Source organism: Pinus tabuliformis, chromosome 7 (assembly GCF_031772625.1).
Source record: "Pinus tabuliformis cultivar Carrire ecotype Pingquan chromosome 7, CPIR1, whole genome shotgun sequence".
In the NCBI taxonomy this organism is placed as follows: domain Eukaryota; kingdom Viridiplantae; phylum Streptophyta; class Pinopsida; order Pinales; family Pinaceae; genus Pinus; species Pinus tabuliformis.
Window position 1 is genome coordinate 1,501,883,737 of NC_142293.1, and position 288,358 is coordinate 1,502,172,094.

Genomic DNA, 288,358 nt, shown 5'->3' on the forward strand with positions numbered 1-288,358 from the left:
TGTCTCGAGCAATATATCTATATGTAGTCCTCGATCGTGAGACTGCTCTGTGTCCTACCCCAGGAATGTACTACCTCTCCCCTTCGGGAAAGGCCCGTGATGAAATAGATATCCTCCACTTCTATCCTGAGTGGCATCTGGTCAATCATAATGGCATCCTCCTCGATATCCCAATAATCAATGAGCATCTCAAGCAGACGTGTGTTTGCTTTCATATTTGGCAGTTTGAAGAATTTAAGCAAACCACATCCCCGTAGGGCTTCCAAAGCATCAAGATTGTTCATGACTTCATTATCCACCACGGCATGCTCTCTTTCTCGCCAGGTGACTGGCATTCTGAGGAAAAAATGATTTTCAACCGTTAGTTTTTTGTTTAAAAATGTTCGCGGCGTATACGCGGGTCCCTGTGCACACATTCGCATATAGGGCCCGCGTGTACGCGGGTTTCATATTACCAACCCACGTATACGCCGCGGTGAAATTTTTGGCAAAAAATTCAACAGTGAAACATTAATTAAAAATCTTAAAACTAGTCACAATCAATTGCAAGATAAGTATAAGAGTTACCTGGAAGTTTTTGAGGAATCTAAATGGTTGAATTTGGCGTATTGGGAAGTTTTCTCCTTTTTCTCCAATTCTTTTCTCTCAAACTCAAATGGTGAAAATGGTGAGTCCAAAAGCTCTTTTATAGGTTTTGAAGATGCAAATTTTTTTCAAAATTTTATTTTGTTTGGCCTCATGTGAATTTTAACTTGGGAGCTTGGAATGTCAAGAATGGTTTGATTTTCAGGACATTTTGGACGTTTTTTCGACATTTTCGAGACAGTTCCATGACTGCTGACCCGTCATGGTAGGTATCATTTTCTCACTGGCATATAGGTTAGGGACAACATTTTTCCGTTGAATTATGCATACTAGCCTCCACTTGTCGATACACTAGCCATAGGGTCAATCCCATCGTGTTATGGTTCGTAAGCCAACTTCACTCGCCAATTCTTTAAATCATGACATGATGGTAGAGCCATCCTTTACATGGGCATCGTAGTTAGCACCTCACTGACATTTTTTGCCCATGCTACTCCGATTTGAGTAGGCTCGGGAGTCCTCTGTAGTCCTGCCATGACTTATGCGTTGAAGACTCATTCCTCTTAGCTTCTTCGCTTCGTTCTGGCCTGATACCTTAGAGGCTCCTTTGTGTTGAGTTGTACTACTGCATTGCATGTTGACCACTTGCACCTTTTGGCCTAGAGCCGGCTTCACTTGGACTCGTGTTTAAGCCAACTTTTGACCATTACGACTGCAAAATCAACCTTCCATACCTTTGACTTCTGCAACTTGACACACCTTGACCCGTGGAAGGAACACACCTTTGAGTGTCACTGACCAGTTTTCACCTCCCTGCATTGAGCATAGGAACGTTCCATTCCCAGGAACTAGATCATCTATTTCACCGACACTCGTTCTTTCCACTATACCATAGCATTCTTTTATTCTTTTTCAAGCTTAACAGAAAAAGACAAAAAAATTAAATATTCCAAAAAGAGTCGGAATGGGACAGTGTTTCCATTTATTATTGGCAGCTAGAGTCAGTCATGTCGCCCTTGAACAAAGCACTCAAAGCAAAGTCTCCTCCATTTGGGCGGGATTTAGTTTGACTTAGGTATGCCTTAACCTTATTATTGAGTCAGTTCTCCCCCGATTGGTTATCTCTTCCAATCATATGGAGGGTTCGTTCGTGCCTCCTGCATGACGAACTTATACAGAGTCATCATATGCTACCACATAGTCACATTGAGTCGTGCTTTTGTTCAAGGGAAGTTAGCCTGAGTCGGCCTCTCTGCGGTGTCTCTTGACTCATTTTTCAGTCGGCCATCCCTAGTTTTCAGTGTCATGTCTATCATCACATCAGCTATATTGGTCCTTTACTCGTGCCGGTTTGAGAAGGTCTCCATTGACTTCTTGCTGGCGGGTCTTGTCCTTATCGACAACGACATCTTGCTCTGAGGACAGGCCTAGAGATGCACCCTGGCCCTATTTTCATTATTGATAGGTCACCTTGTGCTCAACATCGATCAGTATCATGGGTCTTTGACTGAGTGGTTTCCCTTGTGTTCGACATCAGCTTACATTATCACACATTGGGATTCGTGCAGTACCTTGGTTTCCATTTGACCCTGTTGGTGGATACCTTGCCTCTGTGTCAGCTTCCATTATTGGTTGGTTCAGAGGGTTTCTGTCGTGTGCTAGGCACATCTTGTGTACGCTGGAAACGTACTTCGGTTGGGTTACTACATCTCTTTCATCCGATTCCTTCCACATTATTGGCCTACGCGTTACACTCGCGCTAGATTGATGAAGGATGCCTTAATGCCTTCCTTCTAGCGGATCTTTCCCTATCGACTCCTACTCATTGCTCTGGGGCAAATATCTAGAGTCCATTTGGCAGTACCTTGGCGTTTGCAGTCATTAGTGGCAGATCCTTCGCTATCGACAGTGGGAAACCATCATTTTCTCCTGATTGATAGATTCTTACAGGTGTTTGACTCCAACTCATCTATTCATATTTGTTGGATTGTACTGGGTACCTTGACGCTCATTATCATTATTGGTGAGTAGTCTCGCGTTTGTTACCGATATACATCAATGATCGGTAATCAAACGATTTCTCACATGGTCAACTTCAGATCATTTATTCCCATGGTGTAGAAATGTACCACGGCGGTCGGTGAAGACCTCAGGTTGTATCAACATTCATTGGTTCACTTGACAATTGCTCCTATTGCTGCTAGTTGATACCACTCCACCTTATATGTTGCAGTCAGTCATGGCAACATTCTATATGCTGGCACTTGAGTTTGCAGTGTAGTAGCAGCCTATTCCATCATGTTCAGTTGGTACCTTTTGGGATCAGTCTTTGATATCAGTGATCCGTTGCATCTTTTAGCATCATTGACAATCTTATATGTGATATTCAGACATGTACTTCTTCGATCATGATCAGATGATCCATTATGTATTTTCCAGTCATTTATACTTGTATACTTAGTGGATCCGCTTGTACTTGATATGCAGACATGCTTTACTTTTTCTGAGCATGGGTATGCCTGCCTCAGACAATGTTTCTTTTTGATCTCCTTTTGTGGCTTAACAGGCTGAATTCTGGTGAAGTCCTTCTCGGTTTTTGACAGATTTCCTTTCCATGTACTTGCTTAATACATTTCGGCCATCATGTACCCCTTCTGACCTCATATATTAGGGGGCATCTGTTATAGCTCCAAATCTCACTCTTATGGTTTGTGATGCTGCACTCATGGCCTAGGGCAACCCCTCCTTCCAGACCTGGTCCAAAATTTTAAAAACAGTGTTTTATCCCTTATACATGACATTTCCCTGAGTTAAACACGTGTATACGTGGGTAGGCATATACCCAACCCACGTATATGTATTAAAACACTTAAAAAAATATAAAACTCCTTAATTTTGGGCGGAGATCGCGGGTTTTACCTGCTGATCACCTATTAGTGCCCGTGGCCCAACTGTTCCCAACCAACTCCCAACTAAAAAACTACTTTGGGAGAAGTATAAAAAGGCTTCAATGGGAAGGCCTAAGGGAGGAGAGAAGAGAGAGAAAGGTTATTATGCTGAGATTTTTCATTGACCAGGTCTGAAGATCCTTGTGCCTCCTGCACTTCCTCCATTTGTACAGGAAACCCTTGTTTCCTTGCGTGTTGATGTTCATCCACTACTTGTGACATCATGGAGTAAGTCATGGAAGGAGTTTGTTAAAGGCATGAGGCTGGACGAATCCGGAAGAAGGCTTCGCTTGGAGCCTGAAAAAGGATGACTCAGGTGAAATTATTCCTTTTCTGTACTTTATTTGTCTATAATAAAAGAAACACATGTCTTGGTTCCTGATATAAATCTTCTTCATGTTTATGATATTCATGTTAGAATTCATATGTGAATGGTTGTTTAAATTTCATAACTAACTACCTTTCTTTATAATATGAAGATGGTTTCTTTATAAGGTTTTGTTCATATACTGTTGTGCTCTCCGGAATTGGTTGCTTTGCAGGTCATAGGAGCAAAAGGAACTCGAAGAAGGGTTTGGACCCTAAAGGACCTTCTCAAACGTAGGACCTCAGGTACGCCCCTTATCATAGAATTTGCTTATATTAGTATAATGGCTGTGTGAATGTGTGTTTCTCTGTATAGACAACTTTTAGTCTGCTAGGGTTTCAACCCAAAAGCCCTAGGGGAACATTTCCCTTAACACTCTAATATAGTGTGTTTTCCTCCTTTGTGTTTAGTCTTACCATATATCATTCTTTGGACCTCCTGCAGTCTATGGTGTTCTCTTCTTTCATTGTATTTGACCTTTAACTCACCATAAATCATGTCTTAGACGTGTCTTGAAGTAGGTCACTCATATTTTAGGGTCCTAGGCCTTGTTTTTAACTTAGGAATCCCTCCATTAATGAAGGAATGTCAAGTGTGTCCAAATTGAATCTTATAACACAATATGTATATAAGGAAACATTCATCAAGCCAAACATACTCCACATATTTTCTCTTACATCAATAAAATGAATGGTACTCGATGAAGATAGAAGAATGTGCATGGCCTCAAAATGTCCTTGCAACCTTTAAACACCACCAAAGATGAAATATCTTTTATTTTGCTCAATGAAAGAGAAAAGTTAATGAAAATAAAAAATATATATGACATTTTCCAAAGGTAAAAATGGACTCCATATAGGTAATATACTCCCTTTTGGGGTATAAGAGAACTCTAGAAATATTTTATATAGTGACCATGAATCAAAGGGTTGGTTGTTTGTGAGGGTATGAATACAAAATTCTCATTCTCACCACATAATAAGTAAGGTCTCCAATCTCGATTTGTTGCAAAAAACCTTAGAATATTCATCTAACTATTGATTCTCAAGGGGAAATACAAATAAATGCATGACCACAAAATGCCAAAAGCAGCATCAATAAAATATATTGCTTGTGAGTATTGAGATTATTTTTCCTAGCCTACTTTACAATTGGAAGATGCAGTACTAAATGAAATCAAAGAGCCAATACAACTACCATGTCATCTCATAAAAAACATGAGATCTCCCATTGTGTTCAACAACAAGCCAAAACAAGACCACATAAGCATTATAAAATCATAAGATGAAACCTCTGCCACTGTATGACTAAAAATTTAAGTAAGATCTTAAATATGGAAAACAAACAAGATCATACCAAGGTTGTTATGTGTTGTTACATAGTTTCTTTATCCAATGTTAGATAGGGACGATATGATCATCACCTCTAGCATATGAAAGGGTATCACATCATTAATCCATGAGTCACCTCTAAGTACTACAAAATTCCTCTGCAAATATTGATGTGCATGTTCCAACAACCGTCCTACTTTTTTATCATATAGATCCTTTGTCACATCCTCGAGCAATGAGGGTTTATAAGGTAGCTCCAAGATAAACTTGAAAAAAATTTGTTACTCCTTATTTTGAGTTCTACATAAGGCATGTCATAAAAAATGAATCTAGAAATGACAAGTCAACTCATGATTTAGGGCTTGATTCCCTCCTTTGGAAGGCTAAATAAAATTTCAATGTACCAATGAAAATGTTCCTATCCCAAGCATATTTCCGCTCACCTTGGTGATTCTTTTTTCACACAAAGTGTATGAGTTGGAGATATCAATGGTTGGAAACTTTTTGCATGTGAAATGTGATGATAATGCTTCTTATGCTGCAAGAAACTTACGCCATTGTTGAATATGCACATATTTTTATTAACAATATAAAATAAATCTCATTCCTCAACATCTTATGGTTGTCCTAGATCTGCAATGCCCTTTTATTACGTTGCAAAATTAGCATTGATTATTTATTGTAAATGGAAAGTGAAAATTCAATTCTTTTTTCCATAAAGTTCTCATTATTTATGTCATAGTGAGATATTAAAGAATAAAACATTGATTAATATCCCATCTATGTCTTCCAATCACAAAAGGAGTGACTACATTTATTTATTGGATCTTGTTTTTTTTTTAATTACATGAGCTAGTGGAAGTACTTGCAAATTCTTATTCCTCCATGATAGATTTTCTATAAGTTATTTTTTTTCAAATCATGAAGGGATTCATCATCAAATTGAGATTTATGAAAATGAACACAACTCACCAAATCCCTATCTTGAATGATGCGTGTTCAAATGTTATTTTCATGTAATGGTGTAATATACCTAGGGATAAACTGATTAATATCCTATCTATGTCTTCCAATCACAAAAGGAGTGGCTAAATTTTTTTTTATTAGATTTTGTTTTTTTTCTAATCACATGATTTAGTGTAAGTACTTGCAAATTATTATTCCTCCAATGGATTTTCTACAAGTTATTGTTTTCAAATCATGAAGGGATTCATCATCAAATTGATATTTTTGAAAATGAACATAATTGACCAAATCCTTATCTTGAATGATCCATGTTCAAATGTTCTTTTCATGTAATGGTGTAATGTACCTAAGGACGGTAATATGGATTAATTAGGAAGCTACCTAAGGGGATAATGGATGTAACATGACTGTAATTATGGAGTGGGATGACTTTGTAGTTGGTATGGGAATCGACACTATACACAATTACTTGATTATGTTCATATCCAATTTAGATGTGCCTACAATCATGTTTATGGACACTTTGCTTCCCATTGTCTAATTAGCTTCACCAAAAATATTTGGTGAACAAAGTATCAAGTGAATTCCTCTGACTTAAGGCCTGAAAAGTAGAGCTTTTATGATAAAGGAAAATACCTCTTTCTACAAGGTTCCTTCCATCTTTGGGTTCAATTCATCCTAGTGTTAAGGAAAATCAATGGGAGAAGAGGAATTTTGTTGTGGAACATTTCTTAGTTCCATGTATTGTATAAGAATTTGGAGGGCCCCTCTTTGAAGGAGTTCACAATTTATGTATTCCTCGCGGTACTTTCTCTTTGGAAAACATGTGGGCAAGTGCGTTAGCTACTTTTCCATCATTAGATTTGGATTTTGGTATGAGTATTCCATTAGTTTCCCTTTTCCATGCAACTTCCTTTAGTATTAAAAATATACATATTAAACTTAGGGTGGGAACTTGTATGAAGAAGGAAAAATGTTTAAAGGTTTCATCATTCAAAAATATAGATGCTTTCTTTGATCCTTATGGAAATATTTAAAAATTGATACTTCAGTTCACACATCTACCTCTTTGGGTAGCTTCTCCTACGGTGGAGGCATTATAACCTTCATCCTCTTAGCTCATCCTCATAATGTATATGAATTTGGGGGGTTTAGGGGAAGACCTATCAACACTACTAGAAGTTTAATAGTTAGCTAAAAGTATGTTTTTTTCTATGCTAAAGAAAGAGAAGTTAGAGATACTAAGGAGGAATGAAAAACAAATCAATAATGAGGGATCTTAAAGTTCAACACCCTCTATGGGATTAAACATGAAATTTATCTCTATCAATATTCAAGGGCTAGGGGGGATAAAGCTAAAAATTATCCCTACATCAACTGTTGTAGTTGGAAAATATTGAGGTGGTTCTTTTTCAGGAGACTATGGGAAATGGGGTTCAACTTATAACTATATTTGAAGGACAATAATTTTTATGGTTATACTCTAGTGGACTCTTGGGTTGTTTAATTATTAGTTGGAAAACCTATATTCAACTAACTAATCCTTCTTCCTTTCCCTTAGCTTTATCTTTGGGATTTTATGAAAAGGATTTACGAAACATGTTTATGTTAGTTAATGTGCATGGGCCATACCATGATAGACATGGTTTTTGCGATCACTTCTTCAATTATAAGGTGTGTAGGTTGGATATATTTATCATTGGAGGAGATGTAAATTTTACTTTATTTAGGGTTGATATCTAGCTAGGGATATAACTCAACTCAATTGCATTTCATGATATTTCTAGGATTGGTTATATTCTAATAGTCGATTGGTCATAAAAACTTTAAAAATTAAGCTAACTTGACAGAATCATAGAATCACACCCGACTCACACTGGGGGGGGAGATTGTTGGACATTGGATAAACCAAAGCTCCTCATGTGTTTCGTGACATGTTATTAACCACCTCTCATGGATCCATTAACTCTAGCAATGCATTTGTTTACTAGCATCTATGGGTTTTGGTGTAACGACAATCGTGATTCGAACGCAAGGTTGACCCCTCTCTCCACATCCTTTCCTTTTAGAGATATAAGTGGTAAGTCATACACTCTCTATTGCCAAGAGACAATGATTTTTTTCTATGTCTCATTTGTGGAAGAGATTTGTCATTGTCTCACCTTTTATTTGCCAATGATGTTCTTTATTTTTTAATATATTTCGAACGAAACTTCCATCCACTCAAGGAATTTTTGTCACTATTTAAAATGGATACAAGTATGGAAATAATTGATGAAAAAATTGTGTTGTATTCAACAAATATTGGTAAGAATGTTCTTTTGGAAGTAGAGAAAATCCTCCCATTCCAACAATAGGATTAGACTCTGGGTTCAAATATCTTGGGTATAAACTTAAACTAAATGGGTATGTTAAGCATGAAGTGGTTATTGGATAAAGTACACAAACATATTGGAATTTGGTGTCATAACTGTCTTTCCAATGGAGGTAGATTGGTCTTCATGAAAACTGTCCTAGAATTTATTTCTATAATGCACTCCCTGCTATCCCTAGCCATAAGTAAGGGTAGAAGAAGGTAGTTAATCCACTGACCTGATCTCTAAGGTACCTGTTACACAGTAAATTGTCACCGTTGGTCACCGTCCCTATCGCCTCAATTTTAGTACATTGGAGGATGCTTTCCGGGACCTGTGAGCAGTGACATAGCCTAAAAACACTTGCACTATGTTCCCCTGAGTATGTACTTCATGTTCCCTCAAGACACCTTCTGCAAATTATCCCTGAAAAGTGCCCTTTTCCCATTGGCGCAGGTACCCAATGTCTGACCCGCGCCAATAACTCAGATCCTCAAAAAGGGGCGCGATCATTGGCGCTCTGTCTTAGAACAATGCCCGCGCCAGTCAAGTTTAGTAACGTTTTTTGCTAAAAGCATGACTGTATGATTTTTCCTCCCAGATCATGAGCTCCTTTGAGGGAAAAATCCATTTGATAAAGCTCGAGAGTCATCATATCTATCCACAGTAGCTTTTCATGGATGTTGCCAATTCACAATGGGTGTCCTGGTGCATTGAATCTTTCTCCCTTCTTCATCTATAAAAGCTTGTCCTCATGCATTAGACAAGCTAGAGTGCTAGTTCCAAGTTTATGAGTTCCGAAGTGCTGTAGCGTTGAGTTCTTGAGTTGTTGGAGTAATGCTAGAGAGGTTATGCTGCCGGAAGTCCGAGAGAGAGGTAGTCTACTGCAAGGCATATAGTTGCTCGCCCAGCCAGAGGAAAGGTTCAGCGTCAGAACCTTGGTTGTAACTTTTCCTGTCTATTATTAATTAATGAACGACTGTTATTATAGTTCCAATCTCATTGTCTATTATAGTGATGTTGATTTATTTCCTTTCTGACTGAAATATAGTTGTGCCTTGGTGGATTTTATGCTTGTATCTGTTTCTTCTTTTGCATGTGCAGGTGTCCGTTTGCAAAGATCGCAAGGATTGTGACCTGCTGGAGCGAGGGAGCGGGAACACCAACTCTGCTTCGACTATAGTGTTGGATTCCAGGTTGGTCTTCTTAATTCACCTTTACTGTACAACTAGGAACTTGCGTAGCAGCGTGGATTGATTGTGGCTAGTTCTGTTTTAAGCTAGTGGGATCGCCTCTGTCCGCAGAGGGGATTTACCTCACCAACAGTACCATTATAAAAATGGAGTATAAAATTTTTGATCTTTTTCAAACTCTTCAAAACTTAAAGTGGACGAGATCGGCGTGCTTGTCTCATCAAGACCTTTCTAATGATATAAAACTCACCCCAATCTGACTCTTAGATTAAAATATATAGCCCTTTAAATATTTTTCCTATGAGACAGTGCCATGTCACTTTGGCTTGCCACGTGGCACCTACGTGGTCCCCACATGGCTTCCCACGTTGTAGCCACCTCATCATCACAAGGAAACCCTACCCTAACTTCCAACCCATTCATATTGTGTCATGTACTATCCCCTTTCCATAGTTCACAAGGACAAACACATAGTATGTATCTAATATTTAGAAGGTATGGGGATGTGGGCCCCTCTATGTCACCTCACCCCAGTAATAGAATCCCAAACGGTATCCTTTGGAGTCCCCTGTCGAAACTTACAGGGAGGATCTTCCAAGGTGATATGGGTTCCACGTGGACCCCTCATCCCATGTGTCTTAATGCCATTCGCTACAACTACATGCTTGACTCCGCCTTTGCCACATCATCCTATCCCTTTCCTTTCCTTGTAATGCATTCATAACTACAAGGGTGATGTGGAAGTCTTCTTTGCCACTCGCCACCTCAACTTTGCCTCAACCAATCGCCAGGGTCTCGCTCCCTTACACCTATGCATGTGGACCCCACCATGACCACCTCATCCCATGGATTAAATCCTGATGGTCTTACACTAGAATCTACAAGAAATTACTGTAGACAAGGCACTAGGGTGATGTAAGTGACCCTTTTTGTTGGGGTGATGTAACCCTCCACATGGATCCCCTCAGGGTGTGCCATGTGTCACCCGTTTATCAACCAATTTTCCCCATGAAACCCACAAATTCGTGTGACACATGTCCTACTTTCCTGTCGCCGCATGGATCTATAACTGCATCACCTTCCATGCTGGCTGTGGGTCCCACCAAATCCTCCACTACACTTTAAAACATAATTTCACATTATAATCAATATTGAGATTCCTCTATCCTGATTCTTCAAATTCCTTCTAATGACCCCATTATCCACGTCGTTCCGATGAATAAATATCGACGGGATATGAACGACATCCACTTGAAATATTTGATGAAAGTTATGTCGGTTTCAATATGATGTAGAGGAGTGCGTCAACTTTTGACGCTTGATATAAATCGGGAGGTTTCCATGATAATGGGCCACACAAGCCATGCAATATTGGAAATATAATATTGAAAGGATTTTTCCATGCCTCCCTTGGATTCCTTTGGGGAAATACTTCCGGGTTCCATCCTACATGTTAGTGCAAGGAGTTACTCCTAGACTGTAAAAGGAGTAAGCCTTACACATCATGATTTCATTTCAAAATTTAAAAGGGTTTTTGAGTGGTGGGATGGCTTCTGAAGGAATTTTGAAATGATTGTGTTTCTCTTTAACTTTCATGCATTTGGCAAGATGTGGCAAGCATAGATTGTGTGGTTGAGTAATATAGGGGAGTAGAGGAAATAGAATAGGTAGCTGATAAATATCCTAAAAAACTGAGTATCTTAAGGCAATCACGTCAACTACATAAAAAGACTTGTAACAAACTTTGTTTCTTGGCAAGGAAAATAACAGTTAGAAAGTAAGAAAAAGTATAAAGTATTTCACAAATCCTTTGTGAAACCTTCACTAACAATTTCTACTTGAACTAATATTATGATTTATAGAAAATTGGATAGTAGATAAGTCATCATTAGATCCTCTTAATGATTCTCACTCATACTATACTAGTTGCTATAATTTATCATTTAAAATATTAAAACAGGCTTTGTAAGGGAGACAATAATCAGAAACTAAAACCTATATAAAGTATCTCACAAATCCTTTGTGAAACCTTCACTAACAAGTCCTACTTGAACATATATTATAATCTACGGAAAATTGGATAGTAGATAAGTCATCATCATATCCTCTTAATTATTCTCACTCATACTATACTAGTTACTGCAAATTTACAATTCAGAAAATTGAAAATAGGAGATAGACAAAGCACACATTAGATATAACTTTAATCATAAAGTCCTCTAGCATGAAGTGCAGAAAAATCTATTTTATTAAGCTGAGTCTTCAGGGGAACCAAAATCCAACCCTGAAAAGATATTTACAAAAGATATATATAGGGAGAGAGGCACCAACTCCAACTCTCCTAAATTGGTGGTTCCATTATTTCCTTGTTACATAGGTGTCTTTTATACATTGGGATCATTTCCCATACAATTGCAATAGAAAGTACAGGTGTATATGAGAAGAGGAGGAAGAATGACACTTGGCTGCTGGAAAAACTAACTGGCTCCCCCTTTTGTTGTTGATTTTTCTCTTTATGGTCTTAACTGTTAAATAACCGTATGGCTTCATTAAATACAACCTTCAACAACCTCATAACTATCTCATATCCATCATCTTTCTTATCCATATTTTTATGGGTTGTTGTCTTTCCAAAAATGTCCCAAAGGTTTTTTGGTGACAGCTATATATTTTTGTTGAGACAAGTGCTACTGGAAATTCCGGTAATACCTGTAATAGCAAAAAAAACTGGAAACACTTCTGAAATTTTCGATAGGATAATGTTTCCACTTCAAAATTTTAACGGAAATGCTTCGAAACACCCTTTCATTCCATGTGAGATGCAACTTCTGCAAGCTTATCCAAGTTTGTTTTATTTCTAGCAGATTTAGACCTTGTGATTTTGGTTGTTTCTCCTTTGATGATGGTCTCTTTCTTTTCCGCTTCTTTTTGGATCTTTCTTCTTTTGGAAGGCTCTGATGGCTGGTCCATGGGAGATTTACCTCTTTGCTTTTTCAAAGATCTTCTAATTTCTGCAATTGAAGGATCCTCGGTCTGCAACTCTATTGGCTATTCTTCTATAACAATTACTTCAGCCAATAAACTAAGATTATTTAGGGCCTTTGATTTCAATCTGTATTTATTCTTTTCCCTAGTATGTCTCCTCCTAGTTCCAATAACTAGGTTTAGCTCTTCTTTCTTGTTTTCACAAGTTCTTGTATACCCTTCTTCCTTCAGTATTTCCTCATCAGAATCAAGAGGCTGGTTTTCTTGTTGTTGTTCATGTGCTTCCACAATTTCAGGAAACACCTGCGCTTTAGATTTCTCTTTAGCTACAAGTTTTCTTCTCTACTTTCTTGTGTAAATCTTAGGAAAAGGTCTAATAGGGGAAACCATTTTTGAGCTTTTTGTTTTCTGGGCATAAGGGCTTTCACCTTGCTCCTTGCTCTTTTCAGATTCAGCAACTAAGGGTTTCTCTTTTCTACTTTTGGCACCTCTGCTCACACTTTCCCTCTTTGTCTTTCTTTTGGAGCTTCTTTCAACTGATATAGTTGATGTCCTCTTTGTCTGAACCTATTTTGAAGAAGATTTATAAATTTCTTGGGGTTTTGGTGCAGGTTGGCCTGCCCTGTAAAACAAGAAATGGTCCTAGGTTTGGTTTCTATTTTTCAGTTCTTTTTCAACCAGAACCTTGATAATTGCTTAATGATACAGGTTATATTCTAATGCTTCCAATGTGTTTGAATCTTGGCTGCCATTTTGGTCAGTCTCTTCAACATGAAATAAGGCAGATTAAGAGTCCTCATACCTGCAAAATGGAAAATAAACCTCATATGGTAAAGAAAAACTATTGTATATCTTCTCTCACAAGTGAGAAAAATCTTAACTAGTTTGATTGTTTCTTTCCATTCTTTCTTAAGATAATTATTGGGAATTCCTTTGGCCCAGTTAGGATCTATGTATTCCTCTTTGATAAAAGAATTGAGATCTCTTCCTGTAATGAGCTGTCCTTTACACTACTTTTCTCCTTCTCGAGGAAGGTTAAAAGCCTCTACAATTGACTGTTCTGAAACCTGCAACCTGAAACCGAAGATAGTAGCTTCCTATCCATCAAAAGTTTGAGCAAACTCTCAGGCTACACCCTGATGTGAGTCTCCTAACCTTTTGCAGAGTGGATACTAGCCTGCCTGAATAAATAGCCTTCTAACCTTCAGATTAGCATCAACTAGCTCAGCTCCTTGAGGTTCGATTCTCTTAAGCTTTCCACCTTTCCTAGACTTTGGTGCCATAGAATATCTGCTTGCTGGTTATGAAGAATAGGTGTCAAAGTGTGGAAGCTTATCCAATAGCTGTTGCAACTATCTTGAATTAGGCTGCCTGAAAATCTAGGATGTGTTCTTAACCTCCTCAATCAGTGTCTCCTTAGCTGCACTTCAGAAATTCGAAATGGTGACATTTCCTTCACTTTCGAATATTTGAGATGAAGTTATGGTTCAATCTCCCATGCATATAATCCTTCATGATCACATAAGATTTCATGTCATAATAGACAACATGTAGTAGTAATGATGAAGTTGAGTTGCCTTGGAGAGTCTAGCTGATCTGCTACAGGTGGTTGTACGAGATTTTTTGCAAATCTGGCAATTTTCCTGCATTAATTTGGACTAGCTGGAAATTCCAGTAGCGCATCACGTGGAACAGAAAGAACGACCGTCGAAATTCAAACAACTGGCTGAGACTGATGCTATAGACACACTTAAAATTTTGGGAAACACGAGTTATTTAAGATGGGTGGGGTAGGCAATGGCTGTGACTGACACCTAGCAAACACGATCAACCCAAACAATTAACCACTACCACTTGACATGACTTGAAGTTTAAGACCTATCCAATCACGAAACCTCATGATTTGGATTAGATATTCCGCCATTATAACACGTGGACCATCAAAAATGGTTGTGTTTTCAGCTTTACTTGTAAAATGGAAACCGCTATTGGAAATTCTGGTAGCATCGGAAAATTAAAAAAAAAAAAAAGAAATAACACAAGAACGGAAAGACTGTCTGAAAAACAGGGGAGATTGTCTATACAACAAAATCGGGTGCTACTGGAAATTACGATAGCATTTTTTTTTTTTTAATTTACAAAATTAATCCTAAAAAATAAAAATTTTAAAACCTACTCATGACTTAGCCTAGAACTGTGCTAACATTGGCTCCATAGGGCATAGATCTCTCCCTATGAGGTTCTAAGAATTTTTTGCAGTTTCAGTGCCTTGTCATTGGGCCATGGAATCTCATTATGAAATCACACCGATATTTACAGTGAACTCAGGCTACCAACAGCCTTAGTAAAATAATTTTTTGAGAAAATGCCCATTAAATGGGCCTCCATATAGTTTTGTCCCATCAAGATGCTGCAACTCAAAAGTATTGTTCTGCAAGATATTTGATATTTTTAAAGGACCAAGTCATAAAGCATCAAATTTTGAATGCTTACCTGGATCTTGGTGCTGTGCACCCCACTTCAACACCAAATCTCCAATCTGAAAATCTTCTTTTTTAGTCCCTTTATCAAAGACTTCCTTCACAACTTGCTGATATTTTCTTACCAAATCATATTGTTGTTCTCTCTTTTGTTGCACTTCCATTCTTCTGGTCATGTCATTTGGTTTAGCTTCATGATCTTGCAGTAGTTTGGCTACAGGAATAGCTAATTGGATTGGAAAAACAACATCAATCCCATAAACCATCTGAAAAGGTGATGTATTAATAGACTTTTTCATTGTCACCGTATCAACCCATAAAGCAAATTTGAGTTTTGAGTCCCAAGCTTTCTTGTTTTGCTCAAGAAACTTGGTGATGATTCTTACCAAACTTTTATTAGTTGATTCAACTAAACCATTCCCTTGTGGATAGTAAGTTGTAGAATGAGTAAGTTGAATACCATAATCTTCACAAAAATTTACCAATGGTGTGGATTTGAAAGTAGCTGTATTATCTACTACTAGTCTTGATGGACATCCAAATCTGGTTATGATTCCTTCCAGAAAGTTAATGATAACTTTATGAGTTGCATTCCTGGTAGTTACTGGTTCGATCCATTTGGTGAAGTAATAAGTAGCAACAAGAATCCAACGATGCTTCCCACTTGAAGGCGGATGAATTTCACCAATGAAATCTAATCCCCACTACTGGAAAGGTGCACAAACAATTATGGGTTTGAGAGGTAAAAACTTCAAATGCTTTTTACCAGTGAACCTTTGACATTTTTCACATGTTCTCACCTCAGCACATACATCAAAAAATAAGCTAGTCCAAAAATAGCCAGCTCTCAATATTTTGTATGCAATAGTTCTCCAATAATGATGACCTCCACAAACACTACTATGCATTTAAAATATGACCCTTTTAGATTCCTTTGGATTAATGCATCTCAACAAAACTCCTGTAGGATATTTCCAATACAAACAGTTATCCTTGATGCTATACTTAATGGTTTTCAACTTCAAAGATCTCACTCTGCTTTTATCATATTCTAGAGGGGGTTTAAAATATTTCAGAAAATAAATAACATCTTTGTACCAGCTACACTCAACAAGTTTTGAATCTACTGTCATATTGTCAACAGGTTCTGAAATTTTCCCTTCTAGATTATCATCCATGAAATTCAAACCCAACACTTTACAATTTTCTTCAGCCAGTAGTCTAGCTAATCCTTGACCTTTGATTAGTTTAGTAGGCTTTATCTCTAAATCAAATTCAAGAACTTTAGTTACCCATTTACTTCTCTTTCCATCAATATCAGGCTGAACTAGTATCTCTCTAACAGCAGAGGAAGGGACATAGGCTATCACTTGATCATGCATAATATAAACTTTGAAAGCTTTCAGAGCTTTAACTAATGCATAAGAATGCTTTTCCAACATTTCATACTTTAATTCCCCATCTCTATGATATCTACTAAAAAATGCTATGGGCGCTTCTTTATTTTTTGAATCTTTTTGTAACAAAACAACAACAATGGTGTCTTCAGAAGAAAAAGAGAAGATTAAGAAAGGTTTTAAATATTTAGTACTTACCAATTGAGGTGCTTCAATGATAGCCTTTTTTATCAGCTCAAATGGATTTCTGGATTCAACTGTCCACCTGACTTCTTTGTCCTTCCTTAACATATGAGTAATATGTTTCACCACTTCAACAAAATTTGGGATGAATCCTCTGAGAAAATTGATCTTACAAAGGAAAGGTTGAATCTCTTTCTTGGATCTTGGAAGTGTTAAATCTTGAATTGCAATCACTCTTTTTGGATCAATCCTCACTCCATTTTTAGAAACTATGTGACCCAACATCTTACCTTCTTTGAGAGAAAAATGAGACTTCTTCAGATTCAAGGATATACCATATTTTCTGCATTTAACAAATACTTGTCTCAAGTGCTTAAGGTGTTCTTGATCTGAAGCTGGAAAAACAATGATGTCATTCAAATAGATGACCAAAAACTTGTCCTTTTCTCCAATGAATGCAAAGTCCATAGCACATTGGAAAGTAGCTCTAGTGTTCATGAGCCAAAATGGCATATTTGTATACATGAATGTACCCCAAGGAGTAGTGAATATTGTCTTCTCTCGATATTATGGCGAAAAAAATATTCGATTATACCCAGAAAAGCATCTAACATGGAAATTCTGTCTGACTGAGTCACCTTTTGAAGAATATGCTCCATCTTCGGCAATGGATAATTATCTTTCTTGGAGATTTTGTTAAGATTTCTGAAATCCACACACAATCTGATTTCACCACTTTTCTTTCTTACTGGCACTAGATTGGCAACCCAATCTGGGTATCTTAAGGGAATAATGATTTTAGCATCCAACAATTTCTTCACTTCCTTTTCCATCACTGGTAGCAATAATGGATTGATTTACCTTAACTTTTGCCGGAAAGGTTTAGTACCATCTTTCAATGGTATTCTATGCTCAATTATAGATGTATCATATATCTTAAGATCTTCATATTTCCAAGCAAAAACATCAACAAATTCACAAAACAGCTTGTGATATTCCATCTTTCTTTCATCTAGTAAATCTTTTGACAACTTCACATACCTTGGTTCTTGTGCTGTACCCATGTTGTAATCTTTGAATTCAACATCTGCTTCAGCTAACTATGGCTTTACTGCAACATCATTCTGATAAAAAAGTTTCTCAAGTGGAATTAACCCCTTGAGAATATGATTGGTAGAAAGCTCTTTCATAGGATGATCAACAATTTGTTTTTTTAGATTTTTGGAATCTTGATGATCAACAATAACTTGTGTTAGGTCTTCTTCTTTATGAATATTAAGAACAGCAAACTCTTCAGCAACTTCAATGAATTTTCTGATCTCCTGGTCATCTTCAAAAACTTTCCAATGCTTAACATTATTAGGAATGCTAGGTCTAAACCTAAATTCCACTTCATATTTCAACTTTATCGGCATTGGAATTTTGAATGAGCTGGCTGAAATAGAGAGTGAAACAGCTAGAATATTACTTTCTCTTGGAACAAAAGAAATGTTAAAGGCCATGAAGGAGTCTTCTACAATGTTCCATACTGCATTTCGATAATCTCCGAGTTTAGGATGCTTAGTTTGATAAACATTTCTGATTTGATGAATAAGAAGTTCAACATCTCCAAAAACATAAATTTCTAATATATTCATATCTTTTGCCTTTTTTAAGCCAATTAATAGAGCTTCATGTTCAACCACATTATTATTTGTCTCAAATTCAAGTTCGAAAGAAAAGTGAAACTTTCCTTCAAAGGAGAAATAAGAACAATCCCTACACCAACACCTTCTTTAGAACATGAGCCATCAAAAAACATTTGCCATACCTTTGATCCTTCATGATTGATTTGATTTAAGCAAGCTTTAAAATCTGAAAACTTTCTATAGGCAAGGCAGAGTCATCCATATGTAGAATGCTTGAACCAAATCCAGTTGTTCTAGCATATATCGGATGATTAGTAGGGTCTTTGATGCCACTAATGATATATGCCAGCTAAGCTTCTCTGTAAAGTCTTCTTTGTTCTCCTCCAAAAACAAGAACAATAGCATAAGTTAAATCCATTTTCAAGGTTCCTCGCAACCTTTTAATCCATGACCTAGAAAGTAATATACCAAATCTGGGAGGGATATCAACTGCAACAATATCCATTACCATCCCTCTCATAGGTAACTGCAAAAAAACTTATTGCAAGGTCTTTGATGATGTTGGGTTGTGTTATATTATTTCCATGAATAACCCATGTAGTTAATCGGGGGGTTAGAAGGGGGGTGGATCCCCCCCTTCGTTGCGCTAACTGCGTAGCGGGGGGGTCACAGGGGGTTTGAGGGGTGCAGGTAACCCCACTCTATGGGGTCCAGGGCAGCACCCTGGAAAATTTTGGTTTTGGATCCTATGTTAGGTTGGGCGGACCCACTTATCGTTTTGTGCATGATTTTCTCACATGGTTTTGGACGCGATGGTTTTCGGTCCATGGTATTGGAGGCTTCGACATGTATAAATATGTATTGTAACATTGAAAGGAACATAATGAAAAATCAAGCTGGTAGTCCTAGTTTTGGGATCGAGGGGAAACTCTCTGTGTATATGTGTTATGCTCTCGCATTGTTTATTTTCTGTGTTTTAGAATTCGTATGCAGGTAATTTTTGTACGGGGTTAAAACCTACAGATGATACCAAGGCATTGGACTTTCCAGGAATCAAAGGAATAGAGATCTTGGTACTCTCTAGTTATCTCAAGACCTAGTTCATCCATAACTACCTTGGGCATTAAATTATGTGAAGCTTCAGAGTCCATAAGAAAATTATGCCGGGCCTTTTCATGAATATTCAGAGATAGATAGAAGGGAGGGGTAGAGTCATCTTTGTGTTCTACCAATGGACCTAAAATAATAGTGGGCTTATCATCTTGAAGGTTAACAAAATCAGAGATTACTTTAGTAGGTGAAGGTTACAAAGCTTTCATAAAAGTATTTTTGAAATCTTGATTTTTCATGAGTTCTACAAGGGGACCAGAATCTTGATCTTCTAAATCTCATTTTCAAAATTGAAGGCAGAGTGTGGTTTGTGAGAATTTTTTTACCTCAAGTGAAGGAAAACTAGACGCTGCCAGAATTTCCAGTTTGTCAGGTTTGGTCACTTGTTTCTCTGCTGGAATATCGGATGCTATCGGATTTTCTGGTCTACCAAATTTTTCCACTGAAATTTTAATTTCATCTTTATTCTTCTTTGGCTGTGCAACAAGCTTAGAAGTGTCATCAATTTTCTTTGATCTGAGAATGTATCTGCTTTGATGATCAACTGCAATCATGGAATGATTAGAACTCACTTCATTATTCTGAGTATATGAAATGAATTCTTTATATTGTTCTTGTGTAAGATGAATCATCCCTTCTTTGTCTCTAAGACAATTTATATCAACACCTATTTCCTACCCTTCAACTTCTTCTTCATCTTCAAATATAACATTTTGCAAAGGAGGTTGCACCTTTTGATCACCAACATCTCTTCTTTCTCTCTGTAGAATTTGAGGAGCATTAGGTCTTCTAAACTGCTGTTTATTTGGCAAATCAAATGAAACATTTCTGGTAGTAGATGGTCTTGCTTCCATCTTAAACTTAGAAATATCATTAGTCAATGATTTGACCATCTTGGTAAGCTCATCTAGCTTAGGATCTATGTCAGAAGTTCTTGAAGTAGAAACTGCAACTTTTTGTTTTCTTTTTTCTTTGTCAATCCCTCCTCTCAGTCTATTAGCTGCTAATATATTTGATTCTACCTCCAGTTCATCATCTTGCATTTGTGATAGCGTAGAAGATATTATTTCTCTCAACAATAAACACAAGTTAGGATTAAAAGCACCAACATAAGTTATTTTAGCTAAAGCTTCAGTAGGCTTGATTTCAGTAGCTATCTTGTTATACATTTTATTGAATCTCTTAGAAAAATCAGAAACTGATTCTCCTTCTTTTCTTTTGATTGCACCAAATTCTGTGATATAATACAAAAATTCTTTCTTGTCATTCCATTTTCTTAAAAATGTATCATCTAGGACTTCAATTCCAGTGATGCTACTAGCTTTCAAATATCTGAACCATTTCCTTACATCACCCTCAAGGATTTGAAAAAAACTCTCATCCAAATATCTTCATGCTCAATGTTCAGATGATTAGCATAAGCATAAAAATAAGTAAGATGTTCTTTAGCTGTTACCTCCCCTTTACCATTAAATTTAGGCATATACTTGAGATAATCTCCTACAAGTAATTCATTCATAGGCTGAGGTAAAACTAAAGGAGGATACCTAGTAGCAACAATTACATCCGTTCGGTTAAGGGGTGGATTAGGACTTTCCATGGTGTGAATTACTAGGGTTTGTGGAATAACATTTGGAGTTACTGGGATTTGTGGAATAACAATTTGAGGATTTTGAACAGTAGATGAGGAAGCACTAACACTCAATGTAGAGGTTGTTTGTTGACTGGAAAATGAGAGAGGTATAATTTTTTCTGTAAAAACAGGAGACAAAATTTGTTATACTTTTTCAGGAATAGATTTTGAAAACCCAGAAGCAAAAGAAACAAGCTTTTGCTTACTCTTTTTCTTGATTAGCTTCTCAGGATCAGGGACTTGGTTTTTCAAAGGAGAATATGGGTTTGCAATGGTTCTAGCCTTTCTTGGAGCCAGAACTTCAACAATGTGTTGGAAATAATACTGAGAGGGGGGGGGGGGGGGGGGGGGGTGAATCAGTATTATCAAATCAATAAAACTTTTTCATTTCCATACTTAGATACATATACGCTACTTCAGTTAATGGAACCCGCGTGTATACGCAACTGTGTCTAATGCAACTAGCGTATATCCAGAATACTTATGATTCAGTTAATCCATTAAATGTTGATCTTTAGTTAGTGCATCAGAACTTCATTAACCATATGTATAGTAAGTAGGTGCAGTAAAACAGAACAGATCATCACACACAAGAAGCACACATGAACACCATGATATAAGGTGGAAACCCAATGTGGGTGAAAACCACCTGCTGCAAGTCGTCTCTATCTTCTTTTAATAAGAAACTTCATTTTACAATAGTTCTGTACTAGTGCAGTCTTATACCAGTACACAGGCTTCTACCTGTAGAGAGCTACAACCCTCTCTGGTTTTCCAGACTCTCCTGGATGAGAGCTACAACCCCCTTAGCTCTTGTACTAGTGGATCCAAGTACGTAGGTGTCTGCCTACCGAATGCTCCAATCTTCACTCGTTCTCTAGCTGCTACTAGAAGGGAGCTACCACCCCCTTTGCTCTTGTACTAGCTGATGTACTAGTACGTAGGCGCCGGCCTACAATCTCCTTTCATCCTCCAGGGACCACATTTCATACATTTTCAGACTGGATACTCCTGAAGCACAACACTATAATCTGAAGGCCACGTTTCATCCAATTTTCACACTGGACCCATCAATATCATTGAAGCACAAAAACAATCAATACTAGCATCATCAATCTATGAATCACCCAATACTGAATCACTGAGACCCTGTCAACAAAATGCAGTCACCAGAACACACAGAGCAGAACACTGAACTCTGCAACCATATTCAGAACCAACTATATCATCAAAATCATGCATCAGAGTGCATACGCTACTTGGAAGTGCTGAACCAGCATGTATACGCAACTTCACCAAAGCGAACCAGCGTATATGTCATTAATTACTTATTCATAACTTCGCTACACTTCCTGACTTCAGACATACCCAGATCATTACATATACAAAGGTAATACGTGTGTTAGCAACTAGATCTAGTTCATCAGATCACATAAAGATAAGTCATTCTGATCCTGATCCATTATAGATCTCATCCATTAATACTGAAGCTAAACATAATCAACCAATCTGAATATGCAGAATACTAACACCAGTAAACAGTCGTCAGAACTCATCAACAACCAGAATCACCTGTAACTTCAAACATCATAGCTCAAAATGTATACGCTACTACAATGAACCAAAACCGCGTACATACGCGCTTACACCAAAGCCAACCCGCATACAGATCTATAAATATTCAATCATGACTTGCAGCGATTTCAAACTTATGTTATACCCAGTTCAGATCATTACATGCGTCAGTATACAGATCTAGAATAAACATAATCAATCATATAGAGATAGTTCATTTCAAACCATTTGATCCCGATCTATCCTTAGATCTAGTTCTCCATCAACCGGTGAGATCCCTCCTTAGCTCAGATCAAGAAATGCATCATAAACCCATAACCTGCATACTGGAACTCCTCCTTCATCAGATATTCAAGACTTTTTCGATACACTTGCCTAATGATCTTCTTCTCCTTTTATAGTCTTAGGCCTTGCTCAATACCATGGTCCAAAACCATAACAAACCAATACCATGGACCCAATACTTGGGATCAACACATCTGACGAGATACTATGGTCCAAAACCATAGGTTCAAATACCAAGGACTAACTACCACGGACCAAAAGTAAGTTCTCCAACATATACGCACTTTTCCTTGCATGAAAGTGCGTGTATACGCATACGCGCCTTTGTAACGTCTAACCCGCGTGTATATGTGGCTCGGTCACGATGAACCTGCGTATATATATTTTCTCTTCATTCTTGTAGTCTGATCATCAAATCCTTGCTGCTGACCTGCTACACTATGATCTGTCATCTGTGTGATTTTCCATCAAGGACAACACTTGTCTCATAATGCCAACAATCTCCCCCTTTGGACTTGATGGCAAAGCTAACTTGTCACACTTAGAACTATCATTTGATTCCTTTGAGCTGTCCTGCATCCCATGCATTCAGTCACATCTGATATCTCTTCTGAAGATTCATCTAGTTATAACTAAGTGAGATGTTCTTCTATGAGTGGGTTGCCATCAAGTACAACACATGCATCATAATGCCAACAATCTCCCCCTTTGGACTTGATGGCAACAACACCAAATCACTCTCCCCCTTTGACATCAAGGGCAAAGGGCGGACCAAGATATTCACTTTCTTTGATAAACATCCCGCTGACCATACTCCCCCTGAGTACCTGCTGAAATTTCTGAATGAGCTCCCCCTTTGTATATGCCAAGGTGTACTAATCTGTCCATGCTCCCTTTGAGTACATGCTGAAGTCTCTGCTCTGCTGAAGTGTGTTGTTCATGCTCCCCCTGACTGTAAGCAAGGTCTGCAAAAAGATGTTCTACAGGAAAGAACATGACTCTATCATAAATGACCTTCCTATCACCAAAGACTCATACATACATCCATCTCCCATCCTAGTGGGGATATACCAATATTAATTCATCCACCCAACCAAGTGGGGATACATGATAAAACAAGAACATTACATCATCCATCCCAGGCATAGTGGGGAAACCAACATAGGCCGTTACATGACCTTGATATGACTGAAATATTTCATCATCCTTCTTATGCATAAAGGGGTTACAAATTACATCATGTGACCAGAAGAGATTTCATCAAATGACTACAATAGATAGAGACACACTATTACATCATGAGTCTTGATATGACCTTTGCATGAGACCAAACATCTAGATAAGACCATGATAGTCATCATACACAATGTATGATCTGCTCTATAAGCATCTGTCAACAACATCTAGACCATCAATCATGTTCTCCCTCTGTGCCTGTTCCATCTGTGCCAGATGGTTTCTGTCAGGCCCATATCAGACTCTTCTCATTCTGAGTTTGGCCCACTGATTTCCTTCAAATTAACATATACGTGTCTGTATCCACAGAAACAAGCGTATATATGCGGATACTCCTTATTAAACTCGCGTACAACCATTTCCAGATCAGCAACCTGTAAATGTCCTATGACAAGATATGTCTGCATATAGATATCAACTCATCATCATAAAATCATTCACATTATATCATATGTGTAAAACACCATAGCCATCTTATCAACACAATCATCCATGTATCATCACTTTGGAATATCTGCATCAATCAACATATGTAAGTATCAACCTATCAACATATAGGTAAGAACTCATCATCATCATGTCTCCAACAATGCAACTTTGAGTAATCATTCATGTATCCAGCACTATGTATCTTGAGCTCAAGATATTTTGTCAAGGCTTTATATGAGCACCAAGAACTATAGGAATCCTGCATCATAACTGTATTATATGATCTTTATGCATATGACGACAGCAGCATATGAGAGACTCATCATCAAGTAATGAAGTTGTGTATTCAAGCTTTGTACTTCTCCTTATCCTTATGAAGATCACCATGTAAGCATCATATATGCACCATCTAAGAATCAATCCACAAATATGATATGAACATCAACTATGTAACCCCAAGAATCATATGAGATTTTATCATGGACAACTCATAACCACATCATAGCAAGATATATCATTTAGCCATATAAGCATCATCACCAAGGACTATTAACCATAATGCCAACAATGCATTATTAAAGGCATATGCTCCCCCTCAACCTGTGCCATCTGTTTACTGTTAGATCTGATCATGCATATATCAGCAATAAGCATCAAGACATCATCATCATCAAGTTAGGATCAAAAAACATCTTACAAGTATCAATACATTTCCACACATCCTCAGCAGACTGTAACTATTAACCAATAGAGCAAATAATGGACTGAATCATATTAGACCCTTTTTCTGAGCCTGTCCCCACTGCTTTTCCTCAGACTGACATATACGCGACTGTGCAGTGTCTAACTCACGTATATACGTGACTTCCCTTTATGAAACTTGCGTATGAGATTTAGGACACTGAACTTTTACACTTTCAGCTCCCCCTGAGTCTATTATGTCTGTATATGGTGTTGTGCCACATCTTTCTGACTGTACTTCCTTCTTCTTCCACATCTTCAAATGTGATGATGTTTTATCCTTTTGGTGTGGTGACTGTACCTTGTTCCTGCATTCCTTTGCTATATGTCCAAGCTTGTTACATGCATAACATCTCATATGTTTCATATTCCTCCTGTAGCAATCAGTAGCTTTGTGACCAAACATATTGCAAGAAAAACAATATCCATTAAAGTACCTGGAATGTGATGACCTTTCTGCATGATGGTCTTGAACCACTCTTCTTCTGCATCTAGCTGCAACATGTCCAAAATTATGACATACATAACATTCAACCTTATTCATTGGAAGATTAAAAGATTTTCTTTGAAGAATTTCTTTCCTTGGCTATTGATGGGGTTGACCTCTCATTTCCTTGTTGAGCATTTCAAATTTTGCATTAGATTCCCTTGTCTTACTAGATTCTTCTTCAACAAATTCATGAAAACCAAGACCAACTTTGATAGCAGGAGACTTTTGACTACTAAGAATATCATCCAATATCTTAGTACTATCTTGAAATCGTAAGTGCTTATCTTTTTCTTCTAATTTATCTTTTAGAATATTTACCTCAACCTGATGTTGCTCTTCCTTTTCAAGATACTTCTTCTTCATGTTTTCTTCAACATTTCTTCCTTCGTCCAACTGATGTCTTAGATCAAGAACTTCTTTTTCTTTCTTTTCATGAGCTTGGAGTAGTTCTTTATTCTGCTTCTTTGATTCTTCAAGATCTTCCTTTAGTGAGTGGATCATAGCTTCAAGCCTTTCATAATAACTGGATCTATCTCTGAGTTTCTTGATGATTGTGTTGGCATTATGGCACAGGTGTTGTCCTTGATGGCAACTCTCTCTGATGACAGATCTCAGTTCAGACTACAAGAATGAAGAGAAAATTCATATACGTAGGTTCATTAAGATCAAGTCGTGTATACACGCAGGTTGGACTTTATAAAAGTGCGTATGCGTATACACGCACTTTCATGCAAAGAAAAGCACGTATATATTGGAAATCTTACCTTTGGTCCATGGCAGTTAGTCCTTGGAATTTGAACCTATGGTTTTGGACCATGGTATCTCGACAGACGTGTTGATCCCTAGTATTGAGTTGATGGTATTGGTTTATTATGGTTTTGGACCGTGGTATTGAGGAAGGCCTAAAACTATAAAAGAGGAAGGAGATCATGTGGCAAGGTATCATGTGAATTATTTGAATATCTGATATTGTGATAGATCTGGAATATGGGTGATTGGGTTATGGTGCAGATCTAGATCTGAATGAAGGAGGAACCTGAGCGCAAGAAGGATAAGGACTATTGATGGATCTAAATCTCAAGGCTTGAACATTGGTATCTCTGTATGATTTTGATTTGTTATATGTGGCGCACTCTTGATCTATAAATCTGGGCTAACTAATGTCTGAATGCTTAAAAGAATAAATTATCCTTTATAGATCTGTACGCAGGTTCAGTGAATTGAAGGTGCGTATATATGCTTTTTATGTGAATGAAAGGCGTGTATACGCAGGTTGGTTGTGGCACAGAAGCGTATACTCGCAGGTTGATGAAAAGTGAAGTAGCGTATATACCTTGATTTATGTTCTAGCTGCTTCTGTTTTATTACTACAATGTTCTGGGTTCAGAATGTGTGTTTGATTACAGTTACTGTGTTCTGGGTTCAGTGGTCAGAGAAGTGCTTATTTGTTTCAGCTTTTGATTGGTGAAAAGGAGTTTGGGTTATGCAGAAATTCTTGATGTTTGATTGATGTTACTTATGGATCCAGTCTGAAAATTAATGAAACGAGGTCCCTGAAAGCAAAGAGAAGGTTGCTGCCTTCTGCAGGTAGGAGCCTGTGTATTAGTATCTCAAGCTAGTACAAGAACTAAGGGGATTGGAGCTCCCTTCTAGGGAAGCTGGAAAACGAGAGAGAGAGTTGTAGCTCTCTGCAGGTTGCAGCCTGCGTACTGGTAAAGTCTGCTCCAGTACAAGACATTGTAAAGAGAAGTTTCTAATTAAAAAGAAGATAGAGACGAATTGCAGCAGGGGGTTTTCACCCACTTTGGGTTTCCTCCTTATATCTTGTGTTCTTGTGTGTGACTGTCTTCTGCTCTGTTTCACTGTTTCTGGTACTGTTTATGTGCATCTGAATCACAGATTAATAACTGACATCTGAAAGATAATTCAAATTATAAGTTTGATTTATATACGCGGGTTTCTTTATCTGGAGTTGCGTATATACGCGATTTTTATTAACTGAAGTAGCGTATATCATCTGGAATTTAAAAAGGAATTATTTGGCTTAATAATACTGATTCACCCCCCCTCTCAGTATTTCCAACAATTGGTATCAGAGCAGGTCCTTCAGAGAAGCTTGATCGCTTGAAGGAAGATCATTCATCATGAGCAACTACGAGAGGGAAGCATCAATCAGGCCACCAATTTTTGATGGGACAAACTTCAATTATTGGAAGGTAAGAGTTACTGCCTATCTTCAATCTCTTGGTACAGAAGTTTGGGATATCATAGATACAGGCTACACTTTTCCTTCAGCTACTCCTACAGATCCGGCTGAGAAGAAGAAATATGAAACACATGCTAAAGCAGTGACTACTCTGCTGGGATGCTTATCTCAAACAGAATTCGTGAAGGTTATGCAATATAAATCTGCAAAAGAAATATGGGACAAGATTGTCTTGAGCTACGAAGGAGATGAACAGGTAAAGCGTGCTAAACTTCAAACCCTCAGGATTCAGTATGAGAATCTCAGAATGTATAATGATGAAAGTGTGGCTAACTATTTCCTTCGGGTAGACGAGATTGCTAATTGCATGAAAAACTTGGGTGAAGAAATAAAAGAGGCTATTGTGGTTGAAAAGTCCTAAGATCATTGTCCCCCAAGTTTGAATCTAAAGTGTCTGCAATAGAAGAAAAATAAATCTACGAACTCTTACTATGTCTCAGCTACACGGAATTCTAACTGCTTATGGAATGAGGAAAGGAGGTCCATCTGACAGGAGAGAAGCTGCCTTCAAGGCTTCAGGCAAAGAAGAGTACTATGAATCAAGACATGGGTCAGAAGAAGAAGAAGAATCAAATTTTGTCAGAAATCTTCAACGGGGTGCTGGACGGTTCAGAGGTAAGTTGCCCTTCAAATGCTTTGCTTGTGGAAGAGTAGGTCACTATGCTGCCAAATGTCCTCACAAGGATAAGATCGACAAGGGAATGGAACCTATTAGATGGAGCAAGAAACAGAATGCAAATAAGAAAAGCTACTACACTCATGAAGACAGTGATGGTCTATCAAATAGTGATGAAGATGAACGAGGTAATGACTATAAACTTTTAATGGCCTTTGAAGATGATGATTACATGGATGCTATAGATGTGGATAGTTTTTATGAAGAGATTTCTAGACTCAAGACATGTATAGAAGAAAAGAATGTGATCATTGATACTCTACAATTTCAAATTGATGAAAAAGAAAAATTTCTTGAAAAATTAGAATGTGAAATTGTCGGCCTTAGAAAAGAAATTGAGAAAACAAAGGCTATTAATCTTAAGTTTGTCAAAGGATCTGAAACTCTGGATGAGATCATCAATGTACAACGTTCTCCGCTAAACAAGACAGGTCTAGGGTATAATGGAGAAACATCTCAAGCTTCCACCTCAAAGAGTTACCTTGATGCAGCAAGAAGGAATGAGCAAAAGCACAATGGAGATCACCAGGTAAAGCAGGGACGAATTACATCAAGAACAAACAAAGACTATCAGGTAAATCAGGGGCAATCCGTCTTAAACAAAAGCTACAACCAGCCACAGGTAAAATCCTCTCAATTTTCTTCAAGAATGAATGACAATAGAAATTACAATCATTCGGCTGGTAGATTTGATAACCGCAGAAGTTTCTTCAATGGACAATGTTTCTCTTGCCATAACTTTGGTCACAAAGCAGCTCAATGTGTTGCATATAAAACAATCATGACTAGAGAAGCTCAAAAACGAAGAAGTATGACTGGGATTACAAAAAGGACCTATAACAACTTTTCGGCTCTTGAAAATGAAATTGAATGTTCTATTTGCAATAACTTCGGTCATGAAGATTCTGAATGCAAGAGTAGGTTTCAGCAGACAAAGGAACAAGCCTCAAGCACAAGAACATGGAGAATAAAGGAACCACAAACAGAAAGATGTGGGATAGCCTTTTATGCAGAGGGACAGGAAAATCTATGGTACATTGAAAGTGGATGTTCGAAGCATATGACAGGTGATAAAGAAAAACTTGAATCATATTCTGCTTTAGAAAAGGAAAAGAAAGTTTCTTTTGGAAATGATACTCCTGCAGCTATAAAAGGAAAAGACACTGCTCAGTTGAAAGAAAAGGTCAAAGCTGGAAATGTTTTGTATGTTGATGGCTTGAAGCATAATCTTCTAAGTGTCAGTCAGATGTGTGACCAAGGAATCGAAGTAATATTTCGATCAAATGGGTGTAGTGTTCGTGATCTTGATACAGGGAAAAAGGTGATCAAAGGTAGAAGAACTCCAAATAATCTATACATATTTGAAGAAGGACAACAACAATGCTATTTGAGCAAGGATGATGAACATTGGTTATGGCACCGAAGACTGGGGCATCTAAGCTTTTCACAAATAAGGAAGGCATGCAAATATCAGGTAGTTCGTGGTCTTCCAGATATCAAAATTCCAGACAACACCATATGCAAATCATGTCAGTTTGGAAAACAAACCAGAACTAACTTTCCAGAGAAGGAAGGATCAGCTAGCATGCCTCTTGAGCTAGTCCATACAGATGTATGTGGTCCCTTTAGGAAAAGGACACCTCGAGGAGAAGAATACTTGATATTATTCATTGACGATTTCTCCAGGTTTGTTTGGTTAGGACTTATGAAGCACAAAGATGAAGCATTCGAAAAATTCAAATCCTTCAAGGCCTTGGTTGAAAATGAATCAGGTTACAAAATTAAGTGTCTCAGATCCGACAGAGGTGGGGAGTTTACCTCAAATGAATTTTTTGATTTTTTTGAAGAACATGGGATAAGAAGGGAATTCTCCACAGCTAGAACTCCTCAGCAAAATGGAGTGGTAGAAAGAATGAACAGAGCAGTCCAACAAATGGCTCGTGCTATGCTTGATGAATCCGGAACTCCTGCAACTTTCTAGGGTGAAGCTGCATATGCTGCGGTTGTTATTCTCAGCAAAACAAATGTCTGAGTGAACAGCACTCAAACTCCTCATGAGCTCTGGTATGGTGAGACTCCTTCGGTAAAGCATTTCAAAATTTTTGGGAGAAAATGCTATATTAAGAATACTGATGAGCAGCTTGGCAAACTTGAACCTAGAGCAGATGAAGGCATTCTTCTTGGTTATTCTCCCTACAACAAAGCATATAAGTGTTACAATAAAAGACTTGGAAGAATTGTTGACAGTATTGATGTAGTGGTTGATGAAAAAGGATACATCCCCAGGCAAGTATATCATGAAAACATCGATGAAGATGAAGACTACTCTCCAAATTAGGCATATGATGAAGAAGAACCCCAAGAGGCACCAGAGGAACAGATAAGGATAGAAGAGAAGACTCCATCCAGATATGTTCAGAAGAATCATCTAGAATCTCAAATTTTGGGGCAGAAAGAGGCAGGTATACAAAAAAGAAGAACAATAGCAGAAGCTTCAAGCTATTTGGCATTGCTCTCTTCCACTGAACCACAAAATGTAAAAGAAGCATGCAAAGATGAGTGTTGGGTTAAGGCAATGGATGAAGAGCTTGAGCAGATCGAAAAGAACAACACTTAGGAGTTGGTTCCTAGACCAAAAGACAAGAATGTCATAGGAACAAAATGGATCTTCAAGAACAAGTTGAATGAAAATGGGGAAGTTATTAGAAATAAGGCCAGGCTTGTTTGCAAAGGGTATGCTCAACAGGAAGGAATAGACTTTGAAGAAACTTTTGCTCCTGTTGCTAGACTTGAGGCCATCAAAATGTTCCTTGCCCTCGCTAGCTTTCAAAATTTCAAAGTATTTCAAATGGATGTGAAGTCAGCCTGTTTGAATGGAGACTTAGAAGAAGAAGTGTACATTGAGCAACCAGATGGCTTTATCCTTGGAAATGATCCAAATATTGTATGCAGACTTAAAAAAGCTCTCTATGGGCTTAAACAAGCTCCAAGGGCTTGGTACTATCGGTTGGACAAATACCTTCATCAACAAGGATTTTCAAAAGGATCAACAGATAGCAATCTATATATAAAAATTGAAAATAACAAATTGCTAATACTTGTTGTGTATGTAGATGATATTATCTTTGGGAGCAATGAAGAAGCTATGAGTCAAAGCTTTGCATTGGTGATGCAGAAAGAATTCGAAATGTCATTACTTGGAGAATTGACATATTTTCTTGGATTGCAAATCCAACAAAATGAAGGCGGTATTTTCTTGTCTCAAACCAAGTACCTCAAGCAGATCTTGAAGAAGTATGGCATGGAAGATTCGAAACCTGTATGTACCCCCATGGTTACAGGATGTAGCCTTAGTGCAAATGATGAATTAGTAGCAGTGCATCAACCAACCTATAGATCCATGATTGGGAGTTTGCTTTATTTGACAGGTACCCGACCAAATATTATGCATGCAGTGGGAATAGTTGGAAGGTTTCAGGCAAATCCAAAAGAAACTCATCTTCAGGCAGTGAAGAGAATCTTCAAGTACCTTCAAGGAACTCAAAACTATAGCTTATGGTATCCTAGAGATTCAGATCTCACACTTCATGCTTACACAGATGCAAATTGGGCCAGAAGCGTGGATGACAGGAAGAGCACAAGTGGTGGTGCATTCTTTATGAGTTCCAGATTAGTATCTTGGTTCAACAAGAAACAGAGTTCGATTGCTTTATCTACAGCAGAAGCAGAATATGTGGCTGCTGCATCTTGTTGCACACAACTCCTTTGGATGATGCAAACCTTGCAGGATTTTCAAATCACTTGTACTCCACCTGTCTCTATCTTATGTGATAATACAAGTGCAATAAGCATTTCAAAGAACCCAGTCATGCATTCAAAGACCAAGCACATACTGATCAAGTATCACTTTCTCCGGGAACAAGTGTTGGAACAAAAGGTCAAATTGGAGTATGTTCCTTCTAAGGAACAAGTTGTTGATATTCTCACCAAACCACTGCCCAGAGAAACTTTTGAATATCTCAGACAGAAGCTGGGAGTCATTGATGCTTCATCCTGCTGTTGAAGCTTGTCTGTTCCAAAGAAAAGTTGGTGTACGCGAGTTGGATGAGGGTAATCCGCGTACATACGCTGATTTGTGCAGGTGCAGTCGCGTATATGGAGTTCTGAAGAAAATCAGCAAGGGCAGATTCTGGTTGAAGAGCATCTGATATGGGTCTGTCAAAGATCATCAGGCACAGGTTCAGGGGGAGCAATTAATCTTCTAATAATGCATTGTTGGCATTACCTTAGAAGTTCTTGGTTCTAGTACTCAAGCTGTTTTGGTTCAGGTGGATCAGCTGCAGAAAGGGATCAGAAGGAGAACTTGATTGCTGATATCGACAGTGATTGTCAGATGATAATTGTCATTGGTGTTTTGCTTAGTCTTGATATTTCGTCTCTATGTCATGTATATTTTTTTTATCAAGGTCATGTAACGGCCTATTTTGGTTTCCCCACTATGCCTAGGATGATTGATGCAATTGATTGTCATATGTGAATTTCTGTTGTATCTCCACTTGGTTGGATGGATGATCCCCACTTGGTTGGGTGATGGTTGTATGTATTGAGTCTTTTGGTGATAGGAAGGTCCTTTATGATGTTTAAGTCATGGTTCTTCTTGAAGAACATCTTTTTGCAGATCTTTCCTACAGTCAGGGGGAGCATGTTCAACACAGCAGAGCAGAGATATCAGCATGAACTCAAGGGGAGCACAGCCCTTTGCCCTTGATGACAAAGGGGGAGAATGACTTTGAGGATCTTGGGGTTGCCATCAAGTCCAAAGGGGGAGATTGTTGGCATTATGGCACAGGTGTGACACTATGGTACAGGTGTTGTCCTTGATGGCAACTCTCTCTGATGACAGATCTCAGTTCAGACTACAAGAATGAAGAGAAAATTCATATACACAGGTTCATTAAGATCAAGTCACGTATACATGCAAGTTGGACTTTATAAAAGTGCGTATGCGTATACACGCACTTTCATGCAAAGAAAAGCGCTTATATATTGGAAATCTTACCTTTGGCCCATGGCAGTTAGTCCTTGGAATTTGAACCTATGGTTTTGGACCATGGTATCTCGACAGACATGTTGATCCCTAGTATTGAGTTGATGGTATTGGTTTATTATGGTTTTGGACCGTGGTATTGAGGAAGGCCTAAAACTATAAAAGAGGAAGGAGATCATGTGGCAAGGTATCATGTGAATTATTTGAATATCTGATATTGTGATAGATCTGGAATACGGGTGATTGGGTTATGGTGCAGATCTAGATCTGAATGAAGGAGGAACCTAAGCGCAAGAAGGATAAGGACTATTGATGGATCTAAATCTCAAGGCTTGAACATTGGTATCTCTGTATGATTTTGATCTGTTATATGTGGCGCACTCTTGATCTATAAATCTAGGCTAACTAATGTCTGAATGCTTAAAAGAATAAATTATCCTTTATAGATCTGTACGCAGGTTCAGTGAATTTAAGGTGCGTATATACACTTTTTATGTGAATGAAAGGCGCGTATACGCAGGTTGGTTGTGGTACAGAAGCGTATACTCGCAGGTTGATGAAAAGTGAAGTAGCGTATATATCTTGATTTATGTTCTAGTTGCTTCTGTTTTATTGCTGCAGTGTTCTGGGTTCAGAATGTGTGTTTGATTACAGTTACTGTGTTCTGGGTTCAGTGGTCAGAGAAGTGCTTATTTGTTTCAGATTTTGATTGGTGAAAAGGAGTTTGGGTTATGCAGAAATTCTTGATGTTTGATTGATGTTACTTATGGATCCAGTCTGAAAATTAATGAAACGAGGTCCCTGAAAGCAAAGAGAAGGTTGCTGCCTTCTGCAGGTAGTGTTAGCGCTTGAAATTTCACCTCAGGCTGAAAAAGGTAAACTCCAAGGCAACATCAAACCACTTAGCCTCGTAGCTAGCCCTACGGGGCAGGAGAGGGCTCTCTCTGGTCTATCTCGGCAAAGATCTTCAACGGGTAGAGATAACCAATAAAGAACACTGATTTTAGGCTAGTAAACTGATAAAAAGGTTTGATTTGCGATTTTTAGGGTTTCGGTGGAAAGTTGGGGAAAGGCAATTTTGGGTGCGGGAATTGGACATAGTTTTCGCAGGGGGCTCTTTGGGGCAAGATAGGAGACTGTATTGATGCCTTCGAAAGAGTTGGATGGATGAGAATGACTGGTGAGGAGCTAAGGAGAGCAAGCAATCACCTTGAATTCCCCTTAAACAAATGAAAACATTGATATTAAGCAAACTTAAAAGCAGAGCATGGCAATCATGAATTCTACTTTAACACTTCATTTGCCTAATTTGCAGAAGGAAAAGTAAGAATATGATTCACATAACAAACTTAAAAGTACAAAGAGAAACACACCATCAATACATGTAACCACAGGAATCCCAAAAAGGACTGCAAAACCCTGGTCTTTCTTCCTTTGCCAAAATTGCAGAGATACAATGAGTAATACAATAGAAGCTTTCTCCCTCAAGAGTCCAACCTCTCCAACCATCAAAATGATTTAGAAAATACATAATATAGGCAAGCTAACACCTTTCCTTGCCTCTAGGGGTCGAGCTCATCCTTCTAGGAGCTGTTTCAACCAATTCCAAACTGAGCACTAGAATCTAGGCAGTCAAAACAACTTGCCTCTATAAGCTAGGAAACCAATTCATTCATTAAATTTTTGCCTATTTCTTGAATGAATCTTCTAGAAGAGATAAATAAGTGTCAAAGTATCATAAAATTACATCATTTACATCAAGGAGGATCAAAACCCACTCCAAAAAGTCAAACCTAGTCAAAACTGCGTTTTGCTGAGCTGTAGGTGCATTTCTGTGAAAATAGCCTGATGCGTAGCGCCCTGAATCTCAACGCATAGTGCGCCTTTGGGCCTGCCTTTGAGGCACTTCCCGGAATCCAAATGAAGGAAAAGTGGGCGTTTTGGAAAGGTCTAGATGTCTACTTTCCAACCCAAGTGGAATTTCTGAATTTGGTGACCATTTGCCACTCCAAAATTGCAATCTCCCAAGACTGCTTCCTGTGTGTCAAAAAAGTGGCAGAAAGTCATTTTTTGCATTTTTTTGACCTTCTGGAGGCTCAAAACTTGGTGAAATTTCTTGGCAATTGTTGAGAAAATGTGTTTTTTCATGAAAAATCCAAAAATTCTGAGTTTTCATGAAAAGGAGTTGACCATCTTCAGGGTAGCGCGCGACGCGCTACGCGTTGGGGAAGAAAACCTGTTTTTTGCCCAAAAAATTCACAAATGACCAAAAATGCTTCAAATTTTTTGAAATTTGTGCTGGGAGTCCCCAATCAAGTACCATGCTCAGTCAAAGAGGCTTTGGCCAAAATTTGGAGTGGATCGGGCCTTTTCCGTCGTTTTAGTGCCTTGGCCAACCTCCTTGGATCTGGCGATTGTATTTTTGACATTTCTCTAAAACCATGACACCTGTCCAAAAAGTGAAGGAGGTTTTTCTTCTTTGGAATGTTTTGGACAAAAACCTCTCTTAGTTTTCCAAAAGTCATCTTTGATTGCTCTGAAACATCTTTTAAGTGAACCTTATCACGATGTGTGAAACAAGGAACTTTGTCGAAATGAAGCGAAATGAAGGGGATAGGAGGCTTATAAATTCTTGAGGAAATTTTGGGGAGTAGGGAGGGATGTTAGGAAGTAGGGGAAAGTGGAATCTCAGAGATTGAGTGAGGGGAAGGGGTCCAAAAGGGCAAAACACAGGCCCAACCTAGAAAATTGCCAAGTTGTAGCAAGAAACTAGGGTTTGTGCGAAAATGAGGAATTTGGTGGATCTCAGTGATGGGAAGCATTTGATAAGGTACATGAAGGATAGGGGAAGGTGTATGAACATCTGGATATAAGTTTTGCTAATGATTTGACCGTTCGAGAGAAATTGCCTTCAAAACCCTAGGAGAGGGAAATGACCTTACCTAGGCTCAACTTAGGCATGAACAAGATGTAAAATGACTCATTAGACATTGACATGATAATGACAACCCTATGAATGATGATAGACTCAGCTGAATAGTGACATAGATTGGGCATTTGGGCAATTTTGAAAAGAGAGAAAGCAAACCCTAGACCTAATGCCTAGTGACCAAATTTTGCTTGAAAACTCTTTGAAATGACAAAATTTGACCTAGACACTCTGAGACCACTTTGTAAGAGCATATTTGATCACTGGAGGAAGGCTGGAAAGACTGACACTAACATTGGCTCCAATGGGGATGGTAGCTCCTTGGAGGTGCCAAGAACGACAGATCTCTGGAAGAGCTAGACAGTGCCTTCATTCATTGGGCAATGGAGTCAAAAACTCAAGCTGAAATGCATGACTGAAAAACGATGACTTGACAACACAAATTGACTCTCACTCAACTAAAAACTGACTCAATACTTAAACACAACCGACAAACTGGAAATGATGCTCAAAGTGGAGCTTATTCATCAAAACCTACTCTAACAGTTTCATTCATCACCTGATCAAGTGAAATGAAACAACCAATGCAACCAAGTAAGTATCCCATCTGCTGGTTGAATTCTCCACAAGTTCTCGCTTATGAATAACAAGAGAGAACTACTGAAAGGCAACTCCCATGACAACTTAGAAACAGATCCGTTGAATGATATGGATTCACTATCCACCTCCAAAAACATTGCATAAGGATCTTGAAATTCAAGCACACTGGAACTTAGCTCATCCAATGGATTACTTCTCGTTTCCTCATACCATGAATGCAAACTTTGATCTAAGCCTTGTGATGAGACCTCTGCTGAAAATGACAAAGAAACCGGCTGCTGGATCAAATTCATATCAGCACATGTTTCAAGCTCACATGTAGTCAATGGAGAAAGACTTTGACTGCAAACCTCATCCAAAACATCAGGTATATGATCATGAAAAACTTGAAAAGACTGTTGTAATGTATCCATTGAAAATGTATGACATCCTTCTAGCTGTTCATCTTTTTCTTGAGATATTTTACGAAGATTCTGCCTTATAAACTGAAATGCTTCGAAACAAAAGGGTATAGAATCTTCCTACTTCATCAAATCATGTATTTCGTCTTCCACAGCTTCATCTGTAATCTGCCCTTCAATTTCATTTGGTGGCTGCAAATCTGATGCTACAGGCTGCTCAAGAATTTTGTTATCTGTCTCATCCTCAACATTAACACTGAGAAATTGTTGATTTGTTATAGGTTGTTCATTTGAAGATTTACTATGCAATCTACCCTTCAAAAACTGAAATGATTCGAAACAGAATGGTGCGGAGTCACCTTGAATCATTAAATCATGTGTGTCCACTTCCAAGTCTTCAGCTGCAACTTGACAATCAATGGCTTTCGGGGGTTGAAAATCTGTATATGAGAAGTCTTGAACAAAACTTTCATTGCTCTCAAGATGATTCAAATCAAGACTTGTTGACATTTGATTTCTGATTACATGGTAGTTATCTCTGATGAACTGAAACGAATCAAAACAAAAAGGCAAAGATCCTTCACTTACTTCAAACTTTGTTGCACTTTCCTCGTCAATGTCATAGCTGATATGTGATGGCTGAACATTGTATTCAAGCTGCTGAAAATGAACTTCTTCCTCCCACAAACTAGCTGCTGGTTCATCTGCAATAGTAGCTTCTGTTTGGAGAACATGATTATCATCATACTGATCAAACTGAGGCAAATCATCGGTATAAAACATATCATCAAGCATGCAGGTCATATCAACAGATCTCTCTTCACCAAGGTGATCTACAAAACAATCATTATTAGATCTATGACAACTAGGATAAGAAACAAAATGTTTTGGATCAGCAACTTGTTCTTCTTCAATCAGCGCGCCATGAGCTTGAACATCATAATCATTTCTCGCGTTGATCTTGTCCATCATCTTTTCCACTGCACTTACCAAAATGTCAAACTTCACCTCTAGAGATGTTGATTCGGCCGGATCTATGTTTTTCATCTCTTCTTCCTTCATCCTTGCCCTTCGGATCAGCAGATGAGCCTCTACATTTACTGCACTGTTCTGCATCTCGTGAAGTGTTGCCAGGTTCCTTTCTCTCAGTTGAAACTCCATTTCCGGATCAAAGGCACCCGGATAGTGCAAGAGAGCAGATCTAGGAGTAGGCCTTATATCAATTGGGATTGAATAATAAACTTGGTTAAATCTGGCTGAAAACTGTTGTACTGTCTCCCCTGGCAATCTTTTCAGCTGGTTATACTCTTCTACAATCAAGAAAAGGTTCTGCCCGATCATCCACCTGTCGAGAAAAACTTTGACAAACTGCTGGAAATCTGAAATGCTTGCATCAGGCAGGGCTTTGAACCAACTCTTCACTTTGGCTTGCAAAGAAAGAGCAAAAACCCTTATACTAACATCTTCGCTATCAACTTCAAAAAGGTCTAGAAAAGACTCAAAATTCTACACATGTTTCTCAGCGTTGACATTCTTACTTTCACCATCAAACCTCGGCAAGTATAGATCATAGTTTTTGGGGAAAGCATGGAGAACAGAAGGTAAAATAAGAGGTTTATACCGATCTGGAATTTTACAAGGTGTAGGGGTATGTATAGCAGGTATAGAATTAGTCTTGGTCTCTTGAGACTCATCAATTTGAAGATGGTCATCACAAAATTCGGAAAAAGGATCCTGATCAAGCTCAAAGGCATGCAAATCTTTGGTATTCACAATCTTCAAAGGGAAAGAATCAACTGCAAGCCTGGGATCTTTTCTCAAGCATAGTATACTTTGCAACGCAGTCTTGACATTCTTGGGAAAAGAGAAGAAATAATTTATGACAAAGAACAAAATGTCTTGGATGAAATTGCAACTTGAGTACCTGATCTGTCCATATTGTCCTTTCATGTTTTTGCTGGTCGGGATCATCCTCCAGTGGAGTCTTTGGATCTGATCTCGAAAATGATTTAGAGTCGCCAAGTGAATGATTTCAGCCTTTCAAGTGTCTGATCGTTGTCCACCATCAACAATCAGATCTGACCTTGATACATGTACTGGGGAAATTAACAAGTTAGATGTCACAATTACAAGCTAGACCGGAGATTGACTGAAGCAGCGTTTATCTACTTCCGCTAATGCAAAGCAAAAGCGTTTCGAAGGCTACCTGGCATAACTTCAGGCTCCGTCTGTAGCTTATAAAACAAACAAATTAACCCACAAACATCTTTGTTCTCCCCAGTATGGTCGCCAATATGTTAGCGCTTGAAATTTCACCTCAGGCTGAAAAAGGTAAACTCCAAGGCAACATCAAACCACTTAGCCTCGTAGCTAGCCCTACGGGGCAGGAGAGGGCTCTCTCCAGTCTATCTCGGCAAAGATCTTCAACGGGCATAGATAACCAATAAAGAACACTGATTTTAAGCTAGTAAACTGATAAAAATGTTTGATTTGTGATTTTTAGGGTTTCGGTGGAAAGTTGGGGAAAGGCAATTTTGGGTGCGGGGATTGGACACAGTTTTCGCAGGGGGCTCTTTGGGGCAAGATAGGAGACTGTATTGATGCCTTTGAAAGATTTGGATGGATGAGAATGACTGGTGAGGAGCTAAGGAGAGCAAGCAATCACCTTGAATTCCCATTAAACAGATGAAAACATTGATATTAAGCAAACTTAAAAGCAGAGCATGGCAATCATGAATTCTACTTTAACACTTCATTTGCCTAATTTGCAGAAGGAAAAGTAAGAAGATGATTCACATAACAAACTTACAAGTACAAAGAGAAACACACCATCAATACATGTAACCACAGGAATCCCAAAAAGGACTGCAAAACCCTGGTCTTTCTTCCTTTGCCAAAATTGCAGAGATACAATGAGTAATACAATAGAAGCTTTCTCCCTCAAGAGTCCAACCTCTCCAACCATGAAAATGATTTAGAAAATACATAATATAGGCAAGATAACACCTTTCCTTGCCTCTAGGGGTCGAGCTCATCCTTCTAGGAGCTGTTTCAACCAATTCCAAACTGAGCACTAGAATCTAGGCAGTCAAAACAACTTGCCTCTATAAGCTAGGAAACCAATTCATTCATTAAATTTTTGCCTATTTCATGAATGAATCTTCTAGAAGAGATAAATAAGTGTTAAAGTATCATAAAATTACATCATTTACATCAAGGAGGATCAAAACCCACTCCAAAAAGTCAAACCTAGTCAAAACTGCGTTTTGCTGAGCTGTAGGTGCATTTCTGTGAAAATAGCCTGATGCGTAGCGCCCTGAATCTCAACGCGTAGCGCGCCTTTGGGCCTGCTTTTGAGGCACTTCCCGGAATCCAAATGAAGAAAAAGTGGGCTTTTTGGAAAGGTCTGGATGTCTACTTTCCAACCCAAGTGGAATTTCTGAATTTGGTGACCATTTGCCCCTCCAAAATTGCAATCTCCCAAGACTGCTTCCTGTGTGTCAAAAAAGTGGCAGAAAGTCATTTTTTGCATGTTTTTTGACCTTCTAGAGGCTCAAAACTTGGTGAAATTTCTTGGCAATTGCTGAGAAAATGTGTTTTTGCATGACAAATAAAAAAATGCTGAGTTTTCATGAAAATGAGTTTCCCATCTTCAAGGTAGCGCGCGATGCGCTACGCGTTGGGGAAGAAAACCTGTTTTTTGCCCAAAAAATTCACAAATGACCAAAAATGCTCAAATTTTTTTGAAATTTGTGCTGGGAGTCCCCAATCAAGTACCATGCTCATTTAAAGAGGCTTTGGCCAAAATTTGGAGTGGATGGGGCCTTTTCCGTCGTTTTAGTGCCTTGGCCAACCTCCTTGGATCTGGCGATTATATTTTTGACATTTCTCTAAAACCATGACACCTGTGCAAAAAGTGAAGGATGTTTTTCTTCTTTAGCATGTTGTGGATAAAAACCTCTCTCAGTTTTCCAAAATTCATCTTTGATTTCTCTGAAACATCTTTTAAGTAAACCTTATCCCGATGTGTGAAACAAGGAACTTTGTCTAAATGAAGCGAAATGAAGGGGATAGGAGGCTTCTAAATTCTTGAGGAAATTTTGGGGAGTAGGGAGGGATGTTAGGAAGTAGGGGAAAGTGGAATATCAGAGATTGAGTGAGGGGAAGGGGTCCAAAAGGGCAAAACACAGGCCCAACCTAGAAAATTGCCAAGTTGTAGCAAGAAACTAGGGTTTGTGCGAAAATGAGGAATTTGGTGGATCTCAGTGATGGGAAGCATTTGATAAGGTACATGAAGGATAGGGGAAGATGTATGAACATCTGGATATAAGTTTTGCTAATGATTTGACCGTTCAAGAGAAATTGCCTTCAAAACCCTAGGAGAGGGAAATGACCTTACCTAGGCTCAACTTAAGCATGAAAAAGATGTAAAATGACTCATTAGACATTGACATGATAATGAAAACCCTATGAATGATGATAGGCTCAGCTGAATAGTGACATAGATTTGGCATTTGGGCAATTTTGAAAAGAGAGAAAGCAAACCCTAGACCTAATGCCTAGTGACCAAATTTTGCTTGAAAACTCTTTGAAATGACAAAATTTGACCTGGACACTCTGAGACCACTTTGTAAGAGCATATTTGATCAATGGAGGAAGGCTGGAAAGACTGACACTAACATTGGCTCCAATGGGGATGGTAGCTCCTTGGAGGTGCCAAGAACGACAGATCTCTCGAAGAGATAGATAGTGCCTTCATTCATTGGGCAATGGAGTCAAAAACTCAAGCTGAAATGCATGACTGAAAAACGATGACTTGACAACACAAATTGACTCTCACTCAACTAAAAACTGACTCAATACTTAAACACAACCGACAAACTGGAAATGATGCTCAAAGTGGAGCTTATTCATCAAAACCTACTCTAACAGTTTCATTCATCACCTGATCAAGTGAAATGAAACAACCAATGCAACCAAGTAAGTATCTCGTCTGCTGGTTGAATTCTCCACAAGTTCTCGCTTATGAATAACAAGAGAGAACTACTGAAAGGCAACTCCCATGACAACTTAGAAACAGATCCGTTGAATGATATGGATTCACTATCCACCTCCAAAAACACTGCATAAGGATCTTGAAATTCAAGCACACTAGAACTTAGCTCATCCAATGGATTACTTCTCGTTTCCTCATACCATGAATGCAAACTTTGATCTAAGCCTTGTGACGAGACCTCTGTTGAAAATGACAAAGAAACCGGCTGCTGGATCAAATTCATATCAACACATGTTTCAAGCTCACATGTAGTCAATGGAGAAAGAATTTGACTGCAAACCTCATCCAAAACATCAGCTATATGATCGTGAAAAACTTGAAAAGTCTGTTGTAATGTATCCATTGAAAATGTATGACATCCTTCTAGCTGTTCATCTTTTTCTTGAGAGATTTTACGAAGATTTTGCCTTATAAACTAAAATGCTTCGAAACAAAAGGGTATAGAATCTTCCTGCTTCATCAAATCATGTATTTCGTCTTCCACAGCTTCATTTGTAATCTGCCCTTCAATTTCATTTGGTGGCTGCAAATTTGATGCTACAGGCTGCTCAAGAATTTTGTTATCTGTCTCATCCTCAACATTAACACTGAGAAATTGCTAATTTGTTATAGGCTGTTCATTTGAAGATTTACTATGCAATCTACCCTTCAAAAATTGAAATGATTCGAAACAGAATGGTGCGGAGTCACCTTGAATCATTAAATCATGTGTGTCCACTTCCAAGTCTTCAGCTGCAACTTGACAATCAATGGCTTTTGGGGGTTGCAAATCTGAATATGAGAAGTCTTGAACAAAACTTTAATTGCTCTCAAGATGATTCAAATCAAGACTTGTTGACATTTGATTTCTGATTACATGGTAGTTATCTCTAATGAACTGAAACGAATCAAAACAAAAAGGCAAAGATCCTTCACTTACTTCAAACTTTGCTGCACTTTCCTCGTCAATGTCATAGCTGATATGTGATGGCTGAACATTGTATTCAAGCTGCTCAAAATGAACTTCTTCCTCCCACAAACTAGCTGCTGGTTCATCTGCAATAGTAGCTTCTGTTTGGAGAACATAATCATCATCATACTGATCAAACTGAGGCAAATCATCAGTATAAAACATATCATCAAGCATGCAGGTCATATCAACAGATCTCTCTTCGCCAAGGTGATCTACAAAACAATCATTATTAGATCTATGACAACTAGGATAAGAAACAAAATGTTTTGGATCAGCAACTTGTTCTTCTTCAATCAGCGCGCCATGAGCTTGAACATCATAATCATTTCTCGCGTTGATCTTGTCCATCATCTTTTCCACTGCACTTACCAAAATGTCAAACTTCACCTCTAGAGATGTTGATTCGGCCGGATCTATGTTTTTCATCTCTTCTTCCTTCATCATTGCCCTTTGGATCAGCAGATGAGCCTCTACATTTACTGCACTGTTTTGCATCTCGTGAAGTGTTGCCAGGTTCCTTTCTCTCAGCTGAAACTCCATTTCCGGATCAAAGGCACCCGGATAGTGCAAGAGAGCAGATCTAGGAGTAGGCCTTATATCAATTGGGATTGAATAATAAACTTGGTTAAATCTAGCTGAAAACTATTGTACTGTCTCCCCTAGCAATCTTTTCAGCTGGTTATACTCTTCTACAGTCAAGAAAAGGTTCTGCCCGATCATCCACCTGTTGAGAAAAACTTTGACAAACTGCTGGAAATCTGAAATGCTTGCATCAGGCAGGGCTTTGAACCAACTCTTCACTTTGGCTTGCAAAGAAAGAGCAAAAAGCCTTATACTAACATCTTCGCTATCAACTTCAAAAAGGTCTAGAAAAGACTCAAAATTCTGCACATGTTTCTCAGCGTTGACATTCTTACTTTCACCATCAAACCTCGGCAAGTATAGATCATAGTTTTTGGGGAAAGCATGGAGAACAGAAGGTAAAACAAGAGGTTTATACCGATCTGGAATTTTACAAGGTGTAGGGGTATGTACAACAGGTATAGAATTAGTCTTGGTCTCTTGAGACTCATCAATTTGAAGATGGTCATCACAAAATTCGGAAAAAGGATCCTGATCAAGCTCAAAGGCATGCAAATCTTTGGTATTCACAATCTTCAAAGGGAAAGAATCAACTGCAAGCCTGGGATCTTTTCTCAAGCATAGTATACTTTGCAACGCAGTCTTGACATTCTTGGGAAAAGAGAAGAAATAATTTATGACAAAGAACAAAATGTCTTGGATGAAATTCCAACTTGAGTACCTGATCTGTCCATATTGTCCTTTCATGTTTTTGCTGGTCGAGATCATCCTCCAGTGGAGTCTTTGGATCTGATCTCGAAAATGATTTAGAGTCGCCAAGTGAATGATTTCAGCCTTTCAAGTGTCTGATCGTTGTCCACCATCAACAATCAGATCTGACCTTGATACATGTACTGGGGAAATTAACAAGTTAGATGTCACGATTACAAGCTAGACCGGAGATTGACTGAAGCAGCGTTTATCTACTTCCGCTAATGCAAAGCAAAAGCGTTTCGAAGGCTACCTGGCATAACTTCAGGCTCCGTCTGTAGCTTATAAAACAAACAAATTAACCCACAAACAATTTTGTTCTCCCCAGTATGGTCGCCAATATGTTAGCGCTTGAAATTTCACCTCAGGCTGAAAAAGGTAAACTCCAAGGCAACATCAAACCACTTAGCCTCGTAGCTAGCCCTACGGGGCAGGAGAGGGCTCTCTCCGGTCTATCTCGGCAAAGATCTTCAACGGGCAGAGATAACCAATAAAGAACACTGATTTTAGGCTAGTAAACTGATAAAAAGGTTTGATTTGCGATTTTTAGGGTTTCGGTGGAAAGTTGGGGAAAGGCAATTTTGGGTGCGGGGATTGGACACAGTTTTCGCAGGGGGCTCTTTGGGGCAAGATAGGAGACTGTATTGATGCCTTTGAAAGAGTTGGATGGATGAGAATGACTGGTGAGGAGCTAAGGAGAGCAAGCAATCACCTTGAATTCCCCTTAAACAGATGAAAACATTGATATTAAGCAAACTTAAAAGCAGAGCATGGCAATCATGAATTCTACTTTAACACTTCATTTGCCTAATTTGCAGAAGGAAAAGTAAGAAGATGATTCACATAACAAACTTACAAGTACAAATAGAAACACACCATCAATACATGTAACCACAGGAATCCCAAAAGGGACTGCAAAACCCTGGTCTTTCTTCCTTTGCCAAAATTGCAGAGATACAATGAGTAATACAATAGAAGCTTTCTCCCTCAAGAGTCCAACCTCTCCAACCATCAAAATGATTTAGAAAATACATAATATAGGCAAGCTAACACCTTTCCTTGCCTCTAGGGGTCGAGCTCATCCTTCTAGGAGCTGTTTCAACCAATTCCAAACTGAGCACTAGAATCTAGGCAGTCAAAACAACTTGCCTCTATAAGCTAGGAAACCAATTCATTCATTAAATTTTTGCCTATTTCATGAATGAATCTTCTAGAAGAGATAAATAAGTGTCAAAGTATCATAAAATTACATCATTTACATCAAGGAGGATCAAAATCCACTCCAAAAAGTCAAACCTAGTCAAAACTGCGTTTTGCTGAGCTGTAGGTGCATTTCTGTGAAAATAGCCTGATGCGTAGCGCCCTGAATCTCAACGCGTAGTGCGCCTTTGGGCCTGCTTTTGAGGCACTTCCCGGAATCCAAATGAAGCAAAAGTGGGCTTTTTGGAAAGGTCTGGATGTCTACTTTCTAACCCAAGTGGAATTTCTGAATTTGGTGACCATTTTCCCCTCCAAAATTGCAATCTCCCAAGACTGCTTCCTGTGTGTCAAAAAAGTGGCAGAAAGTCATTTTTTGCATTTTTTTGACCTTCTGGAGGCTCAAAACTTGGTGAAATTTCTTGGCAATTGCTGAGAAAATGTGTTTTTGCATGACAAATCCAAAAATGCTGAGTTTTCATGAAAAGGAGTTGCCCATCTTCAGGGTAGCGCGTGACGCGCTACGCGTTGGGGAAGAAAACCTGTTTTTTGCCCAAAAAATTCACAAATGACCAAAAATGCTTCAAATTTTTTGAAATTTGTGCTGGGAGTCCCAAATCAAGTACCATGCTCAGTCAAAGAGGCTTTGGCCAAAATTTGGAGTGGATCGGGCCTTTTCCGTCGTTTTAGTGCCTTGGCCAACCTCCTTGGATTTGGCGATTGTATTTTTGACATTTCTCTAAAACCATGACACCTGTCCAAAAAGTGAAGGAGGTTTTTCTTCTTTGGCATGTTGTGGACAAAAACCTCTCTCAGTTTTCCAAAATTCATCTTTGATTGCTCTGAAACATCTTTTAAGTGAACCTTATCCCGATGTGTGAAACAAGGAACTTTGTCGAAATGAAGCGAAATGAAGGGGATAGGAGGATTCTAAATTCTTGAGGAAAGTTTGGGGAGTAGGGAGGGATGTTAGGAAGTAGGGGAAAGTGGAATCTCAGAGATTGAGTGAGGGGAAGGGGTCCAAAAGGGCAAAACACAGGCCCAACCTAGAAAATTGCCAAGTTGTAGCAAGAAACTAGGGTTTGTGCGAAAATGAGGAATTTGGTGGATCTCAGTGATGGGAAGCATTTGATAAGGTACATGAAGGATAGGGGAAGGTGTATGAACATCTGGATATAAGTTTTGCTAATTATTTGACCGTTCAAGAGAAATTGCCTTCAAAACCCTAGGAGAGGGAAATGACCTTACCTAGGCTCAACTTAAGCATGAACAAGATGTAAAATGACTCATTAGACATTGACATGATAATGAAAACCCTATGAATGATGATAGACTCAGCTGAATAGTGACATTGATTGGGCATTTGGGCAATTTTGAAAAGAGAGAAAGCAAACCCTAGACCTAATGCCTAGTGACCAAATTTTGCTTGAAAACTCTTTGAAATGACAAAATTTGACCTAGACACTCTGAGACCACTTTGTAAGAGCATATTTGATCACTGGAGGAAGGCTGGAAAGACTGACACTAACAGGTAGGAGCCTACGTACTAGTATCTCAAGCTAGTACAAGAACTAAGGGGGTTGGAGCTTCCTTCCAGGGAAGCTGGAAAACGAGAGAGAGAGTTGTAGCTCTCTGCAGGTTGCAGCCTGCGTACTGGTAAAGTCTGCTCCAGTACAAGACATTGTAAAGAGAAGTTTCTAATTAAAAAGAAGATAGAGACGAATTGCAGCAGGGGGTTTTCACCCACTTTGGGTTTCCTCCTTATATCTTGTGTTCTTGTGTGTGACTGTCTTCTGCTCTGTTTCACTGTTTCTGGTACTGTTTATGTGCATCTAAATCACAGATTGATAACTGACATCTGAAAGATAATTCAAATTATAAGTTTGATTTATATACGCGGCTTTCTTTATCTGGAGTTGCGTATATACGCGATTTTTATTAACTGAAGTAGCGTATATCATCTGGAATTTAAAAAGGAATTATTTGGCTTGATAATACTGATTCACCCCCCCTCTCAGTATTTCCAACAGATTGAGCTCCTTTTAATGACTTCATTTCTTAATGATGTCACTTCATCCTGCAACTTTTGACATTGGTCTGCCCCTGCGAGGGAGCCTATGATGTTTTGGTGAAGCTACCCCTTCAAGGGAGCTTTCTGAATCATGGTCAAAGATCCCAGGGTGCTACTACAGGCCCTGGAAGACATGCTCTACTGTCTGTAATTTTCACTTGTACATATAATATATGAATTAGCTAGTTTTTTGCCGAGAAAAAAAAAAACTTTTGACATTGGTCTTCCTTGTTCTTGAATAACTTCCTTACCTTGTTTCCTTCCTCTAATTGAGCGTTTAGTTTGGTAACTTCTTCTTTGAAAGCACGTTCCCTTTTGTTCAATAGATCTTGTTGATCTCTAATTTTGTCTATAAGCCTTTTAAATTATGCCTCTATTTGATATCTTTCTTGCTCACCCATAAGTGCAAATTCAGTTTCTTTGCTAACACATTCATCATCTTTAAGAGGATAAATAGATGTATCACCAGAGGATAACAAATTCATACCTGATAGATCTTGTTCATCTTCATTCTGAAGTGATTCTGAATCTGATGTGCTCCTTCCACATATTCCCCAATCAATACACCCACTGTCATAGTTCTTCTGAGATGCCTTCTTCTTCTTAGGTGCTTTCTTCTTAAGCTTCTTTCCCATAGTTCCATGGATCTCCTTCAAGCAATCAAGCTTCTACCAAAGGACTTGCTCTGATACCAATTGTTGGAAATAATACTAAGAGGGGGGGGGGGGGAATCAATATTATCAAATCAATAAAACTTTTTCATTTCCATACTTAGATACATATACGCTACTTTAGTTAATGGAACCCACGTGTATATGCAACTGTGTCTAATGCAACTAGCATATATCCATAATACTTATGATTCAGTTAATCTATGAAATGTTGATCTTTAGTTAGTGCATCAGAACTTCATTAACCATATGTATAGTAAGCAGGTGCAGTAAAATAGAACAGATCATCACACACAAGAAGCACACATGAACACCATGATATAAGGTGGAAACCCAATGTGGGTGAAAACCACCTGCTGCAAGTCGTCTCTATCTTCTTTTAATAAGAAACTTCATTTTACAATAGTTCTGTACTGGTGCAGTCTTATACCAGTACGCAGGCTTCTACCTGCAGAGAGCTACAACCCTCTCTCGTTTTCTAGACTCTCCTGGATGGGAGCTACAACCCCCTTAGCTCTTGTACTAGCGGATCCAAGTACGTAGGTGTCTGCCTACCGAATGCTCCAATCTTCACTCGTTCTCTAGCTGCTACTAGAAGGGAGCTACCACCCCCTTTGCTCTTGTACTAGCTAATGTACTAGTACGTAGGCACCGGCCTGCAATCTCCTTTCATCCTCCAGGGACCACATTTCATACATTTTCAGACTGGATACTCCTGAAGCACAACACTATAATCTGAAGGCCACGTTTCATCCAATTTTCACACTAGACCCATCAATATCATTGAAGCACAAAAACAATCAATACTAGCATCATCAATCTATGAATCACCCAATACTGAATCACTGAGACCATGTCAACAAAATTGAGTCACCAGAAAACACAGAGTAGAACACTGAACTCTGCAACCATATTCAGAACCAACTATATCATCAAAATCATGCATCAGAGTGCATACGCTACTTGGAAGTGTCAAACCAGCGTGTATACACAACTTCACCAAAGTGAACCAACATATATGTCATTAATTACTTATTCATAACTTCGCTGCACTTCCTAACTTCAGACATACCCAGATCATTACGTATACAAAGGTAATACGTGTGTTAGCAACCATATCTAGTTCATCAGATCACATAAAGATAAGTCATTCTGATCCTGATCCATTATAGATCTCATCCATTAATACTGAAGCTAAACATAATCAACCAATCTGAATATGCAGAATACTAACACCAGTAAATAGTCATCAGAACTCATCAACAACCAGAATCACCTGTAACTTCAAACATCATAGATCAAAATGTATACGCTACTACAATGAACCAAAACCACGTACATACGCGCTTACACCAAAGCCAACCCGCGTATAGATCTATAAATATTCAATCATGACTTGCAGCGATTTCAAACTTAAGTTATACCCAGTTCAGATCATTACATGCGTCAGTATATAGATCTAGAATAAACATAATCAATCATATAGAGATAGTTCATTTCAAACCATTTGATCCCGATCTATCCTTAGATCTAGTTCTCCATCAACCGGTGAGATCCCTCCTTAGCTCAGATCAAGCAATGCATCATAAACCCATAACCTGCATACTGAATCTCCTCCTTCATTAGATATTCAAGACTTTTTCGACACACTTGCCTAATGATCTTCTTCTCCTTTTATAGTCTTAGGCCTTGCTCAATACCATGGTCCAAAACCATAACAAACCAATACCATGGACCCAATACTTGGGATCAACACATCTGACGAGATACTATGGTCCAAAACCATAGGTTCAAATACCAAGGATTAACTACCATGGACCAAAAGTAAGTTCTCCAACATATACGTGCTTTTCCTTGCATGAAAGTGCATGTACACGCATACGCGCCTTTGTAACGTCTACTCGCGTGTATACGCGGCTCGATCACGATGAACCTACGTATATATATTTTCTCTTCATTCTTGTAGTTTGATCATCAAATCCTTGCTGCTGACCTGCTGCACTATGATCTGTCATCTGTGTGGTTTTCCATCAAGGACAACACTTGTCTCATAATGCCAACACAATGGTGTTGCCAGGTGTAAAGCAGTCTAAAAAGACAGATGGAACTGTACACCTCAGAACCAGACTTATAACTTTGTCATTTACCCAGGGATAAACTTCAATTCGTCTCCCCGGAAATGGCGCCAAATATGTTAGCGCAAGGAGTTACTCCTAGACTACAAAAGGAGTAAGCCTTACACATCATGATTTCATTTCAAAATTTAAAAGGTTTTTTTGAGTGGTGGGATGGCTTCTGAAGGAGTTTTGAAATGATTGTGTTTCTCTTTAACTTTCATGAATTTGGCAGGCTATGGAAATCATAGATTGCATGGTTAAGTGAGTAATATAGGGGAGCAGAGGAAAGAGAACATGTAGTTGATAAATATCCTAAGAAACTGAATATCTTAAGACAATCACCTCAACTACATAAACAACCTTGTAACAAACTTTGTTTCTTAGCAAGGAAAATAACAGTTAGAAAGTAAGAAAAAGTATAAATTATTTCACAAATCCTTTGTGAAACCTTCACTAACAATTTATACTTGAACTAATATTATGATTTACAGAAAACTGGATAGTAGATAAGTCATCATTAGATCCTCTTAATGATTCTCACTCATACTATACTAGCTGCTGTAATTTATCATTTAAAATATTAAAACAGGCTTGGCAAGGGAGAAAATAATCGGAAACTAAAACCTATATAAAGTATCTCACAAATTCTTTGTGCAACCTTCACTAACAAGTCCTACTTGAACATATATTATAATCTACAAAAATCTGGATAGTAGATAAGTCATCATCAGATCCTCTTAATGATTCTCACTCATACTATACTAGCTACTGCAAATTTATAATTTAGAAAATTGAAAACAAGAGATAGACAAACCACACATTAGATATAACTTGAATCACAAAGTCCTCTAGCATGAAGTGCAGAAAAAGCTATTTTATTAAGTTGAGTCTTCAGGTGAACCAAAATCCAACCCTGAAATGATATTTACAAAAGATATATATAGGGAGAGAGGCACCAACTCCAACTCTCCTAAATTTGTGGTTCCACTATTTCCTTGTTACATAGTGTCTTTTAGACATTAAAATCATCTCCCATCCAATTACAACAGAAAGTATAGGTGTAGATGAGAAGAGGAGGAAGAATGACACTTGGCTGCTAGAAAAATAGACTCGCTGCCCCTTCTGCTGCTGATTTTTACAACAGAAAGTACAGGGGTAGATGAGAAGAGGAGGAAGAATGACACTTGGCTGTTGGAAAAACAGACTAGCTGCCCCTTCTGCTGCTGATTTTTCTCTTTATGGTCTTAAATATTAAATGACCATATGGCTTCATTAAAGACAACCTTCAACAACCTCATAACTATCTCATATCCATCATATTTCTTATCCATATTGTTATGGGTTGTTGTCTTTCCAAAACTAGCCCGGAGGTTTTCTACTAACATTTGTATATTTCTGTTGAGATAGGTGCTACTGGAAATTCTGATAATACCTGTAATAACAAAAATACTGGAAACACTTCTGACATTTTTGGTAGGATAACGTTTCCACTTCAAAATTTTAACAGAAATGCTTCGAAACACCCTTTCATTCCATGTGAGTTGTAGCCTCTGCAAGCTTATCCAAGTTTGTTTTATTTCTAGCAGATTTAGACCTTGTGATTTTGGTTGTTTATCCTTTGATGATGGTCTCTTTCATTTCTGATTCTTTTTGGATCTTTCTTCTTTTGGAAGGATCTGATGGCTGGTCCATGGGAGATTTACCTCTTTGCTTCTTCAAGGGTCTTCTAATTTCTGCAATTGAAGGATCCTCAGTCCGCAACTCTATTGGCTATTCTTCTATAACTATTACTTCAGCCAATAAACTAGGATTATTTAGGGCCTTTGATTTCAGTCTGTATTTATTCTTTTCCCTAGTATGTCTCCTCCTAGCTCCAATAACTAGGTTTATCTCTTCTTTCTTGTTTTTACAGGTTCTTGTATACCCTTCTTCCTTTAGTATTTCCTCATCAGAATCAAGAGGCTCATTTTCTTATTGTTGTTCATGTGCTTCCAGAATTTCAGGAAACACCTGCACTTTAGATTTCTCTTGAGCTGCAAGTTTTTTTCTTTGGGTTCTTAAGCAAACCTTAGGAAAAGGTCTAACAAGGGAAACCATTTTTGAGCTTTTTGTTTTCTGGGCATAAGAGCTTTCACCTTGCTCCTTGCTCTTTTCAGATTTAGCAACTAAGGGTTTCTCTTTTCTACTTTTGGCACCTCTACTCACACTTTCCTCTTTGTCTTTCTTTTGGAGCTTCTTTCAGCTGATACAATTGTTGTCCTCTTTGTCTAAACCTGTGTTGAAGAAGATTTAGAAATTTCTTGGTGTTTTGGTGCAGGTTGGCCTGCCTTGTAAAACAAGAAATCGTCCTAGGTTCGGTTTCTGTTTTTCAGTTCTTCTTCAACCAGAACCTTGATAATTTCCTAATGATACAGGCTATATTATGATGCTTCCTAATGTGTTTGAATCCTGGCTGCCATTTTGGTCAGTCTCATCAACATGAAATAAGGCAGATTAAGAGTCCTCATACCTGCAAAATGAAAAAGAAACCTCATATGATAAAGAAAAAAAATATTGTATATCTTCTCTCACAAGTAAGAAAAATATTAACCAGTTTGATTGTTTCTTCTCATTATTTCTTAAGATATTTGCTGGGAATTCCTTTGGCCCAGTTAGGATCTCTGTATTCATCTCTAATAAAAGCATTGAGATCTCCTATAATGAGTAGATTCCTTTCCATCGAAAGTTTGAGCAAAATCTTAGGATACACCTTGATGTGAGTCTCCTATCCTTGTGCAAAGTGGATACCAGCATGCCTGAATAAACAACCTTCTGACCTTCGGATTAGCATCAACTAGCTCAGCTCCTTGAGGTTCGATTCTCTTAGGCTTTCCACCTTCCTAGACTTTGGTGCCATATAATCTTTGCTTGCTGGTTATGAAGAATATGTGTCGAATTGTGGAGCCTTATCCAATAGTTGTTGCAACTATTTAGGGTGCCTGAAAATTTGGGATGTGTTCTTAACCTCCTCAGTTAGTGTCTCCTTAGCTGCACTTCAGAAATTTGAAATGGTGACATTTCCTTCACTTTCGAATATTTGAGATGAAGTTATGGTTCAATCTCCCATGCATATAATCCTTCATGATCACATAAGATTTCATGTCATAATAGACGACATGTAGTAGTAATAATGAAGTCGAGTTGCCTTGGAGAGTCCAACTGATTTGCTACAGGTGGCTGTACGAGATTTTTTGCAAATATAGCAAATTTCCTGCATTAATTCGGACTGGAAATTTTGGTAGCACATCACGTGGAATAGAAAGAACAATTGTCATAATTCAAACAACTGCTTGAGACTGACGCTGCAGACACGCTTAAAATTTTGGGAAACATGAGTTATTTAAGATGGGTGGGGTAGGCAACGGCTGTGACTGACACCTAGCAAACACGATAAACCCAAATGTTTAACCACTACCACTTGACTTGATTTCAAGTTTGAGACCTATCCAATCATGAAACCTCATGATTTGGATTAGATATTCCGCCATTATGTCATGTGGACAATCGAAAACAGTTGCGTTTTCAAATTTATTTTTAAAACGGAAAACGCTATCAGAAATTCCGGTAGCATCAAAAAATAAATAAAAAAACAAGAAATAACACAAGAACGGAAAGACTGTCCAAAAAATAGGGGAGACTCTCTAAACGAGAAAATCGGGTGCTACTAGAAATTATGGTAGCATTTTAATTTTTTTTGAAATTTACTAAATTAATCCTAAAAAATAAAAATTTCAAAACCTACTCATGACTTAGCCAAGAACTGTGCTAACGCTACAACTCCCAGATCAAAATATATAGCCCTTTAAAGATTTGGACTATTAGATAGTGCCATGTCACTTTTGCCTACCACATGGCACCTACATGGTTTCCTAAGTTATAGCCACCTCATCATCTCAATGAAGCCCTACCCCAACTTCTAGCCCATTCATGTTGTGTCATGTATTATCCCCTTTCCATAGTTCCTAAGGCCAAACACAGTATGTATATAATATTTACAAGGTATGGGGATGCGGGTCCTATGTGCCACCTCACCTCGGTAATAAAATCCAATTGGTATCCTTTGGAGTCCCTTATCAAAACTTATGGGGAGGAGCTTCTAGGGTGACATGGGTTCACCATGGACCCCTCATCACATGTGTCCCAATGCCAATCGCTACAACTCCATGCTCAGATCCACCCTTGCCACATCATCCTAGCCCTTTCCTTTCCTTGTGATGCATTCATAACTGCAATGGTGATGTGGAAGTCGACTTGGACACCCACCACCTCAATTCTTCCTCAAACAATCAATAGGTTCTCACTCCCTTACGTCTGTACTTTTGGACCCCACCATAACCACCTCATCTAGAGGATTAAATCCTGACAAGTTTTCACTTGAATCCACAAGAAATTTCCACAGATAAGGCACCCTGGTGACTTCAGTGAACCTTTCTACTTAGGTGATGTCACCTTCCTCATGGATCCCCTCAGGGTGTGCCACATGTCGCCCATTTATCGACCACTAGGCCACATTCTTACTTTTGTAGCTGAATACGATGTCTGTCAGCGCCACAAAGGAGAAACAGTCAAATCCCCAGGCACATTACAGCCATTGCCCATCCCGGCCTCAATCTGGATGGAGGTTTCTATGGATTTCATTACGGGTCTTCCAAAGTCAGGAAACAAGTCAGTCATCATGGTGGTTGTGGACAGACTTTCTAAGTATGCTCATTTTTGTGCCCTACCCCACCCTTTTACACCGACTTTGGTCACTCAATCTTTCATGGATCAGATCTTCAAATTGCATGGCATGCCCACTTCCATTGTGTCTGATCGTGACCCGGTCTTCACCAGTAACTTTTGGCAGGAACTCTTCTAGTTACAAGGTACCCAACTACAACTCAGTACTTCCTATCATCCACAAACTGATGGTCAAACTGAAGCAGTCAACAAATGTCTAGAAACATACCTTAGGTGTTTCACTTCAGAAAAGCAACATCTCTGGGTACAGTGGTTACCTCTAGCTGAATGGTGGTATAACACCAACTATCATGCCACCACCAAAATGACTCCATATGAAGCAGTTTATGGTCAACTCCCTCCTTCCCCTACTTCTTATATCAAGGGATTCTCGAAGGTACAAGCAGTGGATCAACTCCTACAGAACCACACAACCATGCTGGCTCACCTTAGAGAGAATCTTCATCAAGCTCAAAACCGCATGAAGCAACAGGTAGATCAACATCGCTCAGAATGCCAATTTCAAGAAGGGGATCATGTATTTTTGAGGCTGCAACCATATAAGAAAACATCACTCAAAGACAAGGGTTGTCAGAAACTATCTCCAAAATTCTAGGAACTGTATCAAGTACTTCAGTGCATTGGAGAAGTTGCCTACAAGCTAGCTTTGCCACCCACTGCAAAAATCCATCCAGTTTTCCATGTCTCATGCCTCAAGAAAGTGACTGGGAACAATTGCAGAATTCAAACCAATCTACCTAAACTGGATGAAGAAGGGTCAGTCTGGCTCCAACCTGAACAAGTTCTTGATACACAAGAAAGGCACCTGCATGGCTGCATGATCAAGGAAGTCCTCGTCAAGTGGAAAGACACCTCTCCGGAAGATGCAACCTGGGAACCAGCCACTATTCTTCAGCACTTTCTGTAGCTTCAGCCTTGAGGACAAGGATATTCTTATGGGGGAGGGCATGTTAGGGTCCCACCCTAACCCCCTTATTTATGTAATAGGATCGAGTCATAGTTATAGTTAAGTAGAGAGTCAATAAAGCCCATATTGATAACTGTAAGTGGTTAAACCGCATTTAATGAAGGGACCACAGTTAGTTGCAAATGGGCCATGGTATTAGATAGATGGTATTAATAAGAACCATGGTATTTCATGTATGAATCCTATATAAAGGATAGAGACTCCCCTTGAGGATTATCATGTCTTATTTTTGTAATCGAGCTCTGCTTTATTGGAGGTGGCCCCCTCGAAGAGGCAAGTGAACATTGCTTTCTGAATAATAAAATACTTGTTGTTATTTCTCACTATTCTATGTTCTGGGTATATTTCTTCGCATATTGGGTATTTTGGTATCGTCTTGTAGGTTAAGAGCATAACACAATCTGATGAGATGCCTCTGAACCCGCAGTTAGTAATCAAGCCATTTGAGCGATGGGCGCTTAATTTTATTGGTGCTATTAACCCATGATCAAATCAGAAAACATACATACTGGTTGCAACATAGTATGTTACTAAATGGGTTGAAGCAGAGGCACTGCCAAGAGCTACAGAGGATTCAGTAATACATTTTCTTTTCCAATTATTTGTGCGATATGGCCTCCCGAGGGACATAATTACAGATGGAGAACTGCAATTCTTAGGTAACAAGATTACTACAACATTAAAAAATTACCACATTCTGCACAAAATTACAACTCCATACCACCCACAGGCAAATGGCCAAGTAGAAAGCACTAATAAGGTAATTGAGGCAATACTTACAAAAATAGTTGCATCACACAAACGTGACTAGGCTTCAAGATTGCCAGAAGCCTTGTGGGCATACCGAACAATGTGGAGAAACACCACGGGGTATTCACCATATCAATTAGTATTTGGAAAAGAACCCATCTTCCCAATCAAATTCAAAATTCAAACATTAAGAACAACGTAGGAGGTGGGTTTGAATTTGAATGAAGCTCAGACCAATAAATTACAGCAAATCAATGAGTTAGATGAAATCAGGCTCTCAGCTCTTCAACGCATTGCATTAATCCAACAGCAGATAGCAAAATGGCATGACGCCCTTATTAAAAATAAAATCTTCCACAAAGGAGATTGGGCACTCTTCTATGATTCCAGGTCCCAAGATTTCCCCGAAAAACTCCAGACTAGATGGTTAGGACCTTATGAGATACAGAAAGTGCATGACAATGGCACCACTACATTAACAACCATTGATGGATTGGGATATTCTTTCAAAGCGAATGGTCATCGAGTGCGACTTTATCACAAACTTCTTACCAGGGAATCCTTTTACCATTAGTTATGGGAAGATTCCACTATGCAAATTCTCGCTAAGGAAGATAACTCCTCCTCAGCATTAATTCACTGAACAATTCCTTTGTTTTTGAATTTTGTATATAAACTTTTCTCTTTAAATTTTCTTGTATAAACTATTTTTTGTACAGATTTTAGTGCTGTTCCATTTAAGGAACAGCTGTTGTTTCTCTTAAGGAACAACAACCGTTCCATTTAAGGAATAGCAGAGGTTTCTTTATTCAATTTTCGTGTTGTTCCTCTTAAGGAATAGGTGTTGTTCCCCTTAAGGAACAACAGTCGTTCATCTTAAGGAACAACAATCTTGCGTGCTCATATTTTTGATGTTCCTCTTAAGCAATAGCAGTCATTCCTCTTAAGGAACAACATCTTTGCATGTCCATATAATTTTTTTGTTCCTCTTTGTTGCACAAAAATTGTCACCTTGACATTTTACAATCTGTGTGAGTCCATTACCACTCATACTTTCCTCCTTTGCAAGTCTTAAGCCTCAATTCTTCATATCAAGCCTTGAAAATAAGAGAAAGCCCTCAAAAGCCTATAAAACTCTGGTTCCACACTTTCTCTTAGCATTACCTGCGGTCCCGCACCTAAAGGTCATGTCTCCTATGCACCTAACTGCTCTGTCTTTGTGTTATGGGTGCGGACCCCTGTAAAAGTCAAAAAGGTGCAAGTATATTCTTAAAAACTCACTTTGAGTCATTTCTAGAAGCTTCTAGAAGGAATCTTGAGGTGGCAAGTTTGCTCCTTTAAGGTTCATGTATCCCATACCTTAAGGAGCTAACCTGTTGATGTGAGGAGCTTATCCCTTTGAAGGAGGACTCTATCCCTTCATAGGTGGACCTGTAACCTCCTTCCTTTGCACTATAAAATGAAGCATTGGGCTGGTTACTGGAGAGGTTGAAAGTTGAATATTTTTTAGGTGAAATGCTACTGGAACTTAGTCTTCCTGATTAAGATTTTGTGAGGAGAGATTACATACCTCTTTGATCTCATTTGGAAGAGTGTGAGGCTTGTCAAAGTAAAGGAGATTCCTGTTTCAGACCCTATGAAGAGCTTGTACAACATCAAGGCACCAAAGGTTGTAAGGTTCTTATATTTCAAAGTTAATACAAATAAGTTTATTTTTCTCAATAAGCTATGTTTTATGGTTTATTTTATGGATTCCTTGATCACCATAATGAACATGATTTATGATATTAGCTATGCAGGTGTTATTTGATGTGTGCTTGTTTGTGATTGCAAGTTCTCAAAAGGAAACTCTTTCGGACGGTTGAAGGATGGCTGCTACAAACTAGCGTTGGACTTAAGGTAGGGTCTAAACACCTCTATAGTTTTTATTAATGAATCGAAATATGTTTAGAGAAAGGTAGATTTTCTTGTCCTGCTTGTTGCTAGATATCTTTTGATACTAAGGATATCGGCCTTGTCCGCAAGATCGATTTATCCGGCCAACAAATTGGCGACTCCACTGGGGAACTGAATTTGATTTTTGGTTTTCCTTTTTCTTTGACTTGAGAAACTTGTTCTTGTTTTTGGTTTTTGCTTGATGTTTGTGGGATTGGGTAGTTTTTAGGATCTGGATTATTTTTTTTGTTTTTTCGAAGTTTTCATAGGACCACACTTTCTTTTTACAGACAGTACGGGCATCTCCGCATTTTTCCTTTAGTACATAGAGAGGTACCGCATCTGGTTCTTCTGGAAACCTGTGGAACTTGTGAATTTTTTTGAAAAAACCTAAAATGTTTTCTTCCAGTTAAGTTTAGGTTTCATTTACGACTTTTAGTGTCTACCTAGATCTGCATGTGTTCTGTCAAAAATCTCTTGTGAGTAAGTTCCATTGGTATTTTTGTTTTAGATGATTTTCTAGAAGTTTTGCATGCCTGGATTGGTTTTCACTTGGTCTCTGTAGTGACTCAAAGATTAGAAGCCTAAGAAACCTTAGATTACCCTGGTGTCTTTTTGTCCTCTTGATGAGTCTGATTGGTTTGTGAAATCTGTCCTTGGTGAGAAATAGATTTCCTTTTCTCTTTGCAAATCTTTGAATGAACTTGGTTATAAGTTTTGAATTTCATTTTTATAAAAGAAAACATAGCTGGATGTTTTTTTATTGATTTGTTATTTTGAACGAATTAATCCTTAGTTTACTGAATAACTAAGTAAAATGTCCTCAAAAATATTTGAAGCTTTTATTTCGATTAGGTTTTTAGAAGTTTTTAGATCTCAAGATTAGTTTTTGTAGTTTTGAGTGTTTTCTAGAAATTGTAGAATCTCTTTTGAAAGAATCGTTTTTTGTAGTTTTTGAGTGTTGAAAAAGAAAGGGATTTATTGTGAGCATAATTAGTAGTCTCGTTTTGAGTTCTTATTGAAAAAGACAAAAAGATTTTCTTTTCATTTACATGTTGAAAGAAAGATTTGTTTTTCAAAGAATTGCATTCTCAAACTCTTTCTTTTAGCTAGAAATTCATTGAAGGAAAAATGAATTGTTTATCATTTTAGGTGCATTTTTTTAGTGTTTTTGGAGTCGAGTCTTCACACCATCAAAGTTTCATTTCCATACCTATTGACTTAAGAAACAACCCATAAAAGTAACGCTTAATTAAAATTGATCTAGTAATCTTTTTTATTTCTAGGGCTCTTATCGCCAATATAGCTTAGGCTAGTATCTTGGAGTAGGGAGTAATTAACTCTCCAAGATAGTTAAAACAAACAAGTAGCTATATCTTGCGGTAGGAAATAAATCCAATTGTAATTGATATAATCTGGGAAGCTTCTCTTAAAGGAGTCAATCACGAGATCATGTCCAAACCTTTGAGACAATCAAGTTTGTCTCATTGGGAAAGATAGAAGATTTGCGCGTATTATAAATGGTAAACCTCGGATTAACCATTGTCGAGGAGCCTGGGGTCACTTGTTGGTAAACCTCAGATTGATCATGTCGAGGAGCCTTCAAGGGGATTGATCTTTGTTACTCTGCCCTTGCGCGTAGATCGGATCATAGACTGTTCCCCCAGTTGTATTTGTTGTTGTTGGTAACCTTAATGTCCATAAACTTAAGATTATTTCCTAAGGTGACAATGAAGGATGGGTCTCACTGTACCTGGAACAAACGTTGACTAGACTCACTTGGACTCTTTGGGGGGTTCTCTTCACTCGAAATGGTTTTGTGAAGAAACTTGTGCCAGTTTGTTTCATTAAGCAGGTTGTCAGGGTAACTGTTCCAACCGCCTTTTCTGTATTGAATTCTATGACGTTGGATTTCATCACCAACTAGTGTTTTTGGTATGGAAAGGTACTGTTTGTGTGTGGTTTGAACTCTTAGATTTTTTAGACGTGTGATTCAATTGTTTGGTTATTTAGAGACTTTAGGTGGTTTTATTGAGATTTTCTTTGTTTGCATGTGATTAATTAAAAATTTAATCGTGGCTAAATTACTGAGACAATCCCATAGACTTCAGGGGAAACCTCCCGAGTATACACCAAGCCAGCTTGAAAGGCTACGAGCTCTTGTATCACCTAGTGACAGTAGAGTTGGGTCACCAGAAACCTGAGAGTCATATTTAATTGTTCATCCTAACTATCAAGTTCAAGCAACAAAGTATATTTCTGAACCAATTTCATTTTCTGAAGTTACTGGTAGTATTTATCCTACCAGTGAATTAGCTGAAGAACCTGAAACTGAACCTACTGCTACTCCATCTTCAGGATTTGCTTCTCCAACTTCTAGTGGTCCTGGTTCACCCAGGGTAGGAAGTATCATTACCCAAAATCTTCCTTCTGGACTCATTTCTATTGAAGAACTTGTTAGTCCAGATGAAGATATAACTCTCCCTAAAAATCAACCAACTTTAGAACTTAGGGAGCGTGAATCAATTTTCTATAGTCCTTTTAGGAGTGACGCTTGGTACGTATCATTGACAAACTTTTTAGAAAACCTGGGTCTTAGTTTTTCACCACCTTGAATTCCTTTTCATCCTACACCTAGAGGTTATTATCCTCCTTTGAATATGTTGAAATGGTCATCCATGTTTTCCCAAACACCAGAAACATTTTTATATGGTGGTCCTTCTGTTCCTTCGGGGTATCAGTCACTCACTGGTACTTTTTCAAGAGCATCTCCTCAACCAATTGAACATGAGATATCAACTGGTAATAACAGAACTCAAGCGTTGAGCGTAGAAGAAATTCTTATGATGTCTGGTACTATTCCAAATCCGCAACCTCAAGGTAGTCAGTTATCGCCTAGGGGGCAACCCCAAGGTAGTCAGTTACCGCCTGGAGGGCAACCTCAAGGTAGTCAGTTACCGCCTAGGGGGCAACCTCAAGGTAGTCAATTATCGCCTGGGGGGCAACCTCAAGGTAGTCAGTTACCACCTGGGGGGCAACCTCAAGGACAGTACATACCTCAAGGTCAACCCCAGTATCAATATATACCTCAAGGTCAACCACAGTTTCAGTATGTGCCTCAAGGTTATCAACCTGAAGGTCAGTACCAAACTCAAGGTTTCCAACCACCTTCTGGTCAACCATTTGTACAAGGAGCTAGAAATTTACCTCTCAATTATCAGCCCTACGCTCAACCAGTTATGGTCCTCAATATGCTCAACCTTTTATGGGTCCATACCCCGGAACAAACATGGTGTGGGATCCATCTCAAACTCAATAGACTTTGCAACCGAATGTGCAGTTATCAAGTCAACCTGGACAACCTTTGGTTTCTAGTCCAACCCAGCAACCTATCCAGCCTACTATTCAAACCTCTGCACCTAGTGTAGTTCATCAGCTTGGGCCTAGTTCACCTCGAACTCCACCTCAAACTATTGCTGCAACTACTGCAGCTTCTACTCAACTAGCCACACCTGTTTCTGGAGTATCGGTAGCTCTGGTTTCTACTGTTCCTGTGTCAGTGCAAACTCCTCAAGCCTCTTTACCACAGTCAGGACCTACAGTTCAGACTTCGGTTCAGATGCCTGTAGGACAACCTGGTCCAAGTACGATTGTCACAAGTCAACCGCAATTCACTTATCAACCGTACCAGGGACAGTATCAATTCAGTCCTACTGTACAAAACCCAGTTTATCAGTATCAACCGTACCCTGGATATACTTATTAGCAACCTCAACAACCCCAGTTTGGTTCGGTTAATCCTGGTTTTCCAGGAGGATATAATATTCCTAATGCAAATCCAATTCCAGGTTATCCTAGATATCCTCCTCCTAGGGCTGGTCTTGTTACCCAAGGTTTTCGAGACCCTAACCGTCAATTACCTTTTATTGCAACTTTGGATTTACCTGATTTTTCACGCCTTACGAATGATCCAATTTACTATCTTCCATATTGGCCGCCAAAGCCTAATAAGTTGCCCAATGATATCCTGAATTTTGAGGGTAAGTCAGGAGAAGATCCGTCAAATCATGTGATGAATTATCACCTCTGGTGTGCATCAAATTCCATTATTGATGATTCAATTCACTTACGTCTTTTTCAATGCACTCTGATTGGTCTTGCTGCCAAATGGTACATTGAGTTACCACGAGGCCCTTTTTATAATTTTAGTTAGTTAGCCACTTCTTTCTTAACCCATTTTCAGTTGCCTATTAGATATGACAATGGAATGAAATTATTAACTTCATTAAAACAATTAATGTCCACATATATTTCAGATCATATTCATGAATGGCGACGTAGATGACGTTTAGTGAAAGTTTTTATTCTGGATCAAATTTTAGCAGAATGGTTCATTAAATCATTATTACCTAAAATCACTGAAGATGTAGCTAAGGCAGGAGTTGTTACTGAAGAGCAAGTAATTGCTCAGGCTCAGTACCTTGACCTCGTTTATACGCAGTCAGGTACTTTACATGAAAAAATCCCCGACCTTCCGAAACACAATCAAATAACTGCAGCTCCTTTAGGGTCTCATGCCGCTGATGGTATGATTGGTTCAGTTAGTACCAAAAGCAAGAAGAAATCTTCAAAGAATTCTTCTCCTATTATAACTTTACCAGATTCCCCGACAGGAGACTCTTCCGTTGAAATTCCTACCGATATCCATGTCGTAGAATCATCTACGGCCAAATCAAAATCCAGTGGTAAAAAGAAGGGGAAGAAGAAAAATAAACAAAACTCAAAAGAGAAATCAGATAAAAATGAATCTACTGACGAGAAACGTAAACCTCGCTATCCTTGTCTCATTTGTGATGAGGAGCATTTTACAAGAGACTGCCCACATCGAGCTGAGGTTTCAAAAATCATCAAAGGTTCTCAAATGCCTGCTGTCTTGAAGGATCCTTTTCCTAGCCAAGATAGTAAGATGATCGGTTCTTCCTCCAATGCCTCAGAAGAACCCATTATGATGATGTCTCATGTCAGGATTGCAACGCGATTGCAAGATTATGGTAGTAAAAATCCTTTTGGTGGTAAGGAAGCAGAATCTTCTAATTCAAACCCATCAACTTCAACTCCTTCTGGTTCTGATCCGCTACAGATCGAGAAACCTAACCCTGACTTAGTAATCAAACCACCTGCAAAAGGTATACTTCGAAAGTCAGCTTTCAATCCACATGCGAGAGCTACTTAGAATTATAACATTGTTGAAGACTTAGCTATTTCCCCTTCAGCAATGTCAGCTTTGGAGGTGCTGCAATCATGCCCAACACAGCATAAATTACTATTGTCGGCTATAGGAGCTGTTGATATTTAGGATTCAAACCTAATAATCTTCGATTTAGAGAATAGTACACCTCGCCTACCTCATCAAATGGCTTTCTAGATTCTAGTGTTAGTCAAAAACAGACCTTGCTTTCAGACTGTGATTGATGAGGGAGCTTCTACGTGTATTATGTCGATCCAGTGTTGGAGATCGCTTGGTTCTCTGACACTCAATCAGTCCCCAACGATTCTAAAGGCTTTTGATGGCTGAGGGTTCCATCCTTTTGGCATTTTACAGGATTTACCTATAGGGGTTGAAGGCAAAACTATAAATCTAGATGTGGAAGTGGTTGATGCCCCTCTAGATTACAACCTTCTCTTGGGTCGCAGTTGGTCTTACGCTATGACTGCTATTGTTTCATCGGTCTTTCGGCTTATCAAGTTTCCTCATAATGGAAAGATCATTACGATAGACCAGCTGACTTATTTTTCATCCGACCCAGCCTCTTCAGATAGTATTCAACATGTCGGTAAAACAACTATCCCTTACAAGGATGTTGGGGTAGGTTTGATTAAAGATTTTGGTTTACTAGGAACTTTTTCTTTCCCTCCTCCTAATGTATCGCCTTCTATTACAACTATTCATATGATTTCATCGAACACTATTTCTTTTGATGATCCTTGGATCGTACCTTCCGATTCTGAGGTGGATTCATTTGGTAATGCGATGCCTTTGAGTCCCTTTGAAATTGCATATCAGGCTGTACAGTCATTTTCTGACTCTTGTTCAACCGAAATTGATCCAATGAATGTGGTCCATGGGGAATCACTTTCAATATCAACCTCAACTTCAACAACATTTTTTGATCCTATTCATACTGATGAGCAGATTCGTGAACTTTTGTCTGTTGATGATTTACCATGGGAAGATCTTCATCATCGATCTTTGTTTTTACCTGAGCTTGATCATTTTGAAAATGATTTTTCATCTATTTTTACCGCTGACTATGTCAAAGAACCACAGAATCCATTGCAACATCCTAATTCTGAGTTAAATTTGGGAAATATCTCTCGAACAGTTCCTATTGACATTTCAGTTAAACCCGGAATTATTGAAAACATTCATATAGGTGCTTCCTGTACGGACGATGAAATCCAAACTTATAAAGCCCTATTTCAAGAATTTCACGACGTGTTTGCCTGGTCATATGAAGAAATGCCAGGAATTGATCCATCAATTGTTGTCCATGAAATTAAAACTTACCCGGATGCTAAACCTGTCTGGCAATGTTTGCGTCAGATACACCCGCGAAAAGCTGCTACTATTAAAGCTGAAGTTGAGAAATTACTTCGTGCAGGTTTCATTTATCCAATTCCCTAAACGGATTGGGTATCAAATATTGTTCCTGTTAACAAAAAAAAGGAACGATAAGACTATGTATTGAATAGGGATATTAATCGAGCTTGCCCTAAAGACAATTATCCAACCCCCTATATCGATCAAATTATAGATGATTGTGCCGGCAGTGAAATGTTCTCCTTTATGGATGGTTTTTTCAGTTACAATCAAATCAACATACTTCCTGTTGATCAACCAAAACCAGCTTTCATTTGTCCATGGGGGACATTTTCTTATTGCAAATTACCTTTTGGATTGAAGAATGTTGGAGCAACTTTTCAAAGGGCTATGTCTTACGCATTTCATGACATCAAGCACATTGTGTAGCCTTATCTCGATGATTTACCTACCCATTCATTATGTAGAGTCGATAATCTCACTCATTTACGAGCAATCTTTATGAGATGTAGGCATTATCGAATTAGGAATAATCCACACAAATGTGTTTTTTGTATAGAAACAGGTCGTTTACTAGGATTTGTCATTTCAAAAGCTGGCATTCGTGTCGATCCCTCGAAGGTTGAAGCTATCATCAAATTACCTCCTCCTTCAACTCTTCGCCAACTCCAAATTTTGCAAGGGAAAGCAAATATTTTACGTCGTTGGAGTCACTCACTATTCATATGGTGAGGGATTTATCACTCGACCATAAGGGCCGCCATCGCCGCCATCAAGAGGAGAGGAGACGAACAACTCTCTTTTGGGGGAGGGGCCCCAAAAGAGAGGTCCGTTCGGGTGCGTAGCACGCTCGACTAATAAGGCCGCCATCGGCTCGACTGATAAGGAGAGGTACGTTAGTGACTTGAGCTAACGAAAGGTTTTACCAGGTTGTTGAAGCATAATACTCCATTCTTTTGGGATGAGATAGCTGACAAATCTTTTGATGCACTTAAACACGTGTTGACCCATGCACCGTTATTGCATCCTCCCAACTACAACCAGGATTACTTTTTGTACCTCGCCGCTTCTCATTCCACCATTGGGATGGTTTTAGTTCAGGAAGATGAATTCAATAGTGAACATGTGATTTACTATCTTAGTCAAACTCTGAATCCGACTGAGCTTAAATATTTGCATGTGGAGAAATTGGCCTTGGCAGCTGTTCAAGCTGTCCAAAGATTTCATCACTACATCTTATTATGCAAAACCACGGTAATTTCTGACTGTAACCCTATGATTTATATCTTGACCAGACAATTGTTAGGGGGAAATTATTCCAAAAGGATAGTTATCCTGTAGGAATTTGACTTGGAATTTGAAAAATCCAAGGCAAAGAAATCTTTGGTTTTTGTGGAACTGATGTGTGATTTCCCGCGTACTGATACTGAAACTGTGGTGGAAGAACCCATTGCGGACGAATCCTTGTTTCTTATCAGTACTCTTGATCCATGGTATGGAGATAATATTGTTTATCTCCAAACCCAATCTTTCGGCCTTAAATCTCACGATCTCAGTGACGGAAAATACGTTACCAATCCCAACAATACACTATTATTGGAGATACAATCTATTGTCATGGGGCAGATTCTATTTTCCGATGTTGTCTAACTCATGAAGAAGCTGAAAAGGTTCTGAATGACTGTCACTCTGGAGCATGTGGCGGTCATATGTCTGGGTATGCCACAGCCCAAAAGATATTGCGCACTGGTTATTTCTGGCCATCCTTATTCAAATATTGTATCTATGCAGTCCGGAAATGCCACAATTGTCAAATTTTTTATCATAAGATGCATGCTCCACCCGCTCCTCTCCACCCTATAATTGTTGTCGGCCCTTTCGCAAAGTAGGGTATCGACTTTATTACATGTAATCCTCACTTGGCCGAGGGGCATGCGTATATCATCCTTGTGGTAGATTATTTTACTAAGTGGGCCGAGGCGATGCCTACATTTGTGGCAAATGGAAAAACTGTTGTAATTTTCGTTTTCAATCATATAATTGCTAGATTCAGTGTTCCTCAAGCTATTATTACTGATCATGGAAGTCATTTTAAAAACATCATGATGACTGAACTGACAAATCAACTTGGTCTGCATCACGATAGTTCTACTCCATATTACCCACAAGCTAATGGTCTAGTTGAAGCTATCAATAAAGTTCTAGTCACTATGATCCAACTAATCATTGGTATTCATAGGTTGAATTGGCATAACATGTTATTTTCAGCACTTTGGGCATATCGAACCTCAGTAAAAACATCAACTGGTTTCTCTCCTTTTCAACTGGTTTATGGTTTGGAAACAGTGTTACCCATTGAATGCGAAATTCTGTCATTGCAAATAGCCATAGAATTACTCCCAGCCACTTCCGAAGAGGAGAAACGTTTGTTGTACTTAGCTCAGCTAGATGAGAATCGACGTGATGCTGCATTAGCAATCGAAACTCATGTGAAACGAATAAAAGCTCAGTACGACCGAAATTTTACACGTAATTTTTCAGAAGGAGACCTAGTCTTACTATATGATCAAGCAAACGATAAGCTAGGGGCTGGAAAATTTGTACCTATGTGGCATGGTCCTTATATTGTTAAGCGAAAGCTGGCAAAAGGGGCCTATGAATTGGTAGATTTTGACGGTGTCTCTTTGGGTAAATCCAGAAATGGGCTTTATCTGAAGAGATATTATGCTTAAATTTTGGTGTGGAGATTTTTGTTAGATAAATTTCTTTCTAGCTGGTGTGTTTTAGATTAGAAATGTGTGCCTAGTTTAGAGAGTGCTTTTATCATTATTCCTGCTTATCTTGATTTTACTCTTGATATTGCAAATGTCGACGTCTCTTCAAACATACATTGGTTTTTCTAATGGTGCTTGTCGTAATACATGGAACATTTCTTCCGTGGCTTGGGTTATACATTCACCCTCTGATAAGTTAGTATCTATGCATGAGGTAAGCCTCGGTCAAACAACGAATAACATTGCAGAGTATAGTGCAATGATTGAGTTATTATCTGAATCCATCTCATTTGGGATTCGGAGTTTGATTGTTAGGTTAGATTCTGAACTTGTTGTATTATAGCTTAATAGGGTTTATGCCATTATAAATCTAGTGTTATTAAGATTATTTTTGAGAGTTTGTCTCTTGGAACGTGAATTTGACTACATTGAATATCAGCATATTCCCAGATATTTAAATACATTAGCAGATGCAATTGCTTCTCATATGTTAAATAGACATTTGCAATAATCGAAATAGTAAATTTAAAAACATTCCATAACATGTTATATAAGATAGCCAGTAATAGTGATATATCATAGCATAGAAGTGTGTCAAATATACATCATCTTCGATCATAGGTTGAAAAACACCTTATGATCGGCAAAAATGATAATACAAAAAGACATAAAATGTCGTATGAGTCTACAAAAGCGATCATCCTATCCCTGGTGATGATCACGATAAGAAACCACTGCTCGGGCCACCCTACAAAGGAACCTCCTAAAAGGTCCTGGGACCCCAATCACATATCGTTGTAACCTAAGTGGGATATCATCTATGCCAGTCTCTGGAATATCTGTTGTCAAACGCTCTAGATGATTCTCCAATTTGGTCAGGGTCTCTGTAGATTGGTCCTGTGGGGCTGGTACTATTGCATCTGGGTGTCTCCTCTCACAAGGCTGGAGAGCGACTGGTTGTCATAGACCCACATCTGCATTTAAAACTTTTTGTTATAAGTTTTGGACGATTTAAAAAAAAAATTAGAAAACATAGAAAATTTTGAGAATGATTTTACCTGAATCATCCCACTGCTCTCCTGGTGGAAGAATCATGTCTGGGTCACCACGATAATCCATCCCAGCATATGGAAAATCCTGAATCACAAAAATTTGGTTCCTCAACCAATGAAAATACTTTGGCGGAAATCGAACAACCTCTGAACCCTCCTCAGGATGACGGGCCATCACTGCAACCCAATGCATTATCCTAGGCTCTCGAGGAAGACCAGCCTCAACAGAAAGCTGTTGTGGGACCAAGATAGGGACCCTCTCTAGACCAAAGCTCACAACCAGGAAACCATATCCAAAGTTTTTTAGTTGTCTATTCTTTGCTCTAGTTAGTTGGCCTTTTACATTCACCAACACAGCCTCGCACCAGTTGAAGATGGTACCTCGATAACAGTCTACTGCAATGTTGCACTCTCGCATAGTTTGGTGACAATGAATGCAATAACCTTAAGTTCAGGACGGGAGATAGTTTTAATATCGATCTGTTTTTCCTCTATTTGATCATTGCAAAACTCCAATTAGAGACTAGCGACAGACTGGCCACCTGGCTTAGTCCCGAAACTAGATAAGCGTTCACCTCTCTTGGGAAAACCAGTCAAAAAATATATGTCCTCTAGCTCAATTTCAAGCCGGTGGCCACCAATCATGAAACACTAGTCTTGTATGTCCCACCTGTCTACCAGCCATTGCAAGAAGTCTACTTGGGCCCTCATGCCCGGTATGGCCCAGAATTTAAATAGTCCACATGCTCTAAATGCATCCAATGTGGGTTGATGATTTATTGCGGCAAGGTCCACATCCTCATGCTCGCGTTCCCACTAAATAAGCATTTTGTATGTCCTACATTGCAAAAAAGACATATTAGAACAATTTAGTTCAAAAAAATTTGGGCAGAAATGGAGAAATTTGAAATTTTATAACCTATTTCGCGGGGTTTGCACCCGCTGGTTACGGATAATGCTTAGGTCTGCACTTGTCGTAACCAATAGGTGCAGACCCACAACTATTTCTTTGTGGAAAAAAGTCGAGGTCTGCAGCGGCCACATGTTGCACCTGCAGACCCCTGCAAGTGTTTTTCTAAATCAAATTCTCTTTAAAAAATCAATTTTAAAGCCTAAAAATGAAATGTAAATGGTTGAAATGCAAGATAGGGATGATGTGGATTACCTAGAGCTGACCGTTTTCGATTCCAACGGACGGATTTTCCGCAATCTTCATAGGAATTTTCTTACCCAAAAATTCTCACTTCTTACTCTAAAATCAAACGGTAAAAATGAATTTATAAAAGCCCTTTTTATAAGCTTTTTTGAATAAATGAATTTTTAATTTATTTATTTTTCACTTTAAAAAGGTAACTTTTTGATGCATTTTTATTTATCTTAAACAGGTATGAGTAATGTTTTGAGTTTTTGTGTAGAATATTGGATGTTTAGGGATAATTGATCATTTTCAACAAAGAGCATACTTTTTCACTTTTTCGGACTCTTCCAAAATTTACGAAAAAGTGAAACATTGGAGTCCTCTTTAAGCTCTTTTCTAACTCGTAAAATATGAAAAGATTGTCGAGTTTTTCCCTTTTTAACTCGTTAAACAGAATTAAAAAGGCGGTCCACTTACAACTCTTTTCTGACCGTATAAACATGAAAATATCGTCGGAATTTTGTCGTTTCAAGTTCGATATTGGTTATAAAACGACGTGTCTTTGATCGCTTTTTTACTTTTTCAGATCGGAGCCACTAATTATGAAAATTACTCCTTGATTGTAATGGTCAAGCGGTTCTCTCAAGTATTATTTTTTACTTTTTCAGGCTTGGGGGACACAAATTTATGAAAAAGGACACGCATGGAGTTTTCTTAAGTTTTTCTTCTGACTCCCTAAAATTGAAAAACACCGAGTTTTTCCTATACTGGACTCATTAAAATTTAACAGTAGAGGACTTGTTCAATTTTAAACATGAACAAACCACTCCTTCTTAGGGTTCGAATTTTAAACTAAGTTGGACACATCCTAAGGGTGAGCTTATAAACAAGCAAATGTTATCCTCCTCAAGATTGTCAAAAATAAAGAGGTACTTGCCAGAAATGGTGGGGGAAAAGAGAGAAAAATGAACCTATTTGTTATACTTTGTGTTTTAGAAAAGCAGTCAACCACTCTTGAACATGACACTTTTTGTTTACCTGGGTTGGGAAATCATTTGCCTAACAGTTAATCAAACCATATTGAAAGTCTTCAGCCAGTTTCTAGGTATTAGCTTTGGGTCAATTGTCACCAAACCATCTGCAGTGTCGTTATGTGTTCAAGAGGTCAGTTCAAATAAGCCATTCAATTACAAAATATCTGTCATCCATTTTGACCAACCCTGAGTTATTCCTTGCCAAATATATTTCTTCAAAACTTGATCTATGATTTCGTGTTGTGGGCTTGCCTACGATAGATCGCTTTCTATCAAATTCAGCTCATTATCTAGAAAGATGATCTAGAAATCATCAGTACCTTGGAATCTGCATGCCCTAATGGCAGGTTTCTCACCTTCGACGACAGGTTGCATCATTGACCTTCGATCAAAGGATTCTATGACATGTTCGACATCAGCTCATTTATTCACATTTCATGGATTGTACTGAGTACTTTGAGAGCCATTGACATTACTGGTGGTTTCTCTCACACTTGTTAACAGTTCACATCATTGACTGGTAATCAAGTGGTTTCTACCATGTTTGACTTCGACACATTCATTCACATGGATAGAATCGTACTAGTTCGGGAAGTAGAAATCAAGACCTTGGATCTAGTTTCCACCATCCAGGTTGCGAGGAATTTAGTTATTCATTATACAGTGGAATATTCATAAACATATGGCTGCACCCATACTGTGTCTATATATGTCTATACTCGTGATGTATTACAAAATCATTCCTATATCAGAGCTGTTTAGTTACTTTTCTAGTCAGTTTTGATCTGAGCATGGGAATGCCTACCTTAGCGATGATATGTTCACATATATATATTTTGCATTGAATGTTTTTACAGGTTCTGACTGGGGTGTCCACAGGATGATCCTTGAAATGACAAATTCTATCTTCATCTATTACAGACTTCGCACTTTAGGGGGCAATCTGTTGCACAAAAATTGTCACCTTGACATTCTGCAATCTGTGTGAGTCCATTACCACTCATACTTTCCTCCTTTGTAAGTCTTAAGCCTCAGTTCTTCATATCAAGCCTTGAAAATAAGAGAAAGCCCTCAAAAGTCTATAAAACTCTGGTTCCACACTTTCTCTTAGCATTACCTGCGGTCCTGCACCTAAAGGTCATGTCTCCTGTGCACCTGACCGCTCTGTCTCTGTGTTATGGGTGCGGACCCCTATAAAAGTCAAAAAGGCGCAAGTATATTCTTAAAAACTCACTTTGAGTCATTTCTAGAAGCTTCTGGAAGGAATCTTGAGGTGGCAAGTTCGCTCCTTTAAGGTTCATGCATCCCATACCTTAAGGAGCTAACCCCTTGATGTGAGGAGCTTATCCCTTTGAAGGAGGACTCTATCCCTTCATAGGTGGACCTGTAACCTCCTTCCTTTGCACTATAAAATGAAGCATTGGGTTGGTTACTGGAGAGGTTGAAAGCTGAATATTTTTGAGGTGAAATGCTGTTGGAACTTAGTCTTCCTAATTAAGCTTTTGTGAGGAGAGATTACATGCCTCTTTGATCTCATTTGGAAGAGTGTGAGGCTTGTCAAAGTAAAGCAAATTCTTGTTTCGAACCCTGGGAAGAGCTTGTACAACATCAAGGCACCAAAGGTTGTAAGGTTCTTCTATTTCAAAGTTAATACAAATAAGTTTATTTTTCTCAATAAGCTATGTTTTGTGGTTTATTTTATTGATTCCTTGATCACCATAATGAACATGATTTATGATATTAGCTATGCAGGTGTTATTTGATGTGTGCTTGTTTGTGATTGTAGGTTCTCAAAAGGAAACTCTTTCGGATGGTTGAAGGATGGCTGCTACAAACTAGCATTGGACTTAAGGTAGGGTCTAAACACCTCTATAGTTTTCATTAATGAATCGCAATATGTTTAGAGAAAGGTAGATTTGCTTGTCCTGCTTGTTGCTAGATATCTTTTGATACTAGGGAGATCGACCTTGTCTGCAAGATCGATTTATCCGGCCAACACTCTTAAGGAATAGCTGTCGTTCCTCTTAAGGAACAATCGTTTTGCGTATGTTTTATCTTTTTGCTATTCCTCTTAAGGAACAACCACTGTTCCTCCTAAGGAACAATGGTCGTTCCTCTTAAGGAATAGTCGTTTGAAACTTTATATTTGTTGTTCCTCTTAAGGAACAACAGTCGTTTCTCTTAAGGAACAACACTTTCGCTTGTTTCTATTTTTGTTGTTCCTCTTAAGGATCAACAGTCGTTCCTCTTAAGGAACAATGCTTTTGCGTGTTTCTATTTTTGTTGTTCCTCTTAAGGAACAACAGTTGTTCCTCTTAAGGAATAGCGGTCGTTCCTTTTAAGGAACAACAACCATTCCTCTTAAGGAACAACAATCGTCCCTCTTAAGGAACAACAACTCTGCATGTTCATATTTTGTTGTTTCTATTAAGGAACAGTAGATGTTCCTCTTAAGTAACAACAACCTTGCATGCTCTTATATTTGTTTCTCCTCTTAAGGAACAACAATCCACGTGTATTCTATTTTTGTTGTTCCATCTAAGGAACAACTGTATTTTCTCTTAAGGAACAGCAGCCGTTCCATTTAAGGAACAACAATATCATTTGCTTACATTGCGTTGTTCCACTTAAGGAACAACTGTCATTCCTTTTAAAGGAACAGCAGTTTCATTTTTTTACTTTCTGATATTCCTTCTAAGGAACATCAATTTCGATTTGGAGTGTTTTTATGTTGTTCCACCGAAGGATCAGTACTTTATTTTGCGTCTATTTTACTTATTGTTCCGCTTAAGGAACAACTGTTGTTCCTCTTAAGGAACAACAGTTTCGTGTGCAATTTTTTTCTCTCTCTGTCGTTCCTCTTAAAGGAACTGTAGTTTTGTGTGTAGCTGTCTTTTTGCTGTTCCTCTTAAGGAACAACAGTTGTTCCATCTAAGGAACAACACTTTTTGAGTGCATTTTTTTTGTTGTTCCTCTTAAAGAACAACACTTTTTTTTAGAGTTTTTGTGAATAATGTTTCACTCTTCATGATCCTTTCAAGGCAAAGATACAAATATATGCAAGGACACAAAAATTAGAGGTTACTGAAATAAGCAAATCAAAGAAAAATTATCATCTTTAATGAGATTGCTTTGTATTGATTAGAAAAAGGGAAGGACACAACTGTCTATATTACTTTGTTGTTCCCTAATTTTCATAATTATCTTTGATTATTAATTAGTAAATAAGAATAAGGGCATATTTTCTTCTATTGATATGTTAAGACTTCTTCCACCATCCCTACTCTTAAGGAGTGTTGAGCCATCCTCTATATATAAATAGGAAGTGCTATATAAAAGGAAAAAAAAAAGAAATGAGAAAAAAATATATATGCTCACTAACAATTCTATGATTTGGCAGAAGGAGGATAGGGGGTCTCATCACGAGCCAACCTACCATGATCATAAGGAAGCAGTGAAGTGGCATTCCCACTATGGCCACCACGCCAAGGATATGATCCAATGGACACATCAGAAAAATAAAAGTCCTTGGAACAGGAGGTCTCATCATGAGCTGACCTGTCCACTTTTCACTCCTTCCTAGTGAATGGAATTATGATTCATCTGGTTACCAAGCCAGCACAATGGCCTCCATTCTAACATCACAAGGCACTTTCCTAGTTACACATAAAGGATTATGGTTCCAAAGGGTGAGAAAGCAACTTTATCAAGGTTATAAACACTTGTGGGAAATAGAGCTCTGCTGATGGTATTGAAGTCATATTTTTCAACATCAGTAGTAATTATAAACCCTTTTCTTATTTCTTTATCTTTATTTCAAAAGAGATTATGTTCCCAATTCCTTTTGAACCTTTTATGCATGAAATATTATTTAAAAATTCAATCATAACGGTTTAAGTGGAATAATGACTGCATAGCATTTTACCTACGTCAGCTGTCCTTTTCCCTTTTTCGCATCACTCCATAGCATCTCCATATCTATTCATGATTTTCATCTTAAGCCTCGATTTCAGCAACTCGATAATTTTTATGATTTTCTTATGAATATGTACACCTTGCCCTTTTTACATTGTACGATTTCCGTCAAGTACGTCGCTCCTGCATTTAACAGGTCGAGGACAACCTATCATTTTTCAGGGGGGCATGGGTGACTTCCAAAATACTCTTGCATACATGTCAGTCTTTTATTTGGGTGTACTAGACTACATCAAATCCCTTAATAGCAAGTTTTAACGGTATTGATGTTAAAAAAAGGGTATTATACGATATGCATAGTTTGTTGTTCCATTGTTATCTTTGTGTATTGCTGTGTAAAAATAATAGTGTGCAGAACTTAGACGAAATGGGAGGATGATCAACACGCAGCCAGCCATAGGTACTAGCAGTTTTCAATGCTGCACGAGAAATTTTAGTAAGGGCTAGATGGGTTGCATATTTTACATGACTGTAGCAACCCCATGAAACTGTGGCTATTGAATTTTTGCAGAATTTGCAGGATGATCATTCCATAGTAAGAGGAAGATGAATAACAGTGACAGATATAGTAATAGTTGAGGTATCTGGACTACCAGCAGTCGGGCCCATATGGACACAAAAAAATTGAGACTTCAAGATGCCATGGCCACCTTTCAGGACAAGGGACAAAACTTTCTTGTCAAAGGAAAAGGAGTCCAGCCTTCATCTCTGGGAGAACCATGGATAGAACTGGCTAGAGTAGTGCAGAGCTACATTACATGCGACGGAAGAAAGGATGTGGTAAGACCACGCTACCTCAAATTACTAGCAATACTAAAACAAAAATGTGCCTTAAATTTGCCTGCATATTTAAATTTTTTGTTGCATAACACTGCTCAGAGAATAAAAAAATCTCACCATATAGATACTGTAGTGAGCCACCATTGTTTAATTCGATTGATAGTAAGTTATATCCTTGCTCAGCAACAGACCAGTTGGGAAGAATTGGTGTTTTCTATAGACAGGGGATTAGCCTTACCTACCCCAAAAAGAAAAAGAACCACTAGTACAACAAGCAAACCACAAAAACGTGGACAGCCTTCCAGATTAAGAACAAGCAGGGGAACAACTGAGAACCTCTAGAGTAGCAGCAACCAACCCTTATAATTACCTAGCCCTGAAAATGAACAACCCTTACAGCTAGAAGAGACAACTAAGAATTAGAACTTGAGGAAGAAACAGAGCATACTAGTGAAGAAGAAAGGGAGGAAGCGGAACTTCCCTTAACCCCCAGCGCAAGTCCACCACAAAACCCATTACAGGAGGATGAATTGGCCCAGATTTTGGCCAATATGAGTGAATATATTCAACCCCAAAGTCTACTCAACCTTAATATTGAAGCAGAGCAATCACAAGAAAACTCTGCTCACAACAAGAGTATATCAGAAGAAATAAGTGATGAAATAGAAGCAGGAGCAGGATCCACTCAGGAAGTGGCAGACCAAACTAGGGTTACCTCTCTAGAGGAACCTAGTCAGGATAATGTGAACACAGAAGATATGTTCCAAACAGAGGAAATGGAAGCTAGTCAGGGCAAAGACACAACCCTTAGAGAACAAAACCCAACTGAGCAGCCAAGTCCAGTAAGAATAGAAATGGTTAGGGAAATAGTTGTTCCTCCCAAGAATAAGAAAAGCGAAATTAAGAGGTTATGAAAGGAACAACAAAAGCTGCAAAATTTAGTGAAGCAACTCAAAAAAAAAATAAGGACACTAAAAAGGGGGGAAATCTCAAGAAGAACCTTGAAAATAGTGAATGCAACTATTCAAATTGAATTCCATGATACAAGGGCCATAGAGACTCAAACCAAGCCCATATTCATTCAAAACGATAAGGAATAGCATGCAACTATTACAAAAGCAACTGCCCAAACAGAAAATCCACATTTTTGCAATATAGTTGTTCAAACGAAGGCACTATCCTCCAATAATGCGGCTACCCAGACAGAAAAATCCGCTTGTCCATAATAAAAGAATGCAGACCGCACGCATTCCATTCCACGATAAGGGGACGCAAACTATAGGCACTCAGTCTTGTAATAAAAGTACCCAGATAGATCTCCAAGCCAAAGATGTTTTGATAGACGACAACCTTGGTATAACAAAACTCTAAGAGGACCTGGCACAAGCTCAGCTGACTATAGAGAAGCTTGAGTAAGAGACTGTTACTCAGCAGAGATACCAAGAATTATAGAAACAATTAAGGGATATCAATGCATCAGAAAACTAAGCCTTTGATAAATATCGGAGGGCAGAAGAAAGAGTTGAAAAGATAAAGAGTAGACTAGAAACAGTCATGTGTCAGATGGATACTCTCTATTCCCTTTACACAGATGTTTTAGCATGCAAGTCCCTTGCCAAGAACTATGCTTTATTTTTATTAGAAAGATATTTACAGTTAAAAACTAAGGCTGTTAGGGAAGGGAAACCCATAGAATTAAAAACTATTGAGGATTTTATAAATTGCTATAAGCACCATGGAGTAAAATTTCAACGATTACTCTGTGAATTTTATTTACATAATTTTATATTGGAAGAAGAAATGGAGAAGAATCCCAGTCCTTTTGTGGGTGATATACAGTTTCAAGCGTTCATTTCATTTGTTGTTAACCAGTTGAAGTGGCTCAAAGCCCATAACACTTTTCAGAGGCATGAAAATGGGTTAGACCTTTGGGTCAGGGGTGAACTGCTGGATAAACATAAAAGTCTAATGCAAAAGGAAGGAGTAATCTAGACCTTGGGACCCATCCACAAAGGAATTGTCCAGCAAGGGATAGAATATTTCCTCTCTATCAAAGACAATTCCTTGGCAGCAGCTAAATTCAGATGGAAGACTTCCAATCAGAATATATAGGACAAAGAGCCATTCAACTACAAAAACTTTAAATTAGTTGTAGATCGCCTGGTTACCTATAGTAACCTCATCTTGAGGGAAGGCCCATATTGGCTAGGTTGTAGGTTTCGAAGCCCTATTATCTGGTATCCTGCAGAAGGGTATAAAGCTATATATGAATTTCCTGAAGGGAAGACAGGGCCCATCTTTGAATTTTTGGCTAAAAATCATGGTTTTAGACCACCTCATGGCATTCCCTCTCCAGCCTATTCTTTGACTGCTTTGCACACAAACTACATGGTTTTCATGAGGGCATGAAAAAGGGTAAGCAGGGGAGTGTGTTGAGCTATGGAAAAGGTATGAATTTGACATTTATTTCCTTATCTTTTTCCTTAATCATATCTCCTTTATATTCTAAGATGTTAATATATCAAAGAATTATAGCAAAAACAAGGGAGTTATTGATTATTGCAATTTAACTAATTATTGTCTTTTCTCATGCAGGAAAAAGATAAAATGGAAATTACCGTTTCGGGGAAAAAGAAAAAGTGAAGTAATTGTTGTTCCTTCACCAGGAAGTCGTATCCAGATAGCAGGTCAAGATTGGAGTACATAGTTAAGGATAAGAGCAGAGGAGATCACAGCATTAGCGCAAAAGACAAAGAGTTAACTGAAGTTAGAAGATTGAGCGGATCCCTTAGGATCTCTTGATCCCGAGGGATCGCTGTTGCTAGTCTATCTGCTACTCTTGTTTTATCCGCCCGGCCATTATAAAAGGGACAACGATTGTAAAGAATAGAGATTCATCATTATTCAGAAATTATTGTTGTACTTTTACTTTGATCATTAACTCTCGTTAATTAAAACAGAGTATGACTGGCTATAACCATTTTTGCATATGATTAATACATAATCTGGTTGTTGTTCTTCCTTCTATACTGAAGTAGTCTGGCAGTGCTTCACTAGTGGCTAAGGGCCCGACCCTGGTGGATCCACTTGCTATTTTGTACCATTCCTTTACAATCTTTGTTGTGTGATGGGTTGGTTTGATCTTTTTTTATTGGAATCACATTGCTTTATTATTTCTTGTTTCTAGATTTAATGAATTTCTCCATTATATATGTTGTAACTAAATTGAGTTATTGTTCCTTCTTGTCATAATAAGATTATTATTCTCTGTGACTATATTGTTATGCTATTCATTTTTATTACAAAGATTTGTTGTTCATTCCAGTAAATTAACTTTTCTGTTCATTACAGTTTCATAAGTTCCACTGTTCATTTCTACTAAATAGCATTACTGTTCATTTCCTTTCTGCAATCATTTGGAATTGCCTTTCAGCATTGTTACAGTTAGCATAATTATCCCATTTCTATCAGTAGCATTATTGATTTAATTCATTGTCATTCCCAACGGTTATTTAGTGTGGTGTGTGAGATCAACAACTGTAAAGGACATTGGCTATCACTGTCAGAGTTCTCAGATTGAGGATCTTATTTATGTTTGATTTCATTTACATCAGTTAAAAGATGAAAGAGTTATTGTTCTTGTATCCTTGACTGATGATTGCTGTTAATTTCCTACGTGAATGATTTAGTTTCAGAGCATTGAGTTTCTTTTAATTGCAAGTAAGTTTTATTTCAAGCATCCGTTTACTCTTATGTTTGAAAGCACTGTACTGCAATTTAAAACATTAGTCTTGAATAAATAGCTGCCACAAACTATGTACACTATTGAAATAGAAAATCTTACCCGGATTGATAATTAATATAGGATAAATAGGAGTTAAAAAGACACCTTTTATCACTCAACAAAGATGACAGGAGGGTTTAATAGGAGAGAGCCCACAAACACTGTGAGAATCCAACAACACCCCCAAGTGCTTGAAATCTTCACAATACATAATTGGATGGGGTTTTTCAAAAAATTCAGCGGGTATGATGATGAGGTGGCTCAAGAATTTTCTCTCTCCCTCACTCCACTCACCAAAATCCATGCCACTGTTGTAATAAGGGGCCTCACTATAGTTCTCACCCCTGAGCTCTTTAGCAGAGCCACCACACTTCCACTAGGAATACCATGGAGGAAAGAAGACAAAGGAGATAGCCAAGTTGCTAAAAGAAAATTCTTTTTAGAAGGTGAGGAACCCACTGAGGACAAAAATGGAGTAAGGAGGGAAAGTATTCCTTACCCATGGAATGAGGTAGGATACCAACTAATTGAATACATCTCATGTGAGGGTAGGTATAGTGTGGTCTATGGCTATCATTTCAGGATCCTTGAAGAATTGAGATTTGGAGCAGAAACACCCCCTCACCAAAGGCTCAACATACCATACTTCCTACTTTAATCACTCATAGACTCAAGCATAAAAGTGGAGGGAAATTCCCAACAGATATCTCACCATGGGTTGATTAGGATCCTCGTAGAAGATTCCCTCTAAAACTTCAGAACTCCTATAACATGGTTAGTTTTTAGAGACATGCCAACAGAGGATGACATCAAATCTCTCACTTATGATGTTAGTCCTACTGTCAGTGAAGAGGAAGTAAAACAGGAAGAAGAAGATACAAAAGGAGATAAGGATGAGATGGATGAAGAAGGAGCTGACATAGAGGAACATGATGAAGATGAAGAAGAAGAGGGAGAAGAGAAGGAGGATGATGAAGAAACAAAGGAGGAAATTAAGGAGGAAACTGATGGAGATGATGAACATCTACAAGAAGAATAAGACAGGAAGGACATTGAGCAAGAAGTAAATGGAAAATATAGGATAGAAAACAAGGAGGAGTCACCTAAGGTGTATCCAGAAGCCATTGAGAGAGAGGCAGCAACTACCCTCATTGCTCTTAGCACCCCAATCAAACAAAAAGGAAAAAGGTAGAGGCAGACCCCATTATATTTCAGGACAAGAAAAAGCACAACAATAAGACAGGGGAAGCCCCAAGCATCAACCAAGATTCCTATTGTGATTGAAGACTCCCCTACATAGAAAGACAAAATGCCTTCCCCTAAGTACCCTATCATCTATGTGAGGAGGCCTACTACTAGATCAAATTCCTCCAAGGGAAAGGCAATCCTAGAGGATACACAACAAAACCTACAGGAAGCAAAACCAGTCCTACAGGATACTCTGCTGAATCTACAGGAGGCACAAAAATTGGAAAGGAAGGTAAGGGAGTAGTAAGAAACTAAAGAAGAGGACCCAGAGACAAAAGAACCCAACCCACTAAGAAGGAGAGAGCCTGAACTCACCAATGGATGCAGATTGCCAAATCAAAGGGGGTGGAAGACATTGGGCACATGGAAGAGAAACTCAAGGAAATGGGCAGAGAGCTAAGTGGCTTGAGGATCATAGAAGCTATAATGAGAAATTAACTAGAGACACCAAATGCATGGTTGAGGGGATAGTTGCAGGAAAGAGAGAATCAATTGGCATGTATGGCCAATCTCTCTTTGGAAGAAATTAAGTGTAGGATTCCAAATAAACCCTATGCTCTCTACCTCAAAGAACAATGGATGCAGTTTTAGATTAAGACCCTAGCACAGAGAGGCACCATGCCATTTCAAGACTACAAGCAGTTTATTGATCTCTGTGATCAAACTACACTAGAAGATAGGGCCAAAATGGCTGAGTTTCATTTGCACAACATGGCCCTCATAGACATGAACGTATGGGACCTTAATGATAATCTAGGAGATATACAATTGATGGCTTTGGAATCATGGATGAACCATGAGGAGTCAAGAGCTGCATAGATGAAAAGGATATTGGAAAGAGAGAAAATTGAACCTCTTATGGTCAGAGTAGAACAATCATATCCCATGGCTCTCATCAGTACCCATAATTTGATTGCAAATGATCCTCAGCTGGCACTTAGATATCTTGCTACTAAAGAGCAAGCAATTTCACATTTTGAGCACATGTTCAGGCTGCTAAGAGATGATAGTGTACATGCCTGCCTAAGGAGATGGAACACCATGCCATACAACTTAAATATAAGAGAATATCACTCTCCTCAAAGGTTTAGAGAAGCACTCAACATGACACCTATGTATAAGAAATCTATGCAAAGGTTGAAGGTCAATTGGATAGGCCTAAAACTCAGTCCACCACTACTCTTAGGGATGCTAGAAGGGAGAAAAGAAGAAGAAGAAAAGAGGCAATGGGAAGAGGTAGAAAAGAAAGCAAGCTTCTATGAACAAGAAGAGGAGACCAAAACAGAGGCATGGGATGTCAGAGAGGCCACTAGAGCCATGAAGGATATGGATATTGATTAAGTTTCTTAGAGGATGAACAACACTTTTAGTAGGGGGGTGATGATGAGCCTCATCATTGGGTAATTATATGGGCCTTAATTCACCTCATAACTTAGTCAAACCAACTTTTCTCATAACGTATTACATGTTTTTTATTATATTTTATTTATGAGGTGGGTTAGAGTTGGATATTATGCTTTGTGGTCTAATATGCATTAAATGTAGGATTAAAGGAGAAAAACAAGTAATTTTGGCAAAGACTAAGGTCAAAACTTGAATGGGACAAGGGAGTGGGATTTTAGGAGGTAAATAATCCTAATTTTCTACTCCTCCATTCATCACATCATATCAGAGTGCAAACAACCAAATCATGAGGACTAGAAGGCAGTCGAGCAAGTGAGAGAAAAAGCACCAATTTATCTCAAGTTTGGGAGCCGAGCCTCCCTAATTTTAAGGAAGTAGTTGGGGACTTCAGATATATAAGTAGAGAGGCCTAGGACCTTAGTAGGATTTGGATTTTTATGGTAAAACTCTAATCTATTTTCGAGTTGCAAAACTTGTGACAGTTCTATTGATGTAATTTGTTGTTTTGGTAATAAGAATGAGTTTTGTTTTGGGCTAGCACTGAGTTAACTCAGAGGGCTAAAGCTCTTGGGTTAGGGCCCAAACCTAGCATCCAAGGCTCCTCTTTATTGTACATGTATGTTTAGTATATATTCATAGCTTCATTGTTAATTTGCTTTTAGATGAATTCCCATTACAAGTAGTGTAGATTAGATTGGTTGTGTGCTAGTTTGCTTCCATTTGTGCCTTATTTCAAGTAGCAGGTTAGAAAGGAGAAAAAGGATCGCCACAAGGTTGTTATTAGGTGTCTTGGCCTCACTTCCTCCCTCTAGGACCATGACTTGAGGAAGGGACCCTTAAGCAACCCCAAAAACACATATTTCTAGTTCTTTTATAAGCTTTGGAGTTTGTTGTATTTAATTTAGTATTTGGTTAATTTTGTAAGGTATATTTCATTGTCATATTTCTCGTCTCCATTTTTGTAGTAGATCTCCCTCATTCTTTCATTCCTTTCAGCAACTTTCTTCATGCACAGTAGAGGCAGTTGATTCATTAATTATGCTTTTCTAGTATATGAAAATGTATCTTGTTGCATAGATTTTTGGAAGACACACATGTTTCATGCAGAGCATGTGCTTTAGGAGGAGACTAAGACTTCATAGACAGCAGCCACCTTCCACTTCATCCACCTTAGCCATCCCTTGTTTTCACCATCACCTTCACTAGTTTTCATAAATTTTCATTGAAATTCTCCCAAACACATTGAGCAAATCTGACCATCTATTATCTTGGATATTGACTCTTGAGTGATCCTAGACATTCTACCACTCCATTCCACCCATCACACACCTTTCCTAAGGCTCCCATCACCTCTAACACATCACATTTAGCTCTTGGCTGTATCCTGTAGGTTTCCTGTAATTCCTACAGGATCATCCTATAGGTTTCTAGTACATCTTGTAGGATTTCCTGAAATGACCTGTTTTGAGGCTGAATTAATGAAAAACCTCTAGGAAGTCACCAAACGCATCCTAGGGACCCTCCACACCATCCAACCACTTCATAAATCTTCTAGCCATCCTCAAACACCCTTAATCCACCCGCCACATCCACTAGAACAATTTGTTTGCATACTTTATTTTGCATAAAAAGAAAAAAGAAAAAAAAGCAAAAATAGATTTAGTTCAGTATCTTTACTTGCACATTAGTATTGTTTGATGCTCCTTACTTCTGCAACTTAGATAGTAGATTTGTTTTATGTTGATTTAGCATTTCTGCCTAGCATATCTTCTTAAATGTTTAATTAGGGTATGGTGTGGTTTAGCATTACATGTTGACCTTCTCCATAAATGTAGTAGAGTAACTCTCTTAGAGTAGAATTACCTTTCTTCCATCAAAGAATCAAGCTTCTTCTGACTCCATAGAAGTCTGGCATGGAACCCCAGTGGTATCTCGCTAGTTCAACAGTGACAATAGGTAGAAAAATCACTTTTACTTGTGCATACAACACTATTACCTCCAAGTTTGTATGAACCTGTTGAAGCCCCAAAAATCGGGTCGACAACAAGGGGGATACCCGCCCGGTCCGGACCTTGGTTGGCAGCTCCTTATCCGTTTGGTATAGCGGGTCCGACTGGTGATAATGGGACCAGTTTCCCAATCTAAGGGGTGTGTGTGTGTGTAGAGTTGGATGATGCTGATCTAAGAGTACTTAAAGCTAATTTAATTCAAACTTCTAAACTAACTCTATGCTATTGTAATCTAATGAGAAACAACACATCTAATCTACGCTAACCCGGGGTGTATCTCTTCTATTATGCGATCTAAAGAGATTTCGAACAATAACTGGTAATAAAGATCATTCAGCTATCATAAGAATAGAAATCAATTAAGATAAACCACTTTGCATAAAAAGTTAAGCAAAACAGTTGTGAACAGCATATCGCATAATAAGTTATTCATATATCAAACACAAATAAATGACTCCACCGTACAGAAGTGCCAAATGGTAACTCATACATTCATGCAGTAACATATAAACAACTGAAAACTGTATATCACTTTAAGAATATAAGCAGAAATGGTCAAGAGATAAAAGTACCATTTATGACTAATCCTACTCATAAGCTTCAAGCAAAAATGATTTATCTCTACTTGTTCTATCATCTACTAAGAGTACAAAAGTGCAACATCAGTAGCAGACATCAAATGCAAACATTAATAAATCTCGATCCATCCATTCATCAAAACCTCCTTTGAGGGTGCAGAAGTGCATGTTTCGAGGACAAGTTTTTGACAAATTTCTGGACCCTTCTCTAAATGCATGAGAAGGGTTAAAATACTACTTCATAATTCTAATAATAGTGTTTTTACAAAATTTAGGATGCGGTTTTCAAATGACCGTCCTTTTTCTAATCTAATTAAAAAGAAAAAACAACATTCTAAAATAAGGCTACTTCTGAATTTGGTCTTTAAAGCTGCAAGTGTTCATCATGGGCTTGAGGAGAGTCGGCTGACTGACTTCTGCGCTGAGCTGGGCTGCGAAAACAGTGTCTATGAGAGCTGGCACTACTTTTTCGGCCGCGTTTGTGATGCATTTCACAGTCATCCATTGACTATGTGGCTTGACCAAATATGCCCAGTAACATTCCCAATTCAAACTGTTTAATTCTTGGATCGCTTTTCCCTTTGCCTGCGCCTTCTGCTTCCATTCTGCTTCCAGTTGTAGCTTATTTGGTAAGTACCCTGGGGTGGTCTCTGCGATTAAATTGACCCTGTGTAAATTCTCATTTACACAATCGATAAGAATGCTTGCTTGTGTAGCCGTTGTCTCCGCTGCTCGCTCCACCTGCCTGATTTGATCGTCCCATTTATTAAAGAGCAATTCTTTATGATTTTCGTTTATTCTGGGTGCACCTGCTCTTTTCCCTTCATCTTCATCCTGCCAAGTTAAGTATTCCGTCACTCGTCTGTCACTCTAATCATAGTCACTCCGCAAGTCTACCACTTGATTGGTAATTTTATCGCTCAGCTCGCAATAGTGACTCCACTGTGATATTTTACGTCCCAACTCTTCCTGTTGCTGCAGTAGTTTCTCATTTAAGCCAATAAACTCGGAAATAAATTCCGCCAGCTTAGGCTCGTCTTTATGCATTTCCTGTAAGGTTTGCAATTGTTTTCCTTTCTCGTCTAGACTTCTTTGATAGCCTATTTGCATCTCCTGAAAGTCCTCCTGCAGCTTCTCGAGTTGTTTGGAAGCTTCAATATTAGCATTGGCTTGTTGCAACTGTCATTGTAGTAGCTGTATTTGATCTTCTTGTTCTTTCAATAGTTGTTGAACTTCCGATGCCTTTTCAATAGTTGCAGAAGCATATGCTCCTGCAATCTGAGACAACTTAGTGAGATTTTCAGTTGGGTTATTGTTGGGGTCTTTCCATAAGACGTCCAAATGTTCAGCATCTTGTGACAGTGTATTATCTAGTTTTCTTTTCTTCCTCTGTCTCCTTACAACTGCTTTATGTTGGGGACTATAGAATACATCCAGTGGGGGAATTTCTTCTACATTAAGTAGAAGCTCAAAAAGTGGAGCGATAGGAATGTGCTCCATTTTTGTGACACTGCTAACTATGGGCAAAACCACTTCTTGCGCTACATGTGTATTGTTCACAGGTGTTTTCGGGGCTTGCCCTTCAAGATTGATCAGTTCATTGAAGGTTTCCCATTCTTTGTCCAGTTCTGTTGTGACGAGTGGTGCTTCGATGATAGGAGGGGGGACATCTCTTGGCGGGGAGGCGATAACTTGTTGTTGCGACATTGCACTTGACTGAGCTGTATCTTTAGTTGTTTCTTCCTTTTTTCCTTGGTCGCTTCCAGACACTTTAGGATGTTCAGGTACTCCTTGCGCAGTGTTGGATTTAGATCTGGAAGTGCTAGAGTTTCCACTGAGGCTAATGCTTGGAGTTGGTTCTCTGGCAGGCAGTCGCAGCTTCTCTAGAGGAACACTGGCCAGCCTTCTTTCCCTGTATAACATGAATCTTTGGAGGTCATCTGGAGACAACCCCGACCGAGCTTCCCGCAAAATTTCTTGGAGTGAGCTTCTACTCTGAAACAAATCATCAAACAAATCTTTCTTTCCAACGAATACTTTTATTTTGACGTTCGTTGTGAAATCTTGGGCAACATCATTTGGGTCAAATGGCCTTGCTGGGAATTTAAATAATTGTAGACACGTCACATTTTCCACTTCGGTGAAAGCGTGTCCTACATCGAACAATGAGAAGGCCCCACAAGCTACAGGAAATTGAGGCCATATGGCCTTCTTTTTGTCCTTTAGGTCTTTGGTTAAGCCACCTTCTGAACAGGTTTGATAAGCAATTTCCCGAGCCAAAAGTTTATCGGGGATATATAGAGGTAGGACATGTGGAGGTACAGTGCTTCCAAACACTCTAATATAGGTAAACCATTCTTCCCCGAACCATCTTGCGATGGGGATGATGTCTATTTGTGCCTCGGGTGAGCACCTCGGGGGGTCTTCATCATACATTATTCTATACAAGGGCAAGATAAGCCCGTGGCAAATCTGGTAGAAGTGTGGGACGAACTGAGAATCCCATAACATCTTATGATAAACATGGATAGGTAATGGGTCCTGGGTAGTCCATTTCCAACCCATAGTGGGAAATTTAGACACATAACAAATAGAATCCATAACATATGCAGACAGATAAAAAGGAGGATAGATCCTTTGAGACAAGGATCTTTTAGACCGGTAATTGATAACAGCCGTGTATAGATTATCAGAAAAGATCTTGGCCCAATCCATAATATCGGCATTTGTGGCAGCATCTATTAATGGTAGCCATTCAGATGAAAACTTATTGATATCCGGCATCCCAAACAATCTACAAAGCATGGCCGCAGCAAAACAATACGGAGAGGTGAGGGAACCAGTGTTGTACATACCATTTTTGTCCTTTTTGAGTGGCTCCTCTTTTCTGGACCAATCTTTGGTGGTCTCTGCTAGGTTTGGGTTCTCTGCCACAAATTTCTTAACGAATTGTGCATTGTAAGTCACCTGCGGTTCAGGAAGATGATACATAAGCTTCAAATCTTGCGCAACGAATGATCCGATGAGCCCGTGTCCTTGAACCTTGAATTGTCTGTTGTTCATCTCTGCATTGTCAACTATCCACTTGATCATATCCATATATGGTAGAATTTTGGGTCTTGCTGCTATCCTATGAAGAAATGAACATGCTAGCTCCTCTAAGGACGCCTCGGAAGAGCGTTGTGAGCCCGCGACAGCAGCAACCTTCATTATTCTAGAATTTTCCTCCTCAAGCAGCCTGTACATGCTTTCCCATGTCAATATCCCTGCGTCTCTGTTACAGGTTGTGTCTGTATACAAAGGCGCCATCTCCTTCGTCTTTTCCTTCACCTCAGAGCTTTGAGCTTTATTTTTCTTTCCCATTTCTTCCTGCGTTTGGCTTTGAATCGTCTTAGCTCTTCGTTCCTGGAGATTACGAGTGAAATGGAAATGACTGATCCAGAAAGGTAATGGGAGAGTTTTAAATGCAACAGATGTATCAAATATGCCACCTTACGTGAAGCAATTCTCTACAAAGGCACGCATCTTTACTTCATTTAATAACTGACAACTAATTCATTTACTATCATTAAAAGCGCATGATTTTGAGTCAGATTATGGTAAGTGGCTTTTCTTTGAATGGCGTGCCCGAAGGATTCGTAATGAAGTGATTTATGATTTGCTTACGTAACCTCACATATCGCGCCATCGCAAATCGCACCATCACAAATCGCGAGAACGTAATATCGCAGCGATCGCAACATCGCAGGTCGCAGAAGTTTGATGTTTGCCAAATCTTGCCAGCACATTTCTGCGATATGCGATCTTGCGATCGGTGTTATTGCAAATCGGTAAATCTTTAAGTTTTTCCTTATGAGTATTACTTTGTTGCGATGCGATGTTATACTTAACATGAGGGTCTTGCGCATACTGATATTACAGAGAAATGGAGGCATTTCCTATATTTTTTGCAACGCGACTTTAAAGATTTTTTCTTTATCATAGACTTAGGTTTAAAATATTCAAAAGACCTACCTAAGCTTATGATGGTAACCTTATTTTGAGGAAAGGAAACTCTTGTTCTTCCTAAAAATTAACTAAGGGTCCCCATTCATTTAGTATTTTGGTCAAAACTTAAATGAACAAAGGGGGGTTGTTGCCGGCCACAACAATTGGCGATTCACTTGGGAGAACCAGTTATCTCTGATTTTCTAATGAATTTTTTAAACTTCCAAAACAACAAAAAAAAAAAAAATTCAGAAAACTTAAACTTTATTATAAAAAGATAAAGCATATCATACTTCAAACTGTCAATGATATTTTGTTTCAACCTCTTTCTATTTTAATTACTTGTATCCTCAGCTTGTCCTTGCATTTACATCAGCCATTACTTGGTCTTGTAAAAAATAAAATAAAGTCTCCCCTGTGTAGCAGCCTTTTAAATATGCTCTTTTGTCGCAGGTAGAGCCTCTGCTGCCAGCAGGCGTCCATAGCCTCGACAGGGTTACCTATTACCCAGTAATGATCCTTTATCCTGCTTAAGGCGATCTACAACCTTCGAAGAAAAACCCAGATTGACACTTTTTCCTTTTTTATCCCCAAAGAACAATGTCTTGGTTTGGTAGCCAAATTATGACACAGTCATTCACTTGATTTACACTTTTGCTGAACAAGCTGGCTCGTGATGAGACCCCTTGTCTTTTGATTTCAACAATCTTGAGTCGTTGCCCTGTTTTGGTGGACAGTATTGGCAAAGTCAGCAAGTTATAATATCTGTGATCATGATAAGCCGGCTCGTGATGAGACCTCTTATTCTTTGAGATATAGTGTTTCTTGGATTGTCTCTCTGAATGCTGCGATTTTCTCTAACAGGGAGGATATCATTGCTTTCCTTAAGAAAGCTCTGGACGACAATAATAGAGTTTTTTGGAAATGGCTGTTTCTACAGGGAATCTTTATTTTGTTATTGATACTTTTCATTGTACTGATATAAAACAATTTCTTCACTAAGATTACTTTTGTCAAGTTTTTGGAAGTTGACACTAGTATCGTATCTGGTTTAAAGTTTTTAACTATATCTATTAATAATAAAGATCAAGTTTCTAAAAGATTTGCTATTTACACAAGCAGAAGTTCAAAACCTGACAGAGAAATGGTGTCTTTAGTAAATGTCAAATGCTGTTAACCATAGCAAATTTTATTATGGGGAAAAATATTTAACGAAATGAGAGGCAAACATTCCCTAGGATTATGTACAGAATAGGGATAATCTCTTTTCTTATTTTACCTACCAACTATTAAAAGTAAACCTAAAACCTAATAACCTAGCTAAATTACTCCTACTCCTATTCTAACTATATACAAAAAATTAACTAGGTGAAATGATATTTCCAGTGGAACCATCTTTTCATTTTTATTCCTACCTGAGTGTAACTTTCAAACATTAGCGTTAAGAACAAAACTTTTCCTAGACTGTTAATGTTGGATGTGGAATAAGAATGTGTAACTTCAGTTGGAATTCTGTCTGATATCTCTTTCTCATGAAAACTTCTTTCCAACTGGACACCTATTGGATCATAAAAATCAGGATGAATTTCTGTTATGGATTGATGATCTCGTAATAGGAAAGATGACAAGCCAGGCTGTGAATATGATTTTTCAGTTTCAATGGCTTGTAACCTACTGTGCGTTAAAGTTGAGCTTTTAGCGATTTCGTGTAAAAGGAAAGTTTCCATATATAAATCACTAAATAAATCAATGCAGAATAGATGGAAATTCCTGGAAAGATTCTTATCAATTGGTGTGAATTGCCGACAAGTTTTGAAAGGTACTTTCCTTCGTTGGTGATGTTTTGGATGCCAAAGAAGTTTTTTAAGAAAGTCTGATATTGATTGATCTTGGAATTGAAAAAGTTCCATACTTCCTTGACACAGTTTAACTTTCCAAAATGGTAGCACACCTTTCGAATTTTTTTTGATAATGTGTTCAACATACCACAGTAATCTATCAAAAGTGTGAAAATTTAAAACACAATCCGATTTTGTACAAAATGAGTGCAAGTGAGAAAGAAAGAAATGATTATCTGTACAAATAATGTTACAGCACAACTGGGATTGACTTGGAATATCTTGCTTTTCACAAGAACTGGCCAGAATTATGGGATCCGAGCAATTTCGAATTCCGTCTTGTGAATCAGTAGACAAGTTATGATTGTGAACAGGGATAGGGGTTTCCTCATGATATGAATCATAGATCGGGGTATTGTCTTGGATAGTAAAATCATGCAAATGATCTTTTACTTTGAAATGAGGATTGACTGATATGATTCCTGAATTAGAATATCTCTCATTATCTGAGTTTTGTTGAGTTACTTGGGATAAATCAACAACATCATCGTTGTCAGAGTAACTATCATAAATGATTTTACAGGTTTCCCTAGATTTCTCTTTTTCGTCATATATTTTCAGACAAGAAAGGTCAAGTGGTTCTTGTTTGAAAATAGTCAAAGGATGTTTTATTGCTGTCTTTTTATCTTGAAAACCTAATGATGACTCATTTGAATAATCCTCTGTGCTCTTTGAGATATCTTTAATATAGAGAGGGGAAAAATTATCATCACTAAAAACATCAGGATAAAGAGAAAAATGCGATTCTGGAACAATGCATTTGAAAATATCATCATGGAAAAATCTTTGTTCATCAGATTCATCATAGACATCGGGCTTTAGATCATACCTTTGTGTACTGATACTTTTTGAAAGAGAAATAGTTTGTTGTTTTAACCTTGGCATCTGCATTTGTTGATTTGCAACGATATTATCTGACCTTGTATCAAAGTCATCTCCTGGTTCCAAGGTAGGCTTTCCTCCAGCATTCTCGCTTTTGTCTTCTTGCATTAGAGCATGCATGACTCCTAGGCTTTGGGGACTTTCTTCATCATGGCTGATTTGTATATTCAACTTGGAATCCTCATTCACATTAGAAGAAAATGAGACAAAGCTTGAACTAATTTCTGCTTGATCAGACATAGGAGGTAGGGAATACTTAGCATAATCTGAAGATTCTTCATCCATGAGTTCACTTTCAAGATCATACTTTAGATAATTAAGATGAAATCGCATATTAAAATCCCTAACAGATTCATCTTGTTTCCGTAGATAATCAATTTCATCATATACCTGGTCATAGTCATAACAATCAAATTCAAAAATGAAAGTCTTGACGAATTGGTCCCAGCTGTGAATTGATGCAACTGGGAGGGTTCTGCACCATTTTCTAGCTTCCGCCGTGAATGTAAGAGTAAAAATTCTGCATAAAACGCCTTCATCAATTCTCTGAATATCAGAACTTGAAACTTTTTGAATAAATTGAAGAGCATGATTAAAAGCAGAAGAATTATTCTTACCATTGAATTTTACCTGAGACAAGAGTCTTACCACTTCTGGTGGAGTGTTGGAAGAGGTAGGAACATGGATGCAACTCCAAATGGGAAGTTTGTGAGCAGCCATCCTGATTCAAATGTTACAATTGAAAATCATTCCAACAGACACTATGTTCAGGCCCTCCTTCTAGCGCCAAATATGTTTAAGCCCCGAAAATCGGGTCGACAACAAGGGGGATACCCGCCCGGTCCGGACCTTGGTTGGCAACTCCTTATTCGTTTGGTATAGCGGGTCCGACTGGCGATAATGGGACCAGTTTCCCAATCTAAGGGGTGTGTGTGTGTGTAGAGTTGGATGATGCTGATCTAAGAGTACTTAAAGCTAATTTAATTCAAACTTCCAAACTAACTCTATGCTATTGTAATCTAATGAGAAACAACACATCTAATCTACGCTAACCCGGGGTGTATCTCTTCTATTATGCGATCTAAAGAGATTTCGAACAATAACTGGTAATAAAGATCATTCAGCTATCATAAGAATAGAAATCAATTAAGATAAACCACTTTGCATAAAAAGTTAAGCAAAACAGTTGTGAACAGCATATCGCATAATAAGTTATTCATATATCAAACACAAATAAATGACTCCACCGTACAGAAGTGCCAAATGGTAACTCATACATTCATGCAGTAACATATAAACAACTGAAAACTGTATATCACTTTAAGAATATAAGCAGAAATGGTCAAGAGATAAAAGTACCATTTATAACTAATCCTACTCATAAGCTTCAAGCAAAAACGATTTATCTCTACTTGTTCTAACATCTACTAAGAGTACAAAAGTGCAACATCAGTAGCAGACATCAAATGCAAACATTAATAAATCTCGATCCATCCATTCATCAAAACCTCCTCTGAGGGTGCAGAAGTGCATGTTCCGAGGACAAGTTTTTGACAAATTTTTGGACCCTTCTCTAAATGCATGAGAAGGGTTAAAATACTACTTCCTAATTCTAATAATAGTGTTTTTACAAAATTTAGGATGCGGTTTTCAAATGACCGTCCTTTTTCTAATCTAATTAAAAAGAAAAAACAACATTCTAAAATAAGGCTACTTCTGAATTTGGTCTTTAAAGCTGCAAGTGTTCATCATGGGCTTGAGGAGAGTCGGCTGACTGACTTCTGCACTGAGCTGGGCTGCGAAAACAGCGTCTATGAGAGCTGGCACTGTTTTTTCGGCCGCGTTTGTGATGCATTTCACAGTCATCCATTGACTATGTGGCTTGACCAAGTATGCCCAGTAACATTCCCAATTCAAATTGTTTAATGCTTGGATCGCTTTTCCCTTTGCCTGTGCCTTCTGCTTCCATTCTGCTTCCAGTTGTAGCTTATTTGGTAGGTACCCCAGGGTGGTCTCTGCGATTAAATTGGCCCTGTGTAAATTCTCATTTACACAGTCGATAAGAATGCTTGCTTGTGTAGCCGCTGTCTCCGCTGCTCGCTCCGCCTGCCTGATTTGATCATCCCATTTATTAAAGAGCAATTCTTTATGATTTTCGTTTATTCTGGGTGCACCTGCTCTTTTCCCTTCATCTTCATCCTGCCAAGTTAAGTATTCCGTCACTCGTCTGTCACTCTGATCATAGTCACTCCGCAAGTCTACCACTTGATTGGTAATTTTATTGCTCAGCTCGCAATAGTGACTCCACTGTGATATTTTACGTCCCAACTCTTCCTGTTGCTGCAGTAGTTGCTCATTTAAGCCAATAGACTCGGAAATAAATTCCGCCAACTTAGGCTCGTCTTTATGCATTTCCTGTAAGGTTTGCAATTGTTTTCTTTTCTCGTCTAGACTTCTTTGATAGTCTACCTGCATCTGCTGAAAGTCTTCCTGCAGCTTCTCGAGCTGTTTGGAAGCTTCAATATTAGCATTGGCTTGTTGCAACTGTCGTTGTAGTAGCTGTATTTGATCTTCTTGTTCTTTCAACAGTTGTTGAACTTCCGATGCCTTGTCAATAGTTGCAGAAGCATATGCTCCTGCAATCTGAGACAACTTAGTGAGATTTTCAGTCGGGTTATTGTTGGGATCTTTCCATAAGACGTCCAAATGTTCAGCATCTTGTGACAGTGTATTATCTAGTTTTCTTTTCTTCCTCTGTCTCCTTACAACTGCTTTATGTTGGGGACTATAGAATACATCCAGTGGGGGAATTTCTTCTACATTAAGTAGAAGCTCAGAAAGTGGAGCGATAGGAATGTGCTCCGTTTCTGTGACACTGTTGACTATGGTCGAAACCACTTCTTGCGCTACCTGTGTATTGTTCACAGGTGTTTTCAGGGCTTTCCCTTCAAGATTGATCAGTTCATTGAAGGTTTCCCATTCTTTGTCCAGTTCTGTTGTGACGATTGGTGCTTCGATGACAGGAGGGGGGACATCTCTTGGCGGGGAGGCGATAACTTGTTGTTGCGACATTGCACTTGACTGAGCTGTATCTTTAGTTGTTTCTTCATTTTTTCCTTGGTCGCTTCCAGACCCTTTAGGATGTTCAGGTACTCCTTGTGCAGTGTTGGATTTAGATCTGGAAGTGCTAGAGTTTCCACTAAGGCTAATGCTTGGAGTTGGTTCTCTGGCAGGCAGTCGCAGCTTCTCTAGAGGAACACTGGCCAGCCTTCTTTCCCTGTATAACATGAATCTTTGGAGGTCATCTGGAGACAACCTCGACCGAGCTTCCCGCAAAATTTCTTGGAGTGAGCTTCTACTCTGAAACAAATCATCAAACAAATCTTTCTTTCCAACGAATACTTTTATTTTGACGTTCGTTGTGAAATCTTGGGCAACATCATTTGGGTCAAATGGCCTTGATGGGAATTTAAATAATTGTAGACACGTCACATTTTCCACTTCGGTGAAAGCGTGTCCTACATCGAACAATGAGAAGTCCCCACAAGCTACAGGAAATTGAGGCCATATGGACTTCTTTTTGTCCTTTAGGTCTTTGGTCAGGCCGCCTTCTGAACAGGTTTGATATGCAATTTCCCGAGCCAAAAGTTTGTCGGGGATATATAGAGGTAGGACATGTGGAGGTACAGTGCTTCCAAACACTCTAATATAGGTAAACCATTCTTCCATGAACCATCTTGCGATGGGGATGATGTCTATTTGTGCCTCGGGTGAGCACCTCGGGGGGTCTTCATCATACATTATTCTATACAAGGGCAAGATAAGCCCGTGGCAAATCTGGTAGAAGTGTGGGACGAAGTGAGAATCCCATAACATCTTATGATAAACATGGATAGGTAATGGGTCCTGGGTAGTCCATTTCCAACCCATAGTGGGAAATTTAGACACATAACAAATAGAATCCATAACATATGCAGACAGATAAAAAGGAGGATAGATCCTTTGAGACAAGGATCTTTTAGACCGGTAATTGATAACAGCCGTGTATAGATTATCAGAAAAGATCTTGGCCCAATCCATAATATCGGCATTTGTGGCAGCATCTATTAATGGTAGCCATTCAGATGAAAACTTATTGATATCCGGCATCCCAAACAATCTACAAAGCATGGCCGCAGCAAAACAATACGGAGAGGTGAGGGAACCAGTGCTGTACATACCATTTTTGTCCTTTTTGAGCGGCTCCTCTTTTCTGGACCAATCTTTGGTGGTCTCTGCTAGGTTTGGGTTCTCTGCCACAAATTTCTTAACGAATTGTGCATTGTAAGTCGCCTGCGGTTCAGGAAGATGATACATAAGCTTCAAATCTTGCGCAGCGAATGATCCGATGAGCCCATGTCCTTGAACCTTGAATTGTCTGTTGTTCATCTCTGCATTGTCAAGTATCCACTTGATCATATCCGTATATGATAGAATTTTGGGTCTTGCTGCTATCCTGTGAAGAAATGAACATGCTAGCTCCTCTAAGGACGCCTCGGAAGAGCGTTGTGAGCCCGCGACAGCAACAACCTTCATTATTCTAGGATTTTCCTCCTCAAGCAGCCTGTACATGCTTTCCCATGTCGATATCCCTGCGTCTCTGTTACAGGCTGTGTCTGTATACAAAGGCGCCATCTCCTTCGTCTTTTCCTTCGCCTCAGAGCTTTGAGCTTTATTTTTCTTTCCCATTTCTTCCTGCGTTTGGCTTTGAATCGTCTTAGCTCTTCGTTCTTGCAGATTACGAGTGAAATGGAAACGACTGATCCAGAAAGGTGATGGGAGAGTTTTAAATGCAACAGATGTATCAAATATGCCACCTTACGTGAAGCAATTCTCTACAAAGGCACGCGTCTTTACTTCATTTAATAACTGACAACTAATTCATTTAGTATCATTAAAAGCGCATGATTTCGAGTCAGATTATGGTAAGTGGCTTTTCTTTGAATGGCGTGCCTGAAGGATTCGTAATGAAGTGATTTATGATTTGCTTACGTAACCTCGCATATCGCGCCATTGCAAATCGCACCATCGCAGATCACGAGAACGTAATATCGCAGCGATTGCAACATCGCAGGTCGCAGAAGTTTGATGTTTGCCAAATCTTGCCAGCTCATTTTTGCGATATGCGATCTTGCGATCGGTGTTATCGTAGATCGATAAATCTTTAAGTTTTTCCTTATGAGTATTACTTTGTTGCGATGCGATGTTATACTTAACATGAGGGTCGTGTGCATATTGATATTACAGAGAAATGGAGGCATTTCCTATCTTTTTTGCAACGCGACTTTAAAGATTTTTTCTTTATCATAGACTTAGGTTTAAAATATTCAAAAGACCTACCTAAGCTTATGATGGTAACCTTATTTTGAGGAAAGGAAACTCTTGTTCTTCCTAAAAATTAACTAAGGGTCCCCATTTATTTAGTATTTTGGTCAAAACTTAAATGAACAAAGGGGGGTTGTTGCCGGCCACAACAGAACCCCAGGTCGATAAGTAAAGTTGGTAGCCTAGGAGTTGCAACATCCTTCCTGCAATAATGGCGCTCATCAGCCCATGAGGTCTCCTTTGGTTTATGTAGTAGAGCTTCTCAGTGACACCTTCAACTCCTTGATATACAACTTTGAGTCCAGGTAAAGAGGAGCACTTGTTTGTGGAGTGGTTTTCTTCATAGGCTGAGAAAAATTCAATAGAATTCAATGGAAATTCGTTCCTAGGGTGCCTCCTGGTGCATCTAGGACAAAAAATGGCCAAGGATCTCTCTACTTCCTCCTAATTTCTCTTAATGTGCATAGTGTCCATCTACAGGGCAAGGGTTTACAACATCTCACTTTTGAAATCCTCTAGCATATTTCCAATTCCACCCTTGATGGATGAATTGGAAGAGGATGGACTAACCATAGGTTGACTGCCCCTACCCTTTTTCTTAGTTGTCCTAGAATGGTTTCTAAAGATAATCTTGATATCCTCATAGGGTAACTGGTAGATATCCCCTCCTGCTAACAAGTGTAGGGTATCCAGAAGGCCTTCCCTTACTCCTCTAAGTAGTACCAACTTTAGTGACTCAGGGTCAAGTGTACACCTGGCCCTTTTGTAGCTAAGCTGGAATCTTTCTTCATAATTATCTAGGGATTCATCATTGCCTAAGGTAATCCTAAAAATTTCCTCTTTAGTGTCTTTATATCTATAGTAGTCCTGATACATGTTGTTGAAGGCTTGTTGCATCTGAACCCAAGTTGTAATGCTATCTCTAGGTAAACCCATGAACCAGTGCAAAGCTGCATCCTTGAGAGTGGATGGAAATAGTTTCAACTTCTGTTCATCATTTGTATAGTCATAGGTTTAGCATATGACAACAAACTCAAATAAGAAAGTGTCTGGGTCTTCTATGGTTAGGCCATGGAAATGAGGAAGGGCAGAAGGGCTTATATTTTTCATCTTAGTATCCCCATTGGTTTCCCTAATGGGGAAGGCACCCTCAACTCTTTCTCTATTTCCTCTGTCATTTCTATTTTCAGCCATAGGTTCAGTAGGAATGGGTTCTCCTTCTTCTTCTTCCCCTATAGGTTCTTCAAATATGTTTGGTTGCTCACCTACAGGTTCCTCCAGTTCAGAGCAACCGAAGAAGAGGGAAGGTTGGTTGTTGGAAGCAGTGGGGGTATTTGGAAAAAATTAAGTTATACCTATTCCTACGAGGCATGAAAAGAAATGTTTTCATTTGGTTTTGTGATTTTTTTTTCAAACTTTGAAAGTGATTGCAGAATTGAAATTGCAAACTGAATGAAAACTACTGACTGAATGAAAAAAATTAACTACTTGATTGAAATCTAACTTGGAGAATGGAAATGAAAGCAAAGAATGCATAATGAAAAGGAAGCAAACTAAATTAATTTTACAGAAATGAAACTAAGAGCAGAATATTAGAAACAAGAAATAAAAGAAAGAAAGCAGTAATCACACAGTACTCAAACACCTCCCCGGCAATGGCACCAAAAAGTGATGAGCACTAGTATTACAGCAAGAATGTTGCAAATCCTAGAGCTACCAACTTTACTTTATCAACCCACGTTCGTACAAACATGGAGGTGACACTATTGTATACACAAGTAGAAGTGATGGTTCTTCCTTTTGTCACTGTTCAGCAGGCGAGAGACCACTAGGGTTTTCAAGCCAGACTTCTATGGATTCAGAAGAAGCTTGATTTCTGATGAAAGAAAGAGAGATCTACTCTAGGAGAAAGCTTATCTACTGCAAATAAGGAAAATGACTAAAATCCTATGCTAAAACACACCATTCTCTAACTAACTGCTGAGCAACTACACTTTACAAGAATGCCAAGCCAACATGCATGAAATGCTACTATCTAAAGCATGGAAATTCAAGACATGAAACATCACTACTGTGCATGTAAAGGATTGAAATAAATCTGTTTTGTTCTTTTTATTCCTTTTCTAGAAAATCAAGTGTAAACCCTAATCACTTTTGGTGATGTGACAGGTGGCTTAACGATGTTGGTGGATAGTTGGGAGGTTTAGGAGATGGTTGGGAGGTTTGGGAGACCCTTGGGTGACCTGGTGTGGCTTCCTAGAGGTTTTCCCTCAATTCGGCCTTAAAACAAGCCACTACAGGAAAACCTATAGGATGTACTACAAACCTACATGATTCCATGTATTTCTACAAGAAACAGTCAAGAGAAAAACGATGGTTGCTTGAGGTGATGGAAGGCTTAGGGAAGGTGTTGGGTGGGTGGAATGGAGTGAGAAAACGCCTAGGATCACCTAGAACTCAAAACCAAGGTTAGGAGATGGTTGGATTTGGCCAACATGCTTGGAGGAATTTCTATGTAAAATGATGAGATTGGTGAAGGTCTTGGTGAAAGAAAGGAATGATTATGGATGGATGAAGTTGGAAGGTGGTTGCCTACTATGAGATCCCTTTTTATTTTTGAAGCACCTGCTCTGCATCAAATATTTATAATTTCCAAAGTCATGTAAACAAGAAGAATTCTAACAAGCTAGAAAAACATAATTTAATGAACTAGTTGTCTACTTCATGCATGAGGAAAATCGCTGAATGCAATGGAATCATGGATGAGATCTATTGAAAGGTTGAATATGGAAGAGATGGAAACTAAATCCTACACTTACAAAAATCATCAAACTCTGGTTCAAGTACAATAAACTCTAAATCTTATGAGGAAATGGAAATCTGTCTTTTTGGGGCTGCTTAGGGGTCTTTTCCTCAAATCATGATCCTGAGGGAAGAGGTGAGGCCAAGACACCTACTGACAGCTTTGTGGTGCTCCTTTTATCTCTTCTAACCTGCTATTGAAGTAAAGCACAAATGGAAGCAAACTAATAAACAACTAATCAACTTCATAGTACTTGCAATGAAATACTTATAAAGACAATTTAACCATGAATATATGAAACTAAGCTAAGCATACAAATACAAGAAGAGGAGCCTTTGCTACTAGGTTTGGGCCCTAACCGAAGAGCTTCAACCCTCTGAGTTAACTCAGTGATGGATCAAGAAGAAGCTCATTTTAATTATCAAAACATAAAATTACATCCATGTCTGGAGCTCAAAAATAACTAGTGTTTTTTACAACAAAAAATCGAATCCTAATGAGGATCTAGGCCTCTCTACTTATACAATTGAAGTCTCCAACGAATTCCTTAAATCTACAGAGGCTACGCTCCCAAACTTGAGATGAACTAACTCTTTGTCTTGTTATCACTCAGAATTCTTCCCTAGAAGTTATCGAAAGAAGGAATAATCTGAGGTAACCAAAAACCTAATCTTTCAAACTCGAGTTCTAGCCAACCTAAGTCCATAGAGGGCTCTCTCTTTATATTTTAACTTTGTTTTGGGTGGGATTTTAGGCTAGTTGTTAGTGTTCATAAGGTTTTGAATTTGGTTGGGTGGCAGAATTCTAGGAACATATGGATGGAGCAAGAACTTCAAGCCATTGGGCTATGGATTCAATCAAAGGATGGCTTAACTGGACCAGATCACAAAGGGAGTGTTCATAGGGCAGGCTAGAAAAGCAAAAGGTAAATCTTTAGATTCAATGCATGAGATAGTTCTAACTAGGGTGAAAGGGCAATGAAGAATCCTTAGATCGGGATTAGAATGAAGAGGAGAAGGTGATCACAAGCAAAGGGCAACTAAGAATCCTTTACTATAGACCGAGGGGAAACTACAGAAGCTAAGGAGCATTTAAGAATTCCCTAACTAAGATAGTTTAGCAGAAAACATTAAGAATGTAAACAGTCAAAACAGAGAGCATTAAAGCAATTTCTGAAATATCATTCCTAGTTTACCATTCAGATTTCATAGAAACATATATGATTATTAAAAACATCAAGAAAAACAATAATACACATGTGAGAAATACTTATTTTATTTTCGCTTTACACATGAATCCTGTGAAATGTCTGATCTTTATTCCATGATCCAACAAGCCAATCCAGTCTTGATACAATAGCACTTTAACTTGAGAGGAAAATGTCTATAGAAATCTATTTGAATCCACACTAAAAATAGGAAGTATTTTTACAAAATATCTCATAACAGTTTTAGATTTAAGTAAGGAAAATAAAAATATCTTCAAGCATGAAGATAGAGACAGATGGAAAACTGCATCATGTTGTCCCTCTTATTGTGGTAGTGCTGGCTGTTGCAGTTTGAATTTGAGCTCTTTAAGCTGATGGATATTTCTACGCTGGAATAATCTTTGTCTTTAATCTTTCACGGATACTCTTTGACCATGTTTATTTGTCCTTTCACCTGCCTTCAGATTTACTGTGGTAAATTATAGTAAATTTGTCATCTTTTCCCACCATGCATCCTTAGGTAATTTTTATTTTAACATTCTTCTATAAGTTTCATCTGCCTCTGTATATTTAGCAAAATTAGGCTTGATGACAAACAAATTTTTTACCTCATGTTGCAGAAAAAATAGATTCTCCAAAGTACCATACAATACTTTTCCAGTTGGCAAGGCTTTGATACCTGAAGTGCTTGCTTGTTCCTTGGCCAACTTCCTTAGTCTGTCAGTTTATTCCAATTGGGTCATAAGTTTATCATGAATGACCAGAGGAGTAGGAAGGCCCTTATCCATCAAAATTTGAAATTTGGCCATGAATCTATCAATGCCCATCTACATGTTATGGAATTTTTCTTCCAAGTTAACCATGAGGTTCCTTTGAGCAAGTACCTTTTTTATTTCTAGGATAGCTTCAGTCCTATCCTCTATACCAAGTTCATTGAGTTCTTGTTTGTTCTTACTGTTCAAGAAGGGGATGAGTTGATTGGCATCCTTAGGCATATCCCCCAATTCTTCCTTTACTTTCTGAATTTCTTCGGTGGCCACTTTCACCAATTCAGTCTGCTCGAATATAGCTTGAATTGATGGCCAAATATAATTGACAGAGTCAATGATATTGGCCCAGAGCATTTTAGTCGCTTTTGTAGAGTTAAATCATTTTCTAGGACTTTTATCTTCTCACCCATCCTTAGGGCTTTCTATGTTTCTTCTCTTTGCTGTATCTGGGCAAGCTTACAATCAATTTCTAAGCTTGCCACTTTCTCCTTAAGCCTCTTAAGTTCTATTGCTTGGATTGACATATCTTCCATGGCTTTTACTAGCTCTGCTATTTTTTTAGTTGAACTACCTGCTGTTGTAAACTCTGTTGTGACTGGTAGTGCTATGGCAGGTGGAGCTGTTGGTGCTAAAGAGGCTACTAATGTTGAAAGGACTACAATTGTTACTATGGGAATGGCAGTTGTAGAGGTAGTGGCCAATTCACTTTGTTTGGACTGAATCAATGTGTCCAATTCTTTCTCTATTTCTTTCAGTTGGTCGTTTAGCTTTAGGACCAAGTCCATAAGCTCTTCCTGTCCTTTTTGTGTCTCCAGGACTTCTGTTGTTTGTGGGTGATGTAATGGTGGAATTTTGAGTTGCTTCTTCAAAGTAGCTATGTCATCATTTTTCTTCTTTATCAAATTTTCAGTGGCCTTTACATCTTTGGGATCGTGTCCCAACTCAATGATTAAGTCCTCTAACGACTTGACTCTGGTGTCTGTGGCTTGTGAAGAGGCCTTCTCCAATTGGAACTGAGCTGATATATTATTCAGGGAGTTCTGTAATTGGTGGGCTGCAGTGGATTTCCCTATAAAGGTGGAGTAAATCATCTCCCTTGTCTGTTTGTGCAACTCAATCTGGTCAATAGGATGTATGTCCTTTGCCAGTACTTCTACATCTATCCTTTTGAAGTCTGTTGCTGATTTTGGTTGTTGTGTGGTAGGCTTCTTGAATGTCATCTGCATTTTGCCTTCTTTCACATCATAGGCTGACATAAGCCTTGTCTGATTGGTAGGTGCCATCTTTAGGTGTTGTGCATAAGTCTGGGCTTTTAGTCTCTCATTCCTGGCCTTTATATCCTTTTACCTTTCTCTGATGTCTTGGTCCTTGTCAGCTAGCATCCTAAATGAGGACAATTCAACACTATGTTGCCTTTCCAACATCTGAGTATGTGATGTGAAAGGTTCTAGTGTGCCCCTAGAGGTAGTGGCAGGCCTGCTTCTTTCTCTTTCTGCGCTGGTGGCCCCAACCATTTCTTCTGTGAATTCCTAATCTGAAGTAGGAATTAATCTCTGCCTTTTGACCAAGCTAGTCTCTGCATATGTTTGTGTGATTGCTCTACCTGATGTAGTGGCCTCTTCCCTATTTCTTTTAAGGCTTTTCTCCTCATTTAGAGGAGTTTGCAAGTTAGAGGGAGTACTCATAATGGGCTCTTGGATACCTGTTTGGATACCTGTTTGATTTAATTCCTCTGATAGGCTTGGTTGTTCTGACTCTTCTTACACTTGGGATTCTTCTTCTATGTGTGATTCACTTTGTGCCTGAGATTGTCCCTATGCCTGTGATTCTTCTTGGATTTGAGACTCTCCTTGGACTCGAGACTCTCTTGGAACCTGCAGGAAAGAACCCCCATCAAGCCTTTTCTCTAAATCAATTAGAGCATTTTCAATTGCAACTTCAATGCTATCCCTGTCCACTAAAGTATTCTCCACCCATTCCAACTGATTTGCATATTTCTCTATTTTAGGGATTCGATGGTTAATGTAGGGAGACATCTTGTTTTTATGTCTTCTATTGCAAATGAAGTCAATAGGATCATATCTCCACAAGAAGGTTTGTTTTAGTTTAAGTCTCTAAAGGATTTCCTCTGCTTCTTTTCCAACTTCTCGGCTATTACATACAAAGGGGCCTAGTTGATCTTTTATTCTAAGTTGGGCCTTCTTTTTGGCCTTAACAAAATGCACCTCATCTGAGTTGATTATTTGCTTGTATTACTTCAGAGAAAATAACCTTGTTGGGGGGTATCTGGGTAATTTATATGGGGCCAACTCATAGCCATAGATCCTAATTTCAGTGTGATTTTGGTACAAGTACTAATTTCCCACTTTGTGTTGTTTTGACAACTATAGGATCGTCCTGATCTCTGAACTAATTCTTGGAGGAGGACTTCCTAGCAGCATGGTCACTACTAGATGTACAAAATGATCTATGAAGTGATTCAAATTTATGTATTAATGGAGTCGAGAAGATCACTGACCTAGGATGACCTTTAGTATCAAGCTTTTGGAGAGTGAAGGGGAACTTGTCAGCTTGGTAATATAAGAAAAGATGGTACAAAACTGAGGAATACTTAAATACCCTTTCATTACTTATTCTCATAAGTTTTTCATGCATCCTATCAGCTATGAACTTGGCATAATCATATATAATAGTAGGAGGCTGTCCTAGAGTGAAAATGGATATGAAGGCTAAGATGATTTCATCTATGTATTCACTGGTAGTATAGCCTAAGACACTAGATATCATTGACACAATGTCCTAGCCAAGTTGAGAAAATATGGTCCATATATATGGGGGAGGATCATTTGGAATATGTTTCTCTTCCACAATAAAAGTTTGGAACATTTCAGCAAGTTTGGCAGTGGTAATCTTGGGGAATTTTTCTAGCAGGTCTCCAATGGAAATAGGGGTTAGATTTTGCCCTGGTTGCAGCTGCAACATTTCATTGATTGATTCAGTAGTAATGGTGAAAAGTATGGTATGGTTAGGGTACATCACTGCTCTTTGACTGGGAATGTAGTTTGCATCGCAATAATGGACAATTTCTGGAAAGATGTGTACCTTAGAAAATTGATACTTGGGAAAATTAGATTCCTAAAGACCTAGTTTATCGGCATGGATTAGGTAATGGTCTCTGTATCGGTAGTATAATTTGAGTGGGGATTCATGGACAAAGGTTTCCTTGATTTGGAAGTCTTTATCAGCAAGGGCAAGGTGATCCAAGTCCATGTGAGGAGTGGAAATTGACCTGACATCCATAGCAATTGGGGCTGCCATTCTCAGTTCTTGTGGATTTGAGAATGGGGGAAGTAAAATGTCAGTGTTTAAGGGTACTGGGGGTTCAATTCCAGGAGGGTTTTATGTTATTAAAGTCCACTCTAATTTCAATTAAGAAAGCTTAGAGACTAGTTCAGAAATTGACAGGGCTTTTAATGGATTCTGGCTTAAATACCTGGAATTGAAGAAAATGGAGCGTGAACCAGGTAACTAGCAATTCTGAACGGTTGAAAAGGCTTCAATCAGGTTGGAAGGCAATCTAGGAGCTTTTGGCATCTTCAGAGTGCAATTGTACATGGGTTGATGGCTTTCAACATTCATAGGCATGTGCATGGAAGTTTGCAGTTATAAAATGATAAAACAATGATTTGGGGCTTTTTTGGATTTATGCGCAAAAAGTCAATTTGGCGGGTACGAGAGAATAGTAGCGGTTTGTCGCATACCGGGGTGAACAGTGACAATTTTTACGGGTAGCGGGCTGGTGGTAAGTGGTTTACTTCGCACAGCCTTTAGGTGCCTGGCGGTATTGGGAGGAGGCCGCCCAATTCCACTCATCGAGTGCTACGTCACTTCGGTGGCCCAGTGGAAAACAACCCATTTTGGGTGGGTAAAGTTCATATTTCGGGCCCTTCCGAAATCAACATAGGCCATCAGATGGGGAGGGGGAAGATCGGGTGATGGTCGGGCGCGGGAGTTGCATGGAAGGTAATGGAGGGGCCCGGCGGGAAATTAAACACAGAGGTTTAAGTTTAATGAGGATTTAAGGCAGGGATTAATGCATCGGGCGAGATTTGATTGGTGAATGGTTTAACTTTAATTAATCGCAGATCGATTAATTATGTTGATTAGTCGGGGTTGATATAATATAAAGTTTATATTTCAAACTTCGGGGTAGGGATATTAATACTAAAAGGTTTTAATAAAATATATACAGGAAATGGTTTATTTTTCAGGAATTAACATATAAATAATGTTAAAAGTCAATATGAAAATTGCGGGAGGTAAATGAAGTGCGCTAACCATAATGTGTTTTTGTAATTCCTTCGCTTTTCACATAGAAACATTACAACTTAGGCTAAGTGCATTTTTGTGGGTTTTTTGTTTTTATAAAAAGGGGTATTCATGGGGGTGATTGCTTTTCTTTTGGAAAATGGTGTCTTTACCTTATGAAAAGGGATTTATTAGGGGAAAATGAATGAATTGAAGGGGGTGAATGTTTATGGGGGGATTTTAGTACTTGAGATCTATAAGTCGTTGGGCCGAGGGTTCGGTCCCTCCAGAAGTCAGAGAAATGCTCTGAGCCCCTTTGACTTAAGATTTTGGGTACTTCAACCTTATTGTGGGAAATTAGTTAAGTAAAAGGTGAAATGAGTGAGGGGAAATTAATCAATTTGACTTTGTGAACTTTATGCCAATCCTATTTCTCATTCATGCTTAGAACTTTCATGATGAGGGTGATAAATATGCTTTTGTCTCACAATAATCACAATTCTACAACCTTTCTTCTACTTACCCATCTACTCATCCTACCATTTTTACTTCTCTTTATTAGGGTGCATTTGAGCTAGCAAACCCTTATCAAACATTTTTCTTTTCTTTACAATGGTAATCTAACTAAATCTAACCTTATTACATCCAAGGACTCAGATTAAATAGTTGAGCTCCTTTTTTTTACTCTACCTATCTACTTATCTACCAAGATTACACTGTTTGTTTAGATTTTATTCTCTATCTATAAACATGAAATAGCCAAGTTTAAACATTTTGACTATCATGGATTGTGGCAAAAATTACAAGCTACACAATCATTTATTTTTGTTAGGCCCCTATACTACTAGTGTAACCTCGTATTGTTATTAGTATAACCCACTTATTAAATTGATGTACCCATGTAGTGCCCATATTGTTACTATTGTGCCCCATAGAAGCCCACTATTGTTATTATTGTGCCCTTACATTATTATTGTTATGTCGGCTTGATTATGTTATAACCCCTTAGACTCCTATATATAGAAAGGAGGTCTTTTCATTTGTATCATCCAAGAATTGTTCATTTATGTAATGTAAAGGAGGTTGCCCCCTCGAAGAGGCTGAATTCTAAGGCGTTGATCTATCTTTTCTATCTTTTCTTGAGCTGGTTTCATAACATTTGGTATCAGAGCTTTGGATTCTAGGGTTTTGCTGCTCCAAACAGGTCATCGTGGCATTTTCGATATAACTTTTTTCTGTGATGTTTCAGAAGTCGCAAAAAAAACCCATTTGAGAAGAAATCGTGCTGAACCTTGGGTCCGAATTTCAGAGCTTTTCACGCGATATTTGCGGAGATATGATCTGAGGAAGTTGGTCTTTTTGCAGACTCCTAAATTAAAGTCAAAACAGGTGACCTGAGGAAAATCGTCATAACTTTCGCTCTGGGGATCGGATTGAAATTTCGTAAGAAGGTACAGAAAGAGGACGAACTATAGTTTCTTGTATGCATTTTTCAGATCCAAAGGTTGAAACAGTGACACGTGGGACTTCATACAATTTCACTCTTCTGGAAAGGTCTATAATCAGGTCATCTTGGGAGATTGTGCATAACTCTTTCTTAGAGAATCCAATTTGAATCAGACTGGTGGCATTGGAAAGAGGACACAGAGGGCTACTATAGTGCACAATTTCAGAACTTAAAGATCTAAAAGTATGCAATTACAGTAGTTTCAAGGTCGAGCTCCTAAAATCAAGAAAAAGCAAGATGAGGAAGTTTGATGGCAAGGATCCGGTAAATTGGATACTTCAGATGGAGCAATATTTTGATCTACATGGTGTACAACTGTTACAAAAGGTATGTATTGCATCTTCATCTTTAGAACTAGATCAATTTTTATGGTATGAAGGGCTTTGTTCTCGTAAAAAACTTGTTACGTGGTCAATTTTCACGGAGGAAATGACAGCACATTATGAGGATACAAAGAGCAACACCTTCTTTAGAGCAACACCACAACAATTGGAAAGAGTAAAAGGGCTTTGTGACATAATGGAAAGCAAAATTATGGAAACCAGGAAGCATACCCCTCACAACTATAAAGATGGAAGTGTTGTTTCTCCCAGCCTTCCACAACCTACAAGGGTTACACCACAACAATTGCAAGAAAAAAGAGAAAAATGGCTTTGTTACAATTGTGATAGCAAATGCACTAAAGGTCATAGGTGTGCTGAGAAGAAATTATTTTACATAGAATATGAAGAGGAGGAAGAAAATGATCAAGAAACATCAAAAGAAGAGGATATACGCCAGGACACCACCCCAGAGAAAGAAGAAATGAATCAGACCATATCTTGTAAAGCATTGGCAAGAATTACCACTCCTCAAACTCTCAAGATAGAAGGACATATCAAGAAGAAAAAGGTGCAAGAAGTGAAAGATCACATCGAGAAATAAAAAATGAATCCAACCATATCTTGTAATTCAATGGACGAAATTACCACTCCTCAAACTATCAAGATAGAAGGACACATCAAGAAGAAAAATGTTCAAGAAGTGAAAGATCACATCGAGCATCAAGAAATGAATCTGACCATATCTTGTAAAGGACTGGAAGAAATTACCACTCCTCAAAAGATAGAAGGACATATCAAGAAGAAAAAGGTTCAAGCAGAGAAAGATCACATCGAGCATCAACAGCAAGTTCTCCAACTTTTAAAGGATAACGCCACTTCGGTGCAAAATCAAACGAAACAACAGGTAGATCAACATCGCAGTGAAATTTTTTTTGATGTAGGTGATTGGGTATTTTTACTGCTACATCTCAAGCAAGCTATTTATGAGAAGGAAATGTTGGCAATACTACATGCACTTAAAAAATGGCGACCTTACCGAATGGGAAGACTCTTCAAGGATGAGGATGTGGAAGCATTGTTTTGTGCTATTTATATTATCCAACTAGATTGGATAAACAAAGCAAGGGATGAATGGAAGAAGGACGAAGAAGTATGGCCACTTATTCAAAAGTTGCAAAAGATCCCAATTCAAGCAATATTGCCAGAAATTGAAGAGGAAGGAAAAATCATATTGGAAGCTGGAGCAGTCACAGAAACAAGAACCCGACAGCTACGAAATCAATCAATTTCAGAGTATCTCATCAAGTGGAAGAACTTACCCGCTGAATATTCCACATGGGAGGACAAGAATTTTATATAGAAGCATCAAGAACTACTCAAGCATTGAGGACAACGCTTTTTGAAGGAGAGGGGCATGTTAGGCCCCTATACTACTAGTGTAACCCCTTATTGTTATTAGTATAACCCACTTATTATATTGATGTACCCATTTAGTGCCCATATTGTTACTATTGTGCCCCATAGAAGCCCACTATTGTTATTATCAAGTGCCCTTACATTATTATTGTTATGTCGGCTCGACTATGTTATAACCCCTTAGACTCCTATATATAGAAAGGAGGTCTTTTCATTTGTATCATCCAAGAATTGTTCATTTATGTAATGTAAAGGAGGTTTCCCCTCGAAGAGGCTGAATTCTAAGGCGTTGATCTATCTTTTCTATCTTTTCTTGAGCTGGTTTCATAACAATTTTGCACAAAAAGGTAAATAGTAGTGGCATTTTGACTTGCACACTTTCATGGTCTTTTCTTTCTTGGGGTTCATATTTTTCATCTTTTTTTGACCTTTTTTATTCTTTTTTTTCCTTTGATTTTTCTTCTAGGACATACCCTCTTTACATTTTTAATTTTTTGAATATGGAAAACATTTGCAGAAAGCAACGTTATGTACATATTACAGGTTTAATCTCAGCCATTCAAAAATTATGACTCCTATTGGTATAGGAACCTATCAGTGGCTCCACTTGGGTATGGCGTTTCCTGGTGAAATGTCAAGAACTTGTAGATCAATGGCCTTTTGAACTGCTGTGATTTTACCCTGCAACTTTTGCCTTTCATTTTTCTGCATTATTGCTATTTATGACACTAAAACTTTTGAAGCTTAGGGCCTTCTCTTCGGGCTTCAACTCCAAAAATTACCATCCAATACTCTCTAAAATTTTGAAAAATAGAATATGTACAAGTGATTAGTGAAATCAGTAACTAGGTTCTATGTAGTTTTTAAGCATTCGACCATTAACTAGTCCTCCTTCTACTTCTGTGCCATCCAATTCTCTGAGGAAGAAAACATTATTACCCCTAAAAGCATAAATGATATATGGGCCTTTCCATAAGAGGTCAAACTTCCCATGTTTACCTTTATCCTCTCTTCTTGAGTCCCATTTCAAAACTTTGTCTGCTAGGTAGAAATCTTCTATCTTGGTCTTTTTATCAAAAGATTTCTTGATCCTTTCCTACAAAACTTGAGATCTAATGTATACTTCTTCTCTAGTCTACTGTAAGTGAATTGTCTGATTGATACGTCTTTAGATGTCATTTGGCTCAACCTACACTTCTTGGAGTAGTTTCATCACTGGTGTTCCCAAGGAAGATGGGAAAACAACCTCCATTCCATAAACTAATTGATAAGGACTGGTACCAATGGATTTCTTTGTGGTTAGCCTATCTGCGCACAAGGCAATCTCTAACTTCTTGTTCCATGTTTTCTTGTTATCCTCCAACATTTTCTTTATGATATTCACTAAACTCTTGTTGGAGGACTCTGCTAGTCCATTCCCTTGAGGATAATAAGCTATGGAGTGACCCAGGGTTATATGATACTTGTTATAGAAATCAATCATTCTTCTGGATTTGAAATTTGCTACATTGTCAGTGATGATTTTGGTTGGGCATCCAAATCAAGATAGGCTGTTGGCCTCAATGAAGGTTATTATGACAGTGTCAATGGCTTGTCTTGATGGTATGGCTTCTATCCATTTGGTAAAGTAATATGTAGCAGTGAGAAGGGTAGAGGAAGGTGGGTGTATTTTACCAATGAAGTCAAGACCCCATTGTTGAAAAGGTGCTTCAGCAGATATTGGTTTTAGGGCAAGGGTAAAATCTTTTTCCTTCCTTCAAAAATCTGACATTTATGACATGACGTTACAAATTTATTTACATCAGAAAACAAAGTGGGCCAATAAAAACCGGCTCTTAGAATCTTTTCAACTATTGTTTTCTAGTAAAGATGTCCTCCACAGCCACCTGCATGAAACTCTTGTAACACCTTGTCTGATTCTTCTTTCAATAAACAGTTAAGAAGGATACCTTCATGACTCCTCCAAAACAAAGCATTGTCAATTATGTAGAATTTTAAAGATTTCATTTTTAAAAACCTACTTTTGGTCTTGGATAATTCAGGAGGAGCTTGTAGATTTTGTAAAACAAATATGATGTCAACATACCATGGTGATTCAATAAAGGCGTGGCTGATCGATGGAGTTGCCATCTCCTCTTCATTATCCATTTCTGCAATAAAATTTGTGTCTAGGGCCTAATAGTTCAATTTAGCCATGAGCTTGGCTAAACCTTGGCCTTTGATCAAATTTGTTGGTTTGATTTCTAGGTCATATTCTAATATAGTAGCTGTCCATTTCCCTCTCTTTCCATCTGGACCATCCTAAGTTAGGATGTCTTTGACTACAGCATTGGGAACATAGGCTATTATACAAGAATATAGAATGTAAACTCTGAAATCTTTGATAGCTTTGACTAAAGAAAAATCTTTCTTTTCCATTATATTGTACTTTAAAGGGGCATCCCTCAGGGCTTTACTAAAAAAGGCAGTAGATTGTTCATATCCCTCATCATTCTTCTACAGTAAGACTACAACAATTGTGTGTTCAGAGGCAAAAGAAAATATAATGAAATCCCTATAAAACTTTGCACTGATCAAAATTGGTGTTTGTGTTAAGGCTAGCTTAATATCTTCAAAAGACCTTTTAGCCTCAACTGTCCATTTAATGGTCGAATCTTTCTTCAACATGTTATTCAATAGTCTAATTAATTCTTCTAAGTTAGAAATAAATCTTCTAAGAAAGTTTATTTTTCCTAAAAAGGCTTGTAATTCCCTTATGATCCTATGATGTTTTATCTGTAAGATGGCTTCAATTATTGTAGGATCTATTCAATACCATCTTTAGAGATTATGTGGCCTAACAATTTTCCCTCTTCCAACCCAAATAAATATTTTTTAGGATTCAAATAAATTCCATACTTTCTACATTTGATAAAGACCTGCCTTAGATGATCTAGGTGTTGTTTATTAGATTTTTAGAATACTATGATATCATCTAAGTATATTACGAGGAAGTCATGAATTTTCTTAGCAAAAGTTATATCCATAGCTCTTTGAAAAGTCTCCACTGCATTCGTTAATCCAAAAGGCATCTTCACATACATGAATGTGCCCCAAGGAGTAGTGAATGCAATTTTATCCTGGTCATCTGGGTGAACTAAAATCTGATTATAACTAGAAAACCCATCCAACAATGAGATTCTGGTTGAACCTACTACCCTCTGTAATATGTGATCCATTTTGGGGAGAGGGTAGTTGTCCTTGAGTTAAACTTTATTGAGATTCCTAAGATGAACACATAGTCTTATCTCACCATTTTTCTTCCTTGTGGGCACCAAATTTGAAACCCAATCAGAGAATCTAATTGGTGCTATAATCTTGGCTTCATACATTCTTCTGATTACCTTTTCAATAGAAGGCAATAGAATAGGATTAATCCTCCTAATATTCTATCTAAAAGGTTTTTGGTTTTCTTTTAAGGGGATGGTGTGTTGTATTATGTTGGTGTCATAAGACTTGAGGTCCTCATAACTCCAAGCAAAAACATCTTGGAATCCCTTTAGTAGTTCTATGTATTTCACTTTTTCAGTAGGAGGTAAAGACTTTGAAAGTTTTATCAATTTTGGATCTTCCTCAGTGCCTATGTTACACTCCTCTATGTCAGATTTCAAGGGTTCCATTTTTGGTTTTCTAGGGACATCATTTGAATCAAACAAGTCTTCCAAAGGAGTTAATCCTTTGGGAAAAAAGTTGTCTTTGAGATTAATGATTTCAGAATCTTCATCAATTATCTCATCAATTTCGACTTGCTTTAGATTTTCTACTTCTGATTTAGTAAATTTAATGGGATGAAATATATCTATCTCTTCATCTTCTCATTTGTTAATTTCTATTTTATCTGTAAAACAAGGATCTAACGTTATGTCAGTATCTATATTACTATTTACAAATTCCTCATCTAAAGTTAAAAAATTGTTTATTTGTTGGTCATTAAAAACACTTGCTAGTTTTTCAAGTTATTTGGGATAGAAGGGCTATGCCTAACCTTAGCAGTGTATTGATGGTTAGGTTGAAATGGTAGCTTACAAGTGTTGGCAAACATTGCTAAACTATGAGCCTGCATATTATGTTTGCAAGCTTGGTTTCTAGAAAAGTATTCAATATTTCTACAACTGTTCCTATATAAAAACCTAACCTAGGATCTCTAGTCATATATACAACATTGATTTGTTTTATAACCAACTCAGAATCTACCATAATAGAAACTCTTATGGCTCCTAACCTTTTAATCAATTTGAGGCCTAACAAAAGTGCTTCATACTCAGCAATGTTGTTAGTGCATTTGAAGTTTAGCCTGTAAGCATGGCCCTTTGAGTGATCAGTCTCTAAATTGTATATCCACACTCCTGCTCCTGCATCTAGTTTGTTTACTCATCCATCAAATTCAAGATGCCATAATATTTCATCTTCATAATTCTTATTGTCTGGGGGAACAAAATCTTCATTGTTTGAGGTATTTAGATTATCTTTTTCATCTAAAAATTCTTAAATTTGGACAGTTTGATTTTCAGCTGTAACTGCAATTTATTTTGGTTTTGAAATAATGTTGTTTGAAGTAACTTCTTGCGTTTGTTCAGCATTGTATAGAATAAAAGAATCGATGTCGGAATGCATGGAATAGATAGGAAAGTTTTGAGGCATATCCTAGCTACTCACTACATACTTCATCAGGGTCTCTGTGTATAGTTTTTTAGGGTGTCGAAAGACTGAAATTGTGGCATATGACATGTCAAGTTGCAAAGATCCTTGGAGTTTGGCCCCCAATGATCTAGACAACAACATGCCATATTTAGGTGGTATATCAGCAACAACTATGTCCATAAGAATGGTCTTAACATGGTATTGTACTAGGGAAACACACAGGTATTTTATTAGTCCTAGGCACTTTACATGACTTGAATAAAATGAAAATAGGTCCTTGTAAGGCCTAGTGATATCCAAGTTCAATTTCTCCATAACAGATTTAGGCATTAAATTGTGTGAAGCCCCAGAATCTAACATAGCATTGTGTAAGATTTTATCATGAATGTTAAGGCTGATGTAAAAGGAAGGTATTCCTCCTTCTAATGGTTTTCCATTAATATTAGGACCAAAAATAAGTTCAGGTTGATCATCAAATAGGTTAACAGAGTCTTCATTCTCAACGAAGTTTAAGGATTTGCTTATTTGAGACTTGTAAGTTTCATTTTTAATCAGCTCTATTAAGGGAACCGATATTTTCAGTTTAGCCACCTCTGCTCCCAAATTGAAAGGCAGAGGGGATTTCTCTCTTTGAGTGTTTGGAATTTTTATGGCAAGAGTTTGAGTAGATTGTTCTTCTTTTTCTGCATTTGAAGTCTTTTTTAGTGGTTTTTCTAATATAATGTTTGGAGACTGTTTCATTGTTTCCTTGGAGGGGACTGAAGTGGAAGGTTGATCATTAGGAGGTTGGTCATTGGTTATATCTACAATGGTGGGACTAGGAGGGTTCTGATTTGGTCTAGAGAGGATTTGGAGAGTTTTAGTAATTGGAACTGTTTTAATTTTCTTAGGTTGATTTGGTACTACTTTCTTGTTTTGGTCAGGAGTGTCAGTGTTCTTTTTACTCCTCAAATTGTACTGTTTGTGCACTTCGAAGATAGCAGAATCATACCCTTGCTTGTAATCGAATGATTCTCCAGATTGGGTTTGTAATTGCTGAAGCATATGTAATTCCTGATCATCTTGAGTCAGAAATACAGTTTCCTCATCATCTAATCCCATTAAATTAATTTGTGTGTCTTGTTCAAGGTCTTCTGAATGGGATGTTTCAACATAGTTTTCTTGAAAAGGAGGCCTAATATTCTGATTAGGCCCATTTTTTTCCAGTATTTTGATTTTGATTCTTTCTAAAGTTTGGATTTCTCACTGGAGGTGCTTGTTTATTATCCCAGTGAGGCTTCCTTTCAATGTTCTCTATCCTATCCATCAATTTTTCCGTTCCTTTGGCTAAGGCATCCATTTTAAGGTCAAAGGGTGAGGCTCCATCTTTCAAGGGTCCTCTCCTTTCGTTCCTAACCCTAGCTCTTTTTGCTATCAAATTAGCTTCTACACTTATTGCTACACTATGCATGTCTTCTAGAGTTGGTGGATTTCTCTCCCTAGGTTGGAATGCAATTATCAGTGTCAAACCCGTCAGGAAACTTTATCAGAGCTAAGCCAGATGGGGGTCTAAGGTTGACTAGTATTGCATTGTATATATTGTTACATTTAGTAGAGTAGTCCTGGACTGTTTCATTTGGTCCTCTCCTAATGTTTTCATATTCTGAAAGGACCTGCAGAGGGTTCTTTTTCTTTTCCCATCTATTTAAAAATTTCTGGTAAAATACTTCCAAACTATCTATACTATTAGTAGGTAAACATCTAAACCATATTCTTACATCACCAGCTAGAGTCTGAGAAAAAAGTCTCATTTGGACATCTCCAATATCAATTTCATGTAATTCAAAATAATTTGTCATCTTTCTTGTATGTTGTTGTGCTATATAGGGTCCTATGCCATCAAATTGGACAATTTTGTTCTGGTAGTCTTGTGGCATGGCACGTAATGGAGTAGGTAACATAAGAGGGGAATATCTATTTGCCATTGTTCTAAGTTGGGCAGGACTAAGAAATGGAGTTGGGGTACTAGGGGATAATACAGTAGTTGATGGAGAACTTGGAGTGATAGGTGTTTGATGAGTAATGATAGGTTAGTGGGGGAGTGAAGGTATAAATGGAGGTGAGGAAAGAACTTCGGAGATGGAAGGGAATAATGGTGAACTAAAGGGAGTTGAAATTGTTTCAGAAAGCTCAGGGATCTTAGCAGTAGTAAGGGATGATTGAGGGGAATTTAGAATGTATTGATCAATTAACTAGTTTGCCCTTTGGACTTCGAGATCTGCAATGAACTCTGGATCTAGAACTATGTCATCAAGTGCACTTTCAGACTTGGTTCTAAATAGGGAAAGGTGAAATGACTCGTTAAAAGGGAGGTCTTCTAGGAATAACCACTCATCAGGACAGGAATCTACTTTGATTGAAGGTATTGGGCTCATTGAACTTTCTTGTCTTTTGGATATTCTTGAGTTCAGGTTGTGATTATCAAATACTGTGGCGGGATTTGGATCAGGATTGGCCCTAGTATAGTGAGTTCCTCTTGAAGCCAGATTTCAAGTTTTTTTCTAATTATTTATTTTTTGTGAAATTTTATAAACAACTTCTAATAAACCCTTCAAGAGGCTTGAAATAAAGATTTGAAATTTCTCAAAGGTTTATTAAGAATGAGGGTTTGATTCCCCAGTATGGTTACCACTATGTTATCACTTAGAAGTCTTCCCTAGAAGTTATCAAAAGAAGCAATAATCTGAGGTAACCACAAACCTAATCTTTCAGACTCGGGTTCTAGCCAACCTAAGTCTAGAGAGGGGTCTCTCTTTATATTTTAACTTTGTTTTGGGTGGGATTTTAGGCTAGTACTTAGTGTTCATAAGGTTTTGAATTTGGTTGGGTGGTGGAATTCTAGGAACAGATGGATGGAGAAAGACCTTCAAGCCATTGGGCTATGGAGTCAATCAAAGGATGGCTTAACTGGACCAGATCACAAAGGGAGTGTTCACAGGGTAGGCTAGCAAAGAAAAAGGCAAATCTTTAGGTTCAATGGATGAGATAGTCCTAACCAGGGTGAAAGGGAAATGAAGAATCCTTAGACCGGGATCAGAATGAAGAGCAGAAGGTGATCACGAGCAAAGGGAAACTAAGAATCCTTTTTTATAGACTAAGGGGGAAACTACGGAAGCTAAGGAGCATTTAAGAATTCCCTAACTAAGATAGTTTAGTAGAAAACATTAAGAATGTAAACAGTCAAGATAGAGCATTAAAGCAAGTTATGAAATATCATTCCTAGTTTCCCATTCAGATTTCATGGAAACACATATGATTATTAAGAAACATCAAGAAAAAAATAATACACATGAGAGAAATACTTATCTGATTTTCGCTTTACACAAGAATCTTGTGAAATGTTTGACTTTATTCCATGATCCAGCAAGCCAATCCAGTCTTGATACAATAGCACTTTAACTTGAGAGGAAAATGTTTATAGAAATGTCTTTGAATCCACACTAAATACTTAAAAATTGGAAGTATTTATACACAAAATATTACAAAATATCTCGTGACAGTTTGAGATTTAATTAAGGAAAATAAAAATATCTTCAAGCATGAAGATAGAAGCAAATCGAAAAATGCATCATGTTGTCCCTCTTATTGTGGTAGTGTTGGCTGTTGCAATTTGAATTTGAGCTCTTTAAGCTAACTGATATTTGTACGCTAGAATCATATTTTTCTTTAATCTTTCACTGATACTCTTTAACCTGCTACTCTTTGACCCTGTTTATCTGTCCTTTCACCTACCTTCAGATTTACTATGATAACTTGTAGTAAATATGTCATCTTTTCCCACCATGCATCCTTAGGTAATTTTTATTTTAACATTCTTCTGTAAGTTTCATCTTCCTCTGTATATTTAGCAAAATTAGGCTTGATGACAAACAACTGTTTTACCTCATGTTGCAGAAAAAATAGATTCTCCAAAGTATCATACAATAAGTTTCCAGTTGGCAAGGCTTTGATACCTAAAGTGATTGCTTGTTCCTTGGCCAACTTCCTTAGTCTGTCAGTGTAGTCCAATTAGGTCGTAAGTTTAACATGAATTACCATAGGGCTAGGAAGGCCCTTATCCCTCAAAATTTGAAATTTGGCTATGAATTTGTCAATGCCCATCTACACGTTATGGCATTTTTCTTCCAAGTTAACCATGAGTTTCCTTTTAGAAAGTACTTTTTTTATTTCTAGGATAGCTTCAATCCTATCCTCTATACCAAGTTCATTGAGCTCTTGTCTGGTCTTACTGTTCAGGAAGGGGATGAGTCCATTGGCATCCTGAGGCATATTCCCCAATTCTTCCTTTACTTCTTGAATTGCTTTGCTGGACACTTTCACCAATTCAGTCTGCTCGAAAATAACTTGAATTGATGGCCAAATATCATTGACAGAGTCAATGATATTGGCCCAAAGCATTTCTTTGGTCTCTCCTAGTGGCTTTTGCAGAGTTAAATCTTTTTCTAGGACCTTTATCTTCTCACCCATCCTTGGGGCTTTCTGTGTTTCTTCTCTTTGTTGTATTTGAGCAAGCTTATAGTCAGTTTCTAAGCTTTCCACTTTCTCCTTAAGCCTCTTAAGTTTTGTTGCTTGTATTGACATATCTTCCATGGCTTTTACTAGCTCTGTTGTTTTTTCTATTGAAGTGCCTGTTGTTGTAAACTCTGTTGTGACTGGCAGTGCTGTGGATGGTGGAGCTGTTAGTGCTAAAGAGGCTGCCAATGTTGAAGGGACTATAGTTGTTACTATGGGAATGGTAGTTGTAGAGGTAGTGGCAAATTCACTTTGTTTGGACTGAATCAATGTGTCCAATTCTTTCTATATTTCCTTCAATTGGTCATTTAGCTTTAGGACCAAGTCCATAAGCTCTTCTTGTCCTTTTTGTATCTCCAAGACTTCTGCTATTTGTGGGTGATGTAATGATGGAATTTTGAGTTGCTTCTTCAAAGCAGCTATGCCATCATTTTTCTTCTTTATCAAATTTTCAGTGGTCTTTACATCTTTGGGATCGTGTCCCAACTCAATGATTAAGTCCTCTAAGGACTTGATTCTGATGTCTTTAGCCTGTGAAGAGGCCTTCTCCAATTGGAACTTAGCTAATATATTATTCAAGGAGTTCTGCAATTGGTGGGTTGTGATGGCTTTCCCTTTCAAGGTAGATTAAATCATCTCCCTTGTCTGTTTGTGCAACTCAATCTGGTCAATAGGATGTATGTCCTTTGCTAGTACTTCGAAATCTATCTTTTTGAAGTCTGCTGCTGATTTTGGTTGCTGTGTGGTAGGCTTCATGAATGTCATCTGCATTTTTCCTTCTTTCACATCATAGGATGACATAAGCCTTGTCTGATTGGTAGGTGCCATCTTTAGGTACCGTGCATAAGTCTGGGCTTTTGGTCTCTCATTCCTGGCCTTTATATCCTTATACCTTTCTCTGATGTCTTGGTCCCTATCAGCTAGCGTCCTAAATGAGGACACTTCAACACTCTATTGCCTTTCCAACATCTGAGTATGTGATGTGGAAGGTTCTAGTGTGCCCCTAGAGGGAGAGGCAGGCTTGCTTCTTTCTCTTTCTATGCTGGTGGCCGCAATTGTTTCTTCTGTGAATTCCTGTTCTGAAGCAAGATTTAATCTCTGCCTTTTGACCAAGCTGGTCCCTGCATATGTCTGTGTGGTTGCTCTGCCTGATGTAGTGGCCTCTTCCCTATTTCTTTTAAGGCTTTTCTCCTCATTTAGAGGAGTTTTCAAGTTAGGGGGAGTACTCATAATGGGCTCTTGGATACCTGTTTGATTTAATTCCTCTGATAGGCCTGGATATTCTGACTCTTCTTGCACCTAGGATTCTTCTTCTATGTGCGATTCACTTTGTGCTTGAGGTTCTCCCTATGCCTGTGATTATTCTTGGATTTGAGACTCTCCTTGGACTCGAGACTCTCCTTGGACTTGAGATTCTCCTAGCACCTACAGGAAAGAACCCCCATCAATCCTTTTCTCTAAATCAATTAGAGCATTTTCAATTGCAACTTTAGTGTTATCCCTGTCCACTAAAGTATTCTCCACGCATTCCAACGGATTTGCATATTTCTCTATTTCAGGGATTCGATGGTGAATGTAGGTAGCCATCTTGTTTTTCTACCTTCTGTTGCAAATGAAGTCACAAGGATCATATCTCCACATGAATCTTTGTTTTAGTTTAAGTCTTTAAAGGATTTCCTTTGATTTTTTTCCATCTTCTCGGCTATTACATACAAAGGGGCCTAGTTGATCTTTGATTCTGAGTTGGGCCTTCTTTTTGGCCTTAACAAAATGCACCTCATCTGAGTTGATTATCTACCTGTAGTACTTCAAAGAAAATAACCTCATTGGGGGTATCTAGGTAATTTATATGGGGCCAACTCACAACCATAGATCCTAATTTCAGTGTGAGTTTGGTACAAGTGCCAATCTCCCACTTTGTGTTGTTTTGACAACTGTAGGATCCTCCTGATATCTGAATTGATTCTTGGAGGAGGACTTCCTAGCAGCATGGTCACTACTGGATGTACAAAATGATCTATGAAGTCTGTGTATGGATATGGTGATTCAAATTTATGGATTAATGGAGTCCAGAAGATCACTGACCTAGGATGACCTTTAGTATCAAGCTTTTGGAGAGTGAAGGGGAACTTGTCAGCTTGGTAATATAAGAAAAGATGGTACAAAACTGAGGAATACTTAAATACTCTTTCATTACTTATTCTCAGAAATTGTTCATGCATCCTATCAGCTATGAACTTGGCATATTCATATATAATATCAAGAGGTTTTCCTGGAGTGAAAATGGACATGAAGGCTAATATGATTTCATCTATGTATTCACTGGTAGTACAGCCTAAGACACTAGATATTATTGACACAATGTCCTAGCCAAGTTGAGAAAATATGGTCAATATATATGGGGGAGGATCGTTTGGAATATGTTTCTCTTCCACAATAAAAGTCTGGAACATTTTAGCAATTTTGGCAGTTGTAATCTTGGGGAATTTGTCTAGCAGGTCTCCAATGGAAATAGGGGTTATATTTTGTCCTGGTTGCAGCTGCAGCATTTCATTGATTGATTCAGTAGTAATGGTGAAAAGTTTGGTATCGTCAGGGGACATCACTGCTCTTTGACTAGGAATGTAGTTTGCATGGCAATAATGGACAATTTCTGGAAAGATGTGTACCTGAGGGAATTCATACTTGGGCAAATAATACTCCCAAAGACCTATTTTATTAGCATGGTTTAGGTATTGGTCTTTGTATCGATAGTATAATTTGAGTGGGGATTCATGGACAAAGGTTTCCTTGATTTGGAAGTCTTTATTAGCAAGGGGAAGGTGATCCAAGTCCAGGTGAGGAGTGGAAATTGACTTGACATCCATAGCAATTGGGGCTGCCATTCTCAGTTCTTGTGGATTTGAGAATGCGGGAAGTAAAATGTCAGTTTTTAAGGGTATTGGGGGTTCAATTCCATGTGGATTTTATGTTATTAAAGTTCTCTTTAATTTCAATTAATAAATTTTAGAGACTAGTTCGGAAATTGACAGGGATTTCAATGGATTCTGGCTTAAATACCTGGAATTGAAGAAAACGGGGCGTGAACTAGGTAACTGGCAAGTTTGAACGATTGAAAAGGCTTCAATCAGGCTAGAAGGCAATCTGGGAGCTTTTGGCGTCTTCAGAGTGCAAGTGTACGTGGGTTGATGACTTTCAACATTCACAAGCGTGTGCATGGAATTTTGTAGTTAAAAAATGATAAAACAATGATTTGGGGCTTTTTTGGATTTATGCGCAAAAAGTCAATTTGGCGGGTATGAGTGAATAGTAGCAGTTTGTCACGTAGCAGGGTGAACAGTGACAATTTTTGCGGGTAGCAGGCTGGTAGTAAGTGGTTTACTTCGCAGAACCTTTGGGCGCGGGTGGTATTGGGAAGAGGTCGTCCGATTCCACTCATCGAGCACCACATCTCTTTGGTGGCCCAGCGGAAAACAACCCATTTCAAGCAGGTAAAGTTCAGATTTCGGGCCCTTCCAAAATTAACATGGGCCGTCGGATGGGGAGGGGGAAGATAGGGTGGTGGTTGGGCGTGGGAGTTGCACAAAAGGTAATGGAGGGGCCCAGTGGGCAATTAAACGCAGCGGTTTAAGTTTAATGAGGGTTTAAGGTGGGGATTAATGCATCAGGTGAGATTTGATTGGTGAATGGTTTAACTTTAATTAATCACAGATCGATTAATTATGTCGATTAGTCAAGGTTAATATAATATAAAGTTTATATTTCAAACTTCGGGGTAGGGATATTAATACTAAAGGGTTTTAATTAAATATATATGGGAAATAGTTTATTTTTCAGGAATTAACATATAAATAATGTCAAAAGTCAATATGAAAATTGCAGGAGGTAAATGATGTGTGCTAAGCATAATGTGTTTTTGTAATTCCTTCGCTTTTCACATAGAAACATTAGAACTTAGGCTAAGTGCATTTTTGTGGGTTTTTTGTTTTTATAAAAAGGGGTATTCATGGGGGTGATTGCTTTTCCTTTGGAAAATGGTGTTTTTACCTTAGGAAAAGGGATTCATTAGGGAAAATTGAATGAATTGAAGGGGGTGAATGTTTATGGGGGTATTTTAGTACTTAAGATCTATAAGTCATTGGGCTGAGGGTCCGGTCCCTCCAGAAGTTAGAGAAATGATCTGGGCCCCTTTGACTTAAGATTTTGGGTACTTCAACCTTATTGTGGGAAATTAGTTAAGTAAAAGGTGAAATGAGTGAGGGGAAATTAATCAATTTGACTTTGTGAACTTTATGCCAGTCCCATTTCTCATTCATACTTAGAACTTTCATGATGAGGGTGATAAATATGCTTTTGTCTAACAATCATCACAATTCTGCAACCTTTCTTCTACTTACCCATCTACTCATCCTACCATTTTTACTTCTCTTTATTAGGGTGCATTTGAGCTAGCAAACCCTTATGAAACATTTTTCTTTTCTTTACAATGGTAATCTAACTAAATCTAACCTTATTACATCCAAGGGCTTAGATTAAACAGTTGAGCTCCTTTTGTTTACTCTACCCATCTACTTATCTGCCAAGATTACACTGTTTGGTCAAATTTTATTCTCTATCTATAAACATGAAATAGCCAAGTTTAAAAATTTTGACTATCATGGATTGTGGCAAAAATTACAAGCTGCACACAATCATTTATTTTGCACAAAAGAAGTAAATAGTAGTGAAATTTTGACTTGCACACTTTCATGGTCTTTTCTTTCTTGGGTTCATATTTTTCATCTTTTTTTTTTTTACCTTTTTTATTCTTTTTGTCCTTTGATTTTTCCTTTAGGACATACCCTCTTCACATTTTTTAATTTTTTGAATATGGAAACATTTTCAGAAAGCAAAGGTATGTACATATTACAGGTTTAATCTCAGCCATTCTAAAATTATGACTCCTATTGGTATATGAACCTAACGTGTCTATCACTTGCTCGACTGCCTTTTGATCTTCATGAATTGGCTGCTTGCACTTCGAGCTGGTATGATTAATGGAGGAATATTCGAATGGGGGAGGAGTAAATGAGGATGATTTACCTTCTACAATCTCCCTCCCTTGTCCCATTCGAGTTTCAAACCTTAGTCTTTCCAAAATTCCTTGATTTTCTCTTCCAAACCTGCATTCAAGGCATATTAGTCCACTAGGCATAATATCTCACTTTAACTCATCTCATTAAACAAAATATCATCAAAACATGTAACAAGTTGTGAGACGAGTTGATTTGACTAAGCTAGGAGGTGAATTAAGGCCCATATAATTACCCAATGATGAGGCTCATCAATCACAATGCGATTGTACATGATAACAGAGTGATTACACTGAATAAATCTCATATTACCCATGTCTGCGGCCAAATTGAGAACATGATCAAATACTTTGGTAATAACCAAGCGAATTACCATTTTAACTACTGTCCTTTTTAACACCTCGATGCTTCATTATCCCTCTGAATGGTTACATTGTGCTATGGCATAGGAAGTTAAGAAGCCAAAGCTTCTGGCACAAAGAAGACAATTTTCTTTTGATGTGACAAAAATATTATGAGATTAGTGGCAATAGGAATCATAGTAGTTTGTTAAGGGACTGCTACTATTAATTATGTCACTGCTAATGCACACCTAATCCTATTTGTTTGCATTGAAACACATCTTCACTTAGTTATTTGTGACATCACATCCTTACTTAGCTCCTATCACTGCAACACATCCTCACTTAATTCCTCGTGATAATTTTGTGAAGATTCTGATCATTGAGGGGAAGATAAATCTTACGATCATCAATCATCACTATCACATATTCTTTAAAAATTTTGACACTTCCTTTCTTTTGGTTTGCATCCCTTTTAAGATCTTTCACAACTTGTTCTACATGCGTCTATAAGCACAAGTATTGAGTGAGGAATGGCAACTCTATTGTTGGGCGTGGGATCCCCCAAGGCAAGTTTTGGGGCTTAAAGCCCAAGTTTTGACTAAGTCCAATATAAAGACTCCGCGATTTTTGGGCGCGGAGTGCGAAGGTTGTAATTGAGTCATGGGGTTGTTTGCCCTTACTTTTGTAATGTAACATCGGCTTGAGAGTTCTACCCATGGTCCACGAACCATGGGATTATATAAATAGAGCAAGGCTCTAAGTTGAAAAAAATATATAGAATAGAATGCACAAATGATCTTGATGAAATAGAAGCATAAAGTCTAAGTGAAAAGTTGAGTCTTTGGGTCATAGGGTAGGAGAAGGCTCTGTAGCTGAGTGCGCAGAGGCCTAGTATTCCGCAATTGAGTGCGCGGACCCCTGCAGCTGAGTGCGTAGGGTTAGTCAAGTCTATAACCAATTGAAGAAGTAATAAAGAGAAGTTTCTTATCATTTTTTGTATCTTTTCCTGTTTTATGCATTAAAGTATATTGGGTATGAATTGCACATTTACTGTTTATTTTCTATGCGGAATTATATGCACGTGTTGAATAAGAAAATATAAGATAAATATATGTTTACACGAAGTTAGCTAATATTTAAAAGAAGATAAGTAAGATCCACGGTCGAACTTAGGGAGAACATGTGGATCACTGCCTTAGCAGCACGAAAGCACCTCAACCCCTGGTTAGGGTTGCGCGAGGGTCATTATAACCAATTGTAAAGATACCCCAAGTTAGGAGAGAGCGTGAAGGGACCTGCATGAAGCTAATTCACATTTGGACCCAAGCAACACCTCATACATCTCAATGGTGCAGAAACTTGGTTCCAGTACCTCTCCATACTACTTTAGGTGAGAACTCAGTTCGCGCTCCGCAGGCTGTTGCTGAAAGGGCTAGTAGTACAGGGATTTGTTTGGCTAATTAACTCTGAACCTAGGTTAGGCCCCACCAAGCCTAAAAATGGTTCCATTTTTGGGATCAGAATCTGCGTAGAGATGTCTGATGTCGCATCACTGGAATCCAACTAAGAAGGAGATTGAAGGGTGTTTGGATAGGAAAATTCACGAATTCACGACATAGGAGAACAAGAATCCACGACTATCGAAGAAAAAGTGGCTAGATTGCTACATGTACACAAAGATCCATGAAATTTTCTTTGTGTCATTCCCTACTGAGTTGTACGAGTGGATCACGAAGCTAGCAGATAGCTAAGGAAGGTGGAAGCTCGACAGACCTGTTGTGTGAACCTCATAGTTGGTGCACAGATTAGAAGTGTTAGAGGATAAGATCACACGCATTTTTGATCACTGGCTTGATCGGATTATAGGAGGATTCATTATTGAGTTCACGATAGATACTTTGGTCAGCTATAGTGACGAAGAGTTATGCTTTCTCAAAGGACCACGAGGTAAGTACGTAAAGTCTCTAAACACTTGGATTAAAATGCTATTGTGTGAAAAGCGGATTATGCAGTTACATTGATGTTCAGGGCTACGCAAAGTGGGAGAATTTATAGAAACAAAGGAAATGTGGAATTAGAGACTAGTCCCTTGATTTCACCTCTGTGAGGGGATGAGGAAGAGCTCACAAAGGTATCTCCACAAGGTGCGATCCATTTGATAAGGCAGAGGATTCCGTGCATACCACCCCCACCCACACCACCACCAATTTCATCGTCATCACCTCCGTCTTCGCCTATACCACCTCTTCCACCACTGTGTTTTAATATGGCAAGCTCGATAAAGTTGCATGTGTTCAAGGGAGTGGGAAATGAAGATCCGAACCAGTTTTGGTTCGTTGTAAAAGACATATGGGAAGTGCAAGGAGTCACAGATGATGCTATCAAGAAAGCAACATTGGTTAGCGCTCTGCAGGATCACACACTGACCTGGTACATCAAGCACTCAAGTGATAATCCGAATGCGAGAATCATGGTTATCCAGGCTATGCTAACTAGGGAGTTCAGCAGGTTGAAGTCAGAAGAGCAGTCGATTATTGGGTTCAAAGAGATCATGATGCTACCAAGCGAGACTCCTTGGGATCTGGATTAGAGGCTGAAGTGCACGATTCGCGAAGCTAACATGACTCTGACGAATGGACAACACTACTAATGTCTTGTAGCATTTCTATCACCTCATTTGAGGAATGCGCTCTCACAACAAAGGTCAACAACTCGGGCATAAGATTCAGAGATCACGATGAGGCTGCATGAGACCCCAATACAGGATCCTAACTTGGGAGTTCAGCAAATCCACGCGCAGTTGAAAAACTTATGCCTCGAGATGCAGAGTCTGAAACAGGACAAAATAGTCTGACCAGAAGTGCATGAAGAGGTGTGGTGTGTGAAATGCAAGGGTCAGGGTCATGATAAAGACCACTACCCGGTATTCGTGAATTACCTCGTAGGAGGAGGACTGATGCCGTTAAGACTAAAAGTGCAAGCAGGACAAAGCGCGGTGCCTGCTCTGTGGTGTGCGATTTGTCAAATAGGAGGAAAGCATGCTATAGACAACTACCATTTGTTGCAAAAGTACATGCAGAACTCGCAACAATTGTTCTGTAATTTCTGTAGATCAGTGGGACATGATGAGCGCACATGTAGAAGTTATGAGCTAATGATGGATAGAACTCCTACCTACAGGGTTTAGGCTGAAACACGACCCTTAGACCAGGGCACAGGGATGGTGTGAATCAGATTCTAGGGGCGCAGACAAGGCCGAGGTGGAAGAGGGCCTGGGAGAGGTCGCGAACAACTGATATACTACAATTACGAAGGGCCAGGGAATTATGCTCATGATTGTACGCATCTGACACATCCATCATGTTTGTACTGTACCTTATTCGATCATGAGACGGAAGATTGTCCTACGCTGATAGCTAGGATACGCAACAAGGGAGTGCTACAACCTCCCCTGACTCAGAACCTGCAAATGATGAGGTTTGAGCTGCACGAGGAAGAACCTAATGTGAATATTGTGCTCCGAAGTGGAATTACGATGGGAGATGATAAAGGAAAACAACCCGAAGAAAGTACTTGGGTTCGCAAGGCTCCGGCGAAGGAAGCAGAGTTTGATTTGGAGCATGCTTGAGAAACTTTTATGGAAGCTAAGAAGAGCTTTGTTGATGCCTCCACTTCAGGAAGCAAAGACAGAACGGAGCGGAAATGGACCCATCGATGCTCATGATGTTCCTTGAAACATGTGTGCAATAGTAAAGTGGTCAAGGGATTACAAGAACTCATTAATAGATGCACTGGGACCGTGACAGGAGAACCATGCATAGTCCGGAAGATCAGAAAACATAAGACTAGAACAAGAAGAGAAATGAGGTTAACCACACAGATTGGGGAATACAAGATGGACCGAGTAATCATGGATTTAGGATCGGATGCAAACATTCTCCCAAAGTAGACGTGGGAACGCATGGGGTGGGAGATGCTGTAGTGGTCTCCTATCCAGTTGTGCATGGCAAACCAACAGAGGATAATTCCCTTGGGGAGATTGCAGGGAATCAAAGTGGAAATTGAAGGAGCGAGCACACTAGCCAACTTTCAAGTGATAGAGATTGTTGATGACAATAATCCCTACCCTGCACTCTTGGGAATCGATTGGGCCACTGACATGAATGGGGTGATTAACTTGAAGAAGCGCAAGATTATTTTTGAGAAGAAGTATCTGCGCGTAGTGATACCTTTGGACCCTGCTAAGGGATCGTGCTACACTGAGCTAATGCGTGACTATGAAAGCGATGACGAATTAGACTGAATCTATAAGATAGCTATGTGAGAACAAGACTGAGTAAATCCCACTGCAGATGGATGGATTTCATGGGAGTGCGAAAGCTCCTGTACTTCAGATTTGGATGAGGAGATAGAGTGATGGCAGAACAGGTTGCATGAGGTAACCACACTTAACTGTAATATGATGACAAGATCACTACGATGCATATCAATGGAGATGAGAGATCTACCTACTTATGATGGATTAGGTGAGGTAGACGCTTTCTTGGATAGATTTGAGAAAGAGGTGTTGGAGAAACAACGTTTCGAAACCTTGAATTGGGTACTGCGCACTATGCCCACGAGGTGGTGGGTACGCACAAAGGAAACTTTGATGACTGGCGCGCATGTAGAAGGATGATACGCACACGGTTTGGGAGGCCTCGAGTACAATTCACATATAAATACGATGGGTAGGATGATTCACGTACACATTTGGCTAAATGGATGCAGGTCTATGGAGAAAAGCCACAACCAAAGTGGGTGCACCTGTTCTATCACACTCTGGACATTATACCGATGAACTGGTATACAAAAATAGAGCTTCGCCATGGGACAAATGAATGGGATGTTATGCGTGAATGGTTTGTGATGACCTTTAACTTTGATGATGGATGGGAGAGTATTAATGAAGTGTTACAATAAGTAAAGGCAACCATCTTTAGAACGCCATAGGAGCAGGTAGCATTGAATTAGCCTGACTGGGTTGCCTAGTTAACTTGCGCACTGGAGTGTTATAATATAACTATTGAAGAAGAGGATGATGATCCGAGGGACATTGATATTCCAAAAATAGAATGCTAACGCGAGGTTCAAGGACCACAAATCTAGAATCTTGACATAACCGCGCCAGTGATGACGACGCAGGTAAACATTGGTACATAGGCGGAACCTAAATTTGCAAAGATTGGGGACTACTGGGACGTACCGACGGTAGATAAGGTCGTTGAATTACTCTACAAGTATCAGGAGTTATTTCCGACCAAGTTCACGGACATAAAGGGAATAACCGGCGACTTAGGAGTAATGAGTATCACATTAAAACCCAACGCAAATCCAGTGAAGCAGAGATCATATCGCTTAAACTCAAAGTACAGGGAGAAGTTCTGCGTAGAGTTAGATAAGATGCTCATGGCAGGCATTATTGAGCCTATATAAGAATCTTATTGGGTAAGTCCAATGGTGGTATAGGAAAAGAAACAGAAGGACGAAATAAGAATATGCGTAGATCTCATAAAATTGAACGACGCGTGCGTCCATGATCCATTCCCAACCCCGTTCACAGATGATGTATTGGACAATGTAGGCGGTCAAGAGGCATATTCTTTCACCATTGGATTCTCAGGATACCACCAGATCAAGATCGCATTGGAAGATAGGAGCAAGATAACCTTCACAATGGAGTGGGGTTGCTTTCAATATACGGTCATGCCTTTTGGATTGAAGAACGCGCCAACTATATTTTCATGTGTCGTTGTTGCGGCATTTAGGGAATATATTCATAAATTCTTGGAGGTCTATTTTGATGATTGGACTGTATTCGGTTTGGTTAGGAATCATGTAGTGAACCTATGCTTGATTCTGGATCAATGCCGAAGTTACCAAATCGCGCTCAACCTCAAGAAAAGTATGTTTCTTGTTCCTTTTGGGAACCTGCTGGGGCATGTGGTTTGTAAACAAGGGCTGATGGTAGACCCCATGAAAATTGTGGTAATTCTGAATTTGGAAGCGCTGCGCAGTGTGAAATAGTTGTGTGCTACTTTGGGACACACTGGGTACTATAGAAAGTTTATCAAGAGTTATGCTCAGATCACCGCGCCGATGGAAAATTTACTGAAGAAGGATGTCACGTTTTGTTGGGACAATGACTATAAGAAAAACCTAGATATATTGAAGCAGAAAATGGTTACTGCACCAATCCTTGTCTTCCCGAACTAGAAGAAAGAATTTCATGTTCATGTTCAAGCGTCGTGTATAGCGTTGGGGGCTGTACTTACACAAGAAGGCAAAGAAGGACTGGATCACCCTATCGCATTCGTGAGTCACAGATTATGTAAAGCAGAAAAGAACTACTCCACCACTAAATGCAAGGGATTGGCTATGGTATACGTGCTCCAGAAATATCGGCACTATTTGCTAAGGGGACACTTCAAGATGTACACAGATCATTCCACGCTAAAACTTGGTCAATAAGCCTATGTTGGGGGGACGCATATGAAGGTAGCTCTTATTGTTCCAAGTTGTTGTGAAGCTTGAGCAGTTGAATGCAGGACTAGATCACTTATCGCGCATTGAGATAGGGGAGGAACCTACCAGATTGGAGGAAGGACTACCCGACTCGCAACATTTTGCTATGCGCATAGCAAATGGACATTTTGAAGATATAATCCACTTGCTCACAACTAGAACTGCACCGAAAGGTTACTCTGTCCAGTAGAAAAAGGAACTAGTGGTGCGCATGGCAGACTTTTCTGTCATCTCAGGGCATCTGTATAAGATGGGGAATGATGAGATACTATGAAGGTATGTACCAGAGTTTGAAACAAGCAATATCCTCACGGACACTCATAGGACCCCCGCGGGAGGTCATTATGTAGGAAGAGAAACTGTGCATAATATTCTCCATGCAAGGTTGTGGTGGTCGACCCTTCATTAGGATTCAAAAGAACATTGCAAGGCATGTGATGTATGTCAAAGAAAAGGCAAGCCATCGTGGAAGGACGATATGCCTTTGAATCCGCAAATGACATTGTAGCCCTTTGAAAACTGGGCGATTGACTTTGTAGGACCCATCAAACCATAAGGAAAGATAGGCACGAGATATATTATTATTGCAGCTGAATATCTGATGTGTTGGGCAGAAGCAAAACCAGTAAAAGATTGCACAGCTACGACGACTGCAAAGTTTCTATTTGAGCACGTACTGACATGATTCGGCTGACCGAAGATCTAAATAAGCGAGCGCGGTACACATTTCCTGAATGAAATGATCAGCGCGTTGACGGAAGAGTTTCAGGTGTATCATCAGAAAAGCATGCCATATCACCCACAGGCTAACGAGACCATAGAGGCATTTAACAAAGTATTGGAGACCGCGCTGACAAAAGTATGCAATGTACAGCGAAGTGATTGGGACCTGCGCATCCCCGCAGTACTATGGGCTTACAAGACAACATGCAAGAAATTGACAGGACAAACACCTTTTAGGCTGATTTATGGAGTGTAGGCCATAATGCCGATGGAATATACCGTGCCTAGTCTACGCATAGAGGCACTCACAGGTATGACGAACCACGGAGCCTTGGAGGAGAGGCTCATGCAGCTGGAAGAACTCGAAGAAGAATGATTTTTGGCAGGATTTCATCAGCATGTACAAAAGCAGTACGAAAAGGCATGGCATGATTGACATATCAAGTTGCACACATTTAATGTAAATGATTTGGTGTTGTTATATGACAACAAATTCGATAAATTCCTGAGGAAACTCAAAATGCATTGGATGGGACCATATGTTATTAAGGAAGTCATAGAAGGTGGCAGATTGTAGTTGGTGTAACTAAATGGCGAACTCTTCCCAAGCAAAGTAAATAGTAGTCGATTGAAGCCTTACAGGTGGCCTGACCATCTGACTAGCCACAGAAAGTCTTGCAGGCAGTGGCTCTTTGCACTGTCGACCTTGCATTGGTCTGAGAAGAGTTGGGAAGTCTCTGCGTGAACATATCCACACTGACAAAGTGACTCGAGTGCGAGTCACGATGTTTGTGTTGGGGGCCTATTGGGCGCAGGATCCCCCAAGGAAAGCTTTGGGGCCTAAAGCCCAAGTTTTGATTAAGTCCAATGTAAAGACTCCGCGATATGTGGGCATGGAGCACGAAGGTTGTAATTGAGCCATAGGGTTGTTCGCCCTTACTTTTGTAATCTAATGTCAGCTTGAGAGTTCTACCCATGGTCCGCAGACCATGGGATTGTACAAATAGAGAAAGGCTCTAAGTTGAAAAAAATATATAGAATAGAATGAACATATGATCTTGATGAAATAGAAGCATAAATTCTAAGTGAAAATTCGAGTCTTTGGGTCATAGGGTAGCAGAAGGCTCTGTAGCTGAGTGCACAAAGGCCTAGTAGTCCATAACTGAGTGCGCGGATGCCTGCAGCTGAGTGCGTAGGGTCGTCTATAACCAATTGAAGAAGTAATAAAGAGAAGTTTATTATGATTATATGTATCTTTTCTTGTTTTATGCATTGAAGTATATTAGGTATGAATTGCATGTTTACTGTTTATTTGTTGCAAGGACTTATATGCATGTGTTGAATAAGCAAATATAAGATAAATATCTGTTTAAGTGAAGTTAGCTAATAGTTAAAACAAGATAAGTAAGATCCGTGGTGGAACTTAGGGAGAATGTGCATATTGCTGCCTTAGCAGCGCAAAAGCACGTCAGCCCCTGGTTAGGGCTACGCGAGGGTGATTGTATCCGATCGTGAAGATACTGCAAGTTAGGAGAGAGCGCGAAGGGACCCGCGTGAAGTTGATTCATAGTTTGACCCAAGCAACACTTTAGAAATCTCAAGGGTGCGGAAATTTGGTTCCAGCACCCCCCATACTACTTTCGATGAGACCTCAGTTCGCGCTCCGCGGGCTGTTGCCGAAAGGGCCAATAGTACAGGGATTTGTTTGGATAATTAACTCTGAACCTAGGTCAGGCCCCACCAAGCCAACATCTATATAAGCTTTCTAATCTCTTGAACTGTGATTATATTTTCTATGTTCCAACTGAAGGAATTTATAATGAGCGAGTATTGTGTATATAGTTTCCTCTATCCTTTGACGTTCTATAATAATCTGAAATATCCATAAGCTCCACAAATTTTCGATAGGATGTGTCAGCATTTATCCACTAATTTCGAGATTGGAAATCACTTGGAAACAAACGCCTATTATGTATTCTAGTAATCCCATTCACTAAGTGTCACCCTTAGTAAATTACTTCTTAATGTCACTATAGTGCTTGTCATTTTAGTTCTTGAAAGAGTCATAATATTTGTCACCCTTCTTATGAAAAATCATTTTATATTACTCAATCTTGACCATACGACCTTGTTGTGGGGTTAGTTAAATTTATTTTTAACTTGCTTAGGTGAAATCACTCTCCTTGTTGGAAGGAATACTCTCCTTTACCTCCCTAATGGAAGAAATTGTCTCTTTCCCAACAATTAAACTGTCAATCCTTTCACACTCGAACAAACTTTCACTTTCATGATATTATATAAGTAAGAACTCCATTCAAGTGATTTAGCTTTATTATATTATTTTCATTCTTTCCTCCACTTATTTCCATTTTTTTAATCCAAGAAATATCTGAATAAATTTTGAGAGGCTTTACCATATTTTATATAAACTAGCCAACCTGTGTATGTAATGATCCTTAAATAGTGAAAACACATGTATGAATACTACCAAAAAATATATCCTTGAATTTTATACCCTCTATACCTCCAATTCACCAAGGAAGCAATTCTTTTTGTCATATTAATGTCTTGGATATCGCATGCATCCTATTCCTCATAATAAGCACAGAGACACGATCACAGAGGTTGTTTGTCCTTGGATATCCTAGTTGTAATATATGTATTTCTTTATTTACTTCCTCAACCACCAACATAATTTTTTGTTTTCTTATATCTTGTATAATTTTCACTTGTAGTGGGAAAGGATCAGAAGAGTACACACCACTAAAAAAATTTCTCATATCAAGCACAACCCTTGCTACCAGTCCTATCTTGTTATTAATGAATTTCAATTGTAATTGTAGTCCAAAACCATTAATACAATCAAAGTGAGTAAATGAGATGTTTATCAACCTTGACTGACATGATTGTACCTCTTCGAGCACATAAATTAATGTGCCATGAAGAAAGTTTGTTTCTTGGATTACTTGTTAGATATTTCCCACCCCCACAATCTTGCAACTTTGTTTTGGACCAAGAACAAGTCCAAAGAAGAAAATAATTCATGAATGGAAAGGCCTTCTCAATATTCTCATGGTTCAAACTATGAAAAACCAAAATGTTTTCATGTTGGGAATCTCTCTCAAATACAAATATTTGAGGTATAATGTTGCTATAAGAAATCTCAATAAGACTCTCTCCAAGCTTACTTTTCGTTCCTTTAATTTCCACAGGTCCCTATCTTGAAGAATAACAATAGATTATAATCACTCTTTAGCATGATTTCAAAATAATTCTATAACCTACTTCTTCCTTGTTTTACTATCCACTTTTAGGAACTCACAGTAAAACTCACTCATGTGTTGAATCTTATTCTCAAGTATCCTAAGTTGTTTCTCCATCTTGATAACTCTTTCTTGTGATATCTACACTAATCAAGAACTTTTGGGAGTAAAGAATCTCTTAGTCTGCTCGTAGACTTGATTAAGGCATTGTTACTTCTTGTAATCCCACAATATGTGGCTTGATATAGAATATTTTTTCCACGGACCAATGCATCTAACTGATCTTTTTCTTCGACATGTACTGACATAGAGATGTCTAAATGAGTTTAGGGCAGTTGGAAAGCCTTATTGTAGTTTCATGATCATGTTTGTGGTATTTCAAGGGATTAATTTATAAATTAAAACCCCTACATTGGAATTAGTATTCAAAGGCATACAAGAGTTCCATTTTTATATAAGTTTGAGAATGAAAGATGAATTATCAAATGATAATGCACAAAACCTAGACAAACAACTGAGCCTATCCTGGCCATGCCTTTTTCTTAGGCATGCATCCAATGATAATTAGGGTATAAAAAAAGAGTTTAAATACAACAAAAATCATTCATGAAAACATGAAAAGCAAAGGGGGACCAAAAATTTTAAATGTATGTAGTGAAGATTTTGGGGGGGTGGGGTGGGTGGGGGAGGGGGTGTGTGTGTTGTAGTGGCTACAACAATCGACAAAACATTGGTCTAATCCAACATCTCTGCCTTTGTCCCTTCAAAAGATAGAGTCTTAAAGTGATATGAGGAAATATTGAATAGATATTGTAGGTACCTTTTTGAGCTACTTGACAATTAATAGATGTGCCATCAATCTATCTCGTAGTTAGGCCTTGTTAGTCCTTAGACACCAAACCAAGAGTTCACACCATAAGTCTTCAACAATGACATAGATAACATGACACATAGTTGATAATATTTATAACTTAAAGTGAGCTTCTGGTGTTTCTTTATTGGCAACGAGGATCCATAGCCCCCAAAGAGTCACTCAAGAAATCACAAGCATTGCTTCGCTGCTAGTGGGCATCCATAACCTCGACAAAGTTCCTTGCATCACCTTTCTGCACATGAAGCCTTTATCATGGATTTACCCCTTCATTTGTTTATTTTATTTTACATGAAATTTGAATTATATAGGCATTCTTTGTGTTTGGGAAAATGAAGGATCTCATCTTATTTCATGGGAAAGAGAGGTTGTTTCTTGTTTTACATAAACTAAATATTTTATGACTTGGATTTGTCCTCATGCTATATCTCCACACGATATCTCCAGCTGACTAGTGGACATTAAAGCACAAATCAAAATATTCAGGACCAGATCATAAACAAAGTTCAAGTTATAGATTTAGGTTCAATGAGATTATTAGAGTTCCCCACACGCATCTAATCATATTTTCATTGCTAATATATTAGACTAAAAAAAAAGATGTCTAGGACATAGCCCCATACTAGGGTTTACAGGTGATTGCCTCATGGAGAATCCATCATAGCCAAACATAACTTGGCATTATTGGGATTCCAACATTTGAGCATGGTGGGAAAATAATCCCTTTAGGTTTTTATTTATGTATAATTTTGAAAAATAAAAGGAAACACAAGGAGAGAAATGGAAACGAAAGCTACATGTAATGAAAGATAAATTCACAATTTGAAGGTTTGAACCAAAATCTAGATGCAATAGAATAAAATAGGGAAGCGTGACTAAATGAAAAATGCAAAGGATATGTAATGTAATGTAACCTCAACTAGATGCAATGAAAATAAACTAAACAAAAAATGAAATTATCATGCAATGAAGTTTAGTAAATGAAAATAAAATTGCCACTACATGAAAAAGAAAAGAGAATGTGAAAATGAAATTAACTATATGAGAAAACAACCATACATAACTATTCTAACACACAAATAATTGAAACTATGCCTAAACCCTAATCTAACTTAAGAGAAGATATCAATATCATGTGAAAAAAGACTTCCAATGGAGCCATTTGAGTTGCTCTTGACCTACAAACACATGGGTATCAGTAATTAGCCTTCAGTATAAAGTAATGTGCAAAAGTATATATACTTACATTTACAACTTGCACATGAGAAAGAAGGCCTTGCTTGCTGGTAAAAGAGTTTTCTAGGAAGGATTTCTCTAACCAAGCCATAATTCTATCTTGATATATATAATGAATATCTTGAAAACCTAGGAAGCTTATCAAAGATGCGCATTCATTCAAATTTTCCCTCATACCGAGCACAAGAGAAATAAGAGGTCATTTATTTGCAGAATATTTTGCCAGAAAATACACTTCCTACCAATAAGAAATACTATCTTGATATTCAAAATGAAGAAATTGAAAACCCTGGAAATATTTCAAAGATGATGATTCATTCAATGCAACTATGCTATGAAACAAATCTTGCAAAAAATCCCTAATAGGATATAGTTCAGAGATCTCATCAGGATCTTGAGGTCTTGACATAACCATCAACGAGAACTAAAGTGCCTCAATCCCGTGAGAAGTCTCTAATACTTCACATGATGGAAAATAAAATTTCAGTGGCTTGGTAATGTAGATTTTTACTTTATATTCAACAACTTATGTGATTTTCTAAAACACAAGACAAGAATCTACTATACTCTTCAGCAGAAGCCAAAATTGATCGATGAAAACAAAAAGAAGAAAAGGAAGAATATCAATCACACATAACACAATATTTATTTGGGGAAAGCAATTGCTAAAAACCTCGACTATCTATATTGCATTAACCATAAGATTTCAGAAGAAAATACAATGTTTGTTCGTCCTGAACAATTCCTGCACAAGTACAATCTATCTCCCTACTTCCTAAGCAAGCATTGGATGAATACAATATGCTTTACTCAACCTTGAGCTCAACCTACATAATTATTTTCTATCCTCTGCCTGACTGAATTCCTTTGGCCAATACTTAGCCAAATTCCTAGCCTTCCAAGTTCTTAATCCCTTGTGCAATCCCTAAGGGAATTAGCCTCTATTTAATGTGGAAATTTCCTCTAAAAAACAAATCAATTCAAATATAGGCCCTTAACTAATTGCATGCACCATCTGTACAACTGGAAAAACTATATAATTGATAGTATAGTGTCCTTGAACTCTAATATCAACTGGGTCTTCCTTTGAAATGAAATGCATGAGTTATTTATGAGTGAATCTTCAGTTAAATGGTGTGGTACAAGTGATGCACTAGTGCACCACTCCACTACTAGACCTCTACTAGTTCCTCCAACAGTTAGAACTAGTTTAACTGAATATAACCTAGTTACACTGAGTTATCTAATTACATCTCAAAATAAATCAACCTCGGCCCCTAAAATTTAGGGATCAATCTACATGACTCTAGATAGACTCCCATCTTGAATTTACTGAGCCAACTAAGTCAACTTAACTTAGTTAACTATTGCAAGCTGCTATGAGAATATAATTACGATTAAATTCCAAATTTAATTCAAGGACAAATTAAATTAGAATTTCTAGATACTATTTTGAACATTTCTTGTTTCTATTTTCAACACTCCCTCTCAACAAGAAAGGAATTAAACTCTATCCTATTCTGGTGCCTTTGGAATGTTCTTCATGCAACACTTCTCTCTAGTGTTGTAGCTACTACAACTTATGAAAATAAAAAGCATCCAACTTGAATCAGTATGATGCATTTGTCATCAAAGTCTCTTTCTTCCACTACCTCTGCCTCTTTTGACTGAAAAATATGTTCTTCTACTGACTCTGCCTTTGTGCCATCTACATTGCCGTCAACTCTACTTTACACTCTCCAGTATTCGATTGCTGCTAGCCTCTACCTCTATCACTTTGATATTTGACTGCATCAACCACCACTAATCCATCCTGCTACTATGTACTGTGAGATCTCGTATAAAGGTAATGATCCATGAGACAAAACCTCTCAATGGACCCTTCCCGAATTTCTGCACTCTTGGGACTAATACTTCACATTGCCCTACCTCTCACCTGTAGGTATGGTTGCATGTGCTCCCTCTTCCCACTTGGCTCAAAATTCCCCCCTACTGGAGGTCTCTGCTTGAGTGGATGTCTCCACTCGGTGACTGTTCATATTACTTATTTATCTATTTACATTATATTCACCCAATCATGAGGATTAGGTGTCAACATTCCTCCCCTTAATCTGAAGGGATGTTGGTGAGTCCAAGCATCATTCTGAATCGTTCAAGCTTTTCTCTTTCAAGCGCTTTGGTGAAGATGTCTGCAATTTTCTCATTTGTAGAATAATGACGGAGATGGATTGTTTTGGCCTCAACATGATGTCGAATCAAATGATATTTAGTATTGATGTGCTTTGTTCGATCATGGAACTTTGGGTTCTTTGCCAACTTTATTGCAGAGGTATTGTCAATCATGAGTGGAGTTGATTGTACTTGTTTTACCTGCAAATATTCAAGAATTTTCCTGAGCCACACAATTTCTTTTGTTACTTCAGCTGCTGCCATGTATTTTGCTTCTATTGTGGAATCTGCTGGAACTGATTGTTTGCGTGATCTCCAGGAGACAGCGCCTGATCCAAGACTCATAGCATATCTTGAAGTAGATACCCCAGTTTCTTTGTCTCCATCGAAGTTTGAATCAGAATATCCAATCAAGCTGAAGTCGTCCACCTGTGTATACTTGATTCCAAAGTCTTGAGTTCCCTTCAAGTACCTTAGAACTCTTTTTGTAGCAGAACAATGTCCCTCACAAGGCTTTTGCATAAGCCTGGAGAGGATTCCAACAACAAATAAAATGTCTGGTTTGGTAGTAGTTAGGTAGTTGAGACTTCCTACAAGCTATCTGTACTTTGTTGCATCCTCAAATTCTTTTCCTTCAATAGATGTGAGCTCTAAGTTTTGTTCCATTGGAGTAGTAAGAGGATTGCATTCTTTCATGCCAAACCTGTTCAACAAATCTCCAATGTATTTCTTTTGAGAAAGAAATATGGACTTCGGATGTTGGGTTACTTCAATGCCAAGATAGTAATGAACATAGCCCAAATCAGTCATTTCAAAACTTTTCCCCAATTCCTTCTTTATGGATGCAATGTAGCTTTCATTGTTCCCTGTCATCAAAAGATCATCTACATATACCACAAGATATACAACTGGTTTGCCAACTTTCTTGACAAATAAAGTTGCATCATCAAGATCATAATGTTTGAAATTGAGTTTCAAAAGATGCTCAGTTAGTTTTTCATACCAGGCTCGCGGTGCTTGTTTGAGGCCATACAAGGACTTCACAAGTTTGCATACTTTATGTTCATGTCCTTTCACAGAAAATCCTTCAGGATGAGACATAAAAACATTCTCTTTTAGATCTCCATTTAAGAAAGCATTTTTTACATCCATTTGATGGAATTTCGAACCGTTCTGAGCTGCTAGTGCAAAGAGTGTCCGGATGGTAGCCCATTTTGCTGTGGGGGAAAAAGTCTCCTCATAATCAACCCCTTCCTTCTGTGCAAAACTTTTTGCCACAAGCCTAGATTTGTGCTTGTCAAGTGAGCCATCAGCTTTATACTTGTTCTTGTAGACCCACTTGCAGCCAATTGGTTTGGTTCCTAATGGAGGATCAACTAGATTCCAAGTGTCGTTCTTTATGAGGGCATCATACTGTTTTTTGCATTGCTTCTTTCCATTCATCGAAAGAAGCAGCTTCTTTGAAGGAAGTTGGTTCAAAATATGTAGACAAGTTCAATTCACAATCATAAGAAACATCCATATCAACAAGTGAATTAAAGTCCTCCGCATTACGTCCATTTTGCTGGTTTGAATTTCCAGTTCCTGTCTTTCCAACCTCATCAAGATGAACACTTTCAAGTGTCTTTGTCAACCACTTTGGGGGACCTTTCTCAGAAGGTCCAGGCTGCTCCGTTGATTGAGTTGGGACTGAATCAAGATTGAGTCTCCCAATTCTATCAATCACATCACTTAAAGCATCATCTGTTGTTGGAGTTTCAAGCGGGGGAGAGTGTTCTTCATAAGAAGATTCCACATGTTAATCTAGTATAGGAATCCCCCCTTCAAGATGTGGAATCTGATTATCAAATTCTTGAAATGATTTTTCTTTTACGAATCTATCCAAGCGATCAAGTTGTCGCTCAACAACATTGTCAGTTTTGGATGATTCAAGAAAAATTACATCTCTAGATACAACAAACTTTTTATTTAATTCATCATAGAGACGGTATGCTTTGAAGGTGTTTGAATACCCCAGGAAAATACACTTACGACTTCTAGCACCAAGTTTGTTTCTATGTACCTTTGGTATCAAGGCATAACAGGTGGAACCAAATACCTTGAAATGCTTTATCGAAGGAACATGTCCATACCACAGTTCATAAGGAGTCTTGTTTCTAATAGCATTAGATGGACATCTATTCTTTATATATGCAGCACATAGAATAACATCTGCCCAAAACATTATCTTTACATTTTTGAAGAAGAGCATGGATCGTACGATATTTAAGATTGTCCTATTCATTCTTTCAGCTACACCATTCTATTGGGGATTATAAGGCACATTTGTTTGATGTTTGATCCCATGTTGGCGAACATAGTTTACAAATTCATTTGATGTGTATTTTTTTCCATTATTAGTGCGAATAGACCCAATATGAGATTGTGCATCATTTTCAATCCATTTATGAAAGTTTTTGAATGTTTGAAAAGCATCAGATTTGTTCTTCAATAAATAAACCCAACACATTCTGGTGTAGTCATCAATAAATGTCATTATATATTTGTTTCCATTTGCAAAAGGAACAGGCGTTGGACCACATAAATCTTAATGAATGAGTTCAAGTTTTCTATGTGCTCTTGAATGTGAATCATGAAAAGACTGTTTGCTATGCTTTCCTAGAATGCAAGCATCACATTGCTTAAGTTTCCTAGGAATTGTAGGCAAACCAGCAACACCATTTTTCTTCAACAAGCGGAGGTTTTCATAGTTCAAATGTCCAAATCTAGCATGCCATAATAAACTTGATGGAAGTGTACCTTCTTCATGATGAAAATTGTATGAGAAATGTTGTGCATGAGCAGAGGTTCCTTACAGCTTGAGAAGCCTTTCTTCTTCTATTCCCCTCATGACAAGTGAGTGGTCAGATGCTTTTCTTACCTCAATCTTGCCATCAAACATATGAATGGAGTGACCTTGCTGGCAGATGTGGACCAAGGACAGCAAGTTTCTCTTGAGTTGTGGGAGATATAGAACATGATGCAAAAGAAAGTCTAGAAGACCAGGCAGTTTAAGCTTGATTGTGCCAAGCCATGATGGCTTGATTTTTTACTGGTTTGCAAAGTATACTGCTCCATCAACATTGTCAGTGAAATCTTCAAAAAAATATTTTCTATGAGTCATGTGGCAGGTTGCTCCTGAATCAAGCAACCAATCATTTTTCCAAGAAGCAAGTGAAGCATTAAACAAATCTTCATTTACTCCAATGTTACATTGTGCCACAACATAGTGAGCGGATTCAGGTGCTTTACCTTTGTCTGTATCATCAGTTTTACCTTTCTGTTGGTTTCTTTTCTGCTCAATTTTTTCCCATGGTAGCTTGCATGTAGAGGCATCGTGTGATCCATTTCTTTTGCAGTGAATGCAGTGCAAATCTGCCTTTTCTCCTTGAGAGTGTCTGCTCCCCCTGCCTCTGAAATATCTTCCTCTTCCTCTTCGACCACCTCTTATTCTTGAAGAATCTTGAGCAAGATGCTTTTCTTTATAAGCAAGGCACACAGTCTCTTCAGAAGATTCAGGCGTTGTCTTCTTTCCAAAAGCTTTCTCTCTTTCAGCAAACTTTTTCACAAGAGAGTCAAAGGTGATATCTTTGAGATTACCATTTGCATATAATGACTCAAGATAATTGGAGTAAGTAGGATAAAGTGCCTTGAGAAAAGCGATAAGAGGAATATCCAATTCAACCTTAGTGGATTTGATATCATGCATTATAGACTTTACTTCAGATGCAAGCGCAAGAGGATCATTATTTTGCAGTTCAAGAGTGAAGAGTTTAATCATGAGTTGAACAACTTCAAGTGCAGAATGTGAGTCATAGAGTTCTTTCAGCTTTTATAAGGCTTCAAAGGCAGTTGAAAATGACGAAATGTGGCGACTCACCTCTTCATTTACAGGTGCTGCGATTAATGCATAAGCTTTGCTATTCTTGTTTTCCCAAATCACGAGCTCTTTGTCTGAGGTAGGTTGTACTGGTTCATTGTCTCTGTCTCTGTCACACACTCCTTTCGACAACTCATTGTAAATGAGGGTGTGTTTTATCATCCGGTACCATTCAAGATAGTTCTCCTTACTAGTGAGAACTATTTCCACAATAGATATGATTGAATGCATATTGTAAAAAAAACTTCTGCTGGTAAAAAATCTGTGTACTGTATTTTTAAAAAATACTTCTGCTGGCAAAATGTACTTTTGATGTAAAAGAATGTGCTTTTGATTTTTTATTTTAACAAAAGCTCAACCCATATGGTTATTGCAGCAGCCAGTAAGGTAGTGTGGGAAAATAGTATGGCTACCGACGCACATTTTTCTAAAAAACACACATAGCCAGTAAGGTAGTGTGGGAAAATAGTATGGCTACCGACGCACATGTATTAAAATGATGTAAAGAGTATCCAAAAACAACAAACTTATTCAACACTGCCTATTGGAAAACACTGAACAGTGTTACATAGAATAACACATTTATTGGAAAACACTGAACAGTGTTACACACAATAACACATTCATGCAAACATAATCGAATACATGTTTCATAAGATATAACAATCTGCCAAGCACCAGATTATAAGCTTGATATGATGTATAAAGTTAATTAAACATCAATTATATCAACGCATCAACCTACAAAAACTGAGACAAGTTACTCGTCTTCCTGGCTACACAGCGTAGCTAACTTGTTATTCATCAGAATATCAAGTTGTGCAGCATGTTCTACAATTGCTTTCCTCTTTAATGATGAAACATTGTGTGTGATTTCAACACAGTTTGTCCTGTTGTGCATCATAAAAAGGTCTAGGTCATGAACATTGTGTCCAAATCCCTGCAGCGTGGCCTCCTCCCAAGAACCATTTATGAGAGTGAGACTTTGATAGGTGGCCTCCTTCCCAAGAACCATTGTCCTGACACGTATTACCAATGGAGGGACATACGTGGATAATGGCACACATTTCATAATAAGTTCTTTGTGGCCATCGTTTCCACCAAAACAAAACTAGTTAAAAAGGAGGAATTCTCATGTTATATTTGATTTATATATACAAATTTTATTGAAAATATCTTTAAATATTATTACACTTTATTGATTATATTATATCGGATTTAGATATAATTTTTTTTAGTAGATTTTTTTTAAGTTGTTTGATTTAATTTAATTAAATTAATTTTAATTCAATATATATAATTTTACTTAATAAAATTATTATTATTGAATTTTTAAGATTTTTTTTAATCTACTACATACTAAAGTTTACCTAATTATTTATTTTTTAAATTAAACTAAATTTATTAAAAATAAAAATTTATTATTTAATTTTTACTAAATTAAAAATTATCAATATTAATACATTAATCATTGGAATGCAACCATTAAAGATCTATGGTGGATTGTTATATATTATGTCGATCAGAGAACATGTGTTGATGAGATTATGTCAAAGAGTTAAAGTCATTAAAAATCCTATGGAATGAATGTATAGAATTATTACTATGGAGTAATGAATGTATGAAACACTAACCCTACAGTAATCCCGCTGTCATACTTGTTAACTAGGGATGACTCAGGGGAATTGAAAGGAGTGCTCAGGAAAAATCACAATGGAGGTAGTCGGCATTTTAGGGGGAGAACGATTGTTTCTGAGTGTGGAGTAAGGAATTTATCCCTTATTGATGTTCCTATTCATGATGTGAATGATCTTCAGCCTCTTAGAGCAAGTATGGCTGGTGAGCCATCCAAATGACTTTTATTGTCTCCATGAATATCAGGGGTTTAGGCGCAAACCCAAAATATCTGGCGCTAAAGGACATCTTCCATTCAGCTTGTCCAAAAATTATTCTAATCCAAGAAACCATGCACAATAGCCAGGTCTCCATATCTTACTTTAGGAAAATGTTTCCTACATGGTTTATGGTTGCATCTGAGGCAAGAGGTCTGTCAGGGGGGTTGGCAGTCTTATGGGATCCTGTCTGGATCAAGGCCAAGGCCTACAAGTGTTTTGATGGTATTCTTATTTCGGCTTTTCTCAGAGGTCAAAGCTTCAATATTAATATTCTGAACACCTATGCACCCTATAAGAACAGACTTCCCTTCTGGGAAAAATTGTTTGCCTCAGAAATATTTGAACTTGATTTTCTGATGATAGCTGGAGACTTAAATCTAACTTTAAACTCTGATGAATGTTGGGGCAAATGCAGGAAAAAAGACCCGCTTGCTGATCGAATTAAGATGGAATTTCTTAATAAAAATCTTGTGGATATTGCCCCTATAAAATTGATGCCTACGTGGGATAACAGTAGGTCGGGAGAAGCATATATTGCCAAGAGGATTGATCATTTCATTTTGCATGCTAGCATCATAGACAAAATGGGCATGCCCATATCATCCATAGGAAATGCCTTCACATCTGATCACAGGCCTATTTTCCTCAGCTGGCGGGAGAAGGGCTTCAGAATGGGTTACCCCTTCAAATTTAATAGAATTTGGTTAGAGGACCCAGTCTTCAATGAAACCATATCAAATTCTTGGAAGGATCTTTCGATGAGGGACCTATCCTTCCCATTCATGACCTTTAGAGAAAAGTTGGCGGTTCTGAGGAAGGTGGCGAAGGAGTGGCAATACGAAAAAAGGAAAAAGGACAGACAGGCGCTTCAAGACATTCAAAAAGAGATGGACAACATTTTAGGGGTTATGGACGCTAATGATTTCCCTCTCAGCATCAAATGCCTCATAAGAGATCTGGAAAAAAGAAAACAAAAGCTTCTGGATCAGGAGGAAGCCACATGGAGGCTCAAAAGTAGAGCAATATGGCTAAAGGATGGTGACCGAAACACTAGATTTTTTCATAATTTTGCAAATGCCAGGCGAGAAAAAAACACGATTTGGAGAATCAGTGATGGTAAAGGTGGCTATTATTTTTCCCAACAGGATATCACTAATGAAGCTGTGAGATATTTTAAAAATCAATACAAAAGGAAGGAAGTCTGTGATTTTCAGGATACCCTTTGGGGTATCGAATTGGCTCCAATAATGTTTGATGATGCAAAGAATGCAAGCTTCTTCCAGCCAATCACAGAAGAGGAACTTCTTAGTGTTATCAAAGCTTTTAAAAAAGATAAAAGCCCAGGGCCGGATGGCTGGCCCATAGAGTTCTTCTCTCATTTTTATGACATCTTCAAAAAAGACCTGTTGAGGATGGTAGAGGCATCTCGTATGTCCGGTAGTATCCACCACATCATTTCTTCCACTCAGATTGCTCTAATCCCAAAAAAGGCAGAGGCGGATTCTTTCCAAGATTTCAGGCCGATATCATTATGCAATATCTCGTTCAAAATTATTTCCAAAATTATTGCGGAGAGAATGAAATCCACACTGGCCTCTTTCCTCTCCAAGGACCAACATGCTTTCTTAAAAGGGCGCAACATTTTGGATGCAGTTGCTATTACTCAGGAAAGTCTGTTTTCAATGATATCAAGAAAGACGGATGCAGCCATTCTAAAAATAGACTTGCAGAAAGCCTATGACTGCTTGGATTGGGGATTCTTGAGATGTTTACTGGCAAAGATTGGTCTAAAATCTCAATCTATCAATTGGGTTATGTCATGCGTAGAGAACGTCCGCTACTCGGTCATTATTAATGGAATGCCTTCTCCTTTCTTCCCAGCGGAAAGAGGTCTTCGGCAGGGGTGTCCCCTCTCCCCTCTTTTATTTATCCTGGCGATGAACTCTCTCAGCCTTCAGATTAATAAAGCAGTAGCCGAAAAGAGATGCAGGCCGGTTAGGATATGCAGGGACATCTATTTATCTCACAACCTTTTTGTTGATGACGTGCTCATCTTCGCCATGCTGTGCAGAGCCTCCTGGATTTGCCTCAATGAAATTCTTAATAGATTCCAGAGAGCTACTGGGTTATTTATCAACAAAGGAAAATCTACCCTTTTCCATAATGATACAAACATGGCAATGGTGATATGGATTGCTGAGTTGCTTGGTATTGTTTCGAGATCGCTTAAAGACGGGTTGAAATACTTGGGATTCCAACTAAAGGCTAAGGGCTACTCTAAAGCGGATTGGCAATGGTTGTTGGAAAGATTCTATAAAAAGATCTCAGGCTGGGAATTTAAGACTCTCTCTCTGGCAGGTAGATTCGTTCTTACTCAGGCAGTCTTAGCGCAATTAGCGGTTTATTGGGCTCATATCTTCTTCCTTCCAGCAAGCATCATTAATAAAATGAACAGACTGTCGGCAAATTTTTTATGGGGCGGAAACTCCAATCAGAGCAAAATCCATTTGTCGAAGCTGGACAAAATCTCTGTGCCTAAGAAGCTAGGTGGTTGGGGCTTGCTTGATATGCGATCTTTTGGAAGAGCGCTCTTATGCAAATCGCTGTGGAGAGGCATTTTTGGTGATGGTCTGTGGAGTCTTACTATCAGAAAGAAATATCTGCAAGATAAAGATCTGGAATTTTGGTACAGAAGGGGATCTATCGGAGTCAAACAAGGTTCTGCTATCTGGCTCAGTCTCAGAAAAGTTCAGCAATACTTCTTGGAGAACTTGAGATGGAATCTCTTCTCTGGCTCCCGAATCTTAATCGGTATCGACTCCATTGTGGGTGGCCGGGAATGTGTGTTTTTCCCTGAAAACCTATTATTTTTTCTTCACAGGAATGGTTGCTTTACATGGGATAAATTAATTTCATCCTGGAGTGGTCCCATCCCTTTATGGAAAGATGGCCTCGATCTTCATCTGCCAGGCCCGCTGCTTCTGGTGTGGAAATCAGTAAAAGAAGCCTTATGTAGTTTGGGTCTCCATCGCTCTGGGACTGACGACCATCTTATATGGATCGTTCCAAATGCAAAGTCGCCTGCTCGTGTTAAAGACATCTATGCAGATATGATCTCTTCAAAGGCTCCAAGCTCCAGTTCTTTATATCCCCCGTGCTTATGGAAATCAGGATGCCCTCTCAAAATGATTCTGTTCTCGTGGCTGGTATTCAACAACAGGAATCTGTCTTGGGAAAATTTGAGGAAGAGAAGCTGGCATGGCCCGAGCAGATGTTCTATGTGCGAAGCTGCGGAGGAATCTAATCTCCATATGTTCTTCCAATGCAACTCCTCTCTTCAGATCTGGTATGAACTATCTCTGTTTTATGGTTTTCCTCACGTTGTCTTTGTTTCAGTTCAGGTTGCTTTTCAATGGTGGAGCGAGCAAAAGCACTCTTGGCGATCTCTGTTTATTATTGCCTTGTGGTGCTTATGGAAATGGAGGAATGCCAAGATCTTCCAAGATTCCAAAGAGCCTCTAAAGTCATCCCTGCATCGCATAGTGGCCTTTCATGATATGATGCCTGTGAAAAAGGCCAAGATGAAAAAGGATTGCAAAAAAGAGGTTGATGATACTTCCATTGCTGCTCCCTGTGCTTTTTTCGATGGGGCCAAGCAGAATAATATTTGTGGATGTGGGGTCCACATTATTATGGACGAGAAGCTGCAATACTTTCTATCCTGGAATGGTGGGATTGGCTCAAACAGCTTGGCCGAGGCGAGGGCTCTTGCAGGACTGCTTGCCTTCTGTGTATTTTTTGACATTCAGAGCATTTCAATTTTCGGTGATTCAAAATCAATGATTGACCATGTAAGGGGAGCTTGCCACATCAGTTGTCCTCATTTGTCTGGGTGGTTAAACAGGATCATGTATTTCTGGACAAATATGAAACAACGCTCAATTCACCACATCCCTCGCTCCCAAAATGATCAAGCTGACCGTCTGTCGAAGAAGGGTCTGTCTATGGCGCCGGGTTCTTGGTCTATGATGGTTTCTGTTGGTGATCGTTCCTGTCTCATCCAGGACTTTTTCATCCCGGGAATATGATCCTTTTTTCTTTTCATCCATCTGTTTACCTGTATTTCAGATAGTCTCCTTTTGCTATATATGTATAAGACAGCTGCTGATCTTGCCTTTGATAAGACCTTTTTGCACTGATTTTGGTATGATGTAGTGTTGATCCCCTCTGGGATATCCTATGGCTGCAAGATTTTGATTTATATGCTTGCAAGGTGTTCTGATCCTTGTCATATCTTATGTACTCTTTATATTGCCTCAATATAATTCTATGAAGATTTTTCTCTCTGAAAAAAAAAAAACCCTACAATAATCCCAACTGAAACACAAATTAAACTTTAAAAAACAATAACTTATATTATCATGTTCCCTAAGACCATGAACTTACCTTTCCGCCTTTGGTCATCGCATCACTTTTAATCAATCCATGTTAATTTCCTGAAACTTTTAAAGTCTTTTTGGTGATGTAAATGAATCTTTATTCTTAATTTTTTTTTTAATTTAATATTTGATTTAGATTATTACAAAATTTTAATATTATTCACGATTTAAGATAATAGTTTAGTTTTCATTTTGAATTATTTTTTCTCTAAAATAATTTTGAACTCTAAAGATTTAGAAAAAGTTTAATTTTTTAGTTAACAAGTGGGTCTAAACATTTTACATTTTTATTTTTTTTATTAAACTATGTTATTGTTGGTGAAATTGAAAATTTACATTATTTAAATTAGATTTTTTATTATCGTTATTTAATATCAAAATGAGATTTAATCCCTTAAAAAAACAAGAGAAGTATGCTTGATGTCAACAGCTAAAACCTATGATTCCATAATATGCAATTCAACTGAAATCTACCAATTACGTTTGGCATAAAACGTTGTTCCATATTACACTCGCTGGTTTTTAAGATCTCATTGTTAAAATTTGACATGAACCATGGTTTTCTTTTACACATCGAACTTCTAAGTAAAGATTTTGAATTCAATATATAATTATTATAATTACATTAATAAAATAGTTAATCTATTACAACCACATTAATAGAATAGTTGTATATATAATTAAGTATAAAATAGGTGTATATATAATTAATATATATTTGTAAGTGTTTTTTTCATATTAAATTTGTATCATTAATTTTAAAATGGTGAAAAATAACACCTACCACGTATATCAATTGCTTCAAACTAATTTAAAAAAATAACATTAAAAGATTTGTAAGTAAAACACATTTACTTTTATTGGACAATGCATCTTGAACTTGAAGTAAAGGATATGAAACCAATGCTAGTAGCATATTAAGATTTGTAACAACAATGCCCATTATGTATGCATTGTGGTAACAAGTTGCACTAAAGTTTATTCCTCTATATGAAATCTACTAGTATTTCATCTCTACGTTTACTTCACTTTATGATGGCAATTTTATCATGTGATATTAGTTAAGTATGTTACACATTGGTAAAACTTGATATTTATTTTTTTAATTACGTGTGTATTATACGAGATATACCGAGGGATGTGACATTTAGCCCCGGTGGGGTGTGATCTTCAGGTGATTTTGACATCACATTACATTACATTACAACATCTCTACCATACTCGGCTGGAGAGCACCACTTAACGTAATTATATTTTATATTTTATGTTACATTACATTTTGCATTTTACATTTATATATGTTTTAACTTGAATACTAATTAATATATATATATATATATATATATAGATCCCCACATTTGTTGACATACTTACATTACATTACCCCTACGCATTTCTCTTATTAGCTCCCTATAAGCACAATTAAAATTTAAAATGGGCTAAATTGTTGTAATTTTTTATAACGCATTTAAATATTAATTTTAAATATTAAATTTATTTGTCATTAAATTATATTATAAAATAAAAAATTACCCATAAGTAACAAAAAAAACCCTAATCAAATTAGCATAACAAAACCTCAAAGCCTAGTCCACCCTACTAGACTTAAGTTTTATGGTTTTCTCTAGACAAACCTCCTATTATAAAATTCCTATTATACAATATTTTATAGTTCAAAACCTCAAAGCCTAGTCCACCATAATGGATTGAGGTTTTATGGTTTTCCCTATAAAAACGTCTTATTATCTAATATTTCATAATTCAAAAAGGTTTATGTAATAGCCTTGGTTAAAAATCCATGTAAAAATATATTAGAGCGCGGTCACGGGACACGTATTCCAAGCTGAATGGTGGGAAAAACATCCTAGTGGGTGTTCATTTCGGTTATTATGGCTAAAGGAAATTGGCAAAGTCATTGCAAATGCAAAGTGGCATTTATTGGCATTTATTTATTAAATAATGGAAATTAGGAGAAAATGAAGGTGAAAGGTCACATGTTGCATGTGAGGAGGAAATTGAAGGAAAATAATGGAAAATGAAGAAAATAGAGGCCTCATCGATAAAAAGGCTTCTTAGGATCAGTTGGCAAGCTTTTGCTAAGGCTTGATCAGTGTAACATTTTGTCAGTTCAATTTTGGAGCTCTCTCATTATTCTCTCTCTCTCTCTCTTACTCTTGGACACTTAGAGTTTTCTTGGAGCACTTTGGCATTGGATCAAGAAAGGCAAAGAAAGCAAGAGGAAGGAAGGAACAAGCAAGAAAGAGTAAGATCAAGTAGCTACAACAACATTCTTTATAGGTATCGATTTTCATGTGTGTTTTCCTTGCTAGATTTGGCATGCATGGTATTGCATGTGGTTCTTTGTTGTTATGGCATGGGTTTTTCCAGGTGTGACAATGTTTTCAGCCTAGCCTTGCCATTTCCAAATAGCCATGGTGTGATGGGGTTCTCATGTTTTGGTTGAGTTGGATTTCCATATGGATTCGAAGTTAAGTGAGGTGGATCTCCGAAAGAAGGAACACATGGGCTAGTGATCCCTAAACCGGACTGTGGATTGTGGTAAAGCCATTGGCCTAGTGACCCATGAACCGGACTGTGGGTTACGGTAAAGCCAGGTATTGTGTGCCTCGGTGGGCCTAGGAATCCTCGACTGGTTAATGGTGGGATATGCGGTAAATCATAGATGTGGGTGCTCTCCATCAAACCTAGTAATCTCGAGATCAGATGTATGGTAAAGCCTAGAGAGTGGAGTCTCAATTAGGACCTAGTGATCCAGAATCGATTGCAGTAAAGCCCAGAGACTGATGTCTCGGTTATGGTCTAGTAATCCCTGGATCAGACTGTGGATTTTGGTAAAGCCTAGAGACTAGGAAACAAGAAAATTCTTCACGGTGTAGGTGGAGAAATCCGGTGGCATCCATGCTTGTTTTGGCCTAGTGATGTGGTGGAGATCATGGTAAAGCCTGCTATTACATGTTTATGGTTTTGGCCTAGTGATTTGGTGTGGATTGAGGTAAAGCCTAGTTTCTATTGATGAGGGTGAGGTGGTTTAGCCTCGAGATGCTCTGGTTGGTTCTTTTGGTTTGAGTCCCACATTCATGCTTGGAATATCGCACAGGGATGATTGGATGAAGAGAAATTTGGCTCAACCAATCTATGGTCGGGTGGAACGTGGTAGTCCCATACCCGGTTGGCTTTTGCATTCAGTAATAAGAGTTTATTTCCTTGGTATCTTATGTGTAAATTTACTGGTTTATATGTGGATTCTATGGTTGATGTATCCTTGATATTTATGTTGTTATTATGATGGTTATAAGCATGTATTATGACATTGATGATATATGGCTCTACTCATATTTTGATTTGTAAATGAATGAACAATGTATCTATGACCTAATAGATGATAATGCAACTAATGATATAAGGGAACAACGCTTCTTAGCGATTCTTAGATAAGTATAAGACCCCTATGCTCAGTTTTGTTGTTCATACCTGTAGATTTCATATTTGTGATATGTTTGACAAAATTCCTTTCATGGCTAGTAAGGGTCTAGTCTAGTCCTTGTTGATGTTTTTGCAAATGTATCTTTGTTCCACTGTGAAGTTTTATTTATGAAGGTTTCATTGAGTTCTGAGCAGTGACCTGGGCTCTAGGCTGAAATTTTGGCATAAATCTTGGAGATGTAGGCACAGCACTGGGGAAAAAAATCCCTAGAAGCATCCTTTCCCTATTGTGGGAGCGTCTAGAGCCTCCCAGGTGTTGTGGGGAAAAATGCCTATGCAAGACGATCCTATCCACCTAAGGTGTGACAGTTCCTTAGCAACAAACAGAGACAGCTATTCTGGTTTCTTCCTTTATGAAATGTGAAAGAAGAGAGATCAATAGACTTACTGGTGTCTTCCGTTTGTCCCTCGATCCAGATCCTCTTCTCTTTGGGTGTTCACAGCTACTTGCCTCCTCGCTCGCCCAGCTTCAACAGATTCCTGCGAGATCACAAGAGAACAGCTACTTGCGACAAGAGAACAGCTACTTGCGACAAGAGAAGAACACAACACAAAGCCGGATATTCATATTCATAAATGATTCAGGATTAGAAATAAATCAAATACACTAATGCAATCATACATCAAAGATACATCAGTATATAGGAGAGAACCAAGATAGCTTTATTGATAAATAACAAGGTTCAGGAAGAGATACAACCCAGAGGGCTCCAATCCAGCATCTCCTTCCCAGCAGAATGGAATTCCTATCTTCACCTCCCTTCAAAGCATTAAGCACCCAATGATTCCAGTCTCAAACCAACAGCAATTCTTTGCAATAACAAAATTCCAGCCTCTGGATCTCATGGAGGAGAGATCCATATATAGATGTTTGGAGAGAGGATGAGTCAGCTTGAGATCTGACTAGTGTCCTCTCCCTCTGTTAGTTCTTGAGTCCACTTGGAGGTTCTTGCTTCCACTTAGAGATTTGGAACCTCTTACTCATCACCAGTCGAATTCCCTGAGGCAAGTGTCATTTTGGAAGCTTCCTGGGTTTTGACACCTTGAGGAATGAGCCTGCCACATGTCCAATCTCGCTCAGCACAGGTAGCCAGTGTTGGAGTTGAGATTCAGCGCAGGTAGCCAGTGTAGCCATTGACATTCAGCGCAGATGGTCAGTGGAGCAGTTGACATGATCCTGAATTGACTTGTTTTTGAGCAGTTTCAGGTGGAGAACTTCTGTGAATTGTTGTGGTTTGTTAGCCTTGTTCCTCTAGGGGTAGGAACAACATGTTTAGGGACTTTGGATCCCTAAGATTATGGACATTTCATGCTCAATGCTGTAAGGCACAAAAATGTCTATAACAGTTGCCCCCTAAAGTATGAGGCCGTTTATCAGGTGAAATGCTTTATCCAGGAGGGTCCGAAGTTCATCCAATTGCTGGGAGGAGACCTATAATAAGATACAATACAATACATTATTTTTCATACTGCTTTCATGATCTAGCTGAGGCGGGCATTCCCATGCTCAGCTTTATAAATTCATTTTCTGTACATAGAACAGACAATCGTCTGATGGTAGACTGATAATTTTGATGAAATTATCATCCTTTGAGTAGGATGATCGTCTGCTGCAATGATGTACATGTTAAATGTCTTTATCTTTCCCGAATATATATATCGCAGCCCGGATGGATGAAACTAGATCCGGGGTCTTCAAACTCGTTCGATCTTCACTCTAAGTACAAGTCGATCCATGTGAGAATTGTTCTGAAGTCGAACATGGAAAGACATCGCTTGATTACCGGTCAATGATGTAAACCGTTAACAAGCGCGAGAGGAATCACGGATAATGATAATGACCCTCAAGGTACTGCAGTACAATTCACGTGGTGTGAATAAAGGACTTGGCGTCGAACACCACGCAAAATCTTCTGGTCGAAGGTCATTGATGTATACCTATCGCCGGAAGTGAGAAACTTGCCATTGAGGCATGCAAGCTTCAAAGTACTGAAGGGGTTGTTCCTAGATCAACTTCTTGGATAATGAGCTGATGTCGACAAGAAGCGATCCGTCAAAGGAGGGCCTTAATGAATCCCACATCAGTGACACGGAACGGAGCTAATGATTTTGATGGAGGTGAAAACGATCTGTGACATATGATTCAGGGTGGCGGTCATGAATGGATGAAGGATAATGTATGGCAGTGGATGGGACCCAGTTGACTCTTTCTGAACGACTTCTCTTGAACATATGGCGACACTGATGCGATGGATCGGTAGCATTACCCCAATTATGGATGGTATGGCGAGACCATGGTGATGTGACTGGTGAATGAAACAACCCAACCCGATTGTGGTACGGATGGAAAGTGTCATGTTCAAGAGCGACCTGCTACCATCAAAGTTTTCTTTAGTTTCTCCCAATTTTTCCCCAGTCATTGCTGACCAGTACCTCTTTATTTTGTCAAGCTTGAGGAGGATAACATATGCTTGTTCTATAACCTGCCCTTCGGGCAAGCCCATCGCTATGTTTTAACGAGCCTAGCGATAGTGAAACTCGTTCTCGTCTAAAGACAAGTTTGTCGCTATTTAATGATTTTAACGAGTCTAACGACAAAGACGACTCGGTCCCTTTTCATTTTTAGAGAGTCTGAAAAGGTACGTAAAGTTAACTCCAAAATTCCTTTTTCGTCATCTAATCCCTTAAGTCCGAAAAAGTATAAAACAATACAGAAGGGATGAGTTTTCGATAGTTTTAACGAGCCGAACAAAACAAGCGCTCGATCTTTTTGTGTAATAATCCCTCAGGTCCAAAAAGATTAAAATCTAGAGGAGGGATAGCACTTACGGTCGCTTTAACGAGTTGGAAGGCCAAAACTCGGCAATCTTTTCATATTTTACGAGTCAGTTGAAAAGAGCTTAAAGAAGACTCGTCTTTTGAGGAACGAGTGATAAACAGGGTTAGCAGCTGATTCCAGGTACAGGTTGGAATTTTCCAATCACGGCAGTGTCACAAGGATGGCTAGGTGAAATCACTCTTCGCAGCTGTTCCTCAAAATGGGTAAACAATCATATGGAGGTGGACGATCAGCCAAATGAAAAGTGGAGGTGACGGTGCAAACACGACCAAGGCTTTAATGGCTGATAGAGTTACATTCACAATGGTTATTTACCGGGATAGGTTCATTTTTTAACGAGCTTGAACGCGGAAAAACACTGCTCAAACTTATGTTTATTTTTTAACGAGCATGAACTGTGTGATAAAACTGCTCGAATGATAAGTTTGCATGCCCCTAGCATAACAATGCAAATCGAGGTGTATGCCCCCCAAGCTTCATTGCATTCAACTTGGTGGTTGGAATGAAGGTTTACCTTTGAGATTTGGGAAGGAGATTGTTTCATTTTTTAATGAGGTTGACACAGTAAAAGAACTATCCTCATGACTCCTTGTTTCATTTTTTAACGAGGTTGACATGAGATAAGAACCGTCCTCGGAGCCCACTGTATTTACAGTATTTCTATTAGGGCGATGATCCATGCTGACAAAATGTTTAGGAATCTTCCGAATCCATTAGATATAGAAGATTTCATATTGTAGGTTTCCACTGTGGCTACTTCCGCCAGATTACTCGCAGGCGGCAGGGCAAAAGTACCCATTAAGGCAGGGTCTTTTAGGAGACCTACTCCAATGTTTTGAAGCGAATGATTGCTTCCATGGATCGTTGGAGTGCTTCCCGTAACTTGTGAACTGTCGGGGAGGAAAGTTTGTTGGTCGAAGACTGTAATTCCTCCTTGAAAGGGAAATGCAATCTTCCTGAAGTAGGTCGACACAACTGCGGCCATGGCATATATCCAGGGCCTTCCCAGTAGGATGTTGTAATCGAGGTTTCCATCAATTACTTCAACATCAACTTCTACTGTTTTGCCCCCCAGTTCAACTTGCAAGTTACATAAAATCCCGTATGGAGTGTATGATCGTCCATCAAATGCTTTTAACGTCGTTGACGATTTTGACAAGGGTGGTGAGCCTAAATTTTTCCAGCAACTCATCGACATAAGACATGTAGATGCCCCCTCATCAATAATTGTTCGATGAACAGTTTTGTTGAGGGCTTTCACTTGAATAAGGAAAGCTAGTTGAGCTGGTAACTGAGGGTCATATTCTTTATGATCAAAGGCCACAAGATTGGGATCCATTGGGCCAATCCCACCTATTGCTGATAATAAAGCTTGCTCTTGGGAGGGGCAATTTTGCGGTACCTCAAGTGTCGACATAGCGGACGGCGATTGGGCCAGGTCCTCTACTATATTATAATTCTGTGCTACTTTGGCACGAGGATTAAATGTCGATTTGTGTACTACTCCCTTTGGCGACTTTATCATTGGTTCAGGAATGATGGGTGGCACAACTTTGGTTAAAGTTGTCGTCGAACTACTAGGTTGTTCATTAGCCTTGTTATTCGACAGATGTGGATTCCCGTAATCTTTATTCCTTGTCAAAGCATCATTTTGCTGCCTTGAGACAGACAACATAAGCACTTGGGATCGGGAAGCATTTTGATTAGCAACCAGTTTGGTTCCCGGGCTTGGAAACGGATCAGTCAATACCGCTGGGGTTTTTGAACTCTTAAAGAGTTTCTTAACTTCAGCTATATGTGGACAATCTCTCGTCCAATGATCCTCATCGCATATATGACACCCCGCAGGGGGTTTCCTTTTTCTCCCTTTCTTTTTCTTCTTGCCCCCTGGTTGCTTCAGTTGTTTGCCTTTGTCGGTCGACATGACATTTACTTCCGAGGCAAGAAGTTCCTCATTTGCATTTTGACTAGAAATCTTACAGGCCTTTTTAGATGTAGCCTTTGTCGATTTCGTATCTGTTTTGCCAATCACGCCATCGCCGGCGTGAGAGTCATTGTTTAATTTAGGAGGATGATGAATTGAGAATTCCGGTCTAGGGGCGTCAGGTATTTTGTCGTAGAGCGTGCCAGACTGAGTATAGACCAAGTCCAGATATTGCGCACGAGCGATGACTTGCTCTTCTATTACGACTCCCCCTTTTGCCACATCTTCCGTGATTGTAGGAAGTAAGGATTTGATAAACCATTCAGCTAATAACTGATCGGGAACGTACGTTTTCACCATCCTACGACGACGTCGCCACTCATGTATATGATCAGATATGTGAGTGGCCGTTGTCTGTTTGAAGTTGGTTAGGAGTTCCGTTCCCATTTCATACCTTATCGGTAATTGAAAATGGGTTAAGAAAGTCGTGGCTAAGGTACTGAAGTTGTCGAACGAAGCTCTAGGAAACTCAATATACCATTTTGCCGCTGGACCCGTTAACATCCTCTGAAAAAGGCGAAGCCTTATCGAATCATCGTTTAGGGTGTTTGATGAACACCATAGATGAAATGTCATCACGTGATTCGATGGATCTTCACCTGGATTTCCATTAAATTTAGGAATATCTGACGGAAGTTTATGCGGAATCGCTGGCCACCAAGGGGCATAAGCAATTGGATCATTCGTCAGCCGGTTTAGATCTGGTAATTCTAGAGTTGCTACAAAGGGCAACTGTTGATTCAGGTTAGGCGAAGCATACCCAGGATACGATGGAATTTCCTGAGCAGTGGGTCTTTGCATACTAGCATAATGCTGGCAACTTTGACAAGGTTGATGGGCATAACCACTATAATATGGTTGCCCATTACTTACAAAGACTTGTTGCTCAGGTCCTTGATATGATTGCTGGAATGGCGGTTGTTCTGATTGAACCAGCCCTGGTTGTTGGACCATTTACTGTTGTCCAATACTGGATGATTGACCAAGATGAGGAGTCATAGTACTTGTTTGAGCCTGAGTCGCTCCAGATAAGGAGGCACTAACCTGAGGTTGTGATTGAGTCGTTGAGACAAGAGGCTGTTGTATTGCAACCTGAGGCTGTTGGGGTTGACATACAACAGGTAGCGCTTGTACTTGCGACGCAGTCACCATAGCAGGTATAGTGGGAATATTAGACACAGGGTGGGACTGGTTGCATTGAATATACAACCCTTGGTTGTTGAGGCAGTATTGGTACCCAACCGCTGGATGTAATTCCAGTTTGACCTGAACTTTGTTGTAAACTCCCATATGGTTGTTCTTCGGGAGGGAACAATGAAAAGGCATATTGCCCTCCATATGGCGGAAATCCAATACTTAAAGGGTAGATTGGCCTTTGAAGACACATTGTATCAATTTGTTGAGTTTCAACATAAGAAATACCAGATGATAATCCGGATGAAGAAATAGGAACTAACCATGTCGTCGAAACAGTCTCTGATTGGACTCCAGCTTGTTGTTGACAATTTGCCGGGACAGATGGTATACCAACGAACATCGTTGGAGTAGCAGCAGGAGGCTCTGCCGCTGCTGTGTCGGATGACACAGTCCTGGATGTCGATGGTTGTTCAGACATATTTAGTCTATCCAAAATATTTTCTAGCGATTCTACAAGAACTTACGATGCAAAGAGACTATCTTCGAAGATCAACGAGGGAATGGTGATGATTATTCCGTTTAAAATAAATTTTAACGACGCTTTAGACACAACTTTCTTTTTCACTTTTAAAGAGTCGAGAAAAAGCTAAAGATGACTCTAGTCTCCTTCGATGTTTTAACGAGCCCGAAGTGACAAATGCTCGGATGGACTTTTTCTGTTATAGAGTCTGAAAAAGGCCAAAAGAAACTGCTCTGGAGTTCTAGGCAGAGGGTGTGCCAAACTTTTCGCAAAACCGCAGAATACTTTTTAAGGTACGGGCGGTCGATCTTCCTGAATGCTGTGTTCAGTGCATTGCGATCAGTAGGGCGGCCGACACGGCTTCCTAAGGATAAAGGATATATGCCTATAGGGGTCTCCCAATATATACGCGACGGTACGTGGGAGCACAATCCGTACTAGCGCTATCGTCCCTCAGGAGGAATCACCCACCTTCCACGAGATCGACAGTCACTAGGCTTAACGACGCCGAAACACGTCTCTAGCCTAGACCTCTATGTTGTGCGTTATGTTGCAAAGTGTTGTTAAGTTCATTCAATTTATTTTAGGTTGATCTTTTTATAAGTTTGCCTTTCAAGGTTCACCACGAGATGTATGATACAATTCCTAAATGCAGTCTAAAGATGATAAGCAAGCTTTATATCTTTTTCAACTTTGAAAATCCTAGCTACTAAGGGAAAAGAAAGACACCATCTTTTCTCAAAGAGCAATCAGCACACTCTAATGCACTTTTCCTAAATCGAACATGCAAACTATCAAAATGCGAATGCACAATGCAGGTGTTTGTTTTCCGCTTTCTTAGTATTGATGCCTACAAAAGAAAGCTTTTTGTACAACTTTGAATTTGCTTTTAAATGACAAATACAAACAAGTTTACTTTTCCGAAATCAGAGAGGGTAGAAGAGATTACAACACTTAATGATTTTCGCAATGAATACTTGTTTCGACACTTAAAAGAGACAAACTCAAACCAAATGCAAAAGTAAATGTATAATCAACTGCAAACAGCCAATGAACTCTCTCCTAAGATCACAATCAACAGATCTGAATCAAGGGCTACAGGATGATTATTTCACTCATGCAAAGGAAAACTGTAAATGATGCCACAAACACATAAAAACACTCACAGTATTTTTGTACAAAAGGAGGCGGAATTTAAGCAAAGAAAAGGAGTTATCAGACTGGTACCTATGCTGGTTAAAGGCTGCAAAAAACAGAGATCAAAACAGGGCAACAGAGAGCAGAAAACCCCAGCTGCACAAGGCAAGACTGGTTCAGCGCAACCTCAACACTATGGTTTTGACATTCAGCGCAGGTAGCCTTCACGGGACCTGCGTTGAAATGCAGAATGCCTTCACAGCAGTTGCGCTGAAGGAGAAACTCTCGTTTCTCACTGGGTTCTGGGTCACAGATTGCTCAATAATCAACGGTTTCAGGCCGAATCAAAAACACAAGCAAGGTACAATCAAAGGGATGCTTTGAGGGGGTACTAAGATCTATCACAAAGGATCATCAAATCATTTGTGAGTCTATTGTTTAGATCATAGACAAATCCAGTGATTAGATCAAGGCAGCAACTATCTACTTTGCAACTGAGAATAGCAGAAGTAGTTCGATTGTTGCTGTTGAGTCTATGAGGTAAACAATGATAGAAACACAAATAAAATGACTAAAACAAATATCCCCAGCGGAGTCGCCAATTTGTTGTGGGGAAAAATGCCTATGCAGGACGATCCTATCCACCTAAGGTGTGACAGTGCCTTAGCAACAAACAAAGACAACTATTCTGGTTTCTTCCTTTATGAAATGTGAAAGAAGAGAGATCAATAGACTTACCGGTGTCTTCCGTTTGTCCCTCGATCCAGATCCTCTTCTCTTTGGGTGTTCACAGCTACTTGCCTCCTCACTCGCCCAGCTTCAACAGATTCCTGCGAGATCACAAGAGAACAGCTACTTGCGACAAGAGAACAGCTACTTGCGACAAGAGAAGAACACAACACAAAGACAGATATTCATATTCATAAATGATTCAGGATTAGAAATAAATCAAATACACTAATGCAATCATACATCAAAGATACATCAGTATATGGGAGAGAACCAAGATAGCTTTATTGATAAATAACAAGGTTCAGGAAGAGATACAACTCAGAGGGCTCCAATCCAACATCTCCTTCCCAACAGAATGGAATTCCTATCTTCACCTCCCTTCAAAGCATTAAGCACCCAATGATTCCAGTCTCAAACCAACAGCAATTCTTTGCAATAACAAAATTCCAGCCTCTGGATCTCATGGAGGAGAGATCCATATATAGATGTTTGGAGAGAGGATGAGTCAGCTTGAGATCTGACTAGTGTCCTCTCCCTCTGTTAGTTCTTGAGTCCACTTGGAGGTTCTTGCTTCCACTTGGAGATTTGGAACCTCTTACTCATCACCAGTCGAATTCCCTGAGGCAAGTGTCATTTTGGAAGCTTCCTGGGTTTTGACACCTTGAGGAATGAGCCTGCCACATGTCCAATCTCGCTCAGCGCAGGTAGCCAATGTTGGAGTTGACATTCAGCGCAGGTAGCCAGTGTAGCCATTGACATTCAGCGCAGATGGTCAGTGGAGCAGTTGACATGATCCTGAATTGACTTGTTTTTGAGCAGTTTCAGGTGGAGAACTTCTGTGAATTGCTGTGGTTTGTTAGCCTTGTTCCTCTAGGGGTAGGAACAACATGTTTAGGGACTTTGGATCCCTAAGATTATGGACATTTCATGCTCAATGCTGTAAGGCACAAAAATGTCTATAACACCAAGCACACCCTTGTCCATATTAGGGGAGTCTCCAGGGGTTTGATGCACTAAAAATTCAAATGGTATCAGGGGGTGGTTACCTGAGTGGTTTGGATGGATCCTAGGAATTCTATTGTTGATGTGGAAGGTCTTTGTGATGTGTTCCACCGGTTCTAATTCCTTTACTAACACATGTTTACCCCAGTTGGCCGATTACCGAGTGGTATCAGAGCGGGTTTCGTTCTCTTTGGGGAATGTCTAGTTTCGTTCTCTTTGGGTGGTGTTTGGTTTCCATTCTTTTTGGTGATATCTGATACCACATAGTGGTATCAGAGCATGGTTCACCCCTCGGACTGGATGAGCAGTGTGTTGGTCATGCATTCATCCAGGTTGCATAAGTGTTCCTTATGCTTGTAGTCTATGTGCTTCTTGTGTATGCATGGTGGTGGTCATTGTTGTCGTTGTGTCACTATGTGGAAGTTGATGATGTCTTTGTTGGGTTGCGTTGGTCATGAATGCATGTTGGTGGTATATGCATTTTTTATGCATGTTAGTTTCTATATGTTGTTATGCATGCATTTCCATGGTTATGGTTATGCATGTATGGTAGGTCAGCCATGCATTGTAAGGCCATTGTATGCAATTAGTTTATCATGATGTTATTGTTATGTTATGATGCTAATCAGTTGGTTGAGATAAAGCAGGAGAGGCAGACCATCAAGGTGAAGTTGTAGCACTGGACCTCGAGGCAAGAGCATGTCGTCATATAGGTTTTTATGTTGGGCATTCAGGTATGTAGGTTAAGGATTGTTATATGCATTATGGTTATGTGTATGCCTTTCATTCTGTTGATGTTATGGTTACATACATGATAGATGCTAGTTGATTAGTGTAGTCATATGCACATGTGTCGAATAGTCATGAATGATAGTAACTTGTAGTTGTATTCATTGTTATTGTTGTTTAATGTAAGATAACTTGATGATTAGGTTATATGTTGTTGATGAACATGATATATAACGTGTCGTTATTATATGCTAGTAACTTGATAATTAGGGTTATTACATCAAGATCTTGATGTTATATGTATCATATTAACTTGGATTGGTGTATGAAAATGGTTAGGGTTATGACATTCAGGTATGAGTTAATATGTTGTGATATTATTTCATACTAATCTAGACTGACTGTACAAATGTGATTATTTTGTATGAATGATAATTGTTTATGAGTTTATGATGTGAACATGTTAACTAGTGTCTATTAGGATATCATGACCTTATTTATGTTTGAGTTGATATGTCGTGAAGTTATATCATGCTAATCTAGATTGATTGTGCTGACAAGATAAGCTCCCCTGAGATACATTAAGGTATGATCTTTCTTATGTCGTCTACTTTGTGCTTGAATGTTTGATTATGTCGTCTATCTGTTGTTTGAGTGTTGGTGTCTATTATGTCGTTTATCTGTTGTTGAAAGTTTGATTAATGATATGAGTATGTGTCCATAAGATTGCATCAAGAAATGATCTTGTTTCAAGATAATTTTACTCACACACATGTGCTGAGATAGTTGACATGTACTTGAGTGTAATAGGTTACAGTTGTAGCATTGTGTCTAATGACTATGAGTTGACTATGGATTATGACATGATTGTTAGTCTTGGTAAAGGTTGATTTCAAATTGATAGATATGATTGTCTTGATATTTGGAACATGTGGTTGACATGTGTCAGCAGTTGTAGGGAAACATGATTGACTTTAGTATGACAAGGTAAGGTAACTTGTATGTTGTTATGTTTACTTACACACTAACAATTATGTGTTTATGGTAGTATGATGCAGGGGATTGCATGGAAAAAGAGATTGCCATTAAAAAAGGTTTAGGTTGAGCTTTCACTTAGAGGCACTGGGAACCACAGGGATGGAGTCATGGTGTTTGTTGCTAGTCTTGTGCTTTTGGTCTTTTGTGATTTGTTGAGCTTGATTTGCGGTTTTGTTTATGTTTGGTGCAAGGCCTTGCCACTTTGTTGTGGTGTCGTGTTGTTATTGGTTTTCATGGTCTTATTATTGTTTGTTTCTTGTGCTTTCCTTTTAAGTTTTGAGTCTTGGGAATTGGTTGAGAAGAGGAAAGTTAGTGGAGCTCGGGGAGAGCTGAAGGAAATCCAATAGGAAATGTAAGACTTAGATGAAGCTAGTGCATGTATAAAGGAAACTGAAGGCAACAATATGGCAGTCGGCTGAGTTGGTTGGGTCCATTGGGATAAATGAACGATGGTAGAACAATCATGGGAAAAGTAATTAGGGAAGGGTAAAGTAAATGGATTTGAGGTTGTAGATGCCTTGCCTATGTTGGGAATTATTGTTCTCAATATTGTGCATGTTGTGCATGAATAAAGGAAGTCCTCTTAACCTTGACCTAGTGATATCTAGTAAATATGTTTTGATCATGATTGCTTTATGCTAATGTTTATATGCATATATGTATGTATGTACATTATTATCTGACAGGGTCATCAGGGATCATGATTGTTTTATGTTGATTTTTATATGTATACATGTATGTATGTATGTCATTGTCTGATAGGGTCATCAGGGATCATTCTTGTGGATGAATGATTTCTTATGCAGGTGAATGACTTGAAGAGGTTCCTGGTTTATGAGGAATCAAGTGGGAAGATTAGTCATGAAAAATATATGAGGTCAATATCATGTGGATATGAATTGATATTTTATGCTTGTATTATGCCTATGTATATGTTATTACAGGTAACGTTGAAGGATACATCAACGCAATGAAAACAATGTGCTTTGCGGCATGTTAGGATAATCATGGATGGAAGAGAGACACTATAAGCAAGGTTGTTTGGTAGAGGAAGTATGGTTTTGGATGTGTGGTACTACTATTGTGCATATGTTGTATATGTTGTACATGTTGCATCTGTGATGTTGTGCGCATGCAATGTTGTGTATATATAGTGTGTGTACATATTGTTTATGCAATGTTATGTATAGAGTGGTACATATAGTGTTGTGTGAATATTGCATATGCAATGTTGGGTATAGATGGTGCTATGTAAATGTTGGATATGCAGTGTTGTGTATGTTAGTGTCTATCAGTCCTGTCAGTCACTAGTGATCAAATGTACTCTTTCAAAGTTGTTGATAGGGTTATCAGGTCAAACTATTATATTTCAAAGAAATTTTCAAATAAAATTTGATCATTAGTCAGTTCTAAGTCATTCATACTGCAAAGGTCTAAAGATCCATCTCATAGTCCAACTTTAGGCGTTGTTCCATTCCACTGTTATCCCATTTAAAACTCTAGCCGCAGTAACCCATTTAAACTTTAAACCAAAAACCATTTAAACTCTAGCCATATCCATTTTAACTCTAACCTTACACTATTGTTGTTAACTCTCATGCCTCGGCCATACCTTTGTTCCTTTTGTTAATATGTTGTTACATTTCCCGAAATCCTTTACACTTCTACTTCTTCCTTGGCTGCAAGAGATCTGGGCCCCACAGTGCCACGTATACAGAAATCGGCTCCCCTGTCTCCTTTCTGATTAAGTTTACGCAATCGCAATCACAACCCGCAATAACTAAGGCCCATTCCCCCGACCATTGCGATTGCGATATGCGTGGAACCCTGCTGGATCCAAAATACTATATGCTAAGTTTTAATACATTTTGGGTCCATGTCTACGGTTAACACCCCTCCGCCAATATCTACTTCTCCTCTGCTCGTTGATTGCGATAAGCGCTCCCCTCACTGATTGCGATAGTTCTCTCCCCTTCAATTGCGATAACTTCTCCCCTGCCAATTGTGATATCGCAATCATGGATCGCACAAGTCTTAAGTCCCTCCTCCACCAATCCCCTTCTGATTCCCCGATGGCGATATGCGAGATCCTTTTTGGACGCGATATTTTATATATTGCAGTTTTTAAATTTTCAAGTCCGTCCCATCTGCAAAACATGAAAAATCAGTGTTAAGGCCCCTCTCTCTTTTGCAATTATAATAACACAACATCCTGGATCAACGACCCAGATTTAATCGGCTCAGATCAGCAGGCCCAGATTGACGGATAATAATCCTCCCATTACCCTCTCCCGGATGGTCAAAATCAGTTTATTGTTTACACTCCCAGTCATGATTTCTCGATGTTTTTCATATAATTTCCCATATTTTCCCAATTGAATGACCATAACCTCCATTCACAGAGCACCAAATATTCCATTCTACCTCTGCTCAGAGGGCAGTGAGGATATTTCGATGCATTCCCATTTCACCTCTACTCAAACAGAATGTAGAAAAACAGGGACAACAACACAGTTGATCAGCCAGCAAGACTAACAACAATTTCTATTCAAGGCTCAGTTACCCTCAGAACAACACCATAACTCAGCCGACTGATATTATTAGAAGTATTGATCTATTTTTATAATTTTTGTAACAAATCTTGAATTCTGTTTCAAGATATTTATTTTCTAAATAATTGTATAAATACTTCAAATTTCGAAGTATTGTGGGTTGGATGTTTGATAATCATAGCTTGCTGCTAGTGTACATTTTGCAATAATATAACAGGAATTTGCAGTTATTATCTTGGGATTCTTATGGTATGTATATGTGACAGTGTTTTTATTTGATATTTATTTTTCCTACCATCTCTATGCTTTGTTGTGATCATCTCATGAGTTTTAAATAGAATTCATAAGTTATGTGTTCTATTTTGATGAGATCTTCATGCAAGTGTTCTTTCTTCTTGATGAATGAATTCATTGTTAAATTCTCATTCTGATCCTCTACCTTTTCTTCTTTACACCACCACAACAAACTATTTTTGTCACTGATCATGCTTACCTTGCCCCATTATATCTCTGCAATTGATCATTAGAAACCTTAGCCTAGTTCCTAGATCTATGAGCTTCATCTAGTAAACTCTAAAATCAAACACCATTGAGCTTAATATCTAGCCTAACATCTGAATTCCCTCTCCAGTCATTTCATTGGTTGTGAGATTCTTGAGAGAGCCCTCTCTGATTTGGTAGGGCTACATGCCAAGTCTAAATATTGGTTTGAGGTTACCTCCATCGGTCTCCTTTCTCGGCCTTGGGACACTGAGGAGTGCTAACATTTTTGGCAACCATACTGGGGAGCGAATAATTTCATATTCCCTAGGAAAGATTATCAAAGTTTAGATCTGATTTTCTGATGGTGGGCAGTATTCAAACACATATGAAGGCTGAATCATTCACCTGGTGACTCCAATCAACTTTCAACCTAATTTGAAGACTCCACTGGAGGATGAACCCTACCAACATAAACATGAAAAGACAATATGGAAAGATCAGGTATTCAAGTTGGAATTTCATCCAAGACATTATATGCTTTATTATAAATTATTTCTTCTCTTTTCCTGAGAACATCAAGAAGGTTTTCCAAAGTATACTATATTTGAGAAAAGATCCCAGACCTGCATTTGATTCCTTTCCTTTGAAGATTGTGAATACAAATTCTCCTTACGCTTTTGATTTTGATCAAGACCCTTCTTCTGAAACCTATGTTGATCATATTCAACCTGATGAGCCTCAAGAGATCAAGACTAATCCTACAGCTTTTGTACATACTCCTACACCTTGTAAAATTCCAGATAGATACAAGCCACTCATCTTACCTCCTATACTCCATGATTTCCCTGAAAATTATTACAAATATCTTCCCAGGTTTGATGGGGAATATGGTAACATCACTGCTGAAAAACACATTCAGAATTTTGAAAATTTTCTCGACCTTTTTGAGGTTGAAGAAGATGATGTTAATATCAGGATTTTTGCTCTATCTTTGCAAGGTGAAGCCAAGAAATGGTTCAAAAACTTGCCAGCTACAAGCATTTTCGATTTCCATTAGTTTTTGAAAGTCTTCCTTGATAAATGGGTGATCAAGAGGAATCCTTTTATGATTTTAGAAGAATATAATCATTTGAAAAGACGGCCAGGAGAAACAATGTAACAATTTTTAGCTAGGTTCAATCAAGTATACCATTCAATATACTATTCAATCCCTGTTGATATCAAACCGCCTCCTAGTTTAGCTCTCTTACACTACCGGATGCCTTTGATCCTGAAATTGTGTTTCAATTGACAGAAAGGGACCCTACCATGCTTGAAGAAATGCAGAACAATGAAATAGCTGTGGAAGCTAATCTGTTGGTCAAAAGATCAAAGTTGAAGGAAGCAGAGAGGGAGAATATAGAGAAGGAGCACCTGACATCTTCAGAAGTGAAGCTCGACATTTTGGTAAGTACAATGGAAGAAATTATGTGAAGGATCACCATGAGAGATGAAATTGTTGTTCAAAAACACCATGTCCCACTTATTTAAGAAGAAGAAGAGGTTACTGGTCCTAACCATTTTGCTACTAATCCTTGTTACCGTAAATTAGAAAATGATTGCTTTTTGTATTCATTTATGGACATTCATGAAAATGGATTCATATATCAACTTGTGGAGAAGCAATCTGATGATCTAATGTGTATGGTTTATGTCATTCCTTATATTGATGATTTACCCAAGTATGATCAGTATGATGATGCCTATGTTGTCGAAATCGAGGCTAACTCTTCAAGGCAATCAATGGCATGTTTTTGGGAGGAGGAAGCTCAATTACAAAAAATAAAATATAGCACTCAGCCTATGCATATCAATCATGACAACAATGAAGAAAATGCAGAAAATTTCAAAGTAAGTGAAAGGTCTTTTCCCTTATGTTTCGCTTCATTTCAATTTCTGAGAGAAAACTTTCCCAAGATTAGAAATCAATAGTCTTTCAGTTTTGATATTGAGCACGAAGAAGACAATGAACTTCCTGATCGGGACTCCTTACCCTTGTGTTTCTCCTCATTTGCAAAAATAAGAGAAAACTATAAGGTTTCCAAGGAAGCAAATAAGCAAGTTGACAGCAGTTGGCAATCTTCTCCTAAAATTGTTGAGAATGTTGTTTGTAATATAGAGCCTTTTTTCAGTCCACAATCACAGTTACCAAGCAACATTCAGTTTGAAAATGCAGCTGAAAATGTGGAACATGAAGAGCTTATACAAGATCATGCAGTTTCATCAAAACCGATCCACAATAGGTTACAACAACCTCCTCATATTTGCAGTGATCCAATAGGAAATTATTTGGATGAGTTTTGTAGTCAGAGTGGTCCTCCATTTTTTGTTTGTGAGCCTGAAAATAGGGATAAGGGGGATTTGGTTCAGAAAAAAAACATTGTTGTCTTGTCCATCAACAGTCTCATCACGTTCATCACAAAAGTCACAGGAAGTCTTGTTGCCTTATCACGACAATTTTGAGTTGAAGCTCTAGGAAAGCAAGGATGCAATTGAAAATTTGAAACCATGGTATGAACACCGCCTAAAAAGGAAGTGTAACCAATCAGATCCTCCATTTGAAGATATTTTTATTGATTTATTGCAGCCATCTAGAAATGTGTCTTTTCTTGTATTTATGGGTCATGAGCACATGTTCAGTGGACACTTTAAGTTGCCTATCTTTTGTTTTTTTGTCTACTCAAGGAAAGTACGAACAGGATTCTAGTAAGTTGTCATTTGCTAGATTGGTTACACTGGAGGGGTCATATCACATGATTGTATATATATCTTCAGCAGGTGGGCAGTTATCCTCAGAATTTTGAAGCACGAGGAGAATTCCATAAGGCTTCTATGATCAGCTGTTGTTTCCTTTTTAAATTTGTAAAGTCAATTTTTTGCATTCAAGTCAAGGCAGTTTTAGTTTTCCTAAAGTTTAGTCAGTCATTCAATCATTTCAGTATTGAGTTTGGCTTTTTATTTTTGACTCCATCCCCTAACGGATGAGGCTACCTAGTCTACGATATTCTTGACTCTTCCTAAAGGAGCTTCCATCCCCAGCTAGAGCTAATGTTAGTGTCTGTCAATCCTGTCAGTCACTAGTGATCAAATGTACTCTTTCAAAGTTGTTGATAGGGTTATTAGGTCAAATTGTTATATTTCAAATAAATTTTCATATGAAATTTAATCATTTGTCAGTTCTAGGTCATTGATACTACAAAGGTCTAAAGGTCCATCTCATAGTCCAACTCTAGTCGTTCTTCCATTTTATCCCATTTAAAACTCTAGCCACAATAACCCATTTAAACTTTAAACCAAAAACCATTTAAACTCTAGCCCTGTCCATTTTAACTCTAGTCTTGCGCTATTGTTGTTAACTCTCATGCCTCAGCCATACCTCTGTTCCTTTTGTTAATGTGTTGTTACATTGCTCGAAAGCCTTTACACTTCTACTTCTTCCTCCATTGCAAGAGATCTGGGCCCCACAGTGCCATGTATACAGAAATCGACCCCCTTGTCTCCTTTCCAATTGTGATTCCACAATCGAAATCGCAACTCAAAATAACTAAGGCCCATTCCCCCGACCATTATGATTGCAATATGCATGGAGCCCTACCCAATCCGAAATACTATATGCTAATTTTTAATACATTTCAGTTCCAAGTCTACGGTTAACACCCCTCCACCGATATCTGCGTCTCCTCCGCTCGTCGATTGCGATAAGCGCTCCCCTCGCTGCAATAGTTCTCTCCCTTCCGATTGCGATAACTTCTCCCTGCCAATTGTGATATCACAATCAGGGATCGCACAAGTCTTAAGTCCCTCCTCCAACAAGCCCTTTCCAATTCCCCAATGGCGATATGCGAGATCCTTTCTAGACACGATATTTTATATATTGCAGTTTTTAAATTTTCAAGTCCATCCCATCTGTAAAACATGAAAAATCAGTGTTAAGGCCCCCCTCTCTATTGCAATTGCAATAACACAACAACCTATATCAACGACCCAGATTTAATCGGCCCGGATCAGCAGGCCCAGATCTCCAAATAATAATCCTCCCATTACCCTCTATCAGATGGTCAAAATCAGTTCATTGTTTCACGCTCTCGGTCATGATTTCTCACTATTTTTCATATAATTTCCCATATTTTACCAACTAAATGACCACGGCCTCCATTCATAGAGCACCAAATCATCCATTCCGCCTTCACTTAGAGGACAACGAGGATATTTTCGATGCATTCCCATTTCACCTCTACTAAAAAAGAATGCAGAAAAACAGGGACAGCAATGCAGTTGATCAACCAACAAGACTAACAACAATGTCTATTCGAGGATGCTCAGTTACCCCCAGAACAACACTAAAACTCAGACAGATGATATTAGCAGTATTTACCTATTTTTATAATTTTTGTAACAAATCTTGAATTCTGTTTCAAGATATTTATTTTCTAAATAATTGTATAAATACTTCAGATTTTGAAGTATTGTGGGTTGGATGTTTGATAATCATAGCTTGGAGCTAGTGTACATTTTGCAGTAATATAACAGGTAGTTGCAGTTATTATCTTTGGATTCTTGTGGTATGTTTCTGTGACAGTGTTTTTCTTTGATATTTCTTTTTCCTACCATCTCTATGCTTTCTTGTGATCATCTCATGAGTTTTAAACAAAATTCATAAGTTATATTCTTTGTTTTGATGAGATCTTCATGCAAATGTTCTTTCTTCTTAAGGAATGAATTCATGATTACATGCTCATTCTGATCCTCTACCTTTTCATCTCTACACCACCATGACAAACTATTTATGTCACTTATCATGCCTACCTTTCCCATTATATCTCTGAAATTGATCATTAGAAACCTTAGCCTGGTTCTTAGATCTATGACCTTCATCCAACAAACTATAAAATCAAACACAAATGAGCTTAATATCCAGCCTAACATTTGAATTCCCTCTCCATTCATTTCATTGGCTGTGAGATTCTTGAGAGAGGCCACTCTGATTTGGTAGGGCTAGCTTCCAAGTCTAAAGATTGGTTTGAGGTTACCTCTGTCGGTCTCCTTTCTCAGCCTTGGGACACTGAGGAGTGCTAACAATGTACATATTGTATTGTGCGCATGATGGATATGCGGTGTTGTGTGCATATGGTGTTGTACACACTTTGGATATGCAGTGCTATGTACATATGATGTTATGTACATGTTGTATATGTAGTTCTATGTACATATGGTTTTTTGTGCATGTTATACATATGGTACTATGTACATATGGTGTTGTGTGCATGACTGTACATGTGGTGTTGTGTACATGTTGTACATGTGGTGTTGTGTGCACGTGGTGTTGTGTACATGTCATGCATGTGGCACTGTGTACATGTGGTGTCGTGTACATGTCGTGCATGTGGTGTTGTGTACATATGGTATTGTGTACACGTTGTATAGGTGGTGTAGTGTACATGTGGCATTGTGTACACGTTGTGTAGGTGGTGTCGTGTACATGTGATGTTGTGTACACGTTGTGCAGGTAGTGTCATGTACATGTGATGTTGTGAAAACGTTGTGTAGGTGGTGTTGTGTACAAGTGGTACTATGTACATGTTGTACATATGGTAGTGGTTTACATGTGGTATTGTGTGCATGTCATACACGCTGTGTTGCAGGCATGCCGTACTATGTATGTGCATCGTTTAGTCATGGTATCGTGACTTGTGTATTCATTGTGTTGTACTATGTGTATGTATATGTGTTTTTCATACATTGGGTGTAGGTTTATGTATGTATTGTGTTGTGGCGTACATCAGGTGTAGGTGTATGTATGTGTTGTGTTGTGTTGTGTAGGTGTATGTATGTGTTGTGTTGTGTTGTGTTGTTGTGTTGTGTTGTATGTGTGGGATGTACACTATGTGTATGTGTACATGGTTGAAGAGAAGGAACTGGGTGTTTGTCGGGTGTGGCAACCGATCTGGTGTGCTTATGGAATAAGAACAAAGGTAGAAGCTAAACATTGATTAAAGGATAAGTATCAATATTTTATTTTGGTTTTATTATGCATGTGGTTTATGATTCTAGTCTATGATGATTACATGTGATCTATGATTTGGGTTTTTGATGGTTACATGTGATTTATGATTTTGATCTATGATGTGTTTTGAGCTAATTGGATGTGATATGTGTTAGCCTCCTATTGCAATAGGTTTCATATTTCATGATTGACTGTTTTACATGCCAAATATGTCATATTTTCATGCTGCAAGGTTCCATATTTCCAAGAAGTTCCATTTTGAAGAATCATACCATTTTTGAAGAGTTTTACAGATAAGGGAAAGCCAAACAACTTAATCTTGGCTTCCCTAGGTTTAAATTGCTTGTTTTAGAAGATAGAGAATGAATATCTGCCAAAACAGCTTAAGCTTGGCAGATCAGTAGCTAGGTAGAGAAATAAAGGAGCCCAACTGCTTAATCTGGGCCCTTGGAAGATATAAGGGTACATTTAGATAGGAGGGCAGTCAAAAGAAAAGAAGAAAATCAGGGTCTGCAAGTCTAAGTGCACCCAAACCAAAAAGAAGAAAAAATGTTAGGTAAGTAGGCTGGGTAAGTAGTTTTGAGGTTGCAGAATGAATAGTGTGATCAATTTTGTATCTCAAAGTGTTATTTTACTTCACATCACAAGTGCAAGGCAACTTTCCCTTGGAGCAGCTCAAGCGAGGCATGACTAACTCCCCCTTCTTCTTGTTCCCCAAATCATTCACTAACCTCCCCAAAGAGGTCAAGATCTGCTTGATATCTCTTAAGTTTCATCATTTGTCATATCATTGCCTAAGTAAAGATCTGCTTTGCTTAAAGATGCTTATATTTCTTATACAGGCCATGTTTCCCCTTTTAAAGCCTAGGATTTCTATCCTTAGCGCTTTCTTCACAAAATTCATATTAACTCCTAACTCTATTATGTAAAACCCTCCATATTTTCCCTTCCCATACTAAAATGTAGTAAAAATCCCCATTATTTACATATCCCCTCCTCTAGTTGAAATATAACCATAAATAATGCTTGGGAATTTCTAAGTTTGCCTGAAACTTAGTAAGAGCCCTCAGTTTTGCTTCTTAAAACTCCCTCAAAGTGTCTTTGGACTCCTTCCAAGGCATGAAATTCCTCTTTTTTGGTTATCGGACCCCTTCCGAGGCCTCAAGAACCCTTCCAAAGCTTTAAAAATCCTTTTCCGAATCACATAAATCATCCTCCGATCGCATTAACCCTCTTCCGATTGAATGTTTCCTCCTCCGATGAGTTTTCCTCCCCTCCGACACGATATCGCTGACGGAGGTCGCAGCATTCATCGGACCCCTTTTATAACTCCCCAATATCATTTCGCCGATCGCGACTTCGCGATCACAGTCACAAAGGTTTCTGTACCTATATATATATGCCCCCCTCTCATCTGCCGATGCGATATTGCTATCGCACTCGAAAACATATCGCACCGCAATCCACTCATTATCGCAACCGCAATATTTCCCATTTTCGCACAGCCGCATGCCTTATCGCTTTCCCGATATCGGCGATCGCTCCCATCGCCTCGCACATATAAAAGCCATCGCCCCCTGTCCCCGCCGATTGCCAATCGCCGATTTAATCCCTGCCGTACTGCCACGTCACCCTGCCACATCACCCTGCCACGTCACTGCCGTACTAGGACCCACCGCTGACGTCATGCTGACGTCATCACTGAAAGAAGGCGCAAAGGGCAAAAATCGCAGCAAAGAGAGCCCGGAATGAAAAACAGAGGCAGTTTTCGATGCGCGATTAGCGCTTAGCGCTAATCGCGCATCGCTAAGAAAAAATGACCAAAATGGAAGGCTTCATATCGCTCAGCTACCAGCAGGCCCGAAAACTCGCAGTTTGACAGATTTTCTTCATTTATATTCATATTCAACTCGGCCAGCGCCGATAGCATTCCAGAGGCCACGAAAATCATTTGCAGCAGCCGTTTTTGCCTTGAAAGGGCAGAAAAGGAGCGATTTGACAGTTTCAAACACATCAAGGGAGAGAAAGCGGCCCGATTCAACTGTAAAAGAGTATCAGAGGAAAGATGAAGCCCAGATTAAATTGAAGAGTATCAGTGAAGCGGCAAAGAGTATCAGATCGGCAATACCAAAGCAGGTGAACATTAAAGGCCTCCAAGCAAAGTCAAAGAAAGCGGTGAAGCCATTTAAGGCTCTCAGATCACAGTTAATGCACATCAAAGCCACTCAAGAGCAGGGAATCAAAGCCCAAAGCACAGTTATTGCAGAAACACTACATCGAGCCACCAAGGACACCATATTAACTCATTTTGATACAGCTGCCTCCAGTGCAGCTCAAATAGATATCTTCTTGCATTAATTTCAGGACAAGATTAGATTAAAGAACTCATTTCCCTCAGATCTGTTTAAGATCTGCTGTAATAGATATTTTTAGATATTTTCCCTATATAAACCACCCTAATTCATTGTTTAAAGGGTTGGTTGGTTGATAATCCTCATTCTAGACTCGCACTGTATGTTTGAGAATTTCTATAATCAAAGACTGCTGAAAAGCTTGGAGGATGGACTGTCTGTTGTGTTATTAATGGCTGAAGAGTGAAATATAGAATTCTTGCGCTGCTACATGGCCCAATAAGTGTTTCTTACCTCTGTTTTCAATTCGTATATGTTTATATCATACATATATCACCATCTAAGTTACAGAAAGAAAGATTAGCTTAGAATTTGCTTGGCTACACTCTATGCTCAGTTTCTGTGACTTCTATATGTTTTCTTCTGATTTAGGCCTAAATATGAATTCCTCATGGCTCATGTTTGCTCTATTTCATTCATGTATGACGGTTATCTAGGAATTCTTGACTGCTCCTAGATATAGTTCACTCACCTTCCCTCTGTTAAGCTGAATGAGAGATTCTTAGTTGCCTTTCATTCCTTAGCCTTCATTTCATCCTTTTTAGCTTGAATGATTTTTTCATGTGTAGCTATCCTGCTCTATATTCCTCGTGTGACCAAGAAAATGCGCCAGCAGTCCTACTCCATGACTCCATGCCCAATGGTTTGAACCTCTCACACTATGCATGCCTCCCTATTTGAAAACATCAATCATCCCACCAAAATCAAAACAAAACCCATGTACACCATAACTATCCTAAAATCAACCCAAAACAAAGTTAAATCATAAAGAGAGAGCCCTCTCTGATTGCAGGTAGGCTAGGACCTGCAGTCCAAAGATTGGTTTGTGGTTACCTCAGCTGTATCCCTTAAGGAGCCAAGGGACAACCTGAGTGATTACAATATGTTTATACATGATGATTTGATCGACTAACTTGTTTGACTTGTTGTGATAGGAAGTAAACAAGATTCTAAGTGTACCATATTAATGAGCTACCAATGAGGTATGATGCGAATTTATTTCAGTTTATTTTAAATCTAATGGAAGTTATGTGCTTGGTACAGGAAGCACAAAAATGTCTCGTTGGGTGGTTGAAACCAATTGCAAGAATTAGCAGCAACAATGAAAGAAATTGGAACATGTAGAAGTATGTTGGTAAAGCATTCAGGAGCAGGGCCATTGTGGGACACTGGTACCCAATAGTGTCCATTGATTTCCATGAGCATGCTATGACCAGTATGATGGTTTAAGGTAGGGATATGCCTTGGTTTTTGGACCTTCCAATGTGAGGAAATCTTGCCGAGGGATGGATTGCCTGGGATGGGGGTGCCAATGGAACTTGAAAGGTGCGTGACTGCACGAAAGGTGGTGATCGGATTGCCTGAGGGACTATGTAGTAGAGAGGGGAAGGTCAGGGATGGATTTGTTTTGGTCATTAGCATTTTCAGATGAAATCATATGCACATTGGGAGTGCACACTGGAAAAATGAGCCAGTAACTGTTCATTGAGCGGACAAGTGGCACAAGATTATAGCATTGGACATTGGATGCAAATTTGACCTTTGCATAGATTCTGGACTTCCTGGAAGGAGGTGAATCCTAGTATTACTTTGAGGGTGGAGGTGTGAGCCTATGGATTCCCTTGTTGTGGATGCATGCATCATATCCTTCTATTTACTGGATGAGAAAATGTGCATATGTGTATATTATTGTAAATATTGTATCGATCTGGATTTATAAAGCTCCATAAACGGTATGATTATTTGTTGGGTGAAGCAAATGTGTATGTGTGTATATGTGGTTATTATTGTAAATATCGTAATGATTTGTGTTATAAAGCTCCAGTAAACGATATGTTTGTCATGTTTCAACAATGGTCAATGTAAATACGGCAACAAAATGTGTTATAATTATCCATAGGCATTATGTTTTGTTTTCAATGGTTTGCTCGTTTATAAGTGTCATTGAACACCAAGGACAGTGTTCCCCCAAAGGGTAGGGTTCTGTAATAGCACTGGTTAAAAATCCAGGTAAAAATATATTAGACCATGGTCATGGGACACGTATTCCAAGTTGAATGTTGGTAAAAACATCCTAGTGGGTGTTCATTTTGGTTATTATGGCTAAAGGAAACTGGCAAAGGCAATGGCAAAGGCATTAAAAAAGTAAAGTGGCATTTATTGGTATTTATTTATGAAAATAATGGAAATTAGGAGAAAATGAAGGTGAAAGGTCACAGGTTGCATGTGAGGAGGAAATTGAAGGAAAATAATAGAAAATGAAGAATATAGAGGCCTCATTGATAAAAGGGCTTATGAGGATCAATTGGCAAGCTTTTGCTAAGGCTTGGTCAGTGTAACCTTTTGTCAGTTCATTTTTGGAGCTCTCTCATTATTCTTTCTCTCTCTCTCACTCTTGGACACTTAGTTTTCTTGGAGCACTTTGGCATTAGATTAAGAAAGGAAAAGAAGGCAAGAGGAAGGAAGGAGCAAGAAAGGAAGAGCAAGATCAAGAAGCTACAACAAGATTCTTTGCATGTATCAATTTTCATGTGTGTGTTCCTTGCTAGATTTCGCATGCATGGTATTGCATGTGGTTTTTTTCTATTATGCCATGGGTTTTTCCAGGTGTGAAAGAGTTTTCAGCCTAGCCTTTCCATTTACAGATAGCCATGGTGTGATGGGGTTCTCATGTTTTGGTTGAGCTAGATTTCCAGATGGATTCGAAGTTGAGTGAGGTGGATCTTCGTAAGAGAGAACACATGGCCTGGTGATCCCTGAACCAAACTATGGATTGCGGTAAAGGCATTGGCCTAGTGACCCCTTAACTAGACTGTGGGTTGCGATAAAGCAACGTATTGTGTGCCTTGGTAGGCCTAGGAATCCTCGACTGGTTAATGACATGATATACAGTAAATCCTAGAGGTGGGTGCTCTCCATCAGGCCTAGTAATCTCAGGATGGGGTGTATGGTAAAGCCTAGAGAGTGGAGTCTTGGTTAAGGCCTAGTGATCCGAGATGGATTGAGGTAAAGCCCAAAGATTGGTGTCTTGGTTATGGCCTAGTGATCCCTGGATCAGATTGTGGATTGCGGTAAAACCTAGAGACTAGGGGACAAGAAAATTCCTCATGGTGCAAGTGGAGAAATTTGGTGGCATCCATGCTTATTTTGGCCTAGTAATGTGGTGTAGATCCTAGTAAAGCATGTTATTACATGTTTATTGTTTTGGCCTAGTGATCTTGTGTGGAATGCGGTAAAACCTGGTTTTTATTGATGAGGGTGAGGTGGTTTAGCCTCGGGCTGCCTTGGTTGCTTCTTTTGGTTTGAGTCCCACATTCATGCTTCGAATATGGCACGAGGGTGATTGGTTGAAGAGAGATTTGGCTCAACCAATCTATGGTTGGGTGGAACGTGGTAGTCCCATACCGAGTTGCCTTTTGCATTCATTAATAAGAGGTTGTTTCCTTGGTATCTTATGTGTAAATGTACTGGTTTATATGTGGATTATGTGGCTGATGTATCCTTGGTATTTCTATTGTTATTATGCTGGTTTTAAGCATGTATTATGACAATGATGATGTATGGATCTCCTCATGTTTTTATTTGTAAATGAATGAACAATGTATCTATGACCTAATAGATGATAATGCAACTAATGATATAACAGAACAATGATTCTTAATGATTCTCATATAAGTATGAGACCCCTATGCTCAGTTATGCTATTAAGACCTGTAAATTTCATATTTGTGATATGTTTAACGAAATGCCTATCATGGCTAGTAGGGGTCCAGTCTAGTCCTTGTTGATGTTTTTGAAAATGTATCTTTGTTCCGCTGTGAAGTTTCATTTATGAAGGTGTCATTGAATTTTGGGAAGTGTCCTGGTCTCTGGGCCTGAAAATGTGGCACAAATCACAGAGACGCAGGCACAAAAACGGCGAAAAAGTCCCTGGAAACATCCTTTCCCTTATTATAGGAGCATCTAGAGCCTCCCAGTTGCACCCTTGTCCATATCAATGGAGAACCCAGGGGTTTGACGCACTAAAACTTCAGTTGGTCTCATGGGCTAGTTACCTGAGTGGTTGGGATAGCTCCTAGGAGTTTTGTTGCTGATTGGGAAGGTGTGTGTGATGTGATCCGCCGGTTCCACTTCCTTAACTGACACATAGGAGTCGAATCATATCATAGTAACTACTCATCACATGCTTACCCCAGTTGGACGATTACTTGGGTAGATGTGAGAGGAGGGTGTTACAACTTAGTGGTTCAAATAATAATTGTAACACACCCCCTTGACTAACCAGAGGTGGTTACTAGGTTAGCCAACTCTCGATGCATGGTTACAACAGTGGGGTATTTCCTTCTTTTTCTTCTCTTCTGAGCATATAGTGATTGTCTCTTCAAATTTAGGAAAAGTTCGTGCAATTATCATGACACTACATTTCCTAGAATTTTTTAGCACAATTGCTATTGGAAACACCATAATGATCTCCACATTATTTATCAGTTATCTGTCAAGTCTCTCTTTCTAGTATGTTATGCATTCCAATAGGTCCTTTGAGCCAGTGGGCTAAATGATTCACTGATGTATTTCCCCTACAATTCAAATTTTAGAGCATAATTTGAATATTTGATTTGATGCTTAACTAATACCTAGGTTATCATCATGGATTTCTAAGTGACGGTTCTCCTTATGTTAGGTTTGCCACAAAATTATACCCATTTCAACCACAAACTATCTCTTGCATCATAAGCATCTTTCAACTCAATTAACTACTAGAGAAGAGATGTGACCAATCTCTATGATGGTACATGCTTGTCTTATGCATCTTCCAACTCCCTGTCTCTATTATTGAGTGGGGTCGTGATACGATGGAAGACATTAATTAAAATTATCTTATCTTAACTTATCTTATGCCCTTTATCTTGCTTATATTCATATATAAATTCGATTAAGTAACCACAACTAGCGGCACAATTACTAAATTAGTTGTATTTATTCATGATTCAACAGGGGAAATTATTGTAAAATCCAATTTCTTGCATCCCAAGCTATCTCCCATTTTTAAGCTCAATTTACTTCATCTACTAGATTGAACCTGGACGTAAAGAATGTATGTTCTTATCTTATTAATCTTATTTTAGAACCATACGCATCTCAAAAAAATCTATGCCAAACCATAAAAATAATGAAAAGAAAATCATCTAAGAAAAACAAGCCTATTGTTGAATGTAAACTTGAAGCAGTCGTAGAAAAACTAGGACAAGTCTCTTTTTGGTCAGAATAATTAATAAACATATAACCTGGGAAAAGAGTATGGCATTCAATGTTCTTACCCGAACCTCCAGATAAATTCAAAATTCATTGCATTCCAAGATTCATACCATCAAAATGAATGCATCCTTGGAAATAGTGCAAGTGGCTTGTCCCCACCTTAAAATCATATTCTCTTCATTGTTGTTGGCCTAGTATCCCATTAAACAATGGAATAAGTGTTACACTAAAAAATGTCACCATGGCTATTTACAGTTAGTATGGCTCTATCAACAGTCATGCTATCCTCCTGGGCAAGTCTTATGCCTCTGCTCTCCATGTCAAACTCCAAAAAGAGAGAAAGTCTTTGTAAATGTGTTTATCTCTGGGTACGCAGATTCTCTCGGCCTTACCTGCGTGTACGCACCTAATGTTCACAAAAACTGCGTACTTGTACGCTCTGTATGTAAAGGGGCAGGTGCGTACCCCTGTAAAGGTCAAAAGGCACGAGTTTCATCTTTAAAAAGTTACTTGTGGTCATTTCTAGAGCATTCTAGAAGGTTGTTCGACGTGTATTGAGCGCCTCCAGATGGTTCATGTACCCCTATGAAAGAGGAACTTATCCCATCAAGAGAGGAGCTATCCCATCCAAAGAGGGGATTATCCCATTGATGGTGGACCTGATTAACTTCCTCTTGAGCACTATAAATACAGGCATTGGGCCAGAAGGAGGAGAGGTTGAAAGCTAAACATTTCTAAGGGTAGATGCTGCTGGAATTAGGACTCCCATTTAGAAGCTTGTGAGGAGAGATTCCCATCCTTTCTTGTTTCATTTGGAAGTGGGTGAGCTTTGTCAAAGTAAAGGAGAACTCTTGATGGACCCTGGGAGGGACTTGCACAACACCAAGGCTCAGGTTGTAATTGTTCCTTTTGTTTCCTATTAATGCAAATGAGTCCATTCTTCTCAATAACTTGTTATTTATGAGTTGTTTCATGTACTCCTTGGTCTATATGTTAAATATGTTTTATTTTATGAGATTATCAAGTGCTATTTAATCGTTTGATTGTTAGTGAATGCAGGTTTCGAAGTGAAGGAGGAGCTCATCCGGATCAGCGAGGCTGGACTACTACAACAGCGTTGGACTACAGGTAGGATCTAAACACTTGATTTCTTGTATGGTAAATGCATGTTTAGAGAAGGATTGCTCTTGTTTGTCTTGTTTTTCACTAGAGAGTCTTAGAATCCTAGGGAGGTTGGTTGTGTCCGCACTATCGACTCTTTCCGCCTGACAAAATGGCGACTCCACTGGGGAATCCATTGATGTGAATGATTTTTCCTTTGTCTGAAACTTTGATCTGAGAAAAGTCTTTTTCTTTCTGGTTTTTGGTTGTCTGACTGTGTGTTTGGGTGGCTTAGCTTAGGGTTAAATTAGATTTTACTTTTTCTTAGTTTTGCTAGAAGTACGCAGCCTCTGAGTTGAGCACAGTGCGTACCTGTACGCACTTTAGCTTTGTGCACAGAGCGTACCCGCACCTGTGTAAACAGGTTGCCTGCGTACCCTGTCAAAATTGAGAAAATTTCAATTTTTTCCTTTTTGCCTCTTAGATTTTGTTTTTAATTTGTTTTTGCTGCCCAGATCCACTGGTTATCTGCCATAAATCTTCACCTAAGCTTGTTTCATTGGCATTCTTGCTCTAAGCTTTTATCAATTGGGTGTTTTGAGTCTCTTTTTTGAGAAATTCTTGATTTGTTTTCCTTTGGTCATTACTTGGAGGTTTCTCTCAGTCTTTTCACAATTTTGCATCTTTTTGCTTGTGTTTTTGCAAAAAAATTTCCCCCTCATTCGCCGGGGGGGGCTAAATTATGTATGAGTGTTAATCGCCTTTGAGTGTTTTCATTTTTTGATCTTTGGAACTCTCACCCAATTTTCTCGACTTGCACTTGATTGGTTCTTAGATTACATTAGAATCATCTTGTGTCTGAGAATTCTCTTGCATAGATCACATTTGCATAATTAGAATTCTCATTTTCAGAATATTAATGAAAAATGTGCATAGATTACATTTGCATACTTTTCAAGTGAATTGTGCATAGATTCCAATTGCATAGTTTACATTCTGAAAAATCAATCGTAGAATTAGATCAGTTTTCTTTGATTTAAATTTACACAGATATAAAAATAAAATAAAAAACTATTTTGGAATTGATTTGCATTAGTTTTTCTTGATGAAATTAGTGCATTAGGGAATCTGTTATATTTTCTCTTAGTGATCAATTCTTTGCATTGTTGGAAGTGAATGGAAACTCTCTCCTTACTTTAGTTAGGATTCATCGAATTGAAAAGATCACATTATCATATTTGATTGCATTCAGTTGAGTCGGGTCATAACACCATTGGTTTCATATCCATTTACCCATTTGAGTAATAACAACCTTAATAACACAGCGCTTAATTAAAATTCATCTAGTAATTTTTACATTTCTAGGGCTCTGAAACACCAATATAGATCAGGCTAGTGTCTTGGAGTAGGAGAGTAATTAACTCTCCAAGACAGCAAAACCAAACAAGTAGCTCATCTTGTGGTAGGATAAATCCAACTGTTTCATTTGTACTCTGGGAAAGCTCCTCTTAAAGGAGAAGCACGAGACCGTGTCCGAACCAGTGAGGGGATCAATCCTCCTTCATTGGGAAAGACGCCAGATACGCACGTACTACAAACGGTAAACCTCGGATTATTGTCGAGGAGCCTGGGGTCACTTGTCGGTAAACCTTGGATTATTGTCAAGGAGCCGGCAAGGGGATTGAGCTTGTTACTCTGCCCTTGCGTGCTATCGGGTCGTAGACTGTTCCCCCAGGTGTACTTGTTGCTGTTGGTAACCTTAGTGACCATTATCTTTAGGGTTCTACCCAAGGTGACGGTGGAGGGAAGATCCCACTGTACCTGGAGCAGACGTCGACTAGACTCACTTGGATTTTCTGGGGGGTTCACTTCACTCGAGACGGTTAAAGTGGAGGAACTTGGTCCAGTCTATTCATTAAGCAGGTTGCCGGGGTAACTGTTCCACCCGCCACTTCTGTACTGAATTCTGCGATGTTGGATTTCATCCCCAACTAGTGTTTTCGGTCCGGAAGGTTACTGTTTGTGTGTGTTTTGACTCCTAGATTTGATAGCGCGTGTTAATTTGTTTGTTTTTACTTTTAGAGACCATAGGTGTGAATTGTGAATTTTAACTGTTAGGTGTGAATTGTGAATTGTTAATTTTAGTTTTAAATTGTTAATAAAATTCACTGAAGTTGAATATAATGGCAAATGTTCCGGAATTTATCAACCTAGGAACCCCTCCTAATGAGAATCCTAGTACTTTTCCTTACTTTGGAAATGTTGGTCCTCCTTATATGGCTACTTTGTCATTACCTGGATTTACAATAGGATTACCGATATGGTTATTTTCAACTTCGTTGGCCCAAAGTACTCCAATTGTTCCACCTCAACTGGATGCTTCACCTCAACAGAGTTCACCATCTCAACTTCACCAACCTTCTGTTGACCCTTTACCTTCTTCGCCTAATTTTTCTTCCTCCATTTCTTCCTCTTCGCCTGGTAAAAGCCTTGATGCTAGTAACCAGGAGGCTAAGAAGAAGAAGAAAGGGAAGAAGAAGAAGAAGAAGAAGCAAGATAAGAAAGAGGTCAACCAATCAACCACGGCTGTAAGTGTTAGTTGTGTTGAGGAAAACTCCGACATGCATCGTAAACCCAAATACCCTTGCAGGCTTTGTAAGGGTGACCACTTCCTTGTCAATTGTCCTGGTATTCCAAAGGTCTTGGAAGTATGGTCAAACAAATGTCATCAACTTTCCATTGATCCATCAACCAGTGATAGTCAGGTTCTTGGGAAAAAGGGTAAAGTTAGATTTCCTTGTAAGTTATGCAAAGGGAGTCATCAAACTCACATTTGCCCTCACATGGATGAAGCCTCAACATTGTTGGAAAACCTTACTTTTCCACAGCAAGAATTTCCAACTGGTTACCGTAAACTTTCTCCCAACCTACCATCAACTGACGGAGTGGTCGATTCAATTTCACATACAGTCGATCACACTCTTCCATTGGAGAGTGAAACTCATGTTTCACATTCAGTCGATCCCACTTTCCCTTTAGAGAGTGAACTTCATACCGCTCAGGTTCTTCTTGTTACATCAGATTCTTCTATGTCAGGGGGCATTTCACCTGTTTCTACAGAACCCCCTCCAAGTACGGAGGTCTTTTCCTTTGATTGGAATAGACTGACAGAACCTCGTCTTCCTTCCTCCATCCCTTTCCAAATCATTGTCAAGGCTGGTGGTAGGGACATACATCGTACTCAGGTAGATGAAGGTGCTTCTGTTAGTATTTTGTCCTCAACTGTTTGGAAAGCTTTGGGTTCCCCTCAGCTTGCGCCTATTACGCAAAATCTGAAAGCTTTTAACAGAACCATTAGTGAACCTTTAGGGATCCTTCCTAAGTTTTCTATTACCTTGGAAGGTAAAACTGTCTGTATTGATCTTATGGTAGTTCGAGGTCCATTGGATTTCAATTTACTCCTTGGGTGAGACTATGTTTATGCAATGAAAGTTGTCGTATCGACACTCTTTCGCGTGATGTCTTTCCCTCACAATGGCAGTATTGTGACTGTAGACCAGCTTTCGTTCCCTAGTCTTGTTTCAACTACCAATAATACAACACCCCTAAATGTTCCTGATTCTAAAGTGGTATCTACCCTGCCACGGGTTAATTATGTGGCAACTGGTCCCATGTTTTCAGTTACCGATGTAAGTGAGCCTCTCATTGTTTGCTCATCTTCCTTTGATTTAGATCCGGTAATTGACATGGAAAACTCTATGGGATTATTTGAACACGATGTTCTTATCCCTTTTGAGTCCCTTGACATGTGTTCCTTCCAGAAAACTATTCTTCCTTCTGATGAAGACCTTTTGGAAGCCATGATCAAGGAGTGTCCATTGACATGTCTTTCTTCCAGTTGGAAGCCATGATCAGTGGTTGAGAGGATAGTTTTTTCCTGTATCAACCTCGTTAAAAAATGAAACAGGCTAGCATGAGGATAGTTCTTTTATTGAGTCAACCTCATTAAAAAATGAATCAGGTAGATTGTAGGTTATATAGGTAGATTGTAGAAAGTAGGATTTTGCGAGGACAGTTCCTGTTACTGAGTCAACCTCGTTAAAAAATGAATCAGGTATGAGCATAGTTCCTTGTCTTGTGTCAAGCTCATTAAAAAATGAATCAAGGATTTTAGAGTAAAGTTTTTTGTTAGGTAGATTGTAGAGAGTAGTTATGAGCATAGTTCCTTATCTTGTGTCAAGCTCGTTTAAAAAATGAAACAAGGGTTATGAGGATAGTTCTTTTCTTGTGTCAACCTCATTAAAAAATGAAACAACTCCCACGAGTCTTTCCAAGATTTCGAAATTAAACCTTCATTTCATCCACCTGGTTGAATGCAATGAAGCTTGGGGGGCATGTACCTCGTTTTGCGTCATTATGCTGGGGGCATGTGAACTTATAACAAGCATAGTTTTTCGTTTCAAGCTTGCGTAAACATGAAACTGAATCTGAGCATAGTTCTTTTCCTGTGTCAAGCTCGTTAAAAAATGAAACAAATCCTCCTCTACTTGAGTCGAGAGTTTGACTAGATCTCAAATGTTAAGTTGTATATTTAGGTTAGTTTTTCAGTTTTTTTTCATAATTTTCTTACAGTTTTAGGTCAAGTCTTTCAAATGATCTCGTAACTCAACCTTCATTTCATCCAACTGGTTGAATGAAATGAAGCTGGGGGGCATGCGCTCTAGCAGTTACGCTTAGGGGGGCATCAAGCACAGTTTTCTCTCTGTTTCAAGCTTGTGTAAAAATGAAAATACTATGAAGCATAGTTTTTCTCTGTTTCAAGCTTTTGTAAAAATGAAACCTATCTCGAGTCAATTTCAGTTATTTTCAAGACTCGTTAAACTCATGAAAATCTCGAGATTATTTTGCTATTTTTCATTCTCGTAAGACAAACGAAAATGCCGAGTTCTTTCCATCTTTTCCTGCTCGTAAATTAAATTGAAAGTCGGCCATCTGAGTACATTTTTATCATTTTTTCGAACTCATTAAAACTTACGAAAAAATGAAAACCATGAGTACATTTTTATCATTTTTTTCAAACTCGTTAAAACTTACAAAAAAGTGAAACCTTAGAGTCATCTTTTAAGCCATTTTCTGACTCCTAAAATATGAAAAGATTGCCGAGCGTTTCTTTACACTCGTTAAAACGGAATTAAAAGACGGTCTCCTTATAGCCCTTTTCTGACCGTAAAAACAGGAAAAGATTGCCGGGTTTTTGTCGTTTCAAACTCGATACTGGAAATAAAACGACGTGTCCTTGATCGCTTTTTACTTTTCAGGTCAGTGACACTAATCATGAAAGTACTCCTTGGTCGCGAGATCAAGCGGTTCTCCCAGGTATTATTTTATACTTTTTCGGGCTTGGGGGACACAAATTTACGAAAAAGTTCAACCTAGAGTCTTCTTAAGTTTTTCAGACTCTCTAAAATTGAAAAACGTCGAGTTTCTCCTATACTGGGCTCGTTAAAATTTCACAGTAAGGGCATGTTCAATTACAAACAGGAACGAACCACTCCTTCCTAGGGTTCGAATCAAAACTAGGTTGGACTCATCCGAAGGATGAGCTTATAATCAAGCATATGTTATCCTCCTCAAGCTTGTAAAAAATAAAGAGGTACTTGCCAGAAATGGTGGGGGAAAAGAGAAAAGAATGAGCCTATTTGTTATCCTTTGTCTCAGAAGAAACCTTATTACCACTCTTGAACACGACACTTTTCATTCACCTAGGTTGGGAAATCCTTTGCCTCATAGTTGATCAAACCACATTGAAAGTCTTCAGCCGGGTTCCGGGGATTAACTTTGAGTCATTTGTTACCAAGCCATCTGTTGTGTCGTTATGTGTTCAAGAGGTCTGCAAACAAAACTTTCATCTGCAAAATACTTGTCATCCATTTGGACCATCCCTGAGTCAGTCCTTACAGCAACATTTTCTCCAACTTGGACTATGATTTCGTGTTGTGGGCTTGCCTGCAACGGGTCGCTTTCTATTGACATCAGCACAGTATCTAGAGAGATGACTTAGAAATCGTCAATACCTTGAAGTCTGCATGCATCAATGGTAGGTTTCTCGCCTTTGACGTCAGTTTACATCATTGACTTTCGATCGAAGGATTCCGTGAAATGTTCGACATCAACTCATTCATTCACATCTCATGGATTGTACTGGGTACTTTGAGAACCATTGACATTACTGGTGGTCTCTCTCACACTTGTTAACAGTTTACATCATCGACTGGTAATCAAGTGGTTTCTACCATGTTCGACATCAACTCATTTATTCGCATGGCTAGAATCGTACCAATTCGGGAAGTAGAAATGAAGACCCTGGATCTAGTTCCCACCATCCAGGCTGCGAGGAGTTTTGTATTCATTATATAGTAGACCAATTATAAACAGATGGCTGCGTCCATACTGTGTCTACGCAAGTCTATGATTATGATGTACTGCAAGATCATTCCTGTATCAGAATAGTTAGTCTGTTAGTTAAAGTTTTGATCTGAGTATGGGAATGCCTACCTCAGCGATGATATAATCTTATACATGTATTTTGTGTTGAAAATTGCAGGTTCTGACCAGGCTCTCCACGAGATAATCCTTGAAATGATAAAGCGCTTCACCCTTCCTAGATAATACAAAACCCTAATCTACTACAGGCTTCGCACTTTAGGGGGCAATCTGTTACACTAAAAAATGTCACCATGGCTATTTACAGTTAGTATGGCTCTATCAACAGTCATGCTATCCTCCTCGGCAAGTCTTATGCCTCTGCTCTCCATGTCAAACTCCAAAAAGAGAGAAAGTCTTTGTAAATGTGTTTATCTTTGGGTACGCAGATTCTCTCGGCCTTACCTGTGTGTACGCACCTAATGTTCACAAAAACTACGTACTTGTACGCTCTGTATGTAAAGGGGCAAGTGCGTACCCCTATAAAGGTCAAAAGGCGTGAGTTTCATCTTTAAAAAGTTACTTGTGGTCATTTCTAGAGCATTCTAGAAGGTTGTTCGACGTGTATTGAGCGCCTCCAGATGGTTCATGTACCCCTATGAAAGAGGAACTTATCCCATCAAGAGAGGAGCTATCCCATCCAAAGAGGGGATTATCCCATTGATGGTGGACCTGATTAACTTCCTCTTGAGCACTATAAATACAGGCATTGGGCCAGAAGGAGGAGAGGTTGAAAGCTAAACATTTCTAAGGGTAGATGCTGCTGGAATTAGGACTCCCATTTAGAAGCTTATGAGGAGAGATTCCCATCCTTTCTTGTTTCATTTGGAAGTGGGTGAGCTTTGTCAAAGTAAAGGAGAACTCTTGATGGACCCTGGGAGGGACTTGCACAACACCAAGGCTCAGGTTGTAATTGTTCCTTTTGTTTCCTATTAATGCAAATGAGTCCATTCTTCTCAATAACTTGTTATTTATGAGTTGTTTCATGTACTCCTTGGTCTATATGTTAAATATGTTTTATTTTATGAGATTATCAAGTGCTATTTAATCGTTTGATTGTTAGTGAATGCAGGTTTCGAAGTGAAGGAGGAGTTCATCCGGATCAGCGAGGCTGGACTACTACAACAGCGTTGGACTATAGGTAGGATCTAAACACTTGATTTCTTGTATGGTAAATGCATGTTTAGAGAAGGATTGCTCTTGTTTGTCTTGTTTGTCACTAGAGAGTCTTAGACTCCTAGGGAGGTTGGTTGTGTCCGCACTATCGACTCTTTCCGCCTGACAATAAGGCATGTGTTTTGTAGAATATTTCTACTAATTAATGTCATTGTAGTTTAATATAATCTTTCCTCCACTTACGTTTATCTTGCATACCTCCTTTCATTAAGAAAGGGTCCTTCAACTCGAGGAGTTTCCATGGAATAATTTCGAACTAGAATTAGAAAAACATTAAACTGCGCTTGATTTGTTTGTGGATAACACAAGTGCCCCTTATGTACAAAAGTTCAAAATTCATGTGATGATTCATAAAATTCATATTGAAAATAGGAAAACTATAGTTTCAAAATCCAAACAAGTGTCCCAGATGACATATTTGTTAATTTGAGTATAACATTGGAGTTAATGCATCACTAGTTCAATGAGAAGGTAGCATGAGTAAAAACAATAGGCCCTTTTTGTGATGTGTTTGAGAATGAGAAGTTTTAGAGATTATGAAATTGGGATAGAATCCATTTTATGGCATTCATTCCCAGCTAATGCATCTAACCCAAAAAAGTGGAATGCATTGCACTGATACTCTTGTTTGTAAAATTTATAAGGAAATATGCACAATATTAATTTTCAATTCTCAAATTTAAAATAAATAAATGAAATAGGGGCCACCCAAATTTAGTCCATAAAATATGATCAATTTTCACTAACCATTTGACCCTTTTCTTAAATTTTCATTTGGTAACACTGCAACCCATTCGTTACATAACCATGCATTATGAATCCTTCCAGTGAAAGAAACAAGAAAGAAAAAGGATCAAGAATATGAATCTAGGTTGGCTATTTAGAAAGGCTTGACATGACCATGGGGAAACAATCGGCAAACCATCTCTAGGAGATGACATATAAAAACCTTTGGAATTCATAATACAGGTTAAGGAGTAGATACTTATCGAATTGTAAATTGCAACTTAGTATGGGACTAAGATTCATCACCGGACCATAGATTGGCTTGTATCAAGCTCTCATTTATCTTATAGACCAATTGACCCTGAGCCAGGTACCAAGGCCCGAGGAGATTAATTAAGGTATCATGAATCTTAGAGATGTTGCTAGGCTCCCTTCTCAGTTTGTATCGAATACTCCTTCGATTATGTTATGCCCTCTACTTCCTTCCTGCCACGCTATGATGTTCTTAACATTGTGTTAACATTTTCCTCACTAGCTTATGAGTAATGCTCCCTCCTTGGATCCTTTTTGTGTTATTCAATATCCCCATTCTAGTGGTTAGAGCCTAGCCTGGTCCAAAATTTTAGGACCAACCGAGATTGTTCCAATTGTCCCTTGTCCTCTGATTTTTATGGTGGTTGGCGCAGTCATCACTCGTCACTCTTGCTGGCCAATGATCTTCATGCCATTTTTCTCTTGTCCCTTTTTCTTTCCATCTCTACCAAGAAATATGTCCACCTCATTCTTAGAACCTGTGTTCCTAACACAACTTATTTTATTTATTTAATTTATTCAATGTTTATGATAAAGGGGTAGTGTGATTGGTGCTATTACAAACCCCTCCCCCTTGGGGGAACACCATCCTCAGTGTTCAATGACACATATACAAAAAAACACATATTCTTAAAATACCACATATAACTATGATGGAGCTCTTGTATGTAGCTCATTTTCAACGTTTTTACATCACATGTTATACTTATCCAGCCTCTCGGTAAACATCACTTTATAAATTCAACCTTTTTCCAATGGTCCCCTTTTTGTGATCTTATGATACTTGATATATTCAATCAATCTTAGATTTTTTTCCCTTTCCTTAGAATGTTGAGTACCTCTTGTTGTGGCTGCAATCAACCTCCTAGAGACAACCCTCGGGTTGGAGGAAAGACCAATGCCTAGGACATCCTAGATGAGTGCTTGTATGTTTGCAAGAGTTGTAACACACACTCAATATTCAATATGTCATGGAATAGATATGATTCATAACCTTGCTCCAGAGAAAATGTACAACAATCGGATGAAAAATTAACTCACAAAAACATCAATGCAAATCTACAACGACCTTCATCACCTGGGTCTGCAGCTTAATAAGTCATTGTAGTATATGGGACAGAAGAGTTAAACAAGAAGGAAATTCAATACATAGGGCTTATCTCTAAGAATCCTATGCAGCGAAAATCAGAGTGAAATGGATTAAGTAGAGATGGAGGATGAGATGCAAAGATACATAGTGTGCACTTTAAGGATTTAATTTCCATGTCCATATAGGCGTTATACATCAATATTTGACTTCAATGAATCCATACATTCATGAGAAAAACATACAACAACTACTTATGATATAATCTGAGAGGAAAATGGAACACATATGAAAGTAACATAGAAAGAACACATAAACTTGGGTGAGCCAGAATCGCCAAAAACTTGTATTAATCTTCAACAGAGAAATAATCCATCAACAATGCACAATGCTTCTCTATTGGAAAGAAAAAAATTCACAAAAGTTTTGAACCCTCTTAAAATATCATCTAACTGTCTTTATAGGGCCTCTGAAGGAGAACTCATTACAAAATATTATTTCTTGATTTTATTACAGAGAGTCATCATGTCAAAATTAAGCGTGCTCCGCAGCACAACTATTTGTAACAAAAAATGTAACTGACTAAGAAATAAAATATTTACATAGAAGTAAAAATAAAAGTGTCATGATTGACACAATCTGCAATATCTTCAGTTTTGTTGGGCAGGAGGTGAAGTTTGCAGTGTGGGGTCGATGATCCGGAGCATGGTCAGATCAATGAATTACTACCATCTTTGCCACTGTACCGAATTTGGCTGAGGAGACTAGAAGAAAAACTGATATGAGATCTTCAGATTTGTTAAGTCTGAATAGTCCATCTTGGCCCTGAATAACATTTTTACCAACCCAAGCAACTAGAAGTCCTTCTTGAGATAATTTACCATTGTTCTTCCCTTTAGAGTGGCAGTCTTCTCGTGGGAGGAGTCTACTCTACTTTTGGCCTCTACTAGTCGTTGTTTGTATTGATCCCAAGGGTTTAGCTCCCCCAATTCCCAATAGTTGGGAAATCCTACCCTTATCAGTGATTCAAATTCCTCATTGAAATCAGATACATTCCTTGCCACTACCCCCAAGCATTCTTCAACTTTGACTTTGGCTTCCTCCTTTCAGATCATCTTAGTGATCTCCATGATGGCACCCACTCTGTCTACTACATCAATAGGCCTCAATTCACTAAGTGGCCTCTCATTTACAAACCTGATGAACCTTTGAGAAATATGGGAATTATTTATTCCATCCTCCTTAGCTGATAGGATGAAGTATTCAAAGTCTTTAACCATTGTTTTCTTCTCATGCATCATGGTTATGAATTCCCAGTTCCTCCCCATTTCTTCAATGATTTCATCCCACACCAACTGTTTAGCCTGCAACAATGACATGTTCCCTTTCAACTTACTCTTTAGCTCTGAGATCTCTTGTTTAGATTCTTGTAGGTCCTTGATAAGGATCTCAACATTATTCTTGTTGACTTACTTAACGCAGTTGAATCCCAAAATGATATCTAATATAATGCACTATGTAAACCCCCTAATACTTAAACATTAGTCTTGTTGACCTCTACTTGTTTCTCCTTTTGGGCTAAGTTTTTTTGGGCAGCCTCTAAATCTCTTTGTACTCTTTTTAGTTCCCCTTATGAAAGTTGAAGTTCTTTAAGGGTCTTTGTAAGCTATTCAGTAGGGTTTTGTGGATCCTCAGGAATGATGACTGCACATATATGTGAGTCAATATTCTGCTACAACTCAGTTATTCGCTGCTTGAGGGATATAACCTCATTGTTCCTGTCAATGATATCATTGACTATGATCTCTTTTTATGCTTCTACCTATGCTAGCTCCTTGGATTGGACATCCTCACTACCTGGCATCTTTAGCTTATGCCTTAGCTCCTGAATCTCTATTTGAGAACCCTTTAGCATAGCCTAAAAATCTGACCTATCCTTAGGATTCACCCCAAGCTTTACCACCAGCTCCTTAAAGGTTTCATTTTGTATGTGAATGACACAGGAGTTGGATTTCTCTTGCTTCAGCCTATTTGCAGCTTTCTCCAGTAGGGTTTTTTCCTTGCTAATGGTCAAGTCGTTCCAATTTAGCTATGTACAACATTCCCCCAACCTGCCTATGGAAATTGATTTTGTCTAGGAGGGGAACACTTGCCAAATCTAAAGACACATCTAGAGTTTTCAATTGTGAACCTGAAGGCAAAGACTGGGCTCAAGGATGCTGCAAGGAGAATTTCATTTGGTTCCTCTCCAAATCCATTGTAGCCAACAACCTAGTGTGATATGGGGCTAAATGAGATGTCATTTTCTGTTGCATCTCCTCCCTCACTTTCTTATTTATTTCTTCAATGGCCTTTCTAGTAGGCCAACTTGATCCTATGACTGATGTACTAGTTGTTGTACCTAAAAAAACTACCTGTGAAGAAGATGAGGCAGTGGACTGTGGAAGATATCCAATGAGACATGAAAACCTGGTTGGTCTGGACCTATCTCCACTAGCCTAGTTTCCAATTCTTCTTCCTTTGTTTCCTAAGTCTTAGCCTTTTTAGATGAGGGTGCATCTACCATCTCGGTATCTCCAATCTAGCCCATGGGCCTCTTTTGTGCTTTTTCTTTAGGTGTCAGAGTCTCAATCTCCATCTCTGTATCAAGAGGCCATGATTCAATGTTAGCTTTCCATTCCACCTCAGGTTTAGACTCATGTAAATAAGTCGAAGCCTTTATCTTTTCTCTCCTTTGAGCAATGACACCATGAGGGTCATAGTGCCAAACCTCTCCTAGGCCAAATTTCATCTCTTTGAGCAAGGCCTCAACTACCTCGAAGGCCTGCCTGGAATTAACAACAAAAGGCCCCACAAGCTTTCTCAATTTGAACAGATGTCCCTTCTTTGTAGGGACAAAATGAAGTTGATCTGTATATAGACTCTGCCTAATGAATTCTAAATAAAATATCCTCATAGGCATGAAAACAAGTAGGTGGTAGGGGGGAAGCTCACACCCATAAATTATAATCTCTGTGTGGTCTTCAAACAAATACCAGTCCCCTACCCTAGTGTCTTTATTGAGATAGAGGAGTTCTTTCTGCTGGGGGAGAACTCTGGGAGGAGACACACCATGAATGATCCTATATGCAATGGCCATATAGGTGGAGATGAATTGTGAATAGTTCTCATATTCTGGTATTTTTCTAACAACAACATCCCAATCAAAGATTGAGTTTCTCTTCTTATCCCTAGAGACCAATTTTAGGCCCAGACATTCAAATTCTTCAACATGAGAGTACACAAAAAGATAAAACAATAAGGAGTAGTATCTGAAGTATGAAGTGGTGCATTTGGAATCTGATGGCTTCAGACAAGTAAACTGGAATGTTAAGCACACATCTAGGCTGCAACATTTTCTTAAGGAAGCCCAAGGTGGCTTTGTTGGCTATGTTGGCATCCTCTTCTCCCAGCAGGTGAGTAATGATGGACAAGATAGGCTAGATGGGCTCTGCATAGAGGGTGATGGGGAAGCTGTCAACAATAGGCAAGGCTTCTAGCCCAGGAGCTAGGATCATTTGCAAGAAGGGTTGCTACTCAGTGGCTGGGAGAGTAGAATAATAATACATCAGGGTGGTGTCAATGAACTCAGAAGGTTAGGAGGAGAAGGGTACACCAATGCTCTATGAATTAGCTCTAGGGTGATTTCTAGGATTTTGACCCCCTAGGAGGAAACAAAGTAGTTATTCTTGTCGATATAGGCTGTTGCCAACCAAGAGACAAACTCTGGGAAGTAATGCATAGAGGGTGCAATCTGGTAGTACAAACCTAAGTCCACCACTTCAAAAAGGTCCTTCCCCTGACACAGTTTCCAAATAGGTCAAATCAATGGTCATCCAGGTTGTAGGAGCAGACTAGGTCTGCAAGTTGCACTTCTAGGTCCATGAGGGGGTCAAGGCTTGACGAAGGCTTAGGCTCGTGGGTTTTTGGATCCCTTGGGGTTTTTGAGGGCTTCGAGGCTATCATTTTCTGATTTAAACTGTTAAACTGCAAAAATCACGAAGTACAGGTGAGCAGGTTACCTGGTCATCACAGAGGAGGTCTAAAAGGACACTAGGATGAGTTGTTGGGACGACGGGGTACAAAAATGACGTTCTTTGCAGGTTTTAGGCAGGAGGAGAACTGGGAAGCAACGAAGAAATTCTAAAAGTTTGAGCAGGGGAAGCCTTTTTATAATTGACATCACAGAGGATGGACATGTTTCATGATGGGCTTTGACGATGGTAGGTGGAGTGGTAGATAGGAACAGGAGGGAAGAACATGAGTTATCGTTGAAAATTTGAAATTCTTCCTTTCTTCGTGAATCATAGCGTTGGTGGATGAAATCACTTGACAGTGTGGTCCCCACCCTGCTCTAGAGGTCAAACAATGGGAAGACAAATCTCTCCTCTTCCACCACCCTAGGAATTAATCTCTATCGTTAGATCAAATTTTGAATAGTCAACTCCAGAGGGGTAGAGAAGTTTAACATCTAAGTAAGTCGCCCCTTTGAAATGCTTCTGGAAGGCGGCAAGGTAGAGATGAGCAACAATATTCCCAGAAGTTGCCTGAACTTTAACTAGTGGGCCCCACATCAGCACTCTAGATCCTTTCTCTTATCCTTTTTCTTTTATTCTTCATGGGACCGGGGGCTATGGTCACATGCCAATATATCAAAAGCCCCCGACCTCGTAACTTCTTAAGAGACTGCTCATGAAAACTTCTGATATTTGATCCCCCATATGGGTCCCATAGATTTCTTATTTCCCTGATATTGGTCCTCAACATTTTAGCATGAGGTGGTCACTCCTTTAACTTTCCTGATATTCTGAGGTTCCGAGGTCTGATATGAAACCTCAGAGCCTCTCATTTGCCGCCACGTGTCGCAGGGGGGAAGAGAGAGAAGAAAGACTTTCAGGCCTCTGAAATCTCTCATTTTCCTTTGATTTGAAGTCTGCTCCCTTGTCTTCTGGTACTTAAGCTCTTCTTAGGTCCCCCCTTTTCAAAAATGAAATATGTTGCCTTGTCTCATGAAAAATAGGGCCTCTCAAGCATGAATGCAAGAGGGGTAGAGTAGGTGACAACACCTCCAATGTCTGGCAGTGTTACCTTGTGCTCCATGTTCCTTCAGTGAACAATTCCCGACTCATAGTTTCCAGGTTCACCCTAATTTGCTTCCGATTCCAACCAACCATGCATGACCAAGAACCAATTAATTTTCTAACCTTTCCTTCTCTACTTCCCAGTTCCTCGAGTAATCTAGTCACCCCCCCCCTCATGCTTCCTTGCATCAAAGGGGTCTCAAAACCAAGGCATATCCCTGAATCAGTACTATCAACCGATAGTCACATGCTTATGGAAATCAATTGGCACCATTGGTGTCGGTGTCCTGTAATGGCCCTGTTTCTAAAATCACTATTTTTACACACTGCTCTTGTTCCATCTTGCGGCCAACTTTGTTCATGTGAAGTGAGGAGTCTCATGTCTTAATTTGATGGCTTCTTCTTTTCTTGTACCCCCATGGGGTCGATTTCCTATCCTGGAAACCACCCAGATGGTAGCATTTCCTCCATGGATAGTGCGTCAATCCAAGGTGGTTGGTCCAATGCTCTAGGTGCCCTATAGACTATTCATCTAGGTACCAACTCAATAATCATGCTGCTTTAGGGCTCCATGTATCCTCCAGGCTAACTTCCCAGGTACTCACCCCACATTCATGTTGGATCATAGTCATGTTGCTCCATGGCTCCAGATACCCTCCAGGATAACCACCTAGGTACCCACCCCACAGTCATGCTAGATTAGTTCCCAAAGCAACAAGGGAATACAGAGGCTCACCTCCACCCTAAAGCCCATTTGCAACTATGGGCACTACCAAATTGGGTAGTCACTACCAAACTAGGTAGTCACTACCAAACTAGGTGGTCACTACCAAACCAGGTAGTGTTCTATCGAGAGAAATATTGGGAATCCAGAGATTAACTCACCTCCACCCATAAAAAATACCTAGTACACAGGCCTAAACAAGTGACTCAGACACACACACACACACACACATATATATACATGTGGCGCCATACCATCTACAATAACATGATGCCACATACACATACCACAAACACACATACGACATGATACAATGTATATAAATTTACACATGTATGACACATGCACATATACATAAGGATAAGGGCATCCAAAGGCTTATACCTCCATCCTCAAATTAGTAAGGAATCTAGAACTCCATTTGGGTTCAAACTAATACACAATAGGATTCCACAACACTTGCTCCATCCACATGTATTTTCCTCATTATATCGTGTACATCTGTCATTCTTCCACAAGAATGACTCCTCACAAAACCTGTCAGTCCAACATGGAATCTTCATATTAGCATAATCATGTATACAATATATAAGCACATGTGCAAATAAAACTAGGGTTAAGAGAACTTACATTTACCATTTAGTTGTCCATCATTTCTATGGACTCAACCAACCTACTTGGTTGTCATATCACATTCCACTTACCCTTTTTCTTTTGCATATGCTTGTTACCATGTTCATGCCAAGTTGCCTTGTGATGTTCCATGTTAGCTTTTTCCTTAGAAATATGTGGCTCTCCTATAGCCCAACCCTCTTGCCCCAAGGCCCCCAAGTATGTAAATCAAGGGACAGTTATAAAATTAGTAGGCAATGCAAAAGGCAAAATCAAAGGAAAAATTGCAAAATGAAAATAAAATCCACAATTGCAATCATATAGGAAAATTGCATGCAAAAACAACATGGCCATGCATGTCCATAATCAAATCATGCAAATAAAGTTCAAAATCATAGCACATCAATTATCAAGTAAAAGAGCCCAAAACTTGACTCAGTGTCTGAATTCTGGGATTCATGGCACTCTCTGTCATCATACCATGCATACATGTGTAACAAAATCAACGTCTTTTGTTGCCTTTATCACTGGATCTTCCCATGTGCAAGTAAAACTTGACCTTTTTCCCTGTAGTTTTTCATGCATCCACATGATTGTTAGTAGCTATATATATAACACAAAAAAAAGATAACATCTATGTAAGTTTGTTTTCAATTTCAGGAACACATATGCACTTTGGTCATAACTATTATTCTACATTTGCAAATGTTATATCCATTCTAACAAGGTAATCATAATCAACCTCCTTACCAAAATAAAAAACCAATTGTTAAACATTTAACAAGATTTGGCCTTCTTATTATAGCCCCTCCAACTTCATAGAATTAGTTAGCATGCATCACATTCTTATTTTTTCACATTCATAAAAGGGAGATTGCATCACACATCCTACAGGCAATTTCAGGTTAGAAGTTAACCAATATACCCTCCAAGATCATAGTGCCATATTGACACCTGTCAAAAATCATTGATCAATTATTTAACTTTCTATAATATAAATCTAGTCAAACAAATCGTGGGTTTTCCCCATCCCCTGCAAAACCCTTTGAAGAGAAAGGTTGGCATAGATAATTATAGTAAGTCATTAATGGTTCATGGCTAAATTATCCTTAGCCTAAATATGGAAAATATAGATGACAATCAATGTTTCATGAAATATAGTTCAAGATGAATGTAGTCAACAACAAATGGTCTACGGTTCAACTAAATAAAGAACTAAGATGTTAAGCCTTTTCCTAGGTGTTAGAGTGCCTTATTTGGGAAGTATTTTAACTAGAATCCATTTACCTATAAATACACTACTTGATCTAATATTGGATAGTGTCAACCATGGCTTACTTGGTGGTATGCAAAAGCTTTTTGTCCACCTAGTCCAAGCATTTATCCTAATCAATGTTTGAGTAGTAATTCCCAACCCATATCAACAATCCTTGTTGATTGTATATTGAAGATTCAATTCCAACTTTATGTCATACATGCACATATACTTATTCAACATAGTATATATATGCAAATATATACGTGGAGAAATTAGCACTCATTTTGTAATGTCAATATTCCTACATCAATTTGTCAAGACCATTAACAATCTAATGTGTAGAGTTACATGTACCATGAATTTAAAGATGTATATAGTTTCCTTAATGGCTACTCCATTTGAGATATATTTCTAAGTACTAGATTTGATGTTCACTCTCAATGTATACAACATAGACAATAAATAACTATTATATGTAGCTCCATTAAAGACACCATGATATAAACTGGTATCGTCAAATGGATTTGTGATAGAAGAGAATGAACACTCTGCATTTAACTGTTTAGCATCAAGTTCATTTGCATCATCCTCATCCAGGGTATCGCGCCAATCTTCTTCACACCATCAAGAATTACCCTTGAATGAAATTAAACGACACCCCAACAAAGAACCGTGATGCCTTCAAAGAAGTAGGAAATCATATAAATATGTACAATAATTTTCAATTTGAACCTAATCCACAAGAATCAAACAAGAACATATAAGAAGGAATTCTTCTTTTCATTGACTTAAACAAGAAATATGGATTGCAACACAATTAAACATTTACTCATAGCATCTTATCTTTAGGCATCTGAAACATATTTTAAGTATAACTCCATAGTATAATACAATACATTACTCAAGGAGACATATGCATGAAGCTATGTCACCAACCTGCGAGCAATCCTACACTATTGTAAGCACTGCACCCTACTATTTAACAATGTTTGTTATTGTCTATAGCCTCCAAATTTAGCATCTTGGCAATGTCTGTTGGTCTAAGAGCACCTTGAATGTCTTGATTGTTTGTTAATATTATAAATGCATCCAAACCCATAAGTGGTAGTTCTACACACATGATTGATAGTTACCAAATATTGTTATTTTACTACATGTATATAATATGATTAAATTAAATAAAACTTGGTTTGGAACCCAAAACTGCCTTTTCTACTCAAAATACAAACCAAAACATCAAAATCACCATTATTCTCTTAGTGGAGTAACATCCCTCAAGGATTTACTTTGCCGAAGTGAAATATAAGGTACTTGTACCACATTTTACCCCTATAAAAGTCTCATCTAGCTCACTTTTTACCTACTATACAAACATGGAAATTACACACATAAACCTAAATCCATAGTTGTTCCTAAAGTTTGACTTTATACATGATATAATTATTAGTTGTCCTCATAGCAATCATCTCCATATTATGACATTCCTATTTTCTAGGAGTTGGACTGTTATTTTTGGGATGTCTATTTTTAGTAGATACATGGAGACCATTTCAAGGTTTTGAAGTGTAGTGATGGTGGTGTTTCCAAGTTATACTTTGAATGAAGAATATATGGCTTGATTTTTGAGTTTAGTAGATGGTGGTTGCTTCATATGATGACACATGACAACTATTTATAAAACCATTAAAATTTTCTTACTTAGAGTTGACTTATAATTAGGAAATCACAAGATTATCCACTAGAGGGTGAATTGATACCCAATAAGTTTCCATTTTACTCAAATTTGGAAGATTTTAAAATAATAAACATGCATGAGAGTCCTTTGGAAGACTATTTGGAAATTTTTTCTCTTACCTTGGATATTTTTAGTTTGCATGCCTTTTCCATGAGATTTGTGGAGCCTAGTCTCAATAATGCATGCTTGTGTTAAAAGGTAAGAAATTAACTTGAGAACTTGTAAAGGAGTGTAGTAAAGTTAAGAGGAGCTTATCTCAGTGGAATTAATACATTTATTACAACAAAATTATTCCATGGATGAGTTTGCTAAAGTGTGCCAGATTTAGCATATATCCATTCCTAGCAATCTCATGTAGAAAATGTGCCCTAGAGGAAGACAACTAGTGGGAGATGCAAGAGTTTTGTGTTGTAAAGTGTGTTATTTAAAACAAATAACACCTAGTATAATATCAACTAGTAGTAATTATAAGACTTTGGTGATGTGGCATCCTATCAAAGATGTTTCTTCTATTGTTGATTCCATTGAAAGAGTGCCTCATCAAGAAGAGCATTATGGGAAACTTTACATAGATCCAGTTTCCGATCATTAGTGGCATCACGAAGATCACATTTATGACATTGATATTGCAAGCTCAAAGGCAGATGATACAACATTCCAACACTCTCTTCTCAATGATTTTAGTGAGGCATTTATATGGCCATTGACTAAGACAAACCATACCTTGATTACCTTAGCTTTGTGCATCAAGAAAGTTATGATGATAGGGTATGCTTGGCTTCTTTGACATGCAATTTTAAATCTGATCATGATACTTTGGATGGAAACCATAATCGGTCCATGAAAATTTCCTTACAAAGATGATGTACTCCCATGTTTTATTAACCCAGCAAACATAAATAGAACAACAACTTATTGGGTTGCATGGAGTATGATGATCCTAACAATTTTCAAAAGAGATCACTCATAACATTGCTCTTCATATAATAAGATAAGATAAGATAATTTATTAATATATGACACATGATCACAAAAGAGGAGTAATATTTGAGGTTTCCTTGGTTTTCCAAAGGAAGAGTGACCAAAATATCAACTCACTACTGGGGCCAAACGAGTATATCCCTATTTTTCTATCATCAAACACAAGGGAAGAGTTGTCTCTAACGATCTGATTAAATGGTTGCATGAGATATTTGATTATAATTTTTATCTAATTCATGGCATTTTTATATCAAATAGGGTTGGGTGGTTAGATTGAATTTTGCACCTCTTCCCATCACTATTTTTAATTTAATTTTGTTGTCTTGTGTTCAAAATCTCAGTTTTTTGTTTTTGTCATTAGTTTGCTTCATTTTTCTTTTAGCCTAGAGTAGTCTTTAGTATGCCCCTTTTCAATTTTGAGTTGAATAAGTTCTTCAAGATATACATGAGCAATCAATGACCATATGTTGTCCCTATTCATTCATTTTTCTACAAATATTTTTGTTTCAATTCAAAATCCAAATCAAATAAAGTTATGCATTTAGTCAAAACTAGTTACACAACGAGTTTCATTAGATTTTGAAAATGTGTTCTTTTTAGCAAATATCCTATTTTATAAGAGTTAGAGTTCCAAGGCTTGCCTTTCAAAGTGAGTTGCATACTCTTAGTCCCTAAGAGCTCTCCATCTATAGGAGTTTCATTCCACCAACATGTGAACTATTTCACAAAACTGATATTTTTACCAATTATGGTTTTAGGGCTTGCATGTTTTATCCAAGAACATATTCAGGTTTCTTATATGTAGATGAGTTTAACGATAATATTTTTTTTTACATGAGAGACATCATTATTATTTTTTTAGCATTGTTTGGCTGCTTTCCATAATGCAAAATTTCTAGTTCCTCCTTCAATAAACCCACCTTCATGTAACCTACTACCCAGAATATGACTTTTGGGTTGAACCCATTCATTATATTACCCTATTCCAAGGTCTCTAGCTTATCTAATGCACTAAGAGCACATTCTAGGCATGTCAAAAATCATTGCAATCGAGGTTTACCATATCCACTCATCATACAATATCATGAAATAAATTTTGGTTCTCTCATTTGGTGAAATAGTTTATATGAGTACCAACATATTCACCTTATGTGATCTGTCTTTGGCCCATGCAGGCCCAGTGTTGCAACTCGTGCTCTAATACCACTTGTAACACACCCCCTTGAGTAACCATAGGTTGTTACTAGGTTTCCCAACTCTTGATGCAGACTTACAAGAGTGAGGTAAAAAAAATTGTGCATAAGGTGATTACCTCTTCAAATTTAGGAACAATTCATGCAATTATCATGCACCACATTTCCAGAAGTTCTTAGCATCACTGTTATTGGTAGCATCATAATTATTTCAACATTATTTATCAGTTATATTTCAAGTCTCTCTTCTAGTAGGCTATGCATTCGAATGGCTCCTCCGAACCGATGGGCTAAATGATTCACTAATGTTTGTCCCCTACAATTCGAATGTTGGAGAAGAATTTGAATATTTGATATGATGCTTAATTGATGCCCAGGTTATCATCATGGATTTCTAAGTGATGGTTCTGCTTATATTAGTTCTGCCACAAAATTATACATATATCAACCACAAACTATTTCTTGCATCATAAGCATCTTCCAACTCAATTAACTAATAGAACAAAGAACTAAGAGAAGTCTTGTGACCAATCTCTATGATGGGTCCAAGCTTGTCATATGCATCTTCCAACTCCTTGTCTCTGTTATTGAGTGGGGTTGTGATACAATGAAAAAATATTAATTAAAATTATCTTATATTAACTTATATTATGCTCTCTATGTTGTTTATATTCTGATATAAATTCTATGGCATAACTGCAACTAGTGGTGTAATTACTAAATTAATTGTATGTATTAAGGATTCAATAGGGGAATTTATCGTAAAATCCAATTTCTCACATCGCAAGCTATCTCCCATTTTTAAGCTCAATTTACTTCATCGGCTAGATTAAACCTAGTGGCAAAGAATAACTTTTCTTATCTTATTAATCTTCTTTTAGAACCATACACATCTCAAACCATTCCAGGCCAAATCATAAAAGTAATCAAAAGAAAATCATCTAAAAAAACAAGCCTATGGTTGAATGTGAACTTGAAGCAGCCGTAGCACAACCAGGACAAGTCACTTTTAGGTTAGAATAATTTATAAACATATAACCTGGGCAAAGAGTATGGCATTCAATGGCCTGGCCACCCGGTCCTCCAGATAAATTCAAAAGTCACAACATTATAGGATGCATAAGTGGCCCCACCTCAAAATCGTATTCTCTTCCTTACTATTGGCCGAGTCTCCCATTAAACATTGGGCTAAGGCCTGTTTTTTTAGCATTTTTCCACTAATTATTGTGATTGTAGTATGATATAATCTTGCCTCCAATTATATTTAGTCTGCATACCTCCTTTCTTTAAGAAAGGGTCCTTCAACTTTATGGGTTTCCATGGAATATTTTGGAACTAGCATCAAAAAAATATTAAACTACTGGGGTAGAATCCCTTTTCTGGCATTCATTCCCAGCGAATGCATCCAACCAAAAAGGTGGCATTCCTTGAACCCGTACTCTTGTTTGTCAAATTTATAAGAAAATGTGCAAAATATTATTTTTCAATTCACAAATATAAAAGAAATAACTGAAATAGGGGCCACCCAAATCTAGTCCAGAAAAGATGACAAATGTTCGCTAACCATTTGACCATTTTCTTAAATTTTCATTTTGTAACACTGCACCCCATTCAGTACAGAACAATGCATTATGAATCCTTCTAGTTCCATAAACAACAAATCTGGATCAAGCATATGAATGCAGGTCGGTCGGTAATTTAGAAAGGCTTGACATGACCATGGGGAAGCCATTGACAAACCAACTCTAGGAGACGACATATAAAAGCCTCTGAAATTCATAATACAGGATGACGTATAAAAACCTCTGAAATTCATAATACTTATCATATTGTAAATTGCAACCTAGTATGGCACTAAGCTTCACCACCAAACCATAGACTAACTGTATGGAGCTCTCGTTTTTCTTACAGACCAGTCGCCCCGCGCCAGGTTCCGATCACTTTTTTATTATTAAATTTCATCACAAATATATCAACATATTTCATTTGTAACTATGAAATAAAAAAATAAATTTAAAAACAAAAAATAAGTTTTTCATTGATGTATTGGTGAAATCTAGTTGTTGAGATTACATGATTTTTTATGCCTTGGGTAATTTTGATGTCTTTGACTTGATCTGTGCATCGAACCATACATTTAAACCATTTTTTTAGTGATTTGGGCTGGATTTGGCTCGCTAGAATAGAGCAAAGGCTGACTTGATCTGTGGCATCGACTACATAAATTTAAACCGAATTTCTGGTGATTTGGGCTAGATTTGGCTTGTTGTTTTTTTGTGATTTGGGTTGGATTTGGCTCGTTGGAATAGAGCATTGCCTGACTTGATCTATGGCATCGAGCACATACATTTAAATCGGTTTTCTAGTGATTAGGGCTAGATTTGGCTTGTTGTTTTTGGTGATTTGGGCTAGATTTGGCTCGCTGGAATAGAGCAATGCGTGACTTGATCTGTGGCATCGACCACATACATTTAAACCGATTTTATGGTGATTTGGGCTAGATTTGGCTCGTTGTTTTTTGGTGATTTGCACTGGATTTAGCTTGCTAGAATAGAGCAATGCTTGACTTGATCTGTGGCATTGACCAATACATTTAAACCAATTTTCTGGTGATTTTGGCTAGATTTGGCTCGCTGGAATAGAGAAATGCCTCATCCAAAAAAGGGACATTTTATTCCCTATTTATCTAGCATGTAAAGCTAAAAAAAGGACCACATTTACGTTGTTGTTGTAAACGATACAAAAGTTCATAGTTCCTCCATCTAAACAAAGGGCTAGCAGATAAAAAAAATGACATGGTGTGAGTGATTGAAGGACACACCTTGTTAATCATACGTCTGACCTCCTCAAATGTGTTATTCTTGATGACAGTGCGATGCAACACGCGGAAACCCAAAGCCTGGAGAGTTCATCCGCGGAGTTCCCTGGTGCCTAGGAGGCCCCTCAAAAGAGTTATATGCATGCATGAACTCCATGCGATGGAAGTGGCCGCCTTGGTGCCTCCATACAAAAACATTCCTATCCCTCTTTTGATCTTCTTCTCCTGATCTCAACAATGTCTTCTCCTATTCTCAGCATTGAAACATTTTTTTATTAAATTAATCTTTGATCTCTTTGATAGATCCCCCTGTTTGTGTCCACAATGTTAGATTGTCACAAACGAGTTGCATGATGATAGTTATGTCTTTGTAAGAATATTCACCTAAGGAGGTGAAGAATGTCCTCACAGATCTTGGAAAGCTCTGCTTTCACCTTGGACTTATACTCCCTAATGGTGACCACATGCTCATCATTGCCCATGCTTTTCTCCTTCTGCTCGATGGAGGAGATGATCCTCTAGGAGGCCCTGCGAACACCGATCACGTTCTTGTAGGCGATAAATAGTAGGTTGTTCTCCTCCACTGTGAGCTCCTCCACCTCCACATTTTTTGGTCACTTTCTCCACGAACTCCACCATCTCCTCCTAGCGCTCCACCTACTTAGCCAACTTTTCCATGTATACATTCTCCTCCCACAATGAATTCACCATCGTCACTGCCACCACCTATACACAGACCTTAGAAACCTAAATTCACCTCTAGATCCTCAAGAAACGACCATTGTAATGAAGAAACGCACTAAAATGGCATAACTAAGAATTGTGACTGGATTTTCTATGAAAGCAGCAGCTCTAGACAATGAAGATAAGTACAGGGGAAGTTGTTGGACAATCATAGAAATTAATTACAAGATCATATGTGTTATATACCTAGGGGGGATAATATGGGGTACAAAGGGAGGTACCCAAGGTAATAATGTAATAATGGGATGGGCCATAGTAATAAATAAGGTGGTTAACCCATATCATGTAAGGGACCACAAGTAGTTAGTAATAATGTAATGGGCCCATGGTATTAGTTCGATGGTATGAGGGAACCATGGTAATGATCCATGGTATTGTATGTATGAGGCCTATATAGAGGCTAGAGACTCCACATGCAGAGATGTCAATGAATACTGTCAAGGATTATTGTATGAACAGGCATATGGCTTGTGCTGGTGACAACCCTTCAGCGGACATTTCCTCATTATTTTTTTAAACCAGTCAAAATAAAAACCTACATTTTTTTTTTACGGATAATTTTAACATCGCCCTTCTGAGACATGCCAGACCCCTCTGGACATGCTGTGACATTTCAACACGTCACAAAACATCCGAAGGGGCCTATCGTGTCTCATAAGGATGATGTTAAAATTATCCGTAAAAAAATGTAGGTTTTTATTTCGAATGGTTTAAAATAAATATATATATATATATATATATATATATATATATATAAAAGGAAATGTTTGTTGAAGGGTTGTTGCGCATTGGATAAATTGCCAGATATGTCCGGACGTTGGACCCTTGGTTGCACTTGCATGTTTCTCATTTCTAAAATTGTAAGCAACCATTGTTTGAACGATCAGTTCTCGTAGAAGACAGGTTAAAGTCATTCAGTGATTTCCCCTGTACTGCTCCTCTTCATTGTCTGGAGTTGCTGCTTTCATGGAAAATCCAATCATAGTTCTTAGTTATGCAATTTTATTGTGTTTCTTCATTGCGGTGGTCGTTTCTTGAGGATTTAGAGGTGAATTTAGGTTTCTAAGGTCTGTGCATAGGTGGCGGTAGCGGAAATGGTGGATTCATCGTGGGAGGAGAATGTATACATGGAAAAGTTGGCTTAGTAGGCAGAGTGCTATGAGGAGATGGTGGAGTTCGTGGAGAAAGCGACCAAAGACATGGAGGTGGAGGAGTTCACACTGGAGGAATGCAACCTGCTATCTATCGCTTACAAGACCGTGATCGATGTTTGCAGGGCCTCCTGGAGGATCATCTCCTCCATCAAGAAGAAGGAGAAAAGCAGGGGCAATGATGAGCATGTGGTCAACATCAGGGAGTAGAGGGCCAAGGTGAAAGCAGAGCTTTCCAAGATCTGTGAGGGCATTTTCCACCTCCTTAGGGTGAACATTCTTACAAGGACAAAACTCTCATCATGCAACTCGTTCGTGATAATCTAACATTGTGGACACATTCAGGAGGATCTGTGAAAGAGATCAAATATTAATTTAATAAAAAATGTTTAAATGAGAATAGGAGAATACATTGTTGAGGACATGAGAAGAAGATCGAAAGAGGGATGGGAATGTGTGTGTATGGAGGCACCAAGGCGGCCGCTCCCATCACATGGAGTTCATGCATGTATATAACTCTTCTGAAGGGCCTCCTGGGCACCATGGAACTCCACAGATGAACACGCCAGGCTTTGGGTTCTTGGGTGTTGCATCACACTGTCGTCAAGAATAACACATTTGAGGAGGTTAGAAGTATGATTAACAAGGTGTGTCCTTCAATCACTCACACCATGTCATTTTTTTAATCTGCTAGCCCTTTGCTCAAATGGAGGAACTATGAAATTACTTATCGTTTATGTTGGCATGAAAGAGTCATCAGGGAGAAAAGATCCTGGGTTCGGGCACAGAGGGCCAACAATGGTCCGGTGTAGTCTAGGACAATACCGGCATTTTCACCTTACCCAAAGGGTAAGAAGTCTCACCTGAGGGATGCTGCGACCGGAAGTAAGAAACGCTCAGCATGGGGTCAAGGGAACACCAATCGAGGCATCATCCAATAACAAAAGTATATCCATTACATGTGAAACAATGATACAACATAACAACGATTACATAAGAACTACTAAATACATGCATTTGGTGGAACATTTAAATTTTTTAGAAACTCATCATACCAGGGGATCCATACACATCATGATTTGCAACCAGTCTAACTGTCTTTCTATTAACTTAACAATAAAACAATACAACATGTCTTTGGCATCCACCAAAAGAACCTACAAGGAATACCCAGATCAGATCCATGAGTTCGATCTCAGTCTCAAGGGCCCCGTTCGCAGGGACTCCTACATCTTGCTACCCATCTACCGCAACCAGAACTCTGCGCTAGCTCCAATAGTCGTGCCCACTATCTCATTCACCAACCAGCCCCTCTTCTTTTTTGGCCCTCTGCTTTTATATTCCTTTCTTTCGCCTGAACTGACAGTTCCCACTCGGCTTCTCTTTCACCTTCCCGCCCACTTAGCTGCCTTTGTCTTCCACTACCACCTTGCCGCAACTCTTGCGTAACTACCTGTTCTTGCCTTACTATCCAGTTGACTCTTCCACAAGCTAACCTTTGTTGCCACTCGCTTCCTTCTCATCCTTCAGTCAGCTAAAATTGGTCAAAGCCTTTTCAAAATTCAATGAAGGCCCCAACAGGCCTTGACCACAATCCTTTGACTCATCCCCGAGTCAATTCATTTTGACCTTGGTCATTTCTATTGGTATTTCCATTGGTTCTATGGGTGGTGGTTGTATTGTCGACTGTGTTGGTTCTACTGACAGCTAGCCTAGTGCTTCTTTTGCCTCAACCATTGCTTGCGAAGTGGCATCTACACTTTCCTGCCTCTAAGGGTCCCCCGTTCCAAATGAAGGCTCCAACTCCGAAACATTGGCCGTGGTCTGCTACCTGAACTCTCTGTATCTTTGAAGGACAGTGTCCCATCAGGTGAGAACTTCATCAACACGTTGAGTGAATGCCTCAACCGATTTCGACGTTAACTCTGTGGGCCACTGGTTTTGCAGGTCGCTCCATTATTGTCCACTGGAGTCACACACCTCCTTCAGGGTCAGAACCTGTATCCGCACTAGTGGTTATAGATCTCTGATTACCTTCTTTGTCTTTGCGGACTCCTCCTCAATATGATCAACTTACACCTGAATGGCGTCAATCTGATCGTTGGTCTGTTGCAGTTAGGCGGGGTCTATACAGTCCTTAGTGCTGGAAAATAGGGCTTGTATTTTCTCTCTCATTGGATAGACTGAGTGATTCTTTAGTGCCAGGCTTCCTGGCCAGTCATGCACTTTGTTCATTAGAGCGTAGCCATCAGTGAGGGCATCTGCTAAGGCTTGTTTCTTTGCTTCTCCTTCAGCAATTTTTCCCTCGACCGTTCTCATGTGAATCTCCAATGGGTTTGGTAGTGTGGATCTCACCATCTCCTTCTTCTTCTTCATGTCATTATTGGTAGCTACCAAGTTCAAGCATGCCACCTGGATGTGATCGCAACATTTTACCAGCGTACACGTCATGATGTCTGACAGCGCCTCTGTGTTTGCCTCAATGATTGCTAGCCAGAATGTCCAGAACCGCTACGTGATTTGATCAACCCAGGCTTGCAAATCTAAATTTGCTTGCCGCAGGTGATCACGCTCTTTTGTTACTTCCTGCAACTGCCTTGCTTGTTGTTTGTGTTCCTTCACCAATTCCTCATGGATTCTTTTGGCCATGTGCGTTGTTTGCTGTATAAATGTAAATAATTGGGTCGACGACTAGTACTGGAGAGTTTCAGCCTGCATTGTATTGGGTTCAGGGAACTGCTGTTGGATGGGTAGGCCACTGGCAATGGATTTTTCGGAGTGGTATGCGAGTGAATGAGCTTGCTGTGACTGCGGAGTGAATTGTGGAGTGAACTATGGAGTGGGTGGAATGATGCTAGGGTTTGGGACTACTGTGAGCTTTTTAGGGAAAGGTGGCAGGTACGGTTCAATCCTTGCTTCCTGCAAAAGAGCATCTAGGCTTCCCCCTTGCGGTGGGTCTGACCCAAGCGTTGGTGGTGCAAGTGATGTTGGTTGCGCTCCATTGGCAGGAGTGGTGCCCTCTGTCCAGCTGGTGACTGAACTTTTGGTTCCACAGTCGTCTTTCGCCAGCCTGCTGGGAGGGTCTTTGAGAGGGTTGCGGAGGTGGAGGCTATGTGCAGGGAAGACTCACGCGACAGGGGTAAAGCGGTGGAAATGGAGGGGACCTCCTCAACTATGGGGGCTGCGGAGACTAAAGGCTCAGTCTCGCCAGTAAGGTTGACAATCGGGGCTGGTGCGACAGTTTTTGGCTTTTTGGTAGCCAAAGTGTGGACTACTTGTTTATTCTTTGACTTGGGGACCGTTGGCTAGGAGGGAGCCTAGGCTACTCCGGTGGGGAGTTTCATGGCCAGCGGGGTTGTTATAATAAGAGAAAACATGGTAGAGCCTTGAAATTGGGTAGGGTAATTACTCTCACCTGATTCGAAATTGGAAATTGTTCGTCTAAGTTCGAACATCTTCTCCTCCATCTGAAGCACCATTGGTTGGATTTCATCATCAGCTGGCCGCTTCCTACTACTCTCTGCCACATCTCCCCCTTACACCTGTTGCTTCAAGGCTCCGAAAAGGTAGTTGCATTTCCCGTCTGTGATTTCGCAAGCCACTCCCGGCCATGATCCCAACTCTTTGTGCAATGCTTTTGCCGTTAGTACAAACCTCTACGGCCTCATCTTCAAAATCTCTGGGTGGACACACCGCAACCTTAGGTAGGTGTGCACATGTGATGCCCTGAACCAAAGCTCTTATGAGAATTCATCCAGCAGAGTCTTCAGTATCCTCTCCATTGACCTTATGGTCGCCAACATTTGCTCGTACCAATCCTTGAAAGATATTTCATTTATTTCCTTCATGTTGGGGTCTCCCGATGCCCTCCATGGGTTGTAACGGAGTTCCAGTGGTTGGCCTTCGATGATGTTCACCAATTCCCTCTCCTTCGGAAGCCTCCACTTCCACATTGCCATTGACATCAAAATGTACCCAATACAAAACTGGTAGCATCCCCCCCCTCTACGTCCTCCCCCTGGTACTAGGTTTTTACGCTACCATCCCTACGGTAGGAAAGGGAAGTAATCCTTCTTCTACCATAAACATCTTAATCCACATCGGGACTTCCTTCATCAACCTCCCTCTTAATCTGGATCCATATACAGCTTCCGCCTTTGAGAAAGACTGATAACTCTCTGCAGCAAATTCGACTATATATCCTTCCACCATAGTCTTTACCCAAAAATCGACTGCTCTAGTCAGATCGTTGTCTAATTGTTGGAGCAGTACAATATCCGACAGAGTCCAGTTGCAGTGCACTATCGTCGATCCCCCTGACTGGTTCTGCCCCTTCAGCCTTCTTAACGAGTTGTATAGGTCTTCGAGGAACTTGCACAAGAAAACCTCATACTGATCATCGATACCTATTATCACACCAAGAAACTCTCCTAGGTTGTAGCTCGAAGATGCCTGGTAACATATAATCTTCAATATTGTTCTCTAAACTATTGGAATAAATGATGGTTTGGATCAAGTCAGATAACCATTTCAGCTCTATTCTCACTCAAGACATGCATGAACACTCTCAACAATACAAGGCTTTAGACCACTAATGCTCAATAATTTATAGATTCAATAGGTAGATGGAGAATATTGATTGTACCAGCAGATTGCATACATAAACGTAAATGAATGGCTAGCTACAGGCAGCAAAATAGAATACTAACTGTACCGGCAGATGCATATATGACCACATATGAATGGCTAGCTACAGGCAGTAAAAGAAGCTTGAAAATCTAATTTATCAAAGCAGAGATAAGATGACAGTTATCTAGCCTTAGATACAAAAGAAAACATGAAAAAACTATTCAAGTGCAAGCATAGAACATCAAAGAGAATGGACATTGAACATATAATAGCAAAAGAAGCTTATATTACTAGAATGAAGATGAGAAGTTTGAAGGAATAGAGGAGGAACAATCTGAAGTTGAACCCTTATTACATTTAGCTTTTAACCTTTTATAAGCCTTTTACAATGCTCCTGAGCTCTCTAGAAGGCTCATAGTTTTAATCTATCCCCTCTATCCCTTAACTGTTTGATTCCATGAAGGCAAGCATGGCTTGGAGGTTTTTCCTCCTTCTGACAGAGGAATAACAGCTTTCAGATATTTTGGGTGTGCTGGCAGGACTGTTGATGCTCCATGATCAGTTGTTGTTGTGGCTATGTTGCGTTGTCTATTCTCGGCCTCTATGTCGGTTTGGGGAGCTGCGCATGTTGTGGCTCTTTCTATGATTTAACAATGCATGCTTTCTATTTAAAGAAGAACAGCGCTGCCCTATGTGGACCTTTGTTGAAAACGATGTATATTTCTATGTTAAACGGAAAGCATAGCAACGCCGAGAATTCCCACCCCTCTCTATCCTTTTTGGACTTCAACAGTCCTCAAAATGACTAATTCCTTTATTGGGTCTGCCCTTGGGGTTATCACAAGTCGCATTCGGCCTGCTCCCTTTGTATTTCATTAAACAATGAAAATACATAAAACTGCGAAAAAACATTGAAAATGGACCTTTTGCGAACTTCAAATTTTATGTATTTCACTTCCCGGACCCTTTCGGGTCTGAGCTTCATCGCAATCGCACTGCCCAAAGGTTCCTTTGTATTTTGCTGTATAATGAAATACATGAAAAAAGATTAAAACAAGGCTTTGGCGTGGGCCTGGAATTTTATGAAACATTGTTTATAAGACCGTCAGGTCTGCAAAATTGGTTTGCCCGTATGTATATGCAAAGGCCCTACGCCATGGTTTCCGCCGATAGCGATCCAAAAATGTAACATGGGCCATCGATCTACACGTGCGATCGACAGTCCACGTTTAATCGCCGATCGCAACCGCTCCTTCCCCATGGTCTGTGCCAATAACGCCGACTCGCCTTCGCCGATTGCGACCCACCGATCCGATCATCGACGATCGCTGATCGGCGGTGTTCGGAGCCGATTTCCATTGCCTGAAGTCCTTTTTGCTTGCCGATTTGCAATTTGCCACTTAGATCTGGGCAGTTGATCGGCCAAATCTAACAACTACTGTACACTTTTGAGCTTGAAGCCTGTGCTAATGGATTTTCATGGTTTTTGAAGTGTTTTAGCCTCATGATAGTGCATTTTTGCCCTTCCAAGGGCCCTCCTCCTTCGCTTGTTTTGATCTTTGGATGATATTAAGCACTTTTGAAGACTTAGGGAGTGCGTTGGAGCATATTTGGATCCATTTACATGAATTTATGCAAACTTTGGAGACTTTGGGAGTGTTTTGGATCCATTTTTGGGCCAAACGCCAACAAAGCTAACACTGGCTCCTTCTGGGGATGAAAGTCTCCCTGTGAGGTTTCAAGAACTACAGAACAATGCCTTTCCTATAAAAAACAAGATCAAATCTTCCTCCTAGTGTTTCATTGGGCATGGAGTCTATTTAGTATGAAATAAAAGCTTGAAAACAACATATTTACAATACCAAGGCTTAAAAGCCTTAACTGAAATAAAGTTCGAAGAACATCCCATTGACTGGACTGTCAAAAACATATCCTCCTTCCTTTAATGCATTCCTTTTGAGAAAACAGCCACCAAACTAAAAATTGACCTTTTTTACCTTTCTATCAAAGGTTTATTTCTCTTGGTCAATGTGAATATCAGCAAAATCATCAAAGACTTGCACAAGCATATTGATTTGATCCTCTACTTCAAGAACTTTCCAGCATTTGGTATTATAAGGTAGAGATGGTCTATATTTCACCTCATTTCTGTATGCTTTCAGCCTTGGATGTTTTGCTTGGAAGGTTTTGTACACCTGCTGAATAATAAGGTCTGCTTCATACTTTGTTGTGACATTTGTGACCTGAAAAGTTAATATAAAAGATGGATCAATGTATTCCTCTATGGGGGACACAAGGACTTCACCTAGTCCTGCAGCTTCCTTAGAGCAAGCCCCATCAAAGAACATGTCCCAAATCTGTGGGTCCTCTTCCTCTGTGATCTAGCAAACTAGTTTTTTAAGCTGCGTAGAGGCCAACTAATAAGGCTTGGTAATGTCAAGACTGAGCTTATCCATGATAGCCTTAGGTATTGAATTATGGCTGGCTCCAGTGTCTAGAGGGAAATTGTGAAGGATTTCATCATGAATAGAAAGAGAAACATAGAATGATGGGGAGTTGTCTTCACAATTTTCAATCAGTGGGTTGAGAATAACAACTGGTTGGTCATCTTGCAGATTTACATAGTCAGAGGAAGCTTGTATGGCATTAGGCTTAGGAGCCTCAAGGATAGATTTCTTGAAGGACTCATTCTTCACTGGTTCAATCAGAGGCATAGATATTGTTGGCTTCTGATTTTCTAATCGAAAACTGAGAGAAGAAGGGGACTTGTCAAGGCCTCTTACCTCTATGGATGGAGCTTTGAGGATGATAGGATCAACTGCTGGTTGCTTCTGCTTATTAGCTTGTTGTTCTGCAGGGACAACAGCTTTATGAACAGGAGTCTCCTTGACATTATTCATCTTTGAATTCAGATTATATCTTTGCTGATCATCAGTTTGTAGAACAGTTTCACCATCCCATTCTTGGCTGATCTAGTCATTGAATAATGACTTCTCATAGGCAGCTTTGGTTAAAAAAGTGGCATTGTCTTTGTCTTCCATACAATGGATCTCCTCCTATTCTTCAAACTGCTCTTCTTCCATGGCTGCATTCTGAAAAGGGACCTTCACCCTTTGGTCTTCATTGGCCTCTTTGCTTCTTTGTAAAATCTGCAACTGCTCATTAGGTCTTCTATATGGATTTGGATTTGGAGGAGAAAAGGTATTAGGAACCCTTCCTTTCCCAGAATGTTGCTCAACTTTTAATTTGGAAACTTCAGAGGCTAATGACTCTATCATCTTGGCCATTTTATCGATCTTGGGATCTAAAGATGATGAAGGCTCGCCCCTCTGTCTCCTTCTATCAGCATTACCTTTGAGATTTTCTGTAGCCATGATGTTTGATTCTACTTCCAGGGCTGCATCTTGCATATCAGCCAAAGAAGCACATCGCCTCTCCCTCAACAATAAATAGAAGTCAGAATCAAAGGCACTTGCATAGATGAGTCTAGCAGAGGTAGTGGTGGGTTTTACTTCAGCTGGTATCTTACTGTACATGCGGTTAAATCTCTTATTAAAATCAGACAGCAGCTCACCATTTTCCCTTTGTAAGTTCCCAAACTCAGTGTGGTAGTAAAGGAGATCCTTCTTATCCCCCCAATGCTTTAGGAATGCATCATCTAAGGCCTCAATATCTGCTATTGATATTGGGGTCAGTTCCTGAACCATTTTCTAGCCTCTCCATCTAGGCTTTGGACAAAGACTCTCATCCAGACATCATCTTCACTAATGTCCAGGTTATCAACATATCTATAGAATGACTCAAGATGTTCTTTAGCTAAAACACCTTCAGTTCCAGTGAACTTTGGCATATACTTCTGATATTCTCTAGTAGGCATAGCATTCAAAGGAGTAGGCAATATTAGAGGTCAATACCTAGCAGCTATGATTCTTTCCATTTTGGTAAGTGCTTGTGGGCCTGCCATAACTGTGGTGGCTAAAAGAGTACTCGCAGTCTGAATGATAAAGGGCTGAGGAATGATTGATAAGCCTAAAGGAGTATGATGGATAGGAGGTGAGGTTTCCTTTGGGCATACAACAAAAGGAAAACCTAAAGAATACAGAGCTTTATGAATCTCCAAGAGTTTTTCTTCACTGCTAGTATTAGAAGCTATACTCTCAACATATATTTGTTCTATTACAGGACTTTCTTAAAGAGATATAGGAGATTGTTTAGGTTTAGTTGAACCTGATGCTCCTTTCTGTAATACCTTTCTTTCTTTGATGATCTTTTCAAGGTCAAGTACTGGATCAGCTTGTGACTTTTGAGGATTTCTCTGAGTATGCCTCACAAACTGAGCCAGAACTATGAAGTGGAGTCGCCAAGAGGTTCAGCCTCCAGTAGAGTTTCCAGATAGATTATTACAACCAAAAAAGTGCCCAGACTTTGTCTATCATCAAAGTTGGATCTATGTCGTTTCCCAGGGAAGCTTAGCTTCAGTTTCCTCTCCCCGTCAATGACGCCAATTATGTTATCACTCTAAGAAACTCTCCTAGGTTGTAGCTCGGAGATGCTTGGTAACATATAATCTTCAATATTGTTCTCTGAACTATTGGAATAAATGATGGTTTGGATCAAGTCAGATAACCATTTCAGCTCTATTCTCACTCAAGACATGCATGAACACTCTCAACAATACAAGGCTTTAGACCACTAATGCTCAATAATTTATAGATTCAATGGGTAGATGGAGAATACTGATTGTACCAGTAGATTGCATACATAAACATAAATGAATGGATAGCTACAGGCAACAAAAGAGAATACTGACTGTACCGGCAGATGCATATATGACCACATATGAATGGCTAGCTACAGGCAGTAAAAGAAGCTTGCAAATCTAATTTATCAAAGCAGAGATAAGATGACAGTTATCTGGCCTTAGACACAAAATAAATCATGAACAAACTGTTCAAGTGCAAGCATAGAATAGAAAAGATAATGGACATTGAACATATAATAGCAAAAGAAGCTTATATTGCTAGAATGAAGATGAGAAGTTTGAGGGAATAGAGGAGGAACAATCTCCAGAAGTTGAACCCTTATTACATTTAGCTTTCAGCCTTTTATAGGCCTTTTATAATGCTCCTAAGCTCTCTAGAAGGCTCAGAGTTTTAATCTATCCCCTCTGTCCCTTAACTGTTTGATTCCATGAAGGCAAGCATGGCTTGGAGGTTTTTCCTCCTTCTGACAAAGGAATAACAACTTTCAGATATTTTGGGTGCACTGATAGGACTGTTGATGCTCCATGATCAGTTGTTGTTGTGGCTGTGTTGCATTTTCTATTCTCAGCCTCTATGTTGGTTTGGGGAGGACTTGCGCATGTTGTGGCTCTTTCTATGACTTAACAATGCATGCTTTCTGTTTAAAGCATAATAGCACTGCCCTATGTGGACCTCTGTTGAAAATGATGTATATTTATGTGTTAAATGGAAAACACAGCAACGCTGAGAATTCCCGCCCCTCTTAATCCTTTTCAGACTTCAACAGTCCTCAAAATGACTAATTCCTTTATCGGGTCCGCCCTTGGGGTTATCACAAGTCGCATTCGGCTCGCTTCCTTTGTATTTCGTTAAACAACGAAAATACATAAAACTGCGAAAAAACATTGAAAATGGGCCTTCCGCGGACTTCAAATTTTATGTATTTCACTTCCTGGACCCTTTCAGGTCCGGGCTTCATCACAATCGCACTGCCCAAAGGTTCCTTTGTATTTCGTTGTATAACAAAATACATGAAAAAAACATTAAAACAAGGCTTTGGCACAGACCTGAAATTTTATGAAACATTGTTTATAATACCGTCGAGTCCACAAAATCGGGTCACTTGTATGTATATGCAAAGGACCTGCCCCATGGTTTCCACTGATAGTGATCCGACGATGCAACATGGGCCGTCAATCTACGCACGCGATCGACGATTGACAGTCCATGTTTAATCACCGATCACAATCACTCATTCCCCGTGGTCTGTGCCAATAACGCTGACTCACCTCCGCCGATTGTGACCCGCCGATCCGATCATCGACAATCGCTGATCGGCGGTGTCCAGCGCCAATTGCCACTGCCCGAAGTCCTTTCTGCTTGCCAATTTGTGATTTGCCGCTTAGATCTGGGCCGTTGATTGGCCAGATCTAACGGCTGCTATACATTCTTGAGCTTTAAGCCTGCGCTAATGGATTTTCATGGTTTTTGAAGTGTTTTAGCCTCCCGATAGTGCATTTTTGCCCTTCCAAGGGCCCTCCTCCTTCGCTTGTTTCGATCTTTGGATGATCTTAAGCACTTTTGAAGACTTAGGGAGTGCTTTGGAGCATATTTGGATCCATTTACATGAATTTAAGCAAACTTTGGAGACTTTGGGAGTGTTTTGGATCCATTTTTGGGCCAAATGCCAACAAAGCTAACAGTACCATCGGCATATAAAATCCCCTCACTTATCTTACCGATCCGTTGATTTCTACTAGTAGCTTGCTCTGCTACAAATTGATCTACTTTATGATTCCACCAATCCCTAACTTCTCTCTTGAATATCCTCGACAACATGTTCCGAACCATTTCTTGTAACTTCAGGTCCCAGCAACGAAACCATTTGTTGGCACGAAAGAGTCATCAGGGAGAAAATACCCTGGGTTCGAGCACAACGGGCCAACAATGGTCCGGTGTAGCCTAGGACAATGCTGACATTTTCACCTTACCCAAAGGGTAAGGAGTCTCACCTGAGGCGTGCCATGATCGGAAGTAAGAAAGGTTCAGCATGGGGTCAAGGGAACACCAACCGAGGCATCATCCAATAACAAAAGTATATCCATTACACGCGAAACAATGATACAACATAACAACGATTACATAAGAACTACTAAATACATGCATTTGGTGGAACATTTAAATTTTTTAGAAACTCATCATACCAGGGGATCCATACACATCATGATTTGCAACCATTCTAACTATCTTTCTATTAACTTAACAATAAAATAGTACAACATTTCTTTGGCATCCACCATAAGAACCTACAAGCAATACCTGGATTAGATCCATGAGTTCAATCTCGGTCTCAAGGGCCCCGTTCATAGATTCCTGTGTCCTGCTACCCGTCTATCACACCCAGAACTCTGCTGCTAGCTCCAACAGTCGTTCCACTATCTCATTCACTAGCAAACCCCTCTTCTTTTCTGGCCCTCTACTTTTATATTCCTTTCTGCCACCTAAACTGACAATTCCTGCTCAACTTCTCTTTCACCTTCCTACCCACTCGGTTGCCTTTGTCTTCCGCTGCCACCTTGTCAAAACTCTTACACAACTGCCTATTCTTGCCTTGCTGTCCAGTTGACTCTTCCGCAAGCTAACTGTTGCTGCCACCCACTTCCTTCTCATCCTTCGGTTAGCCAAAATTGGTCAAAACCTTTTAAAAATTAAACGAAGGCCCCAACAGTTTACAACAATAGCGTAAATGTGGTCTTTTTTTTGCTTTACATGCTAGATAAATATGGAATAAAATGTCCCTTTTTCGGACAAGGCATTGTTGTATTCCAGCAAACCAAATCTAGCCCAAATCACCAGAAAATTGGTTTAAATGTATTGGTCAATGCCATAGATCAAGTTAGGCATTGCTCTATTCCAGCAAGCTAAATCCAGCCCAAATCACCAAAAAACATTGAGCCAAATCTAGCCCAAATCACCATAAAATTGGTTTAAATGTATGTGGTCAATGCCACAAATAAAGTCAGACATTTCTCTATTCCAGCGAGCCAAATTCAGCCCAAATCACCAAAAAACAACAAGCCAAATCTGGCCCTAATCACTAGAAAATTGGTTTAAATGTATGTGGTCGATGCCACAGATCAAGGCAGGTAGTGCTCTATTCCAGCGAGCCAAATCCAACCCAAATCACCAAAAAACAACAAGCCAAATCTAGCCCAAATCACCAAAAATTCAGTTTAAATATATGTGGTTGATGCCACAGATCAAGTCAGGCTTTTCTCTATTCCAGCAAGCCAAATCCAGCCCAAATCACCAAAAAATTGGTTTAAATGTATGTAGTCTATGCATAAATAAAGTCAAAGACGTCAAAAAATCCTAGGGCATCCAAAAACATGCAATCTCAACAACTGGATTTCACCAGTACATCAATGAAAAACCTAATTTTTGTTTTTAAATTTAAATCTTTATTTTATAGTTACAAATGAAATATGTTGATATATTTGTGATGAAATTTAATAAAAAAAAAAGTGATCAAAGGTTTGTAATTTAGAATTTATTAATATAATTTTTTAGTTCCACATTTTTGGAAAAAAAAATCAACATTTCTCAACAATTTTATTTATTTATTTATTTATTATTATTATTATTATTATTATTATTATTTTATTTTTTTTTAATGCTAGAAAAGGTCTACATCTTTAAATAAAAATCAACATTTCTCTACTAAATCTCTGATTAAATTGGATGTTCAATTTTTATTATACTAGAAAAGGTCCTATGAATCAAGTAGGTCTCAAAAGCACATGAAAAACAAAAGGTAGAAATCAAAAGTGCTTATGATAGAGAAGAACAACACTTATGTGGTCATTTAAGTTCTTAAGACATATTCATAATATAGATTCAAGATAGATGGTTTAAGGAAACTGTTCGAATAAATTTGATTGAAAATGAAATGTAGAGATAATACATCATTTTCCTTGAAATGTATTTTTTTTAAGCTTTTCATTATGGAAGGGCTACATGAATATATACCCTTCTAATTGAAAATAAGACTAGCCCTTCAAATTTGATCACTAGTTGGCCCAGTCATCACTGGTCAACCTTGTTGGACAATAATCTTCATGTTATTTGGCCCTTGTCCCTTTTGCTCGCCATCTGTCCTAGGCAACATATCCAACTCAGCCTTGGAACCTGTGTCCCTAACTCAACTTGTTTTATTTAGTTAATTTTTTTTCAATATTTATGATAAAGGAGAAGTGTGACCAAAATTATTACAACAATTTCCAACAAAAATTATTTGTTAAATCACCCTCACATTGTATTTTAAAATTATTTTTTTTAAATTAATTTTGGGAAAAAATATTTCTTACATTTCCATTTTGTGAGTACTTCAATATTGCAATTTGTGAACCATAAAACTCAAGCTTATAAATATGATCTAAGACATTGTATCAATTCCATTTTGTGAATGCAATTTGAAAATGATAAAATTAGGTATTTCGATTATTTCATTGAGACCTAAACAATAGAATTATGTTTTTTTTCATTATTATACCTGCCGCAGGCATGGTATAATGCATTCAGTTTTTCTTTTGACTGGGTATTAGTCTGTCTTTGACCAAAAATTTATTGTACTTATCCATAGTTTAACATTAGGAATTCAATTTTTCTTATTTTTTATATTTATTTAAATTTATCAGTTGTATGGCTTGTAACATGACTATCACTAATGGTAAATCCTAGAAACAACTTGTATTATACCCTCTTTCTCACCCTTGGTTGAAGTAGATTTTCCTACTTGGGTTGAAGATGAACAAGAAGATAACTCCATCCTTACATCATCCTATCTAGTTTATAACATTCAAAGTGCTCTTAGAAATAAACAAGATGATGAAGATTCCTTAATTTAAAATTTTCTGCAAAATCAGTATCTTGCTATTATAAACAATGGTAATCATAGGGGTCTCTATAGATCTTATATGGGAGCCCTTCCTAAGGTGCTCAAAGATCTTATTAAAATATAACATTAGATGCTTAGAAGAAAGAGTGTTTTTACATTAACTTAAATAAAATATACACAAGTATAAATAGAGAGAGTTGCAATGAAGTAAAAACCAATATTTCTTTCTCCCCTATGTGCTCTTCTCTTTCTTATTTTCAAGCTTATTTTGTATGTTATTCATTTATTTCATATTTATTGCAATTATTTTGCTAATTGATGCACTTTGCACTTCCCTATAGAAATTTAGGAACTAAATATTTTCCATTTGATGAGCTTTTCTCATTAATTATATATGTTAGAAATAACTTTCTTTATAAGTTTTAGACTTCCTTGCATTGAATTGTTGCATTAAATTCAAATCTAGAAGTTCTTGTAAGGCTACATGACTTTCCTATAACATTACATAACTTAATGTAGGAACAAACCTAATAACTTCTATTTGTCATTCCTTCTCATGGTTATGCACATTCATCTGAAAAACACATTAAACAACAATTGTTGACATGATATAGTGAACATAGGATATTAAGAAGAGGGTAGTCATCTCTATAGGAACCTGTTCCTATTTACATCATTGTATATTTCTTTAGTTACTTCTTTATGTTTTGGATATCCATAATAGATTTAATTTCCTACAAGAGTAGAATAGAGTATTCATTGCTGCAACATTTATTTACCTACAAGTATAATTAGCTTCCTTGGAAAGTAGCATAACATGCCTTATTACCAGTAGGGGACATATGTGGCTATGAAACAGATCCAGAGAGGAAAATTTCTTATAATTTAGGGATTTTTGGAGTTAAATCAAGCCTCCTATTGAGGAGGCAATTTCCTAAACATTTTGTATATGAAGGATGTTGATTTACACTTATACTAAGAGATGGGGGGTGTGAATCAGTATAATACAATTTCTTATTTGAACATTCATGAATCATAACCAAACAATATCACATATAGAACATGAGATATAAATGAAAACATCTTTATAATATATCTTTATAGGAACCAACCTATTGATAAAAACTTTGTAGGCACCAAAATATAGGAGACAACACCCCCTACGCTACAAGATTTATAGGCACCAACCTACATGAGACATAAATCCCCTCTGCTGCAATATTTGTAGCTAATAATCTACAAGAGACACCAATCCCTTATACTACAATATTGGCAAGCACCAACCTACATGAGACACTAATCCCCTTTGTTGCAAGGTTTGTAGGCACCAACCTACAAGAGACACCAATCTCCTTTGATGTAAGAATTGTAGGCACCAAATTACTTGAGACATCAATAACCACTGCTACAAATATTCACAAGAACTAACCTAATGGAGGCACCAATCCCCACTATTACATATATTCCTAGGAACTAACCTACTAGATTGAGTTTGCTTGATGTTATTGCCTTTACCACGTTTATTATTTTTTTTCCTTTCATGATGTTTGCTTGTTATTTCTTCCTTCACCAGGTTTTCTTGCTTATTTTTACTTCGCTAGGTCTTTTAGCTACTTCTTCCTTCAACAAGTATGCTTGCTACTTCTTCCTTCAATAGACCTACTTGTTTATTTTACCTTCACTATGTCTGCTTCTAGAAAAACATGTTGTTTTTTTCCTCTTCCCAAGAATCAACTTGTACAACGCGCCACATATCCAATTTTACAAATATGATTATAAATTTTTTACTTGAGACCCTTCTATATGTCTCCTTGGATATTTGAAAATTGAAAGTTTGATAAGTCTCAGAAAATAAGTTATAGAAAAAGTGGCAAAATGTCCTATTTGAAGCTTATTTCAGGACTATTAAGAAACTCTAACACATTACATATATCCAAAATTTTGGTGAAACGAAGTCTAAAATATTTACCATAGGTACTTAAAGATGTCCTCTCTCTCCCCTCAACATTTCATAATTTGAAACATCCTAGAAAAAGTGTTATAGGTAAATGCCAAGCTAACCTATAAAAGCATATTCCAAGATTATTCAGGAACCCTAACTTCCTCAATGCATATCTCTGAAATTACAACAAAAAAAGTCTAAAATTTATATCACAGGGACATGAAGATATCTCCTCTATCTTCTCAAAATTTCATGATATGAAACATCCTAGAAGAAAAGTAATACTGAAAATACCAACTTGACCCATTTGAATAGGAGCATCCGGGAACCCTAACTTCCTCAAAGCATATCTCCAGAATTACAAGGAACCAAAGAATCAAATTTCTAGCATAGTCACATTATGATATAACATCCACCTCCTCCAATTTTTGCAGTTTCAAACATCACATAAAAAAATAAATAAAATAAAATAAAATAAAATAAAAATAAATAAATAAAATAAAATAAAATTTAAAAAATTTAAAAATACCAGCTAATAAATCTAAAGCATATTTAAGGAGTATTTAGGAACCCTAACTTCCTTAGAGCATATCTCTGAAATTATAGAGAACCAAAGTCTGAAACTTCTACACAGGTGCAAGATGATCTCTCTTACATATCCTCTAAGTTTCATGATTTGAAACATCCTATAAGAAAAATTATAGAAAAAAATCTAAGATGACGTGTTCACTCCATAAATAACATTTTTGCTCCACCATAAATAACAGTTTTGCTCCACCATTAAGATCCCAAGAGTATTCCCTATCTTTTGTTACACAAATCAGATATTTTATTGCTTGGATAGTATTCAAATGAACTCATCTATCCTTTATTTATAGTGTTTATATGTTCACTTAAGAGTTTGACTTGTAAAATTGGTGGGGTTGACCTGTAGTTTTTGGTTAGGCCAACCTATACATTCTAGTTGGGTTGACCTGTACTTTTTGGTTGGCCTGGCGTAATAGAATATTTCATATCTCCTCATTGCTTTATATTTATAGAGAGTTACATATACAATTGGAAAGGCCTCAAAATAATATTTTCAACCGTACATGTTGTTCTTCCACTTGAGCTAGGTATTTATAGTAAAAATGGATTCAAATATAAGGTATCCAAACTAGGCATCCATAAAAGGTTGGGTATATTTTGGAGTCTAGAATATAGGTTTCATTCATTACCAGTAGAAAGGACACAAGAACTCACATGAACATATGCAACATAAGAATAGAACAAGAGACGAAACGTAGCAGAGAGCCGACAAGACAATACTTTATGTTATATTCTCTTGAGAAGCCAATTAGAACTAGTACATTGATGCATTCATTGTCACACACACACACACACACACACATATATATATTCAATCGAGATAATTATAGTAGTTTAATTGTTAGAATTGCATCGTCCTATCTGACTTAGACCGTCGACTTGAATAAAGTGTTGTCTTACTTTACAATGCGGATTCCTGACTCAATTCCAAACAATATTTCCAACAATATCCCCATAACTTTGACATTAATTCTCTCCCCCTAAATTTGACATCAATGGAAAAAAATTTCAATAATCTCCCCCTTTGTCATTGATCGCAACTCTAATAATTTGTGCACTATTGTTGTAGAACTCCACCTATTTGCAAACTGTCCCCTTTTGACATCAATGGAAAATGGGTACTCCCATTATCTGCAACTTTTCCCATTTTCTGAAACTTCTCACTCTTTGACATCAATGGAAAAGGGATACCACCACTTAGCTTATGCTTTCCTTTACTGATGATTTGAGAGGGACATCAAAATAATTTTGTTCATTAAATTCATTGAGGACATATACATTACTTGAGGTCTTGATTTATTTTTCCACTAATCTTATTGAACCTACTTTCTTTATTTCACATCCTTTATAATGAAATATGATATCATATCCTGGATCACATGTTTTTCTTACACTAGAAGATTGTGTTTTAGACCTTCAACATACAAGACATTCTAAGTTTTAGTATTTCCATGATCAAGACTATCTATGCCCTTTCCAACTATCCTTGTTGATGCATTATCTCCAAAGGTAACACTCACTCATTTTTCTTCTTTTAGAGTAATAAATTTACTCCGTTCTCCTATTATATGATTTGAACATCCACTATCAATACACCATTTTCTTTCTTTGATTCGAGAATATAGAACACGTCCACATTCCTCCTATTTTTATTGCTTCCTTTTCCATACCTTTGTGCATTGTGTTGCTTGTATAGTGACATTATTTGTGGCCATAGTTATTCCACTTGTAACATTCAATATGATCCAATAGTGGAGAAAATGAGGTGTGCCTTTTAACACCACTGTCATTAAGACTTCTAGTTTTGTTGTTCATAGAACCATTCTTTGAGGTATTATAAGATCCCCTATTTCTTTTCCTCACACAATCTCTACAATTTATTAATTTATGACCAAAATTATTACAAGAAAAGTAACAACCTGTTGATGCCTCGAAATTCATTGCACCAACATGGGGGAAAACCACCCAGTCCGGACCTTAAACAACTCTTTCTTTGTTTGGGGTAGTGGCTCCGACTGGATATAATGGGACTAGTTTCCCAATGAGAGATGATAAAATGGATAAGAAATGCTTATAATGGAATGGAAAAAATGGATTTGGAATGGGTTATTACTAAAAGATAAAACATATGAAAATAATATATTTATTACCCAGGTTATTGCTTAACTGTTTGATTGTGATCTACAATAATTTTCCTTAGTAGATGAGTAAGAAATTAATCATTTACCTTTAGAATTGAAAAATGATTTAAATTAATTCTTCTAATTAAGAAATTAATTAAAAGAACTATGATAAACTTATATCACAATCAAAATATTATTAATTGTTTTAGATACATGCCATTAAAATATTGCAGCACTTAAACATATTCAGAAATGAATTTATGCTAATGTTTTTTTACAGAAATGCATATAACACAAAACAGAGAGAAACTGCAAACAATAAAATAAAACAGAATCGTTTTAAAATACTGAAAAAATACCCATATTCAAAAATGCTTGCTTTAAAAAGATTAGTAGTCTCGGCCTTTTCTCCTTTGCTCCAACACTTTAAAGTAATACAAAAATGCAACAACTCTCAAGCTTTTTTGCAAAAATAAAAGAGGTCATGATCCAAATTTTTTTTTATTCAAACAAATACTTAAGAAGGAATGCAAAAATGTGAATTCTTCCTTGGGATTTCTCTGTCAAATTCTAGACCCTTAAATCGATCCATCATGTCTTCTTAAATAATAATACAATTTTTTTAAAAATAGTAGATCTGCGCATAGAGCTAAAAAGATTAAATGAAGTTCCTTGAATCTGTGAAAAATAAAAAACAGTTTGCCATTTTTGGCTTATTATCTTTGACTTTCAGTCACATTATCTTCGCTTTCTATAGATTCAAAGGAACAAATCTTCCTTTTCCTCTACGTAGCTATCTCCTCCTCATTGTTGAACTTTGTTTATACCTGGAAGGATAAGCCATGGATAAGTAAGTCGTGAATTAAGACTAGTATATTTCAGATAAAATAAAATAAAAATAGGTTGGAGTGTTTTAATGCAATAACCAAAATCACAATCTCAATCGCTGTGAAAATTGGGGAGTTATACCAGTTGGAATTGCATTGCAATGGAAAGGGAAGAGGAGGAATATGGCATGTAGCCCTTGAATCTTGCGATTGTGATATCGCAATCGCAACAATGGAAAGGCGGATGGCTATCAATTCCGAAAGATTTACGATTTGTGATATGCACGATGATGTGATGGTGACGTGGTAGATCCATGTGGAAAGGTGATGTGTAAGTGACGTGGAGATGACATGGCGGATGACGCCATTGGACTACGTAGCAGTGGAAAGGGTCCCGTCAGGGCTTCTATCGCAGATCACTATTAGCGGTGCAGAGGGGTGAAGCTTTTGGTTATTGTGATTGCGTAGACGTGGGGAAGCTTATTAAATGGAGTATATGACTCTGTCAGGTCCATTCGATCACAATCACAAAGGGGATGAGGGCATCAACCATGGCCTTTGGAATTTGCGATAGCCTGGACGTGGGGACTTTATGAATTACAATTAATTTTCCCGTCAAGTGCGGGGTATCATATCGCAATTACAATAGAGTCAAGGCCTTTGGGGATTTAAGTCATGGATGTTGCGATCTATGGACGCGGGATTTATGAATTACGATTAACTCGGTCATCGGGTCCAGCTGATGAATCACAATCGCATTTCCCTAAGGCCACGGATATTACCATGGGGGGAAAGGCCTATGTATGCTCGGACGCGGTTTTTTAACTTTTGGAAATCATTTCAATAACCAAGGTTTAATACTTGGGTTTTAATTAAAAAACCTAAGTATTAAACTTTGGTTATGGGGTTTTATTAATAGTTTTTGTTGATTTTCTATTTTTTTGTTTTTGTTTGTTTGTTTGTTTTTTTTTTTTTTTTTTTAAAGGGTCCCTATTTTAATATAATAAATTTCATAGGAAATTTATAATATATTAAAATGGGGGTTGTTGAACAGTACAACAATTGGCAATTCACTGGAAGAACCAGTTATCTCTAATGAATAATAACGAAATTCTCCAAAAATTCAGTAAAAATAATTTAGGAAGTGGAAACTACTTTTTGAAACATTTAGATAAATAAAATTACTCTGACTATAAAAATTCATTAAATTGCAATTTCTTTAAAAAACTTAGTGAATGAAAAACACCTATTTACTTGTATCAGTCATTAATCAGTTATAGAGATAAAGTAGGGGGCCTTTTACAACTTAGCTTTGATGTACTCGTTTGTCACAGGTAGAGCCACTACTACCAGCAAGCATTCATAGCTTCGACAAGGTTACCTTTTAACCAACAATAATCCAGTATCCCATCTATTTAATAGTGCAATAATTAGAGGTAAGTTTATTTTTATTTTTTTTATTTTTTATTTTTTAACTAATTCCTAAAAGCCATTGTCTTGGTTTGGTGGCGAGATAGCAACAATGCCATTCACTGATAATAATCAAACTGAACAAGCTGGCTCGTGATGAGACCCCTTGTCTTATAATTGAAATAATCATAAGTCATTACCCTATTTTGTTTTTCAATATTGGTAATGTCAGTTTAATTGGTTCCCTATGATCATGGTAAGCAGGCTCGTGATGAGACCTCTTATCTTTTAGATTTATTATATTTTAGAATTACACTCTAAAAATTCTCTTTTTAATGGATGGGGAGAATCATTGACTCCTTAAGAGTTTTAGATGACAAATCTGAGTTAAAAGTGCTTAGTCGTAAGACATTCTTTACTCTTTTTTTAAAGATAACTTTTTGGACTTAAACTAGAGTAAAAGAATATAATTTTTGAGTTTTTTAAAGATTTCATAACTTAATGGAAAAAATTCAAAGTTATATAATTTTGATCTAGTTTTCAATTATGGTAACCACTTCTTAAAAATTTCCTACCTTCAAATTGAAAAAAATGAAAAAAATAACTTCAAGAGATATTTGAAAAGTCAATAGAGTACTATTTAACATTTTTATTAACAAAATTTGTAAAAGGAAAATAAATTGCAACAGGATGTACAATGGAAGTGATCTTTTACAGATTTTATTTATTTATTTATTATTATTATTATTATTATTATGTATTTATTTATTTATTTAAGAAAAGAATTTCTTTAAGATGAGCCCATTTACAGGAAGAAAATCTCTCTTGCCCAATAAATCTTGCAGTATGAATGTAGATGGGCTTATCTGTTCGACAAAATGGAATGGACCAAGCCACAATTTCTGAAAGTTCTTATGTTTCCTTTTTCTTTATGTGCTTTGTCCCACTTGAGAACGAGGTCTCCAACTTGGAAGGATTTTTGTGCAACTGATCTTGCATCAAAAGAAGCTTTCACTATCTGTTGATGTTTGGAGTGTGTGAGTTTGGCTTTCTCCATTTCTTCTTCTAGTTTTGGGATTTGGGAATGTCTTAATTGTAAATCAGAAGTAGGTGTTTCTTCAATGAATTGAACTAGGGCTAGTGAGGGAAGAGCTAAATGTGATGGAATGATGGCTTTCTTCACATACACTAGGTTAAATGGAGAAGTACCTATAGATGCCTTTTGAGTTATCCTATCAACCCATAGTGAAAATGTTAATGATTTATGCCAATTACATTGATGTTGGTCAACAATTATTAGTGGATTTTGCTAAACCGTTTCCCTAATTATAGTAATTAGCAAAATATTTTAGTTTAAAACCTCTCTTAAGTGAAAACTCAGTCATACTATTACACCGAAAGTAAGATGCATTATCAAGGATAATTGCAGAAGGTAAACCAAATCTTGTAATGATAAATTGATCAATAAACTCAATAATAGTATCAGAATTGGCTACCTTTAACTGAATTGCTTCCACCCACTTAGTCAAATAATCTGTAGTAGTCAAAATATACTTATGTTGTTTATAAGAGTGAGGAACGATCTCACCTATGATATCCAGTCCCCATTGTTCGAAATGTTGTTCGATGTTGACTGGCTGCAGAGGCAAGGTTGGTTTTCGTTGTCTTCCAGATGCAGTTTGGCATGTTTTTCATTTTCTTACGTATGCATGAGTATCTTTGAAGAGAGTGGGCCAATAGTATCTTGCATGCAAGATTTTATGCGCGGTAGTATCTCCTCCAAAGTGTCCTCCTGCTAGTCCATCGTGAAGTTCCTGCAAAACCTTTTGGGCTTCAGATTTTTCAAGACATCTTAACAAAACAGAATCATAGTTTCTTCTGAATAACACATTATCAACAATCTCATATTGATTTTCTTTCAATCTTAAAGCTCTTTTTCTTTTATGATTGAGTTCAGGAGGAGCATATCCATTTTTTAAATAGAAAATCAGATCAACGTATTGGGACTCAGTATCAAAAAGGATTATCTTAGATATGTGTACATTGTTACCTATGCCCTCATTAGTTGGTATGTTGGATGTTCCTGTAAGCAATCTACAGAAACATTGTCCTCTGACGATTTTGGCTGGTTTTATTTCAATATCATATTCCTGCAAAGTTGTTACCCAATTTGCTCTCTTTTCTCCTAACTCTTTCTGCATAAGTAATTGTCTTACTGTTGGGAATGGGACTATCACTTTCTTATGTGTTTTTAAGAGAAAAGGTCTAAAATGATTTATAGATTTATAACCAACAATTTCTTGTTTCTCTACCTCTGAATAATCCAGTTCAACACTTTGAAATTTTGAACTGAAAAAAGAGACAGGTGTTTCGATTTTTTGATTGTTAATTTGTGTTAAGACAACAACATAAGATGTTGAAGAAGCAAAAGTATACAAGATGAAATGATCAAAGAAATTCAGAGTACTTAGAGAGGGAGCATTAATTATTTCTTGTTTGATTGAGTCAAAAGCTTGTCTTTCATTATGACCCCACTTAAAGGTTGAGTTTTTCTTGATCATTTGTTGTAATGGTAGAACGATTTGTGAAAAATTAGGGACAAATATTTTGACGAAATTGATATGTTCGAAAAAAGGTTGCATGGATTTTTTATTATGTGGGAGAGGAATTTTTGAAATTTATTTTATTCTAGCAGGGTCAATAAAAATTCCATCTTTGGATACAATGAATCCTAAAAAATTTCCTTCACTAAGAGCGAAGAAAGACTTTTTCAGATTTAATGAAATCCCATATTTTCTACAATGTTCAAAGATTTGTTTTAAGTCATGTAAATGGTTATTTCTTTTCTTAGAATAAACAGTAATGTCATCTAAGTAAACAACAATTGTTTTGTTTAACAGACCTTTGAAATCTATATCCATAGCCCTTTGGAAAGTTTCCCCTACATTTATTAACCCGAATGGCATTTTTTGGTAGGCATAAGTTCCCCATTTAGTTATGAAAGTAGTCTTAAGCCTATCATCTGGGTGGACCATGATTTGATTGTATCCTGAAAATCCATCAAGGAAAGACATAAGTTTTGAACCTGCAACTGATTGCAAAATTTGTTCCATAGTAGGCAATGGGAAATTATCCTTTTGACTGGCCTTATTGAGGTTTCTAAAATCTATACAAATGCGGATATCACCGTTTTTCTTCCTAACATGCACTAAGTTGGAAACCCACTTTGAATGCCTAACATGAAAAATGATTTTGGCCTTAAGGAGTTTATTCAATTCTATTTTGATTTGACTTTCTAAGTTCGGATGAATTTTCCTTAATTTTTGTTGGACAGGTTTATGATTAGTTGTCATCGGAATTGTGTGTTGAATGATAGAAGTGTCAAATGTTTTGATATCTTCGTAACTCCAAGCAAAGATATCCTTATATTTCTTTAACAAATGGATGAAGGGTAATCTTTCGTCAGATGAGAGACCAAGTCCAAAGTTAATGTTTTGAGGTTTAAGATCTGTCCCAAGGCTTATTAATTCAAGTCTTAAAGTCGAACTTTGAAGTTTTGAATTAGTAACCTTTTTGAATTTGTCTTTTAAATCGTAAAGATCCTCAAGTTTAACTACAAATTTTGGTATGGGATTATCGCTAATTTTATTTTTTAATTGATTTTCATGTTCGTCTTCATCAATTATTTGGGCATCATATGATTTTTATGAAGTTAATAAGTTTAAGATGTATTCATCATTATCAAATACCCACTAGTTGGTGATATTATCAGGAATGGATGGTCTAAAAATTAACTCTATAGAAAATCTATTTGGGTTGTAATCTTCTAATGGAATTAGTTTTGATGCAACATTAGCGAGAAGGCCAGTGCTAGCATTCTGAATCCTAGGAATATAAGAAATGTTAAAAGCTAAAAAGTGTGAAGTGAGAGATTTAACTAAAGACTAATAATGCTCCAAGTATCCAGAAATGCAATGCATATTGTTTCTTACTTGTTTAATTACAATTTTTGAATCTCCAAAAACTTGAAGGTATTTAGTGTTAAGGCCTATTTATTTGTACATACCTTGGACCAATGCTTTGTATTCTACAATATTGTTTGTGCATTCGAATTCTAACCTACTAGTTAGCATTGTCTTCTCACCTTAAGGACTAATCAATATGCAACCTACTCCTACACCATGACTTGACTTTGATCCATCGAAATACAATTTCCAAAACAAAGAGTTAACTAATGGCTTTTCTAACATATTTACACATCTAGAAGAATCTGTTTGTGAAAAAATTTCAATTTGGGAAGTTACTGAATTATTCCAAAAAGGTGGCATTTGTGCGTTGAAATTACCAAAAAATTGATTAAGTAGAGTAATTTCCAAGGATGTTATTCTTAAATGCTATTGGCTCATTTTCACCTTCAAAATCTGTTACCGAATTTTTCATGTTCTTTTCTCGGTTGATTTTAATTTGATTTGGCTTTACAATTGTAAGGAAGCCATAAGTGGGACCAATCAGTGGAAAAATAACCGTGTAGTTTTTCTGACCAATCCCTACTAAGAATCAAACCATAGAAATCTGGAATGTCGGCAACTAGGATATCAATTATTTGACAGAGTTTAGGATTTGAAGATAATCGAATGAGGACTAAATTCATTTCTCCTATGACTTTGAATTTTGTCCTATCGAGTTGCACAATATGAACTGCATATTTTTTAGGAGACATGTTCAATTTTAAACAAATTGAATATGGCATAATGTTCGAAGAAGCTCCTGAATCTATCAAGCAGTTATGTACATTTTTATTGAATATCTCAAAAGTAAACAGGAAAGGAGGGGTATGTGAATTAGATCTATCACCTATCAAAATAGCATCAAAGGAATCAAATAATGAATTAACAGGAGGTTTACCCATTCCATTTGCAGCCTTGGATATTACAGCAGCAGGGAGAGGAGAAGCAGGCACTGCATTCAATTCTTTCAATAAAAGCTTCTGCTGTTGTTTGAGTTTAATGAGTTCATAGAGGGAGATATTTGCTTTTAATTTTTTCATGTCCTCTACTATGTTATACTCAATATTATCTGAAACTACTAAGGTTTTGGGTGGATATGGAGAATTAGATGAAGAGGGAATCGCTTGATTAGATGTGGAAGTGGATTTTTTATTAACAGCTTTATCTTTAGCAAGAGGAGTTGAAGGTTTCTATTTTTGAATTGGTTGTATAGGATCAGTTGGACCTTTACTTCTTGTGCTAACAGGTAGTGCTTCATGTTCATTTTCACTATCATATATAGGAAGAATGAAATCCCACATTCTGTTTAACTCAATAGTTTGTTCATCTTGGAATTTGTCAGCAGAAAATGTTGCTTCATCCTCATCCTCATCATCAGTTTTAGCATTTGATATGGTGTTTGGAGGTTGAGGATTAGTTGGTTGATTTCTTTTGAATGGTATAAATGGTTTCTTGGAAGAAGATTCAGCTACTTGTTTTTTAATATCTACCATCTCATTAGACATAGTTTTTAGGACTTTTTGTAATCCTTCAAGATCAAAGGGATCTTTAGGAGTTTTATTTTTTGGTTCATCCTTAAATGAAACCTTTTTGGCTTTTCTTTCATCCGATGTAGTTTTCTTTTCTAAAGCAAGTATTATTTTCTCAACTGCTAATGCTTCTTTCATGTTTTCAACTAGAGTCATTTTATTAGCCCTATCGACAAAAACTACGATCTTTGGAGTAAGGCAGATATATACCACTCATTATGTGCATCAACACCAGGTTTAGATGTATCTCGGATTTTATTTAAGAGTTTATTAAATCTAGAATTAAAATCCTTGATTTTTTCACTAGGACTTGCTTTAAGATTGGAGAGATCATTAATCAAAGTGGCAGTAGTGCGATCATCACCAAACTTGGTTAAGAATTGTTCTTCAAATATATCCCAGCTAGTAATAGATCCCAGTGGTAATGAAAAATACCATGAACTTGCAGATCCTTGGAGAGTGCACGGAAATAATCTTACTACACAATCTTCTTCAACTACTCCATTAATATTGATAGCTAACATAAAAGTATGGAGATGTTCCTCAGTAGGCAATCTATCGTCAGGATTAAATTTTGGTAGCCATCTTTCAGGATGTTTAGGTAGAGCATGGAGAGGTGCTGGCATTTTCACAACACCGTGATTAGCCCATGGTCTGGCTGGTTGTTTTCCTTCCATTATTGGAGTTTGAGTGGAATAAGAGGGAGGTTGTGTGCTTGAGCTAGATGAACTAGCACCAGTACCTTGAGAAGAAGGGATATTAAGAGGAACGAATGGAGGGAATGAAGGTGTTTGTGGAGGGGAATTTGATAAAACCTCGCTAGTTGATGTTTGTGACTTATATTTCTTAGTTTTCTTTTGGAAAGTAGGAAGAGGAAATTCAAATGAAGGAACTGTTGAAAACAACAACAAGAAATTCTAAAAATAGAAATGCTAAAAATAGCATTGCTATAGATAGCATTTTAGGATATATTCCAATTTTAATTTGTCCTTGAATTAAAATTGAGAATTAAAATTCAAATTTAGTCTCACTAGCTGTTTGAAAAATAATTAATTAATTCATCTTGAGTTAATTAGTTGGTGAAAATCAAACATGAAGTCTTTGTCAAGACATGCAACAATTATCCCTTTGATTGAGGAAGTTATCCCTTAATTAAGGAGATAAGGATGAGTTGTATTTGAGTTGTAATTAATTAGCTCAGTTAACTGAGTTAAGTCCAGTTAAATTAGTTCCAAACAGTTTGTGGAGCTAATTGTGAGTTCAGTCAATTAATGGATGCATGCATGCAACTAGTGTTCTCTAGATAACTGAATATTCTCTCATAAATAACTAATGCATGTCAGTTCAGAAAGAGACCCAGTTGAGATTAAAGGAAGGGACAATGTACTATTAGTTGCTAGAATATTCCCATGTGAATATCTCTTGCATGCATAAGGAATTCATTCCTTGAGGATTACACAGTTACTATAGAGGTCAGAGCAGTGTGTGAGGTGAGAATCACACAGGTGGTAGCTGGAGGACCCAGGAAAAACAACGCAAGGAAATAGGAGGCTTGGAGGACTAAAGGAAGGCATATATGTGTTGTCTATTCTATCTATGAGCAACAGTGAGGGATTGTACTGAGACCTGGATAGCCTAAGAGCTAAAGTTTTGTGTAATCCTGAGATATTTCCACTTGTATGATAATACAGATAGCGAGGTTTTTAGCTGAGGCTTTCCCCAGAGTATTCTTCTGTGTTTCATGTGTGATTGAATCTTCTTCTCTGTTATATGTGTTATGTTTGATCTTGCTCAGAATCGATTAATCTTCCGCAAGTTTGATTGTAGAAGTAGATTAAGTATTTTGCTTTAGTACATTGCATAATCAGTTTAATCTACAGTGAGAATTTCTACAGGAAGCTCAAGCTTCTCACTTTGAGAACGAGTTAGAATCCGTGTGGGTTGTAAAACAGAAGTGGTACTTCCTTCAGATGCTTTAGAAGGGACATTATTTTCTATTGAAATAGAGATTTCCTATAATTTCTTTATTAAAGTCTGAACCTTAGGTGATTCAGGATTATAATCTAAAGAAGCTACTTTAGGAATAGTACTAGGAGATTTTGGGAGTGACTGCTCAACTTCTGATCTAGAAATAGGAGTTTTAGATGAGGATCGAGAAGTTGGAGGTGATCTTGAGGGGGAGTGACTCTTGGAATGGCTTGTTAATTTAGATTGAGTTCTCTTTTCCATTCATAGTCTTGGCCCTCCTTCTAGCACCAAAATGTTGATGCCTCAAAATTCGCTGCACCAACATGGGGGAAAACCACCCGGTCCAGACCTTAAACAACTCCTTTTTCGTTTGGGGTAGTGGCTCCGACTGGATATAATGGGACCAATTTCCCAATGAGAGGTGATAAAATGGATAAGAAATTCTTATAATGGGATGGAAAAGATGGATTTGGAATGGTTTATGACTAAAAGATAAAACATATGAAAATAATCTACTTATTACCTAGGTTATTTCTTAATAGTTTGATTGTGATCTAGAATAATTTTCCTTAGTAGATGAGTAAGAAATTAATCATTTACTTCAGAATTGAAAAACGATTTAAATTAATTCTAATTAAGAAATTAATTAAAATAATTATGACAAGCTTATATCACAATCAAAATATTATTAACTGTTTTCGATACATGCCATTAAAATATTGCAACACTTAAACATATTCAGAAATGAATTTATGCTAATGTTGTTTTACAGAAATGCATATAACACAAAACAGAGAGAAACTGCAAACAATAAAAGAAAACATAATCGTTTCAAAATACTAATAAAAATGATTGTATCCAAAAATGCTTGCTTTCAAAAAATGAGCAGTCTCGACCTTTTCTCCTTTGCTCCAACACTTTAAATTAATACAAAAATGCAACAACTCTCAAGAATTTTTGCAAAATTAAAAGAGGCCACGATCCGAAAATATTTTTATTCAAACAAATACTCAAGAAGGAATGCAGAAATGTGAATTCTTCCTTAGGATTTCTCTATCAAATTCTGGACCCTTAAATCAATCCATCATGTCTGCTTAAATAATAATACATTTTTTTTTAAATAGCAGATCTGCGCATAGTGCTGAAAAAATTAAATGAAGTTCCTTGAATCTGTGAAAAATAAAAAACAATTTGCCATTTCTAGCTTATTATCTTTGACTTTCGATCACATTATCTTCGCTTTTTGCAGATTCTAAGGAACAAATATTCCTTTTCCTCTGCATAGCTATCTCCTCCTCGCTAAAATAAAATAAAAACAGGCAGGAGCGTTTTGATGCAATTACCAAAATCTAAATGACAGTTGCTGTGAAAATTGAGGAGTTATATGAGTCGAAATCACATCACAATGGAATGGGCAGAGGAGGAATATGGAATGTGGCCCTTGAATCTTGTGATTGGGATATCACAATCGCAACAACAGAAAGGTGAATGCCTATCGGTTTCGAAAGATTTTTGATTTGCGATCTGCGGGATGACGTAAGGGATGACGTAATGGTGATGTGGCAGATCCATGTGGAAAGGTGATGTGTAAGTGACGTGGATCTGACATGGCAGATGACGCCATCAGACTACATGGCAGTGGAAAGGGTGTCGTTGGTGCTTCTATCGCAATCGACGGTGCGGAGGGGTGAAGCTCATGGTTATTGCAATTGTGTGGACACAAGGAAGCTTATTAAATGGAGTATATGACTCTGTCAGGTCTGGGTGATCGCAATCACAAAGGGGATGAGGGCATCAATCATGGCCTTTGGAATTTGCAATAGCCCAGACGCGTGGATTTTATGAATTACGATTAATTCTCCTGTCGAGTCTAGGGTATCATATTGCAATCACAATAGAGTCAAGGCCTTCGGGGAATTAAGTCATGGATGTTGCAATCTATGGACACGGGGTTTTATGAATTACGATTAACTCAACTGTTAGGTCCAATTGATGAATCACAATCGCATTTCGCTAAGGCCGCCGGGTATTACCATGAGAAAGGCCTATGTATGTTTGGACATGATTTTTTAACTTTTGGAAATCATTTAGATAACCAAGGTTTAATACTTGGGTTTTAATTAAAATTCCTAAGTATTAAACTTTGGTTATGGGGTTTTATTAATAGTTTTTGTGTTGATTTTCTATAATAATAAAAAATTATTATTAAAAAAAAGGGTCCCTATTTTAATATAATAAATTTCATAGGAAATTTATAATATATTAAAATGGGGGTTATTTAAGAGTACAACACAACCAAAGAATATACTTTATACTGAGATGTGAAAGGCCTTCTTGGTGGAGCAACTCCTTTGAATTCATTCTTGTTGATCTTGTGAGAAAAATAAGGTTTTTTCTAGCCTTTATCTTCTTTCCTAGTGCTATTTTCATTGTTTAAGGATCCATTAGGAACATTAGCATGAATTTTTGGATTTTCTTATTTTTCCTTTTCTGATGGATTTGTGTTTGATTCTCCCTTGAAGTTAAGATGATTTTCCATGTAGTCAAGATCTGTTTTGATGAAAGGCGACCAATGAAAATTGAGAATATCATCTAATATTTTGGTACTCTTTCCAAACTTCAAGCTTTGATTCAATGAACATTTTACTTCTCTATTTCTTTCCTCAAGGAAACTTGCTTCCAACTTTTCACATTCTTCTTCCTTTGTCTTTTAGTTGGTTGCTCACTACTTCTTCTATCCTCTTTTCCTCTTCTACTTGTGTCTTTAGGATGAAATATGCTATTTAATCAACATCATGATCCTTTTGCTTATCATATTTATGCAAAAACTCCTCCTTCTTTATGATCCTTCCTCTGGGTCTATCTATTTCTTCTAGGGAACTAAGAAGTTTTCCTTTAAGGCTTAATTCCCCATCAATATCATCATCCTCTGAATCTATTTTCTTTTCTTGATTGTATTCACCTTTTTTTATAACAAGCTTTGCATCGATGGCTATGAAAATATGTTATTCTTTATCAATATTAGATGCATATTCAGACTCTCTTTTGAGGAGCTACTATCTTCTCAAAATAAAATCATTCCTTCTTGGAATACTTTCCTCTTTTGTGTCAATGATACTTGCTTCTATTTTCATTCTCTTCTTCATCATCATTATCCTCACATTTCTCATATGGACATTTAGCACAAAATTTTTCTATTATATCATAGTTAAAAAATTTGAATGACAACTTACATTTGTATTTGACAAATAGTATTCTCAGTTTACTCACAATTTTTGCTTGTTTTGCATCAGATTCATTGCTGGAATAATTACTGGATTTAATTTCTTTTGTCTTCTTTGAAATTTTGAAAGTTGCTTCCTTCAAATTTTACTTTCTTTCTTTTTTTCCTCATTTCATATGTAATGAGAATCCCATGTAGCTGACCCATCTTCAAATTTTCCCAATCCTTCATGTCTTTAATAACTTAGACCTTTGCATCAAACCTTAAGGGGAGAGATCTTAACACCTTCTATGCAATCATTGATTCCCTAACTTCTTCATGAAGTCCTATGATAATATTGATAATATTTGTAGGAACCAACCTACAGGAGACACCAATCCCCTTACTGCAATATTTGTAGGCACCAACCTACATGAGACACCAAGCCTCTAGTGTGGAAGTTAAATAGACAATGGAGAAAATTAATTAAATTCAAGGAGAAATTATTTATGTACAATTGTGACATAATCAATTGGTATCTAGTCTAACCATTGTTATGGAATTGTTGGTCAAACATAGAACCTTAAGGCACGAAAGCAAGGACAAGCCCTCTAGTCTCCACTAACAAATTGAGGGCTTCCCGTTATCTATTGACATGTGGAATTTATATCCCTCTTTCTCCAATAATGATGTAAGCATAGTGGCAAAGAATTTATTTGATCTCAATGTAACAATGTTCCCCCACAAGGGTGGATTAGGGATGGGTGATGACATTCTTCATATAGATACTTAACATGTTAGTCTATAGATGTTGCCAAAATTTGTATGTTTTTTGGTGCCTATATGCATACAAGAATAATAGTATAGATATAAAGGTACTCAAAACTTTTGGCATAGTAGGCATTCTAGGGGTAGACAAAGATGTAAATCAACAAATGGAATTTGCCCCACTTTTGATGTATTCATTACATCTACAATGTGATTTTTTAGAAATATAAATGTTCTCGTTCCAATAAAAAAAATTGTATGTTTTAAAATATGATGGTTACCAATATGAATAATTATTATATAAAATTATTTTAATGTAATGTGTATATTATAATTCGTTTATCAAAAAATATGTTTGTAAATTTATTAATAAAAAAAATACAATATAACAAATTGAATTTAATAGATTTATTATTTTTATTACTTTTTAATTGAGCCAATATTATGTTTTGTTATTATTATTTTTTGATCTATGCTTCATTTTATGGTCACTGCAACATGTGCCCCATAGTGGGTTGTACAATGCCTCTTTGGCACATATTTGAATTTCTATTTGTTTTAAAACTTTTGTATCTTTAGTATTTATAAATTTAAGTTTAAAATGAATTTTCGTTCATGTATAGAAATTAAAATAACAACTAATTTAAAAGTCAATTATTATGTGGAAAGGCACGGGAGACTTTGTAATGAAGCTCTAAATAAAAAAAAATAACAACATTAAAAACATAATTTAATATTGGTTTAATTAAAGAAGTAATAGAAATGATAATAAAACTAAAGTTTATATTTTCAATTTGTCATATTGCAATTTTGTTTTTATTAATAAAATTACATATAATTTCTTCAAAAAGAAATTCATAATATGCATATCATATTAAAAGAAACTTAAATTATATATATGCACAACTATGATATTTTAAAATTTTATGTTTAAATTTAGTTAATTACCATATCTCTATATGTGAAATATATAAAAACTAGCACAATCATATAAATTAAATGGTTGATAAATCAACAATCAAAATACTTATGTGTCATTCGTCGAGACAAGAGTCGTGGTAGGAAATGAAAAAGGATTTTCTCACATTATTAAATCTTGACCATCCATAATTTTTTATTTCTTAAAGAATGGAAATTTTGGAAGCCCTATTCATAAATAAAGAAGACTTATCTGCATAAATATGAATAGTAAATATAAATATAAATCTACCTTACCATATAAATTAAAATAATGATGATTTATTTTTTTAACTATAAGATTTCATAACTTCATATTTAAATTTAGTTAATAAACATTTACAAATTTAACACATACAATACACTCTTTTCTATACTATATATAAAATCTATGCTATGCATATCACATTAAAAAATAAATTATAAAACACGTTAAAAAATGATATACCATATGTATGTAGATATATATATTATGAGAATTTTAGTAAAACTAAAAATAAGAATATTTCTATATAGACAAATGTGAAATTTATATATAAATATAAATAGTACTATAACAAACTAAAATGGATTCATCATAGTGTCCAAGGGTTCAAAACTCTCCAGGGGTATCAAAAGAGGTTTGCATGTTAAGATATTTGATCCCTCTAAGTGCTTAGTAGATCTAGAGTTAAGATGGATCTATGTTGGTTATTATCACAATTTTTATAACTAGCCTATATCCATCTTAACTCCGAGCCAAGAGGGATCAAATCTCTCAAGGTGCAAACCTTTTTTTTAGTGCAAATCTTGAGGAAAGATTAGCACCTCGGGAGATTTGATCCTTCTAGACACTTGATAGATGTGAAGTTAAGATGGATCTAGACTAATTTAATTATTAATAATTAATATTTTATTTTATTTTATTTTTATTTTTATGTTAGGATGGTTTAATTATGAATAATCAATAATTTATTTTCATTTTCATTTTTATGTTATTTGATGGAGTCAAAATGTTTACATAACATAATAGGAAAGGGAAATACAACATCTCTTCCATACTAGGATGGAGAGCGAAAGTTCAAAAATAATTTGTATACATGTATTTTGCAATTAACCAATTCAACCTTAAACTACAAGCCTATATCTATCATAAACTAAACACCTTAATATATCCCTTGGCACAAGAAAATATATAGAATAACCCAAAAAAAATGTTTCTAAGATTTGTCAATAAATTGAACAACTTTCGACCCACCTCTCACCCCATAATAATAATAATAACAACAACAATAATAATAGATTTTTATATAATTTTTCACATATAATTTGAAAACATAAATACATCTCTTATTTACAAAAATAACATGTAAAATACAAATAAAAAACTTCTCAGATCACAAAACCACAACACAAAATAAAAAATTAAACACATCTTCAACCCATATAATTACATCCAAACCATTAAATAAAAACTTAAATACATCCCTCACCCACAAATTCCGAAAATTTATTATAAAAAAACCTAACTTCTATATCTCTATTCCCCTTAACCCCACTCCCAAATATTCCTTTTCCTTTTGTTCCTTTTCCTTTTCCTGCCTATCAGACATCTTGTTTTTCTCACTTAACTCTTAGCCCATCTCTATTCTCCTTGTCCCCACCCCCTAAATGTTCATTTTCCTACCCATCCTACATGCTCTTTCCCATAACTCCTAACTCAAATATTCTACATCTCTTCCCCTTAACTCCCATCCCATCTCTATTCTCCTTAACCCTCACTCCCAAATGTTCCTTTTCCTACACATCCTACATCACATCTCTCTTTTCCAAATGTTTCTTTTCCTAAACCTAGACAATTACCTAAAAACTTTCCAACATTGTCTTCCCCATACTCTTTCCAACATTGTCTTCCCCATACTCCTATAAGTAATTTTCTAGTAATTTTTAAATACCACCTACCTTCGAGACACTCTCTTTCCCTCACCTCCTACACTCTCTTCCCCTCACCTCCTACTGGTAATTCCTTAACACTCCCTTCCCCTTACCTCCTGTACGTAATTCCTTAACACTCCTTTCCCCTTATCTCCTCTAAGTAATTCCCTAGAAACTTCCCAATACTCTCTTCCCCTTACCCCTTATAGGGTATTACCTAATAAAATCCCAATGCTCTCTTCCCATTACCCCTAAATTCCAAACCTGCCCTTCCCTTATCTCCCACCCACAAATATTTCCTTCCCTAAACAAAGGTAATTGCCTAGAGACTTCCAAACGCGGAAGTCAAGCATCTCTTCTTCGTGAACCGATGAAGGTCACCACCACCATTAGGTATTTAGGTGGTAGTAGTTAAGATATTTTTGCAGCCCGGGTCCAGGGACACGTGTTGATACAGTATATTCCCCGAGGCATACATGGCAACGTCTGGCGCACGAGTGTCCTGAAACGTGTCGGCAAGCGCCACCCACCACCCGCCATAAATATCGTCCCCCACAAAAAAAATAGAAAACAATAGCTCACACACACTCACTCGAGTCTAGTCGAGTCGGAGTCTCTGTCGGTGTCGGAGTCGAGTAGTCGCAGAGACAGAAGAGCACACAAAAGTCGAAGTAAGTCGAGAAACAGAGTCACAGTGATAGTAATAATAATAATAATGGCGCGTTCAGTCGACCCGCTTGTCGTGGGCAACGTTGTCGGAGATGTGATCGATATTTTCGTCCGGGCGGCTGACATGACCGTCCACTACGGCCCAAAGCAGGTCACCAACGGCTGCGAGATCAAGCCTTCCGCCACTGTCCACCGGCCCAACCTGCAGATAGCTGGTCGCCACTTCGACGACAACAAGCTCTTCACTCTGGTAATTAACGATAACCGCTGCCATAAAATGTTACCCCCTCTTTTTTTTTCACTTTACATAAAATGCTGCCGTCAAATGCCTCTTACAGGTGATGACGGATCCGGACGCCCCTAGCCCAAGCGAGCCCAACATGCGAGAATGGCTTCACTGGTACGAAATGTGAAGTTACTAAATTCACTTTAAATTCACTTAAAGCGTTAGGGGTAGATCCTAGTTTTAAGTGTAGATCAAGTGGTTGAGGTGGGTGGTTAACTCTCTCATCACTCTTAAAATGTTTAAAATGTTAACGGTAGATGACTGATTGAGGTAGCCGCTTAACTTCCTCATTACTTAGGGTAGATTTAGGGTCACTAAATGACATGTCTAGTTTCTCTGTATTGATGTTAATGTTAAGGGTGTTAAGGGTAGATCAAGTGGTTGAGGTAGCCGCTTAACTCCCTCACTACTAAGGGTAGATTTCTTTAAATGACATGTTTAGTTTCTCTGTATTGATTAAGCTCAAAGAGTTTAGTTTCTTTGTATTGATGTTAATGTTAAGGGTGTTAAGGGTAGATTGAGTGGTTGAGGTAGCCGCTTAACTCCTTCACTACTAAGGGTAGATTTCCCTAAATGACATGTTTAGTTTGTTTGTATGGATTAAGCTCAAACAGTGACAATCCAGAGAATTTTTGCTTCGTCTCTGAGTTTACTATAGGACGTCTCTACTCTTGCTTAGTCATTGAATCATTATTGTTATTCAACCAGTGATAGAATTCTTTTTCTCACTCTTAAAATGTTAAGGGTAGATCAAGTGGTTGAGGTAGCAGCTTAACTCCCTCACTACTCAAGGTAGATTTCCCTAATGACATGTTTTGTTTGTCTGAATTGATTAAGCTCAAAGAGTAGACACTCCTGAGAATTTTCATTCTGTCTCTGAGCCTATCTCTGAATCTTAAAATGTTAAAGGTAGATCAAGTGGTTGAGGTAGCGGCTTAACTCCCTCACTACTCAAGGTAGATTTCCCTAATGACATGTTTAGTTTGTCTGAATTGATTAAGCTCAAAGAGTAGACACTCCTGAGAATTTTCATTCTGTCTCTGAGCCTATCTCTGAATCGATATAAGATATAAGACTATAAGATGTCTCTGCTCTTGCTTAATCATTGCATCATTACTATTATTGTAATAAAATTCTTTTTCTGTCAACTGCAGGATCGTCACTGACATTCCGGGCGCCGCGGATGCCTCGCAGGGTACGCGGTTTAGCATTTATTGTCATGATCCTGACATCGTTATGCTTAAGTAGCGGATCATTGTTATGCTTAAGTAGCATTAAATGTTTTGAGTGATTTTTTTTGGCAGGGCGCGAGATCGTGCCGTACATGGGTCCTCGGCCCCCAATTGGCATCCACAGATACGTGTTCGTGGCGTTCCGGCAGCAGAATCCGATGGTGGTAATGATGGCCCCTCAGGCCCGCCATAATTTCAGCACGAGGGCTTTTGCGGCGCAGTACGGCCTCGGCCTTCCGGTTGCCGCCGTTTACTTTAATGCCCAGAAAGAACCTGCAAATAAGAAGCGTTGAAGGAGATAGCTACATTTGGCTGCCCCCTATTTTAGAGGGAGGCAGTTGGAGTCGCCAACTTTAGGTGTTGTTATGTTCTGTTATGTTTAGTGCTATGTATTAAGGGAGGAAAAAAATTGGATATGTTTGGTTGGATATATAGGTTTAATATAATATGTTTTAATTTGGACATGTAAGTACGTTTAATGTAAGTTTAAGTTTAATATAATGTAGTTTAATGATTTAAAAAATGTTTATTATATGTATAGTGATTAGGTTGGAATTTCAAAATAGACTTATTTGATAGTTTTCATATTTTTTAACAATGTGATGGTTTTCACATTTTCCAATAATTTGACAATTTTCACACCTTCCTATCAGTCTTCACAGTTTCAACCGAAATTTTTTTCTAAATCTCGACCATTTTGCGAAATTTTTAATGATATTTAAACAAACGTAAATTCTATCCTTAATAGTGATTATGTTTTTAAAATAATTAAAATAATTGACAAAAGTTCATTACTGAGAAACTAATAAGGGAATCGGATCTTATTTTTAGTTACAAATTTAATAAATTAAGTTAAGCTTTTCATCTATATTAGCAAAAACATAGAATTATAAACTAATAATCGATCTTTTCTTTTATTTTTATTTTCATTATAAATCTGGTTGGTAGAATTGTTATAAATTAAATAAAAATTTTGTAAAATTTATATGAGTATTTAATATAATATACTGAGTATGATTTCCATAATAATTCAGAAAATTTCAATTTTTTTCGTAAAAGTTCAAATTCTTTAATAAAATAAATAAATAGAAACTTAAGTGAAAAATATAAATATATTTTTTATTTATAATAACTCAAAAATAATTAAATATAAATTTTATCATAATTCACAATATACAACTTTTTCTCAAAAAAAATCCCAAGTCTTTCGTAAAATATTTAATTAAAAAATTAACTAAAACTATAAATAACTGTTTTTCAAAAATGTTAAATACATCTAACAAAATTTTAATTTTAAAAGTATAAATTATAAATAAATGTGATTAAGATTAACAGAGAAATTTTCATTTCAAGAATTTAATAGAAATGAGTATAAATATGAGTAGTTTCATCATTATTAAGTTTCGTGCATCGTAATTTTTTTTAATTGTGTATGATATCGTGAATCAGATTGTGCACTATTGCGTAAGGCATCCCAAAGTCTTATGCATTTAATGATCAAATGATCTCACTTGAACAAAATCCACTATTGCCTAAGGCATCCCAAAGTCTTATGCATTTAATGATCAAATGATTTCACTTGAACAAAATCCACTATTGCCTAAGGCATCCCAAAGTCTTATGCATTTAATGATCAAATGATCTCACTTGAACAACATCCAATGCACTCTTTCTCATTCCTTGTGCTTCATGTCATAGTAAGCTAATGCACATATAACTTGCAATGTATATTGAGTCGAGAACTACTACCCATGGACTAAGGCATTCATGGACTAAGGCATTGTGCCCACAAGACAGGGCACTACTATCCAACATGTCATGAACCAAGGAACGTTGCATCCATTATCCAAACCTTCATTGGACTTATATAAGTAGACTCTTGTGACAACACTTACCCATGATTTTACTTATATAAGAAGACTTTGGTCACAGTACTGACCAATACTTAGCTTGTTACCATACTTAGTGAAATCACTTTGCCAAGCTCTCTGGAACTTTGGCATGCCTTGTCATTGTGCAAGGTCACCAAAAGCATGTTTGTTTAAATTTGTAACTTACTGTTGCAAGCAATTGAAACTTGCAATGATCATATCAAAGGATGGGTAGTGTGACGACCTGCGGCTCTGCACGGGCGTGCGGTGCGGCGACCTGCGGCCCTACCCAGGCGCGCGCCCCTCCAACACATAAAAACAGCAAACCGTGGGGACGAGCTAGCCACGAAAGGTGTTGGAGAAAATACGCAAGTAGTGGGGAGCTCGCCCAGTTTATAAGGCAGCTTGCCTTACGATCGAGCCGACCATTAAAATAAATTATCGTTGGATGAGCCGACGATGAATTATGGTGAATGGTGGCGAGTCATTACGTTTTGCAACGTCGGCCAGGATAAAATATGCACAGTTCGAAGGCATATAAGTTCAGGCGACTTGAACTCATTTGGACATCGCTCAATCGGTGAGCATCTCTCCCTCAACGCACAAGGAGCAGTGTGCAATCAAGGAAAGAGTGCAGACGATCGAGTGTCAACAGATGAGCCCGCCGAGCCGGGCGTAGGCTACGCAGGTTCCAGGTTCAGTTATTAGTGCTGCGCTCGGGCCGCGAGTTGTGAACGTAGAGACCGGGTTGGGAACGGGTCCGGGTTGTACACGGTGTGCCCGCCCACCCAACGCCGGGCCGAGATACACGCAGGCAAGCAGCGAGACAGCATAACGTGAGGAGCGCCACGGGTATTGGCGGGTCGTGGTGTGTCGGCCCGCCCGACGACGGTTCTTACAGCACGGTTGTATTTTGGTTGGTTCGGTTTAGGCGGAAACGAGGGCGAGCACAGGGTGCGCCCGTCCGCCCAAACGCCGGACATATATAACTGTTCATTGTATGTAACAGCGGTGGGTATACCGCCCGACAGCTTGAAGTGTTAACGCTGTAAATTGTATATTGGATTTTGGTAGAGTTGGCAGACCGCCGTGTAGTTATGCACGGGCGGTCGCCCTCCCAATTGTAAACTTGCAAAATAATAAAAGAGATTTATTATCATATTGTGGCGTTGGTTCTTTTGATGTATTAATATTGCTGTTATATTATTGCATTGTTATGAACGGTTTACATATGTTAATGTTGTAAGTTTATAATGGTCATGAATTGGAGGCGTAGTCCGTAAGGTTTAACATCTTGGTTGCCTAGACGGTGCCGCACCCGCCCAATTAGGAAAAAAAAAGAATTGGGGGCGTGACAGGTGGTATCAGAGCAAAGGTTGCTCATGACAGGTGAAGCTGATAAAACTATGGAGAAAGCATGGATGAACCGCTTGGGGTTCGTGGACTTAGTGGTACATGGCAAGACCATTCAAGCCCTGGTGGACACAGGGGCCACACACAACTTTATGACGACACGGTTAGCAAAAGAGGCTGGGCTGACGATCACCCCATCGAACATGGAGGTCAAGGCAGTGAACTCTAGAGCTAAGGTGGCAGGTTTGGTACACGATGTACCTGTGCAAATAAAGGGATGGAAAGGTCAGTTGGACTTCACGGTGATGGAGATGAATGACTTTGATATGATACTTGGGCAGGATTTCTTGAAAGGCAACAAGGCTATTGTTGTCCCTTTCTGTGATGAGGTAGTGCTGGTTGGGCAGTCACAAACTTGGACTTTGCCCACTCATGGGCAAAGGAAGGAAGTCAAGGTGCAGCATGTTTCGGCACTAAGTTTGGAGAAAGCTATGAAGGACCCAAATATGGAGACATATGCGGTGATGTTCAAGGATGTTGAAGGTGATGGAGTAGGGTCGCCTGTTCCAGCCGAAATATCTGAGGTGCTTACCAAATATGTAGATTTGATGCCTGATGAGCTTCCGAAGAAACTTCCACCAAGGCGTGCAGTGGACCATAGCATTGAGCTTGAGCCAGGGAAGCAACCCCCGGCCAAGGCACCTTATCGATTGTCGGGACCTGAATTGGAAGAATTGAAACGCCAGTTAAAGGAGTTAACTGAGGCAGGTTTCATTAGGCCTTCAAGGTCCCCTTATGGAGCTCCAGTATTGTTCCAGCGGAAGAAAGATTCGAATGAGCTACGGATGTGCTGTGATTACCGTGCATTAAACAAACAGACGGTAAGGAACAGATATCCTTTGCCATTAGCTGCTGATTGCTTTGACAAGCTTGCAAAGGCTCGGGTGTTTTCCAAGCTGGACTTGAGGCATGGATACTATCAGGTACGAATAGCTGAAGGAGACGAGAAGAAGACCGCGATAGTAACAAGGTATGGTAGTTTTGAATTCCTTGTTATGCCATTCGGGTTATGTAATGCTCCTGCTACGTTTTGCACTTTGATGAACGATGTCCTACGACCATACTTGGATTCGTTCGTGGTAGTATACTTGGACGATATAGTGGTGTTCAGTGACAACATGGAGGATCATAAGAAACACTTGACTACGGTATTTGAGGCACTGAGGACAAATCAGTTGTTCTTGAAGAAGTCCAAGTGCGTGTTCGCTCAGACCGAGATTCCGTTCCTTGGGCATATTGTTGGTCAAGGGTGCATACGGATGGAGCCAAGCAGGGTAAAGGCAATCGAGGACTGGGTTGAACCAAAGAATGTCCATGAGATGAGGGTGTTCTTGGGCATGACCAACTACCAACGGAAGTTCGTAGAGGGGTACTCCAAGGTGACATCGGCACTGACAGACTTATTGAAGAAAGACAAGAGATGGAATTGGACGAGCAAATGTCAGGAGGCATTTGATGGCCTGAAGAAGAGGATGGTTACAGCACCGGTACTGAAGTTACCTGACTTTGAGAGACCGTTTGAGGTACACACCGATGCTTCGGATTTTGCCATAGGAGGAGTTCTTATGCAGGATGGGCATCCGGTGGCGTACGAAAGTCGGAAGTTGCAGGATAGAGAACAGAGGTATCCGGTTCATGAGAAAGAGATGACTGCCATCATTCATTGTCTTCATGCGTGGAGGCATTATTTGATTGGGAAGCCATTTGTTGTCAAGACCGACAACGTTGCAGCAAGTTATTTTGCATCACAACCGAAGCTTTCTGCAAAGCAAGCTCGGTGGCAGGATTTCTTGGCAGAGTTCGACATGACTATCGAGTATAGACCGGGTAGACACAATGCGGTGGCAGATGCCCTTAGCAGGAAGGGACAGCTTGCAGCATTGGAAGGGGAAGAAGACCGGGCGGCAAGGGGTAGGAGTCGAGTTCAGATGTCAGAGGAGATGCAGAATAAGATCAAGGAAAGTGTTGAAACTGATGCTTTGGCGCAGAATATAGTGAAGCAGGTAAAGGAGGGGAAGACACGAAAGTTCTTCCTAAGGGATGGGTTCTTGTTCTTTGGGAACCGACTCTATGTTCCAAAGTCATCCAGACTTAGGAGACACCTTTTGAAGGAATGCCACGATTCTCCATGGGCTGGACACCCGGGGCAGCGTCGTTCTTTGGCATTGTTGGAGAGAGGGTTATTTTGGGAGAAGATGAGAGAGGACATGGAGGAGTATGTACATAGGTGCATTATTTGTCAACAGGACAAATCGGATAATCAAAGACAGGGAGGACTACTACAGCCTTTACCGATTCCAGAGAGACCATGGATGAGTGTCTCGATGGACTTCATCACTCAGTTACCACAAGTGCAGGGGTATAATGGGATTATGGTCGTGGTCGATCGTTTTTCCAAGTATGCTGTCTTTGTTCCTACAAAGATACCTTGTGGGGCTGAGCGGACAGCGGAGTTGTTCTTTAAGAACATAGTGAAGTATTGGGGGATGCCACTAAGTATTGTGTCAGATAGAGATCCACGATTTACAGGGAGGTTCTGGACTACATTGTTCAAGTTAGTCGGGACAGAGTTGTTGATGAGTTCGAGTTACCATCCGCAGACAGATGGACAGACCGAAAGGATCAACGCACTGCTGGAGGACTACTTGCGACATTATGTGACAGCTGATCAGAAGAATTGGCCCGAACTCTTGGATGTTGCTCAGTTCAGCTACAATATCCAGAAGAGTTCTGCGACAGGGTATAGTCCATTTGAGTTGGTAAATGGACAGATGCCGGTTGTACCACATACCGTGGTGATGGGAGGCTTCTTGAGAAGCCCTCATGCGAAGAGGTTCATGAAGGCTTGGGAGGAGACCGTGGAGTTAGCACGATTGCGCTTGCACGAAGCTGCAAGGAGGATGAAAAAGTATGCTGATCGTGGGAGACGAGAAGCACACTTCGATGTAGGGGACATGGTGTTTCTCAGGATTACCGGAGAGCAGTTCCAGCCGGCCAAGGGGACGACGAACAAACTAACACGGAAATATGAGGGACCATTCTGAGTGAAAAGAAGAGCGGGGGAAACTGCTTACGAGTTAGAGCTTCCACGCCATATGAACATGAAACACCCAGTTTTTCATGTGAGCCAACTGAAGAAATGTCGACTTGATGCAGACCATCCAGAGAGAGTGGAACCAACAAGGGGACCAGCTGGGATAGTGGACAGACCAGGACTAGAGTTAGAGAAGATCGTGAGTCTCAGAACTACTGGTGTAGGGTGCCACCGACGACGGGAATTTCTTTGCAGATGGAAGAATGCCCCGGAGGAAGAAAGCTGGGAGACGGAGGATTCACTTTGGAAATGGAAGGACAAGATTGCGAGGTATGACAGGAAATTGAGGAGGAGAGCGGGAATTGTCGGGACGACAATGACTTCTGGTGGGGGAGAGTGTGACGACCTGCGGCTCTGCACGGGCGTGCGGTGCGGCGACCTGCAGCCCTGCCCAGGCGCGCGCCACTCCAACACGTAAAAACAACAAACCGTGGGGACGAGCTAGCCACGAAAGGCGTTGGAGAAAATACGCAAGTAGTGGGGAGCTCGCCCAGTTTATAAGGCAGCTTGCCTTACGATCGAGCCGACCATTAAAATAAATTATCGTTGGATGAGCCGACGATGAATTATGGTGAATGGTGGCGAGTCATTATGTTTTGCAACGTCGGCCAGGATAAAATATGCACAGTTCGAAGGCATATAAGTTCAGGCGACTTGAACTCATTTGGACATCGCTCAATCGGTGAGCATCTCTCCCTCAACGCACAAGGAGCAGTGCGCAATCAAGGAAAGAGTGCAGACGATCGAGTGTCAACAGATGAGCCCGCCGAGCCGGGCGTAGGCTACGCAGGTTCCAAGTTCAGTTATTAGTGCTGCGCTCGGGCCGCGAGTTGTGAACGTAGAGACCGGGTTGGGAACGGGTCCGGGTTGTACATGGTGTGCCCGCCCACCCAACGCCGGGCCGAGATACACGTAGGCAAGCAGCGAGACAGCATAACGTGAGGAGCGCCACGGGTATTGGCGGGTCGTGGTGTGTCGGCCCGCCCGACGACAGTTCTTACAGCACGGTTGTATTTTGGTTGGTTCGGGTAAGGCGGAAACGAGGGCGAGCACAGGGTGCGCCCGTCCGCCCAAACGCCGGACATATATAACTGTTCATTGTATGTAACAGCGGTGGGTATACCGCCCGACAGCTTGAAGTGTTAACGCTGTAAATTGTATATTGGATTTTGGTAGAGTTGGCGGACCGCCGTGCAGTTATGCACGGGCGGTCGCCCTCCCAATTGTAAACTTGCAAAATAATAAAAGAGATTTATTATCATATTGTGGCGTTGGTTCTTTTGATGTATTAATATTGTTGTTATATTATTGCATTGTTATGAACGGTTTACATATGTTAATGTTGTAAGTTTATAATGGTCATGAATTGGAGGCGTAGTCCATAAGGTTTAACATCTTGGTTGCCTAGACGGTGCCGCACCCGCCCAATTAGAAAAAAAAAAGAATTGGGGGCATGACAGGTAGGGTGTAATATATCTAGGGTATATTACAACTAGGGCTATAATATAGTCATTATTATGTAATAAATCATAATCATTATAATAATAGCCATAAATCATTATTATGTCATCCTTGATGTATAATAATGTTAAGTTGTGTCCTCTGGATTTGGGTGTCAGTCGACAACTCAAAGACTTAGGGTGGGCATACGGTGGTGCTATTGGTTTTCATTCTCGGGTGTGGAGCATGGTGGGGTGGTGTCAATTCCAACCCCCTCCTACATTTAAAGCGCATTAAGTGCATGGAAATTCAACATGTCATTTGGCATCCCTCATTCTTCATTAAAATGTCGAGTGCTCTCGACATGGCCTTTAATTCCCCCAACTGCATGAAGGTGGAGACTATTGAGAAATCTAGGGGCATTAGTATAGATGATTTCTCTTACTTATGATAACTGCTTGTGAAGCATTTTTGCTTTTATTATTTAAGTTCCTCTTTAGCTTGATTATTATTGTGTTATCTTCATCAAACAACTACCAAAACATAATGAACAATGAGACAAAGGACACAAGATATAGGCTATTAGTCATGGCCAAAACCTCTCCAAACTTGAGAGGAAAACCCACAAAAGTCTTCTTCTTATAAAACCTTCAATTTTTAACGAATTCTAAGTCCTAGACCCTTGACCAACATCTTAATATTGCTGCAATCTCTCCTTTGTTATTGACCCTCGACGCTGCAACCCTAGACTGAGATTCTTGGCCTTCCTTTTTGCAATTCTCGTCTTTCTGCAGTTGACTGCACTTTTCCCACATGTGACAAAATTAGGACAAATTTTGCCCTCCTCCTCCTTGGCTTGGCTTGATCTAGCTTCTTTGTGATTTCAACCCTCAAAAGAGATCCTTTCCTTGACTTGTTTCAACTCCTTTGAGATGATTGAATTTCAAATTTCCAGCAGTGAGATAAACCCTAGTTCCCTCACACATGTGAACAATATATGGCCCAAAAGCAAATCTAAAACAATTTGGTCTTTTCTCCTCATTTTCATTGATCTAAGAGGCTTCTACCTCACAATTTTATCCTTGATTCTCTTGCTTGATCAAATGTGTCCTTAAGTGAGGTCGAGTTCTCCTTTTATAGGCTTCTTACACATGCAATTACGCCAACATGTCCTCTTGAGTAGGCCGACAGTTCCTTTTGAAGGCTGACTTGATAATAGGCTCTTTGACTTGGTCTTGGAGGGTTAATGACTTGACTTTGACTCAAATAACTTTTCTTTTTATAATATGTAACATGCCCAAGAAGGGTCTCTCATACATGACAAAGACTCAATTGACTTTATGACTTAATGACCAATCCTAAGAGCTCACAATGGGAGCTTGATCTATAAAAAAAAATCCTTTGAGCACGAAACTCATGTCTCAAGCATAACAAAAATAATTATATTTTTCTTCTTTTCATTAATTACATAAAATCATGGTTACATGTCATTATGAAGACTGAACCAAGTTACATATTTCAACACTCCCTCTTAACTAGGGAGGTATTCATCATCCATAAAAGGTACTTGGACATTCTCAATCTGAAGAATTTTCCTAAGAAGAGTCAGATTAGTAACCCATCTGTATAGCATCATATCATCCAGCGTTGTCACATGGAAAGGCCTTGAGTAACAACTATATCTCTCCACAAGATCAGAGAACAATGTTGGCGAGACCAATGATTTATAGACACCCTCATCGTTGTCTCTCTTGGAAACCCCACTTGGGTTCTCTCAGAGTATGTTCCACCAGGACTATTGTTCTCTTGGATTCTAATTTCTCAAAGAATATCAGTCCTTTACGACTATTCTTATCTTGGATGCCCTACAACATCCTCAAAGAGTATTGGATGCCAGATTCTTACCCAACCTTCAATTCTTTCTTCCAAAGTGAAGACAAGAATGATGTGTCCATCTCTCCTCATGGCCTTCACTAAGACTTACAATTGTTAGTCCTGGTCTAGTGCATGACACATGAAGTAGATAACCATATATGTCACTCCCTCTTACCCAAGGATGACCAACCCATTCCATAAAAGGAATGTACCCAAGCTCCCTCTTAATCGGGGACTTGTCCAAGGTCCTTCTTAACTAGGGACTTTCTTCTAGAATCTCTTTTAGGTGGAGACCATGGGACAATTAGTTGTTTGAAGAGATCCTCCTTTCGATGTCATGGAATTCTTTCTCATCATTATGGAGTCCTCATCTTTTGGGACTTCTTCGTAGGGCATCGATCAACCATCACTTTCATTTATGAATTATGTTAGTCATGTCATCCTTCCTTTCATCGGAAAGTGATCCATTAGTCCATATATGGTCTTCCTCAATGCCTTGCTACCTTATTCTCATCATGTTCCCTTCAGGATCTTCCATCCTACCACATGAGTATCAATTGTAGATGGCATCTACAACTCTTCCTTTGGTAGCCCTGTATTAGTCCATCTAGATATTGTCCAAAAATTAAGAATGAACATTAAATCAAACTTACCTTTGTGACGATCTTTTCATCATGACATCTGCTTGTTGTCATATCAACATCCTATATACATATTGACACATCTCCAAAAAGATATTACATGTCAAGGGTCATCTTCCTTTCCAGACTTTATTGAAGTCTTCATGCCTTTTCCCTGGAGATGTCACAGTCAATCCTTCTAGTCATCATATGTTGATTTCCTTTTCTATGTGACCATAGTTGATTTTTTCATGATCTCTCCTTACTTTCTTCACATATTGCATCCCAGGAACTTCCATCCATAGTTCCTTTATTTTTTTCAACCACCTCATATTTCATATGAGGACTTATTATGTTGATTTCATCTTTAGTAAATATGTGAACCATGCCTTCATGCATCCTTTCAAAGGAGGAGATCCCTTTCTCTTGATCATGCTCATGAGGTAGAGTATTTATCCATGTTATCTGCAACTATATGACATGACTCAATTTTTTCAAATGCAAGCATACCTACCTCATCTTCTTCCTTTAGGTCATCTAGACTTCCTTCAACAACTTCCTTGATTGAAAGAACTTCAATCACCTTGACCTGCTTCACTTCTTTTGACATCATACCATCATTCCATGAATCTCATACAAGGTGGAATTCTCGGTGAGACACTTTCTTCTTTCAGTAGGTGAACCTTCCAATGAAGATTTCAATGGAGGATATTGATCATCCTCATCCAACAAATTCTCCTCTTGAATGATGTATGATGAGATCCATACTAGATGACTTTCTTCTTCCATAAGTACTACTTATGCTTCTAATGAGGTTACTAAGAGATACATCCTTCTACAGGTGACTGTATGCTTCTATGATCCCATCTCCTATGATACATCCTATCATGCTTCTAACAATTCCTACCATGATAGCTATACTTTACAACAGAAAACTTGAAAACAAAAACTTGCCAAAGAACTAGGTGAGAAAGACTATTTCAATCATAGTAGAGATCTTTTACTTTCTCTTTCTTGGATTTCTTCTTTTCAACTTCCTCTAGTTCTTTAGTGATATGGGCTTCTTCCCTTCCTCTTTTGTTGTTTCCCTTCTTGAGCTTTGGACAATATCTCTTGTAGTGCCCATATACATGAAAACCATAGCATTGAACCTTTGACATGTTCTTCTTTTTCCGAGGATCAAACTTCCCAAACTTCCCTTTTCTTCTAGTCATGGCAACAAACGTTTCAACCTACTCATTTGATCCTTCATCACTTTTTTCCTTCAAGTTGTTTTCTTATATATTTCATAGAGACCACAAACTATTGAATGGGATATATTTCTTCTCCTCATAGACATTTGATTCAAGGTTGCCTTGTTCACCAGTTAGTGCATTTAGAAAAATGGTGATCATTTCTTTATCAGATATCATCTCTCCTAGATCTTGAAGTTGATTCCTTATTTGAGATGCTTTTGTGAGACATGTAGACATCCCTTCATCCTTTGATGCTTTCAATTTGTATAGTTCATATCTTAGTGATATGATTTTTCCTATCGTGCTTTCAGAAAATAGTTCTATAAGCTTATCATATATCCCTTTTGATGTCTCCAATTCTGCTATATAGGAGATGAGGGAATCCTTGATGGACTCTGTAAGAATCCTTTGAGCCCTTAGACCCTTTTTCATAGATTTAGATAGTTCTTTCACTTCAGATGGTTTGGATACTTTTCCATTGACATGATCAATAACTTCATTTTCCTTTAGGACTAAGTCTATCCCCCTTTTCCATGCAAGGAAGTTCGATGAACCAACCAACTTGTTGTTCTCCTTGCAAAATGAAGTCATTTTACTAGATTTAGGTATAGCAATAAAAATACTTATGTGTCAAGTGAATATGAACTCTTCAACTTGATTCCTTTGTTGATGATGATTGATGATGACTTCTTGATGATGCCCTAGTTATTATTGGATGATCTTCTTCAAGGATAAGGATTTTCTTTTGAGATGAAATCCTTGCTTCAATGAGAGGGAGATTGCCTTGATGACAACGCCTTTGATCTAGCTTCCCTTGGATGAGTAGACTTCAATATGCTTCAAAGTATTTCCTTTATTGAGTAGTGATAGGGCCATTGAAGTCTCCTTCTTTGAGGTAATGATTGAGTGTGGATCCCAAGAATGTTTCAAGAGTAGATGCCTTCTTTGATCGAGCTAGGGTTTTGAATTTCTTCAAGATGATGATGTGATCCTTGTCTTCGAGAGGCCTCAGAAATGAGAAAATATTCTTGAGGCTTTGATTTCCTTTATATCCTTCTAGAAATTTGGTCCTTGAGTGCTTGAGTGTCCCTTATTGAGTTGCTTTTCCTTGATTTGTCACCTTAGCTCTGATACCATGATGAGAAATCTAGGAGAAACAATATAAATGATTTCTCTTACTTATGATAATTGCTTGTGAAGTGTTTTTTCTTTTATTATTTAAGTTCCTCTTTAGCTTGATTATTATTATGTTATCTTCATCAAACAACCACCAAAACATAATTAAAAATGAGACAAAGGACACAAGATATAGGCCACCATCTAGGGCCAAAACCTCTCTAACCTTGAGAGGAAAACCCACAGAATTGTTCTTCTTATAGAATCTTCAATTTTTAACGAATTCCAAGTCCTAGACCCTTGACCCAAAACTCCTCCAATACCAAGTCAATCCTTACCTAAAGTCCAAGTTAAATTCTTCTTGATATTGTTGTAATCTCTTCTTTGTTCTTGACCGTCGGCACTGCAACCCTAGACTGATATTCTCGACCTTCCTTTCTATAATTATTGGCTTCCTGTAGTTGATTGCACTTTTCCCATGTGTGACAAAATTAGGGAAACTTTAGCCCTCCTCCTCCTTCTCTTGGCTTGATCTATCTTCTTTGTGATTTAGGCCCTTAAGAGAGATCCTTTCCTTGACTTGTTTCAGTTCCTTTGAGATGACTGAACTTCAAATTTCCTGCAGTGAGATAAACCCTAGTTCCCTCACACATGTGAACAATAAATGGTCCAAAAATAGATCTAAAACAATTCGGTCTTCTCTCCTTTTCGCTAATCTAAGAGACTTATACCTCACACTTTTGATTCTCTTGCTTGATTGAATGCCTCCTTAAGTGAGGCTGAGTTCTCCTTTTATAGGCTTCTTACACATACAATTAGGCTGACATGTCCTCTTGAGTAGGTTGACAGTTCCTTTTTGAGGCCGACTTGATAATAGGCTCTTTGACTTGGTCTTGGAGGGTTAATGACTTCTCAAATAATTTTTCTTCTTACAATATGTAACATGCCCAATAAGGGTATCTCATCAATGACAAAGACTCAATTGACTTTATGACTTAATGACAAATCCTAAGAGCTCACAATGGGATATTGATCTATAAAAATAAAATTCCTTGAGCATGAAACCCATGTCTCAAGCATAACAAAAATAAATTTATTTTTCTTCTTTTTATTAATTACATAAAACATGATTACACATCATTATGAAGACCGAACCTAGTTACATATTTCAACAGAGACTCTGCTTAGTTTCAAGTATTTACATCTGTTTTCTCCGCAATCATGGTTCAAGAACAAGGGCAGTCTAGTAGAGGTGGCTAAGGACGAGGTCGACCCCCCCTCCCTCCCTGGCTTGGGCACATGGATGAACATTTCGGTTGTAGTATTCTGCACCACTATAGAAGAATGGTGGCAAACGTTGAAGCATGGGAACTTCGGGTCATGGGTGACCATCTTTAGGCCCTATGCAACCTCCTGAGACACCATTAGCAAGACCAAGAAGATACGAATGTGTTGCTCGAAGGAAATGTCTTTGACATGGAATTCCATTTACATCATGCAAAGTCAACTTATCGCTACACTATTAGATTCCTAGGTATGCAGCTTCAAGATTCAAAATCTCGCTCAACTGATACAATGAAAAATTCCTTGCTTTCTCCAATGCACACATATGCTCCCCACGATAGTCCTCGTAGCCCCTCAACGCGATGATGCCAATCACACAGAAAGTCAAAGCCTCTCTCTATCGGTTCGAACCCCTCTCGTAGTAAAGGTGGCAATCATAATGGCCAGGTTAGCAGTCATGGTGTCCAGGTTAGCGACACTCTCCATCGACGGACTGAATTTCCAACCTCCTCTAACCAACCAGCTTCCTCGAGGCTTCCTTTTCCAAATGATCCAAACTATTAGAAACCATGCCCCGTGGTCTAAGAGGAGCCCCCTGAGCACTAACTAGTGTTACTAATCTTTCAAGGTAATCTCTCTTATGGTTTATATGTCTCGTTGTTCTTGGCCTTAGATATGGTTTTATATATTTTAGTACAATGTAACTCCTGGGAGGGTCTCTAGTTTTTCCTCTTTGAGCAGAGACCTCCCCACGCCTACCTTCATCATATGTTTTCTCAAATTTAAGGCCATATTCATGGCCAATCTCCATTGAGCTCTAATCCTCTAAAGTTTGTACTTTCTGTAATTCTACTATAATACAAAGCCTCTTTACTTAAAAAAAGACTTGACTTATTATCTACTCTTTTATTATACTTGACTATTGTCCACAATGAATCATGACTTAAATATATATATTCTTATAATGGATAATTGTTATTTAATATAAATTCCTTAATGTATTTATGATGTTCTCGTGAAGTGGATTACCAATTTTCTTTAAAGTGGTATCAGAGCGTTTTTTTTATGTTGGTCCAAACACACATAATGTGATCAAATTAGTTTGTAGTTTGTTGTTGACATTTTAAGAACAGAAGTTAAATTTTTTTATTGTGTGGCATGGTCAAAATCATTCATGTGTATGTGTTTCCAAGTATTATTAAAAGGTACAAGTGAAACAATAAAGGGGAATATTCCAAGTATCTTTAAAAGTGTATGCCAAAGAAATTATCAAATTAACAAAAGATCCCATGGTGTCAACAATAATGTGAAATCCCAAAGAAATTAACAAGTTAACAAAAGATCCCATGGTGTCAACAATAATGTGAAATCCCAAATACATAGAAAAAAAAGTAATTGAAAAGAGGAATTTTCTGGGTGCTTGAAATTGCATGTGAAGAAAGAAAAGAAAGATTGAATTCTTATGTGGAGGAATTATGGTAAGAAAAAACAAAGAAATATAAATCTTTCTTTGCATAGAAGATACATTTTATAAGTATTCGCATAAAGGTAATGACGTGAAAAGTGGAGAAAGAGAAAATATTTGTAACTTGCCAAATTATTTGTACATGGAAGAAATCTATACATAAGCCAAATTATTTTTACAAATTATTTTTAAGTTAAACACATATAAAAGTCCCAACTTAAGTGCCAAGATATCTTTTTATATCTACTAGATAAGAAAAGTGAATGGACACTAGGTGGATATATAATTATAAAAATATTAAGAGATTATAAAATAATAAAATTCAAGGAAGGATATTAACTTAAATTGTAAGGTAATCAGTTGAAATGGAAATGAAGGTTCAATTCACTTTTAGTTTTGTTTCGGAATGAAGTAATATTTTTATACATAAGTCAGGAAGTATCCAAAATGAGATTGTAAAAATGGCCATAAACTTTTTTTATCCACTGGAATTATAATGATATTAAATTAAGTTAGGGAAGAGGAATTTAAAAAAGCTCTTATGCAAGAGTATGATGATGATACTAATACTTTAGAATTGAACTATGATGAGTACTCTCTAAAATGAAATTTTTGTGTTTTACAAACCAAGGAAGTTGATGTGGTACTAGGAACGCGTGGTTGAAATCTATTAGTAATTTTGCCATTAATGTTGATAAAAAATACATAGCATTAAAACACCTTACTAATAAAATAATGTTGCAAGACATTGATTTAAAGAACATTGCTTCACAAATAGAAGATAACAATATACAATGATAACATGTGATTGGTATGTAGAAATATTATAATGATTTAAAAGGGAAATATTATTATTAACTAAAAAATTATATTTGAGAGTTGACCGCGCAGATCAAGGAATTAGATGATAAAAAAAATGAAACGAATAGGAGGTCCAAGATCTTGAAAAGAAATTAGAAATATTATAATGATTTAAAAGGGAAAAATAATTATTATCTAAAAAATTATATTTGAAAGTTGACAACTCAAATCAAGGAATTATATGATAAAACACAACGTAACTAGTAGGAGGTCCAAGGTCTTGAAAAGAAACTATCAGAAAAGAATGAAGAAATTTCCTCATTATATAAACCATATACAAAATACTAGAATCCAATGGGACAAGAGATCACAATAACAAGGTTATGATGATTTAGAAGGGTAAACTATGTATTTGAACAAAATGATTATCATCAAATATGGATAAATTGTACACACTTAAGGCAATTGGAGAAGCAAGATATAGAAATTTGTAAATTTCAACAACAGAAAAAAGAGTTGCAACAACAAAATAACAATATTAAAATCAATCACAAAAGAAAGATTGAAAATATTAGTGAGAAACTATCATCCAAAGATGGTGAAATTTCTCATTTGAGATTTCACAATAAAACTCTACATGTTAAAATGAAAAAGTTGAAAAATGAAAGGAAGGTGCAATAAAAATTTCAAACCATGGATAAGGGTATTAACACTAATGCAATCAATGGGGTGAAACCTAACATTGTTATTAATGAAGTTGGTAGAATAGCTTCCAAAAGTTGAAACTAAAGATAAAACAACCCTATTAGAAGGGATAGAAACTAAAAATCAATGTGTCGTTGCTAATGAAGTCCTATTAGTGAAAGAGTTTCTAGATATTAAGTCCAAGAAATGATTTAGTGATAAAACAACACATTAGAGGAAATTTTAGCAAAAGTGGCCTCTTAAGGAAAAATCATAAAATAATAAAATAATAAAATAATAAAATAAGAGTTATGAAATTTGGAGGGAAAAGAAGATAACTATTTTTTTAATTGTATTTTTGGATTATCGCCAACACTTGTTGGGTGCAAAATTAAATTCCACATCCAACGAGTATCCATACACTTTTTTTTATGTGGAATTTAGTTCTGCATACAACGAGTGTCTATACTTAAAATTTGTGTAAATATATAAGGAGATAAGCCAAAAATACAATTTAAAAAAGTAGTTTTATTCTTTTCCCTTCAAAATATTTACATGTACCTCTTTTTAAATTTGAAGGATTTTGATTGGTTTACATATTATGACATGGAAATTACATGAAAATTTCATGGGCACATATAGGCTGAAATTTCCTCTAATGTCCACGGATTTAATGATGGTCAACCCATACCATTGATTGTCACTTATGAATTCATATGTTATAAAATGATGTTGTCACACTAGTAAATACAAAAATATTAGATATTGTCATGATGACTCAAATAAATCACAACAAGGTTAAAACATAGATTAAGAACAATCCACTTATTAAGGTATTATATTGACACCCAAATCATAGAATTCATAGTATGAAAGAATCGCCATACCTATATTCAAAGGTACCTAACCAAATTTAATAATGTTCTTACATATTAAAACATCTAAAGAGCTATGCAAATTGAATTCAACAACAAAGGAGATCAAATTCAAAATATTATCTTTAGATAGTACTAAAAAGTATCCACCTTGGATGGATTGATCCTTTTTCAATGTGAAAATATTGTTCAAGGCTTTGAATGTCTCATCACCTCATGCCCTCAACCTTATCTAGTATCAGAAAGCTACAAGAAGATGGTTCATTTTTTTCTAAAGTTGTTTTCCTTGCCCATGTTCGAGGAAAAAACATTTTTAAGGGGAAATGTTTGTAATATTCTTAGGATATCATTACAATAATAGTCATAAATCATTATTTATGTAATACTTAATGTATAATAATGATAAGTTGTGTCATTTTCAAAAAGACGCGACCTATCACCCATCACTCATTATGTGTATTTATACACAATAATTATACTCAATGAATCATGACTTGAATATATATTCTTATAATAAATAATTGTTATTCAATATAATTACTTTATGTATTCATGATTTTCCCATGAAGTGGACTACTAGATCTACTTCATAGGGCACCCATTACTAGAATGAACTATGACCAACTTAGAAAGGATCTTAAAAGCAACTTGCTCGAGAGTTATCTATTGAAAAATGCAGCAAGAAATTCTCAAATTGGTTTTTCCTTGATTAAATTGAGAAAATTCAAATTTCCACATCTACATACAACTTGGATGCAGTTAACTAATGTGACATGGCTTGTGTCACCCAGTTACACAGTAATTTGAGTTGGAGGAGTTAGATTCCACTTAAGCATGTGTTATTGCTAATTTGTAGCAATCAGAGTCATTTATCTCAAGTTGTTTTCAGTTAAACTAGTTCCAACTGTTGGAGGAACTAGTGGAAGGTTAGTTGTTCAGTGGGACTTTAGTCAAACTTAGTGATCATCTAATTAACTGATCAATCAACCCAAAATAACCAGTGCATGTAGATAATTTTAGTTCCCTAGCTGTGGTGGATATTCCAAGGCAGTGTAACATCAATTGTAGACTAGTCTTAAGTATACAAGTGTTGCATGCAGTCAGATGATCAACCTTGGGAATTGCACAATCCATTTTGGATAATTTCCTAAATAATAGGGGCCTAATTTATCAAGGAATTGTGCAAGGAAATAAGGGCTCAAGCAGAGGCAAAAAATGACTAAGTCTAGCTCATAGCTTCTTAGTGAGCAGAGAGAGAGATTATTCACTTGCAGGTTGTGCTCAGTTGAGAAAAACAATTGTAATACATCTTTATTCAACAGATTAATGCAAGCAGGCATTGGGGTTTTTAGCAGATTACTTTCCCCAAGAAAACTACTGTGTGCATGCGTGTTATTTCTTATTGCATGTCTGAGATTTTTGTTCTAAATTGTGAATTAACTTTTGCAAAGCAGTAGAGTAGGTTTATGTATTGTGATTTTAATTAAACCACAAGCATTTGATGCCCAAAACCTAACTCAGTGGAAGAAATATGTAGCTAAGGTGAGGATAATAATATTGGAGGGAGTATGAGATCACATTGTCTCAAATCTCCATGGGAAAGAAACTTTGTTTGCAATTTGGAAAGAATTGTTGAAAATGCAACAAGAAAATCTAGTTTTGAATTTGCCTTGGTCAAACTAGATGAAATTTCGATTTTCTATTTCAACAGAACACTTGGAGGTATTTAACTGAGGTGACCTGGCACTTCTCACTTAGTTAAATGAGTAAATTCGAGTTGGGGAAGCTTGTGACTCAGTTTGTTAGCACTCCTCAATTTCCCAAGGCTGAGAAAGGAGACTGATGGAGGTAACCTCAAACCAACCTTTTGATTTGGTAGCTAGCCCTACCAAACTAGAGAGGGCTCTCTCTATGGTCACAACCAAGGATTTGATTGATGCAAGAATGGGTTTTAGGCTAGATAGTTCAACTCAATTTGGGGTTTTTGAATTTAGGGTTTTTGTTGGATGATGGTCTAGGTCTAGGGGGCTAGGTTAGGGTTTCCAAAAGATGAGTTTGCAGAGATATTGTTGAAAATGCGACAAGATGATGGAGCTTAGTGGAAAGGAGTCGCCTTCACTAAGTTGGCCCACATACTATTTTTGGCGCAAAGTCTATTTTTAGACTATGTCTATTTTTAGACATATGGATCATGGTCTATGAGTTGCAGGATGCTATTTGTGGATGATTGGTCATGTTGGTAAAAATTGATGGACTTCTATTTTTAGACATATGGGCAAAGTCTATTTTTAGACTGCCAGGCTAAAAATAGAACGGTCGAATATTATTGTCTCATAATAATATTTGGACTATAAACATTATCTTATCCTCTTGGAGCACTTCAGTTCGAGCTACATATGTGGCACATGCAGTTGTCAGAAGGAAATACGCTTTTCGTATGGGTCAGTTGAGCTATTGCATGCAGGACTTCAGTTAGAACTCATGTGGTTGAGTTTGGTGGAGTTGATTGTGGAGTTGATGGAGTTGTGTTCAGTTTGACTTGGTTGAACTAGTTGTATTTTAGTCTAACTAAAGAATACTCTAGTGATGAGTTGTGTGAATTAATTATTAATTAATTCACTAACTATTAACTCATAAAGCAACTGAAGAATACATCAGTTAACTCAGTGCATGTACAGTTCAGTGGAGACAGGTGTTAGAGGTTGAGATTGCTATCAGTTGTGACTATAGTTGTGCATGAGACCTTGCACAATCAATGGGATTGAGTTATGCCAATGAGGACTGCGCAGTGTGGACCAATAACAAGGAAATTGTAGCTTGTGCTCACGTGATTTTTTTCACTTGGATTGTGCAGTGGAGGCAGGCAAAGCAGCAGAGGAGATTTGAACCTGTGACTTGTTCGAATTTGAGCTAGTTTTGTGTGTAACAGGTGGAGATAGTACTGAGTACTTGTGAGGAGTATTGTACCATGTATTGTTACATGTTCTCAATCATTATAATATATAGATAATGTGGGGTTTTCAGCTGTATGCTTTCCTCGGGTTACATACTGTGTTAATGTGTGCATGCGATTGATGTTTCATTGTTTTTTATGCTGCTAAATTGATGATCAACGTAGAGGAGGTTATGTATTATGCATGTATTCCGCAATAGTGTATAATTGGGATAATCTCTGTGAATAAGTGTTTATTATTCAAAATTTCTACAAATGGGGCAAGGTAGGCAGGCTTAGTTAGCATTCTTGATTTGTCATTGTGTATAGGGTAGAAAAGTAAGGTTTCAAAATGAGCATGAGATCATGAATTCATTTTTATCAGAGGAAAATGTAACAAAAATATGAGAGTTTCAACAAAACAGAGCATAAACATGTGAATTATGGTTAGTACTTATGAAACAATCACTAGAGAGAATTAAGATGGAAGTAGAGAGGAAAATACATTCAAACTGATGATAACAGAAGATAAAACAATGCTAATGAACATACCACAAGAATCCCACTATAATAGCTATAATTCTTGTATTTTACTCCTGCAAACAGTCACAATTACACTAGCTCCACAGAGATTTGACTAAACAACATCCAACCCTTCCCTTGACTTTGATTTGGGTAGATATAGAACAAAAAAACTCTTTCCCCCTCTCAAGGGTCGAATCCCTCATGATAGGAACAATTTACATGATTATCTCTAACCAAACCTAAACCTAGGGAAGTTAAAAACAAACTCCCTAATTAGACCAACTGATTCATTTTGACTTTACAAACATAAGTAAGCATGAATCTACATGAAATTTACATTGTCCACCTAATTTACATTTAATTACATCACATGATTACCCTGGAGGAGTAATTTGACCAACATCTTTGACTTTGACTAGAGAAAATCTAAATTCCTGTCTTTCTAGGAAAAGCCCAGTGAACTAGGGTTTAGTGTTAGGAAAACAGGGGAATTCGGCAATTTTTGTGAATGGAGGGAAATAAAAGGGTTTGAGAGTGTCTAAATTCTTGGGGAAATTTTGGGGGATGGGAATATATGTTAGGGAGTGTAGGGAAGTGATAATTCTAGGGGATGGGTGAAGGGAAAGGGTGCAAAAGTGGAAAACACAACCCTAACCTAGGAAAGTGTAGTGTGGGATAGGGTTTGTAGGGAAATGGGTGAGGGGAAGTTTCAAGGAATGTGTATGGAGGGTGAGGGAGGGTGGTTTGAGACTTAAATTAGGTTTTTCTTAGAGAAAATGGATCAAAAACACTCAGACAACCAAAATGCAGCAAACCTTGGGAGAGGGTGATTTTTGAGCTTTCAAAGGAAAACTGAAGCAAATGGAAGGTGGAGGAGGGGCATGAGAGCCTCACCTACTTGTATTTCAGGAGTTGACATCGCTGGTTGCTGAAGAAATCCCTTAAAAATGAAGATTTGGCACCTTGGAGGAAAAGCTCATCACTTGGAAGAAAAAGCGCAGCGAGGGAGGAAATTTGGCACTTTGTTGGCAAGAAATTTATTTTCAGAGGGTTGAAATGCTTATTTTTCATGGAGTGATGTCTTATGGGGGTGGAATGAGCAAATTTTTTTCTCCTTTGGTCTTCTTATAGGCAGGGAGTCGATTTTTCTCTTTGATGGTGATGTGGCCCCACCTTGTCTTTTTGCAAAATGGTATGAAATGCTAGTATACTGTAGCTTCAAACCTTATTATACATAATTACATATTAATAAAGAACACAATGCACTTTAGAGATCATTATAGAACACTTTTCCCTATTACTACTCCCACAATGATGATCTAGATAATGTCATGACTCTTTTTGATGACTTGACCTAATGATGACATCTAATGGAGTATGAAACTTATGATTTGGACATTGAAACATGACTGACCATGAGATGATGACTGAGATGGTGATCAAGACACTTCACTGATGACTCATCACGATGAGTGATGGCATGATTCAGATGACAATTTGACCATGAAATGAAGGGAGTAGTAACATACCTAGACACACTAACCAGTGACCAAATATTTATTTGAATGCCTATTGAAACTATAAAAAATTGACCTAAGACCCAAACAAATACTTTGAAAGATTATATTTGATCACTGGTGACTGAAAGGACTGACAAACACTAACATTGGCTCCAGCTAGAGAGGAAGCTCCTTTAGGAGGTGTCAAGAACACTGTAGACCAAGTAGCCTCATTGATTGGGAAATGGAGTCAAAAATAAAATAAAAAGACTCAAAAATGAAATGACTTGACACACTGAAAAAACTGACTTAGCTCTAAAAATGACTACTGAATGGACTTACTTATGGTAGCAGACTATAGAGATCTTAGGGCCTTCACCTCGGGCTTAAAATCCTGATGATAACTGCCCACCTTCCGAAGATATATATACAATTATGTGAAATGATCCCTCTAGTGTAACCAATCCAGAAAATGGCTACTTACTTGAATATTTCTCACACTTTCCTTGAGCAGGCAGAAAAAACAAATGATAGGCCACTCCAAGTGTCCATTGAACATGTGTACATGATCCATAAATACAATAAAACTCTTATCCCTTGATGACTACAACAAATTAGCAAAAAAATCTTCAAACAAATGTGCAATGAGGTTTAGCTTATCCAACAGATTGTAGTTCTTCTCTAAGTATTCTTCATACCATGAATATAAACTTTCATCTTCATCCTTAGTCTCATTCAATTCTAACTCGTAGTTGTCCCAATGTGACTGTAAATTTTTGGATGAACTTTGTAACAAGACTCCTGTTGAACAAGACAATGAAGTCAGTTGTCTAATCAAGTTTTTACCATCTCTGTTTTTAAGGTCATAGTTAGCTAATGGAGAAGGACTTTGGCTACAAATATCATCCAAAACATCAGTTATTGGATCATGGAGAACTTGAAAAGACTGTTGCAACTTGTTATACATTGGTTCCAATAAGACTACATGATTTTCTATAAGCTTGTCATTTTTTGCTTCAGAGATATTACCAAAAATTTTATTCAAAAACTGAAATGAATCAAAACTTAATGGTACAAAATTATCCTGCATTAATTGATAATATGTTTCAAGTTATAAGCTTTCATCTATGGTTTGAAATGCAATGTAACTCAGTGGCTATGATTCTAGAGCGAAAGAAGCTTCCATATCACTAGTGACATCCATAATTGGTTCATAAGAAGATTGCCCACTTATGTTGTTGACCATTTGCTTATCTGCTTGCTTGTAGTTCTCTCTTATTTTTGCAAATGAGGAGGAACACAAGGGTAAGGAGTCTCGATCAAGAAGGTCATTGTCTTCTTCATGCTCAATATCAAAACTGAAAGACTTTTGATTTCTAATCTTGGGAAAGTTTTCTCTCTGGAGTTGCAATGAAGTGAAACACAAGGGCAAAGAACTTTCACTTACTTTGAAAATTTTTGGATTCTCTTCATTGCTATCATGATTGATATGTGTAGGATGACTGCTCTATGTGAGCTGTTGTAATGAAGCTTCTTCCTCCCAAAAACATTTCATTGATTTCCTTGAAGAGTCAGCCTCTATTTCAACAACATAATCATCATCATACTGATCATACTTGGGTAAATCATCAATATAAGGAGTGTCATCAAGAATACACATTAGATCAATAGATTGATTCTCCACGGGTTGATCTACAAATCCATTTTCATGATTGTCCATAAATGAATACAAAAAACAATCATTTTCTGATCTATGGTAACTAGGATTAGCAGGAAAATGGTTAAGGCCAACAACCTCTTTTTCTTCTGCAATAAGTGGGACATGGTGTTTTTGAACAACAAGTTCATCTCTCATGGTGATATTTTGCATCATTTCTTCCATTGTACTTACCAAAATGTCAAGTTTCACTTTTGAAGATGTCAGGTGTTCCTTCTCTATGTTCTCCCTCTCTTCTGCCTTCAATTTTGACCTTTTGACCAGTAGATTAGCTTCAAAATGTTAGCACTCCTCAGTGTCCTAAGGCTAAGAAAGGAGACTGATGGAGGTAACCTCAAACCAATCTTTTAGCTTGGTAGCTAGCCCTACCAAACCAAAGAGGGCTCTCTCTATGGTCACAACCAAGAATTTGACTGGTGCAAGAGTGGATTTTAGGCTAGACAGTTCAGCTCAATTTGGGATTTTTGATTTTAGGGTTTTTGCTAGACGATGGTCTAGGTCTAGGGGCTAGGTCAGGGTTTCCAAAAGATAAGTTTGTAGAAATATAATGAGGAAAGGTATGCATGCTCAGTTAGTATTCTTGATTTTTCATGGTGGATAGGGTAGAAAAGTAAGGTTTCAAAATGAGCATGACTTCATGAATTCATTTTTATTAGAGGAAAATGTAACAAAAATATGAGAGTTTCAACCAAAAAAAGCATAAACATATGAATTCTGTTTAATAATCATGAAACAATCACTAGAGAGAATTAAGATAGAAGTAGAGAGGACAATACATTCAAACTAATGATAACAAAAGATGAAACACTGCTAATGAACATACCACAAGAATCCCACTATAATAGCTGCAACTCTTGTATATTACTCTTGCAAACAGTCACAATTACACTAGCTCCACAAAGCTTTGACTAAACAACATCCAACCCTTCCCTTGACTTTGATTTGGATAGATATAAACCAAAACAAATCTTTTCCCCTCTCAGGGGTCGAATCCCTCATGATAGGAACCATTTACATGATTATCTCTAACCAAACCTAAACCTAGGGAAGTTAAAAACAAACTCCCGAATTAGACCAACTGATTCATTTTGACTTTACAAACATAAGTAAGCATGAATCTACATGAAATTTACAGGGTCCACCTCATTTACATTTAATTACATCACATGATTAAACTGGAGGAGTAATTTTACCAACATCTTTCACTTTGATTGGAGAAAATCTGAATTCCTCTCTTTCTGGGAAAAGCACAGCGAATTCTGCGAAAAGCGTAGCGCCATCTGGCAAAAACGCAGTGCCAACTTGGAGGACCATTTTGAGTGACTTCTAGTGCTCCAAATTATGATCTGAAGGCATCATTGGAAAGCTTTGGATGTATAGTTTTCCATAGAGTCCTTAACCATGCAAAATGGCCTCTCCAAGGCTGAGAAAAATGGATTCTCCCAAGTTCACTCTAAAAGCACAGCGCCAAGGTGAAAATAGTGGCAGAAAGTGGTTTTTTGGCATGTTTCTTTTTTTTCCCTTTTATCCCAAATTGAAGGCTGATATGGCACCCAAGTGGCATATCTGACATTTTCAGTTGATAATATATCCAAGCATGCAATTTTTTTGTCATTTGGAGGCCCCAGGGAAAAGCGCAGCGCACACCATGAAATTGCCAAAAATTATAGGTTTTCGGCAAAAATAAGGCTCAAATATGGAGCCATATATCTCTAACAATAATTTTTTTTACAAAACTGAGAGATTTTTTTTGTTACTTGGTATGTTGTGAAAAAAATCCACCTCCCATTTTCAAAAATACTTTCCCATTTGTTCATAATCCAAGTTGGAAGTGGATCACTAAAAATTGCAAAAGCACAGCGTGCTCACAGAAAAAGTGCAGTGAAAAGTTTGGAGAGTGATTTGGAGTACTTCCCAGAGGATTTTTGAGATTAAAGTGGCATGGTTGGAAAGAGGAGGATGTCTGCTACATAATAAAGTCATCAAGCACTGCAAACACCTGCTCCAAGACACCTAAAAAATCAATCTCCCAAGACTACTCTAGAAGTGCAACTTCTCTCCTGTAGCAATTGTATTTTGACCATTTATCCCAAATCACAACACCTGTGCATAAAATGAAGGATTTTTTGTTACTTGTTCTATTATTGACAAAAACCTCTTTCACATTTATCAAATTCATCTTCCTTACTTCAGAAACTAATTTTGAAGTAGAACTATCCTTGTGTGCACTATAAACCCTAGCGAATGATCACAAAACTCTAAAAATGATGCCAATAACCTCTGTTGACACCATGAAGTCTATCCCTGCTATGGTGGTTTTTTCCCTCCTGAAATTAGTGGAAATGAGGCTTTCCATCTTGGCATGGCTTCCTACCACTTGAATCTTTTCTCAAAAACATAGACAACCCATATCCTCAAAGGCTTTCCTGATGAAAGATGAAGCCATGATTTCTTGGACTTTGGTGGGTTCAGACCTGATAATCTGACCTCCTTTATGCTTCCTCTCATCAGTGGTTGTGGTCTCTAGATCCACTGATAAACCCTAGATCACTAGGAAGAGGAATTAGGGTTTAGTGTTTGGGAAACATGGGAATTGGGGCAGTTTTGTGAATGGAGGGAGATAAAGGGCTTTGAGAGTGTCTAAATTCTTGGGTAAATTTTGGGGGGTAGGTATAGATGTTAGGGAGTGTAGGGAAGTGAGAATTCTAGGGGATGGGTGAGGGGAAAGGGTGAAAAAGTGGAAAACGCAACCCTAACCTAGGAAAGTGTAGTGTGGGCTATGGTTTGTATGGAAATGAAGGAAATGAGGGAAATTGGTGAGGGGAAGTTTCAAGGAAAGTATATGGAGGGTGGTTTGAGCCTTAGCTCAGGGTTTTCTTAGAGAAAATGGATCAAAAACACTCAGACAACAAAAAATGCAGCAAACCCTAGGAGAGAGTGAATTCTGAGCTTTCAAAGGCAAACTGAAGCAAATGGAAGGTAGAGGAGGGGCATGAGAGCCTCACCTAATTTTATTTCAGGAGCTGATGCCATTGGTTGCTAAAGAAATCCCTTGAAAATGAATATTTGGCACCTTGGAGGAAAATCGTAGCACTTGGAAGAAAAGCGCAGCAAGGGAGGAAATTTGGCACTTTGTTGGTAAGAAATTTATTTTCAGAGGGTGGAAATGCTTCTTGCTGGTGGAGTGATGTCTTATGGGGATGGGATGAGCAAATGGTTTGCTCCTTTGGTCTTATTATAGGTTGCGAGTCGATTTTTCTCTTTGATGGTGATGTGGCCCCACCTTGTCTTTTTGCAAAATGATATGAAATGTTAGTATACTGCAGCTTCAAACGTTATTATACATAATTACATATTAATAAAGATCAAAATGAACTTTAGAGATCATTATATAACACTTTTCCCTATTACTACTCCCACAATGATGATCTAGATGATGTCATGACTCTTTTTGACCTTTTTGATGACTTGACCTAATGATGACATCTAATGGAGTATGAAACTGATGATTTGGACCTTGAAACATGACTGACCATGAGATGATGACTGAGATGGTGATCAAGACACTTCACTGATGACTCATCACAATGAGTGATGGCATGATTCAGATGATAATTTGACCATGAAATGAAGGGAGTAGTAACATACCTAGACACACTAACCAATGACCAAATTTTTATTTGAATGCCTATTGAAACTATAAAAATTTGCCCTTATACCCTAACAAAAACTTTGAAAGAGTACATTTTATCACTGGTGACTGACAAGACTAACAGACACTATCATTGGCTCCAGCATGGGATGGCATCTCCTTCAGGAGGTGTCAAGAACATCATATACCAGGTAGCCTCATCCATTGGGAAATGGAGTCAAAAATAAAAAACAAGACACGAAACTAAAATGACTTGACACACTGAAAAAACTGACTTAACTTTAAAACTGACTACTGACTGAACTTACTTATGGTAGCATACCATTGAGATCTTAGTGCCTTCACCTCAGGCTTCAATTCCTGATGATAACTGCCCACCTGCTGAAGATATATATACAATTATGTGAAATGATCCTTCAAGTGTAACCAATCCAACAAATGGATACTTACTTGAATCTTGCTCACAATTTCCTTGAGGAGGCAGAGAAAACAAAAGATAGGCCACTCCAAGTGTCCATTGAACATGTGTACATGATCCATAAATACAATAAAACTCATCTCCTTTGATGACTGTAATAAATTAGCAAAAGGATCTTCAAACACATGCGCACTGAGGTTTAGCTTATCCAACAAATTGTAGTTCTTCTCTAGGTATTCTTCATACCATGAATATAAACTTTCATCTTCGTCCTTACTCATTCAATTCTAACTTGTAGTTGTCTCAATATGATTGCAAATTTTTGGATGAACTTTGTAACGAGACTCCTGTTGAAAAAGAAAATGAAGCTGGTTGTTTGATCAAGTTTTTATCATCTCTGTTTTTAAGGTTATAGTTAGCTAATGGAGAAGGACTTTGACCATAGATATCATCCAAAACATCAGTTATTGGATCATGGAGAACCTGAGAAGACTATTGCAACTTGTTATACATTGGTTCCAATGAGACTACATGATTTTCTATAAGCTTGTCATTCTTTGCTTCAGATATATTATCAAAATTTTTCTTCAAAACTGAAATGAATCAAAACTTAATGGTACAGAATTATCCTGCATCAATTGATAATATGTTTCAAGTTCTAAGCTTTCATCTATGGTTTGAAACTCAATGTAACTCAGTGGTTGTGATTCTAGAGCGAAAGAAGCTTCCATATCACAAGTGACATCCTCAATCAGTTCATGAGAAGATTTCCCACTTATGTTGTTGACCACTCGCTTATCTGCTTGCTTATAGTTCTCTCTTATTTTTGCAAATGAGGAGAAACACAAGGGTAAGGAGTCCCGATCAAGAAGTTCATTGTCTTCTTCATGCTCAATATCAAAACTGAAAGACTGTTGATTTCTAATCTTGGGAAAGTTTTCTCTTAGAAGTTGAAATGAAGCGAAACACAAGGGCAAAGACCTTTCACTTACTTTGAAAATTTCTAGATTCTCTTCATTGCTATCATGATTGATATGCATAGGATGAGTGTTATATTTGAGCTGTTGTAATGAAGCTTCTTCCTCCCAAAAACATGTCATTGATTGCCTTGAAGAGTCAACCTCTATTTCAACGACATGATCATCATCATACTTATTTTACTTGGGTAAATCATCAATATAAGGAGTGTCATCAAGCATACACATTAGATCAATAGATTGATTCTCCACGGGTTGATCTACAAATCCATTTTCATGATTGTCCATAAAAGAATACAAAAAACAATCATTTTATGATCTATCGTAACTAGGATTAGCAGGAAAATGGTTAAGGCCAACAACCTCTTTTTCTTCTGCAATAAGTGGGACATGGTGTTTTTGAACAACAAGTTCTTCTCTCATGGTGATATTTTGCATCATTTCTTCCATTGTACTTACCAAAATGTCAAGTTTCACTTCTGAAGATGTCAGATGTTCCTTCTCTATGTTCCCCTCTCTTTTGCCTTCATGGTTTACCATTTGACTAGTAGATTAGCTTCAAAATGTTAGCACTCCTCAGTGTCCTAAGGTTGAGAGAGAAGACTGACGGAGGTAACCTCAAACCAATCTTTTAGTTTGATGCTATCCCTACCAAACTAGAGAGGGATCTCTCTATGGTCACAACCAATAATTTCACTGGTGCAAGAATGGATTTTAGGTTAGATAGTTCAGCTCAATTTGGGATTTTTGATTTTAGGGTTTTTGCTGGATGATGGTCTAGGTCTAGGGGACTAGGTAAGGGTTTCCAAAAGATGAGTTTGCAGAAATATAATGAGGCAAGGTAGGAATGATTAGTTATAGTTCTTGATTTGTCATGTTGGATAGGGTAGAAAAGTAAGGTTTCAAAATGAGCATGAGTTCATGAATTCACTTTTATCAGAGGAAAATGTAACAAAAATATGAGAGTTTCAACAAAAAAGAGCATAAACATATGAATTTTGTTTAATAATTATGAAGCAATCACTAGAGAGCATTAAGATGGAAGTAGAGAGGAAAATACATTCAAACTGATGATAACAGAAGATAAAACATTGCTAATGAACATACCACAATAATCCCACTATAATAGCTGCAAATCTTGTATATTACTCCTGCAAACAGTCACAATTACACTAGCTCCACAAAGCTTTGACTAAATAGCATCCAACCCTTCCCTTGTCTTGTATTTGGTAGATATAGACCAAAAAAACTCTTTCCCCCTCTCAAGGGTCGAATCCCTCATGATAGGAACAATTTACATGATTATCTCTAACCAAACCTAAACCTAGGGAATTTAAAAACAAACTCCCTACTTAGACCAACTGATTCATTTTGACTTTACAAACATAAGGAAGAATGAATGTATATGAAATTTACATTGTCCACCTCATTTACATTTAATTACATCACATGATTAATCTGGAGGAGTAATTTGACCAACATCTTTGACTTTGACTGGAGAAAATCTGAATTCCTGTCTTTCTGGGAAAAGCGCATCGAATTCTGGGAAAAGTGCAGTGCCATCTGGGAAAAACGTAGTGCCAACTTGAAGGATAGTTTTGAGTGACTTCTAGTGCTCCAAATTCTAATTTTAAGGCATCATTTGAAATCTTAGGACATCTAGTTTTCCATATAGTCCTTAATCATGAAAAGTGGCCATTTCAAGGCTAAGAAAAATGGATTCTCCCAAGGTCACTCTAAAAGCGCAATGCCAGGGTGAAAAAAATGGCAGAAAGTGGTTTTTTGGCATGTTGCACTGCAAACACCTGCTCCAAGACACCTAAAAATTCAATCTCCCAAGACTACTCTAGAAGTGAAACAACTCTCTTGTAGCAACTGTATTTGGTCCATTTATCCCAAATCATGACACCTGTACATAAAATGAAGGAGGTTTTTGTTCCTTGTTTTATTATTGACAAAAACCTCTTTCACATTTGTCAAATTCATCTTCCTTACTTCAAAAACTAATTTTGAAGTAGAACTGTCCATGTGTGCATTGTAAACCCTAGCAAATGATAAAAAAACTCTAAAAATGATGCCAATCAACTCTGTTGATACCATGAAGTCTATCCTTGCCATGGTGGTTTTTTCCCTCCTTAAATTAGTGGCAAAGAGGCTTTCCAGCTGGGCATGGCATCCTACCTCTTGAATCTTTTCACAAAAACATAGACAACCCATATCCACAATGGCTTTCGTAATGAAAGATGAGGCCATGATTTCTTGGAATTTGGTGGGTTCTTACTTGATAATGTGACCTCCTTTATGCTTCCTCTGATCAGTGATTGTGGTCTTGGGATCCATTGTGAAATCCTAGCTCACTAGGAAGGGGACTTAGGGTTTAGTGTTAGGAAAACATGGGAATTGGTGCAGTTTTGTGAATGGAGGGAGATAAAGGGTTTTGAGAGTGTCTAAATTATTGGGGAAATTTTGGGGGTTAGGGATAGATGTTAGGGAGTGTAGGGAAGTGAGAATTCTAGGGTATGGGTGAGGGGAAAGGGTGAAAAAGTGGAAAACACAACCCTAACCTAGGAAAGTGTAGTGTGGGCTATGGTTTGTAGGGAAATGAAGGAAATGAGGGAAATGGGCGAGGGAAAGTTTCAAGGAAGGTGTATGGAGGGCGAGGGAGGGTTGTTTGAGCCTTAACTTAGGGTTTTCTTAGAGCAAATGGATTAAAAACACCCAGACAACCAAAAATTCAGCAAACCCTAGGAGAGGGTGAATTATGAGCTTTCAAAGGCAAATTGAAGCAAATGGAAGGTGGAGGAGGGGCATGAGAGACATACCTACTTTTATTTCAGGAGATGATGCCATTGGTTGCTGAGGAAATCACTTGAAAATGAAGATTTGGCACCTTGGAGGAAAATCACAGCACTTGGAAGAAAATCACAACGAGGGGGAAATTTGGCACTTTGTTGGTAAGAAATTTATTTTCAGAGGGTGGAAATGCTTCTTGTTGGTGGAGTGATGCCTTATGGGGGTGGAATGAGGAAATGATTTTCTCCTCTGGTCTTCTTATAGGTTGGGAGTCGATTTTTCTCTTTGATGGTGATGTGGCCCCACCTTGTGTTTTTGCAAAATGATATGAAATGCTAGTATACTACAACTTCAAACCTTATTATACATAATTACATCTTAATAAAGATCAAAATGCACTTTAGAGATCATTATAGAACACTTTTCCCTATTACTACTCCCACAATGATGATCTAGATGATGTCATGACTCTTTTTTACCTTTTTGATGACTTGACCTAATGATGACATCTAATGGAGTATGAAACTGATGATTTGGACCTTGAAACATGACTGACCATGAGATGATGACTGAGATGGTGATCAAGACACTTCACTGATGAATCATCACAATGAGTGATGGCATGATTCAGATGACAATTTGACCATGAAATGAAGGGAGTAGTAACATACCTAGACACACTAACCAATGACCAAATTTTTATTTGAATACCTATTGAAACTATAAAAATTTGACCTAAGACCTTAACAAGATTTTTGAAAGAGCACATTTGATCATTGGTGATTGATAGGACTGATAGACACTAACACAATTAACTCAGTAAATTCAATTCTACATGATTGATTACTAATTTGTAGCAATATATTTCATTTAATTTGAGTTATTGTCAGTTTAACTAGTTCTAACAGTCAGAAGAACTAGTGGAGGTCAAGTTGTGGAAGTGGAACTTCAACCACACTTAGTGATCAACTAGTTATCTGATCAACTTACCCAAAAGAATTTTTGCATGCAAAGAATTCGAGTTACCCAATTGAGATGGAGATTCCAAGGAAGTGTGCTATCAGTTGTAGCATATTCTAATGTGTACGGGTGGTGCATGCAGTCAAAGAATGACCTAAGGCTATTGCGCAATTCCAGACTGTGAAATTCCTTAAAAATAGGGGCAATTTCCCAAGGGAACAATGCAAGGAAATAAGAGCTTGGGAAGGCTGTAAATTGGCGAAGTGTTGGCCAGGTTCATTTAGTTAGGTAGAGGGATAGACTCTACACTTGCAGGGTATGCTCAAGCTTGAGCAAGCATTGTATTTATTCTTTATTCTCTGATTAATGCAATATATATAGTAAGGGGTTTTGAGCAGTTGCTTTCCCCTAGATAAATATTTGTGCATGTGTGATGTTTCCTTTTGCATGTCTACGATTCTTGTTTTAGATGGTGAATTAGATTTCGCATATCAGTAGAGTCGCTCTAAGTATTGTGATTTAGCGAATTTCATGAGAAATAATGAATCTACACATTAATTTTTACATGGTATCGGAGTTGGAATAACTGTAGAGTAGAGATTTTGAAGTTGTCATTATAGGAGGTTCGAAATTTGCAAATCATGGTTGCAGGTTTTATTAAGGACTGAGAAGATGGATTTCAATGGACTAAATCTCAAGTATTCCCTTGAGGGAAGCTCAAATTATGTTTCATGTAAAGAATGCATGGAGGTAGTACTGGAGGATAATGGGTTGAAGGAATTCATTGACAATGATATTTTGTAACCAACATCATCTGATGCAAAGGATCTAGTATATGGAATAAGTGTGTTTCCAAGGCAAGGACGATCATATTGGAGGGAGTATGAGACCATATTGTCTCAAATATCCATGATAAAGACCATGAGACCAAATTGGGAATGCTTGTGGTCTAATTTGGTACAGGAGGAGATAAGGTGGAATACTAGAGATGAGACTTCATCCAAGGGTGAGGATGACAAAAACTGTGCCTTGGATGGAAAGGAAAAGAAAGGGAAGAAATACCAATCCAAAGTAGAATCGATTCAAGGGGGAGAGAAGAAACACTAGTCCAGAACCAAGTGCTTTCACTATCATGAATTTGGCCACTATGCAATGAAGTGTCCACCCAATATTGCAAGCAAGAAGACTGTGGGAGGAGCAGTGGGTGAAGCTTTAGCTTCACATTTTGAGCTTAATTTTACTCTCATTGCATGCATGGCCAACACAATGATGGGAAGTGTGTGGTATCTCGATAATGATGCCTCTTTCCATATGACAGGGAATAGAGTTTTTTTCAGTGATTTGGAGGAGAAGGATCTCCAAATGAAAATCAAGATGGGAGATGATGGAAGGTACAACGTGACTAGGATTAATATTGTCACCTTTTAGGGGGAGTCAAGCTCCCCTTTCAGGCTCAAGGATGTGATGTTTGTACTGGGTCTAAAGAAGAATCTTGTATCCACTGTAGTTTTGGAAGATCATGGCTACGATGTGATCTTTAGCAAAAGAAAGACATTCTTGAGACACATAGCCACAAGACAGGTGAAGAAGAACGAGGTTCATGTGAAGAACCTCTACAAGTTAGATGTGGAGGATTGTGTTGCATTGAGCACAAAGGGAGAGAAGGTTTAGAGCCATGATGTCAATGAACTTTGGAATAGAAGACTTCGCCATTTGCATCATGTCGATTTGAAGATCATGAAACATATTACCACAGGTCCCCCTAAAGGAGAGCTAGAGAAACATGACACATGAAAAGGGCTTACCTTGGGGAAGTACACAAAATCCACCTTCCATGATTGTGATAGCAGAGCACATGCAGTCCTTGAAAGGATCCACTCTGATGTTTTGTAGACCTTTCTTGGAAACCTCCACTATTAGGCACAAGTATTTTGTTATATTTATTGATGACTATTCATAGAAGTGTTGGGTCTTCTTCATGGAGAAGAAGGATGAGACTTTCTCCAAGATCTTAGAGTTTAAGGCACTAGTGGACAAATAAATGAGCAAGAAGGTGAAGGCTCTCATGAGTGATAATGGAGGTGAGTACATGTCAATTGGAAATTTCTGTGCAAAGGAAGGAATTCGACGAGAGTTGACAACTCCCCACAACCCACAAGAGAATGGGGTGGCTGAGAGGAAGAACCAAAGCATTGTAGGAGCAGCACAAGCGATGTTGCATGACCAAAGCCTACCTTTGCACTTGTGGGATGAAGCATGAAACACAACAGTCTATTTGCAGAACATGAGTCCTCATCGGATTGTTGGCATGATCACATCAGAGGAGGATTTCTCGAGGAGGAAGTTGGATGTGTCGTACTTCAAGATATTTGGAGCCTCTGTCTATTGCCATGTATCCAAAGAGTCAAGGAAGAAGTTGGAGCCGAAATCAAAGTTGGGGGTATTTGTGGGTTACACGGAAACCCCCCACAACTACCATGTGTATTTTCCATCCCTTAAGATGACAGTTGTGTGACGGGATGTCAAATTTGATGAACACAAAGCCATGCAATGCTCTCTTGAGAGGGAGCTTCAGATCCCACCAGAGGAGGAGATTTTAGATCCGAAGGAGGAGCCTCAAGATGTTGTGGAGCAACCACAAGTTGAGGAGCAGAGAGTGGAGACGACCACTTAAGCATAATTATCTAGAGAAGGCATGAAGAGAACTAGAGAAGTTGAGAGACTTGTGTAGGACGCAAAGGATAATGTGGGTGCTCCTTCAAATCAACGCAGGCAAAGAAGGCCACCATATCAGTACATTGGCTACATGGATGTTATGACTGAGCTAAGTAAAGACTGGGCCATCCTCTTTTGAGGAAGCAGTGGAACAAGCAGTATGGGTTGATGCAATGGTGGAGGAGTGTGAATCCATTTTGAAGAACAATGTTTGGGAAGTGGTCCCAAGTCCAGTAGACAAATCAGTTGTGGGTTCGAGATGTCTCTTCAAGGTGAAGTAGGAAACAAATAGAAGCATAGAAAAGTACAAGTCTAGATTGGTACTCTCAATTGGAGGTGATTGACTATGAGGAGACCTTTTCTCCTGTAGCAAGGTACTCATCCATCAGATTAATCCCTGCTTTCGTTGTGCATATGGGGTGGAAGATCCACTAGATGGATGTGAAAACTACATTCCTTAATGGAGTTATTTAGGAGGAGGTGTATATCGAACAACCATAAGGCTTCAAGACTTTTGATCGTGAATCTCATGTGTGTAGACTCAAGCGGGAATTGTACAGTATCAAACGAACACCCCATGCTTGGTACACTAGGATCGATAGTTATCTCACCAGTTTGGGCTTCACCAAAAGTGAAGCGGATGCAAACCTATATCATATTTTGGTAGAAGGTAAATTGTTGAATATTGTTTTATATGTTGATGACTTGATCCTTACTGGTGATGAGTAGATGACTAGATATTGTACAAAGGAACTTGCAAGAGAGTTCAAGATGAAGGACATGGGTCTCATGCACTACTTCCTTAGATTGGAATTATGGAATAGTGATGGGGAATTATTTGTCTCTCAGGGAAAGTATGCCAACGAGATACTTCAGAGAGTTTGCATGGATAGGTGCAAACCCATGGAGACTCCTCTAGCAACCAATTGGAGGAAAGAGGATGCCACTTCAAGTGAGGAAGTGGATGTGATTGTTTACCAGAAGCTGGTGGGTTCACTCATGTATATTGTGAACACAAGACCAGACATGTGTTATGTAATAAACTAGCTTAGCCAAGCCATGGTTAGGCCAACCAAACGGTTTTGGAAGGTAGTTAAACATGTTCTACGATACCTCAAAGGCACTACCCAGTTTGGACTATGCTATAGACAAACATAGGGAGTGAAGTTGTGTGGCTTCAATGATGCAGATTTGGCGAGAAGTCCATCAGACCAGAAGAGTATATCAGGTGGAATTTTTAGTGTTGGGTCCGCATCAGTGTCTTGGTACAACAAGAAGTAGAGATCAGTGGAACTCAAATTAGTAGAAGTAGAATACATGGCTGCAAGTCAAGCAACATGTGAGGCAATCTGGATGAGAAAGATACTTGTTGGCTTGTTTGGTCAGATAATGAATCCTACTGTGATTTAATGTGATAATCAAAGTTGTATCAAAATCTCGTAGAATCTTGTTTTTCACGATCGATCCAAGCATATTGATATCCGATATCACCATCTACGAGATTGTGTGTGGAGGCAGATTATGTTGTTGCAGTACATTCCAAAAGAGGAACAAGATGCAGATATTTTGACAAAGGCCTTGTCAAGAGGGAAGTTCAAGTTCTACATGTATAGGATAGGGGTGGTTGATAATCCCTTTCTTGTTGAAAGGGAGTGTTGAAAATGTAGCAAGAAATCTAGTTTTGACTTTGCGTTGTTCAAACTAGATTAAAATTCAAATTTCTGTTTCAGCAGAATACCTAGAGTTAGTTAACTGAGGTGACATGGCACTTGTCACTCAATTAACTTAGTAAATTCGAGTTGGGGAACCTTGAGTGTAGTTATACATGATGGATTTCTAATTGTAGCAATATATTTCAGTTAACTTGAGTAATTGTCAGTTTAACTAGTTCTAACTATCAGAAGAACTAGTGGAGGTCAAGTTGTGGAAGTGTAACTTCACCCACACTCAATGATCAATCAACCCAAAATAATTTTTGCATGTAGAGAATTCGAGTTACCTAGTTGATATGGAGATTCCAAGGTAGTGTACTATAAGTTGTAGCATATTCCAATGTGTGAATGTGGTGCGTGTAGTCATAGAATGACCTAAGGCTATTGCGCAATTCCAGAGTGTGAAATTCCTAAAAAATAGAGGAAATTTCCCAAGGGAACAACACAAGGAAATAGTAGCTTGGGAAGGCTTGAAATTGGCTAAGGGTTGGCCAGGATCAATCAGTCATGTAGAGGGACAGAATATGCACTTGCAGGGTGTGCTCAAGCTTGAGCAAGCATTGTATTTCTTCTCTATTATTTGATTAATGCAATATAGACAGTAAGGGTTTTGAGTAGTTACTTTCCACTAGATAAATCTTTGTGCATGTGTGATGTTTCCTTTTGCATGTCTATGATTCTTATTTTAGATGGTGAATTAACTTCCGCAGATCAGTAAAGTATCTTCAAGTCTTGTGATTTAGAAAATTTCATGAGAAGTATTGAATCTACACATTAATTTATACAAGCACTGACATAATTGTTCGAGAATAGTGGTGACCACATGAAGATGGCACTCAAGGATAAACTTTGAAATATCAATATGTAGAAGACTGACACTATTCCACAGTATATGAGTAGGTTAACATAATGTCATGATGAACTTGTTGGGGTTGGTGTAAATGTTGCAGAGGATGACTTTGTAAGCCTAGCCCTTTTGGGCCTTCCCACCAGCTGGCATAGATATCAAGATTCGGTGCATGGGAGGGAGAAACTACTAAATTGGGAATGCTTATGGTCTGATTTGTTACAAGAGGAAATAAGGCGGAATACCAAAGATGGGACTTCATCCAAGGGCGAGGATGAAGACAAATTTGCATTGGTTGGAAAGGGAAAGAAGGGAAAACGGAACAAATCTCAATCCAAACCAGAGTCCAGCCAAGGCCACAACAAGAAAGATTTGTCCAAAATTAAATGCTTCCATTGTCATGAATTAAGGAATTATGCCTTGAAGTGTCCACACAAAAAGGAAAGAAAGAAGACCTCATGAGGAGCAACAGGTGAAGCCTTGGCTTCACTGTTTGAGCTTGAATTTACCCTTATCGCATGCATGACCAACGCAGTGATGGGGAGCATGTGGTGCTTGTACTTAGGTGCATCATTCCACATGACATGGTGTAGAGTGTTTTTCAATGACTCGGAGTAGAAAGACTTGCATATGCACATTGAGATGGGGGACAATGAAAGGTACAATGCAAACGGGATTGGTACAGTCACCTTTTAGAGGGAGTCAGGCTCCCCTCTTAGGCTCAAGGATGTCATGTTCGTTCTGGGCCTAAAGAAAAATCTCATATTTGTTGCATTTTTGGAAGACTGTGGTTATGATGTAATCTTCAACACAGGAAAATCATACCTAACACATATAGCCACGGGACATGTGAAGCCGATCAGGGATCATGTGAAGAACTTGTATAAGCTATATGTGGAATATTGTAATTCATTAAGCACTAAGGCAAAGAAAGTGTAGGGTCGTGATGTCGGTGAAATTTGGCACATAAAACTTGGCCATTTACATCATGTCACCTTGAATATTATGCTGCAAATAACCACAAGCCTCGCTAAATGATCGCTTGAGCAATAGGATGTATGCAAAGGATGTACTTTGGGGAAGTACACAAAATCCACATTCCATGATTAGGACAAAAAAGCACACGGAGTCCTGGAAAGGATCCACTCTGATTTTTGTGGACATTTCTCGAAAGCCTCCACTGCGACACACAAATATTTTGTCATTTTTATTGATGACTTCTCAAAGAAGTGTTGGATCTTATTCATGCGGAAGAGAGATGAGAAATTCCTCAAGTTTGTAGAATTCAAGGCACTGGTTCAGAAAGAAACTGGAAAGAAGGTGAAGGCTCTTAGGAGCGATAATGGAGGTGAGTACGTGTTGAATTAATTTAATAATTTATGTGTGGAAGAATGAATTCAATGAGATCTTATAGCACCCACAACACAAAGTAGAATGGTGTGGCTGAGATAAAGAACTGCAGCATTATGGGAGTAGTGAGGGTGATGTTGAATGACCAAGGACTACTTCTTCATTTATGGGATGAGGCATGCAACACAACAATCTATTTGCAAAATCAGAGTCCTCATCAGATTCTTAGCATGATTACACTCCAGGAGTAGGATTCCTCGGGGAGAAAGATGGATGCATCACACTTCAAGATTTTTGGACCCTTTGTTTACTGCCATGTCTCCAAAGAATCAAGGAAGAAGCTTGAGTTGATAGTAGAATTGGGGGTATTTGTGGGTTACAAAGAAACTCCACACAACTACCATGTGTACTTTCCATCCCTCAAAATGACAGTTGTGCGAAGGGATGTAAAATTTGATGAGGAGAAAGTGATGGTGTGCTCTCTTGAGAGGGAACTTCATATCCCACCAAAAGAGGATCTTTTAGTTCAAAAGGAGGAGCCTCAGGAAGTTGTGGAGAAGCCACAAATTTAGGAGAAGGGAGTGGAGAAAACCACTCAAGCATAACCATCCAGAGAAGGTAGAAAAAGAACCAGGGAAGTTGAGAGACTTGTGCAGGATGCGAGGGAGAATGTGGGAGCTCCTTCAAATTTTCACAGGAAGAGAAGGTCACCTGATTAAGGCACTGGATACATGAAACTAATGATTGAGCTTGTAGATACTGAGCCATCCTCTTTTGAGGAAGCAGTAGAGAAACCTATACGGGTTAATGCAATGGTGGAGGAATATGAATCCATTATAAAGAACAGTGTTTGGGAAGTGGTCCCAAGACCATCTAATAAAATAAATAGTGGGTTCAAGATGGATTTTCAAGGTGGAGCTGGCAGCAGATGGAAGAATAGAGAAGTATAAGGCCATATTTGTGGCCATGGGGTATTCTCAAGTTGAGGGAATTGACTATGAGGAGACGTTTGATCCTTTAGCAAGGTACTCATCCATTAGATCAATTCTTGCACTGGTTGTGCAGATGGGGTGGAATATCCATTAGATGGATGTAAAAATAACATTTCTCAATGGGGTTATCGAGGATGAGGTGTAAATAGAGCAACCAAAAGGTTTTGAGACATTTAATTGAGAGTCTCATGTTGAGAAATGGCAACAAGAAATTCCATTTTAATTTTTCCTTAAATTAAACTGTGAATTAAATTCAAATTCTATTCTCATAGCAACTTAAAATAGTTAAATTAAGTTTATTAAACTTACTAAACTTAGGAAATTCGAGTTGGAATTCTTTTGGAAGTCATGTATATGTTCTCCCTACTTTGTAGGAGTCCAGTGTGAGTTAATTATGGGTTGTAAAATAGAAGAATCAGTTTCATGAGTCATTTCAGTTAAATTAGTTCTCAAAGTGATTGAGAGAACTAAGAGTGAGTTAACAGTCAGTGGTGACACTAAGGAACTCCATCAGTGCTGCTCTAGTTAACTAAATATTTACTAATCAGAAGCTCATGCATGTCGATTATGAGAAAGACCCATTTGAGACTAGAGTGCAGGGACAATGTACTATTTGTTTTAGATTTTTATGAATACTCATAGTGCATGCAATCATGAACTGATCCTTAAGGGATTGCGTAGTTTTTAGAGGCTTTATTTCCCTTTAAATACAAGCTATCCTTCATAGGAATTACACATTGGAACAGAGACTTGGAGAGCTTGTGAATTGGCTAAGATTTGGCCTTGAGCTTGCTTATGAGTTTGAGATTGAATTTGCTAAGTGTTGGGATTTTTCTATAGAGAACAAGCATTGTAATTTCATCTTGATTTTCTAGATTAATACAAAACAAATAGTGGGGTTTTCAATTGTGGCTTTCCCCGGATATTTATTGTGTTATGTGTCGGTGATTATCTTCCTCTATTGATTATTGTTTTCTCGATGTTTATG

At 38.1% G+C, this 288,358-nt stretch overlaps 1 protein-coding gene across 1 annotated transcript; it reads left to right on the top strand.

Annotated features, from left to right (window-relative positions):
• Window positions 1-244,904: 244,904 nt before the first annotated feature.
• On the top strand, window positions 244,905-246,845 carry LOC149253520 (protein MOTHER of FT and TFL1-like). Its single transcript, XM_089456849.1, has 4 exons — window positions 244,905-245,240; window positions 245,329-245,390; window positions 246,431-246,471; window positions 246,581-246,845. Exons 1-4 carry the CDS (start codon window positions 245,037-245,039, stop codon window positions 246,799-246,801), a joined length of 528 nt encoding a protein of 175 aa, XP_089312975.1. The 5' UTR covers window positions 244,905-245,036; the 3' UTR covers window positions 246,802-246,845.
• Window positions 246,846-288,358: the final 41,513 nt, after the last annotated feature.

Coding starts and splice junctions, on each gene's coding strand:
- LOC149253520 (XM_089456849.1), top strand. CDS start 245,037: ATGGCGCGTTCAGTCGACCCGCTTGTCGTGGGCAACGTTGTCGGAGAT. Junction 245,241..245,328: donor ACAACAAGCTCTTCACTCTG/GTAATTAACGAT, acceptor TGCCTCTTACAG/GTGATGACGGATCCGGACGC. Junction 246,472..246,580: donor CGCCGCGGATGCCTCGCAGG/GTACGCGGTTTA, acceptor TTTTTTTGGCAG/GGCGCGAGATCGTGCCGTAC.